Source organism: Leuciscus leuciscus, assembly GCF_965113295.1.
Source record: "Leuciscus leuciscus genome assembly, chromosome: 25".
NCBI classification, from domain to species: domain Eukaryota; kingdom Metazoa; phylum Chordata; class Actinopteri; order Cypriniformes; family Leuciscidae; genus Leuciscus; species Leuciscus leuciscus.
The window spans coordinates 28,396,055-28,611,054 of NC_138724.1; the positions used below are offsets into that span (position 1 = coordinate 28,396,055).

At 37.7% G+C, this 215,000-nt stretch overlaps 6 protein-coding genes and 2 long non-coding RNA genes across 21 annotated transcripts in view; 4 read left to right on the forward strand and 4 right to left on the reverse strand.

Moving 5' to 3' along the window:
* The window catches only part of kcnq1.2 (potassium voltage-gated channel, KQT-like subfamily, member 1.2), a 153,725-nt gene extending 136,669 nt beyond the window's left edge, over positions 1-17,056 (forward strand). The window contains exon 19 of the mRNA XM_082160658.1: positions 15,014-17,056. Coding sequence (XP_082016784.1) covers positions 15,014-15,166 — 153 coding nt within the window. The 3' untranslated portion in view covers positions 15,167-17,056. The remainder of the gene's footprint in view (positions 1-15,013) is intronic.
* Positions 17,057-32,627: 15,571 nt separating this feature from the next.
* cdkn1bb (cyclin dependent kinase inhibitor 1Bb) lies at positions 32,628-36,357 on the reverse strand. Its single transcript, XM_082159511.1, has 3 exons — positions 35,649-36,357; positions 34,846-34,962; positions 32,628-33,851 (listed from the first exon to the last, which is right to left on the reverse strand). Exons 1-2 carry the CDS (start codon positions 36,079-36,081, stop codon positions 34,853-34,855), a joined length of 543 nt encoding a protein of 180 aa, XP_082015637.1. The 5' UTR covers positions 36,082-36,357; the 3' UTR covers positions 32,628-33,851; positions 34,846-34,852.
* A 2,452-nt stretch (positions 36,358-38,809) lies between these two features.
* On the reverse strand, positions 38,810-48,658 carry yars2 (tyrosyl-tRNA synthetase 2, mitochondrial). Its single transcript, XM_082159510.1, has 6 exons — positions 48,090-48,658; positions 46,970-47,205; positions 43,677-43,844; positions 41,916-42,071; positions 40,528-40,698; positions 38,810-39,221 (listed from the first exon to the last, which is right to left on the reverse strand). The coding sequence occupies exons 1-6, from the start codon at positions 48,630-48,632 to the stop codon at positions 39,062-39,064; spliced, it is 1,434 nt and encodes a 477-aa protein (XP_082015636.1). The 5' UTR covers positions 48,633-48,658; the 3' UTR covers positions 38,810-39,061.
* Positions 48,659-49,510: 852 nt separating this feature from the next.
* Positions 49,511-99,341, reverse strand: pparab (peroxisome proliferator-activated receptor alpha b). 2 transcript variants are annotated; one of them, XM_082160705.1, is made up of 9 exons: positions 99,140-99,341; positions 93,656-93,734; positions 79,081-79,326; positions 76,489-76,646; positions 66,287-66,425; positions 63,034-63,233; positions 60,003-60,212; positions 58,064-58,307; positions 49,511-56,499 (listed from the first exon to the last, which is right to left on the reverse strand). In XM_082160705.1, exons 3-9 carry the CDS (start codon positions 79,286-79,288, stop codon positions 56,255-56,257), a joined length of 1,404 nt encoding a protein of 467 aa, XP_082016831.1. In that variant the 5' UTR covers positions 79,289-79,326; positions 93,656-93,734; positions 99,140-99,341; the 3' UTR covers positions 49,511-56,254. The 2 variants fall into 2 exon arrangements, with proteins under 2 accessions (XP_082016831.1, XP_082016830.1); XM_082160704.1 differs by lacking the exon at positions 93,656-93,734.
* Positions 79,335-82,446, forward strand: LOC309491313. Its single transcript, XR_014203018.1, has 3 exons — positions 79,335-80,072; positions 80,775-81,673; positions 81,729-82,446. It is a non-coding gene; the product is annotated as an uncharacterized lncRNA (long non-coding RNA).
* Positions 99,342-104,900: 5,559 nt separating the features above from the next.
* Positions 104,901-160,029, reverse strand: LOC309491277 (uncharacterized protein). 12 transcript variants are annotated; one of them, XM_082160787.1, is made up of 6 exons: positions 159,295-160,029; positions 138,433-138,550; positions 131,874-132,520; positions 127,885-127,928; positions 112,036-112,121; positions 107,753-110,321 (listed from the first exon to the last, which is right to left on the reverse strand). In XM_082160787.1, exons 3-6 carry the CDS (start codon positions 132,315-132,317, stop codon positions 110,308-110,310), a joined length of 588 nt encoding a protein of 195 aa, XP_082016913.1. In that variant the 5' UTR covers positions 132,318-132,520; positions 138,433-138,550; positions 159,295-160,029; the 3' UTR covers positions 107,753-110,307. The 12 variants fall into 12 exon arrangements, 7 of the variants coding, with proteins under 7 accessions (XP_082016913.1, XP_082016911.1, XP_082016916.1 ...); XM_082160785.1 differs by lacking the exon at positions 159,295-160,029 and adding an exon at positions 140,668-142,580; XM_082160790.1 differs by lacking the exons at positions 138,433-138,550; positions 159,295-160,029 and adding exons at positions 134,204-134,379; positions 134,689-137,604.
* A 234-nt stretch (positions 160,030-160,263) lies between these two features.
* On the forward strand, positions 160,264-164,162 carry LOC309490770. The gene is made up of 4 exons (XR_014202824.1): positions 160,264-161,816; positions 161,849-162,036; positions 162,751-163,902; positions 164,036-164,162. It is a non-coding gene; the product is annotated as an uncharacterized lncRNA (long non-coding RNA).
* Positions 164,163-187,418: 23,256 nt separating this feature from the next.
* wnt7bb (wingless-type MMTV integration site family, member 7Bb) overlaps positions 187,419-215,000 on the forward strand; it is a 40,582-nt gene continuing 13,000 nt past the window's right edge. The window contains exons 1-2 of one of the 2 annotated variants that reach the window (XM_082160735.1): positions 187,419-188,029; positions 200,696-200,922. In XM_082160735.1, coding sequence (XP_082016861.1) covers positions 187,959-188,029; positions 200,696-200,922 — 298 coding nt within the window. In that variant the 5' untranslated portion in view covers positions 187,419-187,958. Of the gene's footprint in view, positions 188,030-190,278; positions 190,711-200,695; positions 200,923-215,000 lie in introns of those variants that run through there. The other variant, XM_082160734.1, reaches the window with a different exon arrangement.

Consider the following 215,000-nt stretch of genomic DNA (forward strand, 5'->3'; position numbering starts at 1 on the left):
CTTTCGTGTTAAAGCTGTGCTTGTGATGAGCTTTAAATCATCATGTGATTATCATCTCCACTGTGATTGGTGGTTGTCAGTGTATTACTATTGGTACAAAACAGATATTAATACTTCAATAGGTCAGTAAATTAAAATTATATCAGATAATTAAATACGGTTTATTACTGTAAATTTAAGTTAAGTCTTTCAAATCTAAAATGTTGCTACCGTATTTTTTACAGTAAATTTATGGCAATCACAGCTGCCGGTATTTTACCGTAATTTTTTTTTTACAGTGTTGTGTTCAGTTACACTTCATTCCATTCTCATCAGTTTCATTCCATTATATCTTATTCATTCCATACCGTAAGTTTATGATGTATGAAGTATTCTTTTCTGTTGCAGTATATATGAAGACTTCAGATGCGAAATTTTCTTCTAGAATGATCATTTTTATCAAGCTTGTATGTTTATGTTCAGTTATTTCACTTTAATGGCAATGAAAATGACCTATTAATTGTCATTAAAATTTAATTACTGAACCTAAATGTACGAGCTTGATTAAAAAATCAAATTTTAGAAGAAAATTTCAGATGGCACTTAGAGGCTTATATATGCGTGTATATACAGTATATATATATATGTATATGTGCATTTTATAAGCACTTGTATAAGTGGTCTCAGAGTTTTGGATCCCATTGTACACATACACATAGGCCTACAATGTACACTTTAATTAAAAAGTTTGGGGTCAGTAAGATTTTTAAGAAATTAATAATTTAATTAAGCAACGTCACTTTAAATTGATAGAAAGTGACAGTAAAGCCATTTATAATGTTACAAAATATTTTTATTTCAAATAAATGCTGTTCTTTTGAACTTACTATTCATCAAAGAATCCTGAAAAATTAAAAGTATCACGGTTTCTACAAAAATCTGTTTTCAACATTGATAATAATCATAAATGTTTCTTGAGCATCAAATCATCATATTAGAGTGATTTCTGAAGGATCATGTGACACTGAAGACTGGAGTAATGATGCTGAAAATTCAGCTTTGATCACAGGAATAAATTACATTTAAACACGCATTTTAAATTATAAAAATATATCCACATTTCTACTGTGTTTTGATCAAATAAATGCAGCGTTGGTGAGCAGAAGAGACTTCTTCCAGAAACAATCTTAGATGCTAATGACCATTTTCCTATTCAGATATTTATAAGCCCAGCCACAGTCGTGTTGTTTCATTCTCGTTTCTGAGATATAAGCGGCATCCGCCCGTCACACGTCCCCGAGACCCACCGGAGCGACTCCTTATTCCAGAATAGAAATCTCTGAATCTGAAAGCGTTACCTGTATTTATTTCCTCCGTGACTCTATTTCTGTCGGCCTGAGTAAACACTGGTGCTAAAAGAGGCCTGTGCTTCTCCCTGACTGTGTTCTTTCAGCGCTGAAGGGGAGGAGGGGGAGACGGGCGCTGCTCCTGTTTACCCACAGCCTAATAATACCTCTGGCCCCGACACCGACAGAGACCAAACCTGCACTGGAAATGGACAAAAAAGGGACGAGAGACAGGAGTGTCCTGCTGACACATGGAGGACAAAGAGCGAGTTTGTGTGAGAAACGTGACTGAGGTCAAGCGGAGGTTCAGAATCCTTCAAAACTCCTCCATTCACTTCCGTAATGTGACGTAATTCCCGATATTCAGTAGGACATCAAGAGGACTGGGACAGAATCAGCCCATTTGTGCATCATGATGAGCTGTTATGATTTATTTAGCTGTACATATTTAATTACACTATCATAAACCATAAGGCAGTGCTCAATAATTAGTTGCATTTATTAATAATAAGCAGAATAAAATGTATTTGTTTCTTTTATATCAGATACACTGGGGTTTGTAAGAATTTTTTTTATTTTTTTTTTATAAATCGTCATATCTTGGTCAAATATTATGCGTTTATTTGACAAAAAAATGCAGTAAAACAGTGAAATATTATTTATTTTGAAATATACAATTTAAAAAAAGTGTTTTCTATGTGAATATGTTCAAATGTAATTTATTCCTGTGATCAAAGCATCATTACTCCAGTCTTCAGTGTCACATGATCCTTCAGAAATCATTCTAATTTGATGATTTGATGCTCAAGAAACATTTATGATTATCAAATATAAAAAATGATATTTTTGTGGAAACTTTTTTTTTTCTCCCGGGTTTCTTTGATAAATAGAATGTTCAAAAGAACAGTATTTATTTGAAATAGAATCTTTTGTAAAATTATAAATGTTTTTTTTACTATTACTTTTGATCAATTTAATGCCGCCCCGATGAATAAAAGTATTTATTTCATAAAAAAAAAAAAAACCATCAAAACCCCTGACCCCAGTCTTTTGTATGTCAGTGTATCTACATTTTTCAATTCAATCACCAGAATGATCTCCAGTTTTATATCATGTATATTAATAAGCATTTTTGTAAAGTCATAATTAAGTCAGAATTGCTCCTATTTACTTTCTTATTGCACATTAATTGGATTACTGTAAACAAATCACGCATTTATTTATTTATTTATTTATTTTATTTTATTTTTTATTTTTTTATTAATTATCCATTTTAATTAATATTTCATAATTTGCCCCACCCCAGTTTTTTACCTGTTCAACATCACAATAATAGGGTAATAAAACGTATCAAGTCTTTAAAACTTCAAGTGTCCGTCCTTGGCCTTCTTACAGTCCAGTAAGTTCATAACTATAATCGATGTACACGTGTAACAGGTCGTCATCTTTGTCCATTACATCACATTTTCTGCAAGTGAATCGAGTTTATCAAGTACGCCTACATTTTTACAAACGAATTTTCTCTGTTCATTGAGTTGCTGTTTGTGAACCCGTGTGAACGGCCTCATCTCACTGAGTAAAGCGGACAGGAAGGTGTCAGGACGTTCATTAAAGAAGAGGAAAAGATGAACCCGTGGGAGAAACCAAAGCTGAAATGTGAAACTCAATCACCTCTGGTCACGTTTCATTCTTCTGTATTCTGTTCACACGCTTACAGTCAGGACATTTTTCCCGTGAGATATTTAAATGACCCGAGTGACATCATTTCCCCTCTTCCAGACTCAGTGTTTCTCTGGAAGCTGATCGTGTTTGAGTGTGAACGCAGCATTCTGTGAATTGTTTGCGATCTAAAGATTAATTAGTTTCGTGTTTCTGGCGGTTATCGGCGGGGAAATTCCAGAATTCCTGCTTTGTGACTTATACATCGAGCTTGCCACTCGTGTTGTGGGGTTTTGTAATGCTAACATTTAATGCATCAAATAAGGATAAACATTTTAACAGCATTTATTAATTTATCCTGACTTATAGTATTGTTTGTTATTCATTTATGTTAATTTCATAATCAAGTTTGGAGGTTGGTAATATTTTTTTATGTTTTTGAAAGAAGTCTCTTCTGCTCATTAGCGCTGCATTTATTTGATAAAAAATACATTATTTTTTTTAAATATATTTTTACGATTTGAAAATATGTTCAAATGTAATTTATTCCTGTGATCAAAGCTGAATGTTCATCATCATTACTCCAGTCTTCAGTGTCACATGATCCTTCAGAAATCACTCTAATATGATGATTATTATCAATGTTGAAAACATTGTTAATATTTACGTGGAAACCGTGATACATTTTCATTTTCCAGGATTCTTTGATGGACAGAAAGTTCAAAAGAACAGCATTTATTTTATTTATTTTTAATAATTTTTGACGTCATAAATTTCTTTACTGTCACTTTTGATCAATTTAGTGCTGAATAAAAGTATTAATTTCTTAAAAAAAAAAAAATAATCGTAGGCTACTGACCACAAATTTTCCAACACATTTTAATTTATACAACTTATATCTAGAAATTCGGATTACTGCAGTCAGAGTTTCACTCTCTCTTAGTTCACGTTCGCTGTTGTTCCTCTTCTTGAGAAATGATCAGCTGAGGTTCATGATGGTCGCGGCTGGAATGCTGAAATATGACATTCACACAGTGTTTGATTTTCCGTTGACGTGACGACGGGCACCTCCACTTCCTCAGACACCTGCACAAACAGACCGTACGGTGATTCACTTTCCTCTCGGCCCTGTCTGGGTCCTTCAGTTCTCCAGCAGTTCTTCAGGACACGGTCGTGATGATCTGATGAAGTGATTCGGTTGGTGTTGGCGTTTTGTTGGACGGTTGTGGTAATCATAGGCTGTTGCTTTAATTAGGGCTTCACAGAAGATGTAATTGATTTGGCTTGACGAGCGGGAGGCGGAGTCGAGTGAGTGGGTGTGGTTTAACAGCTGTCAGTCTATAAAGAAACAAGTGTTCAGTCAACAAGCCCCTACAGGCTCAAAATACTGCATCTGTCCTCACACACTCACGTTTATATGACACTTGTGCCCCTGTGTGTGTGTGCGTGTGTGTGTGCTGTTTAATTCAATTATTTGATTTTAATTATTTTTAGAGTATTTATACCTCATGGTAATGTTTATTTTTGTCTATTTTTGTTATAGTTATAATATGGCATTAATTAATTTGTATTAATCTGTAATATTCTAGTATTTATTTTTTTACAGTAATGAGAATTCCATTTTTATTATTGAAATTTGATTGAGAAAATGTGCTTAAATGTCATGAAAATATCATATTGCATGAAATCTAATTTTCTAATAGTATTTATACATCATGTTTATTTTTGCTTTATTTTTATTTAATTATTTTTTATTAATACTTTTTTAGTTTACTTTTTAATAATATAAAAAATATGTATTATATAAATTTTTTGATTATATTAATATGTATTATTATATAGAGTTATTTGTGTATTTTTGTACAGTAATTCAAAAAAATGTAACCAATTATTTAAAATTAAGAGTTGATGTGCTTAAATCTCATGAAAATGAATTGCATTTTTTTTTTACTGTTCCTAAAAACTAGTTTTTCTTCATGCAAAATGCAATTATTTACATTTTCTTTCATTTGGATGTTTTTATAAACAATAAATGACGCAGTTTTCCAATCAAAAGCTTATAACGTGCACAATATTGAGCAGATCTCAGTGCCATGTGGACATATTTCAGAGGTGACTGTGCAAATAAAGCAGTGTTTCAGAGGCCAGAAACACACACACACACACACACACACACACACACACACCTTCACCCCATAGCGAGTGTATGAAAGGGGGTCTGTGACCACGCCTGCCCTCGGGCCGCCACAGGGACCATTAAAGAGAGACGCTCAGCTGTCTGTCTGCGCAAATGTTTAAAGGGCCAACTGGCCCCTAAACACGTCCATTCAGGCGACGTTAATAAACTACAAACCCAAATTAATCTAGAAGGAAATATATCAACAGAGAAAGAAGATTTACTGGTGAATATTTTACAGCAGGAGAAGCAGTTCTGTTTTGTTGCCATTGAAAGTCTCTTTGTGGAGAAACGTTCAGCCAAATGTGACCGAGAATGAGGCCAAGTTCAATTTACTCGTGTCATTTTCAACCATTTTTATTGCGGGTCACAGCAGTAAAACTGCACCGAATATATTCTGCCTGATATAAGCACCTTATTTTTATGCTGCGTTTTTTTTTTTTTAGGTTCAGTTTGCGGTTATTCCAGTATAAATTGTGTTTTTTAATTACTTTTTATGTGTTTTAAGTTTATCTTTTTATGACTGGTGGTGCTTAAATCATAATGAAACATGAAACTTGCTGTCTTTAAAGGAACAGTCCATCCAAAGTGTGTTTAGTCATTCCAAACCTGCACTTTAAAAAGTTATAAACAAAACAAAAATTACTGGTGTTGTTTTACAGTTTTCAGTGTGTTTGCCCTTCTTGCATCCGTGAAATAAAAAAGATGTTTAGCAGAATGTTCATGCTGCTCTTTTCCATATAATGTAAATGGATGGTGACCAATGGCTGTCGAGCTCCAGAAAGTGCCATTAAACCATCATAGCAGTCGTCTGTATGACTTCTGTACCATATTCTATAATTCATTTGATGCTTTGTGTGAGGAAAAGTTAACATATAAAAAATTAAACGCTGCGTTTTCAAAGTTGATATTGAGGCTTTATATAAGGCCGAACACTTGCATGTGTCATTATATTATTAATATTTTTCCAAAATCAAGCTCAAATGGAGTTACGAGGTTTTTAGACCAGCGTATTTCTGAGAATTTTTCACAAACGTTCTTTTGTCAGTCGTTAGATCTGCGTCTGAGGAAGTAAGAGCGTTGCATTATATTTTCATCAACTTACAGGTTATGAAGTTTATTATAGCTATGTGGCGCTCAGTTTTTTTCTCTCATTTGGCCAAATTCTCATGTTATTAATTAAAGACAAAGTGCTACGTAGCCTATAAGCTATTTAAGAATATATAAATATAGTGTTTCTTGAGTACTCGTTCAAATATCAGTTCTTTATTTTGAATAATTGCATTGCAAACAAGCAGAAACGCTCTGAAATGTGTGCGGCACTTCATTCACGATAGAGGTGGGCGGAGTTATGAGGTTTGACTGACAGTTTGAGGAGCCAATGGAGTTACAAGGTCTTTTTAATACTTTTCGTTGGTTAAATCTTTGCAAGACACACGTGAATGGTGATCAATAGTAATGATTCTGTGTTGCACAGAAAGTCAACATCATGAGTAAATTATAACTATTTTTATTTTTATTTGTAGGCAAACTATCCATTTAAAAGCATAACTTTTAAATTTTTGTTTGTTTTGGTTCTCCCTGTGCATTGTGGGAACGATGGCGATGTCGCGCGGACCTGATGTGTGTTGCTCTGTCCTGCGAGTGTGTGAGTGAAAGACGTTTGTTCTGCTGGAGATTGTAGTGAAACGGAGAAACAAAAGCAGCTTTGAGAGCGAGAGATAAGCCTCGGCCTGGAACGCCTCTGACCGCCGTGTCGCGGCGCGTGGCAAAGACTTTGATACTTATCATGTGCGTCAGGTGCTTCTGATACTCTTCCTGTTCCACAGAACAGGCCTCCCCCCTTTCTTTTTTTCTTTCTTTCTTTTTTTTCCTTCTTTCTTTCAGGGACGAGGCCAAGAAGTTGTGAAATTTGGCACACTTATTAGAGAGTGTCTCAAGGTGCTCTGATTCTTTCCTTCCTTTGTTTGTTAGTTTGTTTATTCGATCTATATACTTTGAATGTTGACCTGAAAACGTGTGTTGATAGATAGATAGATAGATAGATAGATAGATAGACAGACGGACGGACGGACGGACGGACGGATGGATGATAGATAGATGGATAGACAGATGGGCAGATGGATGATAGATACACGGATGGATGGATAGTCGGATAGAGAGATGGACAGACATAGATAGATAGATAGATAGATAGATAGATAGATAGATAGATAGATAGACAGATAGACAGATGGATGGATGAATAGAAAGACAGTATCTATCTATCTATCTATCTATCTATCTATCTATCTATCTATCTATCTATGTCTGTCCATCTCTCTATCCGACTATCCATCCATCCATGTATCTATCCATCTGTCCATCTGTCTATCCGTGTATCCATCCATCTAGCTATCCATCCATCTATCTGTTCATCCATTTTTCAGTCTATCTATCCATCCATTCATCCATTCAAAGTTTGTCTTGAAAATTAGTGATATTTTCAGTAATTTTTTATTCAAGTTCCATTAAAATTTATATTTCAATTCTGCATTCCTATTTCCTACTTCGATTGATATTCAGGAACTAAATTGTCATTTGAAAGGCATTCTTCATCAAACTCTGAATGATGCCCATTAGATTTGTGACTTATTTTTGGCTGTTTAGCATATTGTGAATATGAGTCCAGTGAATGGTTGCACAGAGGGCAAATGAAGTGCATGAATGCTGGGGTGTTCAGTGACGTCAGTCGTGTAGTCTGGGGTCCCTGCATGTGTTTCGTGACAGCTGTCCTCATATCACATGTCTTCAACACCAGTACGACCACAGCCCCCATACTGGCAGATAAACATGTTCACATCGGCAGCCGTCTCCAGTCAAACTGTCTCAGAGCTCTGAGTTAAAAATACTCAAACAATCTGAACAAACCTGTCAAACTAGTCAAGCTCAATTCATTTTTGCACACACTGATCAGACAGCCGGTTGAGGTGTGTTGGAGCTGAACTGACTCAGATTCACCGCAACGCCCTTCAGCCGAGATGAACGAGTCCGTTTAAGGGTGACACATACAATATGTTCTTTGTGTCTGAAAAAAGAAAACTTCAGAAGACTGGAGAAGGACAGCGGGAGGAGGAATGGAGCGATGGAAGTGAAAAATGATAAATGAAAGAAGTAAAGCAGAGGGATTTGAAAAGAAAGAAAAGAAAGGCCATCAAACGAACTAAAAAGAATCAAACAAGAAGGAAAAGGAAATAATGAATGGATGAATGAAGTACGGCAAGATAGAAAAAAGAACAGTAGGAAAATTAAAGATAAAACACCAAACAACAAAACAAACAAACTAGAGAAAGATCAAGGAGGATAGATGGATGAATGGATGATAGATAGATAGATAGATAGATAGATAGATAGATAGACAGACAGACAGACAGACAGACAGACAGACAGATAGACAGACAGAGAGAAAGATAGACAGAGAGAAAGATAGACAGACTATCAGATAGATAGATGATAGATAGATAGGCCTAGACAGAAAGAAAGAAAACACCAAAACAGTTTCTTTAGCCGTTTTCTGGATCTGAATCTCTGGCTACGATCCCAGCTTTAATCTGACATGAAGAGACGGTGTGAAGTCGAGCGATTCTAAACAAGCCAACGCTTCATCAACGGCTGCTCATCCAGACCTGCTGAGGGACCGTCCCACGACTCCTCTCGGCTGCTCATCCAGACCTGCTGAGGAACCGTCCCACAACTCCTATCGGCTGCTCATCCAGACCCGCTGAGGAACCGTCCCACAACTCCTATCGGCTGCTCATCCAGACCCGCTGAGGAACCGTCCCACCACTCCTATCGGCTGCTCATCCAGACCCGCTGAGGAACCGTCCCACGACTCCTATCGGCTGCTCATCCAGACCCGCTGAGGAACCGTCCCACCACTCCTATCGGCTGCTCATCCAGACCCGCTGAGGAACCGTCCCACAACTCCTATCGGCTGCTCATCCAGACCCGCTGAGGAACCGTCCCACAACTCCTATCGGCTGCTCATCCAGACCCGCTGAGGAACCGTCCCACAACTCCTATCGGCTGCTCATCCAGACCCGCTGAGGAACAGTCCCACAACTCCTATCGGCTGCTCATCCAGACCCGCTGAGGAACCGTCCCACAACTCCTATCGGCTGCTCATCCAGACCCACTGAGGAACCGTCCCACAACTCCTATCGGCTGCTCATCCAGACCCGCTGAGGAACCGTCCCACAACTCCTATCGGCTGCTCATCCAGACCCGCTGAGGAACAGTCCCACAACTCCTATCGGCTGCTCATCCAGACCCACTGAGGAACCGTCCCACAACTCCTATCGGCTGCTCATCCAGACCCGCTGAGGAACAGTCCCACAACTCCTATCGGCTGCTCATCCAGACCCGCTGAGGAACCGTCCCCCAACTCCTATCGGCTGCTCATCCAGACCCGCTGAGGAACCGTCCCCCAACTCCTATCGGCTGCTCATCCAGACCCGCTGAGGAACCGTCCCACAACTCCTCTCGGCTGCTCATCCAGACCCACTGAGGAACCGTCCCACAACTCCTATCGGCTGCTCTTCCAGACCCGCTAAGGAACAGTCCCACAACTCCTATCGGCTGCTCATCCAGACCCGCTGAGGAACCGTCCCCCAACTCCTATCGGCTGCTCATCCAGACCCGCTGAGGAACCGTCCCACAACTCCTATCGGCTGCTCATCCAGACCCGCTGAGGAACCGTCCCCCAACTCCTATCGGCTGCTCTTCCAGACCCGCTAAGGAACAGTCCCACAACTCCTATCGGCTGCTCATCCAGACCCGCTGAGGAACCGTCCCCCAACTCCTATCGGCTGCTCATCCAGACCCGCTGAGGAACCGTCCCACAACTCCTCTCGGCTGCTCATCCAGACCCACTGAGGAACCGTCCCACAACTCCTATCGGCTGCTCTTCCAGACCCGCTAAGGAACAGTCCCACAACTCCTATCGGCTGCTCATCCAGACCCGCTGAGGAACCGTCCCCCAACTCCTATCGGCTGCTCATCCAGACCCGCTGAGGAACAGTCCCACAACTCCTATCGGCTGCTCATCCAGACCCGCTGAGGAACCGTCCCCCAACTCCTATCGGCTGCTCATCCAGACCCGCTGAGGAACCGTCCCCCAACTCCTATCGGCTGCTCATCCAGACCCGCTGAGGAACCGTCCCCCAACTCCTATCGGCTGCTCATCCAGACCCACTGAGGAACCGTCCCACAACTCCTATCGGCTGCTCTTCCAGACCCGCTGAGGAACAGTCCCACAACTCCTATCGGCTGCTCATCCAGACCCGCTTAGGAACCGTCCCCCAACTCCTATCGGCTGCTCATCCAGACCCGCTGAGGAACCGTCCCCCAACTCCTATCGGCTGCTCATCCAGACCCGCTGAGGAACCGTCCCACAACTCCTATCGGCTGCTCTTCCAGACCCGCTGAGGAACCGTCCCACAACTCCTATCGGCTGCTCATCCAGACCCGCTGAGGAACCGTCCCACAACTCCTATCGGCTGCTCTTCTCAGAGCTCACCAAGACAGAATCATTATTGACTTAACCATGATAGATCGTCGACTCAAAGGAAGCGAAGTCTGTCTGCTGTTCTGCATTTAATCTTCAGGGGGAAAACATCCAGCTGGCAAACTCATAGAGAAACTATTTACTATTTAGTGGAGCAAAACTCAAGTGTCTGAGAAGCTGCGGTCGTTGAGGTGTGAGATTTTTAAACATCCTTAAAACAACATATTAATAAATGTTGCTTGCTTTTCAAGTAAATGCATCTTGTTTCAAGGATTTGAAGATATGATAACTGCTACCTTTCAGTGTGCATTAAACAAACTAATGTAAACTGCAATATATAAACCAAACAAATGTATTATTTAGATATGCTGACTTGGAAATTAAGATTAATAAACAGTTTAAGAAAGGAATCTGTTTCTTTTTTTGTTTTTGTTTTGTTTTGCAGGAGAAACTGGAATGTTTTAGCATTAAAAGAAAAAGGAACAAGCAAACACCTTTGTGGTTCATTCTGGCTTTGATTGCTGGACGTAAAGCATCAAGCCCACGCCCTGCTCTCAGAGCGCTCTATGAAACACTGAAGTTTGCGAGGTGAATTTGCAGTCCAAGCACAATTTGTGTGTCTGTTTCAGGGTTGTTTTTCCAGGGGTCTGCGTGGGTCAGCGTGCTCCGGCTCCACAGACCAGAGGAATGCCTAATCTGAGCGGAGAGCGCCGCTGGGGAATGCAGATAATGCCGTAGATTATCAATGACATGTTTATGGTTCAGATTTATATTTCCCCTCTAACAAGCAGTCAATGTTCCTTCTCTTTATGAAAATATATTTATGTCGGCTCGCTGTGAAACAACGCACTGTTGAGCTCAGAGCTTCTCATGGCTTGTGTTGGCGTTTCATGTTACGGGCGGCCTGTTTGTGTGTGTGTGTGTGTGTGTGTGTGTGTGTGTGTGTGTGTGTGTGTGTGATGCATAAATAATGGCACGCAAGGGCTCATAAACTGGTAGTAGCTATCTGAATAAATGACCCATTCTGAAAGAAAAACACTCATGCAGGAGAGGTTGTTTCTGACAATTTGTGTTAATGTCACATGACGTTACGTTACATTACATTACACAAACACACACACACACACATACATACATGCATACATACATATATATATATATATATATATATATATATATATATGATTCCAAATCATATTGTTTGATGTATGTTGTGATTGTCAAATTTTGACCCTTTCTCAAAACACATTTGATTTAGGATTTTTCTAAATATCTTTGACATGGTCCTTTTTACTAAGTATGTTGAGGTCCCAAAAGGTAGCCAATAACAGGTAAAGAGCTCTTCAAGAATTTTTTTTTAAATAGAAGATAAAAAATAAGCTAGGATAGGCAAATTAAATAATGTACGATGCAATAAATAAAATACAGTAAACACAATTTTCAAATAACCGATATGGTGGCAATACATTGTGTATCAATATAAGAAATTATTTTTAGGGTGACATTATTTTCATGACAATTTTCACCCCAAATTCTCATTAATATATTGCAAAAAAAAAATAAAAAAAATAATAATCATTTATTTATTAAGTATATTTTTTACCTTCTAGGCTAAATTTAATAAAAAAATATTATGTTAATGAAAAATGTCATAAATGGCCCTTAAAATAGGCTTCATTTTATTTATTTTGATGTTAAGATTAATGTGTGTCAAGGGTTAAACTGACTTTTATGACTGTTAATGCAGTTCCTACTTTTAGTGTTTAAAAGTAATGTTTTGTTAAAATAACGGTGGACACAATGAAGAGATGTTAGCCTGATTTTCAGACTCTTAGGGGTTAAACAATCGTGTGTCATAACCTGAGGTTAAGTGCCTCACTGGAGCACAATGGTGATTGTTCATGGATTAACCCCTTGCACGGCTTGAACCTTCAACCTTTTTACTTAGTATCCCGGATTTGGGACAACACAACCACGCCACCCTAAATCTAAACCCTGAAATGAACTAGAAAAACAGCTTTATTTCTCAGCTGAGGCCACGTCTAATCCACATACATGTGAAAACGCATAATTTTCTCTACGCTTTGGCCTTCAGTTCATATTGAGACATGATTTGCGAAAATTTAGATTTTTGAAGACGCTCTCCCAAGTGAACAAATATGAGAATGGAGGTTTTTGAAAACGATGATGCACGTTTAGTCATGTGACGCATATTGTACTGATAGATATCTATGTTTATACCAGTATGTGCCTGCGATGTGCTATTCACTTTCACAGTGTTGCTGAAAATAGATCTTCTGGATGTTATCCATGTTATGGCATTCATGCAAAGATGCAAAGCAATTGTTGCCCTGCGACAAAACATGAGGGCAAATACAAAGTTCTGTCATGAAACTCTAGATGGCGCAGACTGATTGGTCCTTAACTCATTCTGCTTGCAATCACATCATCGTTTATAGGACACAGCTGATTGGTTCCTGCTGTATCAGTAGCCAATGAGCTCGCAGCTCAACCTTCAAATACTGTCAGCATTTGCTGTATGAGTTGAAGTACGCTTTCAGAAACCCTCCTCCTTCCCCAGCTCCACCTGTATAGATCTGCTACGGGTAATTCATGTACGCTATATTGTACAGCAGCAGCATGTCTTACTTGCTCACAGCAGTGTGTCGTGTGTGTATTGGTAGTAAATCCCGTACTTGACCAAGTACTATTCGACCAAGACCAAACATATCAACAATGTCATATCCATTACCACGCCAAACATTTAGAGAGTTGTTGTGACAGATTTGCGTTTTTAGACCAAACGTGGAGTTGCGGTTTGGCCATCTCTCTGTTAGTGGTGAGGTATTTTGCTAATAAAATGATCTTGGCAGAAATATGTCATGAGAACTTGACCTCTGACCTCTCTGTATGAGCTTTTGTCACATTTTACCCACGCGTAGTAAGATGATTGCAGCGTTTTCCGACGTCTAAAACCGGGTGCACACCCGAGATTTGACCGTCTGAGACAAACTTTGCAAATCCTAAAAGATTCCTCTGATCCTAGGCTCAAATCTGAAGTCTTTGATCGCTAGTTTAACATGTTCACCGATAGCCGAATTAATGACTATTGCGATACATTTTTACCTCAGACGAATTTCTGGCGGAGTCAGAAGATTTGACTCTCAGTCCTGCCGTGATTCTCCTACGACCACCTTCACATTGTCTTTGTTTCAAGACTGGCCATGACCAAAATGAACGTTAGAGATTTCTTTGTAGCCGCCATTTCAATTCCGCGTGTAACGCAGCGCACATCACCGATTTAACGCGTCTTGACCATAGACTGTAAAAAAAGATGGACGACGCCCCTTCGCCCTCTTCCATTGATGAGAACTGAAGCCGCCAGTGTCCCGATATGGCGCTGACATATTGGACCTTGAGTCTGCGCAGTAGCGATCTCGGGACCAGACCTGCGCAGTAGTGAGCAGGAAGTAAAGCCGTGAAATCAAGGCCCCGCCCCCTCACTCTCGCAGAATGCACTCAGGGAGAGTGGATTCTGCACACTTTTTTCAAAATTGATTGCAGTTTTGGCTTCACTTTTCAGGGCTTGTGCGGCACGCTTGGTCTTGACTGTCGTACAGTCTGACATCATTAGGCGCGTTTCCATTACAGATTTGTGCAAAACTTTTGCGATTTTTTTTCTAAATGTCGACAAAAAACTATTGCGAATGACGGCGTTTCCATTAACTGATGTTATGCGACTAAAACTAAATGTTTTCCTCTCGCGATCAGTAAAATCATTCCAAAAACCATGGTAATGGACGTTGGTAGGTTTATGTACTATATCCCAGCCACTGCACTGGCCATTATTATTAATCAAAGGAGATGTATGTGTGTTTTCCAAGCATTAATGGTGAGGAACGACCCTTATTATACTTGCGAGCGGCACATATGAGGTGTTTCTGGGTGTTTCTCACTCATTTCTGCTTCGAGGTCTTGATTGTGGCATTTATTTGAGGTTTAGAATCCAGTATTCCTGTAATTCTTTTGTCTTTTATGAATTTAATAAAGAGCTCTGTCTCGTATTCTGTCCAAACACACCGCGTCATCTACGTCAGGTGACCTGTAAATGCACAAAAACTGTTTCCATTGCAGATTTGTGAAATATTTATTTTTCGAATTGCCTGAAAAACCTCCTCATGCGAGCGGAAAAACTTTTTTTGCGATAAATGGGAGTTTTTCCCGGTTTTGAAACTTTTGGTGGACGGAGAGCGTTTTGTATGTGGATTAATGCAGACGTGGCCTGACATGTGTCTGTGTGTTTTGTAGGTGCTTCAGATGGACGTGAAGTTGGAGAACATCCTGAAGATCCTAATGGAGCATTTCCAGCCCAAGCCAGAGCTATTGCAGAGACCCAGTCAGTACAGCTCTCGCGTCACCGTCATGAAGCGGCCGTGCGTCAGCATGGACGAGAGCCAATGACATGCTCGTATGGACAACTCGTGCAATGCATTGTGGGAAACGGAGTCCGAGCAGAAGAGCTTGGTGTTTCCTGTTTCTGACTACAAACTGAACATCATATGAGTAGCGAAGTGGGAAAAGTGGTTGTGTGGAGATGCTCAGAATCTCCTAATCCAAGCTAAACTGTCCGTCTTTCATTATTTGGATGCATTATTTGATTGTTTTCATGGTCAGCGCTCTCACAGATGGTGTCGTTCGGACCCGTTTCGGTCAAGCAGGGATCATTAATAACGTTTCCAAACACAGCACTGATCCAGGGTGCGACTCCGACAGTAAACACGAAAGCCGGCGTTGATGTATGGCTGTGGTAGGGCTTATCAAAACAGCAAAACACCAATGATAGATGCTAATGAAGTTTAATAACACGCTGAGAAAGAAGGCTATTCACGGCTGTTGACGTTGAGACGGGAGCCAAGATTCCCGACAGCGGATCAGAACTCCAACCACGCCATTGAAGCACCTTTTAGATGCGTTTGCTTGATCTGTGATCTATGATTATTTTTCTTATCTGAGATAATTAAACGTTGAAAGGCGAAGCGAGTTGACGGAAAATCAATTAATGAGATGAAAAAACACATTCCACTGTTCTTTTCCAGAAACCACAGCGCTGTCTTGAGGAAAATACCTTCATCCTGGATCTTTTCTCCAGACATGTTCATCCGTTGGCCGTTTGCCTGGCACTGAATTAACATTGAATTCTTTCTGTTTTTTTCATAAAGCAAAAACACACAATGTTACAGGGATGTAAGCAGCAAAAAAAAAAAACGGTAAAATCTGACAGCTAGATCAGGTTTATCAAACGCCGACAACAGCAATATGAAAAATAAGGCAATACTCAATAAATAGTTTAAACATTTATTGATTATAATAATAAGTGCAATAAAAATGATTACATTTAAAAATCATTAAAAAAAAAACATCTAATACACTACCATTCAAATATTTGAAGTCAGTAAGAAGTCTCTTCTGCTCACCAAGACTGCATTTATTTAATCAAAATTGCAGTAAAATTGTGAAATATTATTACAATTTAAAATAACTGTTTTCTATGTGATTATATAGTAAAGTGTAATTTATTCCTGTGATCAAAGCTGAATTTTCAGCATCATTACTCCAGTCTTCAGTGTCACATGATCCTTCACAAATCATTCTAATATGATAAAAAATATATATTAACAGCTTCATATTTTTGTGGAAACCATGATACATATTTTCAGCATTCATTGATGAACATCGAGTTCTAAACTTAATTTATTTTTTATTTTATTTTTTATCTTTTGTAACATTATAAATGTCACTTTTGATCAATTTAATATGTTGCTGAATAAAAGTATTAATTTCTATTTAAAAAAAATCTTACTAACCCCAAACTTTTGAACAGTAGTGTAAACATTAACATAATACATTTTATAAATATTATAAAATATTGAATGCCATCATAATTATTAATAATAATAATAAATATTATTCATAATAAACATTTATACATTTAAACATTGTAACTAACTAATTAATAACATGCGGTCACAGGTGTCTGTTTATTGGTATTTTCTATTTTAAACTATATTTTATTCATTACCTGTAATTGTTCCACAGGATCTGAAACCCTGAAGAAGAGGGAGTTTATGCCTAGATAAAGTCTTGTATTTTTTTTGCTGCTCCTGACACGACTCTGTACAGTTTTATAAAACAAAAAGCAAATGTAAATATTGTAGTAATGCCTTATATATATATAAATATATATGTGTTGCTGAGGGTTTGGATTCATATTCTGATGGAATGATAAACTGATCTGTTGTAATCATTCGCTCCAGAAAACTGTAGTGTAAATAAAACATGCATTTAATTATGTATCACGTTGCGTTTTGGCCGGTTGCATGCGGGAGTACCTGTCACGCTTTGAGTCACACGTCATGTGTGAATGATTAAAGTTTGGAGCCTCAAACGACCCGGAGAAATTGAAAACGACTTGTTTCCATCGGCTTATTTCTCTTCAGCAAACCACGTATTCTGTGCACAGTTTAACATGCAGAATATGACCGCACATACATTCAGGTCTAAGCCCAAACCATGCGCCTGAGAGACCAGGGGCCGGTTTCACAAAGCTATTTTAGAGCGGTCTATAGTGTTAGACAAGTCTAAAATGTGCTCATAGACTAGTCTAATGCAAGTTAGACTGTTTCACAAAAATAAAGACTGACTTAACTTAGACCAAAAAAATTAGACAGTTTACCCCCAGGCTAACTTACCCCCAGACACCTTACCCCCAGGCTAACTTAGTTCTAAGACTCTATGTTACCGTGGCAACCAGCAGTAACAATCAGTTACATTACAAACAGCCAAAAGAAAAGGGAAAATGGCTCATAATTTAAACATTTCTTCTTATTACTACATTCTCCGCTAAATTTCCCAAGTAAAATGTCCTTGTGACTGTTATATTCCTCCAACAAACACATATTATCCGCTGGGGTAAACTGCACTGAGCGGCTGAATGCGCTTACTCGATCCGCCATGTTTTTAGTTTTGAAAAGTGTCTTATTTTACCCAGAATGCATTGCAGTGTAGTCCTACTTAAGATAGTCAGAGTCTTAAGTGCTTTGTGCAACGGTCTGATTTAGATGTCTATCTGAAGTCTGACTATCTACTATATCTAAGCCATAGTCAAAGTCTGTCTTTGTGGAACCGGCCCCCTGGGGTCTGTACCATGACGGTAGCTTAACAAACTCAGGGTTACTTAAAGGATTAGTTTTGAGTTGACAAAACCAGTCCAATCCAACCAGGCTTTGTTGGTACCATGATGCTGATCATCAACTTTCTCTGTCAACTCGGGCTTTATACTGAGTTCAAGAGTTTATTTGTGACATCAGCAGTGAACAGCCAATCACAGGCTGAGAAAGAGTGAAACTGCGATTCATTTCTCGCGAGAGAAGCGGCGCGATTCACTTCTCTCTTCTGCTGAATATTACGAGATTGAAAAATATTATGCATTTAAACAAATTTACACAGCAGAAAGAAAACTAGTTTATGAAAGAGGACAACTAAAAGAAAAAGTATTGCTATATCAGTGCAATTAAAGTTAATTTATACAGTTGATAAAGGTATAGAGAGAATTGAACATTTAAGATCACATGTAGTCATTTTATAGCTTTATCTATTGATTCTAAAGCGTATTTATATCACCTTCATTTATTTATTCATTTAAACTGTGCGTAATAATAATTAATCAACTAAAATGGTACATGATGTGATCGATTAAGGGTATATCTAATATCTAAATCATACAAAATGATTATTCTAAATAAGCATTAGTAAAAGCCATACGATTTGGTCTTTAAAAATCATTTGCTATAGTGACCTTTAATTTGGAGTGACTCATCAGACATTGCTCACAGCTGATTGGTCCAATTTCAGTTACCTGGAACATCACCTGTCCCGGACCAGGTTAGCCGTGGAGCGTGAGTTACTATGGCGATGAACACGCTAAAAGCCAAACCACTTTCATAATACCTAAAACCCAGGCTTGGCCAACTAAACTGAAACACACCTGGCCTAACCTAAACCGGCCTCATGGGACAGGCCCCTGGAGGTTTGGTTATGTCTCTGAAGTGACGGGACCTTGAAGGAGAAGTGGGGTGTGCAGGACACACACACTGACGGCCTTTCATGTGCACAATCTCTGCGCTTTCAAAGGCCGTTTGATGTGTGAGCGCTGGATCATCCGCTATCCTCACGGAGAAGCTTTCTGGATCTGAGACGGCGAGGTTCACTTCTCCTGTGACGTTCCAGCAGATCCTCATGATGAGTGATTCTCTTTAATGCCGTTTGTCACTTCGGTTCTGCTTGCTTAACATCTTTCAAGGCTGAAAATACACTCATATTTCCTTCTTTCTCCCTAAACCCTGTAAAGCCTGACATACAGGTAACGACAACTTGAAATATCAGTTTATTGAACCTTTAGACCAAATACTTTGATACGTCAGGCTTTTATGGCTCATGTAACCCCGTCCCCGTCACACTAAATGCGTCTCTATAGCACGCATTGTGTTTATCGTGCAATTCATACGCGAAAATGAGTTTTCACGTGCATATGATACGCATGGGTAGGTTTAGTAGTGGTGTGTGTGTGTATTATCAAATGCACGTGAAAACTGCGCATCATACACACGTAAAAACTCATTTTCGCGTATAAATTGCACGATAAACACAATGCGTGCTATAGAGACGCATTTTCATGAGATCAGACTGAGTGAGAATATGGAGGAAGAAAAACAGCTCAGTTTTATTCAAAGAAAAAATATCCAATTTGGTGCAGTTGCTAATATTTATATGGCAAATGAAGGAGATCTTTATAACAGAAAATGCAAATAAATAGCCTATCAGTCATCACTCTATATCTGCCAATAATATAAGATTATTGTCTTAGTAAGATGAAATTTAAATGATCAAAGCTGGTTTTAAAACATAAAGCAATGCAATACAATGATGATTAAAAGATGCACACATAAACCTTCCGACTGATGATCATATTTGAACATGACATTAAAAAAAAAGAAAAAAAGATGTTTGGATAATCTAATAAATCTTAGTTGCTTCAGTTCGGTAATGTTCATCTTGAAATTTTACACTGCAAAAAATTTAAAAAATAATGATATGATCAATAATGTATGACAACATGTGTTTTTACATTGCTTTAACTCGTCAAAAATAAGTTCGGCAATTTTCAACAGTTTTTATAAGTTATAAAATGATTTTTTTGATTCATTTATATTGAAATGACTCAAACATCCAAGTTGATTGTACTTAAAAATTTAAGGCAGCAAATTTTTACTAACAATTATTCTTATGTTTATTTATTTCACAGCAAAAAGACGTTTGTACAATTATACTATAATATCTTTTACTTACTAAAAACTATAAACTACCAACCCGACGACAGAAGGCATGTACATGTGCAACAGGGTTTTCAGCAGTTTTGATCAGATTGGATATTTGCGTATCAAATATGATAAAGTAGACTTTATAGGGTTATGGTTTTAAGAATATACTGTGAATTTCACTAAAGGTGATTATTGCATTTCTGCAAACATGATTCGCTAGTTAGACAACTCATTTAAAAAAGGTCTGCAAACTACACTGAAAAAAATTGTTGTAAAAATTGCTAGTAAATTTCACAATTCATTACGAAGAATTTTCGGTAACACTTTATCTTACAATATCTTAGTTACACACATTACGTGTAGTTACTAGAGTAATTACTATGAATTGTGCATAATTACATGCAACTAACCCTAATCCTAACCCTATAGTAATTAGGTAACACTTTATTTTACAGTGTCCTTGTTACATATGTATCTTATCATAGTAATAACAGTAAATTATGCATAATTACATGCAACTAACCCTCAACCAATTCCTAATCCTACCCTAACCCTATAGTAAAGTACATGTAGTTATGTACTTAAATATATAATTACAATGTAACAATGACACCTTAAAATAAAGTAATTATTATTACTCAAATGTATAATGTATAATAATTAAATGTATAATTACACTGTAACGGACACATTAAAGTAAAGTGTTATAGTATTTTCTCATAAACAATAATCTTTGTTTTATTTACAAATTGTTTTTACAGTGTAACTTGCAACATTTCTTAATAGATAATCTGCTAAAAAATAAATATCCAGTGTCTCTAAGGCCAATTTGGTCAATCTAGCGTCATCAGTTTGAGCAGTTCGACCGTCATCAGGTACAATGTCAGGTTTTCTGATGGCTAAAACAGAAGTTGGCAGTAAGTGCTGTCCAGAAATCCTCCACCTCCTCCATAATGGGGCCTGTTTGAGCCGATGACAAGCCCGAGGCGTGTGCCATTACTGGGGCCCCTGTGGCCCCGGAGCAGCAGCGGAGCCTGTGAAAGCAGACACTGGGGGGAACAGGTGTGAGGCGGGGGGGCGGCAGCTGCGTCTCTACAAATAGCAGGGCAGGAACAGTTGCGCTGGCGGCTGTTGTTGTGTTGGGCGGAGGGGCGGCAGTGACCCGTTCATCTCTCCATCCGTTCATCCATCCATTCATCCATTCATTCATTCATCCGTCTGTCCATCCATTCATCCAACCATCTGTCCGTCCATCCATCCGTTCATCCATCCATTCATTCATTCATCCGTCTGTCCATCCATCCATCCATCCGTTCATCCATCCATTCATTCATCCATCTGTCTGTCCATCCTTCCATCCATCCATCCATCTGTCCGTCCTTCCATCCTTCCGTCCATCCATACGTCTGTCCATCCGTCCATCCATCCATCCTTTCATCCATCCATTCATTCATCCATCCATCCGTCCATCCATCCATACGTTCATCCATTCATTCATCCATCCATCCATCCATCCATCCATCCGTCCTTCCATCCTTCCGTCCATCCATAAGTCTGTCCATCCTTCCATCCGTCCATCCATCCATCCTTTCATCCATCCATTCATTCATCCATCCGTCTGTCCATCCTTCCATCCGTCCATCCATCCATCCTTTCATCCATACGTTCATCCATCCATTCAATCATCCATCCATCTGTCCATCCTTCCATCCGTCCATCCATCCATCCTTTCATCCATCCATCATTCATCCATCCGTCCGTCCATCCTTTCATCCGTCCATCCATTCATCCACCCATCCGTCTATCCGTCCTTCCATCCTTCCGTCCATCCATCCATTCTTTCATCCATCCATCCGTCCATCCGTCTGTCCATCCTTCCATCCATCCATCCATCCTTCCATCCATCCATCCATCCATCCATCCTTCCATCCATCCATCCATCCATCCTTCCGTCCTTCCATCCATCCATCTATCCATCCTTCCATCCGTCCTTCCATCCATCCATCATCCATCCTTCCATCCATCCATCCATCCTTCCACCCGTCCTTCCATCCTTCCATCCATCCATACGTCTGTCTGTCCATCCATCCATCCTTCCATCCATCCATATGTCTGTCCATCCTTCCATCTGTCCGTCCGTCCATCCATCCATTCTTTCATCCATCCATCCGTCCATCCGTCTGTCCATCCTTCCATCCATCCATCCATCCATCCTTCCATCCATCCATCCATCCATCCTTCCATCCATCCATCCATCCATCCATCCTTCCATCTGTCCTTCCATCCATCCATCCTTCCATCCATCCATCCATCCATCCTTCCATCCGTCCTTCCATCCATCCATCCATCCATCCATCCTTCCATCCGTCCATCCGTCCATCCATCCATCCATCATCCGTCCTTCCATCCATCCATCCTTCCATCCATCCATCCTTCCATCCATCCATCCATCCATCCATCCATCCATCCATCCATACGTCTGTCTGTCCATCCATCCATCCTTCCATCCATCCATCCATCCATCCATCCATCCATCCATCCTTCCATCCTTCCATCCATCCATACGTCTGTCTATCCATCCATCTATTCATCCATCCGTCCGTCCGTCTGTCCATCCATCCATTCATCCATACGTCTGTCTGTCCATCCATCCATCCATCCATCCATCCTTCCACCCGTCCTTACATCCATCCATCCATCCTTCCATCCATCCATACGTCTGTCTGTCTGTCTGTCCATCCATCCATCCTTCCATCCATCCCTCCATCCATCCATCCATCCATCCATCCATACGTCTGTCTGTCCATCCATCTATTCATCCATCCGTCCGTCCGTCTGTCCATCCATCCATTCATCCATACGTCTGTCTGTCCATCCATCCATCCATCCATCCATCCTTCCATTCGTCCTTCCATCCATCCATCCATACGTCTGTCTGTCCATCCATCCATCCATTCATCCATCCGTCCGTCTGTCCATCCATCCATCCATCCGTCTGTCTATCCATCCATCCATCCTTCCATCCATTCATCCTTCCATCCGTCTGTCCATCCATCCATCCATCCGTCCGTCTGTCCATCCATCCATCAATTCATCCATCCATCCATCCATCCATCCGTCTGTCCATCCATCCATCAATTCATCCATCAATTCATCCATCCATCCATTCATCCGTCCGTCTGTCTGTCCTCATGTCTGCTGCTTGTGTCTGGGAGCGCTGGGACGGATCCAGGCCTGCTCTTTCTCTTTCTCTTTCTCTTTCTCTTTCTCTTTCTCTTTCTCTTTCTCTTTCTCTTTCTTGCATGATAAAGTGACAATTTGAATTGACTTTAAGTTGGAAGCCTGATTTGTGACAATAGACCATCCATGTGGTACGATATATACAATATTACTGTTTATATGGATACATTTATATTGATTTATATATAATTTGTATATAATTATATGTGGGATTAATTTATATAGATATTTATATATAGTTATATTATATATCAAATATTTTTTATTTATTCTTATAATTAAATATAAAATTATATAATAAAAGGATAAAAAATATATATATAAAAATGTATATTATATTGTTTTTCATGGAAATTATAAAAATAAATAAAAAAGATTTTATAATATATTTTATGATATAGTTTTTATAATAAATTCCCATGAAATACAGTACAATACATATATATAGTTTTTTTTTACATCTATATATAATTATTAAAATATTTGTTGTGTTATTCCACGTCATAAAGCTGTACAGCTTTGTGTGAGAAACCCGAGTTAAAGTTAATACGTTTTTTTTCTTCTTCTGAAAACGTTGCTTTTTTGTCACTGACCAGGTTTCCAGGTATTTTTTTATGCTAATTATTACAAGTTGCAAACAAATAAATAAATGTATATGCTTATTTGAGGTGGGAAAATTTGTTATTTGGTGAAAATAAATAAACGTGAAAAACACATTTATAAAATCCTAGATGTGAATCAAAAAAGTCATGTGACTTTGCCTTTTTTATTTGCATTATATATCACGTGAGGATTCCATTTCTAAATATTTTTTGCATAAATTAAATTTAGCATATCATCTGCATTAATAAGAGTGGCCTAAAATATCGTCCATCGTCGCGCTCGTGCCCGTCCTCGCCCAGTCTGCTGTACAGCTGCGGGAATGTCAACTGAAACACATCATGTTGTTATTGGGCACACGTGTGGACTGGAGTGTGTGGTGAACTGGGTCGCATTGCTGTGGACTTCTCTTCCAGACGCGAGGAGGATTGCAGGCCTGGAAACACTTCAGTGCTGGTTTGGCGTCCCGAGGAGAATCAGAGAACAGCTGCAGTCGACTGGACAGTACACGAGCACACAGGCCGGGGACGACTGGACACACACACACACACACACACACAGAAAGCAGAAGGTGCGTGTGCATCATGTCGCAGCTGCTGCTGGTAAAGCCCTTTAAATCTTGATGAGAAGGTCGATCATCAGCCTTAGAAGGACATGATAAAAGTCCGAAACACTTCACAGATCACAACTGCTGAGTTCAAATAGGCTGACCATGACTTTTCTGCGGTTTTGGAAAGTCGTGGACACACAAACAGTTATTTATGGATATATATAAATGTGTATATTTTATTTTTTATTTTATTTTATCGACATTTTTCCTGGCAGTAAAAAAATAAATAAAATAATATATATATATATATATATATGTATATGTGTGTGTATATATATATATATATATATATATATATAGTTATAGTTATATTGTATATCAAATATTTTTTATTTATTCTTATAATTGATATAAAATTACATAATAAATAATAAGGATTTAATATATAACTATATATATACTATTATTATATATATATATATATATATATATATATATATATATATATATATATATATAAATGTATATTATATTGTTTTTCATGGAAATTATAAAAATAAATAAAAAATATTTGATAATATATGTTATGATATAGTTTTTATAATATATTCCCATGAAATACAATACGTATAGTTTTTTTTTTTTTTACATCTATATCATTATTTATATACATGTTGTGTTATTTCACGTCATAAAGCATTACAGCTTTGTTTGTATATATATATATATATATATATATAAATATATATATATATATATATATATTGGTCTTAATTCAAGAACATTGTCTTTGGAATGTCCAGTGAGAAGTCTTCATTAAAATGTCATCTGTGTGTAATGGTGATGTTTTGACGCACGCACGCGCGCGCGCACGCATAGCTGAGCAGATTATCGCGGACGGATAATGAAGTGTGTTCAGAAGCGCCGTGTTTCGCTCTGTGTGCTTCAGGAGCTCGAGCTGATAAAGCCTTTGACTGGCTGCAGGTGAGCTCGTGTAATGAACACTACAGGCCAGAGCTGGCGACAGCTGGGGATATCTGGAGATGTATGAAAGCCAAGCCAGACAGGGCGTGTGTGTGTGTGTAATAGATTCTGCGATTCTGTCTGTCAGGTGCATGTTTAATAAAAGTGATTTATGGCAATGACTGATGTTTAGTAGATATTCTCTCTGTTTCACAATCTAGTATGCTGCCGTGTTGTCTACTTCCTGCATAGGGAACAACCTTTTATGGGGCTGTTCACAAATTTTTTTGTTTTGTTTAGTTTTTTGCATTTACCTGCTTTTTACGGAGCCCCTAACGGGACATGGTGAAGACGAAAAAAAATGAGATGGGAGGAAAAATTATTTGCCAATGCTTTTGCATTCACTCGCAAAGAACGCAAAAGTTTCTCAGGGGAATGCAAAATATTTGAATTTGTTTTTGAGTGCTCTACATAGGCAACACCTCTGTGGCAAAGTACACGCGTATTAACGGTAGGGTAGGCAATTTTGGAGTGGCTAGCAATAGCAAGCTAGCTTTGAAATCATAAGATCCCGCCTCCTTTCAGAGCGTCTCCAAAGCCACACCCCCTTCAAAACACATGACCTGTACAGCCAGAGAGAGAGACAGCGTTAAATTACCACATTTTTTTTTTTTTAAATGTTACTTGTTTCAGAACGTTCTGAAAACATTCTAAAGTAACATTCAAAAGTAACATTCAAAAGTAACATTCTAAAGTAACATTCAAAAGTAACATTCTAAACAGTCCAAAGTTATTGTTTGCAGAAATATAAAATGGAATGTTTCATTAAAGGGATAGTTCACCCAAAAATGAAAATTAGTCCATGATTTACTCTCCCTCAAGCCATCCTAGGTGTATACACTGTAATGAATTGCTGTAAAAATTACAGTATTATTTTACAGCAACTGTCTGTTTTCTAATAACACAGCATATTGCTGTAAACTGCAATGCATTCTGGGGTAGCGTGGCGGTTTGACTCAAATATACAGAATATTGCTGTAAATTTCAAATCTACAGAGGCATTGTGGGATCTTCAATGGTCGAGTCGTGGAGATTCGGGTAGCGGCAAAAGGAGTGATTCACAACTGTGGTAAGTGACTTATTTTTTCAGGTTTTTTATTTTTCATGTTTGGTAACTATGTTGAGAATTACATGCTTTAATGACAACAGTTGGTATTCACAGGAACTTCGTGTTGATCAGCACACTTCGTCGTGATTATTTTATGGTGTTATCAAATTTGCACACGCAGTTATCTGTTAACATTGGCGCCGAAATGAAAAGGCGTTGCTAAAGCCTCATGGAAGATGTGTCATATACACTGTATTTGTCTGAAAGAAGAATATCATATACAGCTAGGATGACTTGATGGTGAGTAAATCATGCTTTAACTTTTGCTTGCATGACCACAAAAATGGAATTTTAAAACACTTTGAATAACTTAACATTAGCAGAACGTTCTTAGAACATATTTTTGTCATTTTAATATGGGCCCGTCCCAAACAGCGCATTCGATGTGGTCTCTTGTAAATGGCCACAGCGAACTGCTACTCGACAGTCTTCAAATTCTGTATTATGACTTTTTAAGGCCAGACAAGTCATTTGTTATATATTCAAACACACATACCTATAGACTAAACACGTAATACGCATGTGCACGCCGTCAGCGTTTCACAGATTCACGTTTTTGAAGTTTACGCGGAGATCAAGATGAAGTCAACGCTTGCTCCCTGGAACCTGTTTCAAAGTTTGCGTTCTCGAGCCGCCAAACACTGTTGTCGTGCAAATGAACGTCCAGAACACATTAAAAGTTTTCTGTGAGAACGGTGTGGTGTAAGCGGCCCCTAAGTTAATAACTAATGATCTTTGCAACGGAAGTGAATCAATCATAACTAACTTTATCTGGACAATAACTTTCTTCTAGAGCTGATGTAAAGCCGAAACAATCTCTGTTACTGTAACTTCCTCTTATCTCTGTAAAGCTGCTTTGAAACAGTCTATACTGTTAAAAGCACTATATAAATGAAGGTGACTTGACTTGACGGCAGCACTTCCTCAAAAGCCTGACCTGTGAGACGAGAGGGACAGGACCTGCGTCAGATCTGTTACTGTAATCGACAGGCTACAGTAGATCATCAGTCTGGCCTGAATCCTCTTCACAGCCACTGGTTACTGGTCTGCCAGCCGTCTGAGGTCACACGCAAGTCATTTATTGAGAATTTCATCTAATGACGTGCGTTGTGGTCGCTGGAGGAAACCAAACGGGGAAGCTCAGAGATTTCAATGAACTGCACAGGCCCTTGTTTACAGGAAAGGGTACGAGACCTGTGGTTCGCATTGCATTAGTGCATGAATATGAAGCACTTTCAGTCAGGAAATATACTTTATATCTGGGTGTTTTTGTCTTTGCTAGTGTCAAATCTTAAAAGACTGTTGCATTCAGACTACAGATTCTTCAACTTATTAGACACAGTGTCGAGATCATACACACAGGACAGGACGTTCTCCAAACTATGAGAACTATTTTCATTCATTGCCAAAGGGCCTGACAGTGGATGAACTGAGACTAAAGGTTGAGGTTTGGTGTTTCCTGTCCCGAAACAAGTGAAACACGGAGAGCTTTAATAGGAAATCAGATAATATACCTGAGTATTTCCTGTAGTTTGTGTGGACGGACCAGAAAGCTCATTCAAAGGAAAAAAACTTTTTCAGAAAAAGGTTTTCTGGTCAACATGATGCTTTCCTCGGGCGTTTGAGAAGTGCTGTTCATATGCATCTTTCATGTAAATAATATTTAAAGTATGTTATTTCATTCGGGGAACGTCAAAGTGAAAATAGTTTTGAGAGTAAAGTTAGTAATCTTCATTAGTTTGTGAATTTAAATTATCATAATAATCACATTTACAACATACTTGCAGTATTTTTAAGGTAAATTGAACTTTAGTCTTTAGGGCCTGTTCATTGAGGTTTATTATGGAAGCACATTTCCATCAGATAAGAATAAAAATAATTTGGTAAATAGTCATAATTATGACATAGAGTGTTGAAATTATTATATTTATAACTATAAAAAAGGCAAGATTGACATACTAAGTCATAATCATTATATAAAAAGTGATAATTGCCAAAAAGTCAAACTTAATGTCTTATTATGACTTTTTAATCAATTGCGACTGTCATGATTTATCAAGATCAAAAGATTTAGTTTTGTTTCTTATATCTACAGTATATCATATTTATTTCAAAGTCATTCTGCATAAAGACATGTTCTCCTATCTAATGGTTCATAATGACTGTTGTTTAATATTTTTGCATGTAAATCCGTATATATAATAAGCAGATTTTTGGTTTATGCAGGATTTTGCAATGTTTATTTTCACATTTATCACTATTTCAACAAAACGTCACACAATAATATCGCAAGACCCTTTTATGGTACATTTTCATTGTTTTCGCTTTTCTGTGTAAGAAGAACAGCTCAGAGATTGTGTAAAATAACTTGAGTTTCATAGAAGAAAGAAGGAACTACATGAGAGTGAGTAAATGATGATGAAGTGATAATTTGATTTAAGTAACCCTTACTTAAGTAACCCTTTTAACTTGAGAGTTATAATGTGCTTTTGGACTGATCTGAGACTTTCAGATAGTTAGTAGTGTTTACTTTACTATCACAAAGACAAACAAAGCCTCATTGTGCGATAATTCCCCGTACAACCTTGTAAGAACGTCTAGTTGTTTTGTGTCACGTCTTTCAAACATGTTTCATAATGATCGACTCCCAAACCACTGAAATTGAAAGGAGCCACAGAATTGAAACCACAGACGTTTTATTTCCAGCTCTTTCTGACCGTGTCCTCCCAGTTTTGCCCGTGACTCAATGGACTCCCTGCGGTTGAAGTCCTTTCCATGGAACAATGAAGAGGAAATTTACGTTTTGCCCATTAAAACACACTGAACAGGGCCGGAGTGTTTTTATGCTCGGGCAGTATTGAGTTTCCTCGCATCTGATTGGACGAGGTCAGAGAGTCTCCGCTTGATGTCGAGGGCAAACCCTACATGACTTCTATCTGGGCGACGCTGTTTTTGTCCTCTACGAGTCCCAGACACAACAGAAGAGCGTTTTAACCTCTCGACGGCGAAGTGCACAGCACAAAGACGGCTGAGGTCACACACCTGCGCCTCACGAGACCTCAGAGCACTGATGCAGGTGTCTTCCTGTTTTTATTATGTGCATTTAATCCCTGTTTGCCTTTGTTGTTTTAAAAGGTTTGATTGTGTTGGTCTGTGCATCCATTTCGGTGGAACCAGTTCATGTGCAAATGTCAGTTTGGCCTTTTTAATCACTTAAGAAATTGCTAAATGAGGGTGCGATGGATGTTTTATTGCTTATAGATTTAGCTCTTTCATAGATCACGAGATTCATTTTGCATTTAAGTGACAGTGTCACATTTGTAAGGAGGCCTTAAAGGGACATGGTGATGAAAACATTATGTCAATGCGTCTGCGTTCTCTCACAAATGTTTTGTGTTCCCTCAAGAAACTTTTGCGTTCCGAGAAATTCTGCATTCCCTCAGAATTCTTTAACGTTCTCACGAGAAACTTTGCGTTCCCTCACCAAACGTTTACGCTCTCCTAAGAAATTTTGAGGTTCCCTTGAGAAACTTTTGAATTTCCTCACGAAACTTTTGCGTTCCCTGAGAAATTCTGCGTTCCCTCACAAATCTTTAACGTTCTCACGAGAAACTTTGCGTTCGCTCACGAAACTTTTTCGTTCCCCCAAAAAACGTGTTCCCTCATGAAACTTTTGCCTTCCTTTGAGAAACTTTGCGTTCGCTCACGAAACTTTTGTGTTCGCTCACAAAAATTTTGCGTTCGCTCACAAAAATTTTGCGTTCGCTCACGAAACTTTTGCGTTCGCTCACAAAACTTTTCGTTTCCTCACAAAACTTTTCGTTTCCTCACAAAACTTTTTCGCTCTCCTGAGAAACTTTGCGTTCCCTCACAAAACGTTTTACGCTCTCCTAAGAAATGTTGAGTTCCCTTGAGAAACTTTGCGTTCCCTCACAAAACGTTTTACGCTCTCCTAAGAAATGTTGAGTTCCCTTGAGAAACTTTGCGTTTCCTCACAAAACTTTTGGGTTCCCCGAGAAATTATGCGTTTCCTCACAAAACTTTTGCGTTCCCTCATGAAACTTTTGCGTTCCCCCAAAAAACTTGTTTCCTCACAAAACTTTTGGGTTCTCCTGAGAAACTTTTGCGTTCCCTCAAAAAACAAATAAGCCAACCTAACAAATATTTCAAATATGATTTAAAAATCGCACGTGACTGTGCTTTGCACAGTATTGTATTTTAGTACTGACCTAATGGCATTTCTGGAAGGATTCAAGGAGAAATGTTTGAGGTCATGTTGAGATTTCTGTCTTTTGATTGCAGACTTTGAAGAATCTTACAATACTTTTGCAATATTTTTAAAGGAGGCAAATGGGACAGGCCCGCTGTTTTGCCTCGATTCGACACTGAGCTCTGAACCTGTCAGTTTCTAATTGCATTTCATAAAGGCAAAATCCTAACATCCACACTTGGATTGGAAACTCCACGAAATTCCCTCTGTCTGTCCAAACGCCTGTGTTTGTTGCTCGTCCCTGATCTCAGCGGTAAAGACGCTCTCCGGCAGATCAACTGATGCCACATGAATAAACACACGTTGTGCTATGCTTGGCACTCTCAAACCAGCCATTAAAATATCACGTGGCTTTTTCTCGCCCCTTTTGGCGGGTGTCAGAACAATGTCGTGGATGAGAGAGTGGAGTGAAGAGTGACGTACCCACACTTTTTACAAAGTTTCTGTCATGCAAATTAAATGTGACATTTGTTTAGCTACACATTTGACTGTAAATAGGAAGCAAAAAGCATAATTGTGATTAGATGATTTTAATAAACGAGACGTTAGAGAGTTAATGAAGAAATAAACTAGCAGTGAGGAGCACCTGTGCCTCTCGCCACTCCCACTGTCAGTTTGTGTTTGAGTCAGCGCTGTGACTAACCGTTGGCATGTGTGTGTTTCATTCAGACGGGTAAATGACACGAGCGCCTGCTTGCCAAACCTAGGCAGGAAAGGTCACGCAGGGATGAGGACGTCAAATCATTTTTATTTCACCAGCTTCTTGCATAACTAAAGGATTGTATTGGTCTCTGGAATGGCTAAAAATACTATTTTTATTAAATTTTTTGTTCTCTTTAGCACTAAGGAAGACTATAACATTCAGTGCATTGTTACAGCAAAAAATAAAATAAATTTGCATCATTTTTGTTTTCATGCTCAAGCTTTAAATGTGCATTCACTGAATAAAACAATCAGAAAATTTACTTGGCCAAAGTTTGTTGAGTAATTTCTACTTAGTTGAAGTTTATTTTGCAAGTATATTTTACTCCAACAATATAGAATAGAATAGAATAGAATAGAGGCATTTATATAGCACTTTCATATGTACAATCATATCAGGGGTCTCTCCTCAACAATTTAGTTCATTCGCCTCAATGAATTAAATATTTTAATTCATATAACACTGAATTAAGCCACGCTTTTAAAGTGTATACGCTTTACTTAGAAGAACATCTAAGTAAATAATACAGTATATACTGTGTAGACAAAATACACTGTAAAAAGGGAGGAAACCCACACCCTTAAAATTATTAAGTAAACCATGCGTAAGTGAAAAAATTAAGTTATGTGGAATTGTCAAGTTTTTTTTTAAAACACATTAAGTTTATTTACTTGATAGTTTAAAGGCAGTGGGTTTCCTCACTTTTTTTTTTTTTTTTGTCAACTGATCACTTTTTACAGTGTATCTAATAGAAATAATCTGGTTACTAAACCTAACAACAAAAGCAATGATACAACAGTGTCAAAACAGTGAAAATGCAACTTTATTAATTATTACTGGGAACACCAGTATCAGAAAGTTAAATTTTATAAGTTTGATATTTACGCTTTAATTTCTACAAACCTAAATTGAACACTAGTATAGAATTCACTTCTTGTCTGATCGAACTTATTCAGGTAGAAATAAAAAAATCTGTAGTATTTAATCACCACATTATTGTATTTTGACAGAATATTATATAATGTTCAAATAAGACAGATGTGGGTTGAAATAATTTAATTCTCTTTTAATTGATTGCAGCACATTGTATAACCACACATAACAAAAAAGCACTTATCAAATATTTTAATCAGGCTCAGTTTGCAACCTCTTACAAATTTGTTAAAATAATATTACAACAAAATAAAAACAGAAAGAAAGAAGCTACCAAAAAAATAAGCATTTACAAAAATAATGACTCAAACCTTGACCAAAAAAAAACATTTTTAATTTCGAAAAAAAAGCTTGATATAAATAAGTTAGTTTTAATTTTCTCAGTGTTTTTACAAAGTTATGTACACAAATACACAGGCAGTGTAAATCGTTCAAATATTAATATTTACTTTCTCTATAAATACAGTTATGCATCAGGTTTCACCACAGAATCTATTTGTAGAGTGTTTTGGTGGGGTGAAACACCCACTTCTGCAGTGAGGAAAAAAACAAGGCAAAATCAAGGGTGATCGAGTCAAAGTCAAAAAAATATCAGTAGAAAATTTCACTCAAATTATAGATGATCGAGACACATCTTACAAAGAAATAATTTAAGAGGGTGAGAGATGTTTCTCCTCCATGGAAGTGCCTGATAGTAATACTGGTCGATGCTACAAAAGGTTTGACCTCAGAGTTTCAACTTTTACATCACCTTAAAAAAATAAAAAATAAAAATAATAATAATAATAATAATAAAAAAACAGGCTGAGATGTTCAGATCCAATCGGAACTGGTATTTTTGTGTACCTCATCTGAAAAATATATTTTTTTATTTTTTTACACCACCAATATGAAAACAGGCACACCGTCTTCAAAACGTGAAATTATGAACAGCATTTCGGAAATAATCTACACACGGCAATGGTGGCTCTTCAAGTCAAACCAAACTCACACCTCCAAAAAAAAAAAATAGATTTGTCAAACATAATACTAATTATGTGCTACATACCAAAAAAAGGAACAAATATATATTTATATACACAGGTAGTAAGAAAAAAAAAAGAAAAATAATGAGCAAAAAAGGAAATTAAACCTAATTGCACACTGCTACATACACCGCGGTCAGACGCAGTCGCTTTTTTTTTTTTTTTCTCGAGTGCCAGAACTTTAGTGTTTCTGTTTCAGTGCTTGAACACTCTTAGAGTTGATATGTTTTATTTTCCGCTCCACTTTCTCCCGCCAAAAGAAATCGTTGGTTCACCAAAGCACTGAGGTCATCAAACCGCAGACGACGTCTTCAGCCCTGTCAGGAAACATCACAGAGAATCCGGTTTACAACACACATCATCGGTCAGAAACATCTTCATGCACACTTTCAATGAAGAGAAAAACATCTTTATTTGCACGTTCTCTATTATTAAACGCATTTTCAATAAAGATTGCGCAACTTTCCATTTTTAGGTTTTTTTGTGGCTCATTATTCACCTAATTTATTTTCTGCACTATAATATAACGTGCGTAGGCGATGTTGTAAAGGTTAACAATGGTGGCGATTGTCGAGTGAATGTTTGAGTTCGACTGCACCACAAACCAGATTATAACCCACCAAAAAACTGAATGAAACTTAGAGAGGAAAAAAAAAAAACGTGGAAAATGAGATCATGAAACGTTTCGAGTCCCACCAAAGCAAAACACTCTTCACTGCTGATGTTATGACTTTACAGATGTGCGGCGACCGCCTGTTATTTGCTCATTGACTGGCGGCCCAGTGACACACTGATTTGGCAGGACGTTTCCTCACATGACCGACTGAGGTAACATCATCCTACGGTTACATCAGATTTCTGGACCAGGTGTTCGATCTAGAACCTGCACTCACACTCACATTTAATAATCATGTTTACATGCAATTCTGAAGAGTTGCACTGGGCATATTCACCGAGTGTAAATGCATGCGTATAATAATAATAATAATAATAAAGGTCGTTCAGGTGTGAACACACACTCATGAGTGAACACACTGCTGACGTGTAAAATGTTTTTCACTCTGAAGGAAACTGGAGCTCTCGTAGTAAATGCACCAGATTAACCCTTTCATGCACTTCCATGATGCTTTAAATGCACATCAGATGAACATTATAACATAATGGGTACTAATCCTATATGATTAACTTATTAAGTTTATTAAACTATTTTATTTTTTTCATGTGCAAACTGAAAACAGTGTTTCTATCCGCTCTTGTGTGTAAAATTACTCGAATGATAGGATGCAAAAAAGAAAAAGGAGTCGTGCTTACCTTGTGTTTATGTGGGTGTCGTCGGGTTGGGGTGTTTTCTGGGCTTTTTGGGTTTTCTGGGCGTTCGGGTCACTTCGTCCACACAGATGTGAGAGTGTTTGCTTTGACACGATGAGTCTGAGGAGTCAAAACATGCATTTGAAAACTAATTAAAATACTAAGAAACAGTGTGAAAACATGACTTGTATCTACCAATCTGAATCATTCATTTTAAGTTAAGAGCATTTCGCACCAAATGCAACTACATTTGAACTTATCTAGCTTATTTTATCTGTGCATGATTGTAAAAAGCTCTAATGCATAATGTTGTTGTGTGTCATAATTTGTCTTGCCCATTTAAAATAAATGCAAACATTTACATCTACATTTATTACATCAAATCGGTGGGCTTCACACACATTAGTTAAAATGCAATTACATGAAAGTGTGAAAAGCTTGAAGATGGATGGATAGATAGATAGATAGATAGATAGATAGATAGATAGATAGATAGATATAGATAGGCAGATATAGATAGGCAAAGTGAAAATTCAGATAGATAATTATGCAAAGTGAAAATTCGGATAGATATTCATTATAGGCAAAGTGAAAATTCAGATAGATAGATAACGTTAGACAGACAGATAGATAGATAGATAGATAGATAGATAGATAGATAGTGCAAAGTGAAAATTCAGATGCGCGCTCTCTCTCTCATAGTAGCGCAATATTTTTAAAATCCTGAATTATCATGATTATACATTCTGCTGAACTCAAGACTGATAAATAAGATAATTTAGGAGAGGGACCGTGAGCGCGCATACCGAGACACGAGGGTCTTTTCCGCGGCTCTCGGGGTGTCTCGGGCGTCTCCTCGCGCTCCTCCGTTACCCGACACTCGTGATTCCCGTTAACATCCACATTATTGTCGTTATTATTCCCAGAGGAGCACATGTGAAGATTGGAGCCCTTCCCTCGCTCGGATCTGCTGTAGAAACCGGGAACCGAGCGAATATCCATCGCTTCCCACTGGAATCTGCCGTCGGCGCGCGGCGTGTGCGAGGAGAAGTCGAAGTTCCACGCGTCCGTCGACGCGTCCTCCATCGCCTTCAACTGCCGCTGGAAATCCTTCTTTAACTCTTCATGGTCCACCGGACCGAACAGGTTCCGACACGCCGATGGTTTGGGTTGATCGGACACTCGCGCCTCCATTCGCTCCAGCGTCGGGCTGCCGTTAGACAAGCGAACGTTAGACATTTCGAGTCGAAAACGCAAAGCCAACAGCTGTTATTAAAGCGTCAACGCGATCCAAAGCGACGGGCGTTAAGGCTGAACTCGCCCCGGTTGCGCCGCATGAGCGAGAAACACGGACAAGCGACGATCATCAAAACAAAAGCAGGCGTTCTCGATGGCCACTCCTGTCAACTGCGCGTCGTAGTAAAAGAGGGGAAGAGAAATAACAAGGCGAGGCTTTTCTGCGCCCAATATGGCGATGAAGGGGGATAGAGAACGAAAAAAACGCGTGATTGACACAAAGAGCTCTTTAAACCACCAGAGGAACGCCGTGGATTGGTGCCTCAGAGATCCGCCTTCTCTCAACGCACATCCCCCACTCACACAGTCCGAGAGAAGGAAGATCAACAAACACCCTAGCCTAGACGAGCCTCCGAGTCGTTTTAATGAACGAGTCGGTTCGTTCGAATGCTTCGTTTTTGAACCGGCTCACTAAATGATTCGCTGATCCGCTAAGTTTTCGAATAACTTTCTGCTTTTTTCAATTGTTAATGAATGTGTTGACTAAATCATTTTTCTGCTAGCTCAAAAAACCGCATAGGAAATGTTGATTTACTTCTAAATTGAGTTTTACTACAGGCTAGTGATTCACAAATGAATCACATTGATTCGACTGAATCATTTAAAAGGTCCAGTTCAAACGAACGATTCATTTGCGAATCACTATCGGAACGGCGTTGAATGTCAAGTCCTGTAACAGTAAAAAAAAAAAAAAAAAAGAACAATGGAATCTTGTGCAAATGCTTACAATTCCCAGTGAAACCGAAACTAAAAGTTTGTATAACAGTTTTATTAGGAAACTTACGAAAACGTTTCCTTCAGTTTCTTGACTAAACTGTACTGTAAAACTAGTCACTGCCTATTGATGTTTTCTCAATATTGTCCTTGAAATCCTGAGGAGAAAAACCCAATGTTCAAGAATAATTGGATATATTAAATCTAAAAGGTATTAATAGGGGTTTAAGAAATTCGTTTTTTTTTAAAAAACTTCATAAGTCTAATACTTCTAATGTGAATAAACACAATTTTTTTCATAGAAACTAATATACGTTTGATTTCATTAACTGTAATGTGTTAGTCTCTGGTTTCTGAAGGTGATGTTTAAATTTGAGACACACACACACACACACAAAGGGGGGAAGTACAACAAGAGATTTACAACAAGTTGTTCCAAGTAATGAGAAGCTGCAATTGGCAAAACATTTCCAGGAACAATAGCACTGCCCTGATTAGACCTCGCAATCATCCTGACAAGAACTGAGACTCACACTTGAGTCTGTATGCGTCACGTGAGGCGTGTCATGAACCGTTTTTAACTAGTCTTTGGGAACTGTGACTGTTTCTAATCTGACAACTTTACACACGGCTGATGATGAGCATCTCATCTCTCGTCAACACACCAAATTTATGAAAGCTCAATAAAAATGTTGATTTGTTCCACAGATCACCTACCAGAGTATTTATGTAATAAAAATATAGTATTAAAGGTAGGATAGGCAATTTTCGGAGGCTAGCAATAACGAGCAAGCTTTGAAAGCATACGATCCCACCCTCCCTTCAGAGCGTCCTGCAAAACACACGAGGAGCCAGCAAACAAAAGCGTCACGAGTTTGGATAGACACTCGGCAGATTATTGTAAAGTGAAAGCACTTAAAAAAATGAAAGTGTGTAAAAGTTATGGAAGTTTAAATTTACTGTAAATCAAATGCAGTGTATTAATATTTTTTTTCATTTTATATAAAATATATATTTTACAAAATAATTTTTACTATAACATCAAAACCATACATCTAACCAAGTTATGTTCCAAATTTGAAGTTGATATCACAAAAAGTGAAGTTCCTATGCAATTTTGTTTAGGCGCTGTACCAAATATATATATATTTTTTTTAATGCATTCTCCTGTAACAAAACAGATTTCTATCCAAATATCACTTTAATCACAAAAGTGTCACCAAATATGGAACCTTGAGGCTCAGACCTTTCCGACGATATGCGTTTTGGCAAGATTAGAAAAGGTTTGATAATAAAGTAGCTGAAATAATGTGTAATATGAAAACTGACCACTAGAGGAGCCGCTAAAATAATTTTAAGTACCGTTTTCATGGCAAGGCAACATCCAATTTCAAAATGGTTTTCACAGGATGAATTTTGAGTGTGTAAGCTTTCAAATGATACCTAATTTATAATTACTAAAATATGTGATACGAAAAATAAGGCAATAAATAAAAAGAGCGACAAGTACACCGCTAGCAGAACGGTGACAGTTAAGGGGTTAAAGAGCTTGAGCATTTAAAGCGACAGTAAACAGTGCGCTTATAATATACAAAATGTTATTGTGCGTTGGTGTGGACACTAATATAGTTATCGTTCTTGGTGTGAACGGGTTTAATTCTGCATAATTTTGTATTTATTGCATTTTTATGAATTTACTGAACATTATTTGTTGCTTTTAAATGTGCTTTAAAAATAAACCTGATCTATATAAGCCTAATCATTTAAAAATGTAATGAATATATAACATCATATTGCAACATGTTAGTTTCACCTCAGAAGCCGAACTGGAAAACAAAACAAAAAAACGTTAAAATATCACACTTAATTAAAGAGTTGAACAGAACCCAGTTTTCCAGTGTATTCACACATCAAAACGTGTAATTTGTCCAAATAAAACAGGCACAAACAAGGCAAAGTCTGTTCTCATGTCTTTGATATATTCCACAGACATTCATATGGGGTTTCTCAACAGCACAATTCAATGTATAATTTCAAAGTCTTTGATGAGTTCAAGTAGACAGAGCTCAGGTTATACTGTCCTGAACCGAAACAGATCCTCTAGCGACCACTGCTGGTGAGCGCCGGGACTGCAGGATTCGTTTGTGTTACACACAGGGTCCACACAGTTAATTTTGAATGCAAACCGGTGTATATCCGAGTTGGAGATTCACATACTAAGCCACTTTAGGATGTAAAAGTTTCTCTTGCCCACTCGGATCAGGCTGAGTCCATTAGAGAGAATGTGCTGACCCAGAACCAGAACTTGCTCTGGGTTTGCTGCCCTCTGGTGGTTGATCCAAACTCCACCATCCTGGATCATCTGATACCTAGTCAAGGGAATAAACTAGTCAATTATATCAAGCAAAGAGGCATCAATGCAATTTCAAAATAAATGTAGGTGTTTTTCTGCTATGGGTCTTAAAATATGGACCAAAAAATATGGGCATTGCACTTAAACTCAGTTATAAGGCGAGGAAGAGGTCATCACTATGCCAAGGAAACACTGCTTTTCACTGTTCAATTCCTCTGATTTTGGAAGTCCACGTAATGCCGTTTTCCCTCGAATCAGTGGATAAAATGTATTTTTAACACTATTCCTCTGCAGTACAACTACAACCTTTTGTTGAGTTCTCAGCATTTTTCGTTTGCATTTTATTTTACGTTACGGTGCACTTATATGTAAATACCTAAGAAAGTACCGGGTAATATAAGGTAACTACAGGGGTTACGGTTAGGTTTAGGGGTGTGTTCAGGGTTATTACCCAGTTATTACAATTACTATAATAATTACATAGTACATGGGGAAAAGGACTGTAAAATAAAGTGCTACCCATTTTTAGCAACAACTGCTCTCTGAAGCGTGCAGTTCAGTGTGTTAACGGAGAAATAACACGGTTATAATAAGCACATCTGAAATGTAGCAGAGGTATAAAACATACAATAAAATACCACTGTGAAACATCCTGCACAAGTCATGCTTACGAAGGAAGTTCGGGTCGATCTGCTCCTTCTTCTTGACTGTCATTAATCGGACTGATTTACTAGGGGAATATGAATGAATTTTTGAGTGAATGATTCAATGACTCACTCATTAATACTTTGGATGGATACTGTATGAATCAGCGTTTTTTAACGAATCACTTGAATGAATGATTCAATTACATACATTTTTAAACAGTCACTTGTCACCACCTACTGGTGTAATGATGTAATTGACAATCTTTATTTGAAGATGTTCCTTTCAAAAGGTGATTTACTCTATTTTGATCACTTCCATAGACATCAGTGTTTATATCCGAACGATAAACTTTTATCCCAGTAGTTCTGTGATAATATGAATATTTGTAACACCATGTGGTTGAAAAGACAGTTTGTGAAGCTGTTTAATACCTAAACATGATAACGGCTCTCTCTGGCTCAGAACGCAGATCTGAATGTTCCCGTGTGATTTAGTCAAAGGTTTAATCGTCGTCATTTAGGAATGGGATCGCGTGGGTGTTTGAATCGAGATTCTACTTAAAAAGTGTCACTCTTGACTAAAAAGTAACAATGTATCAAAATGTGTCAAGAGCATGTGTTACTTTTAAACGGAACATTCCAAAACATTATCAGTAAGATTCAGGCGCCTCTCACCCTCGCGGTCCCTCGGGAATGGCTTGTGCCCGTCTGCAGGCGTCCAGCACCGTCGTCCCGGGATCCAGGAACAGCTCATGGAACGGAGCCTCTCGGAAAAGATCCTGGAGTTCAGTGTCACTCATCTGCTCCAGGGCCTGAATACTGCTGTGGTACAGAGCATTGGTGCACCTGCGTGTACATGCATGCATATATAATTAAGTAACATTAATGAAGCATTGCATGCAAAACTATATACAAGTAACATTAATGAAGCATTGCATGCAAAACTATATATAAGTAACATTAATGAAGCATTTATAGAACAAACAATGAGACTAAAAGGAATTGATTTTATCCATCTGGAATTGATTGAATCAATGAATCAAACAAAGAAGTCCAAAAAATAAAAGGTTGCATCTGAAGCAAAGCAAGTTAATTTAAATATGTTGATGAATCATCCTAAAGAATCTTGCAAAACTGAATAGAGGGTTTATGCATTGACGTCACTTTCCCGCGGGAACACACTCCCTCAGCCGGACTGAGTGGCAGAAGAGCTGCTCTGTGACTGGAGTTAACAGGGGAAACTGTGAAAACGTGAGTAAAATAAACGATTATCAGTTTAAACTAAAGGTTGGACTCGATATAGTGTTCCTAACAACTTACCACAGATCCAGTGATCCATGGAAACACGACATGCAGCCAGGATCATGTTTCCTAACATGTATATGTGCCTGATTTTGACGCCAGGAAATACATAAAGCAAATTTTCCTGTGAACACTTTATATAAATACAGTATCGGTAGGTCTAAATCCGGGTGATCACTCATATCAATGTCATATATATCGTCATGTTGTCCAGCCCTAAAACTTGTGTAGTTTCTTGTCAGTGTTTATCTAAAAACGTCCGGAATAACATTCCTGTCCCAAAATTTTGTCCTGACCCTATCCCTACCCCTAAACCTAACCCTACCCATAACTTTTCCCTAAAATCAGAGGGAAATGACCGGTGAATAACACTGATGTTGAAGCACCTCACCGTGGGTCTAAGCCTAAACTTGACATAAACTGTAAACTTATCCCTCAAATCTGATTGGTTGATTGGAAAGTTGTTCCAGGATCAACAAAGATGCTGATCCAGGAACATGTGGTACATGTGAAATCACGTTCACGGTGTAAAAATATACCTCAGATTTCTCGTCAAATCTAGATGTACAGTCAATCTGGAAAGCTCTTTCCCGTTTTAGATGTGTTTTTTGTGGCATTTTTCTGCTGCTCAGTCTTTTTGCCACTCAGAGGGTGTGACCGCAGTCCCTCCGGCCGACTGTGACGTCACACGCATACCCTCTATACAGTAAATAGGTGTGATTTTGATATCATGTGGACTTTACAGGAGGATCTGCTCTTGCCTTTTAGCACTCTCTAAGCCCTCTTTCCCATGGACTAGCTTGGTGACTTCAGCGGCCAGGCGTTTGTGTGCGGTCCGCTTGCCCGGGTCCCGTCTCTGTTGCTCCATCACCTTCTCCACCTCAGCTAACGGCAGGAACGTGAAGAGCTTCAGGTACCTGGAGGATAACAAGCGTTTCTGTCAAGCTGAAGGAGCTAAACGGGCATTACTAACAATAAAGCGCAATACAAAAATGCAACAATATGTATGGTGGATAGAGACTATGTATGGTGGATAGTTGAAAAAATTCAAGTTTTCAGAGTTTTAGCATCAGTACTACATTAAACTACTATATATAATGTTGAGTATAATGTATAATAATGCAATGGGGGAATATTTGTGGGTCCTGATAATGCCAAATATCTTATGTTAGTAAAAAGTGGCCGACATTATTTTAAATATATCTAGTCAGTGATGGAGTTCAAGCATATTCATCTAAAATAATGCATTATTATTCAGCTTCAGAATCATAAATATTGTTATTCTGGTGTCTCTATTGTCCTGTGCATTGAGTTTCCAGCACCAAGTCTATTCATTTACACCAAATTTAGCTTTTTAAATCAACAGTTCATTTTTTGTTAACCTTTTATCATATGCTTTGGACCCAGAAATAGACTTTTGTCCACTGTAGTTGACATTATATTTAGTTTCTCTGACATCATACATGTCACATGTCACAGCCTGGGTGTCCTGTAAGAGACACCAAATGTTTGGAGGTTTCACCATGAAAACAACTTCTCCTTGGTCTTTAAAAATGTCTGACATTAATTTAGTGATCAAATGTACAGTAGCACTCTTATGGAAATATGATAATATATTGTAATTAGAATTTAAATCTGACTACTTTTCAAATTGTATTTCATAATCCAACATCTCAGGAAAACGTTATGGGGTTTAAAATAAAAAAAAATACATTGATTTCATACATGTGTCCACTGTAGAGACATCAGGACTTACATCATGTTTATCAGGCATTATGTGAGACACAACAAGTGAATATGGAAATAAGTTATACATCAATATTCCTATGAAATATTAGATATTATTATTAAAATTTTGCTAATTATTACTCCATTTTTTACACTTCTTTTTTCATTAAATGTTGCTCCAAGAACACATTAATGTGCACATTAGATACAGTGTAGAGATACATTGCATTGAATGGGAATATAAATTTATGGCCATTTTACCCACATATTGCATAAAGTAAAATGGTGTATCAATTCATTCCGTTATATCTTTCATAACATAGTTGAGAATCATCTTTATAAAGTTTTTAGTTAAAATAAATCCTGAAACCCCAAAATGTATTGGTGATTGAGAAAATAATCCCATGGTTTTTGCCTATACATATAATTTCATGTAATTTTAATTTTTAAACAACTGAGTCCTGGTGTCACTACAGAGGACATAGCAGAACATATGAAGAAAATATTCATAATAAAATATATATTTTTCAAAAATGCTCTAAACAATGTGATGACATGGAAAAAAAAATGGAAAAAAAGGCAAAAAAAAAAAAAATTCTGGATCTGGAGGATTTGTCTTGGAGTATCGTATCGTGAGTTCAGTATCGTGATATGTATCGAATCGTGACATGAGTGTATCGTTACACCCGTATAGCATTACTGTTCAAAAGTTTGGGGTCAGTAATATTTTAAGCTCTTTTCCTTCACAGGGACTTCTCATGAACTGACGTCAGGCTCTGTGTTTGCAGACTCACGCTTCGACGCTGTTATCGGGCAGCCGGAGGAAGTATTGGTAGAACTCAAACGGGGATGTTTTATCGGGGTTGAGCCACACAGCGTTTCCAGCCGTCTTCCCCAGTTTATCTCCCATCGAGGTCGTGACGAGAGGAACCGTCAGGCCGAACACTTCCTCTCCTGTCTTTCTGCACAAGAACAGAACAAGATTACACATCAGAGGCTCTGCTATATCATGACGTTTGCAAAAATAAGAACAAGCGTTTTATGATATGCCACATATACTTATTTTTAATCAAATTAAGCAAATTATAGCTACTATCAACTCATTTTCATTATAAAGGAAGGAAATATTTATTGGCAATACTATATAAATACACATATATATATACACACACACACACATACATACATACATACATATGTCCTTAATTACCAAAAACACACAATTTTATCATAGTGCCATGCTTAAAAATTATACAGTTAATATGCACAAATAGTCCTTATAAAGAGTATTGTGGTATTACCATGCTATTTACTATGGTACATGTCTGAAAATATGACAGTACATCATGTCATACTGCACATAAAGTTTAAGGTTGGTAAGATTACTTAATGTTTTTGAAAGAAGTATCTTCTGCTCACCAAGCCTGCATTTATTTTATCAAAAATACAGTGAAATATTATTACAATTTAAAATAAATGTTTTCTATGTGAATATACAGTAAAGTGTAATTTATTCCTGTGATCAAAGCTGAGTTTTCAGCATCATTACTCCAGTCTTCAGTGTCACATGATCCTTCAGAAATCATTATAATATGCTGATTATTATATGAAAACAGTTGAGCTGCTTCATATATTTGTGGAAACCATAATACATTTTTTTTTCATTTTCAGGATTCTTTGATGGACAGAAAGTTTAAAAGAACAGCATTTATCTGAAATGATCTTTTGTAACGTTATAAATGTTTTTACTGTCACTTTTGATAAATTTAATGCATCCTTTCTGAATAAAAGTATTAATTTTTAGTATTAAAGTATTAAAGACATTTATAATGATACAAAAGATTTCTATTTCAGAAAATCATTAATTTTTCATTTTTTCAATTTAATTTAAATATATATATATATATATATATATATATATATATATATATATATATATATACACACACATCATGGTATCGTGAATATATATATATGTGTGTGTCTGTGTGTGTGTGTGCCCCTGTGTGTGTGTGTGTGTGCGTGCCTGTGTGTGTGTGTGCGTGCCTGTGTGTGTGTGTGCGTGCCTGTGTGTGTGTGTGCGTGCCTGTGTGTGTGTGCGTGCCTGTGTGTGTGTGTGTGTGTGTGTGTGTGTGTGTGTGTGTGCGTGCCTGTGTGTGTGTGCGTGCCTGTGTGTGTGCGTGCCTGTGCGTGCCTGTGTGTGTGCGTGCGTGCCTGTGCGTGCGTGTGTGTGTGCGTGCCTGTGCGTGCGTGTGTGCGTGCGCCTGTGCGTGCCTGTGTGTGTGCGTGCCTGTGTGTGAGCTCGCGTGCCTGCGTGTGAGCTCGCGTCCCCTGTGTGTGAGCTCGCGTCCCCTGTGTGTGAGCTCGCGTCCCCTGTGTGTGAGCTCGCGTCCCCTGTGTGTGAGCTCGCGTGCCTGTGTGTGAGCTCGCGTCCCCTGTGTGTGAGCTCGCGTCCCCTGTGTGTGAGCTCGCGTCCCCTGTGTGTGAGCTCGCGTCCCCTGTGTGTGAGCTCGCGTCCCTGTGTGTGAGCTCGCGTCCCCTGTGTGTGAGCTCGCGTCCCCTGTGTGTGAGCTCGCGTCCCCTGTGTGTGAGCTCGCGTCCCCTGTGTGTGAGCTCGCGTCCCCTGTGTGTGAGCTCGCGTCCCTGTGTGTGAGCTCGCGTCCCCTGTGTGTGAGCTCGCGTCCCCTGTGTGTGAGCTCGCGTCCCCTGTGTGTGAGCTCGCGTCCCCTGTGTGTGAGCTCGCGTCCCCTGTGTGTGAGCTCGCGTCCCCTGTGTGTGAGCTCGCGTCCCCTGTGTGTGAGCTCGCGTCCCTGTGTGTGAGCTCGTGTCCCTGTGTGTGAGCTTGCGTCCCCTGTGTGTGAGCTCGCATGCCTGTGTGTGAGCTCGCGTCCCCTGTGTGTGAGCTCGCGTCCCCTGTGTGTGAGCTCGCGTCCCTGTGTGTGAGCTCGCGTCCCCTGTGTGTGAGCTCGCGTCCCTGTGTGTGAGCTCGCGTCCCCTGTGTGTGAGCTCGCGTCCCCTGTGTGTGAGCTCGCGTCCCCTGTGTGTGAGCTCGCGTCCCCTGTGTGTGAGCTCGCGTCCCCTGTGTGTGAGCTCGCGTCCCCTGTGTGTGAGCTCGCGTCCCTGTGTGTGAGCTCGTGTCCCTGTGTGTGAGCTTGCGTCCCCTGTGTGTGAGCTCGCGTGCCTGTGTGTGAGCTCGCGTGCCTGTGTGTGAGCTCGCGTGCCTGTGTGTGAGCTCGCGTCCCCTGTGTGTGAGCTCGCGTCCCTGTGTGTGAGCTCGCGTGCCTGTGTGTGAGCTCGCGTGCCTGTGTGTGAGCTCGTGTGCCTGTGTGTGTGAGCTCGCGTCCCCTGTGTGTGAGCTCGCGTCCCCTGTGTGTGAGCTCGCGTCCCCTGTGTGTGAGCTCGCGTCCCTGTGTGTGAGCTCGTGTCCCTGTGTGTGAGCTTGCGTCCCCTGTGTGTGAGCTCGCGTGCCTGTGTGTGAGCTCGCGTCCCCTGTGTGTGAGCTCGCGTCCACTGTGTGTGAGCTCGCGTCCCCTGTGTGTGAGCTCGCGTCCCTGTGTGTGAGCTCGCGTGCCTGTGTGTGAGCTCGCGTGCCTGTGTGTGAGAGCTCGCGTCCCCTGTGTGTGAGCTCGCGTCCCCTGTGTGTGAGCTCGCGTCCCCTGTGTGTGAGCTCGCGTCCCCTGTGTGTGAGCTCGCGTCCCCTGTGTGTGAGCTCGCGTCCCCTGTGTGTGAGCTCGCGTCCCGTGTGTGAGCTCGCGTCCCCTGTGTGTGAGCTCGCGTCCCCTGTGTGTGAGCTCGCGTCCCCTGTGTGTGAGCTCGCGTCCCTGTGTGTGAGCTCGCGTGCCTGTGTGTGAGCTCGCGTGCCTGTGTGTGAGCTCGCGTGCCTGTGTGTGAGCTCGCGTGCCTGTGTGTGAGCTCGCGTCCCTGTGTGTGAGCTCGCGTCCCCTGTGTGTGAGCTCGCGTCCCCTGTGTGTGAGCTCGCGTCCCCTGTGTGTGAGCTCGCGTCCCCTGTGTGTGAGCTCGCGTCCCCTGTGTGTGAGCTCGCGTCCCCTGTGTGTGAGCTCGCGTCCCAGTGTGTGAGCTTGTGTACCTGTGTATAAGCTCGTGTCCGCTCATGATGTTCCCGAGCTGATCGGTTCCTCCGATCTGGATCCTGCAGCCGTGGATCTGATGAAGACGGTAGAAGTCGAAGGCCTGGAAGAGCTGGTAGGAGAACTCGCTGAAGCTCATGCCCTCGGCGCTCTTCAGCCGAGACTGCACGCTGTGTCTGCTGAGCATCGAGCCCATCCGAAAACACCGGCCGACCTCCGAGAAAAACTCCAGCACCTGCCAGGAGGAGGATGGAGGAAACAAGCTTTTCTTTGATTGTTTCGGGAAAAGATCTGAAGCATCAGCAGCAGTGTCGAAACCTGCAGTGCCATCTCTTCCCGATATACTGCTTGGTTTTATTGTCATTGTGTTTAACAATGATAATATTAATGCCTGTTTGTTATTTGAAATGGTTTTATAATAAAATAAAATAAAATAAATAAATATCCTGATACAAAAAGAAAAGACCGCCATCTTGTGGAAAGTCAAATGTGTAGCATCCGTAAAGCTGTTTCATTCACAAATAAAAGCCTGACAGCGCTACATATTCAGTTTTCTGATCAAATAATTAACATATTAAAGTGTCGCAGTAAATTAAATGTAACAATTATAATGATACTAATTATAATAATGTAGAGTAAATGGTGTTCTAATTATTTTATGGTTTTTATACCGTTTATATGGCAGAATTTATGATACTGTAATATAATGTAGGCTATAGGTTTAAATATATAAGTTATTAAATGGACTTGAACTTCCAAAAACCCGTAGAATAGTGATCTGGGTTCAAACATTAAAATAAAAAGCTAGATGATATATTAAACTTGTTTTGTATGATGGGTAAATACCATATTCACAAAGCAAGATACCTTAAATTCAAACCTAACTGCAAAGTATTTGCTTATGATTTACAGTTATTATTGTCATCACTTCAAAATATCCCCTCCAATAAAAAAGCTTTGAAAACATCCTGTATTTTAGAACGATTTTTTTTTGTAAATTGTAATTTTTTATTATTATTGTTATTTATTTACCCTCTTCACTGTTTCCCCACATGTTCATGTTCAGTATTATTTCCTTTTGTAATGATTTAATTACGCAATACAAATAAATAAACATACCTGCCAGTCCTTGTACCAGCTGCGGTTATTGAGCACCGTCAGCCGGCCTAGTCTACTCGGGTCCGGGGAGAAGTGCAGCTCGTGGTGGGTGAAGAGCCGGTGGAGGCTCTCCGTGATCCCGCGGGCGTTCTGCTCCACCGTGGCCGGGGAGAGGCGCTCTCTCTCGGATGACCTCCCGCTCGGGTCCCCGATCAGCGCCGTGGCTCCACCGAGCACCGCGATAACCTCATGCCCCGCGGCTCGGAAGTGCATCAGGCCGATGATGGCGAGCAGGTTCCCGGCGTGCAGGCTGTCCGCGGTCGGGTCGAACCCACAGTACACGGTCTGAGGACCGGACCGGAGCAGATCCGGGAGCTCGGCTTGAGCTGCATGCTCAGGGAACGACTCCTTCAGGAGGCCTCGGTTATGCAGGGATAAGAGGAGTCCGCTTCTTGTAGACGAAGAACAGTGGAATAAAGCCCTTAAATAAGATGATTTTGGTAATATGCGATGTGATTTAACTGTAGACACAATGCGGCATGACCGCACAATGGACGCAGCCATGTTTTTTTTAAATGTTTTTTTGACGGACACGATCGCCACCTAGTGGACAGATGTGGGAGTGTAGAAAAAGTGAGTAGAGAGGCCAATTAAAGGGACAGCTCACCCCAAATATGAAAATTATGTCATTTACGCAGTTCCAAACCTGTATAAATGTCTTTCTTTTGTTGAACGCAAATCAGATATTTTGAAGAATGTTAGTAGCAAAACAGTTGACGGGCCTCATTGACTTCAATAGTATTTCTATGGAAGTCAATGGTGCTCTTCAACTGTTTGGTTACCAATATTATTCCAAATATCCTTTTTCGTCTTTATTGCGAAATAAAACACACAAAAAAGTACAATCATTTACATATGTTAGTTCTACGGATTGACAATAAAAAAAAAAATATATATATAAAATTAATAATGATAAAAAAAAAAGTATTTATGTAATGAGAAACGACTGTGATTGGTCCACACTGACCGGCGCTGAGAAAAGTAACACGTACCACGTGACATTGCGGTACTGAGTAGCCTTTATTTTAATTATTCATTTAATTTAATTATTAAATAATAATACAGAAAAACGCAACTAACTAGTTAAATATTTCAAAAACAGTTAGATAAACTATTTTAGATTCTAAATTAATCTTAAAAAATTCTAAATAGAATAAAAAGAATTTGTACTGGATCCTAATTATGACAATTCATGTAATGTGATCAAAGTCTTATGTTTTAGACTACACCACTGGACGGCGCTATACAACGTGTGTTCTTTTATCAAATAGTATGAAGTTTGGAAAATTAACATTAGGTTGGGCTTCTTAACTCTTATACCAAACTAAACAGTATACTTAAATATATACTTAAACAGTATATTAAAGATATAAGTTGCCACATTTGAGTTTTGCAAAGATGTATTTTATTTTGAGACAGGACTAGATATACATTTATCAAACATTTGTCTATATTAAGCCAAAGTACAACAAAAACATCACCACTGACAGGCCTTTTTGCAGCAGCAGTATATTAATATTAATAATCAGCTAATAAAGTCACAGATCTGTGCATCAACCAGCTCTTTAAAATCAAGCATTTATTAGAAATAACGCTGTCAGAGGCAGTGACCTGAGCTACGGCGACTAACGGGGAAGACCGAGACACAATTCCCTGATATGACATTGTTAAAATCCCTTCTACAATAAAACATCAAGCACTCTAGTTACAAAAGCAAAGTTGCTGACAATCAAACATATCATTTTAATCTGAAAAAAGGGATAACATGAAAAGAGAAAACAACGTAATACTTTATGCATAGGTTTGCTCAATCAGCAAATATTACAAGACCAACAACAAAAAAAAAAAATCTTCTTGGGAATATTGTGAACTTGTCTGAAGATTATAATAACACTTGATTTGATACTTAATAAAACATTTACAGATTTTTTGCCGTAAAGTGAGTTTCATTCATCCATGTCATGCAGTTTCTTACAATCTGGATCTAAGGCACCTGAATATCACACTACTTGCTGTATACTGCAGAAATAGTATGAATATATCATGCAAATGTTATGTATGCATACATTTTCAATATACAACAACAGCACGCATATGCAATGCAATGCACTTGACTCTCATTTCCAGTGTGATGATGAATGAATCAGAAATGTCCGAAGAACACAAGTGTACTAACAAGTGAATGAGGTGGGAGGATGAATTCAGCTGGGATTTAAACATGTCAAATCATATGAACTGCTATGATAATAATTGGGCACACACACAAAACAATGATGCACACAAAACGTGTTTTACTGCATTAATGACTAATTTTTCTTAAACGTCCTGACAGTGTGACAGCAGGGAGTGCGTCTTACAACAGAGAATCTGTCTGGATTTGTGTCACAGGCCGTTATAGTTGATGATCTATCTATATCATCAGTACCTCTATTCTTTACCTGAGATCTCAGGGATCACAGTACAGTACATCAGGTGAGGAGCTCGAACACCCCGAGAGCTAAATCATCCTCATGAGATCAGAGCTTTCCAATATCCTGCTTTATGGCAAAAATCAGCACTTATGTCATATGTATGGAAGCCCATTTCTGCTATGAAAGGAAAAAATCGTGCTTTGGTAAATCTTAATTATGACTTAAAGTTCTTATTATGACACATTTAGTTATAATTAGGACATACAAAATCATATTTATGAGATTAAATCATGAAATACAAATTGACATACAGTACTGTCACAATTATGACAAAGAATGGACACAGCAAGTCCTAATTATGACATAATTCAAAATTATTAAATAAAATCAAAGATTATAATCGACAATGGTTTTTTAATTCATAATTCAAAAATAATTTAGACTTATTATGTCATAATTATGACTTTGAATGTAATAAATAAAACTGTCAATTTCGACGATTTCGATGATTATGACCATTTTATAATTATGACTTTATGTAATATTCGTCATAATTTGAGTGTCAAAAATGACTTTGAATGTCATAATTTGTACTTTATATGTCATGATTTTTTCTCATGTCTTTGACTTAGTATGTCACAATATGGACTTTGAATTTCATAATTTCTACTTTTTATGCCATAATATGAACTTGGTATATAATAATGACTGCCTGAATCAATAGAGTCAAACCTCATATATATATCTCCGATTTCCTGGTGCTGAAATATGGCTTATTCATGCTGCCATATGGTTGCTAGGGTCTTCTAAATGGTTGCTAGGGTGTGGCTAGACAGTTACCAGGATGATACTAACAGACTAGATGTTTGACCAAATCAAAAAAGCCAACCGTCGTGTCTCTATGTCACTCTGGTGCTGAGATATGGCTTCTTCATGCTGCCATACGGTTGCTAGGGTGCTCTAAATGGTTGCTAGGGCATGGCTAGAATGTTTCCAGATATTTAAAGACTACTTGCCAGTCTGAGTCAAAAGAGGTCACCCACTTATCTCTACGATGTTCTGATCCAAACGTATCCCTCTCACTTTTTTTCAATGGAAGTGGTTGTTAGGGTGTTGTAACTGGTTGCTAGGGTGTGGCTATGACGTTGTTATGTCTACTAATTGGCTGCTACTAATTGCTGGGCTGAGTCAAATGAGCCCATGACATAATTATGACACACTAAGTCAAATTTAGCATAACCCTAACCCATACTAGAGGTAGCAGTTGGGATATAACCAAAACTGATGATTCATCATTCAATATGTTTATTATTCCATGTGGGGTCGAAGTGTGCAGGTCCTCACGCTGCGGGAATTAAAAAGGAATGTGGAAATCACGACATGAATTCCCATGCAAGTGTCGTTCGATGACAAATCTTACCCCATATTTACATTGCACTACATAAAACTCGTTCATTTCACAACATCTGATATATATATATATTTATATATTAATAAAGATACCTTTGCTTTAGTATAAAAAGACTAAATGTCAATCAACAATAATCTAGGTAGTGCATAATACCTAGACGCATGTACAACATCTGAGCCGTTAAAAAGCATGTATCAAAAGTCGAGACAATGCCGCGGCGGGCCGTCAGTGTCGCGGTGAAGCCGCCGCTATTTACAGGGTAACAAAGCTTCAGCGCTTCCAGTTACAAACATAACGTTACAGTTTAAGTGCATCTCAGCTGGCATTGCCTGAATGTGACAGATTGACGGCGTTTTGAGCAACAGTACGACCATTTTCAATGACAAATGTTTTTTGTGCGACTGTTAAATTAAGCAGTGTTCAACTTCATGCAGATGAGAAGCGACACGCTGTGGAACGATTAGCAACCAAAAGACTCGATGACCTCCAGCAGTTTAATCGCGTCGACTGCGTGAACCAGGGTTGCCAGGTTTGCATAACAAAGTCCCACTGAAGTGCCTTGAAACGCATGAAACGTGTGTTGATGTAATTTCCACTGGAACAGCAAGACAGGGCGGGGCATATCGAACAGCTCCTCCCCTTTTTCTAGAGAGCCAATAGTGTTTAGTTTATATCACGGCTCAGCCAGAGCTGTTGAACTCAGTAAAGCCGCATTTTCTTCCTAATGTCCTCAATATCGCTTTAAAATACAGCATTATGTGCAGAATTCAATGCGTCCGATACGTTTTCTGTTCTACGGCGACTCGATCATATGATCCGCTCTGTGTGTCGCGTCTCTGGACCGGAGCTGCGACGGTTCGCGTGACACTAACGTGAAACTAAACTTCATTCGCTCAAATGGAAAGCATATGTACACTGTCGTTCCCTATCCCCTATATAGTGCACTATGTGACATTCACCATGTAGAAAATAGTAAATGTGTGAAAAAGTGACTATTTGTGTGTATAAGTGTCTATTTATAATGTAGGGGGCGGAGCTTCAGATTCAGATTATTTGATTGGACAGAAAATCTGATGAGTATCTGAAGTGCAGAGTGATGTTATCAAAATCATTGATTGGCGGAAGTGAGAGACTAAGGCCCTGTCCCATTTCTCCCCCCTTAAAACTTCCACTTGGTTTTGAGTGCCCTCAACGAGGGGAAGTGGAGTTGAAGATCTTTCCCTATGAAATGGGACACCACTATATGCAATTGTTTTAAGCCTGCATCGGACCGCACTATGTTTTGAGGGTTGATTTTAAGGGGAGAATAGCACTCCCCCTTGCTCTTTACAGTATTGGGACACCCTACCCCTACACGAGAACGCGCAAAAACAAGGGTTAGGGCAGAAATCTAGGGCAAGGGGAGGTATTGGGACAGGCCCTAAGTTTTGAACGCTTATATCTTCTAAATGCAATTGAAAAAAAATATTTTTGGAGCACACTAGCTTATAGATAACATTAAGAGTAACAGTAACACTTTTCAAACTAAAAGCCAAATAACTTCAATTATGATTTCATAGGGCTTTAAAAACCTGCCCAATCGCGTTCCCGGGGGAGGTAACATAGATATCAAATCATAACATCTAGGTATCAATCCGTATGACACCGTTTCTCATATGAACGTGTCCGGAGACGTCGGAAAACACACAGAGAGAATCAGCTTTAGTTTCTGCTCTGACAGACACAAGGCCAGCCGAAGTTTGTGAGAAATCAGGAATGGAGAGAGAACATTGTGCTTGGTATGTTTTTCATCTTCAAACCAAACTTGGGTCTCCAGCCGACGAAGTTTAAATCTCGTCTGGCTCGAGCTCTTCCCATAATGTTCATGCATTAGATCAGTAGACGGAGCGAAGACGGTCTTTAGTGTCTGTTTGAACACATTCGATCACATGAGCGTTTACACTACGAAAGAAATCCGGTTGAATGTGTTTTCAACTCCCTCTAGAAGTGTCGAAAAACGTTTTAGACCCTGTTTACACCTGTATTTAGTGTCGTCCACTTGTGATCCGATCGACCGAAACACATCTTAATACCAGGAGTAAACAGCGCCTGGGTCGAACACATCCGTCTAGCGCATGTGTGCAAACAAAAGCACTGGAAAAGCAGCAGCGGAATGCAAAAACGCCTTCTGTGTGATGCAACTACACAGACATGTTTTACACTATTAGCTTCTCTTTCTGGTTCATATAGGGAAGTGAAAAAGTCGTTGAAGAATGAGACTTCACTGTGAAGTCACTGCGGTTCTCTGAGAACGGAGACGAGCGACGGACTGCTGGAGGGACAGGAGATGAGCGTGTGAAACTGAGTCATACAGGACGGAAATGAAATCACGTGTGGAGATGCAGGAACACATTGACAGCATCGCTGCGAGAACAAATGTGGGTCTATACAGAAAATGAACTGATTTCTGGGCTACTGCATCTGAGTGTTTACTTTAATAACGGCCATATATTATAAAACGGTTATCAGATATTGGCCCGTTCACAAACTTTATAGTCATTACATCTAATTTACCTGAGTAGGGACGTCACATTCACATGCCGAATGGTATTTAACTGCTTCAATGCATCAAGCCTGACAGACGCCCATGGTTCACTTGAATATTGCATGTTGCTTCATAAAAACCAACATTGCATTAAATTGTTTTGCAGAAGAAAAAAAAACATTTAGTGCAAAAAGTTTTTGATCTGTAATATTTTTTATGTTTTTAAAAGAAGTCACCAAGGCTGCATTTATTTGATTAAAAATATGAAAAAAAAACACAGTAATATTGTTAAATATTATGAGAATTGTGAATATATTTTTATAAAATGTAATTTTTGTCCTGTGATCCAAGCTGAATTTTCAGCATCATTACTCCAGTCTTCAGTGTCACATGATCCTTCAGAAATCACTCTAATATGATGATTTGCTGCTCAAAAAAATAAATAATTATTATCAATGTTGAAAACATTGGATTCTTTTTATTTCAGGATTCTTTGATGAATAGAAAGTTCAAAAGAACAGCATTTATTTGAAATATAATCTTTTGTAACATTATAAATGTCTTTACTGTAACTTTTGATCAGTTTAACTCATCCTTGATGAATAAAAGTATTGATTTATTTTATTTATTTCCCCCAAAAAATTAAATAAAAATTCTTACTGACCCCAAACCTGTGAACGGTAGTGTTTAAAAGTACAAAATGAACAGAATGAACTTTCTATTCATCAAAGAATCCTGAAATAAAAATGTAAATAAGTTTTGTAAATATGTTTCTTGAGCATCAAATCATCATATTAGAGTGATTTCTGAAGGATCATGTGACACTGAAGACTGGAGTAATGATGCTGAAAATTCAGCTTTGATCACAGGAATAAATTAGTTTACAATGTTGTTTTAAAAAGTAATAATATTTTACAATTTTGTATATTTAATCAAATAAATGCAGCCTTGGAGACCATAAGAGACTCACCGATCAATAACTTTTGACTGGTAGTGTATGAACGCTGTAACAGGCCTCATTTGTCATGTGTTCCAGCCCTTGAAACGCTAGATTACAGTAAAACAAGCACTACCTGTTGTGCTCCGTCAGAAGGCATCGGTCGTGAGGTATCGATCATCTAAACCTGTAAAGCTGCACTGATGGACGCTTGGAGATGTCTTAAGTGTCTTCACTGGTCAAACTGAAACGTAATGTCGTGTTGTAACCAGGCGTGAACCGAGAAAGCAATAAATAATTCAATGTTTTTCATGATCATCTACAAATGTCAAGTTTTACCGCAGCAAATGGTGAAACACAAAGGCTGGAAACTGTTCAAGATATAAGAATTCCGAGATGCATTTTCATTCGCTCAGTGCTTGATGTTATCAAAAAAAAAAAAAAAAAAAAAAAAGTGTTCATAACGTTAATCATGAAGCAAAGTCCTTAAAACGTTACAAAACGGTAATTTTCACTAGTTACGGTAGGTGGAAGTCACTTGGGTGCTTTTACTGCAAACTGAGTTGTAAGTGTCATAAAAAGTCAGTATAAAAAAAGGATATTGCTGTATGAATAAGTTGGATTTTACGGTTTCTATTCACAGTTTCTGGCCTGAAGTGACCAGTAAGCGCTTATATTATAACATTTCCCCCCCCAAAAAGTTCCTAAAACCACAGGATGCATTTTAGTTGGCATTGCAACAACCGCAGAAACCATTAACTCGACGATAACGAAGAGCCCTGATGTCCCTTCCCATGCAGAAATCCTGGAAATAGTGGTAGATGACGATGTGTTTTGAAGGCCTCAGTACATGTCTCTGTAAATCTCCTGCAGTAAGGGATGCAGTGACGTGTCCTCGGTCTTCTTGATCTCCTGCACTAACTGAGCGTGCTCCGTCACCAGCTGCCGGAGGTCCACCAGCTTCTGGAGGAGTTTGGGGAAGAGGAAGCCGTGATCGGGGTGGTTGCTCGTCAGATGCAGATGAAGCACGTTGACGATGGTCTCCTGCATCCGCTCGATGTGCGGGACGTTCACCAGGCCCGGACGATCTGAAACACAACACAAATTTAGTCTCAAATAAATCACTTTTCTTCAGTGATTGTTAAAAAAGCTTCCAGCAAGGGTGAAGAAGACCAATTTAAGAGGATTTGGAGTCCCGTTTTATTATTTATTGAACATGGGGATGTTAACAATATAATAGAGGAGGAACAAAATGCTTGATTATACGGAAGAGGAGTAGGGCCAAGCAGTAATAAAAAAATAAAACCATCTCGAGATTAATGTCGTTTGAATGCGAAATTAAACTCGTTAAAAAAGTCGAAATACAATCTTGAGAATAAACTCATTAAATATCGAGAATGAAGTCGTGTTTCGAGAAAAAACTCGTAAAATTTCGAGAAAAAAAGTCGAAATACAATCTTGAGAATAAACTCATTACATTTAGAGAATAAAGTCGTGTTTCGAGAAAAAAGTCGTTAAATTTCGAGAAAAAAAAGTCGAAATACAATCTTGAGAATAAACTCATTAAATTTCAAGAATAAAGTCGTTGTGTTGAGAAAAAAGTCGTTAAATTTAGAGAAAAAAAACTTGAAATACAATCTTGAGAATAAACTCATTCAATTTCGAGAATAAAGTCGTTGTGTTTCGAGAAAAAAGTCGAAATACAATCTTGAGAATAAACTCATTACATTTAGAGAATAAAGTCGTGTTTCGAGAAAAAACTCATTAAATTTAGAGAAAAAAAAACTCGAAATACAATCTTGAGAATAAACTCATTAAATTTCGAGAATAAAGTCGTTGTGTTGAGAAAAAATCGTTAAATTTCGAGAAAAAATCGTTAAATTTCGAGAAAAAAAAACTCGAAATACAATCTTGAGAATAAACTCATAAAATTTCGAGAATAAAGTCGTTGTGTTTCGAGAAAGAAAGTCGAAATGAAATTTAGAGAATTGTCGATTGTTTTCAATAATTGTAATAGTTGATATTACACAATCACAATCCGATTCTGAGTTTATTCTTGATCTGCGTTTTTTTTACTTATTAATTAATGAGTTTACCAACTCGGAATATCACATTTATTTGTGCATTTTTGTAAAATTACTTTGAATATATTTAAAATAATTACAAAATTAATAATAAATAAAAATTATTGTTGTATGTTAAGAATTATTAAATAACTATAGTGAATATAACCTAAAAACAGAAGCAAATATACCAATTTTAATTCAATTATCCCTTCAGTGATTCTGAATCGATTCTTGAAAACTTCAGCAAATATTTGTTTTTAACTCAATTCTCTCTTCAGTGATTCTGAATCGATTCTTGAATCGATTATTTCTCCCACCTCTATAGTTTATTAGAATTAAAGATTTTCTACATGAAAGGAATTATAAATGCATAAAATCCAGCTTGTGTTGCTAAAAATGTTTTTGCTCACATACGCATAATATATATTTGAAGTATTATAGCAAAAAAAGTAATTTTAACAGTAATTTAAAAAACAATGAAAAAAATTCAATTATTGAAATAAAAATCTATTTAAATGTATAATAAAAATATAATCTAATATATCGACATTTTATTTCAATAAAATATAAAAAAGACTCAATATACCTCCACAGCAGATGATGGCAGCAACGAACAGCGCGAGGTCACTATCGTCCAGTTCGAGGGAGTTGAACTTCATGGCAAACTGAAACTTGGGCTCCATCATCTCGCTGAACGGTCGCCGTAAGCTCTTCAGAAACTCTCTGGTGATGAACCCGCTCCCGTACGCCACCAGCAGGCCGTCTTTATTCATGCATGACGCCAACATGGCAAACAGCGCCTCATGGACGCCGTACTTTAATAACGTCACCTGTCGGAGAACAGACTGCGTTAGATTTAACGTGCTTATACAATGTTCATGTATAAAGATCTGGGTGACAAACAGAAATGAACACCCGCCAACCCGCCAAATGCTGGTAACGCTGTCAAATCACGAGCCAATCAGGCGTGTTACTTATTATGTTTACTCGCTTCGCTGGGGAAGTTCGTGTGTAAGTCAAATCTGTGCAGATTTAGCGCAAATACTCATCATGATATATTAAATACAGTGTATTGCACAGAATCTGCTCATATCTGGCTGCCTTGGACACACACATCACTACACAACACATAACGGCGCGCTTGTTCATTTGCACTGAAGCAATAGCGAAGATTAAAAAGAATTTGGTTAACAGAAAACACATTGATATTTTCCAACATACATTTTTTTTAATGTTCTTTGTACTGTATTGATCTGTCCACCTAAAACACAAGTTTGGTGAAAAAGATGAAAGAGGAACGGAGGAGATGATGGATGACCGGATTTTGTTTGAATAAGAAATAATTGTATGAAATCCAAATTTTATAATATATATATATATATATATCAAAAGTTTGGGGTCAGTAAGATTTTTAATGTTTTTAAAAGAAGTCTCTTCTGCTCACCAAGGCTGCATTTATTTGATAAAAAACAATAAAATAAAAAAAACAGTAATATTGTGAAATATTATGACAATTTAAAATGACTGTTTTCTATTTTAATATATTTTAAACTGTAATTTATTCCTGTGATCAAAGCTGAATTTTCAGCATCATTACTCCAGTCTTCAGTGTCACATGATCCTTCAGAAATCATTCTAATATGATGATTTGATGCTCAAGAAACATTCATTATTATTATCAATGTTGAAAACAGTTGTGAACACATTTTTTTCAAAATTCTTTGATGAATAGAAAGTTCAAAAGAACAGCATTTATTTAAAATAGAATATTTTCTAACATTATAAATGTCTTTACTGTAACTTTTGCTCAGTTTAACTCATCCTTGATGAATAAAAGTATTGATTTATTTTATTTATTTCCCCCAAAGATAACATTTAAATTCTTACTGACCCCAAACTTTTGAACGGTGGTGTTTAATGTTACAAAAGCTTTAGATTTCAGATAAATGCTGTTCTTTTGAACTTTCTATTCATCATAGCATCATGAAATAAAAATGTAAATAACTGTTTTCAACATTGATAATAATCATAAATGTTTCTTGAGCATCAAATCATCATATTAGAATGATTTCTGAAGGATCATGTGACACTGAAGACTGGAGTAATGATGCTGAACATTCAGCTTTGATCACAGGAATAAATTACACTTTACTGTATATTCACATAGAAAACAGCTGATTTACACTGGAATAATATTTCACAATATTACTGTTTTTGTTTGTATTTTTAATCAAATAAATGCAGCCTTGGTGAGCAGAAGAGACTTCTTTTAAAAACATAAAAAATCGTACCGACCCCAAACTTTTGAACGGTAGTGTATATATGTCTATATATATAAACTGTGACGTAGTTAATCTGGTTTCTTTCTCTTCTTTTATCTAGTAGAAGTTCTGAATGGCCAGTAACTTAAAAATTTTGTAGCCAAATTGGCCGGTGAGTGAAAAAGTAAATTTCAAACCCTGAATGTTCACATATAAAGATCTGGGTGACAAGCTCAAAGAGTTTACATGGTGCGATGCACTAACCTGGTCATTTAGGTCCAGGTCTGAGAAGCCTGGCACGGATTTGGCGAACTCCGTCAGCTCAGTGACCGTCTCCACCGAGGTGCACTGGCAGCAGTGAAATATCCGAACCTCGGCGTCCTTGTTCAGCAGCCCTCCGGAAGAGCCCACCATCTTCGCCACGAACGTCTGTTCGGCCAACTGCAGCGTCTCCATGTCGTGGATCACGAAAGGCTATACAAAACAATGAGAATGAAGCATAAAGATCTAATGAAGAATAAACTATAGAGTGCACTCTTCAGATACAGCGCTTTCCACAATACACTTCTACGCCAGATGACCATTTCTAGAGTAAAGGAGGCAGATGGGCACTGAAAAATGTCATTCAATAAAATAAACAATGAAATTAAATATATAAATATAGATATAGATGTCTCGCCCCAACATTGAGTTTCAATACATTGAAAGATTGAAATTCAATAAAATCAATAATATAAAAATAAATAGAATAAAAATTTGTGCTGCCAAATTGATTAATCGTGACATAAAAAGTTAGTAAATATAAATGTGTATAAATACATATATATATATATATATATATATATATACATACACACACATTCATATAGATATATCTATTGTATATATATATATATATATATATATATTTACAAACTTTTGCTTAAATGCGATAAATCGCGATTAATCGATTTGACAGCACTAATAAAAAGTTATATTATATGCATATATATATATATATATATATAATAAAAAACTTTTTTTTTTACGATTTTATGTAGCCTATATGTTTAGATCCAATTAATCATGTTTAATCGATTTTACAGCACTGATAAAAATGTAATTAAATAATTGATATATATATATACTGTATATACACCCAACTTCACTTCAGTAGTTTAAAAAAACACAAATAAACAAACAAATAAAAATAAGTAATAAAATAACATAAAATTTTTAAAAAACAATAACATTATGATTGATATTATTATTATTATGTGTATATGTAACAGACTCAGCTTCCTGTTTCAATACTTTCTAAACTGTCAAGCCAATTAATTGTATCACTATGTAATTGTGTTTCACGAGGACAATACAATATCAGCATCTTCTTTACACAGCCTGATTAAGTTCAGATGATGGCATTTATCGCCTAAAACTCAAGCCGCTCCCCGCCTCCATAAGAGAGGTCGACATGACACCCCGAGAGGCTCGTGAGAGAACAAGCGTACTGTGAGAGATGAAAGACTCGTCTTAATTCAGCTGCTCTCACTCCCGACAGCTGGCCCGTGTCCTGCAGAGCTCAGAACCAACAATCAAGCTAGTGTTACAGATGCACATCTGAGGTGGACCCATCCTTACACTGACATACATCCACACCCAGGCAGGACTCTGGATTCTGACTATAAACCCCTGCCCCATGACCTCGTGTCACACACAGCCTCATCAATAAGAGATCGCTTTTATTGATGGGCTTTGTGCTTTATGAGAAGCTAGAGAGACAGGAAACTGTGTAAACATGCATTGACCACTGTGCAATAGCTCAAACCGGAAAAATCATTTGTAAATCATTTGATCTTGGCATGACATGCTGCCTTAAAATAGTTTTAAAAGGTTATACAGACAGACAAACAACATCTAACATAGAGTGCTAAGGTGTTCTAAGTGGTTGCTAGGGTGTTGCTAAGGTTATCTGAATGGTTGCTAGGTCATTGTTATGTGGTTTCAAATGTGTGCTGGGTTGATATTAGGCCATTGCTAAGGCGTTCTGTGTGGTTACTAGGGCATTGCTAAGGTGGTCTGGGTTGTTGCTAGGCCGTTGTTAAGGTGTTCTGTGTGGTTACCAGGCTATATGGTTGCAAAAAGGTGTTCTGTGTTGTTCCTAGGGCATTGCTAAGGTGGTCTAGGTTGTTGCTAGGCCGTTGTTAAGGTGTTCTGTGTGGTTACTAGGCTATATGGTTGCAAAAAGGTGTTCTGTGTTGTTCCTAGGGCATTGCTAAGGTGGTCTAGGTTGTTGCTAGGCAGTTGTTAAGGTGTTTTGGGTGGTTACTAGGCCATTTCTATGTGGTTGCAAAGATGTTCAGAATGGTTGCTCTGTCATTACTATGTTGTTGCTAGGGCATTGGGTGGTTGCTAGGCCATAGCTACGGTGTTCTGGGTGGTTAATAGGATATGTGGTTGTAAAGGTGTTCAGGGTTGTTCCTAGGGCATTGCTAAGGTGTTCTGTGTTGTTGCTAGGCCAATGTTGAGGTGTTCTGGGTGGTTGTTAGGCTATTGCTACGGTGTTCTGGGTGGTTAAAAGGATATGTGGTTGTTAAGGTGTTCAGGGTTGTTCCTAGAGCATTGCTAAGGTGTTCTGTGTTGTTGCTAGGCCAATGTTGAGGTGTTCTGGGTGGTTGTTAGGCCATTGCTAAGGTGTTTTGAGGGGTTGCTAAGGTGGTCTGAGTGACTGGTAGGACATTGCTATGCTGTTGCTAGGGCGTTGGTAGAGTGTTCTGGATGGTTGCTAGGTAGTATCAAGGGTGTTATGGGTTGTTAGGATGTTACTAAGGTGTTCTGAATGGTGATAGGGTGTTGCTAAGGTGGTCTGAGTGGCTACTAGGACATTGCTATGCTGTTGCTAGGGCATTGCTTAAGTGTTCTGGATGGTTGCAAGGGAGTACCTAGGGTGTTCTGGGTTGTTAGGGCGTTGGTAAGGTGTTCCGAATGGTTGCTAGGCCGTTGCTAAGGTGGTATGAGTGGCTGCAAGGACATTGCTATGCTGTTGCTAGGGCGTTGCTAGAGTGTTCTGGATGGTTGCAAGGCAGTACCTAGGGTGTTCTGGGTTGTTTGGGGCGTTGCTAAGTTGTTCCGAATGGTTGCTAGGGTATTGCTAAGGTGGTCTGAGTGGCTGGTATGACATTGCTATGCTGTTGCTAGGGCGTTGCTAAAGTGTTCTGGATGGTTGCTGGGGCGTTTTTTTTGTGCCACTGCCCTTCAAACGATCTGTGCACGTCACTGTTGCTTGGATGACTTACACATGGCAGAATTCTCTTACCGGCGTGCTCGTCTTGCCCGTCAAGATAGTCCGTGCTTTGCATTTGTTCATGTTGAAGTTCTTCATGTAGGCCTCGTAGATCTGCTTGGCCAGGGTTTTTTGATCGGCCAGCTGCGGGTCCTCGACATCTCGTTCTCCTGTTAGGATCTCCGCCTTCAACCTCAGCTTCTCCGACTGTGGCATTCGCCCAAAGCGGATCGCTGTTCGAGGGATTATAAGGAAACTTATAGATAACACCCAAACCAACATCCCATGCAAGAACTGATGCCCCCCCCTGTAGGAAGCTCACTGTATTTTGAAACAAAGCCGATTTCTGACATGTTTCTGCATATCTGAAGTCTCAGCAGTAATATGTGGATATAATCTGACGTGATCATTTGTGTTTAGTTCTTGAAAACCTTCCAAGAGCGCAAATCACATAGAAATACTCTCTTCCTGACAGCTAGATCTACAGCTGTGTGACTTACTTGGCACAACGTTCAGCAAGCTTTTGTTCAATATCCCTAATAATTCTAAACTTGTCAAGCCAATTAATTGTGTCACTATGCAATTGTGTTTCACAAGGACAATACATTATCAGATGTACAGCATCTTCTTTACACAACCTGATTAAGTTCAGATGGCATTTGTTCCAAGCGGCTGTAAACCTTCACTCTGCGGATTCTCTTGCAAAACCACCACATGCGCCGCTGATCACGGATGATTAATATTTGCTGAAATCCAAGGCCACTGTGTACAAATTTTGTCAGATCAGGATGTCTGGTGCCTTAGAAACTCGCCCAGAGGAATTGAGTAACACGAGTTTCAATCTGGCCCAAGTTCAAATGGAGTTTGATGGTGTAATTAGACAGGCAAGAGCAGCGGTGGGCATCGTCAGTGTTTCAGAAACTAGCGTGTTTTGGATAGTTGTGAGGTGGTTTCTAACTGTCTCTACTGTCAGTGGTATATATTGCACTCAAATGCGGACATCTTTAGTATCTGAAATGCAATCCTCTCACAGACGGCACAATCCCCAACAGCTAATGAGCTTAAAGTCCCGGCCTGTAAAGCTCCAGTGCTTGAAACACAGACCCATGTTCCACAAACATTCACCAAACATTTGCATGCTATGAACTATATGCATTGCTACGGCAATGTTTAACTGCAATTAAGATCACAAAATAGCTGTTTTCTATGTGAATTTGTTAAACTGTAATTTATTCCTGTGATCAAAGCTGAATTTTCAACATCATTACTCCATAATATGATGATTTGCTGCTCAAGATTTGTTAAAAGATTCCAATCTCTATTTAAACACCCATACGATCTCATTCCTATTACTATTATTACTATTATTCATTTAATATCACAGAAGTAGAGGAATAAAAGTGTATAGTTCGGATGTAAACACTGATGTCTACAAAAGCTATGAAAATAGAGCCAATCACCTTTTGAAAGTAACTTGTCGCTTCAAATAACGATTGTAGCAATTACAGAGTTACACCAGTAGGTGGCGACAAGTGACTGTTAAAAAATGTATTTGCCATTGAATCATTCATTCAGGTGATTCGTACAAAAATGCTGATTCCTACAGTAATGAAACAAGTTAAGTATTTATGAGTGAGTCATTGAATCATTCACTCGACCCATTTTTTTATTCAGATTAATTAAACATTTTAGACTGCAGCAATGAACATTTAGTCAGAACCTCTAGTAAATGACATGTTATTTTGTTTGAGTTGCCTGTTCAGAATCATGGGAGAATCGTGATCTCTGTTTGAAACAAAATAAATCGTGATTCTCAGTTGATCCAGAATCGTGCAGCTCTATTGTCAATGTTGAAAACAGTCGTGCTGCTTCATTTCTTTGTGGAAACCGTGATAAATTTTTTATCAGGATTTCTTGATGAATAGAAAGTTGTAAAGAACAGCATTTATTTGAAACAGAAATCTTTTGTAACATTATAAATGTCTTCACTGTCACTTTTAATCAATTTAATGCATTCACGTTGATTTTTTGTCATTTTTGAACAACAACCCCTGCAGTCCCACATGTAAAAAGGCGCGACATGAGGGTGAATAAATGATGACAGAACTTTCATTTTTCTGTGAACTATCACTTTAAAGTCCAATAATTTTATCCCTTAAAACTCATCTTTGAAATTACATATTTAAACGTTTTTTCCTTAAAAAAAACAAACTTCGTGCCTTAAAATATCTTGAATGTAACTCGACACCCTTGCCTCATTTAGTATACGCGGTTCTATGAATATGCAAATGAGCCCCGCCTCCACTCACTCACTCAGCTCAGAGATCCACTGGTTGACGATCACACGTTGATCTGATTGGTTACAAGGTAGTTTGTGACGTCAGAAACACCAGCGATTTCAAACAGATTTTGAGACTGTCTTTGGTTCACTGCAGTTTTAATACTGAGAAAATACTCAGCAATGCTGTCGACTTATGAATTTACACATGGTTTGTCTGAAAGCACATTAAAAACACCACATAGACGTATAAACAACATTAAAAGCTTGATTTTCACCACAGGGGGACTTTAACAAGCACTTTATGCTACTTTATGCTGGTTAGGTCTAATACTCCAGCGTTTGGAGATAACAGGAATGCTGCTGGTTTTAACTTTCACTGGGATGAGCAGATCTGAAGCAGATGCCTATTCTAAAGTAAGCGTCCAATGGCACATATGTTTATATCAGCTTACGACGTGAAAGATAAACCACTTTAATAAGAAAAAGAATGGGACAACCGATATCCGTTTCTTTAGTCTCTATTCCAACACATTTCATAGTTAGTATTTCTATCAAAAGGACCAAAAAAAACATAAAAGTAGCTAATTTTAGCAGCTAACCTACATCGCTGTGAGGAATGGGGTCCGGGTGATCACGCCTCGCTGTGTGTTTTCAAGTGTACACGGTTCAGGTTACGGACTTCGACCATAGCACGATTTCAGCACATGCCTTTGCTGGTCATAAAGTCCGTGCAAGATGAGCGGTTCAGCACAGCGGGCCTCATGGAAGATAACCTTTGACTCTAGACTGAAAACAATGCAATGCCACAATGCAAGTCAATGCACTGATATCTCAAGGACAAAGACTTGCTCATTTAGTCAAAGATTATCCAGAACGTTAACCTTGAGGAAGATCATTTAAAAGGAACAGTTTATTTTAACTGGCCAGTGTTGTATTGGTTTCAATGAGATACCATGCATAAAATTAGGGCTGTGTGTGTTTGAGATGCAAGTTTGTCATACATACCATTGTGGGACATGCCCACCGACAGGCACTTCTGAAAGCGACAGTATTGGCACTTGTTTCGGTTCCTCTTTTGGATCTTACAGCGGCGTTCACACTTATCATACTCCAGTTTGAGGCGAATGGTCCGACGGAAGAAACCCTACAAAGTGGGAGAAACAGAAATCCAGTTTGATTTGAAGAAAAACACCAAATCACACATATTTTTAAAGGTCAGGTCATCGCTTGTTTTAAGCGTCTTGTCCTGTACTGTACACTTTAAAGACCACTCGTTCCATTTGAAGTTCACATCTCTCTATTAAAACGGCACAGAAAATTATGTACACAATCTAAACCAGGCGCTTCTCCAAATAGGCTGGCAGGACATTCGAAGGTTGTGTTTGTCCTCATTTGTCCTTGGATCCGTCGGGGTTTCCTCTCTTGGAAACACAGCTTCTGCCTTCCAGGCATAGTTACAGAGATTCAAAATAGGAATGAGGTTGATAATCCTACCCATGAGGATCACATCCTTAACATTAGGGGAGAACAGTATGATCATGATCATGATTTTTTTAATATATATATTAAATAACCATGTTGCAAATGACAATGAATATTGCTTTAACCCTTGTGTGGTGTTCGGGTCATTCTGACCCGGAGAGAATTTTTGTTTTACCCCAAAATACTAGTTAATGTTATCGCTTTGGACTGAAACTTAGTGACTTTATTCACAGATGGTATAACTACTTCTCAAATGTTTTTTGACAATTTTCTTACTTTTTTAGGGGGGATTTTGTCACCTTGTTACACTTGTGGTCTTCCCGGTCAAAAATGACCGGACTACAAGAAATTGCTTATAAATCACTTGTTATGCAATATTATCACCCAATATTGGATTCAATCTTTTTGTCAATTTGTTCTCTTTCAATTAGGACTGGTTTTATATTTCTATTTGCATCTGATTAATCGTAGGCCTCATTTATTTGACAGTAGGCATCTCATGTTTTGAGTAAAAAAAACATTATTTTAGAATAATTTTGGAAATTTTAAATAAAATCTGAAGAAAATTGGCACTGTTGATCACACTAGTCTACTTTAATATTTCACCAGGAATTTTGTTTTGAAAAACTTTTATTTTGTACAAAATGGCACATTGTCACACTTGTGGTCTTCCCGGTCAAAAATGACCGGCCTACAAAAAATTGCTTATAAATCACTCTTTATGCAATATTATCACCCAATATTGGATTCAATCTTTTTGTCAACTTGTTCTCTTTCAATTAGGACTGGTTTTATATTTATATTTGCATCTGATTAATTGTAGGCCTCATTTATTTGAGAGTAGGCATCTACATTTTTGAGTAAAAAAAAAAATATATTTTTGAATAATTTTGGAAAAATAAAATAAAATCTGAAGAAAATTGGCACTGTTGATCACACTAGTGTACTTTAATTTTTCACCAGGAATTTTGTTTTGAAAAACTTTTATTTTGTACAATATGGCACAGAGTTACACTTGTGGTGTCCCACTGGGCCTTTGAGGGCCATTGTGGGCCATTGTTTCAATGGGCCATTGAAAGTGAATGGGAGAGACCAATGCAAACAATCAATGGAACAACACAAAATAGGTATCATTTTAAAGCTTAGAATCTCAGCTTTTTAATGCATCTAATCACTTTGATCAACTCCTAACGAGAGCCGAGTTATCACTCTAAAACAGAGTGTACCACCTGCAGGCGCCACCTAGCTGCGAAATAAATAATCATAATATTTTTCAAAACTATTACCTTGATCAACTTAAAATAGGTGTCATTTGAAAGCTTAGAGTCTGAAATGTACAATGAATGTAGCCAATTTGATAAACTCCTAAGTAGTGCTGAGTTATTTGCTGATAAATAGAAAAAAACAAATTCATAATTTATAAACTACTTTTTTGTACTACATTCAGCAATATGTCAAATACATCATACAGCTCAGATAGTCCTGTGTCATATGTCATTTGAAAGGTCTCAATGAGTAGAATACAGCAAGCATAATTGTTTCAGGCTTTTTACTAAACTTGAGCGAGGTTTTTGTAAAAGAAGCCCTTCAAGAGACCATGTGTAAACCATATATGGATGATGGAATTTTAGACACATTTCAGCTCGTAACTTCATGAAACATGCTCCGATTGTGGAAAATGACACATCATTATTTACAGCAGATGCTTACAATTAAAATGAGTCCAAACTCAACATAATCCATCACACAGAACTAAATATATTCCTCATGGAGTTCTAACACAAAAAAGACCACAGACGCACAAGACTCACATAGCCAAGCAAGGTAGCTTAGACTTGGCCTTTTTACTCGTATATTCATGAAACATACATCGATCATGAAAAATGACACATAATTATTTACAGCAGGAGCTCACGATTAAAAAGAGCCCAAACTCAATATATTCCATCAACAAGATCTAAAGATATTCCTCATGGCGTTTTAACACAAAAAATACCACAGACGCACCTAGCCAAGTATATACTCATGAAGCTCTCACGTTTGGTTTTCGCTCATAACTTCACGAAGCATGCACAGATCGTAGAAAAATGTACATCATTATTTTCAGTAGACTATCACAATTAAAAAGAGCCCAAACTCAGCATAATCCATCACTCAGATCTAAAGATATTCCTAATGGAGTTGTAACACACGAACCCCCACAGGCGCTCACAGAGCCTTGAATATAGATGTAGCCTAGCACTTATGTTGCGTTTTAACTCATAACTCAATGAAGCATGCATAAATTGTGAAAAATGGCACATCATTATTTACATGAGATTGTTAAGATTAAAAAGAGCCCAAACTCACCATAATCCATCACATGCACATATGTGTACATAAACAATGAACATGCTCCTGAAAACTTTTCAGTCTCTCCCATTCACTTTCAATGGCCCATTGAAACAATGGCCCTCAATGGCCCAGTGGAACACCACAAGTGTAACTCTGTGCCATATTGTACAAAATAAAAGTTTTTCAAAACAAAATTCCTGGTGAAAAATTAAAGTAGACTAGTGTGATCAACAGTGCCAATTTTCTTCAGATTTTATTTAATATTTCCAAAATTATTCAAAAATAATGTTTTTTTTACTCAAAAAATGAGATGCCTACTGTCAAATAAATGAGGCCTACGATTAATCAGATGCAAATAGAAATATAAAACCAGTCCTAATTGAAAGAAAACAAGTTGACAAAAAGATTGAATCCAAAATTGGGTGATAATATTGCATAACAAGTAATTTATAAGCAATTTTTTGTAGGCCGGTCATTTTTGACCGGGAAGACCACAAGTGTGACAATGTGCCATTTTGTACAAAATAAAAGTTTTTCAAAACAAAATTCCTGGTGAAAAATTAAAGTAGACTAGTGTGATAAACAGTGCCAATTTTCTTCAGATTTTATTTAATATTTCCCAAATTATTCAAAAATAATGTTTTTTTTTACTCAAAAAATGAGATCCCTACTGTCAAATAAATTAGGCCTACGATTAATTAGATGCAAATAGAAATATAAAACCAGTCCTAATTGAAAGAGAACAAGTTGGCAAAAAGATTGAATCCAATATTGGGTGAAAATATAGTATAATGAGAGATTTATAAGCTATTTTTTATAGTCCGGTCATTTTTGACCGGGAAGATCCCGGGGGTTTTAGGGTTCTGAACACCACACAAGGGTTAATATAAAACTAAATTAAAATATAGTAAAGATAGCTGCACAAATACACTACAACGGTGGTGTATATCCGCGGTAACCACATAAAAGCACATTGCACTATTTATATCGTCACACCACATAATCCTAACTAACATTCATATTCCAAACAGGGCTGTCGCGATTCCTCGATTAAATTCCCCGATAAAATCCTCGATTGCAATTTACTCGTGTCTGCAAAATACCACGAATTCTACGGACGAGAATCCATGAACTGCATTATTAGACCGTTTTATAAGGCTGCATGATATATTTAAATCTTTTAAAAATCATAGTTTTGCATAGTACTTTTGTGAAATCACTAAAGGCCCTTTCACACCGGATGCGTAACGAAAAAGCGAAACGAAAAAGCGAATAGTTCGTGTCAAAACCATTCACATCAGCCGCGACGCGAATTTGCGACGTCTGTGACGTTCAGAGCTTCAACATTCCAAAACTTTCGTGCCGACAGCTGAGAAAACATGGACACTTCATCATCATCATCATCATCCAGTGAAGACGAGCTTTTCATTTTCTTTAAAAGACAGAAAAGAAGGTTTTGGGTGCACCCAATCTTACAGAACAGAGAGTCTGAAGGGGATTATGCTAATGTCCACTTTTAGTTTCCTTTTCCTCTCTCCTTTTCCTCACACAGGTGTCCCTGAGATTTTTCCACAGTTTTTTTGCGTCTTCAACTAAACACAGTGCGTTTTGTAATGTCACTACACATTACATGTAACACACGAAGTAACAAGTTAAAATCATTCGACTAGAAACTGTAGATATCACACAAAGAATGTATAGTGCACTAAAAGCAGCCCTAAATAGTCTCACTACATTTTGTTACATGTTCAAAGTAAACACACGGCCTCTATCTTTGACGATAATAATGTTAGCTTTCTATCCCAAATGTAGTTTAGCCTGCTAGCCTACACAGCACAGGACTATACAACGACTATAACTATCACACAACACACTCACAGTCGAGATAACCGAGTTGGTTGGCAATGCTACGCCACATATTGTCTTTCAAATCGTTGTCCTTGTAGTATGTGATTGGCTGAAGCCTTTTCTGTCGCCGCAAAAGTTGAAAAAAAACTGACATTGAAGCGAAAAAAAACTCGGTTAACAATAGGGTTTCCAACTGTCCCGAATTAGCCGGGACCTCCCGTATTTTGGGTCTAATTTATTTGTCCCGTACATGGGACCTCCCTTGTCCCGATTAAATAGACTGCTACACTGATCTAACCACTGACTGATACAACAGCAACACGACACTTGAGAATGATCACGACACTGCATCATCCAATCACAGCCCCCACACTCACCATACGAATAACAAACTCTAAATTGAGAATTATTCTTTTGGGACAAATTATTGTTTGATTTGCGAACAGAATCCTCTGCTGTCTGGTCGCTCCCGGTTCGATCCGAGATTCCGGACTCGCGCTAACGGCAAATCCCTTTCACTGTCCGGCCGGGTTTTGATTTCGGCAAATCAGTTTTGGTGAATTCAAACAACGTGATTATTGTTCATGAGTCCAACATCCAGCCACGCAAGAAAACATGAAGGGCCCTATCTTGCACCCAGCGCGATTGACTTTGTACACCGACGCATATATCATTCCTATTTTGCACCCGCACACAGCGGACTTTTCCCTCCACAGACGCACGCCGGTAAATTAGGGAATGAACTTGAGCTTCCGGGGGCGGTTCAGCGAAAAGAGGAGACGTGTTCCGGCGCAAACGTTCCCTGGTGCTATTTTGCAGTTTCAGAAAACAATTTCGTTGCGCATGTTATTCAGATGCTATTTTAAGGGCGCATGCTTGGCCATAATCAATGTAGCGTGTGCACAACGCACACATAATTTGCTTATCTCATCTACACACAGACGCAGCAGTTTTCATTTTTAGAAAACCATACATCATTGCAAGGAAAAATATTACCACACGAGGGAAATCATTGTTGTGTCCATGAAGATGTGAAAAAATAGGCATAAATCCAGCTTACACATTTACCCAAATTATTATACGCCTGTTTAACAGAAGCTAATTTGGGTGGGTTTCTCCATCCCCAATGTCACTTCTCTGTGTTTTACGGCCCTGACGAGAACATCGGTCTCCTCGGCTGTGAACCGCTCCTGGCGTGTGCCTGGAAAATCAGCCGTTATAATAGCATGCCTGCTCTTAAAGGGACGCTCTGATTGGTTTATTTCACGTTACGCCCAAACCACACCTATGAATAATGAAGCTACTTCAGACCAACCCATTTTAGATTTGCGTCGGGCGCAAGAGTCATTTATCCCGCCGGTATAATAGCAACAGCCCACAAAGTTACTTGCGTTTCACGCTTGATACTTGCGTTTCAGATCGTTAAAATAGGGCCCGAAATCTTCCTGAGGGAAAAGTATGTTTTTACTTTCTTTAATTTCTTTAAAATGTAGTGTATAATGTTACAAAAGCTTTCTATTTCAGATAAATGCTATTATTTTGAACTATGGTTTGTGTGTAATGTGACTTTTTTTGTGTGACCTTAAAACTCGTTTTAGAATTAAATTGTACATAAGTAAAACAAATGTGTTTATATCTGAGAAAATTGTAAACACATACGAACCTGAAATGACATATACTGTGTGATAAAGTACAAATATTTTGAGTGTCCCTTATTTTCCTGTAAAGGACCACGATTGTCCCGCATTTTTCTTTTCTGAAGTTGGCAACCCTAGTTAACAAACCCCATTTTGTGTTGCTTATAACGTTCATCTGGGGAAACAACGTGCATAATTTCTCCAGATTTGTAACGTAAATCACTTATAAACCCTCTGCAACACAGGAGAATACATCAATATATTTCGAAATATGCTAATTGTCTTAAAAATGTTTCCGGATTACTCGATTAATCGTCAAAATAATCAACCGATTGTAAAATGAATCATTAGTGACAGCCCTTTTTGAACATATTTGACGATTAACCTCTGCTGCAACGGCCAGCATCACCATTTGAAACCTTGATATCAAAGCTTTATTCTCCTCAGTCTCCCTGGAAATAACGAACAGGCCAGATCCGGATGTCGTAAATGCATCCAAAGCATGAAATCAAGCGGCTTGCACAATCTGGCAAAGCGATGAAGACGACCAGCGGGTTTGCCAGTGAGAGCAGAGACTCAAAGTGCAGGCTGGCAAGAAGGGAAGGGGTTGTAAAAACTAATGGATGTTGCTTCACACATATTGAGCCATTTTGTCCCTGGAAACACTGTTTCGAAAGGGAGATTATATGGAGAGATACCGAGGGAGATGCAGAGGAAGAGGAGGAGAGGTTGAGTCGAGGACAGAAACGCGGGAGGTGTTGGTCCCGCTGGAAGACGACGTGCTCCGGACCGCATGTTCCTCAACTGGCCAAATCACGGGCATCTAACATGACTGAGCAGATGTGGAGGCGCAGGGGAGAGAGTTATGAAATCAATAGTTATGGCTCTAAAATCTGATTCAATGAGCTAATGTTTGCTGTAAAGCACATCAAATACATTCTATATTAATATTAACATGCACCAATGCTACAACTTTCCGTCATAATCATTTGTTAACAAACAAGTATCCATTACTTCAGTGAGCTCTTTGTTTCTGCCTTAAATTTTTCGCTAACTGTGATTTGTATATGTACATTTCTGAAATACATAACTAAGACAGTTACCTCTGATCACAGATCACTCTAAAGTGTAAAGCTGCTTTGAAACGATGTGTATTGTGAAAGCGCTATACAAATAAATGTGAATTGAATTTAACACTAAGGACGATAACTATATCGGTAACGATAAAAAAAAATTCTAAATATAAAAGAATAGCAGAGTCCGCACCACAACTATAACGATATTGTTGAAATCACGTTTTTTTCCAGCTGATAAACGATAAAAACACTGACAGCCAATCAGAATCCACCTGACTTTAAAGAGTTTGAGCATTTAAAGTGACAGACGACAAAACTGCAGCGCGCTTATAATAATGATGTGGGCGCTAATATAGTTATCGATATAGTTATCATTCTTGGTGTGAACCTGAACGCGTCTTAAGAGTGCTTCATTATGAATATCTGAAAAGTTCTAGACAAGCGCATTTGAGGTATTTTTCTCTTTTTCTAAGCATCATTGCTGATGACATCATAGATCTGAATTCACACTAATGCCGTTTTGACATTTCAGACTTCAATTCTGAAGTTTTCGGAATCATTGATGCATCGGAGAATCATTTTATCAATGAATTTTATTACATTAATATGCAATGTAAATATGTGAGCCTCGATGACAAAACCAGTCACATGGGTCAATTTTTTGAATAAATTGAATTAAAAGTTGAATAAATAAGCTTTCCATTGATGTATGGTTTGTTAGGATAGGACAATATAAAACTATTTGAAAATCTGGAATCTGAGGGTGCAAAAAAAATCGAAACATTGAGAAAATCTCCTTTAAAGTTCTCCATTTATGTTCATGATTGTGCAGCATTCACTCACAAACATAAATGTTTTATATATTTACAGTAGGAAATTTACAAAATATCTTCATGGAACATGATCTTTACTTAATATCCTAATGATTTTTGGCATAAAAGAAAAATCTATAATTTTGACCCATACAATATATTGTTAGCTATTGCCAATAATGTGATCCAGGGTCACATATATACGTATAATTTTATTGTACTCTCTGGTCCAGAGTGTGAGTCTAATGAAATGCTCTTTACCTGGTGTACTGCTCTTACTCTACAGTGAGTATAAATAAGTATATAAGCCTGTATAAACGATACACACTGCATCATGACATCACACAGGCTTTATTTAACCCCTAGTAAAGCATGCTGACCTCTGCAGCTGTGTCCCTGTGTCCCGGCTCAAGCGGTCACATAACTTACACCGGACGGGGCGAGGACGCACCTGTTGCCCGTGTTTTAACATCAGGGTCAAGGCCAGAGCTTGACAGGCCCTACTGTAAGTCGGGTGACGAATGAATAAATAGCTTCCAGCGCTTCTTTGCGATCAGAGAGCATTGTGGGAGGAGAAGCAAGTTATGAAGCGAGGTGTCAAAATATACAGAACCATAAAGATGAGCATTATATGGAAATGTCATGAGAGATGCAGTGCAAGCATTAGTTATCGGTTTGATCAAAGTTCGTTAACGATGGCACTGTCAACTGATTTTTAATAATAATAATATTGATTTAATAATAATAATTAATGAATACACATTATTATTATTATTATTAATAGTGCTCAACTGATAAGTTGTTTTTTTAAAAGCTGATGCCGATATCTTAGAGAGCAGGGTGGCCGATATAAAGCCAATAAATTTATAATTAACATTTATGTATATATAAACATTTAAACATAAACATATAAACATTTAATATGTATAGAAAGAAAAACGAATCGGCCGACATCGATATATCGGCCGATACATTGGCGATATATCGGTCGGCCACTAATTATTAATGTATTATAGTATATTTATCCATTACTTGTTAAGTTTTGATTGATGTAGTTTAATGATTATTGAAAATAAAAAAGACTAAACAAAAAAACATACATTCTGCATAGTAGTTATCAGGTAAATATTGTGATAATATATGAAAACATCCTACTTTGACATCATTGATAAATAATTATAATTAAAAAATTTTTTTATATATTTTTTTACAATTATATATATATATATATATATATATAATAAAAAAATATATATAATAAAAAAAAAAATATATATATATATATATATATATATATATATATATATATATATAGAGCACATATTATTTGCAACAAACAACTGGCTCCAGTATTAGTATTAGTTTAGTTATTAGTTATAAAATTAAAATAACAACCGATTTCTGACAAAGAAATCAAATTTTTCTTCCCCCCCCAAAAAAAAATATTTAAAATACTTCAAAATGCTTTAATAAAAAAAAATAGGGTCTTTCTGGCCTTCATACAGCTCTTAGACATTAAAACACATATAAACACATCTGTGGTAAGAACACGTCCCATCATTTTTGTTGTTTTTCTGACAGCAGTATTATGACTAATGTGTCCTTTAGACACAGATCTGAGGGCAAAACATCCTCGATGACCTTTAGTGAGGCCGGTTTTCTGCTCAGAGCCAATCAGGAGAGTGTGTCCTGGGGCTCGAACAGGCCGTCAGTGCATGTGAGAGTAGTTATACAGAAAAACTTCAGTCGTATTGATGAACGAGGAAGCGCAGAGGATTGAGCAAAACAAAACTACAAAACATACTCTCAGCTAAGCTTACGCTACATCATACGTCATGCGTCGGGTCAGAGGTCACTCGTCCGCCGGAACAAGACACGCGTACGGCCGTCACCGGAAGCCAGTGATTATAGTTTATAAAGTTATAAATATGGATATTTTTCTTACAAAAACACATGGCTGCGCTTCAGAAGGCCTTTATTAACCCCTGGAGTAAATAATGGGTGCACACCGGTCTCACCTTGCAGCCTTCACATGCGTGAACTCCATAGTGGTATCCTGACGCGCGGTCCGAGCACACGCGGCACTCCAGGTTCAGAGAGGTGGAGGTGAACTCTTCTGGTCCCGCCGGGCCACCGTACACACATGACGACGGGCTGGACGCAGGAGTCAGGGCATCTACACGAGTGAGCAAACAAATGTGCACACTTAAAAGTGATCTAAATCACGACTAGAAAGTCAATCATTCAACAAAACAAGACAAGACAATACAAAAAACTAATTTGCACACTTGAAAATGATCTATAAGGGAATTAGAAAATCAATGTCATTCAATAGAATAGAATAAAAAATAGAATAATTTTTTTTTTTTATAAATAAAAATGGCAAAGAATACAATATATTACAATACAAAATCTATCTATATATCCGTCCCCATATACACAACCGAGTTTGGGCTAAGATTTTTAATGTTTATGAAAGTTGCATTTATTTGCTAAAAAAAAAAATCAGTAAAATCAGAAATATTGTGAAATATTATTACAATTTAAAATAAGTGTTTTCTGTGTGATTATATAGTAAAGTGTAATTTATTCCTGTGATCAAAGCTGAATTTTCAGCATCATTACTCCAGTCTTCAGTGTCACATGATCCCAATATGATGATTTGATGATCAAGAAACAATTCTGATTATTATTAAGTACATACATTATAAGTAAATACACACACATATACAAAGCTTTGCAGTGTAATACCAAAGAGAGTAGTGTGAAATTACTATTAGTCTTCTAATAATCACTAAAATACTTCAAAATCTTTACATTTGACAACATTTTATGACAAAACATTAAGCCAAAGCCACAAGTTTACCTCCTTGTGAGAAATCCAATTCACTGCTCTGACTTTCTGCTGCTTCATCATCACACATTTCCATGATGTCATTTCCTCATGTCTCATGTATGGTGTTTTAACCTCAACACTACAACACTACTCAACCACAACAGCAGGTTATGATTCTGAAAAACAAATCGTTTCTGCCCTTGAGGTTTAAATTTAGGAATGTGAAGTTTGTTCACAGAAATAATACGGATTCCATTGAGCTTCTAGAAGTCAAAACTAGGTCAGACATTCCAGAACCACAAGATTAACCAAAAACTGCAACACAAACGAGGTCTAAAGGTCAAACATGTCAAATGATTCTAGATAATTTGCACATACATAACATCTGATAAATCAGTGGAATATGCACTGAAAGCATTGAAGAAACACCTTCATTTCCTGTCTGACAGCATATGTGGTTATTATGCTGCATAATAACCACAACATTCTCTATGCAAGTACATGAAGGTAGAAACATGTTCAACTACTTTAAAACAATTTTTAACAAGCATTTTTTTGTTGTTTGCCAATAAATAAATAAAAATCGAAACATCCCATTATGAGATATGACGATGAAAAAACCCTTTCTTGATAATATTTCTTTCATATATCTTATGTTTTTATCATATTGGCAAATTGTTTCTCTTAATTTTTTTTCATAAGCATAAGTCTAACAAAATTGAAATGCTAACAATATGTTAGCAAAGCAATAACATCTGCATTTGCATTCTTATGTAGAGTAGTTCCTGGTTTTATTCTTTGCAAATCAGCTGCAAATGCAATGTAATGTAATGTAATTCAATGCAATGCAAAGTAATGTAATGTAATGTAATGTAATGTAATGCAATGTAATGTAATGTAATGTAATGTAATGTAATGTAATGTAATGTAATGTAATGCAATGTAATGTAATGTAATGAAAAGTAATGAAATGTAATGTAATTCAATGCAATGCAAAGTAATGTAATGTAATGTAATGTAATTCAATGCAATGCAAAGTAATGTAATGTAATTCAATGCAATGCAAAGTAATGTAATGTAATGCAATGCAATGTAATGTAATGTAATGTAATGTAATGTAATGTAATGTAATGTAATTCAATGCAATGCAAAGTAATGTAATGAAATGTAATTCAATGTAATGTAATGTAATGTAATGTAATGTAATTCAATGCAATGCAAAGTAATGTAATGTAATGTAATTCAATGCAATGCAAAGTAATGTAATGTAATTCAATGCAATGCAAAGTAATGTAATGTAATGCAATGCAAAGTAATGTAATGTAATTCAATGCAATGCAAAGTAATGTAATGTAATTCAATGCAATGCAAAGTAATGTAATGTAATGCAATGCAATGCAATGTAATGTAATGTAATGTAATGTAATGTAATGTAATGTAATTCAATGCAATGCAAAGTAATGTAATGAAATGTAATTCAATGTAATGTAATGTAATGTAATGTAATGTAATGTAATGTAATTCAATGCAATGCAAAGTAATGTAATGTAATGTAATTCAATGCAATGCAAAGTAATGTAATGTAATGTAATGTAATGTAATGTAATGTAATGTAATGCAATGCAATGCAATGCAAAGTCATGCAAAGTAATGCAATGTAATGTCATGCAATGCAATGCAACGTAATCCAACGCAGTGTAATGCAATTCAATTGCATGGAAAAGCGTCTTTTCTTAAAAAGTCAGAGTGTGTTTGAGTGGCAGCATCTGGGTACCTAACGCAGTGGAGCTCTCCGATCCGGAGCCCAGACCCGACGACTGGTTCTCGGTCACCTCGAAGCTGCTGAGAGCGTCTTCATCCATGGACTGAGAGATGTCCTGAAGGTCTCCCATTCCCCCGATGAAGTCCCTGCACAACGGGCTGTCCAGCACTGCGTCGTTCAGCGGCGACGGGGCGCTGTAGTGGTTCTCCATGTCTACCATGCTGGCGGACAGGGCCAGAGCGAGAATCACACATCAGCCTGGAGGAACCACATGGACATATTAAAGAAAATGTATTGTATTGTCAGATACTGTAACCGGAGCTTAATATACTTAATATAGTTTTTAAATTGTTTATAGATAGATATATAGTTTAATTTCAATAAATGAAAACGACTTTTGATAGTTTTTTTAGCAATAACAACACAGAATCACACCAGGGTTAGGGTTAATCACAGCTTAATCTCAACATAAATCACAGTCTCGTCTCATTTAATTAAGGTACAGCAAATAACAGCTTGTCAGACATTAGCCCTACTAAAAGCTTTACGTTGTCTGCAATATTTTTTTATCAGCAGTAATTATGGTTAAGTTCACCCTAAATAGCCTTATCTACACGTCTGTGTTGCGTCTGTCTGACACCGAGAGAAAATCAGAGAGCAAAACCAGGCCACAGGAGCCGCGAGCTCATAAGAGACTGTGCAGATACAGAGTGAATATCCTTGATGCGTTAAGCATTTACTCGCATGCCACTAATATAGGTCTGTTTTGAGGTCATGCAAGTTTCATGAACTTATGACACAAATGCAAGTGTTAATAGTTCATCTGAGGGCTAGATCACATGACTTCAGAGCGAGTTTATAAATAACAGGTTTCACATGAAATTACCATGAGTACTGAGAGTTTCTCTAAGCAATGAGATGAAATGGAGAGAAACTTGATTCTCCAGAGAGAGAAAAAAAACCCAGAATCTTCTCATCAAGTTAATTTGATCAATTAAATTTAAGTAAAGTTTAAAGGAACACTCCACCGTTTTTTGAAATAGGGCTTATTCACTTTCTTTCCTACATTTAGATAGGTGGGCAAATGCATTTTTGTCTCAGTGCATGCATTGTTTTAGTTTGACAGGGTCGGCGCTAGCTTAGCTTAGCACAATGAATGGAATCCTTTGTTGCCAGCTAGCATGTCCTGAGTAAAAGTGATATAAAAAATTTAAAAAACCCACCTAATTACTTCTTGTGGCCTGCGTATTCACAACAAGTACAAATAGTGATGCAGATTAACACTAGGCGATTTCCTAGGCAGATATTGACTTATATATTAAGGACTATATTAGGGGGATGCACAGGCGAAGCACTGCTACTTGGGCGTGATATCTCTGCGCCCAAGTAGCAGTGCTTCACCCTAATATAGTCCCAAGTCAATATCTGCATAGGAAATCGCCTAGTGTTAATCTGCATCGCTATTTGTACTTGTTGTGAATACGCAGGCCACAAGAAGTAATTAGGTGGGTTTTTTTTATTTTTTATATCACTTTTACTCAGAACATGCTAGCTGGCAACAAAGGATTCCATTCATTATGCTAAGCTAAGCTAGCGCCGATCCTGTCAAACTAAAACAATGCATGCACTGAGACAAAAATGCATTTGCCCACCTATCTAAATGTAGGAAAGAAGGTGAATAAGCCCTATTTCAAAAAACGGTGGAGTGTTCCTTTAAGTATATTTTCCAAGTATACTTTATGTAGCATGTATACTAAATTCAATGTACTAGAAGTATACCTGTGTACTACTTCAATACTACTTGGGACTAAATTGGCCCACTTTTTAGTTTATAAAAGTATACTTTTAAGTACACAAACATTTTTCAAAAATGTTTTTCTTTTGTATTGCAACGATACTCTGAACTATGTTACTATAAACCATAAACATGTACGTTTATTAGAAAGTATGTAAAACATATGCTGGAGAGTACTACCTCAAAGAAGCCAATATGTACGAAAAACAGTATTTAACTGGGAACTTTCAGTATCAACTTTTGTTAAACTTTTAATAAATTGGTGTTAACTTGTGTTTTAATGATTTAAAACTAATTAGACACACTTTTTGATTACTAAATGTTCATTTAAACATTCAAATTGAATTCAGAAAAAAAAAAATGGAATTGGGATGCAATTTAGGAAAACATCAAACTGATTTCATACGGCCCTAATTCACATGTAATAGATGAAGAAACATTCTTTCCATACTGTAGTTACATATAATCAAGGTAAGTGAAAACAACCTGTCACTCACTAAGCCACGCCTTAACAACCAATTCTATTTTGGGGAACAAAGATTTTGTTCAAAATGGAGTGCTTGCTTTTTAAAATTAAAAACTCAATATGCAAACGGTAGCATGCAAAACTGTGATTTATATTAAAAATGTGAAAATATTTTGCAGCACTCAATCAAGTACAGACTTTAACAATTAACCATAGAAATGGTAAAAAAAAAAAATATGTCAATAGAAAAGATAACTTATATTTTTAAGGGATAAATATTCGGTTTATGATGGAGTTTGGGGACCTTTCAGATCGTTCTTAAAAAGTGGTGGAGCTGGAAAGGTGTTAATAGAAGACTAAGAAAAGAGGTGTTATTGAATATCAGTGTAAAATACTGAGAAGCAAATGTTTTGTGTGTGTGTGTTGTTGTTTTCTGTGTTACATGGAAATGTATTTGTATGTGTTTAGTTCAAATGTAATAAAAAAGTTAAAAAAATAAAACAATTGACCATTTTTTTCTATTTATACTCTTAAACCACAGAGGGCTTGAACACCAATTAAATGACAATGTAAAAAATGACCAGGCGACAAATCAGCTGCAGTAGAATAAATACTTCGCCGCTTCACGATTATGTAAGACTCGTGCGATTAAACAAAGGTCCTGTATGTAATGCGAGCTTGTTGAATGTGTGCGGCTCCATGTTTAACACCTACTCGCTCCGCCAGGAGGACACACTGTTCCCTGTTCACTCGTCTCAGCCGGACACACACCGAGAGAGCAGCCAGTGGTCACAGTCACAGACCTCGGGCCAAACGCCAGGGCATTTCCAACACTCCACCAGAAGTACATGTGTACGGTATTTATCAGGCTGGACAGTACAACCATATGGCATGTACAGGTTTCCAGGGGCAGCGATTTACATTCTAGATCAGTGGACACGGCCAAAACATCTCTGTCACTTATTTTTCTCAATAGAATTTTTTTTATTTTTTTATTTTTTTTTTTAAGTCCACTTAAATTAATTCGAGTTTTGGCTTGGATAATTAACCGAAACGTAAGCTCCTCCTTGTGCCAATTCTGGAATCCACCGAAAGCTTTGGAAAATGGAAAATAAGTTATTTAGTAGTAGTAGTAGTAGCTTTATTGGTCACTAGTCACAGGTACCAGCGAAATTCCGCCATCAACCTGTCCATACAAACATACATACAATATGACAAGGGGGAAGACAGGACAGGAAGACAGAGCATTGAGGAAAAAAATACAGCATAACATGAGGAGAGGTGAGGAGGAAAAAAAAGGCAACCCCCAGACTATGCTCCTGTAAGGAGTACAGTTTGGGAACAGTAAAAAAACACCTCAGCAACATTAGCACATAATCAGTACACAACATGAACACACAAGACTTGCAACAGGGGAGGGGAGTGGGGGGTGGAGGTAACCCAGCACAGGCAAGCAGCCATCCGGTCCTGCAGCCATTTTCGGCGCTGGTCAGACCCGCCTGTCAGACTGGGGGTACAAAGCGTCGAAGGCGAGGGATGGGGGTTGGGGGAGGGTGATTGCATATCTGTGTATATGTAAGAGTCCGTGTATGTGTAGGCCTCGAGAGTCGCTACGCCTGACATCCTAATCTAGGTGCTTCAGTCCGCAGGATGTCATAGCGATACACAGCAGTTGCCATGGAGTCAACCTTGATCAGGTCCCAGACAGAGTCAACAATCAGCAGGTGTCAGTGGGGAGTGGGGGAAGGAAGGCAAGAGCGTCTCGCTGCAGTGCTCTCTCCAGAGGGAGTTGTTGTTGCAGCAGCAGCCTCGGCCAAGGCCAGTGCTGGTAGAGGGGGGCCGAAGCAGATAAGATTGGGGTTGTTTGGTCTTGGGACGAGTAGCCGCATTCCAATTTACACAGCTCCTGGTCCATTTGGGTCTCCGAAACGATCCATTTGCCTTTGCAAAGCTGTAAGCTTCTCCAAGATGTTATCAATATTTTGGGTAATAGTCACCAAAGTCATAGTCTGAGTGCTGACAGCTCTGCCCACTGCTTCAATCATGACGGGCAGCCTTGTGGGGTTTTGGACAGCTGTCACCGTCTTCTTAATTCCTCGATAAACCAGGGCAATGCCTAATCCAAACAGCAGAAAACCTGTTATCATGGTTCCGAAAAGGTAGATATCTTCAATGTCCTCCACGGAAAGAGCCGCCAGACACACGACCCGCCACCTCTCCCACGCGTCCATCGTGTAGCCAGCTGCGAACGTTCTGGCAGGGCAGTCAGGTTCCCCCGAACCCAAGCTTCTCGTCGAGAAGATGGTGTCAATTGCGTTGAGAGACCAGTTGATCAAATCCATAATTTCTTAGTTTGGAGAGCAGTGCGGAGAGAGTCTCTCAAAGTACAAGACAGTAGACTAGACGAGACGAGAGGAGCAAAGCAGGGGAGATAAGGGAGAGGAAGGGAAGAAAATGCGACCGCCTTCGTTGAGAGCCAAAGAGAAAGTGTTGAGTATTGACTTTATGTTGAGTCAATACTGTCAAGTCAAATTTATTTATATAGTGCTTTTCACAATACACATCGTTTCAAACTAGCTTTACAGAAAATCATGATGTTAATGTTCATTATATCTTCATATTTCTTAATATCTCTTATAGTTGCATTTAGCAGATTAGAGCTGGACAATAATATTGTTTACATTTTGCAACGATACAAGCAATACTGAGATACATACTTTATATACTGTATGTGTGCGGATAACGTTCTTCTTATACATTCTTATATATCCAACTTTGTATCAGATTTTTTTTTTTCTATGAAATTATTGTACTATATTTTAGTTCGTTAATGTTTTTTGTTTAATATTTTGTATTTTTTAGGGGATTTTTTTTTGTACTGAATTGTATTTATGCTGTAGTTATAATCCATTTATTCACTTTTTGAGCATGGACCTGAAAACTAAATTTCCAACTTAAATCTTAAGATTAAGCTTAAAACTTAAACTTAAACTAAACTTAAGTTTAAAATCTTAAACTTTTAACTTAAACCACAGACTTAAGTTTCTTTTTGAAAGATGACACTTTTTAAAGTCTCTTTTTACTAGTCTCTATTTAAAGATGACACTTGACATAAAAAAAGTTATAAAATTTTACATTTATTGTTATGAGAAATGCAGAAAAATATCATTTCAAATTTTTATATGAAAATGTGTTTTCCAAAACACGTTTTATTCTAAAACTGTGAGAAAATCAAAGCCCTAAATCTAAATAAGCTGTGTACCAAATTTAAGGTTAATATTAAAAAAAATACCCCTCCTTGAACTGCCACCTTATCGTGGTGGAGGGGTTTGAGTACCCGAACGACCCTAGGAGCTATGTTGTCTGGGGCTATATGCCCCTGGTAGGGTCTCCCAAGGCAAACAGGTCCTAGGTGACGGGTCAGACTAAGAGCGGTTCAAAAACTCTTATGATGCCGACAAAATCGAGGACCGTGACGTCGCCCGGCATGGCGCAGCCGGGGCCCCACCCTGGAGCCAGGCCCAGGGTTGGGGCTCGTATGCGAGCGCCTGGTGGTCGGGCCTCCCCCCATGGGGTCCGGCCGGGCTCAGCCCGAAGGAGCGACGTGGGGCCACCCTCCCGTGGACCCACCACCTGCAGGAGGGACCGTAAGGGGCCGGTGCAAAGTGGATCGGGCGGCAGTCGAAGGCGGGGGCCTAGACAACCCGATCCCTGGACGCGGAATCTAGCTCTGGGGACATGGAACGTCACCTCTCTGGCGGGGAAGGAGCCTGAGATTGTGCGTGAGGTTCAGAGATTCCGACTAGAGATAGTTGGGATCACCTCTACGCACAGCTTGGGCTCTGGAACCACACTCCTCGAGAGAGGATGGACTCTTCACCACTCTGGAGTTGCCCATGGTGAGAGGCGGCGGGCTGGTGTGGGTTTGCTTATAGCCCCCCAGCTCAGCCGCCATGTGTTGGAGTTCACCCCGGTGAACGAGAGGGTCGCTTCCCTGCGCCTTCGGGTCGGGTATAGGTCTCTCACTGTCGTTTGTGCCTACGGGCCAAACGGCAGTGCAGAGTACCCGGCCTTCTTGGAGTCTCTGGAAGGGGTGCTGGAAAGTGCTCCGACTGGGGACTCCGTCGTTCTACTGGGGGACTTCAACGCCCACGTGGGCAGCGACAGTGACACCTGGAGGGGCGTGATTGGGAGGAACGGCCCCCCTGATCTGAACCCGAGTGGTGTTCTGTTATTGGACACCTGTGCTAGTTACAGCTTGTCCATAACAAACACCATGTTCAAGCATAAGGGTGTCCATCAGTGCACATGGCACCAGGACACCCTAGGCCGGAAGTCAATGATCGACTTTGTGGTTGTTTCATCTGACCTCCGGCCGTATGTCTTGGACACTCGGGTGAAGAGAGGGGCGGAGCTGTCAACTGATCACCACCTGGTGGTGAGTTGGATCCGATGGTGGGGGAGGAAGCTGGACAGACTCGGCAGACCCAAACGTACTGTGAGGGTCTGTTGGGAACGTTTGGCCGAATCCCCTGTCAGAGAGATCTTCAACTCCCACCTCCGACAGAGCTTCGACCAGATCCCGAGGGAGTCTGGAGATATTGAGTCAGAGTGGACCATGTTCTCCACCTCCATTGCCAACGCGGCCACTCGGAGCTGTGGCCGTAAGGTCTCCGGTGCCTGTCGAGGCGGCAATCCCCGAACCCGGTGGTGGACACCGGAAGTAAGGGATGCCGTCAAGCTGAAGAAGGAGTCCTATCGGTCCTGGTTGGCTTGTGGGACTCCTGAGGCAGCTGACGGGTACCGACGGGCCAAGCGGACTGCAGCCCGGGTGGTTGGGGAGGCAAAAACTCGGGCCTGGGAGGAGTTCGGTGAGGCCATGGAGAAGGACTATCGGTCGGCCTCGAAGAGATTCTGGCAAACCGTCCGGCGCCTCAGGAGGGGGAAGCAGTGCCCTACCAACGCTGTTTACAGTGGAGGTGGGCAGCTGTTGACCTCGACTGGGGATATCACCGGACGGTGGAAGGAATACTTCGAGGATCTCCTCAATCCCGCCGTCACGTCTTCCATTGAGGAAGCAGAGGCTGAGAACTCGGAGGCGGACTCGTCCATCACCCAAGCTGAAGTCACCGAGGTAGTCAAGAAACTCCTCGGTGGCAAGGCACCGGGGGTGGATGAGATCCGCCCTGAGTACCTCAAGTCTCTGGATGTTGTGGGGCTGTCTTGGCTGACACGCCTCTGCAGCATCGCGTGGCGGTCGGGGACAGTACCTTTGGACTGGCAGACCGGGGTGGTGGTCCCTCTTTTTAAGAAGGGGGACCGGAGGGTGTGCTCCAACTATAGAGGGATCACACTTCTCAGCCTCCCCAGGAAAGTCTATTCCAGGGTACTGGAGAGGAGAATCCGGCCGATAGTAGAACCTCGGACTCAGGAGGAACAGTGTGGTTTTCGTCCTGGTCGTGGAACACTGGACCAGCTCTATACCCTCTACAGGGTGCTGGAGGGTTCATGGGAGTTTGCCCAACCAATCCACATGTGCTTTGTGGATTTGGAGAAGGCATTCGACTGTGTCCCTCGCGGCATCTTGTGGAGGGTGCTCTGGGAGTATGGGGTTCGGGGCCCTTTGCTAAGGGATACCCGGTCCCTGTACGACCGGAGCAGGAGCTTGGTTCGCATTTTCATCTCTGCTCTTTGCGGATGATGTTGTCGTGTTGGCCCCATCAGACCAGGACCTTCAGCATGCACTGGGACGGTTTGCAGCCGAGTGTGAAGCGGCTGGGATGAGAATCAGCACCTCCAAATCCGAGGCCATGGTTCTCAGTCGGAAAAGGGTGGTTTGCCCGCTTCAGGTTGGTGGAGAGTTCCTGCCTCAAGTGGAGGAGTTCAAGTATCTTGGGGTCTTGTTCACGAGTGAGGGAAGGATGGAACGGGAGATTGACAGACGGATCGGTGCAGCTTCTGCAGTAATGCGGTCGCTGTACCGGTCTGTCGTGGTGAAGAAGGAGCTGAGCCGTAAGGCGAAGCTCTCAATTTACCGGTCAATCTACGTTCCTACTCTCACCTATGGTCATGAGCTGTGGGTTATGACCGAAAGGACAAGATCCCGGATACAGGCGGCCGAAATGAGCTTTCTCCGCAGGGTGGCTGGGCGATCCCTTAGAGATAGGGTGAGAAGCTCAGTCACTCGGGAGGAGCTCAGAGTAGAGCCGCTGCTCCTCCACATCGAGAGGGGCCAGCTGAGGTGGCTCGGGCATCTTTTCCAGATGCCTCCTGGACGCCTTCCCGGGAAGGTGTTCCGGGCATGTCCCACCGGGAGGAGACCCCGGGGAAGACCTAGGACACGCTGGAGGGACTATGTCTCCCGGCTGGCCTGGGAACGCCTCGGTGTCCCCCCGGAAGAGCTGGAGGAAGTGTCTAGGGAGAGGGAAGTCTGGGCATCCCTGCTTAGACTGCTGCCCCCGCGACCCGGCCCCGGATAAGCGGAAGAAGATGGATGGATGGATGGATGGATAAAAAAAAGATAAAAAAAAAGCTTTCAGTAAGATTTTGTTTGGGCGCAGTACCAAACGCTTCCACTAGATGAAATTCGCACATATATCAAGATTGCAATTTGCATATGTGTGAATACTTTGCAACCACCCAAGTCTAGAGTAACAGTATACACTGACTGAACTCTTTTATTTCCCAAGATCAAAGACATATCATGTTTTTAATTATATTACCTTTTTAAGTAGCAAAAAACTGATGCTTTACTGAGCAAACACAATATAATTAACAACAAATTAAGTTCATCATAAGGTTAGAGCTAAGACCAACAAATATGAGGAGTAATGGATTAGTTATTAGCTTCAGGACAGAGTCTTGGACGGCCAAGGACGATCTTAGTGAATCAATGACAACTCCTGCAACAGCATTATAATAAGAGTGGATTAAAACCGAGATATAGGGCGGCCCGGACAGAAACACTACACGCACTTACAGTCTGTTTGAATGAAGTGTCCCCCTGAAAGTCATCAATGCATGAAATCTATCATGACGTCTATCAAAGATAGGCATCGCTAGCTAAATATATCAGCAAAACAATAAAAAATACAAAACAACTGAGCTCAATCCCACTAGAATTTGAGTCAGAACAGCATGTGCAAAACCACAACAAAACCCCACCTTCCTCTTGAGTTTATACATGTGATCTGATGTTTGTGTGTCTTTACACATGGAAAGTACTCATAGTCCAGCAGGGCTCAGTGGCAAATGCTTCACGCGCCTGGTGTACGTGTCTTGTTTCAAGTTGCAATTCAACACACAACATGACCTAAATTGTGGGTTGGGGGTGGATGAGGGGCCAACGCAACAAAACCAGACACCAAAACCCGGTGACATCAGGATGGCACACTTCTCACGGTAACATTATCACGGTAACATTAAGGCCGCAGGACATCAGCGTGTGTGAGCGAAACAATCTGAAAGCCACAAGTCATTCTTTAACAGTTTAAAAGTGCTTTAATGACTGGGAAAGTTCTTTCATTTGAGTGGAATCCGGTCAGTTGAAATGACTAAACAGCTCTTAATCTGGTTGTGGTCAGTGACGGATCAGTGCACGTTCAGGATTCGACTCCAAGGACAATAAGTCGGCCATGAAAGTAAAAAAAAAAAAAACTAAAATAAGCTGAAAATACAAAAAAAGACATAAAAAGAAGCTAAATTTAAAACTATAGCAACCCTGCTTTGCATAAAAGCATTCGTCAAATATGTAATATGTATTTAAATGTCTAAAGGCCTATTTTTACATAAAACTTGGTGTGACACATCTTGATATATTTAGCTATATTTGGACGTCAACATCAAAATAGGCATTATGCTCTAAAGTTGGGGTGTCGGAAAACATCCTTGTTCAGGAAACTAAACAGTTTACCTGACCACTTTTACTATGAACTTAAAAAACACTCAAACTATGAGAATGGGCCAAAAGATGTACGTTTTAATGTGTATTGCTTAAAGCAATGGTGCTCTACACAGGGTGAATTCAAAGACACATCTTTACCAAGCAAAGCACGCTAATTAAAAATATCAAAACTAAATCTGCTAAGATTTGAAAAGGAAAAAAGATTCATAGACTTTCCAAAACGACCCAAAACACACAAAAAAACGACACTATACCTAAAAATTACATATCAGCAAAAGTACTGTACATATCAGTAAGTACTGGTCAGTTCATCTCCAAATACAACAAATTCCCCTCTACAACAACTTGCAATCTACACATATGGGGAAAATAATATTAGCCAGTAATACATTTTCATGACTCAATCAAATACTGTTAAATAAATCAACTCGAACACTTGCCCTGGGTAGGCTATACATCACATTACAGGTGGACTCAAGACATTCACCTGTTATCCACTTTAACCTGAAGAACAACAAACCAAATCAATGAATTAGCCTACAGGAAAGCTTGTCAAGAAATAAATAGTGAAGAAGTGAAAACATAAATCTCAAGGGAAAAATATTGCGCATTACTCTTTTGTCTCTTTTAACTTTTAAGCAACCGCCCAGTATCCACCCAGCAACCGCACAGCATCCACCCAGCATTCACCCAGCAACCACCCAGCATCCACCCAGCATCCACCCAGCATTCACCCAGCAACCACCCAGCAACCAGCCAGCAACCACCGCCCAGCATCCACCCAGCAACCGCCCAGCCACCGCCCAGCATCCACCCGGCAACTGCACAGCATCCACAACCGCACAGCATCCACCCAGCATTCACCCAGCCATCACCCAGCCATCACCCAGCATTCACTGCCCAGCATCCACCCAGCAACTGCACAGCATCCACAACCGCACAGCATCCACCCAGCATTCACCCAGCCATCACCCAGCAACCACCGCCCAGCATCCACCCAGCAACTGCACAGCATCCACAACCGCACAGCATCCACCCAGCATCCACCCAGCATTCACACAGCATCCACCCAGCATCCACCCAGCATTCACCCAGCATCCACCCAGCATTCACCCAGCCATCACCCAGCAACCACCGCCCAGCATCCACCCAGCAACCGCACAGCATCCACCCAGCATCCACCCAGCATTCACCCAGCCATCGCCCAGCAACCACCGCCCAGCATCCACCCAGCAACCGCACAGCATCCACCCAGCCATCACCCAGCATCCACCCAGCAACCGCACAGCATCCACCCAGCCATCACCCAGCATCCACCCAGCAACCGCACAGCATCCACCCAGCAACCGCACAGCATCCACCCAGCATTCACCCAGCCATCACCCAGGATCCACCCAGCAACCGCACAGCATCCACCCAGAATTCACCCAGAATCCAGCCAGCAACCGCAAAGCATCCACCCAGCATTCACCCAGCCATCACCCAGCATCCACCCAGCAACCGCACAGCATCCACCCAGAATTCACCCAGCATCCATCCAGCAACCGCAAAGCATCCACCCAGCAACCGCACAGCCATCGCCCAGCATCCACAACCGCACAGCATCCACCCAGCAACCGCACAGCAACTGCACAGCATCCACCCAGCCATCACCCAGCATCCACCCAGCATTCACCCAGCCATCACCCAGCAACCACCGCCCAGCATCCACCCAGCAACTGCACAGCATCCACCCAGCCATCACCCAGCATCCACCCAGCAACCGCACAGCATCCACCCAGCATCCAGCCAGCATCCAGCCAGCATCCACCCAGCATTCACCCAGCCATCACCCAGCATCCACCCAGCAACCGCACAGCATCCACCCAGCATCCAGCCAACATCCAGCCAGCATCCACCCAGCATTCACCCAGCATCCACCCAGCAACCGCACAGCATCCACCCAGAATTCACCCAGCATCCAGCCAGCAACCACAAAGCATCCACCCAGCATTCAACCAGCATCCACCCAGCAACCGCACAGCATCCACCCAGAATTCACCCAGCATCCAGCCAGCAACCACAAAGCATCCACCCAGCATTCACCCAGCATCCACCCAGCAACCGCACAGCATCCACCCAGAATTCACCCAGCATCTAGCCAGCAACCGTAAAGCATCCACCCAGCAACCGCACAGCCACCGCCCAGCATCCACCCAGCCATCACCCAGCAACCGCACAGCCACCGCCCAGCATCCACCCAGCAACCACTCATGACACCCTAGCAACTGCATGGCAACAGCCAGGCATTGTGGTGGAAAGTTTTGCACGAGCAATTACAGTCATTTCTGGTCGACTTTGTGCAGTGCTCAATACCTCGTTTACTGGGTAAAACTGAAAGAAGTTACATGCGTAAATTCGACAGTGTTGTTGTAGCAAGCTTGTTTTACAGCACCTGCAGGCCTCAGCAGAGAGTCCTGGCTCATTAACTCACAATCTCTCCTGAGCTGCTTACGGTCTGTCTGTCTCTGACATGGTCATTTAGTGTGATGGACGTTTAGAGTCCTCATCAGACGGACTTAAGCAGCGAACACAACTTCAGTATTGTCTGTCAGGACAGAAGCTTCTGAGATTAAATCTGCAGTGAGACAACAGTATATCAGGTCAAAGCGCAGGAAATGACACGTTTAAAACTGCTCTGTGTTGGCTTAAACTGAAATTCCCCTCAGGGGGGTCAATTAAGTCAGTCTGTCTTTCCGTCTGTCACTGGGTTTAGAGATACCTGCCTTGCCTGAGTAAACCAAAATGTGGTTTTGTATTTCAACAGGTCTCTTCAAACCCAACGTGCTGATGTTGCAATAAACACGTAAAGTACACGTGCGTGGCTATGTTTAAACAAAGTGGAAAACTCAGTCTGAAAACATCTGAGGGAGGAAGAAGCCGTCTGTGTACACTTTCACAAAAAGAAAAATTGCGTTCATGCATGCTTAAACGTGCATTAGTAAATGCAGAATTTGCAGGAAAAAGTGACAGATAAAGGGATACAAATTAAAATGTTATCATCATTTCACCCTCACGTTGTTCCAAACCCATTTGACTTACTTTCTTCTAAGGAGATGTTTGGCAGAATGTCCAAGTTTCAGTTTTCAAAAGTGCATCGTGATTTGTAAAAGTAAAATAAAAAATCATAGAAATATATCCTAACTGACCCCAGTAGTGAACTGTACATGTTCTACTTTAAAAAAGTAATTGAGACGTTGATGTTAACATTTACAGAGACACAGACAGGTGGTTAGGATTGAAAAACTAGTCAGCCCGACCTGAAAATCCTGTTTTAGGAAAATAAACAGTGGGGGAACAGAGCGAGCGAGAACATTCCCATTCTCTTATGCTGAATAACTAAAAAACAAGGGTCTGATTAGACGTGTCAGATTCCAACCGGTAGAACACAAGTCAGACAAACACCCTCAGAAAGAGACAAAGGAGAGATTAGCATTTTGCTTATGATTTTGAGAGCAAGAAAACATTGCAGAGAGGCAGACAGAAGAAGCAAAACATGTTCTGACACGAGAGGATATTTGTGATGATAATTACTTAACACTAAAGACACTCAATCATGTAACGGTGGTAATGGAGGCCGATTTGGTTTTCTGAAATACTTGTTTCTGATTGGTCAAACATGGCCTTCTGCGGCCAAATATTTGTGCATGTTTACTGCTAAACTATCCATTAGCCCAGGCTGTTTTTGTTTCACTTTGCTTTCTCTTTCCTCTCAACATAATAAAAAAATTCACATGCATTTATTTATTTATTTCTTTGGTAAGTGGCTGTGCAACACGCGGGTCATTTGGTCATTTTGCACTATAAAACTTCAGGGGAATACAAGCTTTGCGTTTATTTAGCGTTTATGACCGTCTGACTGTATATTATCTCTTACATGTTTGACACTGAGAGTTATTACATAATCCTGGCTAATCAGGTTTTGAGTTTCACACTGTACATTTGTAAACCCTTGGTTAATGTTCTTATTTGCATGTCTATGTAATTAAAACAGTAATGGTTTAAAACATCGTAGGTCTCTGCACATTCAAACTGGCGCCTAATGCATTAGGTTACTTCAAATGTGAGTATGGTTGGGAATCGAAAATCGATTCCAGTTCTGCAATCAGATACTTAAGGTCAGGAATCGGATACTTGTTATAAAGTTAAAATTTCGATTAGACTTATCGATTCCTATGTGCGCATTTTAATGTGGTTTTAAACTATTCAAGCCAAATAAGATGCGAAAGAAATCTCGATTCTGCACACGAATACTGAATTGAGTTGTCTTTCACGTTTTCTTGAGCTTGAAAAGAGAAATACGCACAATATTAAGTCAAAACATCCTCGTAAACACAGCGGTTAAGTGTTGAGATAATGTAGACAGTTGAGAAAGAAAACTCACGTGTAACAGTATATTGGATCAGTGCATCAGGTCTTAAAGTGACAGTAGCCTAATAGTCCTGCTGTCGTCTGTGTCATTACTGTCAGTCAAAGAACAAAAGAAAAAGAAAATCACTCACTGATCTTGACTGAATAACTTTTGTAACTTTATCTGTGCGTTCACACCGCCGCCGGCGAGAGCGAGAGTTTTTATAAAACTTTATTTAAAGGGGCCGCAAAGCAAACAAGCATGTCGATCGTTATTTTTGCAGACTGACCAAGTAGGGTATAAGTTAACCTCATGGAATCTTTTAAATGTGAAAGTAAGAAATTGATCGAGGGAAAGAACTTAACAATTATAGTGACATGTTTGCTAATGAAACAAGCCAATTAAAAGCCATTTGTGTGGTGTGGCTTGTGTTCATGGTTAAGTGCTAATCTAATTGGCATTCCCGCTGAAAAACAAGCGTTCTAGCATGAAAATCTTGCCTATAAATAGTGTCGCGCGCCTTCTTATCAAATTCAAATGATCAACCTCTCCTCTATTTTGCTTGGGAACTAATGTGGACCGGAACCAAAGTTTACAGGACTGCGTTCCCTGGAATCCTCTCAAACGGAGCACTTCTACATTCCGATTGGTTGCCGCCGAACCGCGTCATAGCTCATTACCATAAAGTTGACTTGACTTCAACTTCTCCACACCTCTCTCGCCGTCCAAGATGCGCCGCGCCACCCTCGCCGGAGCTCGCCGCCGGCTCACATTGAAAATGAATGACTTCTGGCCACTTTGACGCTCTCGCCGGCGGCGGGAACGCACGGTAATATGGATTAATATAAAAAGAAAACTATGCAGTGTTATTTTACATTAGATATCAATTTCTGAACTTTGTTCAGTTGTATTTATTTGTGCTATTGCTAATTTGCTTATTCGTTCTCATTGTATTACTGATTGTTTACTTGTCTTTAATAATGTTTGAAATGTATATTAGTTAATCTAGTTTATTAGTTTGTTCTTTGGGCTGTTGATTTTTGCTCATGTTTTTCAGCTGCAATGGAATGTTTTGCAAAAACACACAGAATAAATATTTTTGACATCGAAATGTTTGACTTAATTTTTTTGAACCATATTGCAATCAAGACGCAGAATCAATAAGCAGAATTGGAATCACTAAAATTCAAACGATACCCAATCCTACATGCGAGAGGTAAAAAATTCCATGGAATTGTGTTGCATGGAAAACACAACTTAGGAACGTCATATGGGTGAGTAAATAATGCCAGATTTTTAACAACTATTACTTTGACATGGGAAAAGATAATTTTCTGTAAATATATTTTGCAAGGATTAAACACTAAAATACTCCACAGATGTCATGACAGATAAAGCTGAGGCCTACGGCAAAATAAAGGTCAACACAACTACGAAAACACAAAGTAAACTCCACGACCCTCACAGAACGTCCAGTTATGCAAGTTTAAGGGGGTTGGTGCTTCAAGCAGTGTGTCTGCTTTAGCAATTTAAACACCGGCCCCGCAGCGAGAATATGACAGTCTGGTTTGTGTCCAGGGGTCTGTTGTATTAGCCAAGCAATGCCAGTTACAATTTAACCAATGTGTAGCAGAAATTACAAATGTTGGAATTACCGCAATTATATGTTTCCCATTTGCTGACTTCTTTGTCAAACTTGTCGAACTAGTACTAGTTTACAGAGAGCTTAGGACTTTCTAGAACTTTCTACAAATGGAGCAACCAAATCTGACAACCTGATCCACCAATAGAAAACCACATCCAATCAGTTCCCCATAAACAAAATCAAGCTCCGCCCTACATTTGTTCTTGTTCGAGAAGCCGTTTCACTCGGATATACAGTACATGAAAATAGAAAAAAGAAAATAGAAGACAAAAAACAAATATGACAACCTGTCACTAACTTGAGATCAACCAATAGAAAACCACAACCATCCAATCAGTTCCCCACAGACAAAATCAAGCTCCGCCCTACATTCGTTCTTGTTTGAAAAGCCATTTCATTAAAGGAACACTCCACCGTTTTTTCATATTAAACTATGTAATTCCCTTAACTAAGACGAGTTGATACATACTTCTCTCGTCTCAGTGCGTGCACTCGATCGCTCTGGCGCGCGGCGCCACTTTGATAGCACTTAGCTTAGCCCAGTTCATTCATTAGGATCCAGACAGGGATGAAGCTAGAAGCGACCAAACACCTCCACGTTTTCCCTATTTAAATACAGTTACACGACCAAGTATGGTGACACAAAATAAAACGTGGCACTTTTCTAAGCGGGTAAAAAGGATAACTATAATGTATGGCGGAATAGCACTTGAAGTTGGAAGCACTTCGACTCGGCGCAGTAAAAAGTCACATTGGTTCTAATTAGTGCTGGGCAAAGATTAATCGCGATTAATCGCATTCAAAATAAAAGTTTGTGTTTGCATAATATATGTGTGTGTACTGTGTATAATTATTTTGTATATATAAATACACACATATGCATGTATTTATTTAAGAAATATTTGCATGTATATACTGTATGTATTTATACATAATTTATATTATATATAAATATAAATAATTTATATATAATTAAAAAAAAAATCTTAAATATATACATGTATATGTGTGTATTTATATATACAAAATAATTATATACAGTACACACACATATATTATGCAAACACAAACTTTTATTTTGGATGCGATTAATCGCGATTAATCTTTGCCCAGCACTACAGAAGTGAGAGGGAGAGTCGGGGAGAGGATTTTTCAGGCGTGACTTTTTACTGCGCCGAGTCGAAGTGCTCCCGAGTCCCAAGTGCTATTCCGCCATACATTATAGTTATCCTTTTTACCCGCTTAGAAAAGCGCCGCGTTTTATTTTGTGTCACCATACTTGGTCGTGTAACTACTCGTGTAACTGTATTTAAATAGGGAAAACGTGGAGGTGTTTGGTCGCTTCTAACTTCATCCCTGTTTGGTCCCTAATGAATATACTGGGCTAAGCTAAGTGCTATCAAAGTATCGCCGCGCGCCAGAGCGATTGAGTGCACGCACTGAGACGACAGAGGTATGTATCAACTCGTCTTAGTTAAGGGAATAACATAGTTTAATATGAAAAAACGGTGGAGTATCCCTTTAAAATAGAAAAGAAAAATACTATCGCAATCGTTTCATGCTGACTTTAATATAAACATGAAAGAATAGTCCAAATTACTAAAATAAAGTCACATGATGAGATGTGACAGACACGTCATTATCTGGCGAAAAAACTAGTTTTTCTTGTTAAGATTTAAAAAATCGAAAATTCGTCTGTCGTATGACTTTGAGAAGCACATAATGCATGAGTTAGACAGATCACTGTTATGGATTCCTAATTAAATTGCAACCTGAAGAACTGGTAGTGCAAACCTCCCAGAAAATTAAGAAACATCAGTTATTATAAACTGAGATGGAAAAACCCAGATGGCATTTATGTAGCTGGTAAATCTGAGACAGTTATTGCAAGATCTAGGTCATATTACAGAGAGTCATGTAATGCATGCTTCAACACACCGTCTGTGTGCGAGAACCCGTGTCCAGCAACATGCCCGTCTCTGCTGACAGTACTAGTTTCACTGTCAAAAGTTAAACCGCCTAAATATGTGAGTTTATTGGGTTTATCCCTGAACATTGCAATGCTTGTGCTTGTCACAGTAGGAACCAATAAAACAGGTGGACAAATGAATGAATGGCCAATAATACTTATTATAACTAGAGCAAACATCACTATTACACTTACTCTTTGGATTAGGATATGAAAAATCCCACTTACACCGAACAAAGGATCATAGCGACTATTTCTGAACTCGAATGAATCAGTCCAGGTCTTCTAAGATGCCCATTTACCACATAATAAACTCTCTATTGCAGCTCTGCAAACACATTAAAAGCATAAGCTATCTGTCTGATAACACCGCGACCAGCTTTATCGTGTTGAATATTTGAAGAAGGCCCCCTTAACATCGCAGATGTGCTGTGGGAGAGCAGTTTAGAGTGAATTACAGCAGGTTTGGGAGGAAAAACAGCGCAGTAAACGCAGATTAGAGGATGCTTGCGGGACGCTGAGAAGGTCTTGTAAATGCATGCTCAGCTAGCTGGTGATACGACACAAAGAGGTCACCGTAGGATTAAAGGACAGTATTAACCACTACATGATCATGTAGTGTGTCTGACATGATGGAACTGGACCTTAACAACAAGTACTGTGGTGATACCATAGTACAATAATGTTGTCAGATCATGGTAATTCCACTTGATACTCAATAGTCATGGTATAATACTCCAATTAGAGCTTCACGATTAATCGTTAAAAGATGCCGATCCTGATTCAATAATTTAAATGATCACAGAAGTACTGGAATAAAAGTTCGGATATTAACACCTTTTGAAAGTAACTTGACGCTTCAAATTGAGTTCAGTAACATTATTACACCAGTAGGTGGCGACAAGTGACTGTTAAAAAATGTATTTGTCATCAAATTATTCTTTTAAAAGACTCATTCAAAATCACGTCCAGTAATGATCGCAAAGTCTTTATGAGTGAGTCACTCAAACCGATTTAAATAATAATAATAATGACCTCAAATTAAATATATTTGTCAACAAACTGCAGAAATTAACATTTTGTCAGAATCTCTAGTAAATTACGTTATTTTGTTTAGTTGTCTGTTCAGAATCGTGCCGCTCTAACTCCAAGATAGTTATAAAAAAACACAAGAAATAAAAACAATACAAAAAGTTAATTGCACTTAAAATAGGCAACATAGTCTTTATGCAAAGGTATAAATATTTTTTTCTTTTAGATTTTTTGTGAGATTAACCTTCAAATTTAAACAAAGCCTGATTTACATACTTTTCTTGTTTTTCACTAATATTAATGATAAGAATAATTACTAATATTAATAATGTCATATAAAAATATTTATAGTGAGTTTAAGTTTACAGTCAAGATATACTATGGAATTAACAAATTAGAAATCCACAATTCGAGACACAGATTAACACTCAAACAGTGTCATAAGAAAGTAGCAGAAAACAGTAACTGCACCTGTGATTATATATATATATATATATTAAATATTATATTATGTAACTTTCATAACAAGAGCAAAAATCTCTGCTCTTCTCATATCTAAAAGGCATAATGTCAACAAAACGATCTGATATGCTCAGATAAGCGTTGCAAAAGCATTGCTGTATGACTTTAAACAGACTATGCTTTCATTATCTAATACATAAAAAAACTAATATACAGTAACATAGCAAGAGTAAACTACAATAGAACAAAACAGAATATGGCTGAACATGATAGAATAAAACAAGGCAGAATAGAATAGAATAGAATAGAATAGAATAGAATAGAATAGAATAGAATAGAATAGAATAGAATAGAATAGAATAGAACTAAGTGCTCTCCTTTCACTTCACACAACAACACTGACTCTGACCTTTAGCTGCAGCAGCGAGTGCTCGTCGAACATCGGGTCTCGAGGCGTCACTGAGCCTGTAACGGTGCTGTCAGCGCGATCACTGCAGCATAATATCATTTATAATAATTCATATAAACACATAACCTCCGCCGAGTCCTGTCGCGCGCCTCCGCCGCTGTCAAACTGCAGCTGCAGGTCTCGCGCGCCTCCCGGAAACGGCGTCATGACGCACAGATGATCATGCAGACGTACAGACACACCCCCCGACACACCTCAGCGCTCGGCCAATCAGAGCGCAGGACGGCCCCCAGGAGCACTGGTGGAGGAGTGTGGTGTGGATGATGGCCAGCACATGATGAGATGGTCTGAGTGGTTGGACTGGGTTCAGGGGACATTGCTGCATGTCTGTCGACTGCATACAGTAACATTCAGATATTGTATCATCTCGCCATCAGCCTGTGAACTTTAACACTGACAGAATGCAATAGGCCTTCAGTCCTGTACTGCAGGAAAAATGTATATCAAAAACATTACTGTTTTTAATTCATTTTTGAATTAATGACTCTGATGCTCATCAAGGCTGCATTTATTTGATAAAAAATACAGAAAAAACAGTAATATTGTAAAATATTATTACAATTCAAAATAACGTTTTTATATTTTAATATACTTTGAAATGTAATTTATTCCTGTGATCAAAGCTGAATTTTCAGCATCATTACTCCAGTCTTCAGTGTCACATGATTCTTCAGAAATCATTCTAATATATTTATTTTATTTCAAGCATACAATGAAAAAGTGTACAGTATGTACAACATAAGACAATAATCGAAAGAACACTGATGATCAAACAAATAAAATTCACCGCTGCGTGAAAAGGAGTGGGATGAAGTTTAACACTTATTAATTCCCAACCCCTCTTTCAAACTCTTAATACATTAGTTCACTTCCTTTGGTATTATCCACTTTTTTACAAAACACAAGCACATAAATCTTCATACATTTATACAATATGTTAGCAACAAAATTTCTGGCTTAACCAACTCATTTTCCTTCATTTTTATAACGTTCAAAATTCATTTCTTTAAATCTTTTCCTGAATTGTTTTATATTTGGACATTCCTTAAGCTTCTCATTTAAGGAGCATACCCCTTGTATGGAAACACAAAAACTTTTCTTCCTACTGTGTGTAATATGATGATTTATTATCAGTGTTGGAAACAGTAATATATTTTTGCAGTTATAGGCTACTTTTTTTTTTTAGGACTGTTTGATGAATAATTTTTTTTTTTTTAAAGAACAGCATTTATTTAAAATAGAAATCTTTTTTAACAATATACACTACCGTTCAAAAGTTTATGGTCAGTAATTTCTTTTCTTAAAAAAAAAAGAAATTTACATTTTTATTAAGCAAAGATGTGTTAAATTGATCAAAATTGATAATAAAGATTCAAATTGTCAGAAAATATTTCTATTTTGAATAAATGCTGTTCTTTTTTTACTTTTTATTTCATCAAATAATCCTGGAAAAAAGTATATAAAAAAAAATTAAGCAGCAGAACTGTTTCCAATGTTGATAATAAATCATATTATGTTTTATTATCAACATCATATCATATTAGAGTGATTTCTGAAGGATCATGTGACACTGAAGACTGGAGTGAAAATTCAGCTTTGATCTCAGGAATAAGTACATTACAATAGAAAACACACACACACACACACACACACACACACACACACACACACACACACACACACACACACACACACACACACAATTAAGGGAACGTTTAACCAAAACCAACAGGTTTTATTCTATATCATTATTCCATTATTCTTCTATTCAGAATGAAGAACATCTTGGGATGAGGCAAGCCGGCAGGTTGGCAGAGAGCAGCGTTTAATCCGACTTAAAAACTCTTTCCATTGCAAAAGCACTTTGAGGAGAGACACAGGGCTTATGTTGTGAAATCTTCCAGACATAAATGTTGGGCTTGCAGTGATATTGCCCAGGGGGGCGAGAGGGCCAGATTGCAAAAGAAGAGTGAAGGTGAGGTCCTCTCCTCGTGGACAACCTCCAGAAACCCCTGCCAGCCCGGGGACTTGTTGCATATCATTTCGTTGTGCTCTTTTGTATAATGACAAATAAAGATTCTGATTCTGGCTGGAGCCAGTCACGTAACGCAGGGATCTGGGCAGGAGCGGCATGGCTGGCCGGGAACTGGACGCCTCCCAAGGTCTGGAGCACCAGTTTGCTCATTAAAGCGATAGTTCACCCAAAAGTAAAAGTTCTGTCAGCATTTACTCACCCTCAAGTTGTTCTAAACCTGTATAAGTTGCTGAACACAAAAGAAGATATTTTGAAGAATGTTGCTGGTCCCCATTAAAGACCCTCTGAAATTAAGTTTTTTTAGCTTTTTTAGTATGAATATGTTAGCCTTATAAGGTTATGAATAAGCTGGTGTGTTTGTGCAATTCAAAACTTACAGTCTCTCACTTCTGATAAAATGGATCAGGGATTTTTATGACATCACAGCGGACTTCAGCTTCTCATCACATCTTCTGTCCAATCAAATGCTCTCTAGAATTTAAAGCTCCGCCCCCTCTGCTATAAACACCACCTGGCCAAAGTGACCGTTGACGCGTCACAAAGCATTATGGGTTGGAGATGTGTGTTCAGTTGCTCAAACGCTCGAGTTTTATTGCGTTTACACGTAATGAAATGGACAGTATTTATCCACACCTCTACTATTGAATCCAGCGTATCATCAGTGCTCGGATTCGCTTCCATGGTGCTGTCAAGTACGACTCGCAGTCTGTGAGGTAAACTAAACGCTATTGGTTATTTGAAAAGGGGGAGGGGCTATTCAATATGTCCCGCCTTAGCTTCCTGTTTCAGTGGAAGTTACGTAACTTCCATAGTATTTTTTTTGGTAACACTTTAGTTTAGGGTCTAATTCTCACTATTAACTAGTTGCTTATTAACATGCATAACGTTCTGTATAGTATGAGTGTGTGTAGTATGGATGTAATCTATATCCACCATGTATATCCACCACTGTCATTCACAAATCCTCTCATGTGGCCTCATGGGATAGTAAAGTGTTCATCGTATGCACACTTCGGTAGTAAGTCATCCGGGGACTCTTTGCCTAGTGTTTTATGCATACTGTGAATTCGGATATACTTCTTTTGTCACATACTGTTTTTTGCCTACTAGCAATTGCAGATGCGGTATTACCGCATGGCACGAGCTGATTGGCCTCTGCTGATCCGGCAGCCAATGATATCGCTTGCTCAACATTTAAATAGTCTGGTTCAGTGTTTGCTGTAAGCTAGTCCTGCAGTGCTATCAGAGCTCCTCCACCTCCCCAGCTCCACCTGTCTAGATCTGACACGGGATATATTGTGTATCTATTAGCAGTAGCAAGTCTTTACTTCTGCATAATAATCAACAGCAGAAGCGTAGCAGATTTAGGCTACGTCTACATTCATCCGGATACATTTGAAAATGGCGTTTTCAGGCGTTTTCGGACGTTTCAGTGTGGATGAGAAACTTTTGAAAAACGCCTGAAAACGCTAAATTCACCTTCACTGCGCATGCGTAAAACCCCCTCAAAAGATCACTGATATGATTCACATGGAAAATAAATAATGAAGTTATCGTGCAATTCTTCTGACAGGATCATTTTATTTAGTAAAATATCTCAGCATTCGCTGATGCGGTCCAGGTCGCACGCCGTCACCATATGTTTGGTCTTAAACGCGACTGCTCTCATGTTTCGCCGCAGGACAGCAAATGTGAGTAAATTCTGTCATCTTTGCAGGACTGTGATATGAAGAGTGTGCAATGTAGAATATTTTTAGCAACATGTGAAAGTGAATAGCACATAACAGGCACAATACTGGAATAAACATGAATATCTATTGGTACAATATGCGTCACGTGACTAAATTTACGTCATCGTTTATAAATTTCACTTTTCACTTCACGTTTTCAAAAAGCTTCGTTTTCATTAATAAAAACGCCGTCTCAGTGTGGACGGAAGGCCAAAACGGAGAGAAAAATATACGTTTTCAAACGAAAACGTATTAGTGTGGACATGGCCTTAAGCCCAATTTATACTTCTGCGTCGAACTTACGCCGTAGCTACGTCGTAGGCTGTGTGTAGCGCGCGTACCCTTCGGTGTACCCTGACGCGCACCTCTCCAAAAATGTAACAACGCGTCAACTCTACGCGGACGCAAGCGCTGTGATTGGTCTGCTGGAACCCCTCCCTCAGGTTTCACATGCTCCCTCTGCAAATGTAATTGCGCGTCAACGCGGACAACGACGCAGAAGTATAAATGAAAACCAACGCGTTGCCTACAGCGTAGAGGCTCCGGCGTAGGTCCGACGCAGAAGTATAAATCAGCCTTTAGTCCACCAAGACCAAATACATTAAAGGGATACTTCACCGATTAGCATTAAGCTTTGTATCAGTAGAAACCCGGTAGTATTATTGAATGACCGTGCTTCCCTCCCTCATGTCCCCCTGAGACGAGAGATTTCTGTATTGTGTGTCTGGAAAAAAAACTCAGATGACACAAAAATGGTCATTTAGCTCATCAGAGGCTTTTTTGTCCAGAGGCGAGAGACTACAGCCAATAGGAGGAGCTCGTCCCGCATGTCTTAAACCCGCCCATAGGGGGATCTCACGATAAAACACCGTCTTTTCAGTTTCGAGTCGACTAGTAGCCTAGTTGTATCATTTCTCCCGATACTGCCCTCTGTAACCGGTAGGCGTGGCTTGCCCTTGGTAGGGCAGCGAAGCAAGTGCATTCTGGGAGTTGTAGTCTTTCATCCACATGAGCCAAAAATACATTTTCTGGCTTTTCTCAGTCTAGAAGGCACCAACTTCACATTTCTACTACATAAATGACCCAATTTAAATACACATGCATCTTTCCAGCGGTGAAATACCTCTTTAACATTGCTATATTCATTAAAAACAACATGGTGCCTTTATAATGTCACACTTAACATTATTCACACTCAATAAAAATGTGTCACATGAAAATATATTTTCTGACCCTTATCAAAATGCGACCCAGAATAAGATGAACCCAAAATCGAGTTCAGACTAACGTGCAAGTGTTTTTAGCAAAGGAAAAAGGGATGCATTTAGATATTGTGCACAGCAACAGCAAAGTCCCAAAACAGTGAACAGCATTTAGTCATTTTTTTTGATGTTGCAAAATAATGAGCTTAGAAAGTGTGTTTGATGAACCATCAGAGAATAGTCATGGCAGAGACTTTGTTTAAAATGGAAAAACAAACATCCTGGACAATGAGATTGCAGGATCCTGAAATAATGGGACTTGCATAACGGATGGTGAAAGTGTTGATTTCTGCAGAACACAGCTGGGATCTCTCCCCAAACCTGTGGAAAATCAATCACTGCCGTCTGAAATGTTTCCTAACAAAAGATCTTCTGATGAGTCATTTTTTTAGATTTGTGGTTTTTCTTTTGTGTTATATTGCAACATTTAATTGGTCGTAACCATGGCATAAAAAATAAAACAATGTTAGAACATTCATTAACATTTGATATTGTTGTTTTAGATTAATTTTGTCATCAATACATTTTATAAATGTATAACATCTAAGACACATTGTCCCAACTTGATATTTATGACAGCACAAGATTCACGATTAATGAATATATATATACACTACCATTCAAAAGTTTGGTGTCAGTAAGATTTCTTTATGTTTTTAAAAGAAGTATCTTCTGCTCACCAAGGCTGCATTTATTTGATAAAAAACAATAAAAAAACCCATTAATATTGTGAAATATTATGACAATTTAAAAAGAATGTTTTCTATTTTAATATATTTTAAACTGTAATTTATTCCTGTGATCAAAGCTGAATGTTCAGCATCATTACTCCAGTTGTCACTGTCACATGATCCTTCAGAAATCATTCTAATATGATGATTTGATGATCAAGAAACATTCATTATTATTATCAATGTTGAAGACAGTTGTGTACAATTCTTTTAAAACTTCTTTGATGAATAGAAAGTTCAAAAGAACAGCATTTATTTCAAATAGAATATTTTCTAACATTATAAATGTCTTTACTGTAACTTTTGCTCAGTTTAACTCATCCTTGATGAATAAAAGTATTGATTTATTTTATTTATTTCCCCCAAAAATAAAATTAAAATTCTTACTGACCCCAAACCTTTGAACAGTAGTGTTTAATGTTACAAAAGCTTTAGATTTCAGATAAATGCTGTTCTTTTGAACTTTCTATTCATCATAGCATCATGACATAAAAATGTAAATAACTGTTTTCAACATTGATAATAATCATAAATGTTTCTTGAGCATCAAATCATCATATTAGAATGATTTCTGAAGGATCATGTGACACTGAAGACTGGAGTAATGATGCTGAAAATTCAGCTTTGATCACAGGAATAAATTACACTTTACTGTATATTCACATAGAAAACAGCTGATTTAAATTAGAATAATATTTCACAATATTACTGTTTTTGTTTTTTTATCAAATAAATGCAGCCTTGGTGAGCAGAAGAGACTTCTTTTAAAAACATTAAAAATCTTACTGACCCCAAACTTTTGAACGGTAGTGTATATGGGTAAACAAATGTATGGGTAAAAAATTATATTATAAAAAAATTGTATAAGCCTAATCATTATTAATCAACCATATATCATAAAATAATATACTATAAAAAATATAGGAAATTATTAGTTAGCATGATCAAATACACAGTAAAAAGTATATCATTGCATGCATGTGTATTTAAAAAAAAAAGACTGATCCAGTTGTTCACGGGCAGTTCTAGAATATGGTAATAATAACCGCATGTCTGTCTGCAGTGCAGCAGAGTGACCGATAGGTGGCGCCATGACTCTGTTATAAAGTTATGATGATGACTAGCTCAGCAGTTTTTCGTATGATTTAGCGCCATTTTGCATAAATATTGCTTACATTCCTAATGTTTGTGTATATATTGTAGTATAAAGGGTGTCATTTAAAAAAAAAAAAAAATAATAATAATTTCTTGATTTTTCCACCAAATGGCAGGGAACAAATATCCCAAATTGCTCCTGAATCAGGGAATTTATGACATTATGACACCGCTATTTAACGCGGAATCATGGTCAGTATGATAGTAGGCCTACAGTATAGCAGAGCTTTATATAATGTTTGTTCATCAGTCTAATGTGTACATCTCTGTTCATGTGAGGCTCTGACAGGGTTTCAGTCCGGTGTGGTCCACAGTATGATCTTGTTGATCACAGTTTCCAGCCTTGAGGTGATCCATCCAATATGAATTATGAAGTACAGGTAGGCCAATATGAATGACCACCTAACAAACTACTAGCACGAAAAAAAAGTTATTCTCTATATGCAGTTATGTGGAAATTATACTAAAAGTGTTTACTTGCGTGTTTCTTAAAGGGATCGTTCACCCAAAAATGTAAATTCTGTCTTACTCACCATCAAACTTATATAGTTGTAGTAAGAAGTTTACATACACCGTGCAGAATCTGCTAAATGTTAACTAAATAAGAGGGATCATACAAAATGCATGTTATTTTTTATTTAGTACTGTCCTGGATAAGATATTTTACATAATATGTTACACATAGTCCACAAGACAAAAAAAAAAAAAAAAGCTGAATTTATAAAAATGACCCCGTTCAAAAGTTTTGCTAATTGCTAACACACAATTTTGCAAACTAGGCTGGTTTTATCAAATTACTGAAGACAATTCACAAAACCACACACTCAAACTGCAAAATACCGAACATATCCTGCAAAATGAAGCAGTGCAACCAAAACTACATTATCAAAATCAAACTTTTGCACGAGATGTCGCACACTTCATTCATATACCTGATTTTTGTCTCACCAACTACACACTGTTGGTCATAATGAAATCACTCTCATCTTTAGTGTGCTTTGCCATAATACTAAAATAGTTCAAATAGTAGAAACTTCTTCTTCTTGTTTGGTCAGGTGATGCATGTGTCGGCCAATCAGATCATGGAGTGTCATTTTGAATGGCAGTGTTTTGAAATGGCAATCATGTGACTTTATGTCAGATTGTTGTGTGTTATGCAGAGAACCGTGTTCAGTGTGTTTAAAAAGTGCCATTTTTAATTGCAAAATGTGTGTAAAGCAGAAAATGTGTTTAGACTTTTGGAGACTTGAGAAGAGGTTTTGCTCTGTGTGTGTCAGTTTAGTTTGTTAGCAATTGGAAAAAACTGTTTTTTTGTGTTTTGTGATGGTTGTTCTTGAGTTAAACGGCCCGATGTTCTTCAGAAAAATCCTCCAGGTCCAGCATCTTTTCTAGCATCTTTAGACTAAACAACTAAAGGCTACTGATTTAAAATAATTTCATGATATTGAATTCAGTTTAGGTTCTACACAGTCTGGATATAGTGATTAAACGAGCTGCTTTACAAAAGTGTGTGCAAAAATAGTGTGATGTAACGTAATATTAAATAATTTAATCAGTATATTTCCAAAGCCAAGAGCTACATGTTCTTTTACTGTATGTGAGATTTCATTTAAAGTCACAAAAAGACACAACAAGAAACGTATTTATTAAAAGTCTGTTTTATTGCAGGTTTATTTATAGACAGACGTGGAATAATAACTGATTCACCACATAAAAGTTAAACAGATATTGCAGATATATATTCTCATCATATTTATCTTGTAAAAAGTTTAAGCCACAGCCTTCCAAAATATCAAGATGACTTAATGAACACATTAACAGTATATATCGAAGTTAAGGCTCATGCATTTTTAAAATAATAGCCAACAGGCTTTAGTTTTTCTGTTAAACCGTTATTTTTGTTAGTGTTTAGGAAGTATGCTAGCATATTGTTTCAGAATTTTTCACTGGGTGATTCATATTTATGTAGTTTTAAAGTCCCCCTGTGTGGAGGCGGGGCTCATTTGCATATTCATAGAACTGCGCATACTAAATGAGGCAAGGGTGTCGAGTTACATTCAAGATATTTTAAGGCATGAATATGAAAAAAAAAAGTTTAAATATGTAATTCTGGTGATCAAAGATGAGTTTTAAGGGATTAAATGATTGATTACAGGGGGATTTTAAATTGATTGTTTGAGTGTACCTGTGTGTCCTGATGATGGCGTGAGATCCAGCGCCTCCTGCTGGTGTCCCGCTGCCGTATCGTTGCCCTTCAGGGAAGGCAGTAGGTTGTATAGTTATCTCCTGATGGGGCAAAATCACTACCCTGAAACCACACAACCTACTACCTCACCCTGTACGAACATCAGGAGCGACGTCAAAGCGCAGAGTCGTTCGAGGATCCTGTAAAATAATGAACTTCACGCCACAGATTGTGTTCGGAATGAAAAATATCCTCAGAGGCCTCGAGATGCTGAAATATTCTCGGGGACTTGCATAATATGAATGACAAATCTTGTTTTTTTGCAAAGCACAGCTGGGAAAACTTCCCTCGTAAAACTGCAGCGGAAGCCGTACGGAAAATCAATCATTGTGATTTGAAATGTTTCTTAAAGGATTTTTTCATTGTAATGTTGCCGTTTGTGCATGAAAACGTCCCTCTAGTGATAGTTCTTCTATTTATCAGTGTCAGTGTTTCTGAACTCATTGTAGTCTTGAGTTTCTTCCGGGAACGAACACGTCTCAATATTCCTCATTATAATAATTAATATGCAGAATAAAGGGGCGAGGCCTGTTGAGTTAGTTAGTAGTGTGTTGAAACTGGAGGTTATGGTAATTAGAGGCGGGACATTTCCCAAACACACTTGAAGTGCTCGACCAATCACAACACACTGCTCCAGCCGACCAATCAGAGCACAGTGTGCTTTTCAGAAGGAGGGGCTTCATAGAGACAGGAACTAAACAGAGCGTTACTGACAGACTGGGAAGAGAGGAGCCGCAACAATGGAGAATATGAGGAAAATAATCAACATTCAAGCAGGAAAACCTGTTCTAGTAGAGCTAAAAACAACATCAAGACTGTAAAAGGTCGTAAATACGGCCTCTTTAACAAAAGATCATTTAAAACCATCAAATCAATTAATCTTTTAACCAACATGCACATCAAGTAATTCAGTTTTGATATTTGGTTGATGGATATAGTCCATTCCAGAGACTTCATCCATCCAAACCCAGTCCTGTCTAGTCGTGATCCGGTCCAGGTTTCATCGCAGAGTTTAAAGAGGAAGATGACGGTGATATTACAGCCTCTTCAGGAAAGACAGTAAGTTGTATAGTTATCTAACAGGAAGGGTGTCACCCTAAAACTATACAACCTACTACCTCACCCCAAAGGACAGTGGGATACGCTGGAGAGACTTCAGTGCTTGAGCCCCGTCTGAAAACACACTTACAATACATCATCACGGAAGCAGGGTTATTGTCCTTCACTAAAACCATAAACATTTTACGTTACTTAAAAAAAAAAAAAAAAAAAAAAAAATTATAAATAAAAATAAACTAAATTATGGAAGCTTTTTTCCACCTCGGAATTAATAATAAAAATAAAATAAAATTTAAAACGAAAAAGAAATATTTATATTTTAATATAAATATATATCAGAAATATTTTCACAATTACAAACTTGTCTCACAATTCTGACTTTTTTGAACTGCGAGTTATAAACTGGAAATTGCGATAAAATAAAGTCTGAATTGTGAGATATAAACTCGCAATTATAAAGAAAAAAGTCAGAATTCCCAGTTTAAATCTCACAATTTTGATATAAACTCTCAATTATGAGAAAAAAAGTCAGATTTGTGAGAAATAAACTTGCAATTGAGAAAAAAAGTCCAAAATAAACTAATAAAAATGATAAAAAATTCTAAATATTAACAAAAAAGACATGAACGCTGCACCCAACATAAAGAAAGAGCAGGAGTCTTCAATGGGGTCCGCAGCACCTAGTGGGTTTTTTAACCAATTTGACAAATTTACTAATTTAAAGGTAAAAACAGACTAAAAAAAACACAAGCATTAGTGAATGCGTGTGATTGTGTGTGTGTGTGTGTGTGTGTGTGTGTGTGTGTGTGTTTGAACTGGCACCTGTCATGAAGGGCACAGGAAGCGTTTCAAACTCATTTCAATCTGATTATTGTTCGTCTCCTTCCGTCTTCATCTTTCTGCATCTGTAATGAAGAGAAATGAGTCTTCGTCATTATCTGCTGATTTTATGGCAAGCCTTCTCTTCAGGAATAGGTCAGATTTGGGTCTTGGTGGGCGATACACACGATATATATATATATATATTATTGTACACACACATATATTATATAAACACAAACTTTTATGATAGATGTGATTAATCACAATCGATTAATTGATTTGACAGCCCTGATTTAAATACGATATCTTATTAAGTTTAAAATTAGAATAATGTAATAAAAATATTTAATCAAATAATTATTTAAATTATTTATTTAATATTTAAATACTAAAAAATATTTATTAAATTAATATTATATATTATAATGTTATATTATGCTCATATAATTTAGATAATTAATATTACATAATAATGATTAAATATTTAATATTATTTTAATATTAAATTATTTAAATAGCCTACATTGTTTACTTTTTTTTTCTTTTTTTTCTTGTTTTATGGTTTTATTGCCACATGACAACAAAATATCTTCCTGCATGTTGGTTATACCACAATGACATTGATTTGATGAGCAGTTTTTCCAAAGTTTTTATGACCACAGGCCAGTTACACAGCCTTGACCTCGACTTTAAGCCCAACAAAAACAGAATCAGAAATTGAAAACATAAAATATGAAAAAAAAAAAATATATATATATATATTTTTTTTTTATATATTTTTTTTAAAACTTTTTTATACATTTTTTATTGAGACCAAAAACAACAAAAAAACCCTCATAAACCTGCTTCTATTGCTAACCGATTTCCTCTTGTGCTTCCATAATGTGGTTCCCCAGCGCACCCTTTAATCAGGATGGCGGCCCCGAGGGGCCCCAGGTGCAGACGGGAGGAATCCAGACAGCTGAGTTTGCTCAGCGGATGCTAAATAGGGCAAGAGAGGCTCCGCCGGCCCCGGGTTCACAGGGCAAAGGCCTGAAGCTGCTATTTTTATATGCCAACAGCTCCTGTTACAGATGTGCGGGACTGGACGGGCTCGTGTCTGGCTGTGGGGGAGAGTCGACACCGTGACCCCTGCGCGACCCCTGCGCGACCCCTGCGTGACCTCGACGAGCCGAGAGTGCATGAGTTACAGCAGGGCACCGAGAAAAAAAGTATGTGCAAACACACAGGCAGAAGCATTCACATTCATACAGGCGTGCATCTCAACACACAGTCACACGTGGATGCGAGACTCAGAAACGCACGTGTGAATGCTATACATGCATCATCAAAAGTGACAGGAAATTATTTTATAATGTTACAAAAGATTTTTGAATGAATGCTGTTCTTTTGAACTTTCTATTCATCAAAGAATCCTGAAAAAATAAAAATGTATTATGGTAATCATATCATATTAGAGTGATTTCTGAAGGATCATGTGACACTGAAGACTGGAGTAATGATGCTGAAAATTCAGCTTTGATCACAGGAATAAATTACGGTGTAAAATAGATTCACATGGAAAACAGCTATTTTAAACTGTAATAATATTTCACAGTTTTACTGTATTTTACTGTATTTTTAATCAAATCAATGCAGCCTTAGTGAGCAGAAAATACTTTCTTTTAGAAAGATTAAAAAAAATCGTCCGACTTTTGAATGGTAGTGGATGTAAGAAATCCCCCGACCACACGAGTCTCAGCAGGAACATGCATCACATGAAAATAACGTATAAAATAATGTATATTCATATATCACCTGAATGCCTGTACCAATGCGACGTAACATCAAATCCGGTGCAGACGTGGCATTCAACTTCATCTCGGATGTTTCTCCTACAATCCCTGAGAAGAGATAAAACAGACACACATGAGTCACTCTAAGATCATTTGATGAGAAACGTTGGAGTTCATCTTGAGATCTGAGCTCAGATTGAGATGTTACTCTGATCTGGAGGATCTAGAGGAGACACATGTGAGATTACTGAGGTCCGTCTCTCAGGAGAAACACCTGAGAAGAAGGTTCAGATGTTCAGGTTTACACTTGCTCTCCATGTAAACTAAGTACGCATCTCATTACGTCAGCTTTGTAGGAGACCTTTTTGAGTTTGAAAAAATTGTATTCATTGAAAATCTTAATGCATATGCTTTTTCATTCATTCATTCATATTCACATATAAAATAATAATAATAATAACAATATTCATGTGTCCTTTTACGCATTTATTTATTTATAAAAATTATATATATATATAGAGAGAGAGAGAGAGAGAGAGAGAGAGAGAGAGAGAGAGCAATTACATATATTACTCTATCCACTTATTTTTATAAAAATGTCAGGGTATTGCATAAAAATGCTGGATTAGAAACAAATCAAATAGAAATGAAAAATTAATTAAATAAAATGTTTGTTTTTTATGTGCATTAAAAGCGTATGTTTAATATATTTTCATTACAAATATTATAAAAGTCTATCCACTTATTTTTATAAAAATATTGGGGTATTGTATAAAAATGCTATTGTATAAAAATACTGGATTAGAAACAAATCAAATATAAATGAAAAATGTATTAAATAAAATGTTTTTTCTTTTTTAAATGTGCATTAAAAGCGTATGTATATATATATTTTTTTTTATTACAAATATTATACAAGTCCACTTATTTTTATCAAAATATTGGGGTATTGCATAAAAAACTGGACTAGAAACAAATTAAATATAAATGTTAAAATTAATTAAATAAAAAACTTTTTTTTTCAAAATGTGCATTAAAAACGTAAGTAAAATTATTTTAATTTTTTTTAGATTGCATAAATTATTTTATCCAAAGTGAAATAATTCCCTCCACTTAATTTGAATAACATTTTGGGTATATTGCATAAATAAAATGCTGGATTACAAACACATAAAATAAGTAATTTTGTTTTCAAATACAATTTTCATAATACATCTTTTATTGAAACTTTGATGACAGTTTTTTCTTGGCAAGTGCATAAGCTTTGATGGAAACACATTTACCAAAATGCACATCAAACAGGTCATGTGACTTTATATCTCATCAAATGATGTGTCAGAATAATCCATTTCATCTCATTATGAGCATTTTCTTTACAAAAACGTCTCATTTTTAGCGTCAGGGTGTATCCGGTGGCTTAAACATCAAGTGGGCTTCACTAAACAGCATTAGTGATACACCTAAATAAAGAACCTCATTGCGGAGCAGATGCGGAGGATTACGACACTCCAGATCTCCACGCAAGACAATGAGACAATGAAGGTTTTTTGAGTCGGACCGCAGACTTCAAAGGGCCGAGGAATGTGGAGCAATGATCAATCAATGAAAGCCGGATCGGGTTCCCGAATACATTCACACGGACGAACAATAGCCAAAGGAATCCGGCTCGCTCTGATTTCCTCCCCGCTATCATTCAAGCAACTGTTTCCACGTCATTTGTTCATAATTTCCCCAAACGTTCACCGTGTTTGCGAGACAATGCCCAATAGAGGCTCTCGGCCAAAGCAGACCTGTGCACATTGTCCCACGAACAGCGCAGGACTCGTAGCCTGAGTTGAACTGTTTTTCAAGCGTGTTTCACCGGCCAAACTAGCCTTGTTAACGCCAGAGTTTCCTCAGTTCCCTGTAACTGATACAATGTGAAAAAGCTATTTAGTGACAGGCCAGGAAAGACTTATGGTCCATCTCTCTGAGTCAGTCTGAAGGAGAACAGCTGCATCCTGTTATTAAAGCACAGCGTTAACCTTCGCCAACAGCACCTGACAACCCAACTCACTGTGTTCTCTGTTGCAGAGGCTTTACAGTGCCGTGTACTGTACCCGACGCACACCAAAGCCCTTAAAGGGACAGTACACACTGAACTAACCTTGTTTACTCAGCCTCGTGTTGTTCAAACTTAATGCAACTTAAAGGGGTGGTTAATGCCCTTTAAGTGTGTGTGTGAAGTTTTAGCTCAAAATACCCCACAGATATTTTTATATAGCATGTTAAAATTGTCACTTTTTGAGGGTGAGCAAAAACACACCGTTTTGTGTCTGTCCCTTTAAATGCAAATGAGCCACTGCTCCCGGCACAGGGGGCGGAGCTACAACAGCTTGTGTCCTTTTGCCTCACACACACATGCACTGAAAATGTCAAAAACTTTTAGCCTTTTATGTTCAAACCGGAGTCAGACAATGATGGAGAGACTCAAGAAGAAGTGACAACATCTAGACAACATTTCTGAATGGATAGTTGATTAATTTATGTCTTCCAGTCATTGATTAGCATTTTCTGTCTTGATAATCTATAAATCGTGTTCAGGGGGCGGGGTTTATGTAACTTTTAGGGTTGGTGATGTCACTAACCCGGGAGGAATGTGGTGTAGTCTCTACCAGCCGTTTGTTGTAGTCCTTAAAAAGCAATTTCTTTAAAAGCAAATATCTCCCTTTGCTTTGAACTTTGAGCGTCGTAACTTTGCAGATGTTGTTTATGCTCAAACAGCAACATTACACACTAACTAAAGTTAGAAAAGTCAAATCATAATCAACCACCCCTTTAAATATAGCAAACTAAAGTTTATATTCATTGGAAATCTTAATGAATATGCTATTTTTTTCACAGAGAAATATCATGCAACAATAACAATGGCCTGGTGTTCCTCACTCATTTTTATTAAAATTTTGTGAGTTGTATAAAAACTAATTCTGAATGCTGGATGGAGGTAAAATAAAATAAATGAAAAAAGTAAAATTACAAATAAAATATATTTTTTAAAATAAAATGTGTATTAAAATAAAAAATGCACGCAATTTCTTTAATGTAAAATAACACATTATTTTGTTTTTAAACAGTAAAATATCAAACAACAATAGCAATAAGCTGGTGTCCATCACTCATTTTTATAAAAAAATTTGGGGTATTGCATAAATAAATAAATAAATGCTGGATGGAAGTAAAATAAAATATAAATATAAATCAAATAACAAATACATAAAATGTTCAAAATGTGCTTTACATTTTTTTTAATAAATAACTTTTATATAAAATAAATAAATGTTATCCATAGTCAAATATCAAACAACAATAACAATAGCCTGGTGTCCATCCACTCATATTTATTAAATTTTTGTGGTATTGCATGAAAAAATGCTGGATGAAAAGAATTAAATAAATCAAATCAAATATATCGTTTATTTTTTTTTATTTTTTTATACAACGTTATATAAATGTATGTAGTATTTAATGTGAAATTACATTCATTATCTTTTTTGAACAGTCAAATATCAACTATAGTCTGCTGTCCATCCACTAATTTGTATTCATATTGTGGGGTTAATCATGGGATTATAAACAAATGCAATTTAAATATATATATATATATATATTTTTAAAGAAAATATTCACAAAGTGCATTAATTTTTTTTTTTGAAATGTTTTAATTCAGTAAATGTGAATACAAACACATTTACAAAATAATGAACTAAATGCACATGAAACAGGTCATTTGATTTACCTCAACAAATAACGTGACTGAATCATTTACTTAAACCAGTTTTTTTTGTGTGTTGTTGCCCTAATTATGTTTTAATGACAATACATGATTTAGTTTTCTAATACGAGTGAGGCTGATGCAAGAAATATCGAGCACGGATTTTCCGATCATTACTAGATCCATCCACGATCAAATTGCTTGTGGTTTAGCATCTACACAACAGTGGCCAAGCATCTGCGATGTGATCTGTGATTCAGAGAGACTTCACATGATCAGAACGACTCATTAGTTCAGCCTCTGTCACCTCGTACCGCCTCGCCTGACTGAAACGCTTCTGTTGCTATGCTAATATTAGAGCGGCGTGATCATACTCAACTCTTTAACAGTAAACGTCCCTAATTAGTTACTGTGACTCTTCCAGCTGATCCGCAGTCTATGCACACATTAGCCAAGAATGCTGAAGGTTTTAACATCCCGAGAAGATTTAAAAAGCAGTCTACTATAACTCTTATGAGTATTGACACAAATACAAACTATAGCAAGTATGGTAATTTGGGGAAAATGCTAAATAAGGTTAAAAATATATAATTTTACTTATGTTTTAACAATTTTTTTTTTACTACCATTACTATTTTTTACTATTATTTTTTACTATTAATTTACAGTCATATTTTATATACTTATGTTGAAATTTTTTTTTTACTATCATTACTATTTTTTACTATTATTTTTTACTATTAATTTAGTCATATTTTATATACTTATGTTTAAAAAAAATGTTTTTACTATCATTACTATTATTTTTTACTATTAATTTACAGTCATATTTGATATACTTATGTTTAAAAAATTTTTTTTACTATCATTACTATTTTTTACTATTATTTTTTACTATTAATTTAGTCATATTTTATATACTTATGTTTTTTTAATTTTTTTTACTATCATTACTATTTTTTTTACTATTATTTTTTACTATTCATTTACAGTCATATTTTATATACTTATGTTTTAACAATTTTTTTTACTATCATTACTATTTTTTACTATTATTTTTTACTATTAATTTACAGTCATATTTTATATATTATTATAAAGTCTGTAATTTAATTAATTTTCCCTTGAAAAAGTAAAGTAAGGGATTACTCCTAATTTTTCTGTAATTTCATTGCAATTGCATTAAATACTGTATAGACTGCACAATAATTCTAGTCGAGAAACAATATGTAACAAAATGTAACGTTTAATGTTAAAATGTTATAACGTTTTTAATGTAACCTTCTCCCTTTAAATACTTTGGATAATTCATGCAATTTTATATTATTTATTTGAAAGAATGAAAATAACCGTTTCATGTCTATCCTTGTATTGTTGAAATGGGATTTAGAAAGTAATTAGTAATAAGTAATGCAATTAGTACAGTAATCTAATTACACTGTTGAAGATGTAATTAGTTGCTAGAAATTAATTACTTTAGTAATTACCCAACACTGATTATATAATAGATGTTGTATATTAATTTCTAATTGCAAATCCAGATTATACTTACAGCTGTGGAACATTGCATCTAAAAGTCCTTTACATTTATGCACACTTTCTTCCAAAGCGACTGCATCAAAGAGCAGTGTTGGGGAAAATTACTTTTAAAGTCCCCTTGTATCATTTTATCCCTTAAAACTCATCTTTGATCATCAAAATGACAAATTTAAATGTTTTTTCCGTGAATAAAACTTTCTTCGTGCCTTAAAATATCTTGAATGTAACTCGACGCCCTTGCCTCATTTAGTATACGTGGTTCTATGAATATGCAAATGAGCCCCGCCTCCACTCACTCACTCAGCTCAGAGATCCACTGGTTGACGATCACACGTTGATCTGATTGGTTACAAGGTAGTTTGTGATGTCAGAAACACCAGCGATTTCAAAGCGTGTTTTTGAGACTGTCTTTGGTTCACTGCAGTTTTAAGGAGAAAATGCTCTCATGAATTTGCACATGGTTTGTCTTAAAGCATATTAAAAACACCACATAGACGTATAAACAACATTAAAAGCTTGATTTTCACTAAAGGGGGCAATTCATTATTGCAGGTTTGAACAGCTGTCTGACATTACACCCCATTTTTATAGCATCAGAAACTAACTAAAACCAAACCTACTGGTGATGAGAACTACCAAAAATTACAGACACCATCTCTCTAAAAAAAAAAAAGTAAAGTGTAATTAGATTTTTTTAGTTTGGCTCGCGTCCCATTGGATTACATGGAGAGGGGGCGGGGTTTATGACCTGTACTGCAGCCAGCCACCAGGGGGCGATCAAACGCTTTGGCTTCACTTTTCAGGATGTGTGCGGCACACTTGGTCAATACATGTGTGTGGTTTCTTATTTGAAAAAGTAACTTAGTTGTAAATTTAAAAGTAATGAGTTACTTTAGTAGTTACTTGAAAAAAGTAATCTGATTACTTAACTCGCGTTACTTGTAATGCGTTACCAACACTGTCAATGAGTCAACTATATTCATAATATACAAGATGGTAGTTTATGGAAGTAAAATAATGGCAAATGTTTTACGCACAATGTGTTTGCTCTAACTGTTGCTCTGGTCTTCATCAACAACACGCTTGCACCCCCTGCTGGAGAGGTGGACTAACAGCAGATGGAGAGTATGCTCGGCAATCCACTGCTTTTCCTGCAGTTCCTGGATGTCAACACTGAATTTACTGTCGAATTTGAACCACTGAATTTGCAAAGCGAAATAAAATGGACCGAAAATTGCCTGTTGAATATTATAGGTTGTTATTTTTAAACAGTGTTTTGGAAGTGAAATATGAAAGGTGAATATGGATTATTGAATTTTTAATAATGAAAATGTGTTTGAAATGTTTTCAACTGAAATATTCACAGCTTAAATACCCAAACCATGTTGAATTTCAGCCCATAAAAAAAAAAAATTTGTTTCAAAAAAAGAAAAGTTTTTTCAGGCTTTTTTGTTTCAAAAACTTTGGGCATTATTTTACTCCCATAGTAGTTCGTTTACGTCAGGACTAACTAACTAACTAATATATTTCCAGCAGGGAATACATTGTTTCATACAAAACATAGTTACATTGATCCAATGATGTGTTCACCACGGTTTGTACTACAAACACTACAGCTAATCTGTGGATGTTATGAACTTTGACTAATTCTGCGGAGCCGTTTAAACAGTCCCATCAGAAAACAACCCGTTTCTCCTCACAGAAGTTTCCCTCATATACCCGAACGCATCCCGCCGTGAGAGATCCCATGCCATGCCGTGTGGCCATCTGTGCGGTGGAAATATAAGCAGACACATGTTCGTGGGAGAGCGACTCTGAGAGGTTCGTGTGCTGCGCTCCTACAGGAGGTGGCATGGAAATTCGTGTGCATTGGGTACAGTTATGCAATATGGTTCATAATTCATTTTTACACGGCAATATGGATGGTGTTTTATGCCAAAGCCAAGCAGGGGAGCAGCAGTGACTGGTACAAAGACAATCCTGGGCCCTGTTGTGTAAGACTAGCATTGCGAATAAACCAGTTTTACTCCTTTTTGCTCTAAGATTAAAGGCCTGTTCACACCAAGCATGATCATGATTAAGATATAGTTCTAAAAAAAAATCATTCTAAATCCACACCATAACTATAACAATAACGGCACAGAGAATTGAAATCGTTGGAATCGCTTTCAGAACTTTTTTTTTTTTTTTTTTTAGCTGATGAATATTAAAAACATTGACAGCCAATCAGAATCCACCAACTTTAAAGAGCTCGAGCATTTAAAGTGGCAGACGACAAAACTGCAGCGCGCTTATAATAAACAGAGTGATATCGTATACGCTAATATAGTTATCTTCATAGTTTTCGTTCTTGGTGTGAACGAGGCAAGTCAAGTGCTTTTGGGAAAATCTGCATTTTTATATCCATATATAGTCAAATATAAATCCATAACAACAATAGCCTGGTGTTTATCCACTCATTTTTTACATTTTAGGGTGGAAACATGGCTGGATGAAATATATATAAAAATATACAATCTGAAAACAACTATTTCCATTTCATTGACTGTGGAGAACAAGCCTCTACATCCGAGATTTGCACTTCTCAAAGCAAATTAGAGTGAATAGAAAGTTCATAATGTAAAGGATTCATTCACGAGCGGCATATGTGCACGTACTGTGAGGTTAAATAACAAGTTTGCACTTCATTTTACTCTAAAATACTAGGATTTAAAACAGTAAGGAGTGTTTAGCTAAATACTTAGGTAGTATTTTGGGTTTCACTTTATTTTAAGGTGTCATTGTTACAGTGTAATTATATATGTAAGTACTGTGTATTATTAATGAACTACATGTACTTACTATAGGGTTAGGGTATGATTAGGGTTTGGTTGAGGGTTAGTTGCATGTAATTATGCATAATCTCCTGTTATTACTGTAAGTACATGTAACATGTAACAAGGACACTGTAGAATAAAGTGTTACCGTATTTTGTAACTCAAATCGTCGAATTGATTCTTTTTGAACTGGTTTATTTGCATGGATCATGTGAACAAACTGATTCACTAAAATGTTTTACCACTGACTTAAAAATTAAAATCCATTTGTTTTTGCATACTATTTGTCTTAAAATGTGTCTTGCAATCTGAAAGAATTCAGGCTTGCTCGATCATTCGATTTCAGACTTTCAGAAATCAGACTTTCCAGTGCAACATTATTTTTTTTTTTAGAAAAGGATCCACATATTATTAACATCAATACTTTCACAATGTAAGTCATGGTTTTTATCATCAAACAGAGGCTTGATCCCAAAGTGACTTATATTATGCAAGCACACAAAATATGTGTAAAAATACATGTCTATAGTGTTTATAATGTTTGTAAATAAATGTTTCATTTTTTATACCGGTATTTTACATTATTTCTGAATGTAATAAATAAAATGTGACTTACTCATTGATTTGACTTATGTGTTTTTGGTAACACATTATAATAAGCATTTATTAATCTTAGTTAATGTTAATTTCTAGATTTTTAAAATCAAAAGTTAATGCACTGTGAACTAACATGAACAAACAATGAACAATTTTATTTTTATCAACGAAGGCTGTAAAAAATAGTTGACTATGTTAACTAATGCATTAACTAATGTTAACAAATGGGACTTATTGTAAAGTGTTACCGTGTTTTTTCTCTCTCTCAACAATTCAATTTTGATCTGGTGCAACAAATATTCAGGTGAATATGGTAGATATTCCCCAACATTGCTATAACTAGCTGAACTAGGTGTGATTTGAGCTGGTAAAGGTGGTGAGAGAGGTCACAGTGGTGCTGTAGATCTTGCCAATGCTGGGAAAATAAGTTTATGGCTCGGATCCACGAACAGGGCCGACGGATGCCGTGAAGGAGCTTATCTACATGCAGTCTGTTGGCAACAATTAAGCGGCCAAATAAGAAGGAATTCTGTTATTTCTTCTTCAACTTTGGACTTCATTGCCACCCATTCTTCATCTATTCAAAATCACCCATTTCAGAACAACTCAGAAATTTAGTTGCGGATCAAGTGACTTATACTCGATTTACTGGCGACTGCACTGTTAAAAAAAGAAAATAAGTAAAAAAAGTTTTAAGTTTAAAGTAAAAAAATAAAAAAATAATCATGTTTAATTTTGTGTTACTTGCCATTTCTTTGTAATTTATATTTCTGAGTGAAAATTGTATCTGACACCAAGTAAATCCAACACCAATTTTTTTTTTTTTCAGAGTGGTAAAAGCGAGTAATCATGCAACCCTGAATTCTTTCAGCTGTAAGTATTGCACACTGCAAAAAATGCTTTTCTAAAAATACTTAGTATTTTTGTCTTGTTTCCAGTCCAAATATAAAAAAAAAATCTTAAATCAAGATGCATTTACTAAAGTAGTAAAATTAGATGAGATATTATGTCTTGTTTTCCGGGCGAATTAATCAAAATGAAGTGAGTTTTTGCTTAAAACAAGCAAAATTATCTGTTTATGGGGTCAGAAAAATAATCTGGTTTCTGTTTGAATTAAGATTATTTTTCTCACCCCATGGACAGATCATTTTGCTTGTTTTCAGCAAAAACTCACTTAATTTTGATTAATTCCCCCGGAAAACAAGACATAATATCTTATGGCATTTTACTACTTTAGTAAATGCATCTTGATTTAAGAATTTTTTTGATATTTGGACTGGAAACCAGACAAAAATACTAAGTAAGAAAAGCATGTTTTTTGCAGTGTGCAATTGGAAGACAAATTTAATGCAAAAACAAATGGATTTTTTTTTCTCTCCCATTTGTTGGAAGGGTTTTGCAGTCAGTGGTAAAACATTCAGATCGAGCTCAACCAGGCACGTCTCTCCACTCAGGAGGAAGAAAAGACATTATAAAAAACGAACACGTCACTGGAAGACACCCGTGGCTTTGTCGTGACTTGTGGGCAGGAAAGTTGAGGTCTCGAACGACATGCTCAATTGAGACTGAGAGGTTGTGTTCACACTTGTAGTTCGGTTCTCAAAAAAGAAAATGATTTCTAATGACATTTAGTCCTGGTTCACTTTAGCGTTAACACCGAACCTAAAGACAAACAAAACAAAAAAGCAACATATTTTGCGCCTGAACTCATGCAGTACAGTGCAGTGAGCTGGTTGTATGTGCGTAGCCTATATATGATGGTATTTTGCCCAGCTGAGAACTTGTGAAGATCTTATAAAATGTCAGAACAGCGGCAGGAATCCCTCCATCACACACACATGATGATCTAATGCAGGGAGACGCGTTTATGACGCCTGTACCGAACTTTGTTGGGCAACGTAGATCCTATGAAGAGAAAAAACAGGTGTGCTTTTGCATTCTGTCCCTTTAAGGGTCCCATCTTTTGGTTTGTTTAAATAACTTCGGTTCATATTTCAGGGTGTGTTCACACTTGGCATGTTTGGCTGGATTAAACCGAAGCCTGGTGCGATTGCTCTGTTAGTGCGGTTCATTTGAATAAGTGTGAACGCTGCCATCCGAACCAAACAAGCGGACCGAGACGCTCAAAAGACGGGTCTCACTCCGCTTCCGAATGACCCTGGTGTGGTTACAATACAATATGAAGGCAATACGGACCAAAGACATGTAAACAAACCCAAAATGGGTGTTTGTTTGATCATTATCTTGTCTATTTTGTGCATTCAATTTTAATTTTTTTTCTATTTTTATTAGAGACTGTGAAGCACCTTGGGAAACAGCTGTTGCATTAAATGTGCTATATAAATAAACAAATGAAAAACAACTGAAATGAAATAAAAAACAGGATGTGATGTCACAAGATGCGACCCTAAAAAGTACAGAATGCTCAAGCACACCTGGTTTTTCACAAGTCGCGTTTCCATTACCCTTCAAATTGCGCAAATTAAAAATACGCCCAATGGAAACACGTCAATTTCGCAAAAACTCCCATATATCGCTCACATGAGGACTTTTTTTTTTTTTTTTGCAATTTGAAAAAGGAATATTTCGCAAATCTGCAATGGAAACAGTTTTTTTTTTTTCATAATTTACAGGTCACCTGATGTACGTAAAAGTCGATCATTCTTTAAAGATGGCGCGGTGTGTTTGGACAGAAGACGAGACCGAGTTCTTTATTAAACTCATAAAAGACAAAAGAATTATGTGAATACTGGATTCTAAACCACAAAGAAATGCCACAATTTATCAAGAGCTTGAAGCAGAAATGAGAGAGAAACTCCTCATATGAGCCGCTCACAAGTATAAGGGGCTTTCCTTGTCATTAATGCTTGGATAACACACACACATCTCCTTCCATTAACAATAATGGCTAGTGCGGAGGCTTAGAAAATATTGCAAAAGGCGTCAGAAGCGGCAGATCTGTGTGTTAGTGTTTGTGACGGAGAGATTCCTGACGCTGTTTTGACTCCTTTCTACATTTTATAAGCTCTTCACGAGTTCTCAGCTGGTCAGAATACCATCATATGTAGTTACACACACACACAACGAGCGCATTTAGCCCAGAACACACCACTGTTTTGGATGTTCGGTAAGATCAGTCGCAAAATATACGCAATAAAAGCCGACCAATCAGGGGTGTGTTTCCTGAAAGCATCGTTAGCCAACTATGGTCGCAAGTTCCGTCGTTATCAGCAGTTCATCGAGTCAGTGTTTCCCGAAACCATCGTTCCAACAAACATTCGCAAACAGCATCGCAGAGTTGTGTGTGTGTGTAACGACAGATCTCCTGTGGTTAGAAGCAGTTTCTAGTTTGCATGACATGTGGACTCAATAAATCCTTATCTTGAGCAAAATAAGCAAGCTGACATTCAGTACAACCTGTGTCTTTATTTAAGATACATACAAATGTCATTTACGTCTTTTAGTTTGTCAAGAGATTTAAAGTGTAGTTTTTGAAGAGTGCGCATGTGTGAACGAGCTCTAGTGTGTAAGAACGAGTCTATGATTGAATCTGGAAATAAAGCAAAATAACTGAGAAAAATGAGAAATAGTCCTCAGATGCATGTCTGTAATTTATAGCAAAACATCTAGCGTTAATTTGATCTCAAACAGATTCATTAAAAGTAGTTATTACTCCAACACATGCAGACATCATTAACCAACGTGGTTGAACGACCAATTTGCGACAATATGGTTTTGTGAAACAGTCGTGACTCGCTAGTTGATTTCTTCAACGATGCATCATCGCACTATAGTAGTGAAGCAGCGAGTTACGGCGTGTACGGGAAACACACCCCAGGTTGTGAATATATCCCTATGCCTTTAGGTTCGGTTTTAAAATGCCAATGTGAACGCTAAGCAGACCAGAACCAAATGTTTTTCTTTTTTGGTTCGAACCAAGCGAACCCGAACTACGAGTGTGAACTTCAGTCGAACCGCACCAGAGTTAAAGCTGCAGTCGGCAAGATTTTTTTGATCATATTCACTGAAACCGACAGAACAACATATAAATCAGCCGGTTTTAGAAAAAACCCGTGCCTCTACCTCCACCTGGAGCCTGTTATTTGTTTTGCAACAATCCACCGCTCCCGGTTCTTCTGGTCCAATCAGTGCAGGGCTGTGTGAGATCTGACTGCCAATCACAGGTCGCGCACACGCCTCAGATCCCCCCTCCCCCCTCGCGCACGTTACAATATCACATCATAGACTGTAAAAAAATATGGACGACGCCCCTTCGCTCTCTTCCATTCGTGAGAAGTGAAGCCGCCAGTGTCCCGATATGGCGCTGACATCTTGGGGCTTGAGTCTGCGCAGTAGCGATTAGTAAAGCCGTGAAATCAAGGCCCCGCCCCCCTCACTCTCGGTGTGAAATAATTAATTATAGAAATTTAGATATTAAATTTAAAGCTCCAATCTCCTCAAGTCCTCCGAAGATCCTGAAAAAAAGTCTGTTGGTGCTTCAGTGACTACTTCGCTCAGAGAACCTGTCAATCACAGCTTTCAATCATGATGTCACACCACCGTTTTTATAGCATCAAATAACGAACTAAAAACAAACTTATTTTAAAAACAAACACTTGAATTTACATCAGTGTGATAAAAACTACAGTCAATGACAGAAACCACTTTTGGAAAAAAGATATTTGAAGTGTAGTTTACTTGGTCTCAAGTCCCGTTGAATAACGCGGGGAGGTTATGACCTATACTAGGATCAGTCACCGGGGGGGGCGATCGAGACGTTTTGGCTTCACTTTTCAGAGCTTGTGCGGCACGCTTGTATCCCATACACACGCCTGAAGTTCGCAGGTGTGATGGATTGTATGAAGCGTGATGGCAGAGAGAAAATCTACTAACAAGCTATCTTGCTATCTATGGGTAGATTAGCCTACCTCCGAGTCCATGGTGTTGATCGATGCTGAGAGACGGAAAATCTGGTGCACACACACTGACGAGCGCGAACTCGATGGGAGGGTGCTCGCTGGTAGCGGGGGAGGGGCGTGAGAGTTGTAAACATTCAACATTTCAGCTAAGTCCCCTCAATCTGCCAGACTTGCCGACTGCAGCTTTAATCTGGAAGTGGTTCGAGATCCCCTGAAAACATGGCTCTCGTCCGCGGGGTTCGTTTTAATCCAACCAAAACCTCCTAAATCTGTTAAATACGTCCAACAGCGGCTGCGCTGGAAGACGTCTTACTCTGTCGGACTCAACAAGTTCTCCGTTTACTCACACATTTAGTGATGCTGTTAAAAGCCCTATTCAGACTGGACTAGTTTTCATGGAGGACGTTAGAGAAGTTCATGTTTCACAGGCATACTTTCTGATTTAAATCCTGTCCGAATCCATGTCCGTGTTTTCCTAAAGCCCCATTCGGAAGGCAATAGAGATGCGCTATAGTTAAAATGGTTTTCTGTCTTGTATTTTCATCTCAAAATGATTTGAAATAAGAGGAAATAAGTGAATACAGCCTCTTACTTACACGAGGTAAACATAAAGCTGCTTGGTGTATATTTTTACTGTATATTACTGGCATAGTTACAGCCCATTTCAAATGTTTACTTTTCTTCTCTTTCTCCTTTGAGTCGGTGATATGAAATAATACTGTTCTTCCAGCATTTCAGTAATAAAAAGTCTAGGCTAGATCTTTAAAATGCATCCAGTGGTCAAAAAGGATTTAAACAGTGAATCTCTTCTTCTCAGAGATGTGGATTCAGACAGAGATTAAATCACAGCATGTGATTGGTGTTTGTCAAAAACAGTAGGTCATTCGGCCGGGGATTTTTACACAGGTGTTGGGAGAAAAACACTGACTTTATGGATTCACGCAATAAAATCAGCAACAAGCCCCTGCAAATGTTGAATATATACTATACGACCCCATTAGAAACAAGTACCATCCGAACAGGGCTTTATACTAACGCTTCTCCTCGAGTGTTTTTTGACCTGTTTGCTCACAAATCTTCCAAAACACGATATACAATCTATTTAATCATTTTATTTTTTCGTTTGAATGTATTTTAGTCCAGTGCCTGTATATAAGATTAGTATTGATCGAGTTCAGAGGCTGTCATATGTGGATCAACTGTTTAAATATGAAAAATAACTTTTATATTGATTCAATGGATTGATTGCATTTAAAAAAAAAAAAAAAAAAGTGTCATGAATTTATTGCATTTTGCGGAAAAAATAATCCGTTTTTATAATAAATCTTTGAAAATCAAAATCTGGATTTGAATTTTTTATGTTATTATAACCTAAATATGCTATGTGAAAGTTTTAAACAGAAAATTGTGGTTTTCATCTTGCCACTTTCTTGGCGAAGAAAACACATTTTTACTCAAATGAATCAAAGTGGATTTATCGCGTCTTCAAATAGAGCCATTGTTTTTAGGCCATTTTAATGCTCACTTACGTGGGTTTATTACAAACAACCAATTCTATAAACTCGTGTCACTTTCAATAGGGTTTTAAAGCTAAATTAGAGTTGCATCGATAAGTAAATCATTCAAAGACCAGCACTTTCTGTCACACACACTCTCATCTCTGTGATGATCATGCCGATGTCGTAATTATCATCGAGATATGTTATGTATTTCTATCGATGCCTAAATGAATCCGCAGTGGTCAGGTGGTGCGAGCAAGAGCTCTGAGAATATTCAAGATGTTATTACAAGCTCTACCAGGACGTGAACGCTTTCTACAATTGAATTACGTGAACGCACTATAAACACAGATGACAGTGATAAGAATTGTAACTCAAACATTGTTTAGAAAACTAGTCCCGTCCGAATAGTGATGATTTAACTCTATTACAGTGAATTTCTGACATGTGCTTTGTGATTATTGTGATCTCGGGCCGGGTTCAGCAGTGTCAGGGCCGGACTCTAGAGGGCGCCACTGTCAGGTGCAAAAGACCTTCAAAGCCCATTATATTCATCTCACGCTCCGAGAAACGGTAATATATATTAAGTAATTAATTAAATAATCAATGCATTTCAGTGTAACACCGACTGAAGTTAAAAGGAGAGACCATCCAGTGAGGTGACTACATGTGGGCTAGTTGTTAAATGCGCAGGCATTTATTGTATAAATTAAAGATTTTATTATTATTCACAATAATATCCGTACTGACCTGTGCAGCACTGCATCTCGATTGGTCCATTTCAAGCTTCCCCTCTGCCTATGGAAAAACACATAAAAAAATTATAATTATAATTTTGCAAAATGACTTAAATTCATTTGTTTGCTTAAAAAAGTACAGTTTATACATATAATATTTCAGTTACTGCTGTATTCGTGATATTTCACTTTACTTTATCCACGTGAGATGCATTTTAAAGCACAACATCTATTTTTTAATAATTAAATCACGCTGCTCGTACATTTTTTTTATGTGTTTAATGAACCATAGCCATCAATATGCTTAATTGATCACTCCAGCAGAGACTTATTTAGTGAATTATTGATCAAAGATCAACAAAAGGTGAAGTAATTAGTGATTATTAAATTTGCTGATCATGAAAAAAAATAGATCATGCTTCAAATCGATGTGAATCAAGAGATAAAATGCGAATGTGTCATTCAAAGAGACGTCCTGCGCATTTTCAATCGAGCAATTCTGCAAATTAAACCGGCATAACGTTAGTTGGAAAAATGCCAAACGATTTCTGATGCGTTTGAATGCTCTGAATTTATGAACAACTAAACATGAGCTTGTACAAATATAAATATATAAGTTGCCATAACATAAAACAAGAAATACAGTATAATCGTATTGTATAATCCAATGAATTCACATGCAAACTTTTAATATGAATGATGATTTCCCCCCAAAAATATGATTTTATATATTTTATATAACAAGTTATGTGTGTTTTTTGACATGCTTTATTACGTGAGTGTTTTAAGAAAGAAAATGTATTTTTAAACATAAATTCAAATATTATTGTGACCTTTAAAGCCAATGATACTTATTTTATATACTTTTTCACGACTCTAACTTCAGAAAACATCTCCAGTTTTGCATATGAGCTTGATAAACATGTAAACGACGGGTCTGTATTAGTCTATATTAATATTAAGTTATGCACATGCACACTCTTGTACTCTTTCTTTTGTCTCACTTTTCCTCAAAACATTTGGTGCATATTGCAAAAACACGGAAAGATGCGTAAATCTATTTTGCCGATGACAACTTTATAAAAAGCAATAAATCTGTCAGCAAACACAAATGATCCTGATGTTTGTGGGGAAAAGTTCGGACTTTGGAGAAATTATGATGCAATATAATTCAAAATAGCGTATAAACATATTTAAAATAGCGTATTATATATATATTTGCAGTATATTTAAAGTTACACTGTTAATGTCCCGAACACATTACATGCAAAACAGCAGAAACAAAGACAAATACGAATGTAATAGGATTAAAAATACTTAAACGGATTAAACCAAAAATAAACTGAGATAGAATAAATGTGCAGTGTATCATAAAAACCGTGAAATATTAAATTCTGGTTATTTTGGGACTAAACTGGCTTCAATACACAATCTAATAGACAATAATACACTCCTACACTTAAAGGTTTACGTATGTTATAATATCTGCAATTCTGATCTTTGTTCGTTTGCAAGTTTAGTTGGAGATTGAATATTTTTTAAATTATCATTTAAAAAAAGGTGAGTACACACACATGCGCAAGAACACACACATCTATTTTAGCATAAAATTATACATTTTATATTGATTATAATTCAAATAGACGAACTCTAAACCTTAAACGAAACTTTAGCATTTTTAGATGTAAAAAAACAAAAAAACATATTTTATTTAATCTATGGATCTCTTTTATCCAAATGAAAAAGTAAGTAAAAGTGTGTGTAAACACTGATGTAAGCTAGTATTTCTGTGTTCAACAATGTGCACAAAATAAATGCAAACAGATTTAAAAAGTGTTAAAATGATAAAAATGAAATAATCACGACTGCGTAAAAAGGCGTGTTTGTGTACGTGTGTGTGTTTTTAGTAAATAAACTCGCTTAGTAGAAGACGAGTGTCTTAAAATGTAGTGTGTTTAATCTCGTCAGTCATTTCTTTATCCATATTGACTAGAAGTATCGATAGAGCTCGTTTCACACACTGCATCAAAATGGTGGACTTGAACTTCACACACACACACACACACACACACACACACACACACACACACACACACACACTGAAACCCAAACTACTGAGGAATGAGACCCCCTCATTGCAGACACCATGTGTGTGTGTGTGTGTGTGTGTGTGTGTGTGTGTGTGTGTGTGTGTGTGTGTGGGTGTATGTGTATGTGTGTGTGTGTGCCCATGAGGGAGGCAAATCGAGTTTGAAAATATTTAGAAATATCCCAAAATTAAATTTAAAGTTGTGTGCTAAATTCTTTCCATAATAAATCTGTATTTTTGAAGCACTTCTGTCTGTGTGCGCCTGAGGGTGAGCAATCGAGATGCAAATGTTTAGAACTTTCCCAAAATTCCATTTAAAGTTGATATGCTAAGTTTTTACTCTAATAAATATGTATTTTTGAAGTACTTCTAACCGTGTGTGTGTGTGTGTGTGTGTGTGTGTGTGTGTGTGTGTGTGTGTGTGTGTGTGCTCTTGGCGCTAACACACATTTCACAATTAAAAATGTTTGAAGTCCCTGTTCTAGATCTGGCAGTTCTCAAGTCGCAAAGTCAGCAAATTCAACGACAGGTAAAGTCACACACACACACACACACACACACACACACACACACACACACACACACACACACACACACACACACACACACCACACACACCACACACACACACACACACACACACACACACACACACACACACACACACACACACACACACACACACACACACACACACACACACACACACACACACACACACACACACACACACACACACACACACACACACACACACACACAAAATCCGGGAATCCAATTGAATAATTCCACACCCACAACGAAAGTTATATCAGGAGTATTTGGCTGGAAGGCATAAATCTACATCACATGCATCACAGCAAAACATCACATTTCTTGTCCTAAAAACTGTCTGATAATTATTAATAAAAAAAACAAAAAAACAAGCCTTTATAGAAAATACAGTCCGGAATTCTTACAATATTAAATAAATATGGGTCACGATTCCTAATTTATTGTCAACTTATTTAGGGAATATATTTATCAAATTAACTGTCTTATTAATTATTTTAATTAATTGATAAAAACTCTTATGCATATATATGTATGAATTATATTTAAGATTTAGGGATGCCATTTTGTCTTTAAAACGTAAAAATTATAAATAAAAAAAAATCAAATCTCCTGAGCAACTCTAGATATGAAATGAATCATAAATGTGTTATAGCATAACAATCAGGATTATTATATCATATTAAATGCATTATGCAAATAAAATTACCTTAATAGAGCGAACCACATCTGCATTTCGTAAGTTTAAATATTTGTGGTTAAAAAAAGCACCTAAAAACAAATCACTGTATATAATGGCAATTAAAAATAAACATATAAAAAATATTGCATGCACTAAATAAAAATCACAGTTGATCAAAGGCCCACCGCTGTGATTCAACAGAGGCCAGAGATACAAAGAGTGAAGCCAGGCCTCTTCTACCCATTATCATTTAGAAATTAAAAAACAACATTTTGACCCAAATATAAATATGAAACAAAAACCTCTTTCGCTGTGTTGTATTTAATAAAACAAGAAAAGTTGAGCAAACACAGTACAGCATCATCTCAACATGGTTGAAAAGTATCAGCATTAGTATACTTGTAAATTGCAGTGCATCCGAACGAGGTCAGATGTAATCTGAAATACATCCCGGATAGATTTACATGCGTTTACATGCGTTTATGAATAATATCGCGTGATCCTTAATAAATCTGCACATGCACAAACATTTGTGTCATTAGACTCAGACCCGAATCCGTGCGTTTTAATCCTTCAGAAATGCATGTTTTTAGCAATCTGTGCATCGGAGAAGAAAGAAAAAAAAAGCATGCACACACACACACACACACACACACACACACACACTGCTGTGACTTACACACATCTGCGAGGACGTCAGCGTCCGGAGGCAGTGCTTTTCCTCAGGCCTCTTTTTCTTCGGATGTTTTTCTGCAGAGAGAAAAGGGCTGCTATTCCTCGAGCCGTCCCGTTCCGCTTTCCCGGTCTGGAATTCCCGTGTTCCCCTCGACAGGCTCTGGTTGGGATCGTCTGGGCCTCTGGAACAATAGGAGGCCTCCGGGGCGTCTGGGAGGCGTGTGTGAACCCCGTCTGCGGACCGGAGCGCGTCTCGCTGAATGCTGCGTGTTAGCAAACACACAATTAGCGTGTCTGTCGCATGCAAATGGTCCACATGCGATCGGCTCTCGGAGGCCCGAGGAGTGTTGAATAAACCCCCCCCCCCCCCCACACCTCCTCTTTCACGATCCGCTTTTTCTGCGTCTTCCCCTCCCCTTCGCAACCATCCTTCACTTTTTTCTGCCATAGTTGCATGGCGTTTTCCTTACACTCCCAACGTGTAGATCACCGATTTTTCAGACACCTTTTTGAGAGGCAACTGGCACCTGTCCCATCATCGGAAAACCAGAATTCCTCGGAAACGGATCGGGAACGGATCGGGTCAGTGAGGTTTTCGGCACCCCGAAGGGCCTGGCGTGGGCTTCGGGTCGAGGTGGATTCGCCCGCTCGCTGAAATCGGGAAAAGAAACGTGTCAAAATACGACTCTGTGAAAGCAAACCTGGCTAAAAAAATCTTCAATCAGGTGCATGGAAAAGCTCAGGAACGTGTTGGAAAAAAGCGGGAGCGTTTTAGCAGGTTTGTGGAGGAGCCTCTGTCGCGCTTTAGTCAGGAGGCCCTCGTGGCAAAAAAAAAGCTTTCTTTTCTTTTTTTTCCCCCCTCTTGCATGCTCTAAAATCTCCTTTCCAGTGGGTCTCCACCTTGCGTGCGGCACGAAGACAGCGGAGCTCGAGGAACCCGTACGGGAAGCCAGAGAACGGGGGAGAGGGAAAGAGATATGAAACTGGAGACGTACAGGGGTGAAACTCCTCATCAGACGTCCCACATGGCCTTGCACTTCAGAGAGAGAGAGAGAGAGAGAGCGAGCGAGAGAGAGAGAGACAAATAAAGAGAGAGAGAAGTGGGAGGGCGGAAAAGCAGCAAGTCCAGAGCAGGAGAAAGACGGAGAGAGGGAGAGAGAGAGAGAGAGAGAGGGAGTGTGACATAGATACTCCTCCCCCAGCGCGCAGACTCAGTGTGTTTTCCCACACACACACACACACATACACACACACATGGATAATCCCAGCAGAAAGAAAGAAAGAATGAAAGAAAGAGTAGAAATGCAGCAGAAGAACACCGTAAAACTGTCTGAAACTTTTGACTTCCACACCGTTTCTGAACATAAAAACCAGCTGGCCAGATCTCCCACAAACACTCATTCGGTTGCTTTAAAGGTTTGCTGTAATAGTGCACTTTAACATGAAACTCAAGCGTCGTACACTTAAGCATAGATCTCTGAATAATCTTCTAAAACCGGCACCGGTCCGCATGCGTGTCCGAACGCAGAGCTCCCATTTTGAATTCTGGACGTTGCAACGTTGTTTTTATTGAATAACAGCGTAAACTCTGGTGTATTCCTCAAATAAAGCTTCATATGACTTCAGACGACTTGGAATATAGTGCACGAGTCGTATGGACGACTGTTGTGGAAGCATATGGTGAGTAAATAATGAAAGATTTTAGATTTTTGTGTGAACTATTCCTGTAACCAGCAAGTCTTTTCGACTTTGAGGATAATAAACTCTCACAAAAACAATGGACACACATTGTCATTTCCACCGCATCTCAAACGGCCATTCATTCTGTGGTGGAAATGACATTTAAGACAATTTTGGACAATCTTAATTTCATAACTAGCATCGTAAATACACATAAATAATATTTTCACACTTTGCATGATTAAAGAAATGACTGGAAATGATGCACAGTACAAATATTCTGCGAACAAATTATATTTATCTTGAGGTTTTCATTGACATTGGAAGTATACTAGCCTTTATCAGGGACAAAATATGAAAATCACACCACAATGAATAACAGATGGCTGTGATTGATGTAAAAAATAATCATCATTTTCACATTGAAACGGGCAATGCTCATTTCACTTTTTGTTTAGATAATCATAGTTATAAAAATGCATTTTCATAGTTTTGGATGTTTGGCACTTTAACAAAAAAAAAAAAACTAAACAAAAAAAGGATGTTAGATAATAAAAAAATCAGCCACTGGTTCACACAAGTGCCAGTACTTGAAGAAACACCCACATTCAACCAATCAGAATCTCCGCTCTGGATTTAGACAACAACTCTGACCTTCCAGCCAATGAGAAAGCGGGAAAACGAACAGACTCCGCCCCTTATAACACTGCTCTCCTCATGTGCCCTCTCTCTCTCTCCCTTCTCCTCGTTCATCCCTCCTTCATCCCTCCATCTGCCCCGTTTGCTGAAATCCCTCCCTTGCGGTGGCCGAGCGAGGCTGGGAAAGAAAACTGCACAAACACCCACCGTTAGAGAAGTGTCGCTCTCGTTCCCCTTCATTTCTTCCCAGTGTCTGAAATAGTGGCAGGCGCTATTGTAATAAATTAAAAGGAGACGGACAGAGCAAAAAAAACTTTCTGTTTGCTCTTGTACTCGCGCCCGAAACCCTCGAGGGTCGGACTCGCTGTGCAAACTTTTTTTCCCTCTCTCTCTCTCTCTCTCTCTCGCTCTCCCTTCGCTCTTCCTCTTTGGCGGCTCGACTAATGAGAGTGCAGAAAGAGAGAAAGCCTGCGAACTGCGAAAATCTCTTGTGGACTTACTCAACACTTGTCTCTGCAGTTTCTCTGGGGACTGAGGGAAGATTGTGCCACTTCAGAAGGTGGGGCTTCTTTCTTAACCAGCGTGTTTCTGTGTCTGAACGTGCGAATGCTGCGCTCGGACTGATCTAACATGGCCGACGCATTCCCTTCGGCGCTGGCTCACGTCTGTCCTCGCACGCTAACACACCATCCAGGCCGACGCAGAGTTAATGCGTCCGTGTAAAAAAAAAAAAAAACTGTTGGCCGGTTTTACGCCGTTAAGTTTGGGACCCCGTCGTTTTCCTCCCACGTCACATCTCGCCACGGCTTCTGACCAATCGGTGGCCTCGTTTCTAGGAGGCAGATAAAAACCTGCACGCTTAGATTTCATTTCTAACTTCAGAGATACCAGATTGCATCCGTAAAGACCGAGCAATGGCTTTTTCTTTTGTTATATAGCAGGTAAACTCTCTGTTTAGTAGCTTTTTCTTTTTTCTTTTTTTTTGCACGGTTTAAGCATTAACTTACAGGTTACTGGCCAACTTCAACACCGCCTTTATGTCTGAACACGGCCCTGTTAGCACGACGCAGTGACACAACAGAGTGCATCACACCTAATCTCAAATGTGCATTCATTCACAATCATTGCAATGCAATGCTATAGCGAAGGAAAGAGAAAATGTGTGAAAGAAGCTACATGCTAAACACACTCGGATTCCTGATTACACAGTGAATAATGAATAAATGCCGTGCAACCGGAACACGAGGAGTGTTGAAAACCTAATGCTAACGTTGACACGGTGCTGCGCTAACGCTCGCACTAACACACGTCACCTCTCTGAGGCCACGGACAGCACAAAATGGCGGCTGCCTCCATCTCGTAGACGGCGAGCGTCTCGTATCTGATGCTTTCTTGATCATTTCTGTGAGAAACACACGCAAACAGGAAACAATAAAGATTGCATTGTGAAAAACACGTTTTGCTTAATCGTGTGTATTGTTTTTTAAACGAGTGTAACAGTAAGTGATGCACGTTTTCTTCTTTACACATAAAAAAATAAAAATGCATGGATGAAACAAATATTTCATTTAATTTTTGCATTAAAATGTAAATTAAAGTGCATCAAAATCACCAATTAAATGCATTTCTCGCCTTAAAATGAACGGCTTGTTTAATGCATTTGATGCAATGGAATGTGATGCAGTTTTCTTTCTCTATAAAGGGAAGTTATATTTGGACAGTTCTCCCATGGATCCTTGTCCTTGCAAAATCATCAGATGCAACTGACTTTAACTGGACATTGAAAATGAAATAATATGCCAACTAGCACAAATGTTTTGCTGCACATTTTAGTCAGAACTGCATTCTTTGATATCGTGGCGTCAGGCCGCGTTCGCATGGGTAAGTAACCTGGACGACACACACACACACACACACACACACACACACACACACACACACACACACACACACACACACACAAGTGTTTGTCGCAACAGGAAATGCTGGACAAATGAAAGCCAGCAAGAAAACAGCCGACAGCAGGAGCTTTGAGAGCCGAGAACTGAGATTCTCTTTCATGTCCGGAAACATAAATACTATTGAGTTTCCATGAAATTATTCTTAAAAATAGCAGCATTGTTTGTTTCTACTTTCAAAATTAAACTTCGAAGGCAAAATCAGCGTCTGTTCAAACATGCAAATTGGACACAGTTAAAATATGCAACATTAAGACTGTGCATCAAATCCACACAATCTCACAGATAAACCCTTTTCCCGACTTCACACAAAAAAAGGCCGTTTGAGGTGGTCTGACCTCTGACCTCCACGCGTGCCTAAAGGACTGCTCCATTGACTCCCCACTGGGTCAGACAAAAAGGTCACGACCCCCGGGTCAAAAGCGTTACTCAAGGGGCTGTTCAAGCTAAATTGAGAGGGTGCGACATTTGTTTGCTTTGACAGGGTAAAGATTACGCTCACGTTAAGTGTTGCCGACATGCGGGTCAGCCCCTTGGGAATGACCTGTGGGACCTCAGACAGCTCCTCTTATTAACTGCTGCTGACCTTTGACCTCCGGCAGCATCCGAGCGACACCGGGTTCTCGCGCGCGCACCTGATCTGAGACAGGAATCAATCACGCGCAGGTTAGCGTTCCTCATAGTGGCATAAGCTTTGAAATTCTCTTTAACAACCTCATGACGATAATATTACATGCAAAATGCTCTGTGTCAATCAAATACATTATAAAGGAAAGCGATACAATACTTCAGAGAATTTTTTTTAATTTTAATTCGGTTTCTCATAATCTAAAACACTAGAGTGGTATTTGAAGGAACGTTTGGGAAATACTTTATAATGCATTATAAATGAATTTTAAATGCATTAATTATGCATCTCATGAATAAAATTAAACCACAGTTATAAAACACCTTTAGAAAGTATAATACGTTAAAATGCATGACAAACAATACATTTCAGATGTAATAAGGAATCGGCAAATATTAACTTTGGTTACAATTATTTATACGACGTACATTATTAGCACCTTTATAATGCATTATACATGAAGGCTTTAAGTAAAGTGTTGCCAAAGTTTGTAGTGCCGAATTAATAATTAATTTGATCAATTATGTAATATAAATTATTACTCTAACCATTTTTACTGTAGATTTGATGCAATATTTATTGTATTAAGTGTGTTAAAAAACTTCAGTAGCATTATCAGTTATATAAAAGATTACATTGTGATTGTTCCCCTTTAAAATGTGTGGCAACACCTTAAATATGAAATATATTTATGCATAATTATTATGCATGTATGCCTAAAACAAAATATTGTAAGGGGAAAATATACAGCATCGTTGTGAAAACAAGTGTGTGTGTGTGTGTGTGTGTGTGTGTGAGAGAGTGTGTGTGACAAGAACAAGACAAAAAAGCAATAAAATATCCATGTTTTTTCCCATGAAAACACTGATATTTAACTAAAAAATTATAAAAAATAATTTTTCGATTAACTCTGTCTCTATCAATATATATAAAAATCAGACATTAAAAACAATGTCTTTTAAGTATTTAAGTAAATTGTGTGCAAATGTAATTACATTAAATTGGCCAAATATTATTTTTTAGATTAACTATAAAAACTATTTTTTAAAAACTTTACATAAAAAAAAGTTACGTTTTCATTATATAATATTTTATATTCAGTGAACCAAATAACACAATATTTTCTGTTTATAACTCATTTTTAAATAAAAAACGTATTCTTTATGCAATCAATAGATGTGTGTGAAAATATAACACACATCCAGTGCAATTCAAACACGTCACATAATTCTTCCACAAAACAGAATTATAAATAAATCATAAATTCACTCAATATCACATGATTTAACAAGCAAGCACATAAAAGCACATCTTATTTTCTTCTTAGACAATCTATCCATTAACAAACAAAAACATTATGTGCAAATTCACTCACCGATTGATGAAGACGAGCTAAAAATCGAGATTATTTACAATGTTAATTGACAAAAAAACTCAGCTTTTTCTTCCTTCACAAGAATAAAGTTTGCAAAAACTAACCAGTGACTTTTCTCAAACGTAGATAAATGACACGAGCAAAGCTAAACTGATATTGATCGAACCATTTTTATGCAATTCAAGAATTACGAATTAATGTAGGAATTAGATTGAAGTGTGTTGCGTGTGTTGATCATGATATGAGACCTGTCAATCAAACAAACACATAAACCTGGACTCACCCGCTGAAGATGCTCATCGAGTTCATGGAGTCTCTCGCTGGTCTTCTCTCGCTGGTCTTCCTGTAAAGCGAGTGTGTGTGTCCTTGTGTTCGGCTGGCACGGGACGCGACCTGGCGCACTGCAACCAAATAAAGAGAGAGAGAGAGAGAGAGGGACAAACTCAGCTTAGAAAAGAAAAACTCCAGGTGCAAGTTATATTGAACCTGAGTTTTGTGGCTCTCAACTTTACAATTGACTTGTGAATAACGGCACGAAACTTCTGAATCTGAACGGATGAGACCATAAACACACTTAAAAATCGATTGTGCTTGTGGACAAACTGACTCAAAGTGCATTACATCCAGTGGCGTTCGGACCCGGACATGTGCTTTTGGACATCATCATCATCATCTTCATCATCATCGTTCCTCGTGACTCGACACACCCAGTAGATAAAACACTCACACACTCGACAGCGTGACCTGTGTGTTTCTCTGATTGCACATAAACACATTAAAATGCACTTCTGCACGTCGCCCACAGATTTCTGAGCAACAAACAAATCAGACTTTTCTGAGGTGTGTGTGTGTGTGTGTGTGTGTGTGAACGCAAACATCATTAACATTAAACGAGCTCTAATTTTTACAACAACTACATCATCTATGATTGTCAAATACATTTGAAAGCCATTTAAAAGAGCTTGAGTTTGTGTGATTGCTGGGAGTAAATCATTTTAAACCACTTTAAAGTGCAACATCTGCACGCAATTCATGTCGTCATCATGGGCCACATTTAATCACAAATTTACACTCTTAGATGAAAAGCTTCGAGGGTTCATTCATTTTGTTTAATGCATTCTTTAATTTTATGAATAAAACGCATCTTTTTCTAATAACTTGGCAATAATGCACTAATCCTTCATGATTATACATACAAAAATATTTGGATGCTTAAAACGTCACGTTTCTTCATCATTTTCTCCGTTTGAATCAGGCGTTTTAGTGGATGTATGATTCAGTTACGTCACGTAGAGAATCATATTAACTATCAACATGCTCAACAAACACTAGCATAATGCTGACTGTCTTCATTTCCAACAATACATCTATTGCTTTAGCATTTCAATAGCAAATTGTTTGTTTTAAAGGTGCGCTTGTTCATCTTTCTTTACAATAAAGGACATAAATATCACAGCAAATATGTAATGCATTGATATGCAGAGAGTTTTATTTGCGTCTGAATACTGTAGAAGACACAGCACAATAATGAATAATGTCTCTGATCATAAAATAATATTGATCATTTCTTCATTTGATTGGTTTTGGCTTGAGATCACAATAAACACATTTAGCAATAATCATCACACTCGTGTTTGAGGCATTTCTGTCCTTTGAAAATATATCTATATTTTAACCACATTTTACACCTAATAAATTGCAATCATATTTTTCGTAATCATATCACATTCTAAAATATAACATTTGGCCTTAAAAAAAATATTTACTAAACTTAAATGCACATCTAACACTGCTTTTAAAAACTTATACAAGTAAAAATGATTTACTTATATATTTACTGTAATAATGTTTTCTTACATATTTAAAAAAATTATTAAAAAGCCACAACAAAAGCAAACAATTACAAAATACTCTACTTAGATTTCATCAAGTACATAAAGTCATTTTTAAAATAATTTACTTAATTAAAACTCAATTAATCCAACCTATTTTCTCTCTATATTTCGAGTTCACAATAAGCCAGCAGTTTTAAAATTTCAGTTTAATTTTTATGTGCATCTCTGTGTTTTTATGTTTCCATTTAGCTTTAATTGATTTATTTATCATGCACTTCTAATGATTTTTAATGCTTCAACTTGAACTTCTTATTTTATGTAGATGTCATGCAACATCTCTAATTTTCATGACGTTTTAAATCTAATATATTTCATTTCAGCTTTATTTAATTTAACAAAACTGCAGTGAACGATGATAACCCTGCGCTACGATAACGACACAGAGGAACAAGAGCTTGGGAACACAAATACTTCAATATCATCAAATAAAATGACTTTATTCCAAAAATAATATATGTAATATATTTTGTGTCTACAATAAACCAGCCATTTTCCCCGTTTAAAATCCTAATAGTTTGACATCTAAATCCCGACCTGGATTCAGCTGAAGAGAAGCTGACTTTGACTTGTGAACGTGATGAAGTATTGGATGTGTGTGTGTGTGTGTGTGTGTGTGCGCTCACCTAATGAGACACGAGAGAAAGAGACGGGGTTCACGGGGGGCTTTTCTCAGTAATCCCCACCCCCAGCTTCATCTGCTTCAATAGGTGGAGCTGTCTGTCTCTCGGCCTGTCTGTCTCTGAGGGTCACGTGTGCCAAACACACCACAAAAGCCTCTTTTATGAGGAGCGTATGCAGATAGAGCTGCTGCTTTTGTGCACCGACCCCAAGCCTGGAGGAGGGACGGGGCGAGAGACACCGAGAGACACAGAGAGAGAGAGAGAGAGAGAGAGAGGGATTGGTGTGAAAACACCGCAAACACTCGCATGTTTAAACCTGGTTTCTGACTAAATGATTTAAATGTCTATTAAAGACCCCGTAATGATCAAAACCAGAGTCTTGCGGCTTTAAGGCGATGTCGGCTTTTACATGACGTTTTACACACTGATAAAACAAGAACGTCATTAATACAAATTTTGTAGGACCGACAATATGAACATTTATTAGCATGTTCTTAATAGTACATATTCCTGGTCTTAAGGCCCGTTCACGGATGATAACTATAATAATAAATAACTGTAACTATAATTATTAATGATTGTTCTAAAGTCACACCACAAGTGCTATTTTAGGATTATTTATATACTATTCGGTTTTTTTATATTGAATATTTATTGTTATATCTTCAGTTTTCATTCGTTTTTAGTAATTGTATTATGTAAAAGCACACACACACACACTCACACTCACACACATGCTTGCACACACACACACAAATGTGTGTTTGTTTATTTTTCTTTACCATAAATGCCGCTCGCTTTAATATTTTATTATATAATTCAATGACATTCAGACCCAAAATGCCTGTGAACACTTTAAAATGATGCAAAATATTAAACTAATGGATTTATTCTTCATTTCTGACGCGATCAGCTGGTGTTTCGTCATTTTTAATGGATGTATGAAGTATGCTTCATCGTTTTAGCAAACGTTTTGCTTGTAAAGTGTGCTTTCTTGCTCTGATATCCAGTATAATGCAGTTTTATGTGCGCATTAATGTCTGAAACACTTCATCTGCTGATTCTCCTCATGATTGTAAACTCCAGAAGCCGCAGTGAATGCAAATGACCAAAACCCTAAAAGCCATTCACACAAATCACACACACACACAACTGTCCGCAACGTCTACTTCACACCATCACATCAACTTCCTAAGGATGACATCAAGTTGCATCCAACAGCTTGTTGAATATTGTAAAATGTGTCACATTATGGGGAATAAAATGGGCTTTGATTGCTTGAATTTAATAGTATTTTAATTGCTTTGAAAATGTGTTTATTTCTAATAAACTGAAATTATTTTTGCATGCATGTATGCAGACTGATAAAATCAATAGTGTGCATTAATTTTAAATATTCCTAATAAACTGAAATTATTTTTGCATGCATGTATGCAGACTGATAAAATCAATAGTGTGTATTAATTTTAATTATTCTTAATAAACTGAAAATATTTTTGCATGCATGCATGCAGACTGATAAAATCAAAAGTGTGTATTAATTTTAATAATTCCTAATAAACTGAAATTATTTTTGCATGCATGTATGCAGACTGATCAAATCAATAGTGTGCATTAATTTTAATAATTCCTAATAAACTGAAATTATTTTTGCATGCATGTATGCAGACTGATAAAATCAATAGTGTGTATTAATTTTAATTATTCTTAATAAACTGAAATTATGTTTGCATGCATGTATGCAGACTGATAAAATCAATAGTGTGTATTAATTTTAATAATTCCTAATAAACTGAAATTATTTTTGCATGCATGTATGCAGACTGATAAAATCAATAGTGTGTATTAATTTTAATTATTCCTAATAAACTGAAATTATGTTTGCATGCATGCATGCAGACTCATAAAATCAAAAGTGTGTATTAATTTGAATTATTCCTAATAAACTGCATGTGCATGAGAAGGAAAAGATGATTTATTTGTATATGCACGCGGACATGATGAAGTTGAAATCTAGTTTGACAGAATGGTTTATTAAACAGCCGTTCCACGTTCAGTTGAACAGTCTATAATAAACACGTCTCATTGTCCACTGGAGTTAGTTGACATTCGTCCAGCGTAACTGAGTATTTCAGGTCACTTCGCAGGCAGTTTGTCAGACAGCCAAAACTCCCAGAATGCCTTGCTCTGCTGGGAGAGTTAACTGTTGCGACGGACCGTTTTCTCTTTCTCTTCTCCTCCTGTCATCCGTTAGCCTTCTGTTTGTCTTTCTAAACAACCGTTTTTCCTTTTGTTCGGGGAATACGAGCTGCTCCGCTCCACATACGACACTTTAGTCTGACTCTGACGCTAAAACACGTTAAATTGAACATTTGCATAGTCATTTTATCACTTCTGAAACACATCTAACACACTTGGTCGTTTTTTTAAGTGGGCTCTTAAAGAGACAGTACACATACAAATTTTTCGTTTCAACCCTGTGTGACGCTATTTGTTGTTTGGAAACATAGATTTGTTGTTTATAGTGACTAGAGATTTCATAAGGATTAAAAAGTATTAAAAGTATTCTCACTCTTCTCCAGTCGTATGAGGGTTTCTCTGAGGAAGAGACTTCGGGACAGTGAAGATCTCCTCATTTAAGCATCTCTATAGTCAGAGGAGGTGTTGATCTGTTAAAGACGGCTGGACCTGTTCTCTAATGTTTCTCTGCTCTCTAGAGACCCAGTGTTATCCAGTGTGTTCTGTCCCACACCTGCAACTCTGATAACACACACACACACACACACACACACACACACACACACACACACACACACACACACACACACACACACACACACACACACACACACACACACACACACACACACACACTCTCTCTCTCTCTCTCTCTCTCTCTCACACACACACACACACTCACACAGACAGACAGACACACACTCACATAAACACACTCACACACTCACATACATATGCACTCACACACACTCAAACTCACTAACACACACCCACACTCTCAAAGTCTCTCACACACTCACCTACACCCACTCGCATGCACAGACAGACAGACACACACACACACACACACACACCCTAAAAATGACATCCATAAGCTCAGAAATATTATTACGGTCGACCTCAAACAATATGACAATACAAACCGGGAACTTGAACTGGCGTTGATAGTTAATTAGAGTCAGAAATAAATAATTAAAGTGAGTCCGATATTAAATGTGTGTGACTGTCATCAGTTCCAGAAACACCAGCGCCTCCTCATGGATGAACTACACACTCCTCTTTCCCAGAGTTCTGTAAATCAGTGTGAGCTCGGAAAAATGTGTTCGTCTCCAAAAATATCACAGGCAAGAAGATTTACTTTAAGACCATCTGTTCTTCCCTGGCAAAACCACAAAATATTAACATAACTAGAACTCGCAGAGTACATTAAAACATATATAATAAAATATAGTTGGATAAATAGAAAGAGTTCAATTAAATTTAAATTAAATTTAATTAAATATATATTAAATAATTATTTTATATTACATATCATTTTATATTTTAATTAAATATAACAATTAAAAAAAGAATATTAAATATTAAAGATTTCATTTGTGGTTTTTATTTATAAAAAATTAAGATTATGGGCTAAAAAACACACTTTAGATGTAATTGGTCACTAACCTTTTATCACTAATTTAATTTAAAGTTTCTAAATTAAACTAAGTATTCTAATTAGTTAAGATAAAAATAAAGCAGTTCAGCATGTCATGTAAAGTTCATCTCTGGCTAAACGAGGCACACACACACACACACACACACACACACACACACACACACACACAACAGAAATACATAAAAGCTAAAAGCACAGGGAACAGATCCAAAATCTGAGAGAGCAAAGAGCACCCGACATCTGCATTAAAATAATGAAGCATTATGGGATTAAACTTCAACCAGCGCTTTTCCAGACAGATATTAAATATTGTCATCGATGGATCAATATAAAAGCAAAGCTGGCATTATGTCTATGAATTCCAGGACTGACCTTGATCGTGTCCAGAGAACCGTCTGAGAGGCCAATGAACTACAGCGAGACTCTCTGTTCATTAAAATACTCTTCAGAGCAGCATACGGGTCGTCGAGTCCACACACACACACACACACACACACACACACACACACGATAGACAGGTGCTGTCTGGGTCAGGAGGGGAATAAGTGCACCGGCCAGACGGAGGTGAGTAAATATACACAGACTTTAATTCAAATGCATAGTGTTAGTAACACAAGACACACAGCAGCTGGAGAAACAGTACAGTGACCCTCGAACACACACACACACACACACACACACACACACACACTCGCACACACTCGGACATGCACACACTCGCACACTCACTCACACACACTCGCACACACGCACAGGCACACACTCGCGCACACACTCACACTCACACTCACACACTCACTCACACACACTCACATTCGTACACACACACACACACACACACACACTCGCACACTCACTCACACACACACACACACACACACTCACTCACTCACACTCACACTCACACTTGCACACACACACACTTGCACACACACACACACACACACACACACACACTCGCACACTCACTCACACACACACACACACACACACACACACACACACACACACACACACACGCACACTCACTCACACTCGCACACACACTCACACTCACACACACTCACACTTGCACACACACACACACACTTGCACACTCACTCACATGCACAGGCACACACTCGCGCACACTCACACACTCGCACACGCGCGCACACACACTCACACACTCGCACACTCACTCACTCACTCACTTACTCACACACACACACACACACACACTCACATTCGTACACACACACACACACACTCGCACACTCACTCACACACACACACACACACACACACACACACACACTCGCACACTCACACACACTTGCACACACACACACACACACACACACACACACTCGCACACTCACTCACACACACTCGCACACGCACACACTCGTGCACACTCACACACACTCGCACTCACTCACACACACTCGCACACGCACGCACTCATGCACACTCACACACACTCGCACACTCACTCACACACACACACACACACACACACACACACACTCGCACACACACACACACACACTCAGTCACTCACACACTCGCACACTCACTCACACTCGCACACACACACTCGCGCACACACTCACACACTCAAAATACATGGATTATATATATATATATATACACACTATATTTTATCATTCACTGCACAGCATATATTTCCAAAAATATTTGTTACAAATATGTTTTACGTATTAGAATTTATATATTTATTCATATATGCACAAATGTTAATTATTATGTCTATCAATCTATCCATGGCTCTGAATCTATATATCTATCTGTCTGTTTAACTTTTTTTTTATTTTATTTTTTTTATTCATTGTTTATTAACAAAACATAAAAAGCAAAAAAATATATATTGATGGTACAATTATAGGTTGATTTACACATCCAAGACTGTAAATATCCATTTCAAAAAAGTTTAGTATCTGAATGTGTTTTCCATGCATTACCTGCGATATATCAGATTCTATAAGGGAAACAAGCCTAATTACTTTTAAAGAGAAGATCTCATAATATTACAGTCGCCAAACTGAAATAAAAATCCAATCAAATGTGCCGAAAACCCCCATCAATCTGTAGTCCGTCACTCCTCTCAGAGCGCAGAGCAAAAGCCATCCATCGTTCAGAGAAGAAATTCACATTAATGACATAAACGTGCAAATGAAGGCCGACCTGTCGAGATCTCACTCAGCCCGGCTCGTAACTCACACCAAACCCGCCGCGAAAGGCTTAAACCAGGCAACAAAAACACTCCGCGGGGCCAAGACACCACAGCACGATGTCATCACCATGACTCGACCTGAAATATCACACACACACACACACTATCTACACAGCAGAACGACAGGGACTCAGTCGAAAAGTGTTGTGTTTGTCATATATCACGCTGACTGGACGCCATTTGAAAGATAGCCCAGAATCCACTTTCCTGATTATACATTAAAGCTCCCTTTTTAATGCATACTTTTTTATGTAATCCATCAATTAATGAAAATTAACCCTGGTTTATTTTCATTCCCGGCTTGAAAGCCCATAAATGTGACCCAGTTTACGGCATAATACTGTTCGGTATAAATAGATTCCACATGTGAAACACAATATCTGATGCCGAATAGCCGTCGTATAATGGAAATATAAACTGCCAAGTGTAATCTAACTGTCTTTTCTCTCATACACAAGGAGTTATAATGGCTTCTGCAAATCTGATGCCTTCAACGCTTCCAAGTCGGCATTTTCCACAGACGCTAAAGTGCGTCGATATCAAGCTACGTATCTCGCCAAGTGTTCAGATTGACTGAACAATGCAACTAACGAATCACCCAATCAGAAATACATCTGAATTGAGAAACAACAGTAAGCAACTTCACAAAACAAAATGCACGAGTGTTTATTGAGGAAACGCGGAATTCGCATTTAAAGTGCGTCTGTTACGCTGTTTTAAGGTTCATAGTTTAGTTTTGGATCTCCTATAAAAGGTTCACCTGCATCCAAGGTCAAAAAACACTTTGATTTTCTAATTATATACATTGCACATGACCTCATTTCTCAGAGTTTGAAATGCTTCGTTTGAAGGTTCAGCCTCTCCAAACTCCTCCTTTCCGCGAGCCTGCTCTTCTCTGATTGGTCAGATGGCTCCAGATCTTTCTCAGCACTTGATGCACACTAGCCGCGTTTCCATTACCCTTCAAATTTTAGGTTTGAAGGGTAATTTCCATGACGCTTTTCAGATTTTAATTGTTTCTCTAAAGATGGCGCGGTGTGTTTGGACAGAAGACGAGAGAGAGTTCTTTATTAAACTCATAAAAGACTAAAGTATCACTGGAATACTGGATTCTAAATGCCACAATTTATCAAGATCTTGAAGCAGAAATGTGAGAGAAACACCCAGAAACTCCTCATATGAGCCGCTCACAAGTATAAGGGGCCATTAATGCCTGGATACACGCCTACGTCTCCTTCCATTAACAATAATGGATAGTGTAACGGCTGCGATATATATAACCAACATTGCAACGTTACAATGATTTTTGGAATGATTATGGCGAGAGAAAAAAAATTACATAAAGAAAAAGACGTTTTAGTCGCATACAGTAACATCGGTTAATGGAAATTGCGCAACATTTCGCAATATTTTTTTATCGAAATTTAGAAAATATATCGCAAAAGTATTGCGCAAATCTGTAATGGAAACACAGCTAGTGATACGAACAGTAACGATGGCGTCTCATCCTTTTGAAGTGCATCAAAACATCTCTACAACTACAGTGTTTGAGGGGGCGGGGCAAAGTAGATGTTGTTCTCAGGCAGCCAATGAAGACCAGAGGCTGGCATTATGCAAATTTGTTCCATTGTTGTGTAGTAATGTAATGCAAGTGAGACGATTCTTTCTTTATCTTCATCTTTAAAACTTTGCAGACCTTTTATATTCACAAACAGCTGTATTACACACTACATGAAAGGTAATATTCGAAAAGGCACTGTAATTAAAAACAAAGACAAATTCATGCGAACAAAAATCTGGGTTTGGGAATTTTTTTTTTTTTTTTAAACCAATACTTCGAAAATAAACGAAAATGGTAAAATGCATGACTCGAATTAAAATGCGAATCTTTTTTTTAATCGTTTCCGACTCATGCACCGACTGAACAAAGAGATTCACTAAAATCTAAGCTACAAAAAATCTGGTGCAAAAACAATTTTCACTCAGAAATTGCTTGTAAATTTCGCAATTACAACTTTTTTTTTTTTACCAAATTGATGTTGATTGATCTAAAGTTAAGATATAGCCTCACATCCAATCTGCCGTTCTCTTCGTCAAATTCATTTGCGCGTTATTCGAGAACGGTTTGGTTTATCAAAATGCTTTTAATAACTTTGGTACCACTTTATTTTAGGGTTCAATTCTCGCTATTAACTATAGTCGCTTATTAGCATGCATATTACTAGGATATTGGCTGTTTATTAGTACTTATAAAGAACATATTAATGCCTTATTCTGCATGACCTTATTCTACATCCCTTAATCCTACCTAATACCTAAACTTAAATGCTACAAAACCTACCTTACTAACTATTAATAAGCAGTTAATTAGGAGTTTATTGAGGCAAAAGTAGTTAATAGTGAATATGTTCCCCATACTGAGGTGTTACCATAACTTTTTGGACGAGCAGGTTTTTCAGAAAATTCGTGTACAAGTCGAATCGCCTTGAACCAAGGGAAGACATTTTGTTTCTAGCCCTTAAGGTTCAAAAGTTATTAGCATTTATGGAAGTACAAATCTGGACAGTGTGGTGGCGCTAAAGAGTTTGAGTTAGAGACTCAGAATTTGCTCTGGTTAATGTTCCGACGGTCCTCTATCTGTGTGCCAAATTTCATCATTTTCCCTCATATGGCTCTATAGGGCTGCCATAGACTTCAAGAGCGGAGGAAGAAGAAAAAGAACAGATTGTAAAGATTCCAACGGAACTACATGATGCGCCTGACAGAACCCTTGAAGATTCCATATAGAACCTTCTGAGAGTGTAGAAACTTGCTAGAAAAGTACAATCAATTGTAAAAAGTGCTGAATTCAGCAAAGCTCCAAATGGAAGCCATTCGCTCACAACACACCTCCGCTGAAACCGGGCCGTAACGGTCGATTCTGGGCCGCGCTCCATCCAAACTCCCTCTGGCAGAAACATTAGCTTATGGAAGCGGCACAGAGAAAAGTCCTCGGCCAATAGCTCAGCTTTCATTTCAAAGCCCTGTCTTTAGTGGCTTTTTCCTGATTTAACTTTCTTCTGGCCCATTAAAAGCGTTCATAAAATTAGGTTAGCAAGTGTTTTTGCCATTAGCAGTTAGCTTATAAATAGAAATCTGAACTGCTGGACGGGTTTGGGATTGAAGCTAACCGCTAATAATGTGGCACTATGGGAGGAATAGACAGTCTCTAAATGATCCCGGAGAAAAATAAAATATCTATAGTGATTAAAATGACATAAAGCAGAGACTGTAGCATGAAATTAGCCACTCTATTTTAGCAGAGAGGGCATTAATGTGTTCTACATCGGGCCTTTGAGGTTACATGGCGTTTTTAGCTGCTAGCAGACGGCACTCGTTTGTCATTCGTAATGCATGTGTGTGCATAAACAGATACATCATTCTTAGTAAGCAGAGTGAGATGTGCAGGCTATCAAAATGAACATTTATATTCTTATCCCAAGATATAATAGCTTTTAATCCATGCTTTTATGCAAAAACTTCCTTCACAGAGACAGGACACAGTTTTTTAGCACAGTCTCGAGTCCCGTGATCTGAAGTTGACATGTCACATTAAATCTGGAGAATGCATTTTGATTCACTGCATCGCATCTAGCCGTTTCGAGCGCAAGAACGTGTCATGAATGAATGGCTCCTTATGGAGAACAGCCATGCTAAAGCTAGGCGGGCTAAAGAGAATTTGCACACAACTGGAAAACAAGGACAAAGAAAATGTTAAAATATTAAAAAGTAAGCAACTTTTCACTAAACAAAATGAGGGTTTATTGATTTCACGTTTAGTTAAAAACAAAGACTGGCGATGAAGCTGATGCAACAAACTCACAACTTCCAGTGATCAAAGAGAGAGTCGCTATTTGACAGGGAAAATTAGATTTTTCTGATAAAAATTGCAAATGTGATTTAAAATGGAATTTAAAAATTCTATTTTTCGTAGGGGAGCACAATTTTTGCAAACTTTTATGTAATATTAATACAATCTTATATATCAATATGGCTTTAAAATTATTGTAGAATAATAATAATACAATATCTGTAAAGACCTAATTTAAAAAAATTTACACATTTATTTATTTATTTTATATTTCAGTGACAAATTATAAAATCAACTATTTAAGAAAAATATTATAATATTTTTATTTTACAACTGTAAAATGACAACATTAATATTCATAGCTGTCTTGGGGGGGGAGAAGGATTTTTCAGATAAAAATTGCAACCGTGATTTTTATGAAGTTGTTTTGTACGATTTTTTATATGTTATTATGTATTTATATATTTATGTTTATATATAACATATATTAAATATTTTATGTTTATATTATTATGGCTCTAAAATATAATAATAATAATAATAATAATACCAAAAACATTTCTAAATAAAGAGCTAAAAAAAATATAAACTTAATAAACAAAAACAAAAATATTACTTTTGTAATATTTAACTGAAAAATAATAAAATTGAGTATGAACAATAATAATAATAATTTTATTACAATACTAATATTTATGGCTGTCTTAATTTCGTCATTTTCGAATGTTAAACCATTAAACTGCTCACAGTGCCGTGTCACATTTTGAAAAATTCAGCACATGTATATATTATTCAATTAAATTGCCATTTCATTTTTAATCACGCAGCCCTAGAGTCAAGTGAGGCATTTTGCATTACATCTACATTCATGCATTTGGCAGATGCTTTTATCCAAAGCCACTTAAGTTCAAGATAGGCCTATATTGGTTATCAGTTCATGCATTCCTTGGGAATCGAACCCACGACTGAAACTGAACCTTATTTTTCAACCACTGGAACAGACAAAAATGCCTATATTCAATCTGGATCCACAATGGTGCCTTTTTATGAAGTAGTCAGAGATGCATCACTAGCACACCAATCAAAATATCCATTACCATCCGCACCCAGTCCCAAGCCAGCCAATGGGAAATCTGCACGCCAGTTCCACCTCTTCCCTGAGCTGATCACAGGCTCGAGGAACGCCAACAGCAGGTCATTTATTCTCATTAGGCCGTTTGCCATTCCCGAGTCGGCCCTAACTCAGCCAGCTGTACCTGAGACTGCTGCTCTTCAATCAAAACCAATGGCCGACTCTAGACTTCAAGACTTTAACCACTGGGGAAGCCATCAGAGCGACGACGAGGAAGAGCTCGACTCACGTTCGGTTACAAAACATGTTTAATATGGCCAAGCGTGACTCAAGCGAAGCTGCTTACCTGTTGTCTTTGGCCGTCCAGCTTGGTTCTTATTCTAGTAACGGCTAAAGTTTCACGCTTTAGAGCTGTAACAACATGGTACGAATATTTGAAGACTTTGTTTTGGGAGTTCAAGCTTAAACGCCTGGCTTCATCAGATGCATGTATCCACACACACACACACACACACACACACACACACACACACACACACACACACAAATCACAGATCGAGTAAACAGAGTTTTCTGGAGGCCTGACTGGGATATCTACCGTTTTTGTATAACAAACACACTTGTTTTCTTGGCGGAAGACATCAGTGTTGTTGGCGTTTGATTTGCATGTTCATTTCATTGGTTTAAAGATGTATAGACACTAAAATATGCAAGAATACTGATAACATGGACGAACACATTACTGTGGATGAATACTCAATCCACGACTCTCGTTTATCAGTAAATCATGGAGAAACTTTGTCAGAGAAAGACCTTTGAATAGCAAATGCATTTATGAGATACAATATACAGTGAGCTTTACTGTTTTATGGATGAATTTAACATTAAAGCTCAACGATAAGCAAAATACTGCTGACCAAAACACTAGAAATGCACGTCTAGAAATCCCAAATATACCATTTCTGAAAATAAAACATGAACATATATTTAATGAATCTAATTTATAATAAAAACAATAAAATCAAACAATAAATCCATGAATATTCATATAATGAATATGAATATTCATGAATATACACTCACTTATTCATAAAATCTGTCTCATTATATCAATGAACTATTATTTTTATATTTTCAGAGTTATGCGGTGGTAAATTTGATTAGGTTTCTCTTTATTTAATACGTTTTAGTACTTCAGCTTGACCTTATTTTTAAGTTAGTTGCCAATACAATTATTTTATTTATAATACGTATTTATTATATGATTTTTAATAGTTTCATTCAACAGTAACAACACTGCCATTTCTCTGAAGTTGTTGCTAAGTAAGAGTTTACACTGATATTGTACATCCAGACGTAGAAGCACACTGTATACCGCTATGAATACTAATAAGATCACAGTGTAAGTTCACTTTGTAGGGGGCGTAAAGCACAGAGAAAGGACCTCTTCAAACTCTCAGACCCATCAATGAGGTCTAAATCACTTCGGGACGGAGTTCTGACCCAATTCACGACCAAACAGGAAGAAATGGCAGAATCCTAACAAGATTCCGCTTTCAAGACGGAGACGAAGGCAGGAACTAGCTTTCGCTCGCTGTATCTTTAAAGGACTTGAAGTTTTCTTGGCAGCTCAGGGAAGAACTGCAAGTTCAGCCAAAATAGACAATAAAGCAAAGGGGAGGAACATGCCAAAATGAAGGGGGCAACTAGTTCCAGGGGTTCATTTTTCCTTCATGATTCACGCTGGAAAAGAAAGCACTTCCCTGTCCTCAAATGAACCCTCGCGCGCTCACAGAACTAGGTCATCGTGCAGACGCCTGAAGAGACGCGCGAGTATGGCAAGCCGGCAGGACGTTCATTCATTCCCAGGATATCAACGACTTCATTTTCACTCGTTAAAATGCTGATTTTTGATGGCCTTTCAGAAATACACTTTTCCTCATTTTTGATATCAATAATTACGTGGTTACTAGTCAGATGTCTGCTCTTGATAGCAACAGTTGAATTGCTACTAGTGAAAAATTCGTGTGTGAAATGAATGTGATTATTATGGCAAGCCATTTTGACTTTTAATCATTCGAGGATATGAATTTGTGATATCAACAATTACATTTTCATTTGTTAAAATGCTGATTTTTGATATCAGGAATTATATTTCTAAAAGTAACAATGTTAAATCTTGATATCAACAATGACGTCATCTCTCACCGAAATATGTATTCTTGATATTCGGAATTACATTTAAACTAGTAAAAACTATAACTCTTGATATCTGTAATTGTCATTTCACTAGTTAAATGTCAGCCATTGAAATTAAATTGTTGATATCAAGAAATGATTTCTTACTAGTTGAAATTTCAATTTCACATACACTGATAAAAATTATTCTGAGGTGAAGTAAATACTACATATCATTTTTTTTAATTTCTACATGAAAAAGTTAATTCAGGAAAGAATTTTTTAAAAATGAAGTAAATTCTATATTAGTACTCAGTTCAAGTGTGTAGAAATTAAAGCGTAAATATCAACGCTATAAAAATTAAGCAAAATTATACTGGTGTTCCCATCATGCACTGGGCCTTGAATAATTAATGAGGTTGATTTTTCACTGTTTTCCAGCTGTATTTACATACCATTACTTTTGTAGTTAGGATTAGTAATTTACCATTTTGTGACATTTGGAGTTCATTTTTTACTCAAAATGACACAAACACAAAAACGATCCATCAAATGTTACCGTCATTGTGTATTGTCCACCAAGTATTGAGGTACGTTACTTCTGATGTAGATGTTGTATTAATTACTTGGATGTTTCTAAGTAAAGCATATACTTTAAAAGTGTGGTTTAATTCAATGTTATATTGTTTGAGTGAAATGTATAGCAAAGGAAACTTCAACTAAATAGATATTACTCAACCTTATAGCCAAGTTAAAATTACTTATTTTCTTTGTTACGTTAACTTAACTTCGTTAAGTAGACTTTACTTAATTCCATACGTGAAATTTACTTTAAAAATATGTGTGCAAAAACTTGCCAAAGAAAAATTAAGTCAATTTTACTTGTGTAGGACTATCAGAAATACACTTCTTACTAGCAAAAATCATAATTGTTGATATCAATAATTACGTGGTTACTAGTCAAATGTCTGTTCTTGATATCAACAATTGAATTGCTACTAGTAAAAATTATATCAATAATTTAATTGTGACAAGTGACAATGTTCATTTCTGATATCATGAATGTGATTATGGCAAGCCATTTTGACTTTTAATCATTTGAGGATATGAATTTGTGATATCAACAATTACATTTTCATTAGTTAAAATGGTGATTCTTGATATCATGAATTAGATTTCTTCTAGTAAAAATTGTAACTATTGATATCAACAATGACGTCATTTCTCGCAGAAGAATGAATATCAGGAATTACATTTCTACTAGTAAAAATTATAATTCTTGATACAGTACAGAACAAAAGTTTGGAAACATTACTATTTTTAAGTACTACTACAGAAGTTTCTTCTGCTCATCAAGCCTGCATTTATTTGATCAAAAATACAGATTTTTTTTTTTATATTGTGATATATTATTACAATTTAAAATAATTGTTTTTCAATTTATTATACTTTAAATGATCATTTATTTCTGTGACGCAAAGCTGAATTTTCAGGATCATTACTCCAGTCTATCACATGATCCTTTAGAAATCATTCTAATATTCTGATTTATTATGAGTGTTGGACACAGTTCTGCTGCCTAATATATTTGATGAATAAAAGGTTAAAAAGAACTGCATTTATTCAAAATAAAAAAATATTTTCTAATAATATAAATCATCTTACCTGTCACTTTTTATCAATTTAACAAATCATAAAATTATTGATTTATTTCAAAAAAAGAAAGAAAAAAAATTACTGACCAGTAGTGTATATTGTTGTTACAAAAGATTTATATTTTTAAAACATTTGCTTCTTTTTTTCTTTTTTTTTTAAACTTTTTATTCATCAAAGTATAAAAAAGTATCACATGTTATGAAAAAAATATTAAGCAGCAGAACTGTTTCCAACTTTGACAATGAATCATCATATTAGAGTGATTTCTAAAGGATCATGTGATAGACTGGAGTAATGATCCTGAATATTCAGCTTTGCATCACAGAAATAAATGATAATTTAAAGTATAATAAATTGAAAACCAATTATTTTAAATTGTAATAATATATCACAATATATATTAAAAAAAAATCTGTATTTTTGATTAAATAAATGCAGGCTTGATGAGCAGAAGAAACTTCTTTCAAAAACATTACAAATAGTAATGTGTCCAAACTTTTGGCCTGTACTGTATCTGTAAATGTATTTTCACTAGTTAAAATGTCACCATAGCCTGTCATTCAAATTCAATATCAAAAATGTATTTCTTAGTTGAAATTCCAATTTCACATATCAGAAATACAATTCTCACTAGTAAACATATTTGATATAATTACAGTGCACACGTCTGTTCTTGATATCAACAATTGAAATTGAATGGAAGCCTATGGTGACATTTTAACTAGTGCAAATACAATTACAGATATCAAGAGTTACAATTTTTACTAGTAGAAATCAAATTTCTGATCTCAAGAATTAGCATTTTAACTGTGAAACTTGAATTGTTGATTCATCAAGGAATGAATAAAAGTAAAAACGGCTTGCCATAGCGAGAGAGTTAAACAAACCACGACACAGTGACACACACACACACACACACACACACACACACACACACACACACACACTCAGAGTCCATCTCTCCCCTGTAACTCTGTGACTGTGTGACCATGCAAACACTCACATCTGCGCCTCAATCCACTGTATTCAGCAGCGTAACTCCTTCACTGCACTCCAGCTCTCCTCAGGTTCTTCTATGACTGATTATGTGCTTTGTAGGAGAATTAAATTGCAGTGTTCTTGACACAATAGAGTTGCCAGTCGCATTTTGATCGCTCACTGCGGGCATTATACGGCACTATTTCTGTAAAGATCATTTGAAACATTATGCATTGTGAAAAGATATTTCTTAAAGCTTGCATTTTGTATTTAATCGTTGCAATTGTGCACTGCAAAAAAAATATTTTTGTCTTGTTCTTCAGTAAAAGAAATTTTTAAGTACAATCAACTTGGATGTTTAAGTCATTTCAACTTAAATTACATTAAACTGACTTAAAAAATGTGTTGAATCTTTTATAACATAAAAAAGTTGAAAATTACTTTATTTTGATGAATAACTTTTTGATCATATTTTTTTACAGTACTATCTAAGCATTCTTAAATCAAGATACATTTACTTGAGAAGCAAAATTACTTAAGTCTTGTTTTCTCTTCGCAATTAAGCGAGTTTATCCTTAAAGGTTTATTTTTCTGACCCCATTTGCAGACGTGTTTTAGATTACTTATAAACCGTAATACATTACAGAATAAAATTACATGATGAAAACTGTAGTTAGTGACGTAATCCATTACTTTACAATGTAATCTGACTTCTTTTAGATTACTTTTGACCTCACACTGTATTCAATTATATAATCAATAAGTTATGACAGCATATGTTTTTACATTGCTTTAACTCATCAAAATAAGTTCAGCAATTTTCAATCTTTTTTTATAAGTTATACAAGATTCAACTAATTTTTTAAGTCAGTTTAATGTGATTTAAGTTGAAATGACTTAAACATCCAAGTTGAATGCACTTAAACATTTAAGGCAGCAATTTTTTTTTTTTACAGTTTTAGCCTGAACTTGTTTATCACATATATTTGAATAGGATAATCTTGTACTAGTGATATAAAAAAAAACAAAGATATTTTTTATTTTTTTTATTTGTCATCAACAAAAAACTATTACATTCCATCAGGGTTTCTCAAACTGGGGTTTGTGAAGGAACTGCAGGTTGATGAAAAGGTAGTGATTAATTAAACCGTAAAAATGTTACATTTTAAAATAAAATATTGTATTTGATATGCTGTGTGGCCTCTGACTTTAGAAAGTACATAAATAAGAATTAGTGAGAATCAATAAATTATGACTAATTCACTGCCATTTTGTGAATATTAATGTAATCAATAAAAATGTAACTGATTGAGTATTTTAAAACAATATAATCTACAAGTATATACGTTTTTTTTAAAATGTATTAACGTAATTTAGATTACACCTAATGAGTTATTACCCAGCACTGCATGCTTTAATGTTTTAAGCACTTTAAGTCACTTAATTTAGCATTTTTCTGAAAACAAGACTTCTTATCTTGTCAATTTGCTTAAGTAAATGTATCTCAATAATATTTTAGGTATTTTTACTGCAAAAACAAGAAAAAACACTGACCTTGTGAGCTTTTGTGTATCATTAAAATGAACATATTTCTAAATAAAAAAAAAAAAGAATTTCGGCGTGCAAAACGTTTTTAAATGCATCCCGGACGTGAGATTAAAAGATTTAGAGCTGTTTATGACTCTTTGGAAATGATGATATGGCAAATTATAAATTAGTAGGCAACTTTACCACCAATGCACGATCACTGAGTCCTCTACAGCCGCGAGGACCGAAGCCAGTTACCCAAAATGCTTTAGTGATGCACTAATGAAGCTTTTACAGCAGCAATATGGCACCGGACTCAAACCACAGTGACTAAGACGATATATAGATGAGTCAAGCGTGCTGCCAAAACCACCAAACCACGGTCACAAACCACAAAACTATCACTTTGACTCGAGTCACTTTCAATCACTGCCTGGCGAGCAAAGCTGTAGCATCTGGCAGAGAACAAGAGATGCTTAGATTCATCAAACTACATGAGAAAGCACATTCCACATGCAACTAAAACCATACTGTACACAAGCTGCACAAATCATTATGGTTTTAATATCGTACAGTGATGCTATACCAATCACATTTCAAATATGGAATAAAATAATGACTGACCACTGCATTACTTCCAAATCTGTGTAAATTTCACAGTATTTTTGACGCAATATAAAGGTTTGAATTATTTTAATGTGCATATTAAGCTTTTAATTTTTCCTTACAAAGAAAAAAAGCTTAGGTGATTAAAAGGGGCATATATAGCTGTACAATTATGAGCAGAATAAGTTATTTTACAAAAAAAACAAGGGTTTACTTTGCGTTTTACTGTTGTAGAAACTTAGAGACCTAACAGTGTTCATGCTATTGTTTATGCACACAAAATATTAACCTACATATAGCTCAAATTATTCTGCCATCCTGTAATCTGCCGAACATCTGTTGACAGCTCGCTTAAAAAAACACTGACTGTGCGCCTACGATTTACAATATGCACAGTTATGTCAATTTGAATTTATTATATTTAAATTTCATGCATCACATGGACAAAAGCAATCTGTCAGTGGTCTACAGGTATTAAAATGAAGTTTCATAATTTTGCACGGTTAAAAATAACTGACCACATTACAGGCCTTCACAATATTTACATGACACACGCAACGTTTCTATTAAAACTAATTATAGCATATGTACATGTTTCCATTATGCCATCAAAGAAAGAAAATCATATAAGATTGTCTAAAGGAATCATACTTTGGAAGCATTCCTGAAGGATCGTAATATGATCAAATAAGAATCATTAAAAATGTATTTTCATATTGATGTTCCAGAAATCGATCCTATTGCAATAGTTCTTATTGGGAAATTGTTCAAAAAGTTGTTCTAAATTCTAAATCCAGTAGGAATTACGATATTTTTAATGAGGTATTAAACTCCACCAGGTATACACTCACCTTAAAATCATCAGGAGACACTTCAGATGTGATGACAGAGCATTTCTGGTCGGTGTTTGAGGCTTTGAGCTCCGGCTACATTCTCTAAAGCAGATGCTTCAGTGTTCCAGAGAACTTCAGGACGTCCTGATGGAGGATTATTGTTATGTGGGACACTGAGAGACCCGAATCCCCTTGTAACTCCATGCGCGCGCTTGATCGATCGCATCTGTGTCGTGCGTGTTTGCGCGCCGCGCCGCGTCTTTGATCACGCGTCAGTTACGCATCAGACGCTCGGCTTTCCACCATTTTAATTACACATGTAAAGAGGGAAAGTAACTGAAGTGTCAGCTCACCGACTGAAATCTCGGAGTGTAAATTAAAGATTGTGTGCGGAACGGAGGACATTTGCATGTGTGTCTGTTTGCTCCATCAACGCCCATGTGCACGTGCCTGCATCTCTCCGACTAAAGGCTGTTATTGACCGCATTGAATATTGGGTAACGCTTAAAAATATATATACCCATTTTAAAAAGCTTCATTAAGATTAAAACATATATGACAGTTTATGAACATGTCTAAGTTTAATGGCATATTTTTAATTCTGTGAATGCATAGCGACATTAACTAATTTGCCAAAAAATGGTAAATTACCGAATGCGATGATGTTTATATGTAAGTATTTGTACACTGTTTATAAGTACAGTATAAAGTCAAAATGTGCAATCTATGGTATTTTACATTAGTATATACTAGTCAGAATAAATATGACTGATTTTGACCTTTATAAAACTATATGCTATGTTGAATAACACCTAAACACACACACACATATATTAATTATAAAGTAACAGATGTAAAAAAGCAAACAATGTATACATATATATACATACATGTATACTATACATATATGCGCAAATATATATATAATATTTTATGAAATATAAAGTATTTGAAAATGCAAAAAAGCACTAGGCTATCTATCTATCTATCTATACACACACACACACACACACATATTAATATATGTGTGTTTATATATATATAAAACCTCCCCCTGGATTTTATATTGTTAATCATTGAGTTCCAGTTTCTAGAATTTACTGATCCAAACTTTGACTTTTTTATATCATGAATCTTTTTATTGATTCCATCTGGATGTTAATGATCATTTCAGTGTCATGTTGACCTGTGTTTCCAGCGGATGACACACACACACACACACACACACACACACACACACACACACACACACACACACACACACACACACACACACACACACACACACACACACACACACACACACACACACACACACACAGGTGTAGGCTCTGCTCTTTGTAATGTGATCAATCAGAGGAGCTTCAGAGATCTGGCAGTCACAGTTGTCACTCTGACTCCAGCTCCTCATAAACACACACACACACTCTGACTCCAGCTCCTCATAAACACACACACTTCCACAGCTCGAGTTCACCGAGGCCGTCTGTCCCGCTGCAACTCCTTTACCTGCTCGTGTCTCTCGTGTTTAGAGGATCAGCCCTGATGACCCAGAAACACACACTCACAGACGGGCCTTATTACATTAGCCCAGTGTGACCAACAGGAGATGACGTCATCAGGCCAGGTCATGTGACCGGATCAGACCGTTAATGCTTAAACTGTGTTTGTGTTCTGACCTGGGATCCAAAGTGTTACTTAACCAGAAACTACAAGGATAAATGATATGCTATGATTTGCTACCACTGAATTCTGATTAGATGAGCCTCATTCAAAGCCATTGGTAAAATGCAGAATATTAATATAGTCTTTTAGCATTTGCTTCATGTCGTACAATATAAAAGATTAGATGTCCCCTTGTTGTTTAATAGTTTAACATTTATATTTCTTCTTCTTCTGGCCCACTGACAGATCTGGAAAACGTCCTCCTTTCACACTTTATTTCTCCTCTAAACGTCAAGTTTCTGCTTTTATCACACGAGCGCTCATCCAGTTTAGATGCAACATCTGCGTTTCATTGCGCCGGAGTAATGACAAACACACTCCCACCGCTGATCCAAAACACACATCGCACGGATGGAGGTGAGCGCTGGATATATTACTGTTAAAACACCTCTGAGTTTGTTCTTCAGGCCATGACGGCAGGATTACGGGAGGGTTTGCAGGGTTTCCTCGTCCTACGCAATCAGAGGAAAAGACTGAGACTCTGCAGAGGAAACTCTAGATCTGTCTGGACGTGACAGGGTTAAGTCGTGTCAGATGAACGGAAGAATCCTCTTTTGCATCCTGATTGGCCCATGTGACTCTCCACATCTTCTGAAGTCATATGTACATGAGGAACAGACCCAAATTGAAGTCATTATTCATTGAGTACTCCACAGCTGCTGTCAAATCTCAATCACGCAGATGTTCAAATACGACGTGATTCGGTACGTCTGCATGTTACGCAACACAGTGACGGGGAGATTGGATTTCAGAGCGTTTGCATTCGCTCACAAAACTTTATGTTTCTCCCAAGAAACTTTGCATTCGCTCGGTACGTCTGCATGTTACGCAACACAGTGACGGGGAGATTGGATTTCAGAGCGTTTGCATTCGCTCACAAAACTTTATGTTTCTCCCAAGAAACTTTGCATTCGCTCGCAAAACCTTTCGCGTTCCTCTGAAAAACGCTGCATTTTCTCACAAAACTTTTTGCGCTTTCCAACAAAAAAAAATGCAGAGTTCGCTCACAAATCTTTCACGTTCCCCCATAAGAAAGTCTGAGTTTGCTGACAAAACTTTTGCGCTTTCCAACAAAAAACTTTGCCTTCGCTTGTAAAATGTTTGAGTTCCCCCAAGAAACTTCGTATTTGTTCGCAAAACTTCCTCGTTCTGCTGAGAAACTTTGCATTTGCTGACAAAACTTTTGAGCTTTACAACAACAACAAAAACGTTGCATTCGCTTGCAAAACTTTTGCGATCCTATAAATCCTTTGCATTTGCTCACAAAACATTCCGTTTCTCCTCAAAAAATGCTGCATTTGTGCACAAAACTTTGTTTCTCCCAAGAAACTTTGCATTTGCTGACAAAACTTTTGCGCTTTCCAACAAAAAACTTTGCCTTCGCTTGTAAAACGTTTGAGTTCCCCCAAGAAACTTCGTATTTGTTCGCAAAACTTCCTCGTTCTGCTGAGAAACTTTGCATTTGCTGACAAAACGTTTGTGCTTTCCAACAAAAAAACACAGCGTTCGCTCGCAAATCTTTTGCATTCTTCCGAAAAAAATGCTGCATTTGCTTGCAAGACTTTACGCATCTCCCAAATAACTTTGCATTTGTGCACAAAGCTTCAGCATTCTGCTGAGAAACTTTGCATTTGCTGACAAAACTTTTGCGTTTTCCGACAAAAAACGTTGCGTTCGCTTGCAAACCTTTTGCGTTTCTCTGAAAATGCCGAGTTCGCTCACAAATCTTTCATGTTCCCCATAAGAAAGTTTGAGTTTGCTGGCAAACCTTTTGCGCTTTCCAACAAAAAACTTTGCCTTCGCTTGTAAAACGTTTGAGTTCCCCCAAGAAACTTCGCATTTGTTCGCAAAACTTCCTCGTTCTGCTGAGAAACTTTGCATTTGCTGACAAAACTTTTGAGCTTTACAACAACAACAAAAACGTTGCATTCGCTTGCAAAACTTTTGCGATCCTATAAATCCTTTGCATTTGCTCACAAAACATTCCGTTTCTCCTCAAAAAATGCTGCATTTGTGCACAAAACTTTGTTTCTCCCAAGAAACTTTGCATTTGCTGACAAAACGTTTGTGCTTTCCAACAAAAAAACACAGCGTTCGATCGCAAATCTTTTGCATTCTTCCGAAAAAACGCTGCATTTGCTTGCAAGACTTTACGCATCTCCCAAATAACTTTGCATTTGTGAACAAAGCTTCAGCATTCTGCTGAGAAACTTTGCATTTGCTGACAAAACTTTTGCGTTTTCCGACAAAAAACGTTGCGTTCGCTTGCAAACCTTTTGCGTTTCTCTGAAAATGCCGAGTTCGCTCACAAATCTTTCATGTTCCCCCAAGAAAGTTTGAGTTTGCTGGCAAAACTCTTGCATTCCTCTGAAAAACACTGCATTTGCTCACAAAACTTTTGTGCTTTACAAAAATATTTTGCGTTTCTCCCAAGAAACTTTGCATTTGTGCACAAAGCTTCCGTGTTCTGGTGAAAAATGTGGATGTTCTCAAAATGTTTACGCTTTCCAACAAGAAGCGTTGGGAGAAACTTTTGTGAGCGAACACAAAAGCACTGGAATATAATTTTCCCTCTACATCCCTTTAGCGGTTCCGTGGCATCTTGCATATTATGACGCGTAGTTTTTTAACCAAACGATTAAAATTTGAGAGCTACACATAAAGGGAAGGTTTTCAACAAACAATTACATTTTGGTCTTAACGCACCACATTTGAGCTGAACATCTGCGCATATTAGACTTGAGATGGTTCGGTTTTTTTGTGCCTTGTAATTGATAACTTCAATAACTTGACTATGCATATATTTGAGAGCAATGATCAATTTTCAGACTACTGCTTTTTTTTTAACAGCCCTTGCATTGTATGAAATGTTGCGTTTCACAGGTTTGCAACAACATGTGAGTAACCTAAATTATGACTTTTCATTTTATTTTCCATTTTTGTGTGAACTGCTCCTTTAAGTGCACATAGCTTATTTCCTTATGATAATCACCTCTTTGTTTCACCCTTTCCTTTGCTTTGTTTCTTTCATTAGATCTCAAGTCTCGAGTGTCTTTTCAACGGCTCGTCATCACGGAAGCTTGTCTTATCTTATTAAAAGCGGATTGAAACAAAAGATTTGTCACGCAAAGGCCTGCTTTAATAACCCGCACTTTGAAGCCTCTGTCTGCGTGTGAAGCTGGTTGTTCTCGTCAGTGAAACACAGCTCGATTGGAGGAGATGTGACCGTTTGCACGAGCAATCAGCGGTTCCTCGGGTTCTCTCGCGTGCAATCCGAGCCGATGGTTAACAAATCTAATGAGTAATGATGTGCAGGTGTTTGCCACCGACCCGGGGCAACAGTTGGCGAGCGCTTGGGAAAGCTGGCCGTGTTTCAGTGTGTTTGGTGTGTCATTTGGGCTGACTGTAATCCGTCTCTGGCCCTGCAAAAATCTAACACGACAGAGACAGTAATGTGAAAAAGAGCCTTCCGATACTTACAAGTTACAACGCCACAATGTGCATGAGGTTCAGGTTACTGAGGAGACTGCGCCACCTGCTGGCGGACAGTGATATTGCCAGTATTCTCAATAATGGTCACTGGTGATGAACATATTTCGCCAGTTTATTAGAGGGCGCTTAACAGTGTGAACAAATATTATATAGGCCTTTTGTAGCTATGAACTGCTCAAAAATATTCATCAGCTAGACTGCTGCTTTTGTGTAGAGTAAAACTTGTGATACTTATATCCTATTTCTGAGTAAATTATTATTTTTAATGGCGTATGATGCTTTTTCCTGGGAAGCTCGTATTTACGAGTTGGGAAGTCGTGTTTATGACGTCAAAGTCACTTTAGTCGGAGCGAGATGTCGGTTTATGTTATTAACTCTACACAAAAATAGGCTACAGCAAGGTTTTTATATTCTACTTCTAGAAAATGAAGAACAAAGAATGTGCATGTTTTGCTTTTTTAATGCTATATTTCAATGCTATTTTGTGCATGCAATTAGTTTATTTTGTTGTATGACTTGCGCCATTAATCTGTAGACTATCAAAAGGATTTTTAAAAGTCATTCTTTAGTACTCATAAATGTCTGGAAAGGTTATAAAATGTCATGTAAATTCATCAAAAATGGAGCCCTGTACAAATGTATGTATAAATATGAATATATATATAATTAACAACTGCAGAAGGAAATATAATATCCTGTTAGATTTTGTATGCATAAGGAAAAGACAGAGGATCTTCAGATTTAAATTGTTAAGCCTATCTGTACTCTTTATATTTCTCCAATAAAATAAAATAATAATAGTAATTTAAAAAAATGGAGCCCTGAATGTTATTCACCTGGGAACTTAATATGATACTATTGTAAATGCTGTTTAAATCATTGTGTGTGGTAATTTGTGTGCACAAATATCAAAGTGACTATAATCTCATTTTGTGCTAGCCAGAATTGTACAATAGCCTATGACATTTTCTGTAAATATTGACTATGCCCTCTACTGGTTACTATTGTACAGCTGTTTTTTTTTTTATGTTAGGCAACTATCATTCTGTGATTTACATCAAGGTACCACATCTGCACATCACATTAATCTGATATGGGAACACTTTACAAGCATAACATGTTATACTGGATTGAGGTAAGAAAATATAGCCTAAGCAATACCCCTGGCTGGTTGTCTAAGGTTTATCTGCAAGACTGGATTTGTATTATTTCTCCAAAATGTTTAATTTCCCCGCGTTTCCAGAAACCGTGTGTGGCATAATGCATTCTGGGATGATCCAGCTCTGCTTACACGTGCCTGCTATGTTTCTCATTGGAATATTGGTGGGCTTTTAGTCGTGTTTGGTGTCTAATAAACAGAAAATGAACAGCATTTACTGGGAGCAATGGCTCTGCAATTACGTGCACAAAAACTTAATTGAAAAATAGCCTGCCTTTCCAGTGGAAAATTCCCAACGGGAGTTGCCCACGATCTGATGCGCTGCAGCGACATCAACTGGTAGCGTTGAGAACTGCATCAACTGCACACTGACACATGCATCTTTGTTTTGGGATGCAAAAAATCTTGCTTTCCCACATTAACTTACAGAATATTCAGTTTTACAACGTGTTTCTGAGAAAAAAATAATTATCTGTAGTTGTGGTCTCTAAAACTACTGAATTATATTTTCCTAGAATTGCTCCCCTTAATAGTCTAGTGATTCGGCCCTGGAGATGTGTTTGTAATTGCATGGTTTCCAGGTCTAATTATGCTAAACGCATTTGAAGTTTATTGTCTTTAGCATCGAGGGAGAACTGCACAACTCCAATATTAACCGAACTGTCCTCATTTCTTCCTGTCCGACAATTTATAGCGGGTTTCAATCAAGTTCCCGTAAGTACAACCGATGAGTTTTACTTTGGTTGACGGGAAAGCACTGGATGTTCAGGCCGCTGTGGGCCTCATCTGGTCAACAGAAAATTTCTACCGTCTTCAGCCACGTCCCATTGACAGATTTTGACCAAAAGCAAATAAATTCAGCGAAAACGAGAGAGAACATTCGAGCAGAACAAAAAATATGCAGTCCACTCTCATTCAAGTCTGTTAACCAAATTATAACATTTTACATTTATGCATTAGGCAGACGCTTTTATCCAAAGCGACTTACATTGCATTTAAAGCACTTAAATTCTTATCAGTTCTTGCTTTCCCTGGGAATCGAACCCGTTGCAAGCGCCAACGCTTGTGTGAGCTACAGGAAAAAGCTAAACAGGAAAGCTTATAAAGTCACATTTGAATGCAAGTACATTTTCTTGTTCAACTAGCAATAAAATAAAATGGCAAGAAAAAGTCCAAACCTGCATTAGTTGTTCATTATATTTTAAGGTAATATTTATCGGTATAATTATACTGATACTCTGAGCCAATCTGGCCCTTGTCAAAGTCGCTCAGATCTTTATTCCTGTCCATTTCTCCTGCATCCAACACATTGATTATGAACTAAGTGTTTGCTTACCATCTAATCTACCCAGACCTTAATATGTGGCTTCATTTGGTGATAATCATTGATATTCTCTTCCCGTGTGATTGGTCTTAATGTTTTGGCTCATCAGTGTATATTTCAGTCATGACATCTCTCAGAGGGTTTGTATAGAGGGTCTATATATACAGTAGGTGGAGCTGGGGGAGGTGGAGGGCTTCTGATTAAACCTGTGCAGACACAGGACCAAACTATTTAAAAGTAAAGCAGCAAGCTCATTGGCTGCAGAATCAGTCCAATCAGCTCGAGCCATGTTAGATGATGTCATTGTTTGCAGATTGCATTGAGAACCTGTCAGTCTGCGCCATCTAGAGTTTTCTGGCTGAATACACAGTGTAGAATACTATGGTTTGGCATAATTATTCAGCTCCCATTAAGTTATGAAAACAATTTTTCTGAATGTTATCTGAACATTCAAAACGTCCAGTTATTTCTTGTTTATTGGAATGTTAAGGGAACATTCAATTTTATAATTTTGCAGACATTATAAGAATGTTACTTTTGAACGTCCTTAAACAAGTAGTTAAATAAATTAAAAAAATCCATGAACAATGTATTGTTGGTAGAGCAAGAAATGGAACAATACGGATGTCAGATTCACCACATTATCCTTAATTAGCATGTACTTCATTAACTATGTGTTTATGCTAAGGTATTTGGCAAATTAGCAAAGTCCCATTGATTCTCCATTGATGGTCTTTCAAGCTTAAAATAAAACCGTTTGCATTTTTATTTTGACATTTTGAGCTTGGCAAGTTGTTTTTGCTTAATTGTTTTGAAAAATGTAATTAAATGATGATTTTCCTGTGTTTCCAGAGTGATTAGTCACATGACGTCTGTGGCTCAGGAAGTCAGAAATAATATCGTAATTTCTCCAGGTATTCTAGAACATCTTGTTTATACACGTAACAGTTTTTCACACACACATTGTAGTGACCCATCCGATCACAGCAGGTCAAATCTTCCTCACTCATATGCCACGTACCCATAGTTTTCATAGTAAATGTGGATTTCTGTTTCCACACCAGCTTTTCCAGTCATCTGTCACTCATCAGCCCAGAAAACAGCACCTAATGACTTTCACAAGTCAACGTGGAATAATTGTTTATAATCCATCAGCCAGCTCTGTTTGAGTTTAAATTGAGAGCTGAGCTCATTTTGCATATGGCGAATTTAAAACCAGCCTAATGTGGAAAATGAAATGCTAGCATTTGAAAAACACATCTTTATTAACAGGTCTGAGAATGCCATTGACATCCACATTGACGATGAGGTCATGTTTACACAGCGTCTGCTTGAAGATGAGTCCTAGAATACACACACAGACACACACACACACATTCATAAAAATGTTAACGGTTGTCTTTTCCATCTCAGCAAACACCAGACTTAGAGCTGTACGATTAATCGTTAAAAGATTGCAGTCTTGATTCATACATCCACGCGATTTTACGCCTGTTTTTATTAAACAAAATCACACCAGAACTGTTGTCATGTTTAGGTATGAAACGGCTCCACAAACAGTCTTTTCAACCACACAGTTTTATTATTTCTGTGTTACGAATATTCATATTATCACAAAAGGGATAAAATATTATAGTTCGGATATAAACACTGATGTCTATGGTAGTGGTCAAAATAGAAAATCAAGTCAATTGGCACTTCAATTAACAGTTGTATAATTACATTGTTACACCAGTAGGTGGCAACAAGTGACGTAAAAATTAATGTCATTGAATCATTCATTCATTCAAGAGATTCGTTCAAAAACGATGATTCATCCAGTAATGAAACAAGTATTAATGAGTGAGTCATTGAATCATTCATTCAAGAGATTTGTTCAAAAACGCTGATTCACCCAATAATGAAACAAGTGAAATATTTATGATTGAGTCATTTAATCATTCATTCATTCAAGAGATTTGTTCAAAAACGCTGATTCATCCAGTAATGAAACAAGTATTAATGAGTGAGTCATTGAATCATTCATTCAAGAGATTCTTCAAAAAACATTGATTCATCCAGTAATGAAACAAGTATTAATGAGTGAGTCATTGAATCATTCATTCAAGAGATTTGTTCAAAAATGCTGATTCACCCAGTAATGAAATAAGTTAAATTTTTATGAGTGAGTCATTGAATCATTCATTCATTCAAGAGATTTGTTCAAAAACGCTGATTCACCCAGTAATGAAATAAGTTAAATTTTTATGAGTGAGTCATTGAATCATTCATTCATTCAAGAGATTTGTTCAAAAACGATGATTCATCCAGTAGTGAAACAAGTGAAATATTTATGAGTGAGTCATTGAATCATTCATTCAAGAGATTCGTTCAAAAACGCTGATTCACCCAGTAATGAAACAAGTATTAATGAGTGAATCATTGAATCATTCATTCAAGAGATTTGTTCAAAAACGCTGATTCACCCAATAATGAAACAAGTGAAATATTTATGATTGAGTCATTTAATCATTCATTCATTCAAGAGATTTGTTCAAAAACGCCGATTCATCCAGTAATGAAACAAGTATTAATGAGTGAGTCATTGAATCATTCATTCAAGAGATTCTTCAAAAAACATTGATTCATCCAGTAATGAAACAAGTATTAATGAGTGAGTCATTGAATCATTCATTCAAGAGATTTGTTCAAAAATGCTGATTCACCCAGTAATGAAATAAGTTAAATTTTTATGAGTGAGTCATTGAATCATTCATTCATTCAAGAGATTTGTTCAAAAACGCTGATTCACCCAGTAATGAAACAAGTGAAATTTTTATGAGTGAGTCATTGAATCATTCATTCATTCAATAGATTCGTTGAAAAACGCTGATTCACCCAGTAATGAAACAAGTGAAATTTTTATGAGTGAGTCATTGAATCATTCATTCATTCAAGAGATTCGTTGAAAAACGCTGATTCACCCAGTAATGAAACAAGTTACATTTTTATGAGTGAGTCATTGAATCATTCATTCATTCAAGAGATTCGTTGAAAAACGCTGATTCACCCAGTAATGAAACAAGTTACATTTTTATGAGTGAGTCATTGAATCATTCATTAATTCAAGAGATTCGTTGAAAAACGCTGATTCACCCAGTAATGAAACAAGTGAAATTTTTATGAGTGAGTCATTGAATCATTCATTCATTCAAGAGAATCGTTCAAAAACGCTGATTCATCCAGTAATAAAACAAGTATTAATGAGTGGGTCATTGAATCATTCATTCAAGAGATTTGATCAAAAACGCTGATTCACCCAGTAATCAAACAAGTGAAATTTTTCTGAGTGAGTCATTGAATCATTCAAGAGATTCGTTCAAAAACGCTGATTCACCCAGTAATGAAACAAGTATTAATGAGTGAGTCATTGAATCATTCACTAAAACCGGTGTATACAAATTGTTTTCCATCAGATCAATTAAACATTTTTAAATTAACTGCAGCAATTAACATTTTGTCAGAACCTCCAGTAAATTAAATTATTTTGTTGTTGTTGTTGTTTGTTTAGAATCGTGGAAGAGTCGCAATCTCTATTTGAATCATGATTTCTCAATTTAAGTAGATCTTCTTCCGTCGACTGCAAGATCACCAGACCAAACAAAACATGCTTCATTTCAAAAGCTTTATACACAATATAGGAGCGTCCCAATTCACGTAGTTATGCACTATTCTACAACGTCTGTATAAATTATTCTAATTCATGTTCTCCCAGTGCGACAAGTGCTAATTAAATAATCAAAACAGACTGCGCTGAAAGGTTAGGAAACCAACAAACTACCTCAGGCTGCTTTAAAAAACGAATTTAGCATGTTTAAATGCAATTGCACCCGTCCTGGTGGATAAATAAAGATGATTTTCTCATGGAAAAAAAAAAGAGATTATATTAGCTCACAAACGCTACAGGCTAAGCTAACAGGCCAGGTAAGCTGTCATTATCCGAAGCGAATCATGTTATTAAGATGTCACACGGTAGCCAGTTTAATGTGTACTCAACTTGATTGATTGCGTGAGAGCTTCATGTGATAATGGAAATATCTCACGAGCGATTATGTTTTATGTTTTCTTTGACAAGGAGCACTAGCTTCCATTTCAAGCCTCACGTCACTGCTAACCCAAACTCAGGGGTGCGAATAATCACACAAGACCGCTGAACACATTCAGATCTAAAACAGCATCGGCCCTTTTCTCGCCCTTAATGATGGATGATTTAAAGTGCCCAGCTTTCTTTGCGGCGTTTCAGTCTTCAGAAACATCCACACGTATCACATTAGCTGCCAGGCCGAAGGCTGACCAACAGTTGCACCATGTTTGGATTTCGCGTGAAAGAAATATGTGTGATCGCCAAGATCTCCAAGCCACAATTTAATACACACGTCTACATTTACTGCAGATTTTGTGCTGAATGTAAAGCGGCAACATTTAATATTGTATAAACAATAATGAATAATGACGTGTGTGTGTGTGTAAGACTGATTTCAGTAACACCGATGGACATCTGAGTAAAAAATGGCGCTGTTCTCCATTTAAGGTTATTATTTTTTTGGTGCTAAAATACTTTCTTCTATCCCAGTTTATTTGGATAGTAATTGTTTCTAATGGGGAGTCTGTAAATAAATACATTTGCGTGCCATGACATAAATAATATGATAGGAATAGGAAAATAATATCCTTTTTACGACACTATTAATGGTTTTCTGTCTTGCATTTTATCTCTCAAAATGATTGATGATTGATTCATTTTAAAAATGTGGAAATTAGCATAAATAAATGCAGACTAGTACAATACGTAACACTTGACCCGACTTCTCTGTCGACTAGTAAATCATGCTGTCGTGTTCTCTTGTGTTGTCTTTGACTTTAAAAAAACAACATTTGAGAAGCTGCAATGCGATTGGTCCGCTGGTTAGTCCAGTTATCCAATCACATCCACTGTTGAGGCGAAGTCACGTGAGTTTTTGTTTTCCGCATCGAGGGATTTATTTAGTAAATGCGTTTACATTTGTAGTTTATGTGCATCTCTTCTTATCGGATTTTTAAAAAAAATTTTATCTGCCTTAAAGGGACAGTGCACCCAAAAATGAAAATTCTGTCATAATTTATACTCACCCTCAAGTTATTCCAAACCTGTATGAGTTTCTTTCTTCTGCTGAATATGAGTTTCTTTCTTTTTGAAGAATATGGGAAACCGAACAGTTGACGGTGGCCATTGACTTCCATAGTATTTTTTTTTTCTCTCCATACTATGGAAGCCATCAACTGTTTGGTTTCCCATATTCAGTTCATTTCTGAATCATTTGAATCTGTTTGTAACACTGATTCATGATTCTATTAACGATTCTCCCCCAACCAATAATTGCTCACACAGCGCGTTGCAAGTCCTGAAAATGTACGGGTGTGAGTTCAAATCCCCGTATTCGGCGTATTTGTTCTTGTTTTTAGCATTTTTATAACATTTTCAGAAAATAAGACTCTCTGGGTCAGATTTACTAACAGCTTGCATCAGCACAAACCCTTTTTTGGCGTAAAAAAAAAAAAACACTGTCAGGATTTAGTAAAGACACGCAGTGAAAAATGAGCGCTGGACAGGGTTATTCCTGCGGCTGACCTTATTGCACATGCATTTGTAGGAGTTTCCCTTTCAGACGCTAAATTTATGGGAGGAGAGAATCAAGGTGATTTACTAAGGTTGGCAATTTACTGGTGTTTGCACCATTATTTACCGGCCAAAAAACACGTCTTAAACCAGACGCTAGATTGCATTGATCATTATGGAAATGATCCGGATATGCTAATTTGCCCTTTGTCTTACATATCTGAAGTACTTTTGCATCTCCAGTGAATGTATCTTGATTTAAGAATGTTTAAATATTTTTGTACTGGAAAACAAGACCAAAAACCCATGCATTTCTTCGCAGTGTGCAGCAAATCCCCACTGATGTAAGTTGCGTTGATTTGAACCGACAGCTTTAACTAGGGTTTTCCAGAAGTGTAGCAAGACAAATGATTTCATAAACAGGTGCATGACACCACAAGGTAATTATACACTAGATAATGGGGAATTAAGGGAGAGGTGATAAATCAATATTCTCTTACACCGACTGCGGCAGTATGTAAAATTACTCTAGACTCCACATCATATTTCAACCAGGAGTTCAAACCACATTCCCGTTATGCCCCGTTTGGCAGCTGTATTGTTGGGTCCATGTGCATGCAATGTGTAATTGAGAATTTGCTTTTCCTTCACAGGCATCATTCTTCAGAAAGGTCAGATGCGGTTGGCGTGAGTGGCTCGCATTGTGTCCGGTATCGACGTGATCTCATCATGCTGCAAAAAATAATCAGTGGCCTATTTCTGTCTTGTTTTCCAGTGCAAATATCTAAACATTCTTATAGCAAGATACTTGAGAAGCTAAATGACTTTGAAATATTAGGACTGAAAAATGGATCAAAGTTTATTGTTAAAAACAAGAAAAAAATATCTGCCAATGAGGTCGGAAAAATTATTTTGGCTCTGAACCCAATCACAATGCTCAAGAAATCCTCATTTTAAAAAGTGATATGATCAAAATGTAATGACAACATTGCTTTAATTTATCAAAATAAGTTAAGCATTTTTCAACTTAAAAAAAAAAGTTATACAAGACTCAATTCTGAGTCATTTGAATGTAATTTAAGTTGAAATGACTCAAAAATCCAAGTTGATTTTACTTAAATTTAAGGCAGCAACTTTTATTTTCTGGTTCTGAGATAAAAAGGTTAAGTCTAGGGGTGTAACGATACCCTCATGTTACAATCCAATACATATCACGATACTGAACTCACGATACGATACTATTGCGATACTTCAAGACATGTACAAGGTTAACAAAAAATGTGCTGTTGATTAAAATGCTAAATTTAATATTACATTGTGGGTGTAAATTAATAGGCTTGGACTTGGTGCTGATGCACAGGGCAAAAAATATTTATGATTCTGAAGCTGAAAATACAGAATCATTTTAGATGAATATGCTTGCACTCTGTCACTGACTAGATATATTTTAAAATGTTGGCCACTTTTTACTGGTAACATCAGACATTTGGCATTATCAGGACCCACACATATTCCCCCATTGCATCACTATACATTATATTCAACGTTATATAGTAGTTTCATGAAGTTCTGACTAACACTAACTATACACAATACATATTGTCACTATCCACGATACATATTGTTGCATTTTTGTATTGCGATATATTGTGACACGATATATTGTTACACCCCTAGTTAAGTCCAGTTCAAAGATGGATTATTTTCCTTGTTTTGACCTCAGAATTGTTTTAATCAAAATATGGAAGCAAAATTATGTCTTGATTTCTGAAAAAAATTATCAAAATGAAGTTAATTTATGCATAAAACAAGAAAAATATCTGCCAATGGGGGTCAGAAACATAAACTTAATTTAAAGGGACAAGTTTAGTTTTCTGACCCCAGTGGCAGACATGTTTTCTTGTTTTTAATCACTTGATTTCGATAAAAAAAATTCAGTAAACAAGACCAGCTACAGTATCATGTCATTTTACTTCTTTTGCGTCATATTTTTCTAAATAAAAATCAGTACATTTATTTTCGTGGTTTTTTTGTCTATTTAAATTCTATTTACAAACCCACCACACACAATAATGTTCAATAACTGTAATTTGTTGAAAGCTAATCTTTTTCTGAAAAAAGATGACACCTTGCACATTAAAGCCCTCATTATGCTTCTGCGTCAACTCCACGGCGTAGCTACGCCGTCACTCCAACGGCGTCGTGACCGTTTTATGGTTCTGCGTCGGGTTGCGTTGCATCGCGGTGCATTTCACCGCCAGAACGCTAGGGGGGTGGTGTGGTTCGCGAATCTCTTTCCTAGTTTGTTTTGGTTCCATGCGCCGGTTCCGCTTTTTCATTTCCGACAATGGCGAGCGAAAGAGAGAGAGTGTTGTCGCAGCTGGAGCTAATCAACGTTGAACAACAAATGATTTTATTGCAAATGTTTAATCGTAGAAGAAAAAGAAGACGTCAGCGAAGGTGGTCTGTACGACCAGTGCACGAAGACAGGGGAAGGATTGGCGAATTTGTTACGGTTGTTCGACCGCTGAGGGACTTGGACGAAGAAATGCAAGTATTTTCGGATGTCGAAAGGTCGATTTGACGATCTTGTTCATCGTTTAAAGCCGTTAATACAGCATCAGACTACACACAGTATGCCTATTGACCTCGCTCAGAGACTGGCAGTGACTTTAAAGGTTTTATCTTCGGGTGCAAACCAACAGATCACCGGGTTGGGCTACAAAATGGGTTCGACCACGGTGCCATGGCAGGATAATGTAGTGTCCCGTGGCAGACTTGGTTAATTACTTGATATCCATGATGTACCCGTGAACATTGTATTGTAAATAAACAACAAACTTTTTTTCAAAACAAACATTGATTTGATTGATTGAAGTTTATTTCTAGCACCAACAAAAAAAGAAAAGAATATATATAAATATATACATATACACTACCGGTCAAAAGTTTTAGATCGGTAAGATTTTTAATGTTTTTAAAAGAAGTCTCTTCTGCTCACCAAGGCTGTGTTTAGTATATAAAAAACAATAAAACAAAACATATTTTATGACAATTTAAAATGACTGTTTTCTATTTTAATATATTTTACTCCGGAAATGATGTATAATCTGACCAATCACAGCCCCTGCGGTCTGCGTCACCGCGACGCGTAGTTACAATTTTTTGGAGGTGCACGTCAAGCTACGGCGGAGGGGTCGCGTCGAGGTTCGCGTCGACGCAGAGGGGTCCGCGGGGGTACGCCGTCGATTCGACGCAGAAGCATAAAACAGGCTTAAGATAGCACATTGTTTTAGAATTGTACAGTCAAAAAAATGTAAATATGTGAAAAACTCCTATTTTAGCTTCAGGTTCTATTTGTACTGGAAAACAAGACAAAAATACTGTGGAAGAAAATTTGTTTTTTTGCAATGTAATTTTTGGCTAGAAACTACCAACCCTTTATCGCAAATACGAGTTTCCTAGTCGGAAATCTGACACGAACGCCCTCTCTCGGGTCGTATTTACTGCTGGGAAACTCAGTTGGGCGTGCCATAGACTTCATGGTATTTACTGGTCTTCTTTTTTAGTTTTTTCCACAACAGCTACAGTACATCGCCTTCTATTTTTGTTAAAGTAGAGCATATTTACATACATGAATAATCATTTGAAGCATATTGAATGTTTTATACACAGCAAAAATAGCATGTATTTGTCCGAAATTCCAGAATCATCAGCAAACTGACTGTCTAGATAGATGGCAATGCCAATGTTTATATGGCTCTACACTCTAAAAAATGCTGAGTTGTTTTAACCCAATTTGGGTCAAATATGGACAAACCCAAACGTTGGGTTAAAAATGTAACAAAAAAATGTAACCCAATGGCTGGGTTTGTCCATATTTGACCCAAAGTTGGGTTGAAACAACCCAGCAGTTTTTAGAGTGTACATTTTATTCAAAATTAAATATTTTCAGTACATTTTGGCTCTTCCTCAAGAATTAAGCAAGAATAAATATGGTGTCCTCCATGATTCCCTTTCTTTCCGACAACAAAACATCTGAACGCAACACACTCGAAATCACACTCGAAATTTCCGATAGCAGGTGAAGGCAACAGACATTGTACTCTCATCAGAAACAAAGCGTATAGTGGGCTTTTGGAGTCGGACCCTAATGCAAACTGAACCTCATCTGCAAATAGAAAATTAGCTTCTGAGGGTTTCTACATGACTGGAACATCGCTCCCTATTGACTTCTGTACGGATCCTTATCCAAGCTCTCAAAATGTGGCATTCGGGCTTTGGCGAGCAGCATCACAACCTCAAGAAGAAGAAAAAAAGCCTGCTTTCCACTAAAGACATGTCCCAGCATTCAGACTCGAGGTAATCGTGCTGAGAACAGAAGCCAGACTGTGGACTCGGCCCGGCGTATCTGCATACACTGCTCCTGGGTTTGAAAACGAACATGACTCGGCATTCATTATCCATACCAAACTGTGCATGGATGGAAGAGAGTTTGGGATTTATGTCGCTCCAGGTTGCTGATTTTATGTTGTGCAAGTCTAGTAAAGGTCGCCTAGATAATCCAATTTGAGGTCAATCAAGTCTAACCAAACGCTTTCCATTACAGTAGCGCTCATTGTCAAAGGTGGTCGACGGCACAGCAAGCTGATGTAAGTGCTGCTTTTTTTGTAACTAGAGAATAAACACTGGGTCACTTCATCTCTCTGATTTGTTTAAACGTTCTGCCACATAAATGTGTCTCCGCAAAATTAATATTAGGGTACGTTTACATGATAACGATGTGCTTAAAATAGAGAAGTTTTTCCTTTGAGTTTTCCACGTACAAACGACACCATTGTAAGAACGATCCCCATTCACACGGATCCGAGAAAACGACTAAAAACGCTGTATTCTGCTGCCAGGCCAGTAGATGGCGATCAAACACTATAATCTGAACACGTAATACGCATGTGCATGACGTCATCGTTTTCAGAAATTCACGTTTTTGTTGTTTACACCTTTTTTAGGCCGCCAAAACGCTGTTATTGTTTAAACGAAAGGCCAAAACGCATAAAAAGTTTTACGTTTTTTGTTGAAAACGGTGTCATGTAAACAGAGTTCACGTAAATGAAAACAACAGATTTGTGCTTCAATTTATTTGTCATCAGCTAATTTCAAGATCAAAGAACACAATAGGAGAAAGAGCGGCATTAGCACTGGTAAGATCATGAAAAGACCAGGCGTAAATAGAGCTGGTAAGTCCCGCCCCTTCCGCTAACCCCACTGGACCTCTAGGTTGAAAAATCGTCAATGCAAGTGAATGTGAGAAAATAATTATTTTCTGGTCCCGTTTGAATTTTGCCATGAATGTGAACACGTTGTCTGTGAATTTTTAATATAATTTTTCGTGTGAAGAATGCTACAATTTAGCGGGTAGAAGTTTGATACGGTTAGACTTTGTGTGAGAGCACTTTGTGGACTACAACTCTTCGCTACTTTCAACGCGGGAATCTGAAGAAAGAACAGCCCATTTGGTTTGAATGGTGACATTTGGGTACAAAACACACAGGCATCTCGATCCGTCTCCATAGATGATCGCAGCATTAGCACCGTGATTTGACAAGTGGAGGGAAAATGTGTTATGGGGTGACGTCACATAGGCGACATGTAGTCTTTCTCGTTATGTCTTTTCCACAACTGCTAGCCAAAGAATCATACAATATACTGTCAAACTCGTAACATGAAAAATTATATAAAAAATTCACAGACAACATATGTTCACATTCATGGCACAATTCAAACGGGACCAGAAAATAATTATTTTCTCACATTCACTTGCATTGACGATTTTTCAACCTAGAGGTCCAGTGGGGTTTTACGGATGGGCGGGACTTACCAGCTCTATACCCTCCGCATCATAGTTATAGAAATAAAAGTTCCCCTAGACCATTTTTCTAGTTGCCTTCGCACTGCCAGTGGAAACTTTACCTGGTCATTTATGTCGTGCCGCTCTGGTTGTTGTGCGGGACTTTTATTTTGACACAGAATAAAATATTTTAAAAGATAATTGTGACATTTATCTCACAGTTGCGACATTTATCTCACAGTTGGGAGTTTACATCTTTTATTTCTCAGAATTGCGTGATATGAAGTCAGAATCACGTGTTATAAAGTCAGAATTGTGACATAAGTACACAATTGTGAGAGAAAAAAGTCAGAATTGCGTGAAATAAACTCGCAATTCTGACTTTTTTCTCTCACAATTGTGTACTTATGTCACAATTCTGACTTTATAACACGTGATTCTGAGAAATAAAAGATGTAAACTCCCAACTGTGAGATAAATGTCGCAATTGTGAGATAAATGTCGCAATTGTGAGATAAATGTCACAATTATCTTTTAAAATATTTTATTCTGTGTCAAAATAAAAGTCCCGCACAACAAACATTTATAACTCACAATTGTGACTTTATATCACGCAATTCTCAGATAAAAAGTCAGAATTGTGAGATAAAAGTCGCAATTTTTTTTTTTTTTATTCTGTGGCGGAACAAGCGTCCACAGTAAACAGTGCTACTCACTCAAGCGACTTTGATGCTAGAGTGCTCTGTGGGATTTTATTTCACCTGTTTTATCAGGTGAAATTTGAGCACACTAGATTTGAGGAGTCATTCATGAGTAGTTATGCAATGAATTTTAAAACTTAAAGTAAGTGGGTTAGTTCAGATCTCCAGCAGTAAATATGAGAATTATCAATAGTGATGCAGTTTTTATTATGATTGTTTGCAGAAGCTTGCTGTAGGAGGCCTGTAAGGGCTCGAGCTGTGGACAACCAGAGGCAAACCGAGACGCCTCTCTCGGGTTTGGCATCCCGGATAAATCTGTTTCCCTGTCCGGGAGAGGGGCTTCCAGCTGAACCAGCTCCTACACAAACACAACCTTGCCCACTGGCTGATTTTATTTAGCCATTGGTCAAGAGTACTTAATAATATTTAAAGAGACAGAAAGACGTCGCTTCGCCAAAACAGAAAAAAGCTTAGTTAACTTCTCTGTACTCCAGGATTCCCAGAGAATGAGTGAAATGTAAGGAAGCAGACTCTATTGGGAGCGTTCAGCTGCTTATGTCAAGCTCAGGAGGAGCAGGAGAATTACGTCAGATTAGCGCTGATGGCGATCTAGTGGTCAAAAGCCGGAGAGTCTAGTTACCGGCAATGACAGACTTAAATACCCAGAACTCTAATATATGCGTGTTATTTTTCTGGCCTGTACTGGGATATTATGATGACGAACCCATCACAGATATAAAGTACATTTATCATTTATCTACATTTAACAAAGTATCTGTTGCACTGCAAAAAAATGCTTCTTTTTTTTTGTTTGTTTTGTCTAAACATTCTTAAATCAATATACATTTACTTGTGATGCTAAATGACCTAAGATATTATGTCTTGTTTTCAAAAAAAAAAAAATATGAAAATGAAGTGAGAAAAATTACTTGTTTTCAGTTCTAGGTGTTTGAAAAGGAATTGAAAAACGTTTGCTAGGGTGTTGTAGATGGTTGCTAGGGTGTTGCTATATTGGTGCTGGGGTGTTTCAAGTAGCTGAATTGCTAGATGGTTGCTAGGGTGTTGCTATATTGGTGCTGTGGTGTTTCAAGTAGTTGAATTGCTAGATGGTTGCTAGGGTGTTGCTATATTGGTGCTGGGGTGTTCCAAGTAGTTGAATTGCTAGATGGTTGCTAGGGTGTTGCTATATTGGTGCTGGGGTGTTTCAAGTAGTTGAATTGCTAGATGGTTGCTAGGGTGTTGCTATATTGGTGCTGTGGTGTTTCAAGTAGTTGAATTGCTAGATGGTTGCTAGGGTGTTGCTATATTGGTGCTGGGGTGTTTCAAGTAGTTGAATTGCTAGATGGTTGCTAGCGTGTTGCTATATTGGTGCTGTGGTGTTCTAAGTAGTTGTTACAGAATTGCTAGATGGTTGCTAGGCTGTTGCTATATTGGTGCTGTGGCGTTCCAAGTAGTTGAATTACTAGATGGTTACTATATTGGTGCTGTGGTGTTTCAAGTAGTTGAATTGCTAGATGGTTGCAAGGGTGTTGCTATATTGGTGCTGGGGTGTTCCAAGTAGTTGAATTGCTAGATGGTTGCTAGGGTGTTGCTATATTGGTGCTGGGGTGTTTCAAGTAGTTGAATTGCTAGATGGTTGCTAGGGTGTTGCTATATTGGTGCTGTGGTGTTTCAAGTAGTTGAATTGCTAGATGGTTGCTAGGGTGTTGCTATATTGGTGCTGGGGTGTTTCAAGTAGTTGAATTGCTAGATGATTGCTAGGGTGTTGCTATATTGGTGCTGGAGTGTTTCAAGTAGTTGAATTGCTAGATGGTTGCTATATTGGTGCTGTGGTGTTCCAAGTAGTTGAATTACTAGATGGTTGCTAGGGTGTTGCTATATTGGTGCTGTGGTGTTCTAAGTAGTTGTTACAGAATTGCTAGATGGTTGCTAGGCTGTTGCTATATTGGTGCTGTGGCGTTCCAAGTAGTTGAATTGCTAGATGGTTACTATATTGGTGCTGTGGTGTTCCAAGTAGTTGAATTACTAGATGGTTGCTAGGGTGTTGCTATATTGGTGCTGTGGTGTTCTAAGTAGTTGTTACAGAATTGCTAGATGGTTGCTAGGGTGTTGCTATATTGGTGCTGTGGTGTTCTAAGTAGTTGTTACAGAATTGCTAGATGGTTGCTAGGGTGTTGCTATATTGGTGCTGTGGTGTTCCAAGTAGTTGAATTGCTAGATGGTTGCTAGGGTGTTGCTATATTGGTGCTGGGGTGTTCCAATTAGTTGAATTGCTAGATGGTTGCTAGGGTGTTGCTATATTGGTGCTGCATTTACTCTATTTTAATCGCTACAGTGTTTATATCCGAACTATAACCTTTTATCCCAGTACTTCTGTGATAATTTGAATTATTGTAAGACATAAATAATGATACTGTGCGGCTAAAAAGACTATGTAAAGCTGTTTCATATCTAAACATGACAACTGCTCTCTAAAATTTTTATATCCCGGTGTGATTTTGTCAAAGGTTTAATAGACACAAATTTTAATCGGGATTGCCATCTTTAAACGATTAATCGTGCAGCTAACATTAGAACAGGGTTACTACTATATGTGGTTTTGGTTCTCAACTAAATGTATTTTAATTTAGGAATGTTAAGATATTTGTACTAGAAACAAGACAAAAACAGAAGTAAGGATATCATTCTAATAACAGTTGTTCGGTCACTGGTGAAGCATCTGTGTAATTGCAAAACAACCACGTTTGCGGCACATATACATGCTGAGGCTAACTGGAACAGTTAACCAGCCAAACCCTGACCTAATGACAGTCTGGTAAATCACCGTCTTTACTCCTCTGCTTTGCCCAAGTCAGTTGTGTCATCTGCCTGTGCTAGATACACATAAATTAACTCAAGACAAATGAAATGAGTCAAAGTGTGGTTTTCCGCAGGACATTTGTGTAAACTCAGCTATTAGCGTTTACAGTAAATAGAGGTTGATCAGTTCACTGACTCGCACGGTTTGGTATTCAGGAACATTGTTATTCATCTTGTCGTTTATTAGTGCTGTTTGTTACTCTAACAATGAGTACACTGTGCCTCATGTAATCTTATATCAGAATAAATTCCTCTCCCTCTATAACAGCGACATCTCTTCTCTCCTCTGATGATGAGGGCAGGGCAACCTGTCACTCACATGAGATCCACCAATAGCAAACCACAACCATCCAATCAATTTCCTACGGACAAAATCAAGCCCCGCCCACATTTGCTCTTATTCCAGAAAAGTTTCACTCGGATATATGTCACAACAGGGAGGAAAACACTAGTGCAACTTCCTTTTTCATGCTGACTTTAATATTTTGGCTTTGTTCTAAAACCTAGATTTGCTGTCTACATAGGCAGTTACCTTCTAAGGGTCCGTTTACACGACATCGTTTTCAACTAAAAATGGACAACTTTTATTCGTTTTGGCCGTACATTTACACTACGATGGTGTAAAAATGCAAATTTTAGAAAATGGCGTGTATTAATTTACATGTTCAGTCTATAGGCGCGTAGTGTTTTTACAAAGTGACATCGCCACCTACTGGCCTGGCATGAATAATACAGCATTTTTTGTCGTTTTCGCGGATCCGTGTGAACGGGGATCGTTTTGACAATGTTGTCGTCTGTACGTGAAAAATGCGAAGTGAAATTTTTTTCCATACATTGTTGTTGTGTAAACGTACATACAAATGATCAGAGGTTTGATCATAGATCAGAAATGAAACCTCATAAATGATCAATCTGGAACACTTAGCAGGCAGAAAATTGCGCGACACGCACAGAAGATTTGACCATTGATTTCAATAGTGTTTGGTATCAGCATGTTGCAAAGAATGTGATTCAAATTCTAATAAGCATACAAATTAGGGATGCACGATATATCGGCCACCATATCGGTATCGGCCGATATATGTTAATTTTCAATGTTATCGTTATCGGCCCGATAAGAAAATTTGGCCGATATATTAAAGCTGATAAATAATGGATTATTTCCTTCAGCTGAGACTCTTCATATGCAAACTGTTCACCATGATGGTTTTGAATTGCTTGAAATATGATTGGAATCACTTAAAAGAGGAAAATACTGTTAAGTGCAACATGTGCAGCGCAAGTCTGTCATATCGGCTACATATAATTTTAATCAGAACATTATAATTGTGTGTTTGGGTCATGGCTTTTAATGGTGAGGCTTTTGTTTTTGTACTCAGGCTCTCAAAACTTATATACAAATTTGGGTTTAGATTTATCAGCCAATATATCGGTTATCGGCTTTCAAATACAAAGATTTATCGTTATCGGTATCGGCCAAAATGTTCATATCGGTGCATCCCTAATTAAAATGCAATATTGGTAAAACTGAATGAATTCGAGCGTGCTTTTAATTTCTACTCGCATTAAGGTTTTGGAACAGAGCCAATGCATCAAAGTAAGCGCTAGTTAACAGTGTTTAAAAGCCGTTTATGTTGCATAGGGGAATTTCACATCTCGCAACAAGAGTTTATAACCTACTGCGTTTCAGTTTATAATACAATATCTTTAATAGCAACTCAACAAAGCTACTGTAAGCTAAGCTAGCCATTCATGGAGAAGCAATTTGTGTGCATTCGACCTGTTTGTCTTTATATGACATCATCCTTTGTCCCTTTTGAAGTCCTTTTGGAAACGCATTTCGACTCAAATAAAGCGCAAAACCGTCTGCACGCACACCAACATGTGGCGTGAAAATGCAGTGACATGCCATCCCGACAATTGGATTTCATAAAAGCGTTGTCCTTTAAACATTTTAATGAAGCTAAATCAAAAAATTACGGCCATGGTGACAAACAAGACCATGGTTTTATGCGGACGCTTCAAACACCGCCTCGCCGCAACAATCACCCCCTGAGCGACTTTATATTGAGTTTCAATCCGTCAAGCGACCATCTGGTGTAACTGTGAGCTTGTTTTGAAGTGCGCTCTTAAAACTGTAAAAGAAGGGATGTCAAGGAACAAAGCATTGCTGTGGTTTGTTGGGTTTTCTCTGTCAACAAAAATGAACCATCTGAACAGATGAGTGACATACTAGTGCCATTAACAGGAAGTACTGGAGAATCATTACTTCATAAGTGTGTGTGTGTGTGTGTCCATCTGTGTGCCGCCACGTTTACATTTGTAGGCCTCGGTTTTTGTCTCACAATCTCTCAATTGTTTCAGATTCAATGGAGAGCAAATGGAGACTTTTGCTCAAGTCAGATGTTTCTCCTCATTTAACATCAGCTGGACGGTTGCTAGACCGTGGGTCAGTGGTTTATGTTCAATGATATATTAATATGCAAGTACTATTTACTTCTAAAGCCGTTTTTTTTTGTCTAATTCTATGCTGTACACATCAGTAATATCTTTATTTGAGGGCTTTTATATAGACCATTGCAATTCATTTCATTGCATTTTTTTATTTAAAAAGGTTAATTTTGTATATTGTTGAGTCTTTATAGTTCAGTTCATGTTGCCACGGCAAAAAGTGATTTTCTTAAAGGGATAGTTCACCCTAAAATAAAAAATTAAGTCATTCAATTCAATCATTTACAATCATTTACTTTATTAAATCAGATCTTCAATTTAATAATTTACTCACCCTGGTGTTGTTCTAATGCCGTGTGAACTTCTTTCTTTTATGGACCCCAAAAGGAGGATTTTAAACGCCAGCAAACATGCCGTGTATTTCAAGTGTTCTGGGGGTTTATGATAGGGTTTGGTGAAAAACAAACCAATAATTAATGTGTAATTTAACACAATTTTGCAGTCTAGCACAGAAGACCAATGGCCAAGGTCATAAATGTAGTTAAATAGTACATGAAATTTTGGGTTTGATTTTCACCAAACCCTATCGTAAACCCCCAGAACACTTGGAATCATTGAAATCATCATTCTGTGATACTTTTGCATCTTTTTTAAGCTGGTCTCTATTCATTGCCATTATATAAAATTATATTAAAACTCAACTTTGATCACCAAAATGGCATATTTAAAAAAATGTCCTTGAAAAAAATTATTCATGCCTTAAATATCTTGAATGTAACTCGACACCCTTGCCTCATTTAGTATACGCGGTTCTATGAATATGCAAATGAGCCCCGCCTCCACTCACTCACTCAGCTCAGAGATCCACTGGTTGACGATCACACATTGATCTGATTGGTTACAAGGTAGTTTGTGACGTCAGAAACACCAATGATTTCAAAGTGTGTTTTTGAGACTGAGGAGGAGAAAATACTCAGCAATGCTGTCGACTTATGAATTTACACTTTTTTTTTTATTTTTTATATTTGCACAGAAGAAAAAAAAACAATAATAATAATAACAAAACATAAAATATATAAACAAAATAAGACAAATATTATCAAGTTAGTGATGTGCAGGAAGAGGCAAAAAAACCCAACTGGGCTTATTTAACGCCTCCACCTATAGACATAATTACAATAAAATCAAAACAAAAAACATAAAAAAAAAACACATGCTATGAGGCGTACTATTTTTTTATATTTATATTTATTTCATTATCTTTATCATCATAGTTATCCTTCTTTGGTATGAACAGGCCTTCACTCAGTATTCTTGTCTTGTTTTCATGTACAAATATCTAAACATTCTTAAATCAAAATACTTTTTCGGGCTGTAAAATGCAGTAAAATGTAAAATGCAGCAAAATATTAAGTCTTGTTTGCTGAAAAATATATTAAAATGAAGTAACTTTACGCTTAAAAAGAAAACATGAAAAGGAAAATCCATTTTTCTGACTCCTCTGGCAGAAATTTATTCTTGTTTTAAGCATAAACTCACTTAATTTTGATCAATTATTTTCGAAAACAATAAGTAAAGTTTGCTTCTTAAGTAAATGTATCTAGAATTAAGAAAGTTTAGATATTAATACTGAAAAACAAGACAAAAATACAGAGGAAGAAAATAATTTCTGTTCTTTAAAAGTATTTTTTCTTTTCTTAAAATTGATTTTATTTAAAATAGCGCCCTCAAAGAAAACTCTGCATGACTAGAAATTCACAGCTTTGCTGGAATTACTGCATTACCGCTAGTCATACATCTTAAAAATTACTGTTAACTGGTTCAATTGTTGGTTATCAGGAGTTGTAGGCATGCCAGCTGGAATGAAGCATGGACAGACACAGCCATACCGCACGCACGCGCACACACACACACACACACACACACACACACACACACACACACACACACACACACACACACACACACACACACACACACACACACACACACAATACCACCCAAAACCAGTATGAACACATGTAGAATTGAAAATTTCTCGTGTTGCCCCAGCAACGTTTTTCTACTAAGAACACTGGGTATTAATTATAAGCTTTAAGGTATTAGTTTCTCAGAATATGCTTATTAAATGTACTCCATATAATCCAGTGAAATCATATGTGTAATCCTGGGCGGTTGCAGTGAGATGTTTGCTCTTTACCACAAGGGGGAGTGTTGTTTTCTCACTGCATTGAATCTCTTGCTGAACCTGTACAGAAACCGCATGATAGTTGACTTCAACATAGATATGAACTTAGCTTTTATATATATTAAATGCATGAATGCATAATATATAAAATGCAACTGCTGATATATTAAATCTCTAACTGCTTGAGTTATTAAGTTATATAAATATGCATCTTTTTAATCTCTTATCAGCAGATTTGGTGATTATAATTTTTTGTCTCTGATTTGATTTGCTTGGCACAATTCAATCAACTCAGTTGTTGACGTACAGTAAGATTACAGAGCTATAAAATGAATGCCTTTTGAAGACTTTTTGATCTTGAGAACATTGTTGAGATCTCTTCTGAAGCTCTCGAGGAGACACATTTCTTTGCTGCCCATTTAACCTAAAACGATTGCGATATTAAACATCTTATGGGAATGCATCCATAAAATCAACAACTGGTTCAAATGCATCGCTTAACATAATGTTTGCACCCACTAAATATGTTTTATGGAGGCACACAGCATTCTAATCTGTTAGAAAACCAACCTCTGCTTCAAATGCATCGCTTAACATGATGTTTGCACCCACTAAATATCTTTAAATGTGTAAAGGGACCGAACCAAGAAAGAAAATCTAGTTCCCGCCTCCCCCGAGTCATGAAATATCAACCGTGAAACGTATGCATGGAATGATCACTTGATTGTGCAATAGACTTACAGCCAATTTCATTATGAAAAGAGAGGGTTGAGCCACGAAACCTTTCATTTGCGGTCTGTGCAGCCAAAGCACGTGTTTCACGCTCTCATCTGTGAGTGTAAAGCTGAAGAGGCGTGGATAAAGCTTGAGTTACCTGCCCTAGACTTTCACCTGCGGAGAAATGGAAAGAATTTAACAAACCAGCAGCAGTCGATGAGCCTGGAACATAAAACCGTCGGCATTCCACCAGAGAGAGAGAGAGAGAGAGAGAGAGAGAGAGGCAGAGAGAGAGAGAGAGAGAGAGAGAGAGGAGGAACTTGACGCTCACGGCAGGTTCACCTGAAAACATTCAATTCGCTCCTCCTTGAAAACACAGCGTTTGTAAAACCCTCAATCTTGCTTTCAAACCCGAGAACGGGACGGCAAAGCATCCTCGATCTGAACCCTGACTATGGCTCTCAGATTTCTAACTTTACAGGGAATCAGAAAGACCCGTCGGAGAGACCGAAACAGCGTGTTTGCCTGCGCAGGTGGAACGGAGTGGCCGATGTGAGGCGGATTTCTGCACTGAACGGACATCATGGTCAGACCCCTACGCTTGTGGATCTTTAACGTGCTCCTGTGTTTCGGCCTCATCTATTCTAGACTCGGGTGAGTGGAGGAGATGCATTATGTATATGCACTTTAAAACGCAATGCAAACATGTGAAGTGCTTCTTCTGGAACATGATGTTTACATTTGGGTAGTTGATGCATTACGTCAAAATCAACAGCATGATTTAAGTTAAGTTCAAATTAAAGCACTTTCTTTGAATCTATTCTGCCTTCACTCTTTTGAAATGGTCCCGCGATATGATTAAAAATACAAATATGAGATAATAAAGATGCATTAGCAACAACAACAGCAAAAATGCTGTATATATAGTGTTTGGTGAATTATTGCACGTCACACTAAAGAACTTGTCCACTTAGCTCAAGCATTTTATGTCATCTATCTGTTTTCTAATGGGAGAAAGTAAATATTAGGCAATTTAATGCATATATTTATACATTTCGCTTTAAAACACTAACTCTAAATTGAACAAATGTGACATTTCGGATCACATTTGTTGAATAAAATCATGGAGAAATAACTTTTTTTTTGGTTGTGTTGTGTTCTGCACTTTGAATATTGAAGTATGCATTACAATTATTGCCATTATAAACACATGTATGTACTAAAATTGATTTCAGATCTGAACACCTGCTGCAGTTTTGAAAGATTGAGGGGTTTAAGGTTGTCGTGTGAGTGAATATGATCTTTACAGCTATTTTTCACCATGTTTTTCTGAGTTAACCTGTTTTCAGGAAGATTCATCTGTGGTTTACTCTCTTTCTCTTGCTTTCACCTCTATACCCTCAGTAATAACAGCATGCCGAGTTGTATTTCCACATTCCTTCACCCTCTAGTTTTGCAAGACCTCACCTGAATTCTTTAGGGATTTGTTCGTATTCCAACAGAGGGTCGCCTGTCATCTAGTCTATTCATCATTTACTTTTTATATATTTAACTCTTTGCTCTCGTTTATTTAGTTTGTGCTGTGCATTTGAGAAACTATACTCTCGGCAATGCAAAATGTAATTAGCATATCATATCTAGATCTGCGTCTGCCTTTCTGCATGCACAAACAGATGAAGGATCATAGTTTTATCCATCTTTTGAAGTGGAAATCCATTCATGCCGCAGTTATTTACCCAAAACAGGTGATTATATACAGCTTACGGTAACTTATAAAATATAACTTTTTTTCCTCCTCATTTTTGGCCTCTTACAAGCGCGTTTGTCATTATGTCAAAGCTCTGAGATTAATCATGCAATCTTTAGAAGACAGAAGATTGCTCCCAAGACCTCATATGACTGAAAGCATGCCTTGAGATCTTCAGATAATGTGGGGTCTCGTCAGGTCAAACCTGTTTTGTCACCCCTGAGGCTTGATATCTGTCACTATACCCCCTTCACCCTCTTTCTCCAACATGACATATAGGCTACAGCACATGCAGGTACAAGCATAGCATTTCACTCAGCGCATTAATAAAGCTGGCCTACAGATTTATAGCTTGTCTTTGGACTAGTGTAGGCTATATGTTAACTTCTACTCGTTTTTTTCTTTTCTTCTAAAAAGGTTTTGTCTTCACGGCTAGTTTCCTAGTTAAAGATCTCAAGTCAAAATAGGAATGCGATGAGCTCGTAATCACGACTTCACAAGTGGGAAGTAAGATATTTCCGAGCACGTGAAGGCAGCACTAGTGATTCAATTAACAACAAAAGTTTAGTAGGTAGGCTATACAAAAAAAAAAATACAAAAAAATAAACGGTTCTGCTGTTGCTACAAGACATAATCTAGTGGAAAAGTAAACAAAGTGAAAAGTAATCTCAGAATGTTCTGTCAATTCAAAGATTCTAACAGAAAACTCGAGATTCTACTTCCGCGGCGAATTCAATTTTAGTCAGCGAGCCAAGTGAAAATAACCTAGGCTACATATTTATTTGCATAAAAGTAAGATGGTTGAGTGAACACCAAAAAAGATGAGTGAGGAGAGTAGCTGTATTTTCACTAGTAGCCTAAATAAATGCTCACGAACACAAGTCACGTCGCTAAATAGATAAGCAACCGCTATATGGACAGAATACGTATTTGTTTATCACATTATTAACGTTTGGATAGTAGGCCTATGAGGCGCGCTAAAATTACAATTCGGTTTGCGCGAGACTAGACGAAACCCAACACATTTCGCGCCAAAAACTACAACGCAGCCTTGGAAGAATTCGCACAAAGTCTGTGCAATAAATACATAAGAGACTTTTGTGATAGTATTTAAACCTATAAGTGACGCTGTGCTTGCTTTAGGGAGCCTCGGTTACCTCTCCAGCGGGCACGGGCGCGATGTCAGTCAGTGTGGCCCCTAGTGGCCCCTTTATCCAAAAGTGGGCGGATGGTGGTGTGATGGTGCCGTCCTCTGCCCAATGGCAGCCCGGAGTCTCCGGAGAGGAGAGAGCCACTTCTGTTTCCATCCCCGAATCCCCCCAAAACCATCAGCCCGCTCCGACAGAACGAACTGCGCGATGACACAGCGCGTCTCCTTCGCACACACACGCGTCTGGGAGTTACGCGCCGCGTAAAGGAAGCTCCGTTACCGAACATCACGGGAACTAAACGCGTTTGTTTCTCTCAGCCCTTCAGAAAAGCGTCCGTTCGCTCCATATGTCACCATGATCCTCTTCTCATCGCGCAGCGTGCTTCTGTCTGTCTACTACCCGCAGATCTTCCTCATCCTCACCAGCGGGAGCTACCTGTAAGTTTACTAACCTCGAAATCGGTGTATTTCACGTTCATACAAACCCAGGCGAAAGTTTGGGCACATTTGACTGTTTCTAACGATGGCAGAGATGTTTTAAACTGGGTTTACAGACATATATACAGCAAGCTTATTTACAAAACTAACATTTAAATGCATGTTTTGAGCTGTATTAGTTGCACAGTTGATGGAAAACCACTTAACAAGTGTTTAGCATGAATGGGATCTCCTGTAATACTGTTTTAAAACGCATCCCTCACAAAATCCCAAAGGAACATAGACTTTAAACGGAAAGCTTTATAGTTACTGCAAGCTTTTGTGGCAATTTCCATGTGTACAGGATTCCTTTTGGAATTTGGAACTTAATGGTAAATTCAGTTGTAATCAAATAAGATCCCATTGGATAAATCCTTATCTAAAAAAAAAAAAAAATCTTATTTGAGTCTTATTGCATTGAATACTGGACAGACACATTTAGGGTAGTTTTCATTTGTGTGATATATATTGGTTACTACATCATTCCCAGACTTTTTTTTTAGCATGTTACTATTATACTATAATGTTAATAGTCACAAGAGAGAACAAGTAAACACGTCCAAACCTTTGACTGACTGTGTACAATGATGGATTAATAAAACATTAACATTTCGTATTGATCTATAGGGAGACTTCTGTGTCGGGAGGGAGTTTTCTTGAATGAACTCGTGATAGATTGAGCAAATATGGTAGTTAATATTTAGATAAGCTTAATGAATGATGTCATGTTGATGGTGTTGAGAAGCTCCACTTGTGCTCATGCGTTCAAATGCAAGATTCGGTTTAATTTGATGGATAGTTTGATCTCTTGATAAGTTCATGATGCTACAATGTAAATAATGTTTGATTTTTAGGTGACCTCAAAATGTGCATCATCTAAGTTTACAGGTTTTATTCAAGTCATGCAGATTGTTTAATATGACTAGTCATTTTTTAGAGTCAGGATAGATAGAAATACCTCCTTTTTATTTGTTACAGTGTTGAAGAGGATGTTAAAGTGCAGATCTGGTCCTGGTTGGGAAATGTAAGTGTTGTTCAGTGTTGAAGTTGAATGGGAGAGAATTTCATTTGGCCACTGAGTGGCAGAGAAGTTCAGTAAGATTCATATATAAAGTGTGTGTGTGTGTGTGTGTGTGTGTGTGTTCAATTATGAGTTACTTTGGTTTTACAGACAGACGGTTTCTCAGTTGAACCTTCACCTGTTGTAAAGCACCAGGATCAATGTTACACCTTTTGCATGCAAATGCTATTGATTGCATTAATACTAATGAAGTATGGGGGCTAGTTGTCACACATGCAGTTCATGTTTATTTCTGTTTAGTCACAAACCTCAAAGTCTTGAGTACAAACAAGCAATTAAACATTACATCTGTTATTGCCGGGGCAAGTTGCCACACCATAAGGGGTATTCCAGTCATATTAAAAGCTATTGAAAGACCTTTCAGCATAATGTAAACAGTAAATGAGGATGAAAAATGATGAAACAGCAAAAATGTAGAAGTAAACATACATGCATTTGGCCAACACAGGTATTATTAATTAGCATATTGAATAAAATGCATGTGACAACTTGCACACAAAAAAATTAAATAAATCAGATAGCCTATATAGTTGTTTTTGTGGGTTTATTGTGTTAAACATACTGGAATTTTACTTTGGCAGACAGAATTCAGAAAAGTGTGAATTCTAAAAAGTTAACAGGCAACACAAAAGCATTGTTAGAGAAAACAAGTGTTTGTGTAATTGGACTTTTAAATGTAAAGCTTTATAGTTACTGAGATAAACCCTTATGATAATTGCCATGTGTGACATCTAGTCCCAGTCTCACCTATATTTACATGGAGCTCCACAAAATAATTAGTGTTACTTCTGTAAAAAAGTAATGTGAACATTGATCTCATCCTCGTGAGCTTCTGACAGCGATGCATTTGCTCTGTGAAAATCATTTTTCTGGAGACCCCAAACTCAATTTTTAAAATAGATGTGGCTTTTTGTTGCCATTTAAGCGGGTGAGTCTATGTATAGCGTTGGTTTGCACATCACGAACGACACCATTGTTTGCTTTTACATTTTAAACCCTCTTTATTCGGCACAGTGCAAATTCGATACATTTTGTGGAATTAATGGCTTTTAAAGGGAGGTTGAAAAGGAAGTACGTGGCTTTCGCTAATAGTTATGGGCATGTTTGAGTTTTTTTTGGGAAGAAAACGCATCAGGGAATCTCTCAGAGGGTGAATCTACTTCATCTGAATGCTTTTTAATAGTTTTATGAGGAAAATTTGGTGTGGGAAAAGTAAAAAAAAAAAAAAAAAAAAAGGATTGCATACTTTAAATGCAAAATAAAACTTATTAAAAATTAGGTTTTTTCTCAGTATTTTTGTCTTGTTTTCCAGTACAGATATCTAAACATTCTTAAATCAAGATATTTTTTTTTACTTGAGATGCTAAAAAATGCCATAACATATCTAATCTTGGTTTCATAAAAATGTTGCTGAAAATTAGAGTCAGAAAAATAAAAAAATTCCCTTTGAATTAAGTTATAATTTTTCTCTTTTTTTCTCTTGTTTTCAGCAAAAACTCACTTAATTTTGATACTTTTCTTACAAGACTTAATATCTTAAGAAAATGTGCTTCTCAAGTAAATGTATCTTGATTTTAAAAAATGTGTAGATATTTGTACTGGAAAAGTTTTTTTTTTTTTTTTTGAGAGAGAGAGAGAGAGAGAGTTACTTACAGTTTCCAGATTTCAGACATGGAGCATTTATAGTGTAAAAATAAAGATATAACAATTTATTTTTAAACAAATCCCCATAATTCACCCTCCTAAAACCACCCGCCATCATAGCAGCATAACAATTTAATCTCAGATAAAAAACAACAACTTATCTTCTGAAAAATATCAATTCACTCTGTCCCATTATTAGCATGAAAGATCCTTTGCTATTCCGAAAGAGACATAGTTTTAATAAACTGCCGTTTTAGACGTATAACTAAGCCCATAAAAGTCCCATTTCCATTTTTTTGGAGATGTAGTCTGAGGTTTGAGAGTTTTCTGGTGCCAGTTCATCCATGTTGGTAGTTTAGAGTTTGTTTTAGCAGGATTTGTTTTAAGTAGAATGGACTGGGTGATAGCTGGAGCCAAGCGCACAGGGAACATTTATTTTCTTGTGTTTAAAAGTAGAGTGCATTTACTCATCCTGGGGATTATTTATTCCTCATTTACCAGGAAATCCGACTCATGTTTGAAATCTTCCTGGTGAGACAGAACTGATTTATTTAGTCATATTTTAAATGGACCACAATTAAACTTACATTTGGGGCTATATTTAAGTGTAGGGTCGCTTGGTAAAAAAAAAAAAAAACACGGTTATTTTCAGATGGGAAAATACATTGCGTGTTTTGCCGGAGTTAAAACATCCTGCGTTACCTGTGTGGTCAGAAAACACGAGGACTTGTTAAGAAAGCATTAAACATGCAGCTAGCAGGTTGTGATTTGTATTTTAAGAGGTTGAGGTTGATGTGCATCTTAATAGTTTTTCTTAAACAATCATTACAGAGCTATAAAGTTAAGGAGAAAGTGAATGTTTTAAAAGCTTAGATCATTTGATTTGGGAAGTGTGATGAGAAATGTTTGAGTTTCTGTGTTTTGATTGCAGACTTTGGTATCTTGGCACAGTTTGAGACATTGTTGAGATTTACTATTATGAGATTAAACAATGCAAAGTATCTGATAAACAGAAGACCAGCAAAAAGCACTCTTATCAATGTTAATGTGAGGTATTAAATCAAGCGATGTGTGACTTTTCTTCAGGTTTACATCACTATAACCTGCTCTGAAGGATACGGTCTATGTTCAACTTGTTTAACCGAAGACATCACTTGTTTAACCAGAAACAACGTCAGTTGGTACTTTACGACTGTGGATGAGCAGGACAGCCATAATAAGAGGTTTTAAATGGAAGCCAAATAAATATGAAAAAAAGGGTGGAGCATTTCATTTGTTTCTAAAGCAGCATGTTCTGTGGTCCACAATCTGATTTATGTCGCTATGGGAAAAAACATTTGCAGATGAAGCTATGTGATGACTAGTCTTGCAAATCCTTTAGTCTCATCATCCAAATCACACATGGCAACAACAAAAAAGAAAAAAACCCATTATATATAATATATATACATTATATATATATAATGTGTGTGTGTGGCTATTTTTGACATTTGTGTTTTGCACATTGTAGCTTATTATGTCGTTTACAGGGTGTTGTTATGCAGTTGCTACGTGTTTTGAATGTTTTGTAGCTCGTTATGTGGTTGCCAGGGTGTTGTTATGCAGTTGCTACGGTGTGGTTGCCAGGGTGTTATGCGGTTTCTTATGTTGTTATGCAGTTGCTACTGTGTTTTGTAGCTCGTTATGGTTTCCAGGGTGTTATGCAGTTGCTACGGTGTTTCGAGTGTTTTGTAGCTTGTTGTGTGGTTGCCAAGGTGTTTTGTAGCTTGTTGTGTGGTTGCCAAGGTGTTTTGTAGCTTGTTGTGTGGTTGCCAAGGTGTTTTGTAGCTTTTTGTGTGGTTGCCAGGTTGTTGTTATGCAGATGCTACAGTGTTTTGAGTGTTTGGTAGCTTGTTATGTGGTTTCCAGGGTGGTTTTTTTGCAGTTACTATGGTGGGGTTGTCAGGGTGTTGTTATGCAGTTGCTATTGTCGTTATGCAGTTGCTAAGGTGTTTTGAGTGTTTTGTAGCTCGTTATGTGGTTTCCAGGGTGTTGTTATGCAGTTGCCACGGTGTGGTTGCCAGGGTGTTATGCGGTTTCTTATCTTGTTATGCAGTTGCTACAGTGTTTTGTAGCTCGTTATGTGGTTTCCAGGGTGTTATGCAGTTGCTACGGTGTTTTGAGTGTTTTTTAGCTCGTTATGTGGTTGCCAGGGTGTTATGCAGTTGCTACAGTGTTTTGAGTGTTTTGTAGCTCGTTATGTGGTTGCCAGGGTGTTGTTATGCAGTTGCTAGCTACAGTGCTTTGAGTGTTTTGTAGCTTGGTGTGTGGTTGCCAGGGTGTTGTTTTGCAGTTGCTACAGTGTTTTGAGTGTTTTTTTTAGCTTGTTATGTGGTTGTCAGGGTTTTGTTATGCAGTTGCTATGGTGGGGTTGTCAGGGTGTTGTTATGCAGTTGCTAAGGTGTTTTGATTGTGTTGTAGCTCGTTATGTGGTTGTCAGGGTGTTGTTATGCAGTTGCTAATGTTGTTATGCAGTTGCTAAGGTGTTTTGAGTGTTTTGTAGCTCGTTATGTGGTTGCAAGGGTGTTGTTATGCATCTGCTACGGTGTTTTGAGTGTTTTGTAGTTCCTTATGTGGTTGCCAGGGTGTTGTTATGCAGTTGCTATGGTGTGGTTGCCAGGGTGTTGTTATGCAGTTGCTACAGTGTTTTGAGTGTTTTGTAGCTCGTTATGTTGTTGCCAGGGTATTTTTATGCAGTTGCTATGGTGTGTTTTGAGTGTTTTGTAGCTCCTTATGTGGTTGCCAGGGTGTTGTTATGCAGGTGCTACGGTGTGGTTGCCAGGGTGTTGTTACACTGTTGCTAAAGTGTTTTGAGTGTTTTGAAGCTCGTTATGTGGTTGCCAGGGTGTTGTTATGCAGTTGCAGCACGTTTCAAACCCTCGTGAGCTGTTTTGTATACTTCGGGTAGCATCCTAAATAAAACGAAACCAAGTGACTGATTTGAACGCTAATGTGGACGTCACACAAATAGTGAAGCATATGAGAGATTTGACTCCCGATCTGATTTCAGCAGAGTTTGGCATTAGTGCTAATTGGGGGAAATATTTTTTTTATTTAAGGATATTTAATGAAATATGCACTACTGCTCAAAATATTTTTTTAATGTTTTTGAAATAAGTCTCCTCTGCTCACCAAGGCTGTATTAATTTAATTGAAAATACATTAAAATTGGTTAAATATTATGACAATTTAAAATTACTGTTTTCTATGTGAATATATAATTTATTCCTGTGATCAAAGCTGAATTTTCAGCATCATTACTCCAGTCTTCAGTGTCACATGATCCTTCAGAAATCATTCTAATATGATGATTTGCTGCTCAAGAAACATTTATGATTATTATCAATGTTGAGAACAGTCGTGCTGCTTCAAACCTTTTCTCAACAGAATCTTTTGTAACATTATTAATGTCTTTACTGTCACTTTTGATCAGTTATTGTAACAATATTTACAATCAATATGTATCTCACTTTGTCTGCCATTTAGAAGCATTTTGCATTGCATCCTGGGATTACAAAGGATACATGGGATGCATCCTTTAAAATTCGGCCTATATCAGGTACGTTAGTACTTTCTGAACGTGCCTGTGATGCTCTCTAGGTTTGAAGCTCACTAGGTTTGGAACAGATCTATAGATTTGGCAGCAAATCTTCATATTCCTCATAGCAGCTCACTTAATGCCCGGGTTTGGAAGGCTTTGGAGGCGCTATATTAACGTGTGGTTGAGTGTTAGTTTGTGTTCGCAGAAGGGTTTAAATAAACACACACTTTTAGCTGCTCGCCCCTCGCAACTCCATTATATGCAGAAACAGGAGATGTTTCTTAAACACAGACCCTCGACTTCATCACACATGTGCTTTTGTATTTAAGAGTAATTCTTAAGCCTTTGTGGACATGGAAACACAAAACCAGAAAAGAATCAAACCAGCCGTATCCGATTTCCAATGAACATTCCTGGTCTTTGTTCCGCACTGTTTGATCTATTTTGACGTGGAATCCATAAGTCGCAGCTATTCTCCCGACCCGTCCACTCCTGCGTGCCTTTTTTTTTTTTGCTGACACACGCATTGCTTGTTGCAACTCGCCTCGCTTGCGGTGGAGTCCTCGCGGCCGGTGACGTCATCCTTCAAAGTTGGCATGCGTTTTTGCATGAGTTTTTACAGCCCTCGTCTCTGACATGTTTGAAAGGCACATATCTGAACGGGTTCAATGCTCGTAAACAGAGTTTAGCTCATGCAAACAGAGTGGAGAAAATACTCGGCGTGCATTTTTAAGAGCGCTGTCGAGGGCTGTATCAACACCAAAAGCCCCGTGATGACAGAGATGTGTGCGTTTGGAACACGACCCACTTTGTGTGGTCACAGTTGCATGAAAATATGACGAGAATCGAAAAAAGGGGCATGAAAAATCTGATCTTTATAACCAGTAACACATTGTTCTATTCTGTTCTGTTATGTGTGTAGTATTCCAGTTCTGTTCTTTTCTATTCTATTCAGTTATGCTTTATTCTGTTCAGTGGTGTTCTGTTTTATTGCTCTAATTCTACTCTATCATGTTCAGTTGTGGGGTTCTGTTTTGTTCAATTATATTCTCTGGTCCTGTTCTGGTAAATTTAGTTCTATTTGATTTTATTAATGCACATACAGTTATGTTTTTCCATTTCTATTCTATTTGTTTTTGTCCTATTCTGCTCTACAGTTATGTTTTGGATTATTCTATTCTGATTCTAAATTACTGTTCACTTCTGTTCAACTCTATTCTTACATTCTACTCACTTTTATTCCGTCATGGTCATTTTTGCTTTTCTGGTCCATTCAGTTCTATTGTATTTTTATTCATTCACATTCAGCAGTGTTTTTCTTCGTCTACTCTAATTGTTTTCATCCTATTTTTGGTCTGTCTTTATGACTTGGTCTATTCTATTCTGGTTCTATTCTTTATTACAGTTATGTTTTTGCCTATTCACTTCTGTTCAATTCTATTATTTTTGTTCAATTACATTCATCTAACTTTTATTCTGTCATGTTCACTTATGCTTCTCTGGTTTATTCAGTTCTATTGTATTTTATTCATTCACATTCAGTAGTTTTTTCTATTCTATTTGTTATTGTCCAATTCTACTCTACAGTTGCCTTGGTCTATTATTTTCTGATTCTATATGTTACAGTTATGCTTTAGCATATTTACTTCTGTTCAATTCTATTCTATTTTGACATTCTGCTGTTAAATTAGGCTATTCTGGTCTATTCAATTCTATTTTATTTATTCACATTGAGTTCTGTTTGTTTTTGTCATATTTTGCTATACGTTTATGTCTTGCTCTATTCTGTCCTGTCATGTTGATTCTATTCCATTTTAAAGTTTGTCGTTGGCCTAATCACTTCTGTTCAATTCTATTCGGTTTTGTTCAGTTACATTCAACTCACTTTAATTAAATGTCATGTTCAGTTATTGATGTTCTGATCTATTCAGTTCTATTGTATTTTATTCAGTCATGTTAAGTTGTTTTTTTCTATTCTATTTGTTTTTGTCCTATTCTGCGCTACAGTTGTCTTGGTCTATTCTATTCTGATTCTGTTCTATATTACAGTTATGCTTTTGTCTATTCACTTCTGTTCAATTCTATTCTGTTTTGTTCAGTTACATTCAGCTCACTTTTATTCTGTCATGTTCATTAATGCTGTTCTGGTTTATTCAATTCTATTTTATTCATTCACATTCACATTCAGTTATGTTTTTGTTTTTTATTATATTCGTTTTGTCCTATTTTGCTATACGTTTATGTCTTGGTCTATTCTATTCTGTCCTGTTGATTCTATTCTATATTAAAGTTTTTCGTTGGTCTAATCACTTCTGTTCAGTTCTATTCTATTTTGATCAATTCTATTGTACTTGCTTCTATTCTATGTTATCTTCAGTTATGTTCTGGTCTATTCAGTTCTATTTTATTCATTACTGTTACATTTTTTTAATGTCTATTTCATTAATTATTGTTCTCTTCGAGTCAGCGGTTAAGTGTTATTCTATGATATTCTAATATATTCTATGCTTTGTTGTAGTCAGATCTTTAATAACTGTCTCTAATTCTACATTTTGAACTACTGTGGATGCTTAAAATCGGCATGAAATAGAAGTTTCGCTGGTCTTTTATATTCTATGCTTTGTTGTAGTCAGATCTTTAATAACTGTTTTTAATTCTACATTTTGAACTACTGTGGATGCTTAAAGTCAGCATGAAATAGAAGTTTTGCTGGTCTTTTCTTCCCTGTTGTGACGTATATCCGAGTGAAACGGCTTCTGGAACAAGAACAAATTTAGGGCGGGGCTTGAGTTTATCATAGGGATTTGATTGGATGGTTGTGGTTTGCTATTGGTGGATCTCATGTGAGTGACAGGTTGTCCCGCTTGTAGAATCAGAATAGAATGATCCAAAACGAAACTGTAGAGCAGAATAAGACAACACGTCATCAGAGAAGAGAAGAGATGTTGCTGCAAGAGCGATGGGAATTTATTATGATTCATGATTACGAGGCACATGAATTTAAAAACAATAATGAGGTGCATGGATGAATCATTTATAATAAACACTGCAATATTCCATAATAAAGTAAGAAATGTAAAATTAGATTTCATGGTGACTTTAACCAACCTTCAACACTGGCTAAGTTTACATGCAACCAAATAATCCGTTAGTAATTGGATTGACGGCTCAATCGGACTGAAAAGCCTTCATGTAAACACTTTAATTGACCCGATTGAGTTCGATCCAAATGAAATGTCGATCGGATTGAAACTTGTTTCGGATTCTCATCCAAAGACGACTGGTTTTGGGCATTTTTACTGTGTGATAAATGTAAGCAGTTCATATGCTCATTTACTCCAAATTATGACCAGAAATGGATAAATATTACTTGCTGTTTAAAACAAATAAAGAACCAATGTAGGAGAAACTGTATATTACTTAGCTTCAATTCCAATTTGAAGCTTTTGACATATAAACGCGCACATCAACCCGATCACATGTTTAGCGTTCATGTAAACACTATTGAATTCATTGAATATTGAATTGAGTCCGATTGAAATTAAAGTTGTGCATGTAAACGTAGCCACTGTGATGCAAGCGCTCTCATTAATGTCCATCCCCTTTCTTTACTCTTTGGTTTTGTGTCTTCTGTCCCACAGGGCTCTTTCTTCTGTGGTGGCTCTTGGTGCGAACATAATCTGTAATAAGATCCCGGGTCTCGCGCCCCGCCAGCGTGCCATCTGTCAGAGCCGGCCCGACGCCATCATCGTGATCGGAGAAGGGGCACAGCTGGGCATCAACGAGTGCCAGTACCAGTTTCGCTACGGGCGCTGGAACTGCTCGGCACTGGGCGAACGCACGGTCTTCGGGCAGGAGCTGCGAGTAGGTCAGTGGTCGTCGCAGGTCTTTGTCACGAAGGGTTTGTTTTCGGGGTGGTGTGGACTAAGATCTGCATTCAAACTATATTTTGTTCAATAACAGTACATTCGGCTCTCTTTTAAAAGGGGTGGTTAATGCCCTTTTCACAAGATGTAAAATAAGTCTCTGATGTCCCCAGAGTGTGTGTGTGAAGTTTTAGCTCAAAATACCCCACAGATATTTTTATATAGCATGTTAAAATTGTCACTTTTTGAGGGTGAGCAAAAACGCACCGTTTTTGTGTCTGTCCCTTTAAATGCAAATGAGCTGCTGCTCCCGGCACAGTGGGCGGAGCTTCAACAGCTTGTGTCCTTTTACCTCACACACACACGCTCTGAAAATTTCAAAAACATTTAGCCTTTTATGTTCAAACCAGAGTCAGACAATGATGGAGAGACTCAAGAAGAAGTGACAACATGTAGAAGCAACAGGATGTTTCTGATTGGTTAGTTGGTGAATTTTAAGGCATGAAGACATTTTTATTTTCAATTAAATATGTCATTTTGGTGATCAAAGATGAGTTTTAAGTGATCATATGATTGACTACAGGGGGACTTTAAAAATTCTTTATGCAAAACATTTCTTTGATTTTGCGCAGGGCTGAATGTGACTAATGGGATGAACATTATCAGGTAAATGTCATTTCTGTGACGCTTTAATCTACCTGATGTAGATGTGGATGTTGTTCAAGTGGGATGCCTGTTGTGATGATGCAAGCGTGTTTTGTGATGACCTAGTGTTGTGAAGATAAGCGTCTAGTACAAATGCTGCTTTGATTACACGGGACTCAGTGTTTTACTGTGACAAAAACTCTGAACTCAGAAACGGGCAAATGTGCTGATATGAAAGGAGTGTGTCTTTGTGCTGTGGGCGAACCCAACATGGTTTGCATGCACACACTTGAGCCTCAAAGGCTTGCGAAAGCATGTTTGTGTTGCTGTGATTAATATAGTGCTGATTCATCTCTATTCATTTGATTACACATTGACCGTACACATACACACTAGGTTAAAAAGATGCTATCTGCTACGGATTACTGCATGAAAATTTGATTTGAACTACGTCTGCTATATATAGTATGCAGTCGGTACAGAATTTTGTGCACCATAAACCTGGATGATATTCAACCAAACACTGCAGAATGAGTTTTATACTTTAGAAAACGCCAGCAAAACTTATATTGTGAATGCATTGACCATTGAAGACCCTGCCATAAAAGTTCTGTCGCTCTTTTTCACGCGATCTCTCTCCCCGTTGTGTTTATACAGTCGAAATGAGCTACAAACCTGGCAAACATTTGCATTTTCATGGCTTTTGTGTGAAGAGGCATTCCTGAGTGGGTTGCAGGGCACTTTGCTCTTTTTACACTCGTCGTTTATACATTTCCCCTCATTTGGAAGCGTTTTGTCGCTGTTTAACTGCGGTCAGAGTGTGACTTCACACCAAAACGCTCTGTAAACTACCATCACTTCAACCTCACAAAACGCATCGCAGTTCCTTTGAAATTTTACACTTCTGTGGTGAATCTTTGAACGTTGCTTGAAGGGCTTGTTTACTCTCGTCCAGAAAAACAACTGATGGAAATCTCATTTATAAACAGCTTTTATTGGGGTTTGCAGTGAGTCCTGTAGTCTAAGCAGCTTTGCATGTTGTAAAACGGTAGATTATGCTGTTTTCGTTCTTTTGAATCCATATTTTTAAGCCTGCACAACAAAACAAACTTTTAATAATAATTTGTCCCCAATTTTTTATTTTTTTTATTTTTTATTATACTGACTGAAAAGTGTTTCTTGGTGATGCAAAAAAATATTAAATAGGGCTAACTTAAGATCGATAGTTTTGCTGAGTGGCGCTCAGTATCACTAATCTTGTAAAATGTTTTTTTTTTTTTCTGTAAAACCTAAATTTCTTAAGTTGAGCATATAATTTATTTTTTTAATTGGTACTACTAAGTTATTTTATCCATCAAATGCAAAGTACAACATGGTGTCTATTTTTTAAAAATTTTAAGACTCTTTTATGTGTAGAATTCTTCAGTGCAAACAAAAACTTTTTGTATCAAAATGTATTGTTTTTTTTTCTTCCAACTGATATCATGAATCCCTCAGACTTTAAACTCCTCCCCTCCAGCCACCATGACATCATTGACGCCACACCCACTTTTCACAGTCCAATCCATTTTTGATTGATTTAAAGGGGTGGTGTAATGCCCTTTTCACAAGATGTAAAATAAGTCTCTGATGTCCCCAGAGTGTGTATGTGAAGTTTTAGCTCAAAATACCCCACAGATATTTTTATATAGCACGTTAAAATTGTCACTTTTTGAGGGTGAGCAAAAACGCACCGTTTTTGTGTCTGTTCCTTTAAATGCAAATGAGCTGCTGCTCCCAGCACAGGGGGCGGAGCTTCAACAACTTGTGTCATTTTACCTCACACACACATGCACTGAAAATTTCAAAAACTTTTAGCCTTTTATGTTCAAACCGGAGTCAGACAATAATGGAGAGGCTCATGAAGAAGTCCTTAAAAAGTAATTTCTTTAAAATCAAATATCTCCCTTTGCTTTGAACTTTGAGCGTTGTAACTTTGCAGATGTTGTTTATGCTCAAACAGCAACATTACACACTAATAAAGTTAGAAAAGTGAAATCATAATCAACCACCCCTTTAAATCAAGTCCCATCCTACATTTTTTTTTCTGTTTTTCATTGATTATCCTGTTTCACTTGAAGGTGTGCAGTTGTTGACTTCACGCTTGTTGGTGCATTCATTAATGTTTTGCATAGTCTCTGTATTTATTTCATCGACTTTTTATGCTTTATTGATTATGCAAAAGGACAATAAACTCTTAAAGCCTTGTTTAAGAGTGTATCTCTTCATCTCTGAACTAATGGAGGCATTAGTAATGTCATGCATATGCGGCTCCTTCTCCGTTTCGGTACGGCGATGAGTGAACATGTCACTTTGACGTAGTAACTGCAGATCTGAAACACATTCACGGTCTCATTCCCTGCAAAACAAACATGTGTTTCTGTCCGTGAAGCCTGTGAAGTGTCCATTTGTGTTGCCAGAACAGCTAGCTTGTGTTGTGACGTTCACAGTTGCTCTAGAACGGTTATTGCGTGTTGCGACGTGGAGCGTTTTTGCAGTTAAAAGCCTCTTGAGAGTTGATTTGTACTTCACGTTGTGTTGAGTTCATTGGTAAATGACGTTAAAACCGATGTTTTAGTCGCTCTTTTTAGAAGCTGCAGCGATTCCAGGAATATCTCAATTCACTCATAATAGACGGCATGAAACGCCTCATGCGCGGAGACTCAGGGATTTTTTCTAATTGTAAATCCTCCAGATTGTAACCACTAAATTGTTCCTGCTCGTAAGGAGCTCGCTAGATTCCTGTTGTTTCGAAGAGATGATGATCAACAGACCGCAGAGTTAATTCTCTTTCTATCTCTCTCTCTCTCTCTCTCTCTCTCTCTCCGGTCAGTTTTGGCTGTTCTCTGCGGCGCACATTAATAGCTGGGTTATTGAGAGTTTCAGAGCGCCTGAAGAATTGACTCGAGGAAGGATTCGGTTTCAGGCGAAAGAAAAGGGCCAAAAGTTGGATCCTCAGTTTCAGAAACGGTCTGTGAATAAATATTCTGCAGAATGACAGAAGCTTCATTATCCAAATGACTGAAGCACTGCATCATAGAGAAGACAACAGATGCATTGCAACGAGCTCAGGGACAAAATCTGTACACCATGGTATATATTTTAGATTTAAAAAAAAAAATTGAATTATAGTTATTTTTATAATATATTATAGTTTTTATAAGTACATTACATTTAATACAAAAAATATCAAGAGTTATATATAATTATATACTGTATTGATAATAATCATTTATAAATTCTCTAAACAAATTCTATAGTAATTCTATATATAATTTTTTTTAAACATTTATATGCTATTTTATTTATTATAAGATATATTATAATGATGTTATTTATTATATAATATATATTTTTTATAAAACATGCATTATTTTAATGAATTTTTATATATTTTATATTATAAATATATTAATTCAATACAAAAAAGTATCAAAGTATATTCATATAATGAATATATAAAAATAATAATAAATAAAAATGTATAGTATAATTGTATATATATATAAATAAATCATATTGATAAAATATTATATTATAATTTCTAAATTAATAATAATAATTTCTATATATATATACATATATTAAATATTTATTTATTTTTAATAAAAATCTATTATTTTTGCCATTATTTTGCATTTTTGTTTTTATTAGACTATTGTGTCATTTGCAACCTAAATAACATTAAACTCTATTTAAAGTCTTGTAGAGAATGTTAATTTATTTTGCACATGAGACAATTCTTTGATTGTCTCATGAAGCTGATTGTGTATATAATCCAAGATCACAAAAGTGTTTAAAAAAAAAAAAAAAACTGATAATATCTGTTAGTTTTTAGTGGGATTAAGTGGCTGTTAAGTGTGTGTATACAGTGTGTAAGTGTGTGTGTACACACTGTGTGTGTGAGTGGTGAGTGTGTGTGTACACACTGTGTGTGTGTACACAGTATTTGTGTGTGTGTGTGTGTGTGTGTGCACTGTGTGTGTGTGTGTGTGTGTTCACTGTGTGTGAAGGTGCTGACAGGTGCAGGCGCTCTCTCTCTCTCTCTCTCTCTCTCTCACACACACATATACACACCTCTTCCTCTCCTGGTGTGTGTGTGTGTGTGTGTGATCCAGGTGATTGATGGCGCTCGTGTGAAAGGAGTTTGTGGGCAGTTTCAGAGAAATATGATCAGAGTTCGACTCTCGTGCTCTTCCTCGTCTCACAGGACGCTTTGCTCTTCCTCGTCTTTGCTCTCGACACATTCATTCCCCAAACACACTCCTAAAAGCCCAGGAGAAGATGAATACAGCGTCAGACGGTTCACACACACTCTCGAGACTGAACCGACAGCCGTCTTTATCACTCAGAAGCTGCTCTTTCATTGACGTATTAATGTTGTCCCAGATGATGCTGTAACAACAGTCAATCATTCTCATCAAATGGACATTTTTTGGTTGATATTGAGATATTGAACTATAGTCATATCAAATATTTTCTAGCTTTTTCCTTTATTATGATACAAATCAAAACAGTACGTGATTGGAGAGGCATTTTATACATTATTTTTAACTATACATATTATTATACAAATGAATATATATATAAAATTAATTGTAATTATGTATTTTATACTAATTTTATATTTTTTATATTTTTATACTTTTAATTCTTATATTTTTTATTTAATCCATTTAAATGTATATATATGTATATGTATATTTTTAATTCATATTATTTGATTTGATAAATGTTTGTTTAATCAATTAGAATTTATTTTATTAAAAAAATTACAAATTAAAATTAAATAAATAAATAAATCAAATAAGAGTCTAGAGTTCAAATAATGTGATATAGTGATTTATAGCTATTTATTGATCCTTTTCCTTTATTCCTTCACAGGACGTGAAAGGAGAGGAATTTTATATCTTATTTTTAATTATACATATTATTATATAAATGAATATATATTCATTTAATTATGTGTATTTATTTTAATTCTTATCATTTTTATCATTATTATAATTATATATAATTGAAATTAGTCAATTTTCAAAATTTTCAAAATAAGAAATTATTATTTGATTAAAGACGAGCTCAAATCATTTCATGAGAAATATCTGAGATGATTAGATGTTTTACTAAAGAACTAAATAATTGATTAACTTTGATTATATAGTGTATTATATAGTGATCCGTCTCTGTCTCATGTGTTACAATTATGCAATTATGTTACTAAAGCTTCGTCTAAACAATTTCAGGCCTTTAATTCTGCCTAAAATGTCAGTATTGAGTATCAGACCACAGAAGAAGAAATCAAAGTTGTTTTGTGAGTGTTTCCAAAGTAAACTCATAATGAGGGAATGACTGAGATCCTGCATGAGTCTCTCGTTCATCGAGTGGAGAAGAGAGAGAGACGCTTGTGGACGTTGTTGTTCTTTGCATCGATCGCCAGTGAATAAAACGAGTTGTTCTCTCTCTTCATTTGTGGTGAAATCAGACCCTCCTGGAACGCTCGAGCCACTGAACATAATCGCAAATTACTCTCCAGCGAAGCCGAACAATACACTGAGACGCTCTTTTACACGGAAAAGCAAATCTATGACCAAACGGAGATCATCAAACGCAATATTCTGAAGAATGCATTTTGATTTCACGCAACAGCATTTGATCCTCTTCCACAAAATACAGTGTAGACATTGAGTCGCTGTTGCATCCTAGAATTTGCAGATAAATTTGAATATTTATATAAGGGGTATATATATATATATTTGTAATTATATATTAAAATATATAATACATTTTTAGGGGGTAATATTTATTTATTTATTATGTATACTATTTATAGTATACATAATTAGTATATTAATTCTTATCATTTTAATATAAAATAATTAATTATAATAATAAATCTTATGAATTAATTAATTAATTAATGTTTTAAGTGGGGGAAACTTATATACTATAAGTATAACTATATACATTATAATTTTGTACATTTTTTTATTTTTTATATACTATTATATAATATATATATATATATATATTATTCAATTATTATATACTTTTTATTATATTTCATATAATTAAAAAAAGATATTATTATATTATTATATATTATATATATATATTATTCTAAAACAATTTTTTTACAATGTGCATATCATGACATTATATATATATATATATATATATATATATATATATATATATATATATAAAAGATTATTGGAGTATTACAAGAAAATACTATTTCAGTCATTTTACTTGTCAATGTCATCTTCAGTCAGTGTGTTATTTGTAATTTATTAGTTATTAATTGTGAAATTCACTAGTAATTCCTGAGTGGAACTTGTTCCTACAGCATTTTTCCCGGTGTAGCAGAACCAGAAGGAGAAGGAAGTATTCACAGTTATCAGAAGGAAATCTCAAGCACGCGCGTTTAAGCATGAAATCCAACGCCTGAACAACTTACATGGAATTTACTGTCAGGAACTGCTTGGAATCTTAAGCTTGCATGAAATCCTGGAACATGTTGAGAGCCGAAGCTTTTCCTGCATTACAGAAGTCCTCACCACTGACTCTCTCTCGCCCGTCTGTCCCTCCTCACCACTGACTCTCTCTCTCGCCCGTCTGTCCCTCTTCACCACTGACTCTCTCTCGTCCGTCTGTCCCTCTTCACCACTGACTCTCTCTCTCGCCCGTCTGACCCTCTTCACCACTGACTCTCTCTCTCGCCCGTCTGTCCCTCTTCACCACTGACTCTCTCTCTCGCCGTCTGTCCCTCTTCACCACTGACTCTCTCTCGCCCGTCTGTCCCTCCTCACCACTGACTCTCTCTCTCGCCCCCGTCTGTCCCTCTTCACCACTGACTCTCTCTCTCGCCCGTCTGACCCTCTTCACCACTGACTCTCTCTCTCGCCGTCTGTCCCTCTTCACCACTGACTCTCTCTCGTCCGTCTGTCCCTCCTCACCACTGACTCTCTCTCGCCCATCTGTCCCTCCTCACCACTGACTCTCTCTCTCGCCCGTCTGTCCCTCTTCACCACTGACTCTCTCTCTCGCCCGTCTGACCCTCTTCACCACTGACTCTCTCTCTCGCCGTCTGTCCCTCTTCACCACTGACTCTCTCTCGCCCGTCTGTCCCTCCTCACCACTGACTCTCTCTCTCGCCCGTCTGTCCCTCTTCACCACTGACTCTCTCTCTCGCCGTCTGTCCCTCTTCACCACTGACTCTCTCTCTCGCCCGTCTGTCCCTCTTCACCACTGACTCTCTCTCTCGCCCGTCTGTCCCTCTTCACCACTGACTCTCTCTCGTCCGTCTGTCCCTCCTCACCACTGACTCTCTCTCGCCCGTCTGTCCCTCCTCACCACTGACTCTCTCTCTCGCCCGTCTGTCCCTCTTCACCACTGACTCTCTCTCTCGCCCGTCTGACCCTCTTCACCACTGACTCTCTCTCTCGCCGTCTGTCCCTCTTCACCACTGACTCTCTCTCGTCCGTCTGTCCCTCCTCACCACTGACTCTCTCTCGCCCGTCTGTCCCTCCTCACCACTGACTCTCTCTCTCACCCGTCTGTCCCTCTTCACCACTGACTCTCTCTCTCGCCGTCTGTCCCTCTTCACCACTGACTCTCTCTCTCGCCCGTCTGTCCCTCTTCACCACTGACTCTCTCTCGTCCGTCTGTCCCTCCTCACCACTGACTCTCTCTCGCCCGTCTGTCCCTCCTCACCACTGACTCTCTCTCTCGCCCGTCTGTCCCTCTTCACCACTGACTCTCTCTCTCGCCGTCTGTCCCTCTTCACCACTGACTCTCTCTCTCGCCCGTCTGTCCCTCTTCACCACTGACTCTCTCTCTCGCCCGTCTGACCCTCCTCACCACTGACTCTCTCTCTCGCCCGTCTGTCCCTCTTCACCACTGGCTCTCTCTCGCCCGTCTGTCCCTCTTCACCACTGACTCTCTCTCGCCGTCTGTCCCTCCTCACCACTGACTCTCTCTCGCCCTTCTGTCCCTCTTCACCACTGATTCTCTCTCGCCCGTCTGACCCTCTTCACCACTGACTCTCTCTCGCCTGTCTGTCCCTCTTCACCACTGACTCTCTCTCGCCTCCTCACCACTGACTCTCTCTCGCCCGTCTGTCCCTCTTCACCACTGACTCTCTCTCGTCCGTCTGTCCCTCCTCACCACTGACTCTCTCTCGCCCGTCTGTCCCTCTTCACCACTGACTCTCTCTCGCCGTCTGACCCTCTTCACCACTAACTCTCTCTCACCCGTCTGTCCCTCTTCACCACTGACTCTCTCTCGTCCGTCTGTCCCCCCTCACCACTGATTCTCTCTCGCCTCCTCACCACTGACTCTCTCTCGCCCGTCTGTCCCTCTTCACCACTGACTCTCTCTCGTCCGTCTGTCCCTCCTCACCACTGACTCTCTCTCGCCCGTCTGTCCCTCTTCACCACTGACCCTCTCTCGCCCGTCTAACCCTCTTCACCACTGACTCTCTCTCGCCCGTCTGTCCCTCCTCACCACTGACTCTCTCTCGCCCGTCTGTCCCTCTTCACCACTGACTCTCTCTCGTCTGTCTGTCCCTCCTCACCACTGACTCTCTCTTGACCGTCTGTCCCTCTTCACCACTGACTCTCTCTCGCCTGTCTGACCCTCCTCACCACTGACTCTCTCTCGCCCGTCTGACCCTCTTCACCACTGACTCTCTCTCGCCCGTCTGTCCCTCTTCACCACTGACTCTCTCTCGCCTGTCTGACCCTCCTCACCACTGACTCTCTCTCGCCCGTATGTCCCTCTTCACCACTGACTCTCTCTCGCCCGTCTGACCCTCTTCACCACTGACTCTCTCACCACTGACTCTCTCTCGCCCATCTGTCCCTCCTCACCACTGACTCTCTCTCGCCCGTCTGTCCCTCCTCACCACTGACTCTCTCTCGCCCGTCTGTCCCTCTTCACCACTGATTCTCTCTCGCCCGTCTGTCCCTCCTCAACACTGACTCTCTCTCGCCCGTCTGTCCCTCTTCACCACTGACTCTCTCTCGCCCGTCTGTCCCTCTTCACCACTGACTCTCTCTCGCCCGTCTGACCCTCTTCACCACTGACTCTCTCTCGCCCGTCTGTCACTGATGAAGCGTAGATTAGTCCAGTCACCCTGAAGACACAGGGAAGAGACGGATCTCTGTGGAGGATGAGTGTATCCGTGTGTTCAGTGCCAGTCAGGGATTATCCCTCATCAGGGATCAAGAGAAGTAGGAAAATAATGAAGAGATACGTTATCTATATTCTACCTCCAGAACTCAAAGTTTTTAGAAAAATGAATATGGATAGTAGACAAATGGATATTTTATATATTATAGAACGTTATATATAACTTTTTAAGTTATTTTTTTTCTTTTTCTTTATTATGACAGGAAAGTGAAGCAGAGACAGGCCATGATGCAAGAGACATTATTATTTTTAATGATTATTTTATGTGTGTGTGTGTATATATATGTGTGTGTGTGTGTGTGTATGTTTTTATTATATATATTTATACTTTTATTGTAGTTTCTTACATTTTTCTTTAATTTTAATTGATTATATTATAAATGTAAATATTATATATAATATATACACATGTAAATAATCAATTAAATAGAAATAGAAATTATAAAATTATAAATCGTATACAATGAATAAATAAATATGAAACAATATATATATATAAATGTTTATGTATACTATTTATACTTTTATTTTTGTTCCTTATAATTATTATTTAATTTGTATTGATTATATTACAAATGCAAATATTATATATATATATATATATATATATATATAATCATAATCATTTAAACAAATAAAAATTATAATAAAATAACAATAAAAGTATAAATATATACATTTTATATATAATTATTCATATATAATATATAATTAGTTAAATTTGTATGCATACTATTTACTGTTTCATTTATAATTGTATGTATATATTTATACTTTTATTGTTATTTTATTATCATTTTTATTTATATTTAAATTATTATGATTATATCTATATTATATTAATAATATTTACATTTATAATATAATCAATAAAAATTCAAAAATAATTATAAGAAACAAAAATAAAAGTATAAATAGTATACATAAACATATAATAATATAAAATATATAGTCTAATATTTATTTATTCATTGTATACTATTTATATTTTAATACTTTTTATTTATATTTAATTGATTATGTATATGTGTATTAGGGGTGTCGCAATATACCGGTGTTGACGATAATCGTGATATTCAAAGCATGAAATATCGACATCGTGTTAATTTAGAGTGTGACAATATACCGGTATTGGCGATAACCACAATGTTTAAAATGAATAGGACTCTTATGATAACATGACACGTAAATACTCCAGCGCCAGTACCTGGTTGACCTCTCAGGTGGCAGTATTGCACCCGCTGACACCTGTCAAATAAGAAGACGACGCAGCGCTCGTCCGCGCCCGCGCAGCTAGAGTGGAACTGTCCACACCCGAAAAAAGTAAGCTCGCCAGTATTAAGAACAGAGTTCTTCGGCTTCAAAGAAAACAGCACCTTAACCCCCTGAGGTCTACGGTATCGCCGGCGATACCAGCTCGCTTTTTTTTTATTAGTGTAAAAGAAACTCATAAATACTCTGTTGACTTTGATTTTCCATAGGAGTTTCATACATCAATCGATTCTGTTAAATGTGTATTATTTTTGTGTATACTCACAATAAAAACAAAGTGTTGTGCTTTTTGCCAAATAAAGAAAAATAAACACGAAGCGAGTTCTGCCTTCTCTCTGCCAGTGAAGTCCATTCTGAAACGCGTCCGAAAATTAACAATAACTCAGCGAATACTCAGTCAAACAGACATACAGGCACACAGGCATGAAGCTTGAATTATCTTCTTTTAAATGAAGTAATTTATATAAAAAGCTAATATTCTCATCTTGTGAAATCTGTATTAAAAGAGAGCGATTCCAGTCGAGCTCATCTCATCTCATTACGTTATAATCGGCCCCGCCCACGGAGAGCGCGCGCTATTCAAACGCAAATGGCTGAGGCAATCCTGTGAACGCCCCCATCAGCTCGAGAAAACACACAAGTTTATTTAGATCATTGTTTACACCGTCTTGCAGCGCTGTGAGGAATAATACTAATGGAAAATGTCCCTCAGAAGTGCGGGTATATCGAGGAGCGAGCTGAGGAATACTAGTAAGTTTTTTCCTTCTCACGTGAATTTCTTCACGTGGGTTTCTGTTTATGAATGAATGAACGGCACAGATGCGCGCTGTTTACCACAGCTGGCAAAGACAGTTTAAATTTAAATCGCGTGTGTGAATGAATGATGATGTTTTAGCAAACTGCATTGCTATACTGAGATAAGTAAACATCGACTGAATGTTGAAATAAAATGTAGGCTATTTGTATAAGCAACGTATTAAACTGCAAATTAACAATATGCCCTAATATTTCATGAAAACAACGTTACAGTCAGACGAAATATGAAAGACAACATTTTGTTGACTAGATTTGGGTACAGTTTTTACTGTAGAATATACTGCCACATCAAATAAGCTTTTGTTTAGCAATTTCTATATATAAAATACTATTTTTGTCAAAAATAAAGTCATCAACTAAGATGTTAGCTGTGCCAATGTTGGTTATATTCAAACTAATGAATACATAGATAAAATGTAGGCCTAATCATTTTTTTTACAAAGAAAGAGTACACTTGAAATATTGTTGAAATTGTAATTATTGTTGTAATTGTAACCGTTTTAATAAAATAGCAAAACATATTTACAAGATAGATGTAAGCAAAATCTTAAATGGTCAATATAAGTCTTCTTCTAAATATATCTTTTGTCATTGCATTGTGGCTCAGTCAGTGTCACACCTGAGTGAATGGCTAATTATGCAGAGTGGGTGTATTCTAAGGTGTAAACCACTCCTCGTTCACGCCCCCTCGCATATTGGCTTTCCAAGCAAAACCTGTTTTACATCAATTTAAATCAATGTATGGTTTTATGTGAACGATAAAGCAAGACTATTTTCACATAATTTTGAAGAAAAAACTATAGGCGAGGACATCCATTAGTCAAAAGTCTTATTGCCACATATTTAGTATGTGTTTTGTGGCCTTATTTCAAAAACTTTAATTTTTAGTTTTTTCGATAACCACGCATAAACATTATTCTCTCAAAAATGAAAACATGTACATACATGTGGCTCACATATTATTGTAGTCCTGTTTGTGCTATATAGAGTGAATTTACACCTTTGCCATTAATATGTTTATAAGCAACTGAAAAAAGCACAAATGTCAGAGCATGTCAGAACACCCCCAGGGCCCAAAAAAACGCTCAGACTCCAGAGGGTTAAAGGTGGTCGCACACCGGACGAGAAGCGCAGCGCCACGTCTTTAAAATTCGAACACATTCTCTATGAGTGTAGGCTACACACACCGGCGGCTGCGACGCCCAGCAACGGCTCAGGACCATGTTCAAAATCCTGCCGCGACACAGAGCGTCATTTACATCGTTTTATATTAAATTTACATTATATTTGTCTCAAATCTTCGTAAATGATTTCACCCTGTGCTGCAATATACATTTAATTTTACATTAATTTACAGAAATCAGCTGCTTGAATGAAAATTGCAGATGTTATCGGATTTTCAGGTGATAATTATTCTCAATTCATTCAGTTAACGGACGCTCTGAGGTAAAGTGTTCAGATCACAGACTCAGCAACTATTGTACAGTGTAATCATAACATAGTACAGACATTATCTCAATTCCATAATGTCCTTAAACAATGATATTGCTGGCCATAAACTGAGACGCGCGTACGTGTGCGATACCTCGAGTTGTCATAGACGCGACGCGGCTATTATTTTACTAGTCATGGAATGGGAGACGTGACATTAACTGTTAACAGGGGGTTTCTGTGTTCATATATTAATAAAGGGTGATTATTAAAATTAAGAACCCCGTTTTCTTTACTCATCTTATTTTTGTATTTGTATTTGCACTTGATTTTTTTATTCAAATCTGCTATCTGCATGACTTTATTGGCGCCGGTGCAACAATAGGTTTAAGAGCTATTCAGTTCTTCAGGAAACCTTCAGACAATGTTTTGCTTCAGTTTGAAACCAGATAAATTTCACATGCTTGTCTTCCTTCACAAGAATTTGCCATAGATTGAGTACGCAAGAAGTAACAAATGCATGTGCCTTGTCTATCAGTATCCTTATGTTTGTTGGGTAAAAAAGAAAAACTAGGCTATATAAACAAAGTAAAAATGAATTTGACTGATAACTACCCAAAATAGATTCTATAGATATCGCAATATATCGATATCGTGAATTCTTTTGGCCACAATAACCGTGGTG

Coding starts and splice junctions, on each gene's coding strand:
- cdkn1bb (XM_082159511.1), bottom strand. CDS start 36,081: ATGTCTAACGTTCGCTTGTCTAACGGCAGCCCGACGCTGGAGCGAATG. Junction 34,963..35,648: donor GAAAAGACCCTCGTGTCTCG/GTATGCGCGCTC, acceptor TTGACTCCTCAG/ACTCATCGTGTCAAAGCAAA.
- LOC309491277 (XM_082160787.1), bottom strand. CDS start 132,317: ATGGCAGAAAAAAGTGAAGGATGGTTGCGAAGGGGAGGGGAAGACGCA. Junction 127,929..131,873: donor TGACGTCCTCGCAGATGTGT/GTAAGTCACAGC, acceptor TTCCATAGGCAG/AGGGGAAGCTTGAAATGGAC. Junction 112,122..127,884: donor CGAGATGCAGTGCTGCACAG/GTCAGTACGGAT, acceptor ATCTCTTCTCAG/GGATTGTAGGAGAAACATCC.
- pparab (XM_082160704.1), bottom strand. CDS start 79,288: ATGGTAGACATGGAGAACCACTACAGCGCCCCGTCGCCGCTGAACGAC. Junction 63,234..66,286: donor GGTGGGCATGTCCCACAATG/GTATGTATGACA, acceptor TCCCTCGAACAG/CGATCCGCTTTGGGCGAATG. Junction 60,213..63,033: donor CGGGCAAGACGAGCACGCCG/GTAAGAGAATTC, acceptor TGTTTTGTATAG/CCTTTCGTGATCCACGACAT.
- yars2 (XM_082159510.1), bottom strand. CDS start 48,632: ATGGCTGCGTCCATTGTGCGGTCATGCCGCATTGTGTCTACAGTTAAA. Junction 47,206..48,089: donor GCTGGTACAAGGACTGGCAG/GTATGTTTATTT, acceptor TCCTCCTGGCAG/GTGCTGGAGTTTTTCTCGGA. Junction 39,222..40,527: donor ATTCCCGAGGGACCGCGAGG/GTGAGAGGCGCC, acceptor TCCCTTGACTAG/GTATCAGATGATCCAGGATG.